Source organism: Rhinopithecus roxellana, chromosome 16, assembly GCF_007565055.1.
Source record: "Rhinopithecus roxellana isolate Shanxi Qingling chromosome 16, ASM756505v1, whole genome shotgun sequence".
In the NCBI taxonomy this organism is placed as follows: Eukaryota; Metazoa; Chordata; class Mammalia; order Primates; family Cercopithecidae; genus Rhinopithecus; species Rhinopithecus roxellana.
In genome coordinates, this window is record NC_044564.1 from 17,678,369 (window position 1) to 17,959,690 (window position 281,322).

Consider the following 281,322-nt stretch of genomic DNA (forward strand, 5'->3'; position numbering starts at 1 on the left):
GCTGGGATTACAGGCATGAGCCATCATGCCTGGCCTGTCCTGGCATTTTACCAAGGATTTTTTTTTTTTTTTTTTTTTTTTTTTTTTTTTGGTTATGGAGTCTCACTCTGTCACCCAGGCTGAAGTGCAGTGGCAAAATCTTGGCTCAGTGCAACCTCCACCTCCCAGGTTCAAGCGATTCTCCCTGCCTCAGCCTCCCAAGTAGTTGGGACTACAGGGGCCCATCACCATGCCTGGCTAATTTTTTTTTTTTTTTTTTTTTTGAGACGGAGTCTTGCTCTGCCGCCCAGGCTGGAGTGCAGTGGCCGGCTCTCAGCTCACTGCAAACTCCGCCTCCCGGGTTCACACCATTCTCCTGTCTCAGCCTCCCGAGTAGCTGGGACTACAGGCGCCCGCCTCGCCGCCCGGCTAGTTTTTTGTATTTTTTAGTAGAGACGGGGTTTCACCGTATTAGCCAGGATGGTCTCAATCTCCTGACCTCGGGATCCGCCCGTCTCGGCCTCCCAAAGTGCTGGGATTACAGGCTTGAGCCACCGCGCCCGGCGCCTGGCTAATTTTTGTACTTTTAGTAGAGACAGAGTTTTGCCATGTTGGCCAGCTGGTCTCAAACTCCTGACCTCAGGTGATCCTCCTCAGCCTCCCAAAATATTGGGATTACAGGCCTGAGCCACCGCGCCCGGCCTTTACCAAGGATTTGACCAAACATCATGCTCAGCACAAAGGACATGCTTAGTAAACATCTGTTGAACGAATGATGAATGAATGAATGGATGAATTGATGAATGCTTTATTGAAGTAAGAATTAAATGAATGGTTAGATGGAAACAGATGCATGAAAAAGCAGACTTTGGGACAATGGAGTGAAAGATGAAATTAATAAGGAATTGACAGTGGGTACATGGATGTTTACAGCCAATCAGCTGAGGTTCTAGGTGTGGCACTTGAGGTATTGCTGTGGGTGGGGCTCATTGAAGGGGGCTGGGAGGGGCTTCCATCACGCAGCAGCCTCAGTTCTGCACTTCGAAGGCAAGCCCAGGAACCAGAGCATGCAGACAGGTGCCCAGGGAACAGCTGTGGTGACCGCCTCCACCTCGGTGCCAGATCGTTCTGTCCTTAGAGTCCTGTCCCCAAGTGTTTCTGTCAATCCAGGTTTCACCGTGACTTGGCCGGCAGCCTGGGATAGAGGAAAGAGCCCTATTGCTATTTGGTGTGTCTCCACAGGCCAGGCCCTTGCCCACTCTGGGCTCCAGTGGCCAGACCCATTTATACAAAGAGAATTCTCTAAGACTGGCCAGTGGTCTTACATGGTGACTGGCCAGGTGTCCTACCTCTAGAAATGAACTGATAACCTGACTCACTCCAGTCTCAGAAGATGCCAGAGCTAGGCCATCTGTCCCCACTCAGAGGGGATCCTAAGAACCCCTCCACCCTGCCTACCATGTTTCAGCTTACAGATGTTCCTCTCTATGAAGTGAGTGAAGGCAGGGCAGGGGAGTCTTCCAGGTTAAAACATGCACCTGCCCGGCACGCTTCAGCCCATCGTGCTGTGTTGATATCTTCCCTGACTAGATCACTCCCTGAAAGTATCATAGTTACCGGCTGTCTTGTTTGTCACCCTACTAAAGCAGAAGCACTATGAGGGATCATGTCCTGTTCATTACTATATCCCCAGCACCTAGAACAATGCCTGCCCCTTGGAAGGTGCTAAGTTTTTGGGTTTTTTTTTTTTTGGATGAAGTCTCATTCTTGACGCCCAGGCTGGAGTGCAGTGGCGCGATCTCGGCTCACTGCAGTCTCCGTCTCCCGGGTTCAAGCAATTGTCCTGCCTCAGCCTCCTGAGTAGCTGGGACTACAGTCGCCTGCCACCACAGCCAGCTAATTTTTGTATTTTTAAGAGAGACACGGTTTCACCATGTTGGCCAGGCTGGTCTCAAACTCCTGACCTCAGGTGATGCTCCCACCTCGGCCTCCCAAAGTGCTGGGATTACAGGCATGAGTCACCACGGCTGGCTGGAAGGTGCTAAGTTTTTGTTTTCCTTTTTTTTTTCTTTTTTCTTTTCTTTTTCTTTTTTTTTTTTTTTTGAGATGGAGTCTCACTCTGTCACCCAGGCTGGAGTGCAGTGGCGCGATCTCGGCTCACTGCAAGCTCCGCCTCCTGGGTTCACGCCATTCTCCTGCCTATCTCCCGAGTGGCTGGGACAATAGGCGCCCACCACCACACCTGGCTAATTTTTTGTACTTTTAGTAGAGACAGGGTTTCATTGTGTTAGCCAGGATGGTCTCAATCTCCTGACCTCATGATCCACCTGCCTTGGCCTCCCAAAGTGCTGGGATTACAGGCGTGAGCCACCACGCCCGGCTGGAAGGTGCTAAGGTTTTTTTTTTTTTTTTTTTGAGACGGAGTCTCGCTCTGTCGCCCAGGCTGGAGTGCGGTGGCTGGATCTCAGCTCACTGCAAGCTCCGCCTCCCGGGTTCACGCCATTCTCCTGTCTCAGCCTCCGGAGTAGCTGGGACTACAGGCGCCCGCCACCTCGCCCGGCTAGTTTTTTGTACTTTTTAGTAGAGATGGGGTTTCACCGTGTTAGCCAGGATGGTCTCGATCTCCTGACCTCGTGATCCACCCGTCTCGGCCTCCCAAAGTGCTGGGATTACAGGCTTGAGCCACCGCGCCCGGCCGGTGCTAAGTTTTATTAAATACCTGGGTTGAGGAATAAATAGGCAGATACATGGACCATTGTAATCTAGTTAGCAACTACCATATACTAAGCACTGAGCACTGGGCTAAGCACTTGACATGCATCACTACAGCCCTTGAGAGAAATGCTGTCACTCTCCATATTTTACCCAGTAGGAACCTGAGGCCAAGAGAGAGGAAGCAACTTCCCCCAGTTACACAGCTCCTGAATGACAGAGATAGGTTGTATTGATTTCAATTAATCTTCTTTTTATTTTATTTATTTATTTTTTTGAGATGGAATTTTTCTCTTCTTGCCCAGGCTAGAGTGCAGCGGCGTGATCTCGGCTCACTGCAACCTCTGCCTCCTGGGTGCCTCAGCCTCCCAAGTAGCTAGGATTACGGGCATATGCCACCACGCCCAGCTAATTTTATATTTTCAGTAGAGACGGGGTTTCGCTATGTTGGTCAGGCTAGTCTAGAACTCCTGACCTCAGGTGATCCCCCTGCCTCAGCCTTCCAAAGTGCTGGGATTACAGGCATGAGCCGCTGCGCCCAGCGTCAATTAATTATTATTATTTTTAATAGAGACGGGGTCCCAGGCCAGGCACGGTGGCTCATGCCTGTAATCCCATCACTTTGGGAGGCCGAGGCAGGCAGATTGCTTGAGCTCAGGAGTTCAAGACCAGTGTGGCCAACATGGTGAAACCCTGTTTCTACAAAAAAATACAAAAAATAACTGGGTGTGTGGGTGGGCACCCATAATCCCAGCTACTCTGGTGGCTGAGGTGGGAGAATTGCTTGAACCCAGGAAGTGGAGGTTGCAATGAGCGTAGATCTCGTCACTGCATTGCAGCCTGGGCGACAGAGTGAGACCCTGTCTAAAAAGAAAGAGAGATCCTTCCTGGCTAACACAATGAAACCCTGTCTCTACTAAAAATACAAAAAAATTAGCCAGGCGTGGTGGCAGGCGCCTGTAGTCCCAGCTACTCGGGAGGCTGAGGCAGGAGAATGGCGTGAACCTGGGAGGCAGAGCTTGCAGTGAGCCAAGATTACACCACTGCACTCCAGCCTGAGCGACAGAGCAAGACTCCATCTCAGAAAAAAAGAAAGAAAGAAAGAAAGAGAGATGAGGTCTTCCTATGTTGCCTAGACTGGTCCTAAACTCCTAGGCTCAAGTGATCTTCCCACCTCTGCTTCCCAAAGTGTTGGGGTTGTAGTTGTGAGCCACCATGCCCTGCCAAGAGCTGGGTTGGTTTTTTTTTTTTTTTTTGAGATGGAGTTTCGCTCTTGTTGCCCAGGCTGGAGTGCAATGGCATGATCTCAGCTCACCGCAACCTCCACCTCCCAGGTTCAAACAATTCTCCTGCCTCAACCTCCCAAGTAGCTGGGATTACAGGCATGTGCCACCACGCCCAACTAATTTTGTATTTTTAGTAGAGATGAGGTTTCTCCATGTTGGTCAGGCTGGTCTTGAGCTCCTGACCTCAGGTGATCTGCCCACCTCAGCCTCCCGAAGTGCTGGGATTACAGGCATGAACCACCGCGCCAGGTCCTAGGTTTGTTTTAGACCTAAGTCTGTCTATCTGCAAAGCCCACATTCTTCAATACTTCACCACCTCACCCCTCTTACTCTATTGCCCCAGTACCCAGTGAAGTAGGAACCATTGGAAGTTAAAGAGTTGGGACTCACGGGAGTTCAAGACCATCCTGGACAACATAGTGGGAACCCATCTCTACAAAAAAAAAAAAAATTAGTCGGGCATGGTGATGGGTGCCTGTAGTCCCAGCTGCTTGGGAGGCTGAGGCAGAAGAATTACTTGAGCCTAGGAGGTTGAGGCTGCAGTGAGCCATGAGTGTGCCACTGCACTCCACTCCACTCCATTTAGAAACCCTGTCTAAAAAATAATAATAGTTGGGACTCAGACATACTGTATAATTCCATTTATATGAAATATCCAGAATAGGCAAATCTAATGAGACAGAAAGCAGATTAGTGGTTGCCTAGGGCTGGGGAGAAGGACAGTTGGGGAGAAATTGGGAATGATGGTTAATGAGTATGGGCCTCCCTCCCTCCCTCCCTCCCTCCCTCCCTTCCTTCCTTCCTTCCTTCCTTTGATGGAGTCTTACTCTGTCACCCAGGCTGGAGTGCAGTGGTGCAATCTCGGCTCACTGTAACCTCCACCTCCCGGGTTCAAACAATTCTCCCTGCCCCAGCCTCCCAAGTAACTGGGATTACAAGCGCCCGCCACCACGCCCTGCTAATTTTTGTATTTTTCTAGTAGAGATGTAGTTTCACCATGTTGCCCAGGCTGATCTTGAATTCTTAACCTCAGGTGATCAGCCCGCCTTGGCCTCCCAAAAGTGCTGGAATTACATGTGTGAGCCACCGTACCCGGCCTGAGTATGGGTTTTCTTTTCAAAATAATGAAAATATAAAATGGCTTGTTGTGATGGTTGCACAATTATTGAATATACTAAAAGCTGTTGAATGATACACTTTAGGTAGGCAAATTGCATGGCATGTGAATTACATCTCAGTAATGCTGTTATGAAAAAAAAAGAGAAAGGCCGGGCACGGTGGCTCACGCCTGTAATCCCAGCACTGGCCAAGCTGGGTGGATCATGAGGTCAGGAGATCGACACCATCCTGGCTAACACGGTGAAACCTCATCTCTACTAAAAATACAAACAATTAGCTGGGCGTGGTGGTGGGCGCCTGTCGTCCCAGCTACTCTGGAGGCTGAGGCAGGAGAATGGTGTGAACCCGCGAGACGGAGGTTGCAGTAAACTGAGATTGTGCCACTGCACTCCAGCCTGGGTGACAGAGCCAGACTCCATCTCAAAAAAAAAAAAAAGAGATAAAAAGAAAGATGGGGTCAGGAATTCCACCTCTGCCATTTACCTGCTTGGCTTATGACTTCATGCCTCCCAACCTCAACTTCCTAACCAGTAAAATAGGAAAAATAAACATCTCCTGGGTCTTTTGTGAGGATTAAATGAGATAATACATGTTGTTATTCCCATTTTATCAAGGAGGAAACAGGCCCAGAGAAGGGAAGTGACTTGGTTGCAGATGGCACAGCTGGTGGGTGGCAGGTGAGAGACTTGGGCCTGGGTCTCATGGCACCACCCCATCTTTTAGCATTGTGTAGAGTGGACCAGTGTCTACACACTTCACCCACCCCTTCACCAACACTGTCTTCCATCTCTCTCCTTCTCTTGGGCTCTGGGGCCCTGTCTCCCCACTGCTCACTCTCAAAACAAGCAGAGGTGGCTGAGTCCCCCCGGAGCACAGGACGCCCTCTCCCTCAGCCCCCACCCTGCTCCGCTCCTGGGGCCATGATGCTGTCTTGCTTTTGCTTGTAATAAAGAAAATATCTCAGCTACCCTTCCATGGTTGCTTGGCAACCCCAAAGGAGGTTGGGTGGGGGGGACCAAGGGGAGGAGGGATGGGGGAGGACTCTGGAGCCAATCTGGAGACAAAGAGTAGGATTTGGGTGACATGGAGCCTGTTCTTAGTGCTAACCTGGCCTGGCTGGGGCGGCGGGTGGGGGCGGCGGGCTTCCTCCCTCTCCAGTGTCTCACACCAATAAATATGGATTAGGGAAATGGGCAGAGTTTTTCCCACGGGCCTGAAAGGCCGCATCTGACCTTTCTACCCCCTTTATGTACCAACGTGACAGTCAGAGACAGCAAAGAGCAGGACCCCCTGAGATACCTCCCCCATGGCCTTCTGACTTGGGGAAACTTTTCACCCTCCTCCTTCCCCTGGCCCCAGACCAGGTCACAGCCCTGCCTGGGCCCCTGTTCCAGGAATGAGGAGGAGGCTGGTTTTCAGGTGGGCGCCAGGAGCTCCCATCCTCAGTGTCCACTCCAGGCCCTGCTGGCTGTGACCGGTGCAGAGCCAGGCTGTGAGGCCCTGGACCAGTTAGAGACGGCCCTGCCTGCCTCCTAGACAGTGCTGTGCTCTGTGGCTACCCCATCCCGTCCCTGCCCCATCTCTGCCTGGACCTCCTCCATCAGGAGCCCTCTCCTCTGCGTCCCTCTCCTCGGCTCCTTCCCACCAGCCTCTTCTCCACTTGGTTTCCCTCTTTCTCTCCTCCTGCCTGCCCCCCATGACCCAGTCGCCCATGAAACTAGGAAGCCCTTGTGGCTGAGGTATCCCCTGCAGTGAAGAGGGCAGGAAGGGTTGTGGAGGGGGAGGCGGGGGCCGTGATCTCGCTCCCTGGTGCCCTGGCTTGCTGGACGTCGGCCGGGGGTGGGGATCGGCCACTCTGAATAGAGTCAGTGTAGAGGCAGGAAAAGCAAACACCTCCGTGTGGGCCCTGCTGGCAGTGGATGGGAGTGGGGAGGGGCAGGGGCCTGGGTTCCTCTCAGCCTCCTTGATCAGACCTCTCCCCACTCCTGAGGCTCCCTGACTCCCTGGACCCTTGGCCTACAGTGTCCAGAAGGAGAGTGGGGTGAAGGTTTGGGGCAAGCCCTCTGTGAGACACCTTTGCTCAAATCTTTCCCTGCTCCTCTGCCCAACCCCCAGCCAGTGCCCTTCCTGCCCAGAAGATGCCAGGAAAATCTGTGCCCGGGAAGGGCGGTCTGGCACCTGAGGGCCCCGCCTGACCAGCCCTTCTCAGCAGCAGGAGCTGGGTGGGAGTCACCTTATGCCAGAGACGCCCCAGCAGTGCCATCCACCTCCTGGGCTGAGGAGTAACCCCAAGAGGCTCTGCCCGGGTGAGTGCTCCTCTGGCCCACAGCCAGGCAGTGAGGGAGGGAGAGGTTGTCCACGTTGGGGCTCCCCGAGACCCCCACAATCTCCGTGAGTCCTCATGGTTCTGTGGCATTTTCTGTTGTGACTGTCTCACCCTCTGTCTGTGTCACTGGTGGCTGGGTGAGGGGAACTGACGGGATGGTTAGAGAAGCTGGAGGAGAGGGCTGGGCATGTGAGGAGGCAAGAGGGGCTGGAGTCCAGGGTATAGGACACCCGGATTCCCAGCCACCTTTTTGTGTTTTATTTTTATTTGTATGATTTTTTAATTTCTGTTTTAAAAGATAAGGTATCTCTTGTATGGAATATATCTTTATATTTTTAAAAAAATGATAAGATCTCACTATATTGCCCAGGCTGGCCTTGAAGTCCTGGGCTCCAGCAATCCTCCCACCTCAGCCTCCCTAAGTGCTGTGATTATAGGCCTGACCTACCGCACCCAGCCTAGCCAACTTCCTGATTAGATTTGTGAGATCACAGAGGCTCCTGTAATGGCTTTCTTTTAACACTTTGGATTCTAAAAGACCTTTGGAGTGAGCTCAGAGAGGGTTAGCCGTGGTTAACCTTAGGAAGCCATGGTTGCCTTACATCCCCCAGAGAATGGGGACCCCTTTGCTCTTGGTGTCTAACCATAGTCCCGCATGTTGTCTTCAAAGCCCAACCACTTCCCAAAAAGCAAGGTCAGCAGCTGACTGCATACCACAGCACCCCAGTGGTGCCTGCTTTGAGGTGGGATCCGGCTGGGGGGACCCTGCCGAGTAGAAACAGGCCTTCCTCACCGGGTCAGGCTCTGTTCTGAGGTCGTCCACGTACCTTGCTTGAATGGTCACCACATTCCTGCAATGTGGAGTCAGTGTCACAGATTGGAAAACTGAGACACCAAGCGTTGAAGTGACTCATCTGGGGACACACTGCGAGAAAAAGAGCTGGGATTCAAGCCCATAACTTGGCTGCAGAGCCCGATCCCATAAATGTTCTTCCATAGTGCCTCTGATTCCTAGGGGGCCTCCACTGGAGGTCATTGCATTCAATCCCCTGCATCTAGGTGTCCACCCAGGCCCACCTCTGCTCACAGATAAGGATCAATCAAGCTTTTTTTTTTTTTTTTTACTTTATTTTTATTTTTTGAGACACGGTCTCACTGTCGCCCGGGCTGGAGTGCATGGCCACCAAGCTTGGCTGATTTTTGTATTTTTTGTAGAGATGGAGTTTTGCCATGTTGCCCAGGCTGGTCTCAAACTCCTGGGCTTAAGTGATCCACTCACCTCAGCCTCCCAAATTGCTGGGATTACAGGTGGGAGCCACCACGCTGGTCCAACCTCGTTTTTAAAGGCAACTGCGGCCGGGGGCGGTGGCTCCCGCCTGTAATACCAGCACTTTGGAAGGCTGGAGGCGGGTGGATCACAAGGTCAGGAGTTGGTAGACCAGCCTGGCCAATATGGTAAAAGCCCGTCTCTACAAAAAATACAAAAATTAGCCAGGCGTGCGGGACATGGTGGCTCACACCTGTAATCCCAGCACTTTGGGAGGCCAAGCGGGCAGATCTCGAGGTCAGGAGATCGAGACTATCCTGCCTAACACAGTGAAACCCCATCTCTACTAAAAATACAAAAAAATTAGCCGGGCATGGTGGCGGGCACCTGTAGTCCCAGTGACTCAGGAGGCTGAGGCAGGAGAATGGTGCGAACCTGGGAAGCAGAGCGTGCAGTGAACCGAGATCACGCCACTACACTCCCGCCTGGGCGACAGAGGGAGACTCCATCTCAAAAAAAAAAAAAAAAAGAAAGAAAGAAAAAAGAAAAGAAAAAACTTAACTAGGTGTGGTGGTGGGCGCCTGTAGTTCCAGTTACTCAGGAGGCTGAGGCAGGAGAATTGCTTGAACCCAGGAGCCGGAGGTTGCAGTGAGCCGAGATCACACCACTGCACTCCAGCCTGGGTGACAGAGCGAGACTCTGTCTCAAAAAAAAATAAAGGCACCTGCTCCAAGGGTGGAATTTCCCCTGGGGATGAGCAGACATTTCTTTATTCATAGCCTTCTGGCTGGGAGGGGAGGCCCTCCCAGCCAGAACTCACCATGTCCAGCTGCCTCGTTGTTCCTCTCTCCTTCCCACTGGAGTATAATTTCAGGAAGGAAGCAGCTCCGCCTTGAGTCCTGGCTCCACAACCTCCAGGTTGTGTGGCGCTGGACAAATGATTCAACTTCTCTGAACCTTAGCTTATCAACTGTAAAGTGGAGCTAATTATACATCTGCTTTGTGAGTCTGAGAAAGTTTACATGATAAAAGGATATGAAGGTCTGAAAGGGCTTAGTAAGCACCGTGCCTGGCACCTGTGAAGTGCCCAGGACCAAGTGGCAAATACTTTTCACTGCATCCTTACTTCTCACTGCATCCTTACTTCTCACTGCATCCTGAGGGGTCGTTCCCAGACCTTGAGATCCCACCCAGCCATAGCCAAGTCACCTTCTGGGTTGTCTTACTTAGCCATGGGATTGTCCCTGTTCCCCTGTCTCCTCCCTAGTCCAGGTTCCGGCCTCAAGAGAGAAGGCCCTAGGGGTACAGGAGTTGGAGGAGGGGGCTTGGCAGCACTACCATCACCACTATCATCAATCTCATTGAAACCCTTCTGCCTGCAAGATCAGAGCCTGGTGCTTTTGGCCTTGTAGTTTAGCCTTTCTATTACAGATAGGGAAACTGAGGCCCACAGTGGGGAAGGACTTGCTCAGGGTCACGTAGCAAATTGGTGGTGGAGCAGGAACAGCTCTCAGGCCTCCACATTCCCAGTTGGTTTTCCCTGTCTCTTCTTGACCACTGCTCACCTCAAGTCCTCCCCTGGTGTGCCTAGGGTGTGGGGCCTGGCACCCAGTCCTGCCTGGCAGAGCCTGGAGAGAAGTGAGCCGTGGTTGGTGGAGGAGTTGCTGCAGCCCGGCGCGTTCTCAGCCCGGCTCTTTGTCTGCCGCTTTGTGATGGTAAGTGCTGCTCCTAAATCAGTTCTGTGACACTGTTATTGTTGCCCAGGGCGCAAAGAGTCTAAACTTTTCCCCTGAGGTCAAGAATGTGGCTGGTCCCCAAGCCGCCCAGAGCAGAGGCCTGGGTGGCTGGGGGTGGGGATGGGGCCTCGCCCCGAGCTGGGGCGAGATGTTGGGGGGGAGGGGGTCAGCGGGAACAAAACGCTTTGAAATGCCTCCTCTCCATCACTGCCAACATTGTCCGCTGCCCGCGGGGGGCCTGGCACCGCCTCGCCGGGGCTCCGGCCCCCAGCCCTGGCCAGGCCCGGCCCGACATCTGAAAATGGACAGAAGCTTATTGTCCCTTCCCGCAGCCCTTTGTCTGCCCCAGTTCCAGATGTCTAGGCTGGGACCAGGGAACTGACCCATGGTGGGCAGGGGGGAGGGGACAAAAAGGGAGAGCACGGGTCACTGCATCCTGAGGGGTCGCTCCCAGACCCTGAGATCCCACCCAGCCACAGCCAAGTCACCTTCTGGGTTGTCTTACTTAGCCATGGGATTGTCCCTGTTCCCCTGTCCCCTCCCTAGTCCAGGTCCTGGCCTCAAGAGAGAAGGCCCTAGGGATACAGGAGTTGGACCAGGGGGTCTTGGCAGACTCACAGACAGGGCTGAATCCCAGCGCCACCCGGTGACTGTGATCTTGGACAAGTATGGCCCTCTCCCAGCCTGCTTTCCCCATGTGGGGACCATAGACCAGGTTCATTCATTCACAGGTAATGACAGAGCCCTCCTACGTACCAGCTCTGAGCTGAGCATGGGGGCACGCCATGGTGGATGGGCCACTCGGACCCTGTCCTTGACCATTGTGGTTAAATAGAATAGTAACAGGGAGCATTTCCCACCTACTACCTCTGGGTCCGGTCCTGGGCTAATCACTTTACTTGCATCATCTCAACCTTTCCATAACAAAATCAGAGATGCAGACGCATTGTTCCTGTCTCCATTTTCCAGCTTTGGAGACTGGTAGACTCTGAGAGGTCCAGTCACTTGTCCAAAGCCAGCAGTCTGGAGGCAGCAGAGCTAGGATTCTAGCCCAGGCCGACCGTAACCACCAGGAGGAGTAATTCACTAATGAATACTTGGAAAGAATCGAGCACAGAAGCTGACACAGCTCCAGACTTGGAACTGGTGGTGGTAACTCCATGCTAGAGTGTCCCCATTCTACAGGTGGGGCAACTGAGGACAGGGAGAGAAAGCCTGGGGCAAAAGCTCCGGGGAACTTAAACAGTAACACCAACAGCAGTTCCAGAGCCACCAGGGCTGGCCAGAGTGAGACAGGCAGACTTGGTTTCAAACCCCAAACCCCAACTCTGGATGAGCTTGGGCAAGTGATTTATTTAGATTATCTGTGCCTCAGTTTCCCAGTTTCCTATTCTGTAAAGTAAAAATATTCCCAACTGGCCAGGCATGGTGGCTCATGCCTATAATCCCAGCATTTCAGGAGGCCAAGGCGGGCAGATCACTTGAGGTCAAGAGTTCAAAACCAGCCTGGTCAACATGGTGAAATGGTGAAACCTTGTCTCTACTAAAAATACAAAAATTAGCTGGGCATGGTGACACGTGCTTGTCGTCCCAGCTACAAGCTGGGAAACTGAGGCAGGCGAATTGCTTGAACCGGGGAGGCAGAGGTTGCAGTGAGTCAAGATAGTACCACTGCACTCCAGCCTAGGTGACACAGCAACAGAATCCGTCTCAAAAAGAATTCCTGACTTCACAGGGTTGTTGCGAAAATCAAGTTAGATAATACATTTAAAGCACTTAGCAGGCTGGGTGCGGTGGCTCACACCTGTAATCCCAGCACTTTGGGAGGCTGAGGCAGGTACATCACCTGAGGTCAGGAGTTGGAGACCAGCCTGACCAACATGGCGAAACCCCAACTCCACTAAAAATACAAAAATCAACTGGGTGTGGTGGCAGATGCCTGTAATCCCAGCTACTCTGGAGGCTGAGGCAGGAGAATCACTTGAACCTGGGAGGCAGAGGCTGCAGTGAGCCGAGATCATGCCATTGCACTCCAGCCTGGGTGACAGAGTGAGACTCTGTTGCCCATCCCAAGAAAAAGCACTTAGCAGATGCCTGGCACACAGCAAACGGTTAATGATAGCTATTATTATTATTCTGAATAAGGTTAACATTTATCCCTTTGAGCTTCCTGCTGGGTTCACCTGAGGACAAGGCTCTGTGGAGCAGGGCGGGGGTTAGGAGTTGTTGAAGGGGGTGGGGATAGCAAAACTTGGTTTTCTTGGGGTCTCTAGAAGTCCCGAGATGGGCTAGTTCTGTGGGTCAGGGGGAGGCAGAAGGGATCAGGGCTGAGAGAGGGAAGGGGCTGCCTGGGCCCAGAGGAGTTAACAGCTCCCAGGACCTGGCTCAGTAGGGCTGCCACGCTGCAGCCACAGCAACGATTTTAGCAGAGGAGCCAGGACTGCTTCCTGATGGGCAAAACAGCTGGCTGCCCAGAGAAAACAGCTGGCCTGGCCCCAGCCTCCTGAGAACAGAGGCAGAGCCTCAGAGGAGGACAGCTGCACATCTGGGATCCTGGGAGAGGAGGGCATGGCCAAAAGGGAGAGAGAGGGTGGTCTGTGGAAGTGTGTGTGGGTGTTGGGTGGACCCCCAGAATGGGGGGGTCGAGGGCAGATTCCTAGAGCAGAGACCAGGGTGTGCTAAGTCCAAGCAGAATGGGCAGGGATGCCTCCAGCTGGACTTTGAGGGTCTCAGTCTTCCCTCAAATAGGAAAGATGAGGGGCAGGGGAGGATCTTGGGGACAAGACTCTGCTCAGCCCTGGGTCCTCTGGGAACCGGGCTTGGGGCCGGAGGTGGGGAGGGTGCCCAAGCTGAGCTCCTGGATTCCCATCTGCCGAGCTGCACCCAGAACCAGGAGTGGGGCGCAGGCCCACCCTCTGGCCAGGATCCTGGGCTCCCTTGGCCACAAAGCAGGACAGGGGACCAGAGATCCCCCAACTCAGGAGACGTGAAGCTGGCAGCTGGTAAGAGCATCCAAGCATCCTCTCTGCTTTGGGTCCCCATTTCAAGCCTGTTTGGCTGCCAGGCCATGAGGACTCCCAATCCGCGGGCCCTACCTGGGCCCTGGGGCACCCCCAGGCTGCCCCTACCCATTGGCAAGGAAGCAGCACCTGGGACCTCAAATGAGGTGGGGCAGGGTACGCAGAGGGTTAATGGGGGTGTGGCCAGAGTCCACTGAACCAGAGCAGCCTACCCGGGTTCCTGACCCCCAACTCCCAGTGGCCTGATACCCCTAGTTTCTCTTTGGCCCAGAGGGGCTCTTGTAGCCCACCTCCCCAACCTCCAGGAGTAGGGGTTGGCCCCCAGTTTGAGTCTGCCAGCCTCGGCTCCCCTCTCCCTGTAAGCCATGCTACAAAGCCTTTACTAGGAGCAGGCAGGCCTTGGAACTGAGGCTCCCAGAGGGAAGAAGGCACTGGCGAGGGGGACAGTTCTTGCAGGGTCTCTACTCCGGGAAGCCAGAGTCAAGCCTGAGGTGCTGGCGCCACCACCTGGATTTGGTCAGAACTACAATGGCTGAAGTGGGTGAGGATGCTGCAGGCAGAAACCAGCAGCCCCCCCATGTGTCAGCCCCATAGGATCCGGATCTGGCTCAGCCAGATGCGCCCAAGCAATCATTTTTTTCCAGGCATGACCCAGCTAATGAGGTCTTAGGCTCCACAGGACAGCACTTTTTTTCTGTTTTTGAGACAGAGATTTGCTTTTGTTGCCCAGGCTGGAGTGCAATGGCACAATCTCGGCTCACTGCAACCTCTGCCTCCTGGGTTCAAGCGATTCTCCTGCCTCAGCCTCCCGAGTAGCTGGGATTACAGGCACCTGCAAACACGCCTGGCTAATTTTGTATTTTTCCGTAGAGACAGGGTTTCTCCATGTTGGCCAGGCTGCTCTCGAACTCCCAACCTCAGGTGATCCACCCGCCCCAGCCTCCCAAAGTGCTGGGATTACAGGCGTGAGCCACCGCGCCCAGGCTTTTTTAAATTTTATTTTTATTTATTTATTTTTTTTTTTGAGATGGAGTCTTGCTCTGTAGCCCAGGCTGGAGTGCAGTGACGCGATCTCAGCTCACTGCAACCTCTGCCTCCTGGGTCCCGGTCCCAGAAATTCTCCTGCCTCAGCCTCCCGAGTAGCTGGGATTACAGGCACGCATCATCATGCCCAGCTAATTTTTGTATTTTGGAGGCCGAGGTGGGTGGATCACGAGGTCAGGAGTTCAAGACCAGCCTGGCCAAGATGGTGAAACCCCGTCTCTACTAAAAATACAAAAATTAGCCGGACACGGTGGCAGGCGCCTGTAATCGCAACTACTCTGGAGGCTGAGGCAGGAGAACTGCTTGAACCCGGGAGGCGGAGGTTGCAGTGAGCTGAGACCTCGCCATTGCACTCCAGCCTGGGTGACAGAGCGAGACTCTGTCTCAAAAAAAAAAAAAAAAAAAAGAAAAAGAAAATCCAAAACCCTGCCACATGGCCAGGTGCAGTGGCTCACACCTGTAATCTCAGCACTTTGGGAGGCTGAGGTGGGCAGATCACCTGAGGTCAGGAATTTGAGACCAGCCTGGCCAACACTGGCAAAACCCCGTCTCTACTAAAAATACAAAAGTTAGTCGGGTGTGGTGGCGCATGCCTGTAATCCCAGTTACTCGGGAGGCTGGGGCAGGAGAATCGCTTGAACCCAGGAGGTGGAGGTTGCAGTGAGCTGAGATCGCACCACTGCACTCCAGCCTGGGTGACAGAGACTCCCTCTCAAACACAAAACCAAAACCAAAACCAAAACCCTACCATAGTTTCAAGGCACTGGGTGACCTGGCCGTTCCCACCTATTTGACCTCACCTCTTACCATATCCCCTTGTTCACCTTCCTCCAGTCACACTGGCCACCTTGCGTGTTCCCACCTCAGGGCCTTTGCTCTACCTGTTTCTGCATCCGGGGAACACTCTTCCCACAGATCCCTCCTTGATTAGCTCTTCCTTTTGTTTCAAAACGTCTTCCCTGACCCCTCTGTCTGAATGTTGCTCTACTCCCAACTACTCTCAGTTCTCTCTCTGTCTTCTTTCTTTCTTTCTTTCTTTCTTTCTTTCTTTCTTTCTTTCTTTCTTTCTTTCTTTCCTTCCTTCTTTCTTAGCCAGTGTCTGGCTCTGTTGCCCAGGCTGGAGTGCAGTGGTGCAATCTCAGCTCACTGCAACCTCTGCCTCCTGGGCTCAAGTGATTCTCCCACCTCAACCTCCTGTGTAGCTGGGACTACAGGTGTGCAGCACCATGCTCGGCCAATTTTTGTATTTTTTGTAGAGAGAGGGTTTCACCATGTTGGCCAGGCTGGTCTCAAACTCCTGAGCTCAAGCAATGTGCCTGCCCTGGCTTCCCAAAGTGCTGGGATTACAGGTGTGAGCCACTGCCTTCAGCCTACTCTCAGTTATTGATCACGTGTTTCAATTTGTTCATGGCATTTACCATTCCTTGAAATTATCTTGGCCGGGCGCGGTGGCTCAAGCCTGTAATCCCAGCACTTTGGGAGGCCGAGACGGGCGGATCACGAGGTCAGGAGATCGAGACCATCCTGGCGAAAACGGTGAAACCCCGTCTCTACTAAAAATACAAAAAAAAAAAACTTGCCGGGCGTGGTGGCGGGCGCCTGTAGTCCCAGCTACTCGGGAGGCTGAGGCAGGAGAATGGCATCAACCCGGGAGGCGGAGCTTGCAGTGAGCTGAGATCCGGCCACTGCACTCCAGCCTGGGCGACAGAGCGAGACTCTGTCTCAACAAAAAAAAAAAAAAAAAAAGAAAGAAATTATCTCTTCATTGGTTGTTTTGCTTGTTTCCTATCTGTCTCTCCTCACCAGAATGTAAGGAGCCTAGGAACAGAGACTGCGTCTGTTTTGTGCACCTCTGTATTCCCAGCCCCTTGCGTTCCATCTGCACGTAGTAAGTACTCAGGAAATAGTTGCTGAATGAACAGGATCATATAGAATGACCTGTAGGATATGTCTCCCAGACATGGCATCAGGGAAATCTTTGCAGAGAGAGGAAGTTTGGGCTGAGACTATAGGACCCAGAGTGTAGAAGCTGTCCAGTAAAGACCAGTCCAGGCAGCGGGACCAAGGGAAAAAATAGAAAAGGATGTGGGAAAGTCCAAAAGCATGGAGTATTCTGGAAACTGTAAATTGTGCAATTTGGCTGGAGCATAAGGTTGGGTCAGGGGGAGGACTTGCAGACCAGAAGAGGTGGAGAAGATGCAGGCAGGCCATGAAGGGCCTTGTTGCCCCTTGAGGGGTTGAGCTCTGTGCCTGGCAGTGGCCGCCCTGAAGGGAGTTATTGTCAGGCATTTTAGAATGGGGTGCTGGCCAGGCTCAGTAGCTCACATCTGCAGTCCCAGCACTTTGGGAGGCTGAAGTGGGAGGATCGCTTAAGTCCAGTAGTTCAAGACCAGCCTGGGCAGCATAGTGAGATCCCTGTATCAGTAAAATAATTATTTACTTATTTTGTATCTACAAAATAAGTAAATAAAATACTACAAAATAAGTAAATAAATAAATATTAGGCATGCACCTGTAGTCCCAGCTACTCAGGAGGATGAGGCAGGAGGATGGCTTGAGTCCAGGAGTTCGAGGCTGCAGTTAGCAATGATCATGCTACTGTACTCCAGCCCGGGTGACAGAGTGAGACTCTATCTCAATAAAAAAAAAAAAAAAAAAAAAAAAAAAAAGGAGGGCTGCTGAGGCCAGGCACAGTGGCTCACACCTGTAATCCCAACACTGGGAGGCTAAGGCAGGAGGATCACTTGAGCCCAGGAGTTCAAGACTAGCCTAGGCTGGATGCAGTGGCTTACACCTGTAATCCCAGCACTTTGGGAAGCTGAGGTGGATGAATTGCCTGAGCTCAGGAGTTCAAGACCAGCCTAGGCAACATGATGAAACCCCATCTCTACTAAAATACAACAACAAAAATTAGTTAGGCTTGGTGGCGCGCCTATAATCCAAGCTATTCGGGAGGCTGAGGCAGGAGAATCACCTCAACCTGGGAGGCAGAGGTTGCAGTGAGGGAAGATCGTGACACTATACTCCAGCCTGGGTGACAGAGCGAGACTCTGTCTGCATTAAAAAAAAAAAAGGCCGGGCGCGGTGGCTCAAGCCTGTAATCCCAGCACTTTGGGAGGCCGAGACGGGCGGATCACGAGGTCAGGAGATCGAGACCATCCTGGCTAACACGGTGAAACCCCGTCTCTACTAAAAAATACAAAAAACTAGCCGGGCGAGGTGGCGGGCGCCTGTAGTCCCAGCTACTCGGGAGGCTGAGGCGGGAGAATGGCGTAAACCCGGGAGGCGGAGCTTGCAGTGAGCTGCGATCCTGCCACTGCACTCCAGCCTGGGCGACAGAGCGAGACTCCGACTCAAAAAAAAAAAAAAAACTAGCCTAGGCAACATAGTGAGACCCTGTGGTGCATGCATGCCTGTAGCCTCATGCAGTTCCAGCTATTCAGGAGGCTGATGTGGGAGGATCACTTGAGCCCAGGAGTTCACACCTGCAGTGAGCTATGATGAGTTCACCCCTGCACTCCAGCCTGGTGACAGAAAGAGACCCTATCGCTAAAAAAAAGTAAAATAAAAGAAAGGGCTGCTGCATACAGAATGGTCTCCAGGGAGAGAGTCTGGTGGTGGGAGGATGGGGTGGGGATGGGGGCTGGAAGATACAGTGGCCCAGGTTGAGGGACGCTGATACCCTGAGCCAGGCAAATGGGTGGTGCAGAAGGGAAGAGTTGGCCACCTGCAGGAGATGCTAAGGAGGCAGCCTGGCCAGGAGCAGGGATGGAGAGAGACATGGCCTCTTCATCAGCAACATCCAGGTCTCCAGCCTGAGGGACTAGATGGGCCGAAGTACCGTTCCCTAGAGAAGAGGAGTACGGGACAGGGTGCAGAGTTGGAGAAAAGACTGGGGTACCATTTGGGACAGAAAGAGTTTGGATCCAGGCGAGAAGCTGAGATGTCAGGTTTCCAAAAAGAGGGAGTGGGTGGCTGGGCACAGTGGCTCACACCTATAATCCCAGCACTTTGGGAGGCCAAGGCGAGCAGATCACTTGAGGTCAGGAAGTGGGGAATGCTGACTGGTCAGGTTGGAGATGGAATCATAGGAGGTGGAAGTTAGGTGTTCTTAATGTCTTCTGTTCCTGGGTGCGATGGTAGAACTGGTTGGGCCAGATTACCGGTCTGGGTGGTGTCAGCTGATCCATCGAGTGCAGGGTCTGCAAAATATCTCAAGCACTGACTTTAGGTTTTACAATAGTGATATTACCCCAGGAGCAATTTGAGGAGGATCCAAAGGCTGCATGACCCTTAAATTGTAATTTCTTTTTTTTTTTTTTGAGACGGAGTCTCGCTCTGTCGCCCAGGCTGGAGTGCAGTGGCCGGATCTCAGCTCACTGCAAGCTCCGCCTCCCAGGTTCACGCCATTCTCCTGCCTCAGCCTCCCAAGTAGCTGGGACTACAGGCGCCCGCCACCTCGCCTGGCTAGTTTTTTGCATTTTTTTTTTTTTTTTTTTTTTTGAGACGGAGTCTTGCTCTGTCACCCAGGCTGGAGTGCAGTGGCCAGATCTCAGCTCACTGCAAGCTCCACCTCCCGGGTTCATGCCACGCTCCTGCCTCAGCCTCCTGAGTAGCTGGGACTACAGGCGCCGCCACCTCGCCCGGCTAGTTTTTTGTATTTTTAGTAGAGATGGGGTTTCACCGTGTTAGCCAGGATGGTCTCGATCTCCTGACCTCGTGATCCGCCCGTCTCGGCCTCCCAAAGTGCTGGGATTACAGGCTTGAGCCACCGCGCCCGGCCTAGTTTTTTGTATTTTTTAGTAGAGATGGGGTTTCACCGTGTTAGCCAGGATGCTCTCGATCTCCTGACCTCGTGATCCGCCCGTCTCGGCCTCCCAAAGTGCTGGGATTACAGGCTTGAGCCACCGCGCCCGGCCTTAAATTGTAATTTCTAATCTTATAGCTAATTTGTTAGTCCTGCAAAGGCAGACTGCACCGTAGGCAAGAAGGGGGGTCTTTTTGGGAACGGGCTGTTACAAATTTTGTTTCAGAGTCAAACCATGAACTGAATTGCTTCCCAAAGTTAGTTCAGCCTACGCCCAGGAGTGAACAAGGACAGTTTAAGGGTTAGAAACAAGATAGAGTCAGTTAGGTCTGATTTGTTTCACTGTCATAATTTCCTGAGTTCTAATTTTGCAAAGGCGGTTGCACAGGGGCCATTCTGTTGACGAGGGGTGCGCCTCCTGAGGCTGGCTGAGGGAAGAGGTGGAAGGTTTGGAGGCTGGAAATGAGAGTTCCCAGGTAATGGCTTCTATTTTCTCCAAAAAGTAGTAGGGAGATTTTTGCTGGGGGAGAGGAGTGGTGGAATGAGGGATTGAGAAGACTGGAGGCTTTTTTTTTTTTTTTTTTTTGAGACAGAGTCTCACTCTGTCACCCCGACTGGAGTGCAGTGGCATGATCTCAGGTCACTGCAATGCCTGCCTCCTAGGTTCAACTGATTCTTCTGCCTCAGAATCCCAAGTGGCTGGAGTTACTGGCATGTGCCACCACACCTGGCTAATTTCTTTTTGTATTATTGTTATTATTTTTTGAGATGGAGTTTCGCTCTTGTTGCCCAGGCTGGAATGCAATGGCGTGATCTCGGCTCACTGCAACTTTCGCCCCCCGGGTTCAAGTGATTCTCCTGCCTCAGCCTCCTGAGTAGCTGGTATTACAGACATGCGCCACCATGCCTGGCTAATTTTGTGTTTTTAGTGGAGACGGGGTTTCTCCATGTTGGTCAGGCTGGTCTTGAGCTCCCGACCTCAGGTGATCCACCCACCTCAGCCTCCCAAAGTGTTGGGATTACAGGCGTGAGCCACCACACTGGGCCCCTTTTTTTGTATTTTTAATAGAGACAGGGTTTCACCGTGTTTCCTAGGCTGGTCTTGAACTCCTGGCCTCAAGTGATCTGCCCATCTCAGCCTCCCAAAGTCCTGGGATTACAGGCATGAGCCACTGTGCCTCAATGACTGGAGGCATTTGAAATGCCCTGAGGGGAATGGGCAGGGGACACAGAGAAACAGGATTCTTGGGCTGGGTGAGAGAGCCCAACTGAGGGTAGAGACCCTGAGTTTGCAGTAGCCCCAACCTACCCCAAAACAAGATGGCTATTGGGGTTTCCAGGCAGGTGTGATGGAAAAACCTGGAGGCAAGAAAGTTAGTGACAGGCTGGACTACTGGGGAGGATGGGAGGACTAGGGGGAAGAGGAGGACTTGAGGCCAGGGAAGAATCTGGAAGCCCCCTATAACAACATATCTTAGACTGCATAATGTATAAGCAACAGAAATTTATCAGCTGGGCGCGGTGGCTCACACCAGCACTTTGGGAGACTGAGGCGGCTGGATTACCTGAGGTCAGGAATTTGAGACCAGGCTGACCAACATAGTGAGAACCCATCTCTACTAAAAATACAAAAAATTAGCCAGGCATGGTGGTATGCGCCTGTAATCCCAGCTACTTGGGAGACTGAAGCAGGATAATCGCTTGAACGCTCCACACCCACGCCCCTCCCCCGCCAAAAAATAAAGGAAATTTATTGCTTATAGTTCTGGGGGTTGGGAGGTCCAAGATCAAGGCGTCAGCAGATTCACCTGTTCCTCATACAGGGGGCCTTCTAGGTATGTCTTCTTGTGGCAGAAGTTGTGGACAAGCTCCCCAGGCCTCTTTTTCTTTTTGAGACAGAGTCTCGCTCTGTCGCCAGGCTGGAGTACAGTGGCATGATCTTGGCTCACTGCAACCTCTGCCTCCGGGGTTCAAACGATTCTCCCAACTCAGCCTCCTGAGTAGCTGGGACTACAGGTGCCCGTCACCACGCCCGGCTAATTTTTTCTATTTTTTAGTAGAGACTGGGTTTCGCCGTGTTAGCCAGGATGGTCTTGACCTCCTGACCTCGTGATCCGCCCACCTCTGCCTCCCAAAGTGCTGGGATTACAAGCTTGAGCCACCCCGCCCGGCCGGCCCTCCTCTTAATACCCTGACATTAACATTAGGTTTCAACATGTGAGTTTTGGGGGTCAGGGACATTCAGACCATAGCACCCTTGGACCAATAGGACAGGCAGAGGCTGTGGAATGACTGGGGTGGGTGAAGTAGGGAACACTGCTTTGCTTTAAAAAGGGAATCCCTCTTCTGGAGCTGGGAGTGGCTTCCCACAGGGGACTGCCGTGCAAGGGAGGAGGAATCTGGCATCTCTCCAGTATGCTTCTCATTGCAGGGCCGCTGGCCTAGAAATGGCCTCAAATGGAAGCTGCGACCGGATCCTGGTGGAGGTTTTGGAGCTAGGCTAGAGATGAGGAGTCCAGGGTTCAGTGTGCACGTGCTGCTCCTGCACTAGGTAAGTCCCTTCCTCTGTGGATCTCCAGCCCTCCCCTTCCAGTGGAGATAGTGTGCACAGCCCTAGCTCCCCTCCCTGAGCCCGGGAAAAGGCTGAAGGGAGACCCCGTGGTGTTCCTAGGAAAGGAGCCCTGCCCAGCGGTGGGAGGGTGAGGGGGAGCCTCCCTCTCCTCCAGTCCTGTCTTCCCAGCCCCAGGGCGGAGCTCTTCCTGTGTGTCAGCCTCCAAGCCGGAAAAGTTGCCAGTGCATTCATTCTCTCGAGGAATCCCTGCAAGCCCTCCCAGATAGGTGGTGTTATCAGCCCGATTTTACCGAGAGGCTGCTGAGGGAAAGTGACCTGTCTGAGGTTGGTGACAGACACCCAGTTTGATCCCATCTGTGGTGCCGTCGGGCCTTTCTCTTTTCTGCTTCTCTCCCGAGAGGCTGGAGAGTCCTTTCCCTCCTAGCAGGGTCCTAAGGACCCCGGCGGTGCTCCAGGGGAGCCAACATCCCCTGCTTTGGAGGGCGTGGTGTGCCCTAGTTCTACACTCAGACCAAGAGAGAGCTGAGGGCTGTGCCTTTTTTTTGTTTTTTTCTTTTTGAGACGGAGTCTGTCACTCAGGCTGGAGTGCAGTGGCTCCATCTCGGCTCACTGCAACCTGCGCCTCCCGGGTTCAAGTGATTCTCCTACTTCAGCCTCCCAAGTAGCTGGGAGTACAGGCACCCGCCACCATGCCCGGCTAATGTTTGTATTTTTAGTACAGATGGGTTTTCACCATGTTGGCCAGGCTGGTCTTGAATGGATCTCAGGTGATCCGCCTGCCTCGGCCTCCCAAAGTGCTAGGATTACAGGCTTGAGTTACCACGCCCGGCCTGACTGTGCTCTCTTAAAGGGCCGAAGCAATGCGAGTGCTAGCGACCGAGGCAAGGAGGTGACGCGCAGGGGACTTAAGGAGCGGAGCGCCGCGGGAGGACGCGCCCAGGTCAGGGGGACTCCTTCTGCGACCCCCACACTGGGTCTCCGGCCCACGCGTGGCCCGTCTGGTCTGCGGAGCTGGCGCCGGGGCCGCCAGAGGGCGCCCGGGGCGGAGGAGGGGGCGGGAGCCGGGGAAGCCCGGGGAGGTGGTGGCAGAGCCGGCGCCGCCCCGCGGGGTCTGCGGCTCAGGTCTTAACGGTCGGCTGCATGGGCCGGGGAATCCGGATTCCGGGGGTTCAACGCCCAGGGGTTCCATGAGCCCCTACTGTTCTCGGATGCCTGGCCGGCCCCGACGCACTCGTCCCAGCACCCCTCCCCCGTCCCCATCCTCCAGCCCCTCCCCCGTCGCCCCTCCGGGGTCCAGCCGGGCGGGGCCGCTCCAGGGTCGCGGCTGGCGCGGGTCCCCGGGCCCTGGCCCTCCGGTACCCCAGGCCAAGGACAGAAAACTTGAGCATCCACGCGCAGGGGTGGGGAGGGGAATCCCACTCTGGGGGTGCACTGCCCCGCCCTCTCCGGGTCTGCCTCGGCCCCGCCTGGGCCCCAAGCCCCGCCCCCTCCCCTCGGCCGGCCGGAGAGCCCCGGGGGCCGCCGCAGCCGCCCAAGCGCCCGCCATGCGCGCTGCCCCCGCCGCGCCGCTGCTCCAGCTGCTGCTCCTGCTGGGGCTGTGGCTGGAGGCTGCAGGCGTTGCAGAGTCGCCGCTGCCCGCCGTGGTCCTTGCCATCCTGGCCCGCAATGCCGAACACTCGCTGCCCCACTACCTGGGCGCGCTGGAGCGGCTGGACTACCCCCGGGCCAGGATGGCCCTCTGGTGAGAGACACGGGCATTGGCACCCAGTGGGCACCTAACCCCCAGCCTCGCAGATGGCCCCCGCCCCCAGCGGGCCTGTCTGCTCGCTCCCTGCCCAGACACCACCTAGATAGGCCCCTCCCCTCACAGACGGCCCTGCCAGCCCGAGCCCCCAGATAGGACCCCGAGCCCCCTGCTGGGAGACCTCTGAGGCCACAGGCCGACGCGAGACACCCACCCCTCCTTCTGGTCCCCTACTCCTTCCTCTTGGGGCCTTCCCTGGGTGTAGGTTGGGCGCAGCCAGCCCTTTTCACCCCAGCCTTCAGGGCCCAGCTCAACCCCGGTGGGACCTGTGGTTGGCTGGATTTGAAGAGAAACAGACAGGAACCTCTGAAGTCCCCTGGGGCCCAACGTGGCAGGGATCGGCCAGGCTGGAGGCTTCCAGGCACAGGTGGGGGGTGCCATCAGCACTGGGCTCCGGGCTGTGCAGGGGAGTCAGACCGACTCCCTCTCCCTCTGGGCTGGGGCCAGCTCTCTTGGTAGAGGGGCAGGATCCTGTCAGCCAAGGGCAGTCCCCCTTCCTGGAGCCTCTCCCCTCTGGCATCTCTGTGCCCACAGGGCACTGGGATCGGAGGCCACAACCCCAGGTCTGTAGACACCAGAACAGGGAGGAGTCCCTGGCTGAGGTTGGGGGTAAACTGAGAAAAATGACAAGCCACCCTCTACAACACACCCCAGCTGGGCTGGGGGGGTGGAGCCCTGGCCTGGGGAGGCCGCCCACAATGACCACAGTTTGGGAGTTTGTTAGTTCCCACCCCTGTAAGACTTGACACGTAGTCTTCATTTCTGAGGAATTGGCTTAAAGGGGCAGCATCACCCAAAACCTGGGCACTTGGCTAAAGCCCCCACCTCTGTTATGGGAGCCCCTTCCCCAGGAGAGAGGAGGGTGTGCCCCATGACTAGCGGAGCTTGGGCCCATCTGCCTTCTCAGGGACTCGCAAAGCATGGTTTGGTCCTTATTACAACCTGGGGGTGGAAGAAAGCAGCAGCTCTTCTGTCTAGTCCCCATTCAGAGAGGGACAGGAGCTGGCCTGTGGTCACACAGCCACAGGTCACACAGGTAGGTATCTGCCCACCTAACGAAGGTAACCAGGGAATGCGGCAGGTGTGATCCTTAAAGTCGAGGTACTTTTCATCTTTCAAAATGCATTTGTTGGCCAGGCAACGTGGCTCACGCCTGTAATTTCAGCACTTTGGGAGGCTGAAGTGGGCAGATCACCTGAGATGAGGAGTTCAAGACTAGCCTGGCCAACATGGTGAAACCCCGTCTCCACTAAACACACAAAAATTAGCTGGGCATGGTGGCGCGTGCCTGTAATCCCAGGTACTTGGGAGGCTGAGGCAGCAGAATCACTTGAACCCGGGAGATGGAAGTTGCAGTGAGTCGAGATCACACCACTGTACTGCAGCCTGGGTGACAGAGCAAGATTATGTCTCAAAAAAAAAAAAAAAATATATATATATATATATATACACACACACACACACACATATATATGCTTTCGTCTTCTCTTGGTCCATGACATAGGCAAGGAAGCTTAAGTTACAGAGGGAGGACGTGAAGCCCAGAGAAAGATGGGACTTGCCTGAGGTCACACAGCAGGTCACAGAACTGTGATGGGGACCTGGCTGTGCTGCCTCCAGCCCCTCTGCTGTAACATGCCTACCCTTCACTGTTCCAAAGAGAGCCTGGCCTCAAAGGTGTTGGTGCTTCGGGGTCAAGGCTGCCTTGGGGTTCAATCCTTCTGTGGCTGTGTCCCTCAGCCTTTTTTCTTCCCGTCCCCAGGTGTGCCACGGACCACAATGTGGACAACACCACAGAGATGCTGCAGGAGTGGCTGGCAGCTGTGGGCGATGACTATGCCGCTGTGGTCTGGAGGCCCGAGGGGGAGCCCAGGTGGTGATCTGAGGGGAAGGGTACTGGGGAAGATGGAGAATAGCTGCAGTCCAGAGAGGAAAAGGGACAGCCCAGAGCCACAGCCTCCAAGCCAGGGCTCTGTCCACTGCCTTGCAGAGAGGGAGGGGCATGTACCCCATGGGAACATCTCACCTCTCTACCCCCTCAGGTTCTACCCAGATGAAGAGGGTCCCAAGCACTGGACCAAAGAAAGGCACCAGTTTCTGATGGAGCTGAAGCAGGAAGCCCTCACCTTTGCCAGGGACTGGGGGGCTGACTATATCCTGGTAAGGAAGCCTGGCTAGAATTGGGCTTCTGAAAGATGGTAGTATCTGTCCCTGATAGAAATCTGGATATAGGCTGGGCGCAGTGGCTCATGCCTATAATCTTAGCACTTTGGGAGGCCAAGGCAGGTGGATCACCTGAGGTCAGGAGTTCGAGACCAGCCTGGCTAACATGGTGATACACCTAAAAATACAATAATTAGCTGGGCATGGTGGCAGGTACCTGTAATCCCAGGTACTCAGGAGGCTGAGGCATGAGAATCGCATGAACCTGGGGGGCGGAGGTTGCACTGAGCTGAAATCACACCACTGCACCCCAGCCTGGGTGACAAGAGTGAAACTCAGTCTCAAAAAAAAAAAGAAAAGAAAAATCTGGGTGTGACTGACCCACTGGAAGTCTGGGTCCTTCATTCAGCAGGCTATCTGGGCCAGAGCCCAGACCAGATGTTCAGATTGGATCCCTATGTTAAAAGCTCAGACTAGGTACTAAGTCTGGACCCCTCAGATAGATCCCATTGTATATACTATACACTAAGCCTCGATTACTGGGCTAGAGCCTAGGGTATAAACTGAGGCTGGATCTCTGAACTAGAGCTCAGAGTAGGTGTTTGGATCCATTTCCTAAGCCAGATCCCAGATAAAGGTCTTAGATCAGCAACTCAGGTATAATCTCTGGACCCAATCCCTAAGTCAGTGCCCCAGACTAGAGCCTTGGTCCAGAAAGGGATCTACTGAGTTAGTTAGACCTCTGTAAGAGCATTCCCATTGGGTCCTAGGAGTCACGCTGGGTCTCTGGCAGGACCACTTAGTGAATTCCTTGGGGGGCTGCAGCCCTGGCAGGGCTGGAGCCTGTGACATCCCCTCCCCAAAGTTTGCAGACACAGACAACATTCTGACCAACAACCAGACTCTGCGGCTTCTCATGGGGCAGGGGCTTCCAGTGGTGGCCCCAATGCTGGACTCCCAGACCTACTACTCCAACTTCTGGTGTGGGATCACCCCCCAGGTGAGGCCAGGATGGGGGCCTTGGGTGGACTGAGGTCCTGGAAGGAGGGACGTGGAGAGCAGAGAGCCTGAAGGCCTTGGGGTCTGTGGGCAGGGGCAGGGGAGCCCTCTTACAGCCCAAAGCATCCCCTTTCCCCAGGGCTACTACCGCCGCACAGCCGAGTACTTCCCCACCAAGAACCGTCAGCGTCGGGGCTGCTTCCGCGTCCCCATGGTCCACTCCACCTTCCTGGTATCCCTGCGGGCTGAAGGGGCAGACCAGCTTGCCTTCTACCCCCCACATCCCAACTACACTTGGCCTTTCGATGACATCATTGTCTTCGCCTATGCCTGCCAGGCTGCTGGTGAGGACCAGCCCTCCTTGAACATTCCTTGGAGGCCTCTGTGCCTTTGCACATGCTATTCCGGCTGCTTACCATGCCCTTCTCTACTCTGCATTTCATCCTGTTAACTCATGAGTTACAACTTTGGGCCATGAGTTTTCTTTTCTCTCTCTCTCTTTTTTTTTTGGTGTGATCTCGGCTCACTGCAAACTCTGCCTCCTGGATATAAATGATTTCCTGCCTCAGCTTCCCAAGTTGCTGGGATTACAGGTACCCGCCACCACACCCAGCTAATTTTTGTGTTTTTAGTAGAGATGGGGTTTTGCCATGTTGGCCAGGCTGGTCTCAAGCTCCTGAGCTCAGGTGATCCGCCCGTCCCGGCCTCCCAAAGTGCTGGGATTACAGGTGTGAGCCACCACACCCAGCCAATAGTTACTTTTTTTTCTTTTTTTTTTTTTTTTGAGACAGAGATTTGCTCTTGTTGCCCAGGCTGGAGTGCAATGGCACAATCTCAGCTCACTGCAACCTCTGCCTCCTGGGTTCAAGGGATTCTCTGGCCTCAGCCTCCCAAGTAGCTAGGACTACAGGTGCATGCCACCACGCCTGGCTAATTTTTTTATTTTTATTTTTAGTAAAGACGGGGTTTCACCATCTTGGCCAGGCTAGTCTCGAACTCCTGACCTTGTGATCCACCCGACTCGGCCTCCCAAAGTGCTGGGATTATAGACATGAGCCACTGCGCCCAGCTAGTAGTTACTTTTAAGATGAAAGTTACTAGAAAGAGTTTGGGTATGGCCAGGCAAGGTGACTCAGACCTTAATTTCAAAGTCTTGGGAAGCTGAGGCTAGAGGGGAAATCACTTGAGCTCAGGAGTTTGAGACCAGCCTGGACAATGTAGCAAGACCTCATCACTTTTCTGCTTTTTTCTTTTTTGAGATGGAGTTTCACTCTTGTTGCCCAGGCTGGAGTACAATGGCGTAATCTTGGCTCACTGCAACCTCTGCCTTCTGGGTTCAAGCAAGTCTCCTGCCTCAGCCTCTCGAGTAGCTGGGATTACAGGCATGCATCACCACGCCTGGGTAATTTTGTGTTTTCAGTAGAGACGGGGTTTCTCCGTGTTGGTCAGGCTGTTCTCGAACTCCCGACCTCAGGTGATCCGCCCACCTCAGCCTCCCAAAGTGCTGGGATTATAGGCATGGGCCACCGAGCCCAACCTAGTGTTTTGTTTGTTTTTTTTTTTTTTTTTGAGATGGAGTCTTGCTCTGTGGCCCAGGCTGGAGTGCAGTGGCACAATCTCAGCTCACTGCAGTGTTGACCTCCCCACCTCAGCTTCCCGCGTAGCTGGGACCACAGGTGCACACTACCATGCCTAGCTAATTATTGTATTTTTCATAGAGATGGGGTTTTGCTGTGTTGCTCAGGCTGGTCTTGAACTCCTGGGCTCAAGTGATCTGCCCCCTCAGCTCCCAAAGTGCTACGATTACAGGCGTGAGCCACCACCCCTGGCTGCGAGACCCCATCTCTACAAGAAAATTTAAAACTTAATCTGGTGTGTTGGCCCACACCTGTAGTCCCAGCTTCTTGGGAGGCTGAGGCAGGAGGATCGCTTGAGCCCAGGAGGTCAAGACTGAAGTAAGCTGTGATCATGCCACTGTACTCCACCTTGGGCAACACAGGATGAGACCCTGCCTCAAAAAAAAAAAAAAAAAAAGAGAGAGAGAGAAAGAAAGTGTTTGGGTGTGAGTGGAATAAATCCAATCCTGGCAGGGTGCGGTGGCTCACGCCTGTAATCTCAGCACTTTGGGCGGCCGAAGCAGGTGGATCACGAGGTCAACAGAGGGAGACCATCCTGGCTGACACAGTGAAACCCCGTCTCTACTAAAAATACAAAAAATTTGCCGGGCGTGGTGGCGGGTGCCTATAGTCCCAGCTACTCGGAGGCTGAGGCAGGAGAATGGCGTGAACGTGGGAGGCAGAGCTTACAGTGAGCCGAGATCGCGCCACTACACTCCAGCCTGGGTGACAGAGCGAGACTCCATCTCAAAAAAAAAAAAAAAAAAAAAAAAAAAAAAAATCCAGTCCTGTGGATGAGAGGGAGGGGTGGAAACACTCATGTTGGAGTGAAGCTCTTGAGAAGGCTGCAGAGAATGTGTAATTCTGACCTTGAAGACTATCTGGTGCATGGAGAAGAACTTTGCAGGTGGTCAGGGTAAATTAGAGGTGACGATTTAATCAAGTAATCAGTGGCAGCCGGTAAGGAGGGTGTTGTGATACTTTGTTTTGTGCTGGAGAAATCTGCAGTGTGCAGACATGCAAGAAGAAATCTTATCAAGTGGAAAAAGTGAGTGAAGGTGAAACAATTGGAGGGGAAAACACAAGCGGAAACAAAAGCATTCTGTTATTTTTTCATGTGCTATCCCTGCTTCAAGCGACAGCCCTTGTTAATCGGTCAATGATTTGAAGGAATTCAGTCTCTAACAGCCAGCTATTACATCCCTGCTCTGGGCCAGGCTCTGTGCTCAATGCTGGGAATAGGGTCAGCTTTCATTTGTTTTTTGTTTGTTTTGTTTGTTTTTGAGACAGAGTCTTGCTCTGTCACCCAGGCTGGAGTGCAGTGGTGTGACTTTGGCTCACTGCAACCTCTGCCTCCCAGGTTCAATTGATTCTCCTGCCTCAGCCTCCCAAGTAGCTAGGATTACGGGCAGCCACCACCACGCCCAGCTAATTTTTGTATTTTTAGTAGAGATGGAGTTTCACCATGTTGGCCAAGCTGGTCTTGAACTCCTGACCTCAAGTGATCTGCCTGCCTGGGCCTCCAAAAGTGCTGGGATTACAGGCGTGAGCTACTGTGCCCTGCCTGGGTTAGCTTTTTAATTGGCACCGTGTGCCTGCCCCTGAGGATAGTTATAATAAAGGTAACAAATATTGGCCAGGTGCAGTGGCTCACGTCTGTAATCCCAGCAGTTTGGGTGGCCTGGGGGGGGCAGTGGATCACTTCAGGCCAGGAGTTTGAGACCATCCTGGCCAACATGGCGAAACCCCATCTCTACTGAAAATACAAAAATTAGCCAGGTGTGGTGGCGCACACCTGTATTCACAGCTACTCAGGAGGCTGAGGCAGGAGAATCACTCGAACCCGGGAGACAGAGGTTGTAATGAGCCAAGATCACACCGAGGCGGGCGGATCACTAGGTCAGGAGATTGAGACTATCCTGGCTAACATGGTGAAACCCCGTCTCTACTAAAAATACAAAAAATTAGCTGAGCGTGGTGGCGGGTGCCTGTAGTCCCAACCACTAGGGAGGCTGACGCAGGAGAATGGCGTGAACCTGGGAGGCGTAGCTTGCAATGAGCCAACATCACACCACCGCACTGCAGCCTGGGCGACAGAGCAACACTCCGTCCCAAAAAAAAAAAAAAAGTGACAAATATTGAAGCCGGAGGAAGGCCACTCTGGCTGCCAGGTGAAAGACATTGTGGAAGGGAGCCCCAGAGGGTGTGGGGTGAAGTGGAGGGGTCTGGGGAAAAGGCGATGACCCTTGGATCTAGGTGGGGTGGTGGGGATCGGGAGAGGTGGGGGGATTTAGGGAACAGAGCAGTGGGGCTCACTGGCATCCTGTGGCTGTGGTAGGTGGGAGTTTGCCTGCTCCTGCCTCACCTTGATACCCTGAGGGCAGGGACTCAGTCTTGCTCACTGCCGTAACCCTGACTTCCAGTGGGTGCCCTGGACAGGTATATTGAATGAATGAACCATCTCAGCAGAAAGACTCCTTAGATATTGTGTGAGCCAAGCCCTTTCTCCCTCTGGTCCTACAGGTGGGGAAACTGAGTCCCAGAGAAGACCAACACGTTGGGTAACTGGCATTGCTGGGGCCTAGGACCTCTCAGCTGGGTTCTGAGAGCACCCCCCTCCACTCTAGCTCTCACTCAGCCTGTCTCTGCAGGGATCTCAGTCCACGTGTGCAATGAGCACCGTTATGGGTACATCAATGTGCCCGTGAAATCCCACCAGGGGCTGGAAGACGAGAGGGTCAACTTCATCCACCTGATCTTAGAAGCACTAGGTGAGGGCTGGAGAACTGTTCCACCCACCTGCTGCCAGGGCTCCCTGCCTCCCCATGGTGCCCCTTTCCTTAGGCTCTGTACTGGAGCGGGCATTGGCCTTGGGGTTCCAGCCTTACCCCTAAGTCGTTCCATGACTCTGAGAAAGTCCCTTTCCCTGTTGGGCCTCAGTCTCACATCCCTACAATGGGGACAGGTGGATCTTGTGATCTCTGAGGTCCCATCCTGTGGGGTGTTCTGCCGGGCTGGGGGCAGGAATGAGGCTGGGGGCTAGGACTTCAGGGTGACTGCTAACAGGAGTCAGTAGGGACTCATGCTTGGGGTATGCTTCCCTTTGCAGTGGACGGCCCCCCCATGCAGGCCTCAGCTCATGTGACTCGGCCCTCCAAGAGGCCCAGCAAGTTAGGGTTTGATGAGGTAAGTCCCCCCGCCTGTGGGCACGCGGTTAGGAGGTGAATGGGCCCTCCCCTCCCTCTCCCCTGCACTTACCGCCCACCACCTGCCTCCTCCAGGTTTTTGTCATCAGCCTGGCTCGCAGGCCTGACCGTCGAGAACGCATGCTCGCCTCGCTCTGGGAGATGGAGATCTCTGGGCGGGTGGTGGACGCTGTGGACGGCCGGTAAGGCTGCCTGGGACGGGGACCTGAGCTCTTGGGGGAGCAGTGTGGTCCATCTCCAAGCCCCCTAGGACTGGGAAAAGCAGACAGGTTGAATGAGTTTCCTGTCCCAGGAAGTATCCAAATAGGGTCTGAGTAATACTCTCTCAGGGAGTTCGGGAGCAGACACACGTGGAAGAAGCCGCCCTCCCGCTGCTCACCAGAGGCAGAGAGCACAGTGGCTGAGGCTCCAGGGCCTGGGTTCCAGCTCTACCAGTTACTGAATGTGTGACCTCCAGCCAGCTACCCCCATCTCTCAGCCCTTTTGTATAAATAGCAGATAACTGTGCCTTTCTCTTAGGGTTTTGTGGGTTTAGTGAAGTTAGCCAGGGCCGGGCACATAGTAAGTTTCCAAAGGGTTAGGTGTTTCCAGTATTATTACTCTCCATCCTGGACTTGAGTTCCTGGTGGGCGGAGATCGGAAAGGCCAGCCATGTTCCCCTGGGGAATCCAGAGGCCAGGCTCCTCCAGCCACCAGGGGTCCTGTGGTCCCATATGTCATCTGCTGCTATTTGCTTCAAGTGCTCAGCTCTGTTTTGTTTTTTAGAGACAGGGTCTCCGTCTGTTGCCCAGGCGCAGTGCAGTGCCACAAACATGGCTCACTGAACCCTTAAACTCCTGGGTTCAAGCAGTCCTCCTGCCTCAGCCTCTGAGTAACTGGACTATAGGCGTGCACCATCACACCCAGCTAATTAAAAATAATTTTTTTTTTTTTTTGAGGCAGAGTCTCGCTCTGTCACCCAGGCTAGAGTGCAATGGCGCAATCTTGGCTCACTGCAACCTCCGCCTCCCGGGTTTTAAGTGATTCTCCTCTGTCAGCCTCCTAAGTAGCTATGATTACAGGCTTGCATCACCACACCCAGCTGAAAAAAATACTTTTCATTCATAGAGACAGGGTCTCACTCTATTGCCTAGGCTGGTCTTGAACTCCTGGCTTCAAGTGACCCTCCTGCCTCACCCTCCTGAGTAACTGGGACTACAGGCATGCACCACCATGCCCAGCTAATTAAAAAAACTTTTTGGCAGGGCCAGGCACGGTGGCTCACACCTGTAATCCCAGCACTTTGGGAGGCCGAGGCGGGTGAATCGTGAGGTCAGGAGATTGAGACCATCCTTGCTAATACGGTGAAACCCTGTCTCGACTAAAAATACAAAAAGTTAGCCAGGCATAGTGGCTGGCGTCTGTAGTCCCTGCTACTCAGGAGGCTGAGGCAGGAGAATGGCGTGAACCCGGGAGGCGGAGCTTGCAGTGAGCTGAGATCACACGACTACACTCCAGCCTGGGGGACAGAGCGAGACTCTCTCAAAAAAAAAATTTTTCTCTCTCTACTAAAAATGCAAAAATTAGCTGGGCGTGGTGGTGGGCGCCTGTAATCTCAGCGACTCAGGAGACTGAGTCAGAAGAATTGCTGGAACCTGGGAGGCAGAGGTTGCAGTGAGCCAAGATCGTGCCATTGCACTCCAGCCTGCGCCGACAACAGTGAGACTCTGTCTCAAAAAAACTTTTTTTTTGGAGAGATGGGGTTTCTCTCTGTTGCTCAGGCTGGTCTTGAACTCCTGGCTTCAAGCAATCCTCCCAGCTTGGCCCCCCAAAGCACTGGGATTACAGGTGTGAGACACCATGTCCCCCGAGGTCTCTTGACCATAGGCTATCCATCCTTTGCTTGGGCCTCTGCCCAAGAAGTATCTCTCAGTATCTCTCATGTTCCCACATTCTTCCTAGAGTGCCTCCCCCTCAGGCAGCCCCCTACCATCCCACCCTTTCCTCAAGGGTCACCCCTATCCTATCTTATTAGGACACGTCCTAATAGTTATCCTCTCAGAACTCCTGAGGTGGCTCAGAACTCCTGAGGTGGCTGACGCCTGTAATCCTAGCACTTTGGGAGGCTGAGGCGGGCAGATCACCTGAGGTCAGGAGTTTGAGACCAGCCTGGCCAACATGGTGAAACCCCGTCTCTACTATAAAAAAAACAAAAATTATCCGGGTGTGGTGGTGTGTGCCTGTAGTCTCAGCTACTTGTGAGGCTGAGGCAGGAGAATTGCTTGAACCTGGGAGGTAGAGGTTGCAGTGAACTGAGATGGTGCCACTGCAGTCCACCTGGGCAACAGTGGCTCCAGTTCCCCAGGTCCAGTCCCTTGACAGCTTCGAGTCACACAAAAGAGTTACAAGGCAGAAACCTTCTTCAAACCCGACTCCAGTGTGACTGTCCCCACCATGCACAGGCCTGGCCCCTCTGGAGGGGTCTCTGGCAGGCACCCCTCACCCATCACACCTGTGTCCCTCAGGATGCTCAACAGCAGTGCCATCAGGAGCCTCGGCGTAGACCTGCTCCCGGGCTATCAGGACCCCTACTCAGGACGCACCCTGACCAAGGGCGAGGTGGGCTGCTTCCTCAGCCATTACTCCATCTGGGAAGAGGTGAGGGCGCCTGCTTCCTCCACCCACGGCCTTTGGGGAGAACGGGGCCAGTTTGTTCTCTTCACTGCTCTGTGAACGAGTGCATGAATGAAGACATGCATCAAAACCTGGCCAGCAGCTTTCAGTCTCCTCTGTGTTCAGCACCCCAGCGGTGCCCGTTTGCATTCTGCAGTCTCTCTTAAGCACCTACTGTGTGCTAGGAGATATTCTGCTCTGAGAACACAGAGGAGGACAGGAACAATGCATGTCTGCTCCTTCCTCCAAAAAAGGGATCCCCCTGGGGCTCAGGGACTAGAGGGGGGTTACTGAAATCAAGAAAAAAATCAAGAAAACCAAGCTTGCAGTGGAGGGGAGAGGTATGGGCCACTTTTTTTTTTTTTTTTTTTTGAGATGGAGTCTTGCTCTGTCGCCCAGGCTGGAGTGCAGTGGCCGGATCTCAGCTCATTGCAAGCTCTGCCTCCCGGGTTTACGCCGTTCTCCTGTCTCAGCCTCCCAAGTAGCTGGGACTACAAGCGCCCGCCACCTCGCCCGGCTAGTTTTTTGTATTTTTTAGTAGAGATGGGGTTTCACCGTGTTAGCCAGGATGGTCTCGATCTCCTGACCTCGTGATCCTCCCGTCTCGGCCTCCCAAAGTGCTGGGATTACAGGCTTGAGCCACCGCGCCCGGCCTAGGTATGGGCCACTTTAAAAGGCGCCTGTTGTGGGAGGGGTCAGAGTGGGTGTCACCATTGAGGGGCAGGGAGAAGGGCCTTCTAGGCAGAGGAGAACAGTGGGTGCCAAGGTCCTGAGGCAGGAAGGTGTTTAGGAACAGAAAGAAGGAAGCCTGGGACTCAGCATGTGCTCAGTACTTGGCCTGGAAGCCTCAGCCCAGGGGCTGGGAGTGTGAGCGCAGGGGAGAGGTTGCTGGACACGGCTGGAGAGAACAGGGGAACTAAGCCCTCCAAGGGCAGCCCCTCCAGGAGATGGGACATGGATTCCTTGTTTTTATTCTCTGCTATAGCCAAATCTATGTGCATGTGTATGTGAGCATTATGGTTTTTTTTTTTTTTTTCCTGAGATGGAGTATTGCTCTGTCGCCCAGGCTGGAATGCAGTGGTGCAGTCTTGGCTCACTGCAACCACTACCTCCTGGGTTCAAGCGATTCTCCTGCCTCAGCCTCCTGAGTAGCTGGGATTATAGGCATGCACCACCACGCCCAGCTAACTTCCAACCTCAGGTGATCTGCCCGTCTTGGCCTCCCAAAGTGCTGGGATTACAGGCATGAGCCACCACGTCCAGCCTATGTTGACTTTTTTACCATCTCAGAACATGGTTCACTACTTTTTTTTTGAGACAGGGTCTTGTTCTGGCACCCAGGCAGGAGTGCAATGGCATGATCTTGGCTCACCACAGCCTGGACCTCCTGGGCTCAAGCAATTATCCCACCTTAGCCCCCACCAAGTAGCTGAAACTACAGGTGCACGCCACCACACCCAGCTAAATTTTGTATTTTTTGTAGAGACAGGGTTTCGCCATGTTTGGCTAGGCTGGTCTCGAACTCCTGAGCTCAAGTGATTCCACCCACCTCAGCCTCCAAAAGTGCTGGGATTATAGGCATGAGCCAGCGCTCCCAGCTTCACTATTTCTGAGCTGATTTCCTTTTCTTTTCACAGAAGTTATCAAAAGTAGTTTTCCAAAAGTTATTCTGAAGTAACTTTTCCAAAAGTTATCAAAAGTACTTTTTATTTGGGATATTCAGGGCTGGGGTCTTCCCAATCCCCACCCAGCCCAGCTTCCTTTAGAGAATAGCAGGAGAGGCCAGGCGCAGTGGCTCACGCCTGTAATCCCAGCACTTTGGGAGGCTGAGGTGGGTGGATCGCCTGAGGTCAGGAGTTCGAGACCAGCCTGGTCAACATGGTGAAACCCCGTCTCTACTAAAAATACAAAAATTAGCCAGGCATGGTAGCGGGTGCCTAGAATCCCACCCAGCTACTCAGGAAGCTGAGGCAGGAGAATTGCTTGAACGGGGGAGGTGGAGGTTGCAGTGAGTCATCGCGCCACTTCACTCCAGCCTGAGCAAGAGCGAAACTCCACCTTAAAAAAAAAAAAGAAAATAGCAGGAGGCCAGGCCAGGTACGGTGGCTCATGCTTGTAATCCCAGCACTTTGGGAGGCTGAGGTGGGCAGATCACGAGGTCAGGAGTTCAAGACCAGTCTGGCCAACATGGCGAAACCTTGTCTCTACTAAAAATACACAAATTAGCCTGGTGTGGTGGCGGGCGCCTGTAATCCCAGCTACTTGGGAGGCTGAGGCAGGAGAATCACTTGAACCCAGGAGGCGGAGGTTGCAGTGAGCCAAGACCATCTTCGGATGGGAACTGCAAGCCTCTCCCCAGCCCCCAGAGGGTCAGGCTTCTGGGCCCAGCCACTGTCTATCATGCCTGCACTCAGGCAGCTGGAGGGGTGGGAGGGGAGAGGCTCCTGGCCTTGGCCATGGCTGCCTTGGCCTCCACCGTTCTTGCTCCTCTTCCATGCAGCCCCCTGACTTGGGAGGCCATTTCACTCCAGTCTGGGCAACAAGAGTGAAGCTTTGTCTCAAAAAAAAAAAAAAAAGAAAGAAAGAAAAAAAAGAAAAGAAAATTGCAGAAGGCCAAAGTGGCCAGCTGGGCCCTGGCGTTCAGCAGATGCAGGTTCGCATCCCAGCTCCGCCACTTCCTGGCTGTGTGTCCTTGGACAGGCAGTTTCCCATCCTTGCGTGTCCACCTCCCTCCTGCAATTGAGGATCGTCATTTCCTGCCTCCTGAGGGCCTCTGGAGATACGCAGTGGCACAGCCCTGGGGTACAGTAGCACTCAGGGAACGTAGCAGGGGCCATGGTTACCATCATGATTCTATCTGGAGAGCCTCAAACGCCAGAGTGAGGTTGGGATTTCAGGTCCCGGGCAGTGGGGCCCCCAGCAGGCTTTGGGGCAACTGCATGATAATGCCCAGGCCAACCGAGGCCAGGTAGAGGCTGTGAGCTGCAGCGTGGAGGGAGGGACAGCTGAACTCTGAAGAGCCATTTCCCACCCCATCGTGTATCACAGGTGGTTGCGAGGGGCCTGTCCCAGGTCCTGGTGTTTGAGGATGACGTGCGCTTTGAGAGCAACTTCAGGGGGAGGCTGGAGCAGCTGATGGAGGACGTGGAGGCAGAGAAACTGCCATGGGACCTGATGTAGGCAGCCTGCGCCCTCAGGGACGAGGGGGCGGGGTGGGCCTCCGGAGTCTGCCTTTTCCTGCTTGGGACCCTGGCCAGCCCCTCCCCCAAGAGCCTGGCCCTGTAGGAGCGGGTGCGGGCTGGGGGGTCTCATGATACCCAGGACCTAAGAGAGTCCTGGGCCTCTTGGTGTCACTTTCAGCTACCTCGGGCGGAAGCAGGTGAACCCTGAGAAGGAGGCAGCCGTGGAGGGGCTGCCGGGCCTGGTGGTGGCCGGGTACTCCTACTGGACGCTGGCCTATGCCCTGAGCCTGGCGGGCGCCCGTAAGCTGCTGGCCTCGCAGCCTCTGCGCCGCATGCTGCCTGTGGACGAGTTCCTGCCCATCATGTTCGACCAGCACCCCAAGTGAGGCTCTGATGGGGGCCGGGCATGGCAGGGCAGGGGCGTCCCCTCCAGGAACTCACCTCAATCAATAGGAAGTCCCCTCACCGGGCAGATGGGGAGACTGGGACTGGCAAGGCCAAGTCATTGGCCCAGGTCACCAAGGAGTGGCTCAGCCTAACCTTAGAGTCAGACCAGTCTCGGTGTGTATTTTGCGCAGCGCACGCAGACGTTTTTTTGTTTTTTTTTTTAATGGAGTCCTGCTCTGTTGCCCAGGCTAGAATACAGTGGTGTGATTTGGACTCACTGCACCCTCTGCCTCCCAGGTTCAAGCAATTCTCCTGCCTCAGCTTCCCAAGTAGCTGGGATTACAGGCAAATGCCACCACACCCTGCTATTATTTATTTATTTATTTATTTATTTATTTTTGAGACGGAATCTTGCTCTGTTGCCCAGGCTGGAGTGCTGTGGCAAGATCTTGGTGCCTTGGTGCGATCTTGGCTCACTGCAACCTCCGCCTCCCAGGTTCAAGTCATTTTCCTGCTTCAGCCTCCTGAGTAACTGGGATTACAGGTGCTCTCCAGCACACCCAGCTAACTTTTTTGTATTTTTAGTAGATACGGGGTTTTTCCATGTTGGCCAGGCTGGTGTCGAACTCCTTGACCTCAAGTGATCCGCTTGATCACTTGAGTGCCGGGATTACAGGCGTGAGCCATTGTATTTTTGGTAGAGATGGGGTTTCGCCATGTTGATCAGGCTAGTCTTGAACTCCCAACTTCAGGTGATCTGCCCGTCTCGGCCTCCCGAAGTATTGGGATTACAGGCATGAGCCACCACACCTGGCTGCATGCAGTTTTTAATCAGATGACTTCGCTGTTCTCAGCCTCCGTTTCTTCATCTGGAAAATGGAGATAGTAGAGGTCCCACTGCTCAGGGCCGTTGTGAGGACTAGATGACGGGGAGTGAGGTGCTTTGGGCAGGCAAGGTGCCTGGCTCCAGGCAGGCGTGTGACCAGGTGGTAGGGGCCCGCCTTAGTCCTCCTGAGCTGTCCTCTCACCTTACAGCGAGCAGTACAAGGCACACTTCTGGCCAAGGGACCTGGTGGCCTTCTCCGCCCGGCCCCTGCTTGCTGCCCCTACCCACTATGCCGGGGACGCCGAGTGGCTCAGTGACACGGAGACTTCCTCTCCATGGGATGACGACAGCGGCCACCTCATTAGCTGGAGTGGCTCCCAAAAGACCCTGCGCAGCCCTCGCCTGGACATGGCTGGCAGCAGTGGGCACAGCCTCCAACCCCAGCCTCGAGATGAGCTCTAGGTGAGGCCGGGGTGGAAAGAGGCCCCAGCCCCGTAGACCTTGGCTTGCTCTCCCCTTTGATGGCATGACTATCTCTGGGGTTGTTTTCTCCCTTCTCAGCCTTCTGTCTCCCTCTCTCCATCTCTAGCTTTGCCTTTGTGTCCTTTTTTTTTTTTTTTTTTGAGACGGAGTCTCGCTCTGTCACCCAGGTTGGAGTGCAGTGGCATGATCTTGGCTCACTGCAAGCTCCGCCTCCCAGGTTCATGCTATTCTCCTGCCTCAGCCTCCCAAGTAGCTGCGACTACAGGCGCCTGCCACCATGCCCGGCTAATATTTTTTTGTATTTTTAGTAGAGACGGGGTTTCACCGTGTTAGCCAGGATGGTCTCGATCTCCTGACCTCATAATCCACCCGCCTTGGCCTCCCAAAGTGCTGGGATTACAGGTGTGAGCCACTGTGCCTGGCCATGTTTTTTTTTCTTTTTGAGACAGAGTCTCGCTCTGTTGCCCAAGCTGGAGTGCAGTGGTGTGATCTTGGCTCACTGCGACCTCCACCTCTCGAGCTCAAGCAATTCTCCTGCTTCAGCCTCCCTAGTAACTGGGATTATAGGCACCCACCACCAGGCCTGGGTAATTTTTGTATTTTTATTTTTATTTATTTACTTATTTTGAGACAGAGTCTTGCTCTGTTGCCTAGGCTGGAGTGCAGTGGCATGATCTCAGCTCACTGCAACCTCTGCCTCCCACGTCCTGGGTTCAATCAATTCTCCTGTCTCAGCCTCCCAAGTAGCTGGGACTACAGGTGCCCGCCACCACGCCCAGCTAAATTTTGTATTTTTAGTAGAGACGGGGTTTCCTCATGTCGGCCAGGCTGGTCTTGAACTCCTGACCTCAGGTGATCTGCCCACCTCGGCTTCCCAATGTGCTGGGATTACAGGCGTGAGCCACCACACCTGGCCTTTTGTATTTTTAGTAGAGACGGGGTTTCACCACGTTGGCCAGTCTGGTCTTCAACTCCTGACCTCAAATGATTCGGCTGTCTCAGTCTCCCAAAGTGCTGGGAATTATAGGCGTGACCCACTGTGCCTGGCCTCTGTGTCTGTCTCTAATTGTACCTTCAGCTGTCTCTGCATCCCTTTCTAGCTCTTCCTCTCTCTGCCTGTCTCTGCCTCTGTTTTCCTATATCTGTCGGTATCTGTCTCTCTCTGATTCTGTCTAATTCTCTTTCTCTTCCTGCTCCTCCTGTCCCACCAGGTCCAGGTGATGACTGCAAAGGAGTGCCCAGGAGCAGGCCACTACTCCCCAGAGAGCAGAGAAGGAGGTTGTTGGCAGGGACCACAGTCAGACCTGGCCACCACCTTGGGCATGGCCACTCTGCCCTCTGGACCTGTCTTTCGTCTGGAGAAACCACTGAGAGATGGATCCCATTCCCTAATGGTCTCACAGCAAAGGAACAGGACTTCCAGGCCCCTTGACCCTGCCTGGCCTGATTCAGGGCCTGGTGGCCCCCAGCCTTCTGTTTCAAGCTGGGCATACCCCAGGCGCCCTTCCCTCCCTAAGGACTCAGCTGAGGGACCCCTCTGCCCCCTTCTACCTCCACCTCAGCACCCTCCCCCAGCTTGATGTTTAGGTCTCCCCAGCACCCTCCTCCCTGGCCGGTGCAAAGTACAGGGAGGTAGAGGAGGACCCTTGCAGACCTGTTGCCCAGCACACAGTAGGCCCTCAATAAAAGCCATTTGCACTTTAAATATATATACACGTGTGTGTGTGTGTGTGTGTGTGTGTGTGTGTGTGTGTGTGTATTTTGACGCAGGATCTCCCTCCATTGCCCAGGCTGAAGTGCAGTGGTGCAAACCCAGCTCACTGCAGCCTCAACCTCCTGGGTCAAGCGATCCTCCTGCTTTAGTCTCCCACATAGCTGGACCGCAGGCACGTGCCACCATGCCTGGCTAAATTTTCTTTTGTATTTTTTTGTAGAGACTGGGTTTTGCATGTTGCCCAGGCTGGTCTCAAACTCCTGGGCTCAATCTACCCACCTTGGCCTCCCACAGTGCTGGGATGAGAGGCCGTGAGCCACTGCACCCTGCCACTTTATATATGTATATATATATATTTGTTTGTTTTTAAGATGGAGTCTCACTCTGTCACCCAGGCTGGAGTGCAGTGGCGTGATCTCAGCTCACTGCAGCCTCCGCCTCTTGGGTTCGAGTGATTCTCCTGCCTCAGCCTTCCTAGTAGCTGGGATTACAGGCATACGCCACCTCGCCCAGCTAATTTTTGTATTTTTAGTTCATATTTTTTAACTCATGGCTGAGCCTCTGCATCGCAGCTGGCATGGGAGGAGGCTTCCTGATCTATGGTTGAGCAATTAAAGGGGCAGAGACGGGAGGACAGGCCGTCCAGCATTGCCTCTGTGCTGGGTGATCTTGGGTGGATATCATCCCTTCCTGGGCCTTAGTCTACTTTTTGGTCATTGTGGCTGGCTGGGTATAGAGTGGCCTGGCCTGAGTCTGGCCCACAGGGAGTGCTCGCCCAGTGGGGCAGATGTGGTCATCCCCGAAGTCATTACCAGCCTCACCTTGCTGGTCAGGGTGGGCCCAGCCAGTCCAAGGGCTGCTGATATCCCCCAGCTCTTCGGATCATCTCTTGTGCACCTGAAATCCTGATTTAGGGGAAGAGAAACCCTCCGGGAGGGGCTGGCGGAGATCCTGGGTTCCCCTCTGGCCCTAACCGGTGTGGCCACCAGAGGGCGCAAGGAGGCAGAGCCTGTACTTGGACAGGATGCTCCCTGCTAGGTTGGCGTCAACACCAGGAAGGGAGCGTGGGTCATAGGGAAGCTCCCCTTGGTGCTGGGGCAACCCGCAGCAGCTGATGGGAACTGCAGGCCTCTCCCCCACCCCCAGAGGGTCGGGCTTCTGGGCCCAGCCACTGTCTGTCATGCCTGCACTCAGACAGCTGGAGGGGTGGGAGGGGAGATGGCTCCTGGCCTTGGCCATGGCTGCCTTGGCCTCCACCCATGCAGGACTGTGGCACCGATATCTCCAGGCTCCCCGTTCCTGCTCCTCTTTTATGGCGGCCCCCGGACTTGGTTGTGTGAGCACCCTGGTCTTGGCAGAGTCCAAGAGGCACTCCCTGAGGTTGGGGTATCCCTTGGCTCTGTCCTGGGCATGAGGTCCAGTATCTGGCACAGCTGTGAGAAGGACCTTGGGCCGGAGCTGTGGACTCGGTGCTTTATTTGTTCTAAGATGAAAGCCATTCATTCTTGATGGCTATGAATTCGAGCAACTCACTTCTCTCCAGGCTCCAGGTGTCCCCTTCATGCGTTAACCTTTATTAAGCACCTCCCAGGGGCCACGATCAGGCCCTGGGGATTCAGCAGTGAATGAAAGTGACAAAAACTCCTGACCTCATTAAGCTGACATTCTTTTTTTTCTTTTTTTGTGACGGAGTCTCATTCTGTCACCTTCTGTCACCACACCCAGCCAAAACTGACATCCTAATGAGGGATGCAGACAAAAACAAGGAAAGATTAGAGGGTGTGAATTGCTATAGAGAAAAATGAGGAGGGGGGAGATACAAAGTAAGATCTAAGAAGTTAACAACTGAACAAAGACACAGGAGTGGGCCAGGCATAGTCGCTCACGCCTGTAATCCTAGCGCTTTGGAAGGCCTAAGCAGATGTATCACTGGAGGCCAGGAGTTTTAGACCAGCCTGGCCAACACAGGGAAATCCTGTCTCTATCAAAAATACAAAAATTAGCCAGGTGTGGTAGGGAGCGCCTGTAATGCCAGCTACTCGGGAGACTGAAGCAGGAGAATTGCTTGAACCCGGGAGGTGGGGGTTGCAGTGAGCTGAGCTTGTGCCACTGTACTCCAGCCTGGGCGACAGTGAGACTCCATCTCAAAAACAAAAGACTTCACTAGGCGGGGTGACTCACACCTGTAATCCCACCACTTTGGGAGGCCGAGGCAGGTGGATCACGAGGTCAGGAGTTTAGGACCAGCCTGGCCAAGAAGGTTAAACACTGTCTCTATTAAATACAAAAATTAGCCGGGCATGGTGGTTGGCGCCTGTAATCCCAGCTACTTGGGAGGCTGAGGCAGAGAGTTGCTTGAACCTGGGAGGCGGAGGTTGCAGTGAGCCAAGATCACACCACTGCACTCCAGCCTGGGTGATAGGTGATAGAGCGAGACTCCATCTAAAAAAAAAAAAAAAGACTTGCAGGAGGGGAGGGGCTGAGCCTTGGGGATAGCAAAAGGAAGAGCTTCCAAGCAGAAGGAACAGCATATGCAAAGGTCCTAAGGGAGGAGCAGGACTGACAGTACAGAGAGAGGAGGAGCCAGTGTCTAGAGTTGACAGAGCCAAGGTTGGGGCCAGAGCAGGGATGGTCATGAAGGCCATTTTGGCTTTTACTCTGAGATGGAGCCCCCAGAGAGATGGAGGCGAAGAAGTAACCATCTAACTTACATTTTTACATGATCACCCTGGCAGAGATGTGGCATGATCTCACATAGTGTTATAAGATCACACCGGCTACTGTGCTGAGAATAAACTGTAGGGAGGTCTATGGAAGAAACAGGGAGACCAATTAGGAACCCACTGTAATAATTCAAGCATGGCTGGGCGCGGTGGCTCACACGTATAATCCTAGCACACGTACAATCCTCAGGTGGGTGGATCACCTGAGGTCAGGATTTCGAGACCAGCCTGGCCAACATGGTGAAACCCCATCTCTACTAAAAATACAAAAATTAGTCAGGCGTGGTGGTGGATGCCTATAATCCTAGCTACTCGGGAGACTGAGGCAGGAGAATTGCCTGAACCTGGGAGGCAGAGGCTACAGGGAGCCTAGATCACACCACTGCATTCCAGCCTGGGCAACAAGAGTGAAACTTAGTTTCAAAAAAAAAAAAATTAAGTGAGAGTGGTGGTGGGCACGTGTGGTCTCAGCAACTCATTAGGCTGAGGTAGGAGAATCGCTTGAACCCAGAGGCGGAGGTTGCAGTGAGCTGTGATCATGCAATTGTACTCCAGCCTGAGTGACTGAGTAAGACTGTCTCAAAAAGAAAAAATACAATTTGAGATCCAAAAGGATATGTCAGGTAAGTAGTTGGATACATAAGTCTGGAATTCAGGGCCCTAGTCTGGGCTGGAGACAGAAGCTTGGAACCCTTCAAGCTGTATACTCCTCCACCAGTTACCCAGGGACCCTGTTAAAAGGCACATTCCTGCCCCCTCCCAATTCTCTGAAGTTTCTGATTTAGTAGGCTATGGGTGAGGCCTGAGTTTTTTACTCTCTCTCTCTCTTTTTTTTTTTTGGTAGAGACACAGTTCTCACTGTGTTGTCCAGGCTGGTCTCAAACTCCTGAGCTCAAGTGATCTTCCTGCCTCAGCCTCCTAAAGTGCTGTGATTACAGGCATGAGCCTTTTTTATTTTTATTTATTTATTTTTGAGACAGAGTATCACTCTGTCTTACTCTGTTACCCAGGCAGTGATGTACTCACCAGAGTACAGTGGTGCTCTGTACTCTATACCACAGCTCATTGCAGCCTTGACCTCCTGGGCTCAACTGATCCTCCTGCCTCAGCCTCCCAAGTAGCTGGATCTACAGGCCCTTGCCACCACCCTGGCTAATTTTTAAATTTTTTGTAGAGGTGAGATCTCGGTATATTACCCAGGCTGGTCTTGAATCCTGAGCTCAAACAATCCTCCTGCCTCAGCCTCCTAAAGTTCTGGGATTACAGGTGTGAGCCACCACACCCAGGCTGGTGTTTTGTTCTGTTTTGTTTTGAGACGAGTCTCCCTCTGTCGCCCAGGCTGTAGTGCAGTAGCAGGATCTCAGCTTACTGCAACCTCCACCTCTTGGGTTCAAGTAATTCTCCTGCCTCAGTCTCCCAAGTAGTTGGGATTACAGGTGTGAGACACCACGTCCCCCTAATTTTTGAACTTTTATTGGAGACTGATGTGAGCCACCATGCCTTGCCAAGGTGATGGCTTTTATAGAAATCTGTTCCCTGACTTTTTAAGTAGCAAGTAATACCTTCTCTTGTAAACTCCAATTGTAAGTGCTTCTGGCTCCCTGTCTGCTGAAGTCAGGGGCTATTGGCCCCTTTGCTGAGTGCCCCAAACTGCGGAGTTTCCTGAGCTCCTTTGTCTGCTTTTAAAGTTCTTTTGCTTCCTCCTTTGCTGGCATGTTGCCAGGATAAAGAACATGGAATCTGGAGTGGGTCCCACGTGGGCTGTAGTCCTGACATGGCGTGGGGAATGTGTGACCTTGGGCATGTTACTTAGCCTCTCTGAACCTTCATTTCTCCATCTTCGAGTGAGGACAATATTACTTCGTAGAATGCAGGTAAGGCACAGTGAATGGTATTTGATTATCTGGTCTTCTGATTGTCCCAGAGCCATGACTAAGGATGCTTTTTGCTCTAAGGAACCAACTCAAACTGGCTTAAGAAGACCATGTACAGGCTGACATAACACAGAGTGCAAAGCTGTAATCCCAGCACTTTGGGAGACTGAGGTGGATGGACCACTGGAGGTCAGGAGTTTGAGACCAGACTGGCCAACATAGGGAAACCCCATCTCTACTAAAAATACTGAAATTAGCTGGGCGTGGTGGCGGGCACCTGTAATCTCAGCTACTCAGGAGGCTGAGGCAGGAGAATCGCTTGAACCCGAGAGGCAGAGGTTGCAGTGAGCCAAGATCGCGCCACTGCACTCCAGTTTGGATGACAGAGCGAGACTCCATCTCAAAAAAAAGAGTCACTTCTAGGCTGGGCGTGGTGGCTCACGCCTGTAACCCCAGCACTTCAGGAGTCTGAGGTGGGCGGATCACAAGGTCAGGAGATCGAGACCATCCTGGCTAACACGGTGAAACCCCGTCTCTACTAAAAAATACAAAAAACTAGCCGGGCGAGGTGGCGGGCGCCTGTAGTCCCAGCTACTCCGGAGGCTGAGGCCGGAGAATGGCGTAAACCCGGGAGGCGGAGCTTGCAGTGAGCTGAGATCTGGCCACTGCACTCCAGCCTGGGCGACAGAGCAAGACTCCGTCTCAAAAAAAAAAAAAAGTGCCTTGCCTCAGAGGCCCCCAGGGTCCAGAAGATGTTCAGGACCTTTCTGAACATGCATTACCAAGGCGGTCAACTTCATCTATCATTGGTAGTCCTCCTGTTAGAGCTGTTCCCATAGGCGCCCCACCTAAGCAGATGACTGTACCCAGTCTCGCCCAACACTTTCTGTGTCCCAAGCCTGTCCATGTTCAGCCCCCAGTGCCACCGCATTATCCTGCTCCCTATGGTGACAGGACATCTCCAAGCCAGCTCTGCTGTGTCCTGCTACAGCCTGGATGTATGTCTCCCAGCCAGTCCGCATGGGTCCCTGGATTTGTTGGTAGTCTGTTTGCCGCCGTAAATCCAAGTTACTACAAGGGCCAGTGGGCAGATGCTTCCCCCAGCACCAGGCTTCTGTGCCTTCTTTAGTGCTCCACTCCTGCTGCTCCACCTCCACAGCAGCACCCTCCTGGCCCAGGACTTCACCTGCAAAACCTAAGATCTCAGGCCCCAATGTTTATACTGGACACAACTCACTTTCATCCACAGCATTGTTTACTCTTGCTTCAGAGACAGCAACAGAATAGAAATCAGCATCGGAATCTCAATGGTGCAAGAGATAGAGGAAGTCAATGGAACACTCATCAAGATAATCTCTATGGCCGGGCGCGGTGCCTCAATCCCAGCACTTTGGGAGGCCTAGACGGGTGGATCACGAGGTCAGGAGGTTGAGACCATCCTGGCTAACAAGGTGAAACCCCGTCTCTACTAAAAAATACAAAAAACTAGCCGGGTGAGGTGGCGGGCGCCTGTAGTCCCAGCTACTCGGGAGGCTGAGGCAGGAGAATGGTGTAAACCCAGGAGGCGGAGCTTGCAGTGAGCCGAGATCCAGCCACGGCACTCCAGCCTGGGTGACAGCACGAGACTCCGTCTCAAAAAAAAAAAAAAAAAAAAAAAAAAGATAATCTCTGAAAGGATCCATATGCCAATCTCATGTTGCAGCGGGAAAAGGATTGGGTCCCTAAAATCCAGATGATGCAATTGCAAACCACTGATCCCTACCTGGATGATTTTTGTTACCAGAATTACTTGGAAAAACTGTCAGCTGCTGAAGAAAAATAAGGTGATGGCCCTAAAAAGGAGTACACCAAGCTCATCACCCCTCAGGTGGCCAAACTTGAGCACGCCTATAATCCAGTGCAATTTGCGGGCACTTTGGGAAAACTGACTGTTTCTAGTGTAAATAATCAGCAAAAAATGATTGATGCTCTTGTGACATCTTGGAGTGAGGATAATGAGACAGAAGAAAAGTTCGAGACAAGAGGAGAAAACCCTTGTCATGGCCGAGCGCAGTGGCTCAAACCTGTAATCCCAGCACTTTGGGAGGCTGAGGCGGGCAGATCATGAGGTCAAGAGATGGAGACCATCCTGGCTAACACGGTGAAACCCCATCTCTACTAAAAATAAAAAAATTAGCCGGGCATGGTGGTGGGCACCTGTAGTCCCAGCTACTCGGGAGGCTGAGGCAGGTGAATCGCTTGAACCTGGGAGGTGGAGGTTGCAGTGAGCCAATATCATGCCACTGCATTCCAGCCTGGTGACAGAGGGAGACTCCGTCTCAAACAAACAAACAAAACCCTGTCATAATTGAGAAAACCTACAGATTACTCCTTGATGTGGAGGACTGTGAAAGTCATTATTGCCTGAAGCTAGAATGGATGAGGGAAAGCACAAAATGTGTAGCATGTATGACAACTTAAGGGGGAAATTGGCTGGACAAGAGAGGCCTAGTGATGACCACTTTGTGCAGATCATGTGTATCTGAAAAGGGAAGAGAATGGTTGCCTGTATTCTTCCTTTCCTCTCCACAGAGCAAGCAACTGACATTCTCCTGATAACAGCCAGGAACCTACCTTTCCTTATAAAGAAGGACGCACAAGGGCCAGGCACCCTGGCTCACTCTTGTAATGCCAGCACTTTGGGAGGCTGAGGTGGGTGGATCACTTGAGATCGGGAGTTCGAGACCAGCCTGGCCAACATCGTGAAACCCCATCTCTACTAAAAATACAAAAATTAACTAGACATGGTGGTGCATACGTGTAATCCCAGCTCCTTGGGAGGCTGAGGCAGGAGAATCGCTTGAACCTGGGAAGCGGAGGTTGCAGTGAGCCGAGATGGCACCAGTGCACTCCAGCCTGGGTGACAGAACGAGACTGTAGCTAAATAAATACATGTGAAATGTGACCTTGCTTCTGTGAAAACAACTTTTTATGTCAGGTTTCATGTTTGAAACAGCTACACACAATTTCTGATAACTTGTTATCAGGAGAAATAGGCTTTGTAAGGGTAGTCTCTTAAGAAATTCTTGATGGCTACTAATAGTGAGAACCTTTATTCACAGCTGCAGGTGATATAAAATTTGGACCTTTTTAGGCCGGGCTTGGTGGCTCACGCCTGTCATCCCAGCACCTCGGGAGGCCGAGGTGGGCGGATCACCTGAGGTCAGGAGTTCGAGACCAGCCTGACCAACATGGAGAAACGCCCCCCCCCATCTCTACTAAAAATACAAAATTAGCTGGGCGTGGTGGCGCATGACTGTAATGCCAGCCACTTGGGAGGCTGAGGCAGGAGAATTGCTTCAACCTGGGAGGTGGTGGTTGTGATGAGCCGAGGTCGCACGCGCCATTGCACCCCAGCCTGGGCAACAAGAGCAAAACTCTGTTCCAAAAGAAAAAAAAAAATTGGTTTTTTTGAGACAGTATTCTATCGCCCAGGCAGGAGTGCAGTGGCTTGATCACAGCTCACTGTAGCCTCCAACTCCCCAGTCTCAGATGATCTTCCTATCTCAGCCTCCCAAGTAGCTGGGACCACAGGCACACACCGTGACGGCTGTTTTTTTTTGTTTTGTTTTGTTTTTTGTTTTTAATTTTTTAAATTTTTTTGAGATGGAGTCTTGCTCTGTCGCCTAGGCTGGAGTGCAGTGGCCAGATCTCAGCTCACTGCAAGCTCCGCCTCCCGGGTTTACGCCATTCTCCCGCCTCAGCCTCCCGAGTAGCTGGGACTACAGGCGGCCGCCACCTCGCCCGGCTAGTTTTTTGTTTTTTTTAGTAGAGACGGGGTTTCACCGTGTTAGCCAGGATGGTCTCGATCTCCTGACCTCGTGATCCACCCGTCTCGGCCTCCCAAAGTGCTAGGATTACAGGCTTGAGCCACCGCGCCCGGCTGACGGCTGGGTTTTTTATTTTATTTTTTTGTAGAGACGAAGTCTCATTATGCTGCCTAGACTGGTCTTGAATTCCTGGGCTCAAGTGATCTGCCCTCTTTGGCTCCCAAAGTGCTATGATTATAGGTGTGTACCACCACATCCAGCCTGAAATGATTTTTTATTCTTTTTTTTTTTTTTGAGATAGAGTCTTGCTGTGTCACCCAGGCTGGAGTGCAGTGATGCCATCTCGGCTCACTGCAACCTTCGCCTCCTGGGTTCAAGCGATTCTCCTGCCTCAGCTTCCCGAATAGCTGGGACTACAGGCACGTGCCACCACGCTCGGCTAATTTTTGTGTTTTTTTAAGTAGAGACAGGGGTTTCACCATGTTGGCCAGGCTGGTGTCGAACTCCTGACCTCAAGTGATCTGCCCTCCTTGAACTCCCAAAGTGCTGGGATTACAGGCCTGAGCCACTGTGCCCAGCCTCTTTTCTTTCTTTCTTTTTTTATTTTTCTGAGGTGGAGTCTCTCTGTCGCCCAGGCTGGAGCGCAGTGGCCAGATCTCAGCTCACTGCAAGCTCCGCCTCCCGGGTTTACGCCATTCTTCTGCCTCAGCCTCCCGAGTAGCTGGGACTACAGGCGCCTGCCACCTCGCCCGGCTAGTTTTTTGTATTTTTTAGTAGAGACGGGGTTTCACCGGGTTAGCCAGAATGGTCTCGATCTCCTGACCTCGTGATCCGCCCGTCTCGGCCTCCCAAAGTGCTGGGATTAAAGGCTTGAGCCACCACGCCCGGCCGCCTCTTTTCTTTCTTAAGCTGCGTCCTGGCTATGTTAGTGTTTATTTTATTATAGATTCTTAAACTAAACTTACACATTCTGTTACGGGTTGAATTGCATCCTCCCTGAATTCATGTGTCGAAGATCTTACCCCTAGTACCTCAGAATGTGACCTTACTTTGTTTTGTTTTGTTTTTTTGAGAGAAAGTCTAGCTCTGTTGCCCAGGCTGGAGTGCAGTGGCACGATCTCGGCTCACTGCAACCACCACCTCCAGGTTCAAGCAATTCTCCTGCCTCAGCCTCCTCAAGTAGCTGGGACTACAGGTGCATGCCATCACGCCCAGCTAATTTTTGTATTTTTAGTAGAGACGGGGTTTCGCCGTGTTGGCCAGGCTGGTCTTGAACTCCTTACCTCATGATCTGCCCACCTCCGCCTCCCAAAAGTGCTGGGATTACAGGTGTGAGCCACTGTGCCCGGCTGCTCATTTGGATATAGGGTCATCATAAATGTAATCCATTAAGATGGGGCCCTACTGAAGTAGAGTGGGTCCCTAATCCAGCATATCTGATGTCCTTACAAAAAGGGGACATTTGGACACAGGCACACACACAGAGCACCAGATGGAGGTTGGAGTTACGCTCAAGGGAACCACCAGAAGTTCGAACAAGGTTGGGAATATATCCTTCCCTGGCACCTTCAGAAGGAGCATAGCCCTGCAGACACCTTGATCTTGTACTCCAGCCTCCAGAACTGCCAGACAATACATTTCCTTTTTTTTTTTTTTTTCTTTCTGAGACAGAGTCTGGTTTTGTCACCCAGGCTGGAGTACAGTGGTGCCATCTCAGCTCATTGTAACCTCTGCCTCTCAGGTTCTAGCAATTCTCCTATCTACCTTGGGTGAAAAAGCGAGACCCTGTCTCAAACAAAACAAACAAAACAAAACAATACAAAGAAACTAATCTCTTTTTTTTTTTTTGAGACGGAGTCTTGCTCTGTTGCCCAGGCTGGAGTGCAGTGGTGCGATTTCCGCTCACTGCAAGCTCTGCTGCGTCCAGAGTTAACGCCATTCTCCTGCCTCAGCCTCCCGAGTAACTGGGACTACAGGCGCCCGCCAGCACGCCCGGCTAATTTTTTTGTATTTTCAGTAGAGACGGGGTTTCACCGTGTTCGCCAGAATGGTCTCGATCTCCTGACCTCGTGATCCGCCCGCCTCAGCCTCCCAAAGTGCTGGGATTACAGGCATGAGCCACTGCACCTGGCCAAGAAACTAATTTCTTAAAGAGAACTGAGAGACTTTCAGTTTTCTGTACGCGGGGATAGTTTGTCTAGCAGAGGGCATATTTGTTGCTTGAAAGACTGGCAAAATCCCTCTTGTTGTTTATAACAGTAAACACTGGGTGAGTTCACGCATTCTCAGAAACTGTTGGTTGGGGCTCCAACACAGAAAGACAGCTGTACCTGTGCCATGTTAAATCAGAGAAAAAGGTTGTTGAATAGTAAGTGTAACATGAGTTGATTTAAGTGAAAAATATTTTCATTCGCCTTGAAAAGTCAGTAAGGAGGACATTAAAAGTTCCACAGCAGTTAATAGGTCAGTGCAGTGACTCATTCCTGTAATCCCAGCACTTTGGGAGACTGAAGCGGGAGGATTGCTTGAGCTCAGGAGTTCGTGACCAGCCTGGGCAACATAGCAAGACTCCGTCTCTAATTAATAAATAATAATAAAACAACGGTTAACATCTGAAAAAAATAAAATAAAATAAACTGTTGATTGGGTATAAACTGGCCTAACCCTTTTGGCAAGATTTCTTGTCTTTTTTTTTTTTGAGTGTTGCTCTTTTGCCCAGGCTGGAGTGCAGTGGCACAATCTTGGCTCGCTGCAAGCTTGGCCTCCTGGGTTCACACCATTCTCCTGCTTCAGCCTGCTGAGTAGCTGGGACTACAGGCGCCCGCCACCACGCCCGGCTAATTTTTTTGTATTTTTAGTAGAGACGGGGTTTCACCATGTTAGCCAGGATGGTCTCAATCTCCTGACCTCATGATCTACCCGCCTCAGCCTCCCAAAGTGCTGGGATTACAGGCCTGAGCCACCGCGCCTGGCTTCAAGTTTTGTGTTTTTTGTCGAGACACCATGTTTCCAGGTTGGTCTTGAACTCCTGGGCTCAAGCCTGCCTCATCTCCTAAAGCGCTAGGATCACAGTCATGAGCCACACTGTACCCGGCCCCCCAAAAGAAGTCTTTAAAGTTTGATCCTTCATTGAATTTTTTTTTTTTTTTTTTTGAGACGAAGTCTTGCTCTGTTGCCCAGGCTGGAGTGCAGTGGCCGGATCTCAGCTCACTGCAAGCTCCGCCTCCTGGGTTTACGCCATTCTCCCGCCTCAGCCTCCCCAGTAGCTGGGACTACAGGTGCCCGCCACCTCGCCCGGCTAGTTTTTTTTTTTTTTTTTTTTGTATTTTTTTAGTAGAGATGGGGGTTCACCATGTTCGCCAGGACGGTCTCGATCTCCTGACCTCGTGATCCGCCCGTCTCAGCCTCCCAAAGTGCTGGGATTACAGACTTCAGCCACTGCGCCCGGCCGGAACTTTTAAAGTGAAACTCTCAAAGCATCTATTTTGGCTAGGTTCTGTGGGACATGAGGAAGTGGCCCTTGCCTGAAGAGAGCACCCAGTAGGAGGTGGCACAAGATTTCCACACACACACGAGTGCCCACAGCAGGGATACTGGGACCCATACCCAGGAGGGAGCCATCAATGCATCCTGAGAAGCGGAAGCCACAGCAGGCCTCAGGGAGGAGGCAGCATCTGAGCTTGGCCTGGAGGGTTCCCACAGTTGCAGGGGCTGGAGATCCTGGCCCAGGCCCAGCCCCTGTGCTCCTGAAGTGGACACTCTAGAGATGAGTGGAGGATCAACCCTGTTTCTGGTTTGGGGTGGTTTGTGTGTTTGGGGCAAGGGAATTTCTCAGGTTGCCCTTATTTTCTGAAACGCACATACTCCTGGATGTTTCTGTGTAAACCATCTGCTCCATTTTGGCCAAAGCAGGAGTTCCTCTCAACTCTCCATGGGGACCGGGGAGGTGGGGGATGCAGATATCAGACAGACTCATAGCCTCAGAGCTTCAGGGTGGCCTGTGGGTCTGGTGAATTCTTCTGCTGGTTCTCCAAGTGTGATCCTTGGCCAGTAGCACCAGCATCACCTGGACATCTATTAGAAATGCAAATTTTCGGCCGAGCACAGTGGCTCACTCTTGTAATTCCCGGACTTCGGGAGGCTGAGGCGGGTGGATCACCTGAGGTCAGGAGTTTGAAACCAGCCTGGCCAATATGATGAAACCCCGTCTCTACTAAAAATACAAAAAATTAGCCAGGCGTGGTGGCAGGCGCCTGTAATCCCAGCTACTCAGGAGGCTGAGGCAGGAGAATCGCTTGAACCTGGGGGTGCAGAGGTTGCAGTGAGCTGAGATCATGCCACTGCACTCCAGCCTGGCCACAAGAGCAAAACTCTGTCTCAAAAATAACAGCAACAGCAGCAACAAAAAGAAATGCAAATTTTCTGGCCCCATCTCAAACCTATTGAATCAGATACTTTTAGAGAATTGGTTCCTATAATCTGTGTTTTAACAAGCCTGTGACTCTGGTTTGAGAACCACTGATAGTGATATTTACTCCAGGTGACCCAGGGAAGCGGGGCCCAGCCTGGGCTCCCCCGACCCCTGTCCACCTTTCCTGACTGCTCCGTGCTCACCTCCAAGAGGCTGGAGCTGTTCCTGACTGATGGCTCACGGGAGGATTGGGAGCTGGGATGCTGTTTGGCTAACATCCTCTCCTGCAGGGAGGGGGTGAGGTCTGCAAGGGGTACCCAGGGCCTTCTCTGGAATGCTACCTCCCTCCCACTTCATGTACTAGGTGGCATATTAGTATTATTAATCCATACATTCATTCAACAACTTTTTTTTGTTGATTGTCTACCGTATACAGGTTGGTTTGGCTATTGGAGATACAGAAATGACTGTGATATCACCCTAGTCCACAAGGAATCCATGGTCCAGTGGGGACATTGGGGTGGCCACCAGGCAGTGATAGAGCAATCTCATAAAAGTTTTTATTACAACCAGGTGCAGTGGCTTGTGCTTGTAATCCTAGCTACTTGGGAGACTGATGCACCTCCTCGGGAGGTGGGAGAATCACTTGAGACCAGGAGTTTGAGACCAGCCTGGGAAACACAGTGAGACTCTCTCAAAAAAAAAAAAAAAATTAGCCGGGCTTGGTGACCTGCACCAGCAGTGTTAGCTACTCAAGAGGCTGAGGAGGGAGGATCGTTCGAGCTCAGGAGCTTGAGGCTGCCGTAAGCTGTAATCATGCCACTGTACTCTAGTCTGGGTATGTTTTATATATATGTGTGTGTGTGTGTGTATAAAATGTATAAAAATGTATATGTATAAAAATATGTGTGTATTTATGTCTATTTATTGATGTCTATTTTTTGAGATAGAGTCTCACTATTTCACCCAGGCTTGAGTACAGTGGCACAATCATGGCTCACTGCATTCTCGAACTCCCAGGCTCAAGCGACCCTCCCACCTCAGCCTCCCGAATAGCTGGAACTACAGGCATGTGCCACCATGCCCGGCTAATTTTTAAAAATGTTTTGTAGAGATGGTGTCTCCCTATGTTGCTCAGGCTGATTTCAAACTCCAGGTTTCAAGCAATCCTCCTACCTCAGCCTCCAAAAGTGCTGAGATTACAGGCGTGAGCCACCATGCCTGACAATTGTTTTTTTTTTTTTTTTTTTTTTGAGACGGAGTCTCATTCTGTGGTCCAGGCTGGAGTGTAGTGGCGGGATTCCTGCTCACTGCAACCTCTGCCTTCTGGGTTTGAGCAATTCTCCTGTCTCAGCCTCCTGAGTAGCTGGGATTACAGGTGCCTGCTACCATGCCTGGCTAATTTTTTTGTATTTTTAGTAGAGATGGGGTTTTGCCCATTGGCCAGGCTGGTCTGGAACTCCTGACCTCAAGTCATCTGCCCGCCTCAGCCTCCCAAAGTGCTGGGATTACAGACGTGAGACAGTGTGCACAGCCCCCCACCCTTTTTTTTTTTTTTTAAGTGATGGGGCCTCCCCATGTTACTCAGGCTGGTCTCAAACTCCTGAACTCAGGTGATCCTCCGACCTCAGTCTCACAAAGTGCTGGGATTACAGGCATGAGCTACCATGCCTGCCACCCCCCTCCCCGGCAAATTTTGTTTACAGTTAATATTGCAAAGGCCTCCTCTCTCTACATGCTTTCTTGTCTTTCCGATCCATGCTCCGCATTTTTGGAGATGGAGTCTCACTCTATCCTCCAGGGTGGAGTGCAGTGTTGCAATCTTGGCTCACTGCAACCTCTGCCTTCCAGGTTCATGCAATTCTCATGCCTCAGCCTCCCAAGTAGCTGGGATTACAGGCATGCACCACCACGCCTGGATAATTTTTGTATTTTTAGTAGAGATGAGGTTTCCACATGTCAGCCAGGCTGGTCTGGAACTCCTGACCTCAGGTGATCTGGTGATCTGCCCGCTTCGGCCTCCCAAAGTGCCAAAGTGCTGGCATTACAGGTGTGAGCCACTCTGCGCTTGGCCACTTTTTTTTTTTTTTTTTTTGAGACGGAGTTGTGCTCTTTTGCCCAGGTTGGAGTGCAGTGGTGCGATCTTGGCTCACTGTAACCTCTACCTCCTGGGTTTAAGTGATTCTCCTGCCTCAGCCTCCTGAGTGGCTGGGACTATAGGCGACGGCTGCCACGCCCGGCTAATTTTTGTATTTTTAGTAGATACGAGGTTTCACCGTGTTGGCCAGGCTGGTCTCGAATTCCTGACCTCAAGTGATCCACCTGCCTCAGCCTCCCAAAGTGCTGGGATTACAGGTGTGAGCCACAGCACCCGACCTAGAGTGAAATACTGAAAACCCTCTCATGGCTTTCCAGGCTTCTGAGGGATGAAGTCCAACACCTTAGGCTGGACTACCAGACGCTGCATAGTCTGGTCCTGCTTTGGCAGGATTTCTCTCATCATTGGCCCTGTAACACTTCAAGGGACTGCAGTAATGATGCTTCATAGAATATGCTGTGTTCTCTTGTACCTGCATGTGGTAACTGTGTACCTACTGCCCTCTGCTTAGAATTCCCTTTGCTGCTTGCTTGGTGAACTTCCACTCATCTCTCATGGCTCAGTTCCAATGCCATCACCTCTGGGAACCATCTCCTGCCTGCCCCAGGAGGACTGGGTCCTCCTTTTCCTGTCCTCTTTTCCTTGAACCTGTATTTCTTTTTTTGAGACAGTCTCGCTCTGTCACCCAGGCTGAAGTGCAGTGGTGATTTTGGCTCACTGCAACCTCTGCCTTCCAGGTTCAAGCAGTTCTCCCTGCCTTCGCCTCTCCAGTAGCTGGGATTACAGGCACACACCAGCATGCCCGGTTTTTATATTTTTAGTAAAGATGGGGTTTCACTATGTTGGGCAGTCTGGTCTTGAACTTCTGATCTTAGGTGATCCGCTTGCCTCAGCCTCCCAAAGTGCTGGGATTACAGGCGTGAGCCACCGCAGAGTCTTAAAAGGTTGGGTTACAATGAGGATTAGGAAATCTGTCAGTTATTCGACAGAGAGACAATGAATGGACCAAAGGATCGGGGAGCTCCCTGACATTACAGAACAAGTTCAGTATGCAGAATACTGTGAAAGCGAGGCGGAAAAGCAGGTTTTGTTTGCGAGTTTGACTTTAGGATTGCAGGTGAAAAACTTGTGTGACCCTGGAGGTGTGTGGCTAAGGTGCTGCGGGGTCACTGGAGAAAGGTCAAGGGACTGTGGCCCAGTTGGCTCGGAGGTTGTTCAGGTCTCCCAGATTCCAGGGCGGCATTATGAGCCACGTGACAGACCTCCCCTGACTGGCTGACAGCGAAGCATAATTGAGAAGATGGCGGACCAGCAAGGACCTCATCAGAGTAGGTCTGTACACAGAGCGGCATAGAGTGCAGGAGGGTAGTAGGCCGGGCGGGTGCGGTGGCTCACGCCTGTAATCCCAGCACTTTGGAAAGCCGAGGCGGGCGGATCATGAGGTCAGGAAATCGAGACCATCACGCCTAACACGGTGAAACCCCGTCTCTACTAAAAATACAAAAAAAAAAAAAAAAAAAAAAAGCCGGGCGTGGTGGCGGGCGCCTGTAGTCCCAGCAACTCAGAAGGCTGAGGCAGGAGAATGGCGTGAACCCGGGAGGCGGAGGTTGCAGTGAGCCGAGATCGCGCCACTGCACTCCAGCCTGGGCGACAGAGAGAGACTCTGTCTCAAAAAAAAAAAAAAAAAAAAAAAAAAGAGTGCAGGAGGGTAGTGAAGCCCAAGGGGAATGCCGACCCTTTTTCCTGTTGGGGCCAAGGCAGAGGCGATGTGGGCAGGGGAGAGAGGCCGGGGAATGCGCAGAAGCCGATTCCATCTCTGCACTAACAGTGGACTAGGGGCAGAGCTGGATTTTCGAGGGCAGTGTGCAGCTCCCAATAACGTGTTCCGTGGGTCCTCTGTGAGCCTAGGTTCCTGGTGAGTACCAAGGGGAGCGCGTCGGAACCGTACGCTCCTTTGAGTGAGGGGAATCCGGGAGGACCCAAGGCAGGGGAAACAGGGCCGAGCGGGAAAGCCCTTGAATGGGGGGCGAGACCAGGCCAGGCCCGCTGGACTCGTCGCATGTCTCCTTGGTGACGGGACGCTTGGCCCGGAAGTGGGCGGTGCTTCTGGCGGGGCGGGGCATCTCTGTGACGCTAGGGGCTGCGCCTCGATGGCGAAACCCAAGCGGCTCCCGGGGGGGTTTGAACTGGCCAATGGGCGAGCTGCCGACCGGGTGTCGGAAAAGGAGGCGGAAGCCGGGAGGAGCCGCCGCCAGAGCCAGACTGCATCCGCCGCGGCGTCTCCATGGCACGACCCTGGCCTCCGACTTCAACGACTTCATAAGGCGGCGTTTCTGGGCTCAGCCGTGTCGCTCCTGGTGAGAGGTCGCCGGCAGGCGGGATCCAGCGCGCTCCGGGCACCGCGGGCGAGACCGTCGCCTTCGTACCCACGGCGCGGTCGGCCCCGCGGGGCCGTCGGGTCCTGCGTTCCCCGCCGCGTCGCGCTCGTCCCCTTCCTGTCAGAACCTGGGCCCCCGCCACGCCCACCGGCACGGGGCCTCTCCTCCTCCCGCTAACGGGCGGCCGGCCGCCTCCTTCCTCTCCTGGCTACCGCGGGGCTCTGCCCCTCTTCTGCCGCCCGCGGGCAGGGCTTCGCCTTTCTATGGGCAGAAACCGGTACCCTTCTGCCTGCTGGTGGGTGGCCGTCCCTTCTCTCCGCCGACAGAGGCTGTCCCTCGCTCTGCTGCCCGCCGGCGGCCTCGCCCCGACCACCTCGTCCTCTCCGCGGGCCTCCACACGGCAGTCACTTGCCCTCCCTCCGTAGGCAGCGCTGTTCCCCGGGCACCGTCTCCGGGTCACCAGGGCCCTCGCCCGCGGGGGTCCCCGCCGCCCCCTCCCAGCCCGGTGTCTAACCTGCTTAGAACTCGGTTGTTCGGTTTTCCCTCGCGGCGGGGCCCCCGGGCTCCGCGCCTCCCTCTTTCAAACACTATTGGTCCTCTCCGGCACCTCTTCTTCCGGGAACGCCCCTTCTCCTAGGAGACGGTTGTCCGACCCCGCCCCAGCATCCCCGCTGCTCCCTGCGCGGTTCCGGCCCTCTGGGGCCCACTTGGGGCCGAGCGGTTCTCACCTACCCTCTCCGCACGTCCGCCGGCGCCTCAGGTTTCCCCCAGTAGCCACCGGCCGTCTTCCGCGTGGGGCCCGGGCGCGGTGGTACTTTCCCTCGCTGTTCTGCCCCGTCCCCTCCTCTTCCTCCCCTCTGCCCCCAGGTCGCTCAGCCTCTCCTATCTCCCCCTACTTTGGCAGGACAGTTGCTGTGCGACTAGGACAGTAGAGGAGCGCCTCCCAAGTTTTCATCCAACTGCCAACCCCAAAGCTTCCACCCTTCTCCCCTCAGAGAGGACGTTTGATGCCAGGCCCCTTGAGAGGCTCATTGACAAGCCCGCCCCTCTGGGTCCCCCTGAGCAGAGCCTGCTGACCCAATTGCCCACCTTTGCGGCTTTGATGCCTAGCCATGTCTGCCTCATCCTCAGGCGGCTCCCCCAGGTACTGCCGATGTGGGAGGCGCCTGCGCCGGAGGGCAGGGAAAGGTGGCCAGGGGTCCCCAGGGCAGGCTCGCCTGAGGCTTCCAGCTTCCTCATTGTGTTTGCTGAAAGTCTGGACCAAAACATTTAAAAATCATTTTTAAAGGGAAGGGGGAACGAAATGTATACACAATCCCAGCTCTACCTCCCTCGCTCCTTCCCTCCCCAAATGTCACAGCTTCCTGGAAGCAAACAGGGTCACTCTTGTCTTAATAGAGTACTAGGTTCAGAGCCGTTTTGAAGGGAGTCGAGGTGTAAATAAATAACATGTAGGAGGTGGATGTGGCAGTTAGCAAGATGATGGAATCCAGGTGGTTTGACAAGAAACCCACTGAGAGATTTCCCAAAACTATCGGCTTTACATGAACAATGTTCTGAATGATTAGGGAAAAAAGCCTGTCTTCTCAGTTTTGGTATTCCTTGGCTAAAGGATCAGTAGAGCGTGCTCTCTCTCTCTATATATATATGTGTGTGTGTAAACACATCTATATGTGTTTACACACATATGTATATATGTGTGTATATATGCACACACACACACAGTCCCTCCTTTTTTTTTTTTTTTTTTTTGAGACGGAGTCTCGCTCTGTCTCCCAGGCTGGAGTGCAGTGCCCGGATCTCAGTTCACTGCAAGCTCCGCCTCCCGGATTTACGCCATTCTCTTGCCTCAGCCTCCCTAGTAGCTGGGACTACAGGCGCCCGCCACCTCGCCCGGCTAGTTTTTTTGTATTTTTTAGTAGAGACGGGGTTTTACCGTGTTAACTAGGATGGTCTTGATCTCCTGACCTCGTGATCCACCCGTCTCGGCCTCCCAAAGTCCTGGGATTACAGGCTTGAGCCACCACGCCTGGCCATTCCCTCTTTTTAAAATCAGGATGTAATACACATACAGCAAAACGCATACCACAGTGCTCAATTATTTTTTCATTGCATTTTGATATTGCATTATTTTCCCCAAGTATTTGTAGAGAGGGCAGATGATAATTTGGGACCGCCCCGTCTCTGCCCCACCCTCCCTGCCTCCCCCTGGTTGCTCAGCCTCTCTGATCTCTCCCCACTTTGGGGGCCAGTTGCGGTGGCTCATGTCTGTGTAATCCTAGCACTTTGAGAGGCCGAGGTGGGCGGATCACCTGAGGTCAGGAGTTTGAGACCAGCCTGACCAACATGGTGAAACCCCGTCTCTACTAGAAATATAAAAAATTAGCTGGGCATGGTGGCACACCCTTGTAATCCCAGCTACTCAGGAGGCTGGGGCAGGAAAATTGGAGAATTGCTTGAACCTGGGAGGCGGAGCTTGCAGTGAGCAAAGATTGGGCCACCGCACTCCATCCTGGGCGACAGAGCAAGACTCTATCTCAAAAAAAAAAAAAAAAAAAAAAAAAAGGCAGTGAGATGGATCATCAGATGGTAATTCCAAGTCCCTTCCCATCCTGGAGTTCTTGGATGTACCGCTGAAATATTTTGGAGCAAATTAAACTTTTAAACTTTGCTCTCTATTTTTTTTTTTCTGTCTTTGCAGATCTGGTGATGGGGCTGTACAGTATATGTGTAAGCAATGTGAATTACACATGGCATTACAAAAAATATCCCCTGCTGCTTAGGAGCTTAAAGGATAGGAAGCGGAATCTTTTGGGAAACAGATACTTTTTTATTCTCTTAGGGGAATATTTGAGCCTTAATTTGATGAGTGTGCGTTACAGTGACTTCTCGTGCCTGAGGCTAATGCTTTTTGAAAAAAATTCTTTTTCTTTTTTGTTGTTGTTTTGAAACAGGGTCTCCCTCTGCCACCTAGGCTGGAGTGCAGTGGCGCGGTCATGGCTCACTGCAGCTTCCACCTCCCAGGCTTAAGTGATTCTCCCACCTCAGCCTCCCAAATAGCTGGGACTACAGATACACGCCACCACGCCCAGCTAATTTTTGTATGTTTTGTAGAGATGGGGTCTTGCCATGTTGCCCAGGCTGGTCTCAAACTCCTGGGCTCAAGCAATCTGCCTGCCTTGGCCTCCAAAAGTGTTGGAATTATAGGCATGAGCCATGGCTTGTGGTCACTAATGCTCTATTTTTGTCATTCACTCACTCCACCTTTCTCCAGGGCCGCCTCTGCTCCAGGCACTGTCCTGGGTGCTTCTACCCTCAACCAAACCAGCACCTTGGCTGTGTTCATGTGCTGCTTGCTTTTTGTCATCTGACAGGCTGTCCGCCTGGCTTTTCAGTAAGGGTCATAATACATGTGATGTGACGATATGTTACAAGTCCAGCCTGCAAATGCCCGTCACCCTATTTCTGTCCCACTGCTGGGCTCCCACGCACATCTGGTGCTCATCTCAGGGGAGTCAAGGAATTCCACGCTGGTTTTCCTAGCCTTGAACATGTTGGCTACCATAGTCAGTGTGTAATTTCATGAGATCTAAAACGTAAGAGAGCCCTAGTTTTCTGCTTACAATCTGGTTCTTGTGCCTGGGTGCAGGTTTCCATCGTGTGGGAAGAACGGAGTAACGAGTCTCACGCAGAAAAAGGTCTTGAGAGCACCTTGTGGCGCACCCAGTGTAACTGTGACGGTAGGTGATGCACTCATGTAGCAGCCCCCTTTGGTCACCCTGCTAAAAATGCTTCTGCACACCATTTCCAGGAGATGCCTTACCCTGCTGGGTACCATCGCTGCCCAGTTACACTGCTAGGTGCTGTTATGCGTAGCCTGCTGATTTTTAATTATGATCATTTTTGTCTACGCTAAGGCTGCCGGGTGTGAGGAAGTTGTCTTAGACGTACTCTTCCAGCCAAATCCTAAAATCTTGAGAGTTTTAAAATAAAGGAAAAGAGAAGAGAAAAAAAAAGTTTAAAGAATGGGTGGAAGGATAAGAGCTGGTGGTGGTTGAGGGGTTTGTAGCTGCGGTTCTGCCTTGCTCATGTTTTCTTTAGAATCTAGACAACTTTCTCATCCTTAGGATTTCCTCCAGCTTTCTGTTTTCATGGTCTTTGATCTGCCTGCTGTCTGATTTATTCTGCACCCTGAGCATTTTGTGTGTTTCCCATGCCAATCTGCATGCCCACTTGAGATCACTGTGTAGAAGGATCCGCCTGCTTTCCGCTGTGCTTCACTAAATCCAAGGAGGAGCCGTGCATTCCAGCAGGTTTAGAGGAGATCCAGCCCTGAGGACCCTGGGGCCTGTGTCTGGGATCTATTCTAGAACGGGTGGGTCTTGCAGACCCTCTCTTGAGTGGACCAGAATCTCCCTGGTGGTCTTCTGCTGGGATCTCTGCAGGAACCTGCTGAATGATACTCCCGCCTTGCTGCCTGTCTGCATGCCAGTAGTTGGTAGCTGTCCTGCTCGCTTGCTGGCTAGGCTTTTCGGTGGCCCCCAGAGGCTGTGAGCTCCGTTTTTATGCCCAGTTTACTCATCCACAGATCAACCATTTTTGTGTTGTCCTCCCCCACCTGCCAGAAGCCAACCATGAAGGACCGCTCTTCAACTCCCCCCTTACATGTTCACGTGGATGAGAACACCCCTGTCCACGTCCACATAAAAAAACTCCCGAAACCATCAGCGACCAGCAGCCAGGTAGGAGCATGCCAGTGGGGTGAGGTAGCAGCTGTGGATCTGGGTGATCCTGCTAAGCCCAGCCTCCTCGCACTCTGACTCCAAAGGTTTGGGAGACAAACACACTCTTTCGGAGGCCGGTTTCCTGGTTAGAAGGTAGGCAGGCCTGTCATCCAGGAGCAGCAGCAGTAACATTAATCAGAAGAGGAACTCTGCCAGTTGGAGAGGGATGTCACTAGCATGGCACCATGGCCAGCTGGGTGTGGAAGTGACCCTGGATTTGTCCCTTTCCACAGAAATCTCACAAGCGAGGAATGAAAGGGGACACTGTGAATGTGCGGCGGAGTGTCCGGGTGAAAACCAAGGTACCTTGGATGCCCCCTGGAAAATCATCTGCCCGGCCCGTGGGATGCAAGTGGGAGGTAGGCTCACCCTTGCCCAGGCTTTTCTTCTCGGACTGCTCAGATCCTAGCAGGCCTCAGCCTCGGTATGATTCAGGGTCAGCTGTAGCTACTGGAATGTCCTAGCAGACCCCATTTACTGAGGGCCTTGCTAAACCCTGAAACTGTGTGAATAATCTTCTTGAGTTCTTATGACACTGCTGTGTGGGAAGTCCTGCTGTCCCAGTGCAGAGATGAGGAACCAGGCCTCAGAGAGAAGTGATTTTCCCAGAGTCACAGAGAAGGTAGCAGAGCTGGAGTTAAGATTCTTTCTAGAGGCAGTACTCTTAGCCTCTCTACTTTGCTTGTGAGGAGCCACATCACATGTCTTGTCTCTTTTCTTTTCTTTTTTCTTTTCTTTTCTTTTCTTTTCTTTTCTTTTCTTTTCTTTTCTTTTCTTTTCTTTTCAGACAGAGCCTTGCTCTGTTGCTGAGGCTGGAGTACAGTGGCATGATCTTGGCTCACTGCAATCTCCACCTCCCAGGTTCAAGTGATTCTCCTGCCTCAGCCTCCCGAGTAGCTGGGACTACAGGCACCCGCCACCACTCCAACTAATTTTTGTATTTTTAGTAGAAATGGGGTTTCACCATGTTGGTCAGGCTGGTCTCGAACTCCTGACCTCAGGTGATCCGCACACCTAGGCCTCCCAAAGTGTTGAGATTACAGGTGTGAGCCACCGCACCCAGCCTGTTTTTCTTATAGCTTTATTACATTAGAAATCTTTCATACCAGCAGCGAAAAGAAAAAAAAATAGAAATGAAAAACAAAAGTAACTTCTTAAAGTTTATAGTCATACCTCATAGTTTTGACTCCTTGACTTACCAGACAAAGGAGACTCCTTTGTCCCCCTTAGAGATAAAGGGAGTATGGGGCCTTCTTAGGATTAAATGGAAACTGCTCTGACCAGTACATAAATTACAAGGATTGAGATTAAAATGCTGCCTTACATTTTTTACTACATACACTTCACTAATAATCAGTGAAATGTAAATTAAAAGCCGCAGTATGTATATATATATATAATATATATATATATATATATATTTTTTTTTTTTTTGAGACGGAGTCTCGCTCTGTTGCCCAGGCTGGTGTGCAGTGGCTGGATCTCAGCTCACTGCAAGCTCCGCCTCCCGGGTTTACGCCATTCTCCTGCGTCAGCCTCCTGAGTAGCTGGGACTACAAGCGCCTGCCACCTCGCCCGGCTGGTTTTTTTTGTATTTTTTAGTAGAGACGGGGTTTCACTGTGTAAGCAGGATGGTCTCGATCTCCTGACCTCGTGATCCGTCCGTCTTGGCCTCCCAAAGTGCTGGGATTACAGGCTTGAGCTACCGCGCCCGGCCCGCAGTATATATATGTATATATATATATATATTTTTTTTTGAGACGGAGTCTCACTCTGTGGCCCGGGCTGGAGTGCAGTGGCCGGATCTCAGCTCACTGTAAGCTCCGCCTCCCGGGTTCACGCCATTCTCCTGCCTCAGCCTCCCCAGTAGCTGGGACTATAGGTGCCCGCCACCTCGCCCGGCTAGTCTTTTTTTGTATTTTTTAGTAGAGACGGGGTTTCACCATGTTAGCCAGGATGGTCTCGATCTCCTGACCTCGTGATCCGCCCGCCTCAGCCTCCCAAAGTGCTGGGATTACAGGCTTGAGCCACCGCGCCCGGCAGTATATATTTTTTAAAACAAAAACAACGAGCTTTTTTCTTGAATGGAAAAAGTTTAAAAAATGACAACTTTTCCTGCCAACAAGCATATGAGATATCAATGAATCTTTTTATTTTTATTTTTATTTTTTTTGAGATGGAGTTTCGCTGTTGTTGCCCAGGCAGGAGTGCAGTGGCACGACCTTGGCTCACCACAACCTCCGCCTCCTGGGTCAAGTGATTCTCCTGCCTCAGCCTCCTAAGTAGCTGGGATTACAGGCATGCACCACCATCCCGGCTAGTTTTGTATTTTTATTCGAGATGGGGTTTCTCCATGTTGGTCAGGCTGATCTGAAACTCCTGACCTCAGGCCATCAGCCCACCTCGGGCTTCCACAGTGCTGGGATTACAGGTATGAGCCACTGCGCCCGGCCTGAACGTTTTAAAACATTTTTTATAGGACTGTGAACCTGATTCAACTGTTCTGGAGTCAGTTTGGCAGCCCCTGTCTAAACATTGATTCTGTAATTTTTAATCTAGGAAGCTGTCCTAAAAATATCACAGAAGAGTACAGGGATTTTTTTTTTTTTTGAGACAGAGTCTTGCTCTATCGTCCAGGCTGGAGTGCAGTGGCGCGATCTTTGCTCACTGCAAGCTCCGCCTCCCGGGTTCTCCTCATTCTCCTGCCTCAGCCTCCTGAGTAGCTGGGACTACAGGCGCCCGCCACCACACCTGGCTAATTTTTTTTTTGTAGTAGAGACGGGTTTTCACCGTGTTAGCCAGGATGGTTTTGATCTCCTGACCTCATGATCTGCCTGCCTCAGCCTCCCAAAGTGCTGGGATTACAAGTACAGGGATTTTTTGTAGATTTTTTGCTATAGCATTGTTTGTAACAGAAAAATTGGAAGCAACCTAAATGTCCATCAGGAGAGTGTTGGTTAAATTATAATACATCTGGCTGGGCGTGGTGGGCTCATGCCTGTAATCCCAACACTTTTAGGAGGCCCAGGAGGGAGGATCGCTTGGGCCCAGGAGTTTGAGATCAGCCTGGGCAACATAGTGAGATCCTATCTCTACAAAAAATAAAAAATTAGTTGGGCATGGTGGCATGCACTTGTAGTTCCAGCTACTCAGAAGGCTGAGGTGGGAGGATCGCTTGAGCTGGGGAGGTTAAGGCTGCAGTGAGCCATGATCATGCCACTGCATAGCCTGTGTGACACAGTGAGACCCTGTCTCAAACAAAACAAAACAAAAGAGAAATATGATACATCCATACAATGGAATACCATGCAGCCATGCAAAGACTGAGGTAGAGGCCGGTTGCCGTGGCTTATACCTGTGATCCCAGCACTTTGGGAGGCCAGGGCAGGAGGATCACTTGAGCCTAGGAGTTCAAGACTAGCCTGGGCAACACAACGAGATCCTGCCTCTACAAAAGATAAAAAATTAGCTGAGTGTGGTGGCTCGCACCTGTAGTCCTCCTAGTTACTTGGGGTGAGGAGGTTGAGACTTCAGTATGCTGTGATTATGCCACTGCACTGCAGCCTGGGTTACAGAACAGGACCCTGTCTCAGGAACAAAAAGATTGAGACAGGTATTTATGCATGATAATGAAGCGTGAAGCTGCACAACATATAACATTTGGCCGGCCCTATTTGTGAAGAAAAGGGGCGTCTGTGTCCATGTATAAACGCGTATGTTTATATGTACAGAACGTTTTCTGGGAGAATATGCAAGTAGTGGTAAGCAGTGATTGCCTCTGAGGTATGGCAAGGTTTAATGCTTTATTTTTGTTTATTTATTTACTTTTTGAGACAGAGTCTCGTTTTGTCACCCAGGCTGGAGTGCAGTGGTGCGATCTCTACCTCCTGGGTACAAGCGATTCTCCTGCCTCAGCCTCCCGAGTAGTTGAGATTACAGGCATGTATCACCACACCTGGCTAATTTTTGTATTTTTAGTAGAGACAGGGTCTTGCTATGTTGGCCAGGCTGGTCTCAAACTCCTGACCTCAAGTAACCCGCCCACCTCAGCCTCCCAAAGCACTGGGATTACAGGCGTGAGCCACCACCACGCACAGCCAAAAATGCCTTTTTTTTTTTTTTTTTGAGATGGAGCCCTGCTCTGTCTTCCAGTCTGGTATGCAGTGGCACGAACTCGGCTCACTGCAACCTCTACTTCCCAGGTTCAAGCGATTCTTCTGCCTCAGCCTCCTGAGTAACTGGGACTACAGGTGTGCGCCACCACGCCCGGCTAATTTTTCTTTTCTCTCTTTTTTTTTTTTTTTTTTCTGAGACAGAGTCTTGCTTTGTCGCCCAGGCTGGAGTGCAGTGGCGTGATCCCGGCTCACTACAAGCTCCACCTCCCAGGTTCACGCCATTCTCCTGCCTCAGCCTCCTGAGTAGCTGGGACTACAGGTGCCCGCCACCACACCTAGCTAATTTTTTGTATTTTTAGTAGAGATGGGGTTTCACCATGTTAGCCAGGATGGTCTCAATCTCCTGACCCGGTGATATGCCTGCCTCGGCCTCCCAAAGTGCTGGGATTACAGGTGTGAGCCATTGCGCCTGGCCCAAAAATGCCTTTTAAAAAAGTAAAAAGCCTTGGTAGTTTTTGTTTTTCTGTTTTGTTTTTTTGAGAGAGTCTTGTTCTGTTGCCCAGGCTAGAGTGCAGTGGCCTGATCTTGGCTCACTGCAACCTCCATCTCCCGGGTTCAAGTGATTCTCGTGCCTCAGCCTCCTGAGTTAGCTGGGACTCAGGCATGCACTACCACACCCAGCTAGTTTTTGTATTTTTCGTAGAGATGGGGTTTCACCATGTTTGCCAGGCTGGTCTTGAACTGATGTCAAGTGATCTGCTCCGAAAGTGCTGGGATTACAGGCGTGAGCCACTGTGCCTGGCCTCCTTGGTAGTTTTCAAAGTACACATCATAGAGATGCTGCTATGAAAAACTTTCCTGGGCCGGGCGCGGTGGCTCAAGCCTGTAATCCCAGCACTTTGGGAGGCCGAGACGGGCGGATCACGAGGTCAGGAGATCGAGACCATCCTGGCTAACACGGTGAAACCCCGTCTCTACTAAAAAGACAAAATCTAGCCGGGCGAGGTGGCGGCGCCTGTAGTCCCAGCTACTCGGGAGGCTGAGGCAGGAGAATGGCGTGAACCCGGGAGGCGGAGCTTGCAGTGAGCTGAGATCTGGCCACTGCACTCCAGTCTGGGTGACAGAGCGAGACTCCGTCTCAAAAAAAAAAAAAAAAAAAAAAAAAAAAAAAAGAAAAACTTTCCTGTTGATGTGGGTTGCTAGGGGTAATAATCCCCTCTGGAAAGCATAATGCCACTTCCAGCCCCACAGCCAAATCCTAGAGATGGAAGGTCCCAGAGAGGTGGCCTGCCCAGGTTCTCTCGGCAGCTGAAACAGTAGCTGTCTTTTCTGCTTTCATTCTTGGGTCTGTCTGCCCCTTTCCACTTTTAAGTGGCTTCCTGTGACCCTGAGAGGCCCTAACTCAACCCTGTCCATCATGGACAGAAGGTGAACAGCCCCTGGAGGTGGAAGTTTGGGGAAGATATGGAAATGAAGACCAAAAGCTGCTGTATGCATGTGGGGTTCTTGTTTGATATCTTACAACTCCTGGAATATAAGATCATCTTTGGAAGAAAGAAGGTCTAGGTTTTTTTCTTGCCTCTGTTACTAAAAGTGATCAGCCGGGCGCGGTGGCTCATGTTTGTAATCCCAGCACTTTGGGAGGCCAAGGCAGGCAAATCATGAGGTCAAGAGACTGAGACCATCCTGGCCAACATGGTGAAACCCCATCTCAACTAAAAATACAAAAATTAGCTGGGCATGGTGGCATGTGCCTGTAGTCCCAGCCACTTGGGAGGCTGAGGCAGGAGAACTGCTTGAACCCTTTAGGCGGAGGTTGCAGTGAGCTGAGATTGTGCCACTGCACTCCAGCCTGGCAACAGAGCGAGACTCCGTCTCAAAAAAAAAGAAAAAAAAAAAAATCTACTCAAATCTGGCTGCTGTTAAGTTTCAAAAACTTCTTGTTGAAAAGTACAGGCCCGGGAGCAATGGCTCACTCCTGTAATCCCAGCACTTTGGGAGGCCGAGGCAGGCAGATCACCTGAGGTCAGGAGTTCGAGACCAGCCTAGCCAACATGGCGAGACCCCGTCTCTACTAAAAATACAAAAATTACCCTGGCATGGTGGTCGGTGCCACTAATCCCAGCTGCACAGAAGGCTGAGGCAGGAGAATTGCTTGAGCCCATGAGGCGGAGGTTGCAGGGAGCCAGGATCATGCGCCTGCACTATAGCCTGGGCAACAAAGCGAGTCTCTATCTCAAAAAAAAAAAGGAAAAATGAAAAGAGGATGGGCCGGGCCTGGTGTCTCACGCCTATAATCCCAGCACTTTGGGAGGCTGAGGCAGGCGGTTCACCTGAGCTCAGGAGTTGGAGACCAGCTTGGACAATGTGATGAACCATACCTCTACCAAAAATACAAAAAATGAGTCCGGTGTGGTGGTGTGCGCCTGTGTTCCCAGCTACTTGGGAGGCTGAGGTGTAAGGATCGCTTGATCCTGGGAGGCGGAGGTTGCAGTGAACCACAATTGTGCTACTGCACTCCAGGCTGGTTGACATAGTGAGATCCCATCTCAAAAAAAAAAAAAAAGGAAAAGTGCAGGGATGTACACCCATCAGGAGTGTATTGCTCCATGAATTTTCACAAACTGAAGTTACCTGTGTAACGATCACCCAGCATCCTAGAAGCTGCCCCTGACTTTTATCTATGTCACTGCCTCCCAATCACAAGGAGTAACTAGTCACACTTTCTCCTATATATATATTTTTTGTCATTTTAAAAAATAGTCACGTATCAGTTAACAATGCGGATATATTCTGAGAAACGTGTTGTTAGGCACTTTCATCATTGTGCAAACATCATAGAGTGTACTTACACAAACTGAGATTGGTAGAGCCTGCTGCACACCTGGGCTGTATGGTGTAGCCTATTGCTCCTAGGCTGCAGACCTCTGCAGCATGATGCCATACAGAATACTGTAGGCAACTGTAACATAATGGTAAGTACTTGCATATTAAAACATAGTAAATATGGAAAAGGTACGGTAAAAATACGGTGTTTTGGGACCACTGTCATATACGGTAAAAATATGGTGTTCTGGGATCACTGTCATATATGCAGTCCATTGCTGACTGAAATGTTACGTGGCACACGACTGTTTATACATTTTCCTATTTTTGTCCTTTTAAGTATTAAAAGTAACTTTTTTTCTTTTATTTATTTTTTATTTTATTTTTTTTTTTGAGATGGAGTCTCGCTCTGTCGCCCAGGCTGGAGTGCAGTGGCCGGATCTTGGCTCACTGCAAGCTCCGCCTCCTGGGTTAATGCCATTCTCCTGCCTCAGCCTCCGCAGTAGCTGGGACTACAGGAGCCCGCCACCTCGCCCGGCTAGATTTTTGTATTTTTTTTAGTAGAGATGGGGTTTCACCGTGTTAGCCAGGATGGTCTCGATCTCCTGACCTCGTGATCCGCCCGTCTCGGCCTCCCAAAGTGCTGGGATTACAGGCTTGAGCCACCGCGCCCGGCCACTTTTTTCTTTTAAAAGCAATATATAGGCCGGGCATGGTGGCTCAAGCCTGTAATCCCAGCACTTTGGGAGGCTGAGACGGGCAGATCACGAGGTCAAGAGATCGAGACCATCCTGGCTAACACGGTGAAACCCCGTCTCTACTAAAAACATACAAAAAACTAGCCGGGCAAGGTGGCGGGCGTCTGTAGTCCCAGCTACTCGGGAGGCTGAGGCAGGAGAATGGCGTAAACCCAGGAGGTGGAGCTTGCAGTGAGCTGAGATCCGGCCACTGCACTCCAGCCTGGGCGACAGAGCGAGACTCTGTCTCAAAAAAAAAAAAAAAAAAGAAAAAGCAATATATATATATATAGCTGGATATGGTGGCGCATACCTGAAATCCCAGCACTTTGGGAGGCCGAGGTGGGCTTATCAGGCGTTCAAGACCAGTCTGGCCAACATGGTGAAACCTCACCTCTACTAAAAATACAAAAATTATCTGGGTATGGTGGTGGGCACCTGTAATCCCAGCCACTTGGGAGGCTGAGGCAGGAGAATCACTTGATGAACCCAGGAGGCAGAGTTTGCAGTGAGCCAAGATTGTGCCATTGCACTCTAGCCTGGGCAACAAGAGCAAAACTCTGTCTCAAAAAAAAAAAGCAATATATGGCCAGGCACGGTGGCTCACTCCTGTAATCCCAGCACTTTAAGAGACTGAGACAGGCAGACCACTTGAGGTCAGGAGATCGAGAACAGCCTGGCCAACATGGTGAAACCCCATCTCTACTAAAAATACAAAAATCAGCTGGGCATGGTGGAAGGCACCTGTAATCCCAGCTAGTTGGGAGGCTGAGGCAGGAGAATCGCTTGAACCTGGGAGGTGGAGGTTGCAATGAGCCGAGATCACACTACTGTACTCCAGCCTAAGCGATGGAGTGAGACCCTGTCTCAAAAAAAAAAAAAAAAAACAAAGTGTTTACAGCTTTGCATAAAGTTTCCTGAAGCATACATGCATTTAAAAATATTTTAAAAAATGTTTAAAAAGCTGGGACTACAGGCGCCTGCTACCATGCCCAGCTGGGGCGTGATCCGCCCGCCTTGGCCTCCCAAAGTGCTGGGATTACAGGCATGCACTGTGCCCGGCCCCTAAAATATTTTTTTAAATTTATTTTTATTTTTATTTTTTTCTTGAGATGGAGTCTCGCTCTGTTGCCAGGCTGGAGTGCAGTGGCGCGATCTTGGCTCACTGCAACCTCCGCCTCCCAGGTTCAAGCGATTCTCCTGCCTCAGCCTTCCGAGTAGCTGGGATTACAGGCGCGTGCCACCATGCCCAGCTAATTTTTGTATTTTTAGTAGAGATGGGGTTTCACCATGTTGGCCAGGATGGTCTCGATCTCTTGACCTCCTGATCCACCCACCTTGGCCTCCCAAAGCTAAAATATATATATATATATATATTTTTGAGACGGAGTCTCACTCTGTCGCCCAGGCTGGAGTGCAGTGGCCGGATCTCAGCTCACTGCAAGCTCCGCCTCCCAGGTTTACGCCATTCTCCTGCCTCAGCCTCCCGAGTAGCTGGGACTACAGGCGCCCGCCACCTCGCCCGGCTAGATTTTTATATTTTTTAGTAGAGACGGGGTTTCACCGTGTCAGCCAGGATGGTCTCGATCTCCTGACCTCGTGATCCGCCCGTCTCGGCCTCCCAAAGTGCTGGGATTACAGGCTTGAGCCACTGCGCCCGGCCGCTAAAATATTTTTTTATACTGATGTATTTAAAAAAGTATTTTCCAGGTATTGTACCATGTGCATTTATAATATTTTTCTATATCATCAAAATAACAATGATTACTCCTAAGAACATTTCTTGATATCATACAATATCTGGTCCTTTTTCAAATTTACCCACTTGTTTCTAAAATACCTTTTCAGCACATTAATGTACTTTTGTAACTAATCCACTATCAGGTATTCATATTCATTTAAAAGACTTTTGACATATTTCATTTCTACCCTAGGTATAAAAAGAAAGTATTGCCCTAAACTTTTGCCAACTTTGGGTATTAATATTTTTGCTGATTTGTTATATTATTTCTTTATTAGTCTTGTCATTGTTAGAGACAGGGTTTCTCTCTGTCACCCAGGTTGGCATGCAGTGGTGCTATCATAGCTCACTGCAGTCTTGAACTCCTGGACTAGAGGAATCCCCTGCCTCAGCCTCCTGAGTAGTTGGGACCACAGGCATGCACCACTACACCCACCTGATTTTTTTTTTTTGAGACGGAGTTTCGTTCTTGTTGCCCAGGTTGGAGTGCAATGGCGCGATCTCAGCTCACTGCAACCTCCACCTCCCGGGTTCAAGCAATTCTCCAGCCTCAGCCTCCTGAGTAGCTAAGATTATAGGCATGCACCACCATGTCCGGCTAATTTTGTATTTTAGTAGAGACGGGGTTTCACCATGTTGGTCAGGCTGGTCTCGAACTCCTAACCTCTGGTCATCCACCCGCCTCGGCCTCCCAAAGCACTGGGATTGCAGGTGTGAGCCACTGTGCCCAGCACCAGCTAATGTTTTTTACTTTTGTAGAGACAAGTTCTCGCTATGTTGCTGAGGCTGGTTTTGGCTTCCCGCCTTGGCCTCCCAAAATACTGACTTTACGGGATATCCAGCCTATGTTCTTTATTTTAAACATAACATTGTAACCCAAGCTTTTAATTTTGATGTTGGGAATTCTCCAGCACCATCATTTGAACATGGATAGGTAATGGTCCATCACGACGGTTCAGAGTATGGTTCTTCCTGGGGCCCCCAAGTTAGCTGTTACAGCTTTTCCCGTCTAATCAGTAAATAAGCCTCCAGTGGTGGAACTCATGGTCAAGGTTCTGCCTTCTGAGTTCATGTGTTTCTCCCTTCTCTACATCAGAATCCACCTCATTGCCTGGAGATCACGCCACCATCTTCAGAAAAGCTGGTCTCAGTGATGCGGTTAAGTGACCTCTCTACAGAAGATGATGACTCAGGTCACTGTAAAATGAACCGTTATGATAAGAAGATTGATAGTCTAATGAATGCGGTTGGTTGTCTGAAGTCTGAGGTGAGGGAGGTAGGGGGCTGGGACAGCTGGTACCCTGAGGATGTGCAGGAGCACCCAGGTGGATTTCCTGCCTGGTCCCTCAGCCTGCCTCTGCAGGCCTTCTGACCTCCTCTGCAGGGTTGTCCTGGGCTTCAGGTGCCTACCCGGGGAGGTAGCTGGGGCAGCATGGGATCCCATCCCACCAACAAGGGCCCCCTCTATTGAGCACGTAGCTATCCTGGTGCTCTACATGGGTGGTCTGATTTGACTTTTTAAAACAGCATGTGAAGCCAGTGGTGGTATTGTCCTCATTACAGAGATGAAATACCTGGGAAACTAGGGCCTATGCCTTCCACTTTATATAAAGTTTAACAAAAACAGGCTTGGCGTGGTGGCTCACGCCTGTAATCCCAGCACTTTGGGAGCCTGAGGCAGGTGGATCACCTGAGGTCAGGAATTCAAGACCAGCCTGACCAACATGGTGAAACCCCATCTCTACTAAAAATACAAACAAAACTTAGCGGGTGTGGTGGCGTGCGCCTGTAATCTCAGCTACTCAGGAGGCTGAGGTGGTAGAATCGCTTGAACCCAGAAGCCAGAGTTGCAGTGAGCCAAGACGCGCGATTGCACTCAGCCTGGGCAACAGAGAGAGACTCTGTCTCAAAAAAAAAAAAAAAAAAATTAACAAAAACAAAGCCCCAAAGAGGCCAAGGAAGTGTGTCCTCAGTTGCTGTGCTGTCTCTTGGGGTGGGATGTGGCAATGAAATTGGAAATAGAACCTGGAAGTCCAAGGTCCCCAGCTAGGAAGTTGGCAGAGTTGTCATTAAAATCCAGGCCTTGAGCTTGGATTGCTATCTCAACATATGTCTTCACTGCTAACACGACCTGTCTTTAATCCTCCACCCTGTACTTGAGGTCCAGAAAACCTCCTGGAGAACCTAGGGCTAGCTGCCTGGCAATAGGCCCTCTTGGCTGGGTGCGGTGGCTCACGCCTATAATCCCAGCACTTTGGAAGACTGAGGAGGGCAGATCACTTGAGGTTAGGAGTTCAAGACCAGCCTGGCCAACATGGTGAAACCCGTCTCTACTAAAAATACAGAAATTTGCTGGGCATGTTGGCACACGCCGGTAATCCCAGCTACTTGGGAGGCTGAGGCACGAGAATCTGTTGAACCTGGGAGGCGGAGGTTACAGTGAGCTGAGATCGTGCCACTGCACTCCAGCCTGGATGACAGAGTGAGACCCCATCTCAAAAGAAAAAACAATAAAAGCCCTCTTCCCCTATAACTTAAAGTGCAGGAGCCTTCTTGTGACGTCTTTCCTCCTTTGGTGTGCCAGCCAAACCACAGTTTGCAACCTGGCTTCGTTCCCAACCCACAAGTCACTGGGGCTCTCTCTACTGAGCTTCCTCATCTACAAAAAGAGAATCAGCATTGCAGCCACTTTGAGGCATTTCCATTGAGGGCATTTGGAAGCCATGGAAAGGATTTATTTTAGTTAATTTATTTAGCCAGGAGCGGTGGCTCACGCCTGTAATCCCAGCCCTTTGGGAGGCCAAGGCAGGTGAATCCCAGGAGAGTCAGTCTTCATGTCAGTTAATTGAGATTGCCCCCATAAGGCCCTGGCACACAGCCTGTGTAGTTCTCAATTGGAGGGCCCCTTATTTTATTTATTTATTTTTGAGATGGAGTCTCGTTCTTGTCGCCCAGGCTGGAGTGCAGTGGGCATGATCTCGGCTCACTGCAACCTCTGGCTCCCAGGTTCAGGTGATTCCATCCTGCCTCAGCTTCCAGAGTAGCTGGGATCATAGGCACGCGCCACCACATCTGGCTAATTTTTACTAGAGACAGGGTTTCACCATGTTTGTCAGGCTGGTCTTGAACTCTTGACCTCAAATGATCCACCCACCTTGGCCTCCCAAAGTGCTGGGATTACAGGCGTGAGCTACCATGCCCGGCCGGGACCTTATTTTCGTCCAAAGCATTGAGCTTAGCAATGTGGCATAGAAGAAGGACCTCCCCTCAGTGGCTCCTGCCTGGGTCCCCCTGCGCAGGTCAAAATGCAGAAGGGTGAGCGCCAGATGGCCAAAAGGTTCCTGGAGGAGCGGAAGGAAGAGCTGGAGGAGGTGGCCAATGAACTGGCCGAGACTGAACATGAGAACACGGTGCTGAGGCACAACATCGAGCGCATGAAGGAGGAGAAGGACTACACCATGTAAGGCGGCGCCTGCCCTGCCCCCGCTGATCTATTCCTCCCTGCTAGGCTGCCCTGAGTGCTGGGCAATAATGGAAAGCAACAGAGGGGGCAGGCAGAGGCACTGTGCCTGTGCCCTGGAGCTTATTCAACAGTCACACAGTTAATTACAGTTAATTGCCTGATAGTGCTTATGATTCGTACTATGAGGGAAAGGGAGGACCCTGTGGATTGCGGTGTGGGGCTGAGTAGCAGGGAACTCTTTCTGGAACAAGTGATATTTAAGGGGTGTCCTGCAGGATGGTTAAGTGTTCGGCAGGTGGGTGCTGGGGAAGAAAGCACGCTACTCAGTGGGAACTTCTTAGGCGAAGGCCCGAAGGTGGGAAGGTATTTGTGGCTGAGAAATGGAAAGCAGGCCAGAGTGGGTGGACAGAGGATAAGGGGGCCACACAGGTTGGCAGGGGGTCAGCTCTCAGCAGCCACTTTGAGGCATTTCCATTGAGGGCATTTGGAAGCCATGGAAAGGATTTATTTTATTTAATTAATTTATTTAGCCAGGCGCAGTGGCTCACGCCTGTAATCCCAGCCCTTTGGGAAGCCAAGGCAGGTGAATCACAAGGTCAGGAGTTCAAGACCAGCCTGGCCAACATGGCGAAACCCCGTCTCTACTAAAATTACAAAAAATTAGCTGGGCTTGGTGGCGGGTGCCTATAATCCTAGCTACTTGGGAGGCTGAGGCAGGAGAATTGCTTGATCCTGGGAGGTGTCTCAAAATTTTTGAGATGGAGTCTCGCTCTGTCATCCAGGCTGGAGTACAGTGGCGTAATCTTGGCTCACTGCAGTCTCCACCTCCTTGACCTAAAGCAATCCTCCTGCCTCAGCCTCCCAAGTAGCTGGAATTACAGGTGCCCGCTACCATGCCTGGCTAACTTTTGTATTTTTAGTAGAGATGGGGTTTCACCTGTTGGCCAGGTGGCTCTCTGTAACACCTGATCTCAAGTGATCTGCCTGCCTCGGCTTCCCAAAGTGCTGGGATTACAGGCGTTAGCCACTGTACCCAGCCTACAGCCATGGAAAGGTTTTAAAAGCAGGGAGGTGGCCTGACTAGCTTTGGCTTCAGTGTAGAGAAGAGGTAGAAGGGCTCAAAAGCATATCTGAAGATGGTGGGTAGGAGGGCGTGACAGTAGGGGGGCAACGAAGAGATGACAGTGGTGGCTGTTTGAGAGAAAGAGGGCCACAGGTAGTTAATGTCTCCTGGTGTGGAGGCCCTGGTCTGGTGCCTAGGCAGATGTAACTTCTGGCTCTGGTCCTTTCTGAAGGCCACCCAGGCCAGAAGGGCTGTCCCTGCCCCCTCCCCCACTTTTCCCTGACCAGAGGTGAGCCCCCTAGGGCATTGTGAGGCAAGCCTTGGAGCTCTGGGCATGCGGGGGCCTGGGAGGGCTCACAGAGCCCTGTCTTTCTGGCCCCAGACTTCAGAAGAAACACCTACAGCAGGAGAAGGAGTGCCTCATGTCCAAGCTGGTGGAGGCTGAAATGGATGGGGCTGCGGCTGCCAAGCAGGTCATGGCCTTGAAGGATACCATCGGGAAGCTGAAAACGGTAGGTGGCAGGTGGGAGGACCCCAGCCATGGAACTGACCCAGGGAAGGGGCAGCTGCAGGCTGGGCAGGGTCTTTACGCGTCATCAGGCAGACTTTATGACATCTTCAGGCTGGGGGAGGGCATGCTTAACTAGGCCCCCAACCACCACTCTCACTTCCCAGTCCTTGACCCTTGAAGATGACCTCTGGTCACCAGGGCCTCTAAGGAGACCTCATCATGGGTCACCTGGGATCACAGTGAGTCAAGGCATGTGGTTGATTCCTGCAAGTATCAGCCACCAGGTCTTGTCATCCTGCTTTGCTTCCTCCAGGAAGTCTGCCCTGACTGTGCTCACCTGCACTGAGCCCTCCCACCCCTTTCTCCACCTTTGCTCAGAGCAGGCTTAGCTCTTGCTTGTCTCTTTAGGTCCACCGCCTCCAGGAAGCCTGCCCTTGATCACCTTGGCACTGTACACAGCCTGTTTCTCCTTGTCTGGGCTTTCTGGCACCAGCCCTCTTGAGTGCCCATGGGGCCTGCTTCTTCCCTTCTTCCCCTGCATCTATAAGACTGCCTGCTTGTCTTCCAGGAGAAACAAATGACCTGCACGGACATCAACACCCTGACGAGGCAGAAGGAACTTCTCCTGCAGAAGCTGAGCACATTTGAGGAGACCAACCGCACCCTCCGAGACCTCCTGAGGGAACAGCACTGCAAAGAGGTGAGCTCGGGGTCCGGCTCTATCCCTCCAGCCCTGCATGCCCGTCCTCGGAGCCTTTCTCTTTGTCTGTAAAAAGAAAGTAAGATTGGTGCCCCACCTGAGAGGGCCTTAGAGAGATGTAATGAAATCATTCACATGAAGTGCTCAGCCCCCAGTAGACAAGTACCATCTTAGATGGTGTTGAATCCGAGCCAGGAAGCACCGGAATGACCTTGAAAGTCAGGAGAGGGGCAGTGGGGAGTCAGGGAGGGGTTTAGCCCAGGGCAAAGGAAAGAGAGTTAACAGACTTGAGCTTTTTATTCGGTAGGAGAATGATTAATGGCTGGCAGACACACATTGTGTGGTCTCATTTTGTTTTCTTAAAATATGTTCTCTGAGGCTGGGCATGGTGGATTACTTGAGGTCAGGAGTTTGAGAACAGCCTGCCCAACATGGTGAAACTGCGTCTCTACTAAAAATACAAAAATTAGGCTGGGCACAGTGGCTCATGTCTGTAATCCCAGCACTTTGGGAGGCCAAGGTGGGTGGATCACAAGGTCAGGAGTTCAAGACCAGCCTGGCCAGTAAGTTGAAACTCCGTCTCTACTAAAAGAATACAAAAATTAGCCAGGTATGGTGGCATGTGCCTGTAATCCCAGCTACTTCATAGGTTGAGGCAGGAGAATTGCTTGAACCCGGGAGGCGGAGGTTGCAGTGAGCTGAGATGGCGCCACTGCACTCCAGCCTGGGTGACAGAACGAGATTCCATCACAGAAAAAAAAAAATTAGCCAGCCAGGTGTGGTGGTGGGCGCCAGTAATCTCAGCTACTCGGGAGGCTGAAGCAGGAGAATTGCTTGAACCCAGGAGGCGGAGTTTGCAGTGAGCTGAGATTGAGCCACTCCACTTCAGCCTGGGTGACAGAGCGAGACTCCATCTCAAAAAAAAAACATTGTCTGGGCTGGGTGCAGTGGCTCATGCCTGTAATCCCAGCACTTTGGGAGACCAAGGCGGGTGGATCACCTGAGGTCAGGAGTTCGAGACCTGCCTGACCAACATGGTGAAACCCCATCTCTACTTGAAAAATACAAAAATGAGCCTGGCATGGTGGCAGACGCCTGTAATCCCAGCTACTCAGGAGGCTTAGGCCGGAGAATTGCTTGAACCCACGAGGTGGAGGTCGCATTGAGCCAAGATTGTACCATTGTACTCCAGTCTACGGGACAAGAGTGAGACTTTTCTTTAAAAAAAAAAAAGTTTCGGAACATTATATGTTAGCAAATACAGTTGACCCTCTGTATCTGTGGGTTCCACATTTGTGGATTCAGCCAACTTTGGATTGAAGATATTTGAAAAAAATTACATATTTACTGAATACCTATAGACTGTTTTTCTTGATATTATTCCCTGAATCATATAACAACTATTTACATAGCGTTTACCTTGTATGAGGTATTATAAATAATCTAGAGATGATTTAAAGTGTATGGGAGGAGGTACATAGGTATATACAAATACTGTGCCATTTTATATCAGGGATTAGAGCATCTTTGGATTTTGGTATCCACAGAATGTCCTAGAACCAGTCCTCCATGAATACCAACGGATGACTGTATTTCTTTTCTTATTTTGATTGTCAAATAAAAATTAATGATGTACAACATGTTTTGACATGTACACAATGTAGAATGGCTAAATCAAGGTAATCAACATATGCATTGCCTCACATACTAAGATATTTGTGGTGAAAACACTTAAAATGTTCTCTTAGCAATTTTCAAGTATATGGATCAGTAACTATAGTCACCATGTTGAACAATTTCTCCTTGTCTAACTGAAATCTTATATCCTTTGACCAATATTTCCCCAGTGCCCCCCAATTCCATCTCTGGCAACCAGCATTTTCTGCTTCTGTGAGTTCGACTTCTTTTTTTTTTCTTTTTTGAGATGCAGTCTTGCTCTGTCACCCAGGCTGGAGTGCAGTGGCGCGATCTTGGTTCACTGCAACCTCCACCTCCTGGGTTCAAGTGATTCTCCTGCTTTGGCCTTCCAAGTAGCTGGGACTACAGGCGTGCACCACCATGCCTGGCTAATTTTTGTATTTTTAGTAGAGACGGGGTTTCGCCATGTTGGCCAGGCTGGTCTCGATCTCTTGACCTTGTCATTCGCCCGCCTCAGCCTCCCAAAGTGCTAGGATTACAGGTGTGAGCCACCGCGCCCGGCCGAGTTCGACTTCTTTAAGTTCCACATATAAATGAAATCATGTGGTCTTTCTGTGCCTGGTTTATTTCACTGAGTGTAATGTCCTCTAGTTTTTTGCATGTTGTGAAAGGATTTCCTATTTGAAGACTCAGTAGTATTCCATTGTGTATCTCTACTGTGTTTTCTTCATTCATCTATTTTTGGACACTTAGGTTGATTCCGTATCTTGGTGAATAATGATATATTAGCAAATATTTCAGAAAAGACTGACAGTATAAATGGTTGTCTTCCTGTTTGGTTCAAAGCAAAAGATGACAATAGTCTGAAAATGCCAGTGCTAATGAAATGGTGACATTTTTCTTATTTTTGCCTTTTTTTTGAGAACGAATTTTGCTCTTGTTGCCCAGGCTGGAGTGCAGTGGTGCAATCTTGGCTCACTGCAACCTCCACTAACTGGGTTCAAGTGATTTTCCTGTCTTAACCTCCCTAGTAGCTGGGATTACAGGTGCATGCCACCACACCCAGCTACTTTTTGTAGTTTTAGTAGAGATGGCGTTTCATCATATTGGTCAGGCTGGTCTTGAACTCATGACCTCAGGTGATCCACCTGCCTCAGCCTCCCAGAGTGCTATAATTACAGGCATAGGCCACTGCGCCAAGCCCTGTTTTTGTTTTGTTTTGTTTTCAACATTGTCAACCTTATTTTTATCTTTATTTATTTATTTTTTTTCTTGAGACAGAGTCTTGCTCTGTCGCCTGGGCTGGAGTTCAGTGACACGATCTCGGCTCACTGCAACTTCCACCTCCTGGGTTCAAGCAATCCTCCTGCCTCAGCCTCCTGAGTAGCTGGGATTACAGATGCATGCCACCATGCCCAGATAATTTTTGTATTTTTAGTAGAGACGACGTTTCACCATGTTGCCCAGGCTGGTCTTGAACTCCTGAGCTCAGGCAATCTGCCTGCCTCTGCCTCCCAAAGTGCTGGGATTACAGGCATGTGCCACCGCGCCCAGCCTTGTCTTTAAAAATTAATATGTTGGCTGGGTGTGGTGGCTCATGCCTGTAATCCCAGCACTTTGAGAGGCCAAGGCAGGTGGAACACTTGAGGTCAGGAGTTCAAGATCAGCCTGGCCAACATGGTGAAACCCTGTCTCTACTAAAAATACAAAAATGTGGTGGGCACCGGTAATCCCAACTAATCAGGAGGCTGAGGCAGGAGAATTGCTTGAACCCAGGAGGGAGAAGTTGCAGTGAGCCTAGATCATACCACTATACCTCAGCCTGGGTGACAGAGTGAGACTCTGTCTCAGAAAAAAACCCATTAATATATAAAATAAGGCCGAGTGTGGTGGCTCACGTCTATAATCCCCATACTCTGGGAGGCCGAGGTGGGAGAATTGCTTGAGGCCAGGAGTTTGAGACCAGCCTGGGCCACACAGTGAGACCTCATCTGTACAGAACATTTTAAATTTAGCCAGGTGTGGTGGCGCACACCTTTGGTCCTAGCTCTTCGGGAGGCTGAGGTGGGAGGATCACTTGAGCCCTGGAGGTCAAGGCTACAGTGAGCTGTGATTGTGTCACTCACTCAGGCTGAGTGACACAGTAAGAGTATCTGAAAAAAAAATTACATATGTATGTAAAACAAGTAATGTAAAGTGGTATACTCACTGCCCAGCTTTTTTTTTTTGAGATAGAGTCTCGCTCTGTCGCCCCAGCTGGAGTACAGTGGCGCAATCTCGGCTTTCTGCAACCTCCCCCTCACGGGTTCAAGAGATTCTCCCACCTCAGCCTCCTGAGCCGCTGGGATTACAGGTGTCAAACCCGGCTAATTTTTGTATTTTTAGTTGAGATGGGGTTTCATCATGTTGTCCAGCCTGGTCTCAAACTCCTGACTTCAGGTGATCCACCTGCCTCAGCCTCCCAAAGTGCTGGGATTACAGGCATGAGCCATTGCCCCCGGCCACTCACTACCAGCTTTTAAAATAAGTGTCTACATAGTTGAATCCCTTTTGTGTGTCATTTTGCAATAACCTTGTCTCCCTCTCCTCAGAGGGAAACTTTATTAAGTTTTTTGTTTGTTTTGATACAGAGTCTCGCTCTGTCACCCAGGCTAAAGTGGCATAGTCTCGGCTCACTGCAACCTCTACCTTCCGGGTTCAAGCAATTCTCCTGCCTCAACTTCCCGAGTAGCTGGGATTATAGGAGTGTATCACCACGTCTGGCTTATTTTTTGTACTTTTAGTAAAGATAGGGTTTTGCTATGTTGGCCAGGCTGGTCTTGAACTCCTGACCTCAAGGGATCTGTCTGCCTTGGTTTCTGAGAGGGTTGCACTCCAGCCTGGATGACAGAACCAGACACTATCTCAAAAAGGGAAAAATGCCGGGTGTGGTGGCTCACGCCTGTGATCCTAGCACTTTGGGAGGCTGAGGTGGGCAGATCGCCTGAGCTCAGGAGTTTGAGACCAGTCTGGGCAACACAGTGAAACCCCATCTTTACTAAAATAGAAAAACTTCACTAGCATGGTGGTATGCTCCTGTAGTCCCAGCTACTTGGGAGGCTGAGGCAGGAGAATCGCTTGAGCCCGGGAGGCAGAGGTTGCAGTGAGCCAAGATCACACCACTGCTCTCCAGCCTGGGTGACAAGAGTGAGACTCCATCTCAAAAAGGGGGAGGAAAAAAAAAAGCCTCTTGCTCTAGCCAGTTTTCTCCTTTTTTGGTTTCATAGCTTCTATCATCCTGGAGTCCCATCTTCAATTGGAGATGAAGGGTCAGCTAATTGGAATTCCCACCCAAAAGTGGTGTTTCCTGCTTAGTCCAGGCTCAGCTCCTTGGCGCCTGCCTGTGCTTAGGGCTGCCTCACCATCTCGGTGTTTGCTGGGGAGTGCTCAGTGTGGTGGGGAACTGCTCTGGCTCTGGAGTCTGAATCGGCTCAGGGCCCAGTGCTGCCCCTTCCAGCTGTGTGACCTCACTTGCCTTCACTTCTTCCAGACTCGGTCTCCTCCTCTGTGAGATGGGAGTGGTGATAGTGCATGGCTCTTAGAGTAGGGGGCTTTGGTGAGTTCATGCACATATGATGGCAGAAGAGTTGGGCAGTGGTTTCAGTGCCCCAGGGGAGGCCTGGAGGGCAGTGCGAACAGCCTCAGGTTCTGCATCCGTGGCCAAGCCTTTTGTCCCATGTTCTTTGCCTCTTGTTGCCAGAGAAACCATAATACTGTCTTTTATCAGTTGCTAGGTCCCCAGGAAACTTTGGGAACCAGAGAGCCCTTTTCTCTTGGCTTATGAAGGGGATGTGTGGGTCTGAGAGGGAAAGAGGGTGAACAAGATGTCCCTCCCTGAAGGGATACTTTGTTCAGGTGCCAAGAAAAAATAGGGACAGTCACAAAGACACAGCCCAGTGAGAAAATGGGCCAGGGTGGGAGCAGAAAGTTCAGGCAAGAGTAAACCCAAATGACTCATGTGAGAGGATGCTAATCCTCACTGGTAATTAGAAAAGTGCAAATGAAACCATTTCGCAGGAGTGCTGTTAGCAGATACTGGCAACAGAGGCAGAGGTTGGCTGCTGCCTGGTGCTGGTGAGTGCAGGGAAGTGAGTCCTCCCATGTCCTGCTTGTAGCCCAGCGAATTGGTGCAGGCATTTTGCAAGGCATTTCAGCCACAATTCTCAGACCTTCTGACCTGGCCATTCCTCTTCTTGGTATCATACCTAGAGAAGCACTTTGTATATGCCCAGCGACATCTATTGCTGCAGTGTTTGTAGTTGCAAAACATGGGAACAGCCTCATTGTCCAGAGGTTGTGGGGAGAGGTCAAAAATGGCAATGGCAGCCGGGCGCGGTGGCTCAGGCCTGTAATCCCAGCACTTTGGGAGGCTGAGGTGGGCGGATCACCAGGTCAGGAGTTTGAGACTAGCCTGGTCAACATGGGGAAACCCTGTCTCTACTGAAAATACAAAAATTAGCCTGGCGTGGTGGCGGGTACCTGTAATCCTAGCTACCCGGGAGGCTGAGGCAGGAGAATCGCTTGAACCCAGGAGGTGGAGGTTGCAGTGAGCAGAGATTGTGCCATAGCACTCCAGCCTGGGCAACGAGCGAAAACTCCGTCTCAAAAAAAAAAAAAAAAAAAAATGGCAGTGGCATATTAGAGACAGGGAGAGGTTCAACATGCCATGGCATATTAGAGACAGAAAGCAGATCAGTGGTTGCTAGGGGCAGGAGTGGGAGGGAATGGGAATGGCTGCTTAATGGTGTAGGGTTTCTTTTTCAGATGATGAAAATGTTGTGGAGCTAGATAGTGGTGATGGTTGTAAGTATGATGAATGTACTAAATGCCACTGAATTTTACGCTTAAAAATGGTTAGCCAGGTGTGGTGGTGCACACCTGTGGTCCCAGCTACTGAGGAGGTTGAGGTGGGAGGATCATTTGAGTCCAGGATTTCAAGTTTGCAGTGAGCTATGATCCATGATCACAACATGTACTCCAGCTTGGGTGACAGAGCTAGACTGTGTCTCTAAAAGAAATAAGAAGGTTAAAATGACAAGTTTAATGTTACATATATTTTACCACAATTTTAAAAAATTAATAATGGAATATACCAAAGTCATTTAATTGTACCCTTTATTTTTCTTCTAGCTTTATTGAGGTATATTTGACAAACAGAAGTCATATATATTTTAAGATGTTCATCGTGATGATTTGATGCCGATATACATTGTAAAGTGACTACCTCAATCAAACTAATTCACACATCCATCATGTCACATGGTTACCTTTTTTGTGTGTGTGATGAGAACACTTAAGATCTCCTAGCAGACTTCAAGTATATAATACATCATTAATTATAGTCACCATGCTGTACACTTTAAATGGTGTTCATCCTGGCTAACACGGTGAAACCCCATCTCTACTAAAAAAATACAAAAAAATAGCTGGGCGAGGTGGCGGGTGCCTGTAGTCCCAGCTACTCGGGAGGCTAAGGCAGGAGAATGGCGTAAACCCGGGAGGCAGAGCTTGCAGTGAGCTGAGATCCGGCCACTGCACTCCAGCCTGGGCAACAGAGTGAGACTCCGTCTCAAAAAAAAAAAAAAAAAAAAAAATGGTGTTCAAATTTATATCTCAATGAAGCTGTTCTTAAAAATTAAGTTGGCCAGGCGCGGTGGCTCAAGCCTGTAATCCCAGCACTTTGGGAGGCCGAGACGGGTGGATCACGAGGTCAGGAGATCGAGACCATCCTGGCTAACACGGTGAAACCCCGTCTCTACTAAAAAAATACAAAAAAAAAAAAAAAAAAAAAAAAAAAAAAAAAGTAACGGCTGGGCACGGTGGCTCAGGCCTGTAATCCCAGCACTTTGGGAGGCCAACGCAGGCAGATCACCTGAGGTCAGGAGTTTGAGACCAGCCTGGCCAATATGGTGAAACCCCATCTCTGCTAAAAATACAAAAATTAGCCAGGCATGGTGGCAGTTATCTGTAATCCCAACTACTCGGGAGGCTGAGGCAGGAGAATCGCTTGAACCCGGGAGGCGGAGGTTGCAGTGAGCCGAGATCATGCCATCGCACTCCAGCCTGGGGGACAAGAGTGAGACTTTGTCTCTAAAAAATAAAAAAAAAAAAAAAATTAAGTAACACATAAATACAATATGATATTATTTTCCTAAAGTTACACTTGAATCCCTTCTCCCTTCCCCCAGAGAAAAACAGTATTTCTCTTGATGTAGCAAAATACTGTTTCTTTTTTTTCTTTTTTTTTTTTTTTTTTTGAGACGGAGTCTCGCACTGCTGCCCAGGCTGGAGTGCTGTGGCCTGATCTCAGCTCACTGCAAGCTCCGCCTCCCGGGTTCACGCCATTCTCCTGCCTCAGCTTCCCGAGTAGCTGGGACTACAGGCGACCGCCACCTCGCCCGGCTAGTTTTTTGTACTTTTTAGTAGAGACGGGGTTTCACCGTGTTAGTCAGGATGGTCTCGATCTCCTGACCTCGTGATCCGCCCGTCTCGGCCTCCCAAAGTGCTGGGATTACAGGCTTGAGCCACCGCGCCCGGCCCAAAATACTGTTTCATTACAGAGAAACAGTATTTGAATACAATATTGAGTTCTGTAAAGTATTTTCTTTTTTTTTTTTTTTTTTTTGAGGCGGAGTCTCGCTCTGTGGCCCAGGCTGGAGTGCAGTGACGCAATCTCGGCTCACTGCACGCTCCGCCTCCCGGGTTCACGGCATTCTTCTGCCTCAGCCTCCTGAGTAGCTAGGACTACAGGCGCCTGCCACCGCGCCCGGCTAATTTTTTGTATTTTTTTTTTTTTTTTTTTTTTTGAGGCGGAGTCTCACTCTGTCGCCCAGGCTGGAGTGCAGTGGCCGGATCTCAGCTCACTGCAAGCTCTGCCTCCCGGGTTCCCGCCATTCTCCTGCCTCAGCCTCCCGAGTAGCTGGGACTACAGGCGCCCGCCACCTCGCCCGGCTACCTTTTGTATTTTTAGTAGAGACGGGGTTTCACTGTGTTCGCCAGGATGGTCTCGATCTCCTGACCTTGTGATCCGCCCGTCTCGGCCTCCCAAAGTGCTGGGATTACAGGCTTGAGCCACCGCGCCCGGCCTAATTTTTTGTATTTTTAATAGAGACAGGGTTTCACCTGTGGTCTCAATCTCCTGACCTTATGATTCTCCCGCCTCGGCCTCTCAAAGTGCTGGGATTACAGGCGTGAGCCACCGCGCCCGGCCTGTAAAGTATTTTCAATACAGAGAAATACAGTATTTCTCTCTGTAGATGCAGAGAAAAAGGATGGGAAGGATACTCCTCAAACTAATAGTAGTAGAGTAGGGTTTGGAGGTGGGTACAGGAGGAACTGTAGCTTTATTAGCATTCAGTATTTCATAGTGAGAATATATTCATCTATTACTTTTCAAATTAGAAATATAGTTTTTTGGGCCAGGTGTGGTGGCTCACACCTGTTATCCTGGCACTTGGGGAGGCCAAAGCAGGCAGATAGTTTGAACCCAGGAGTTCAAGACCAGCCTGGGCAAACAGAGATACCCTCCAACTCTACAAATAATAATAATGTTTAAAAAGTCGGGCATGGTAGTGCATGCTTGTGGTTCCAGCTACTAGGGCGGCTGAGATGGGAGGATGGCTTGAGCCCAGAAGGACCAGGCTGCAGTGGGCTGTGATTGCATCACTGCACTCCAGCCTGGGCAACAGAGTAAGACTCCTAAAAAAAAAAAAAAAAAAAAGGCTGGGCACGGTGGCTCAAGCCTGTAATCCCAGCACTTTGGGAGGCCGAGGCGGGCGGATCACGAGGTCAGCAGATCAAGACCATCCTGGCTAACATGGTGAAACGCCGTCTCTACTAAAAAAATACAAAAAACTAGCTGGGTGAGGTGGCGGGTGCCTGTAGTCCCAGCTACTCGGGAGGCTGAGGCAGGAGAATGGCGTAAACCCGGAGGCGGAGCTTGCAGTGAGCTGAGATCCGGCCACTGCACTCCAGCCTGAACGACAGAGCGAGACTCTGTCTCAAAAAAAATAAAAATAAAAATAAATAAATAAAATACAATTTTTGGAAAAGGTAAAGAATCAATAAAATGTAGACATCTGGGTTTATTGCTTAATGACTTGACCTTTTCCTTTGCCTTTCTTTGAAGGATTCTGAAAGACTAATGGAGCAACAAGGAGCACTACTGAAACGGCTGGCGGAGGCCGACTCAGAGAAAGCGGTAACTATGGCTCCCCCTGTCTACTCTAGTGGGTACAGGTGGCAAGGGTGTTGTTCCGCTACAAAGTGTAGAGGTGCTTGGATCAAGGCAGGAGGGGCTGGAGGATTTCGCTGGGTCTTAGTTTCATGATCCGTAAAATGGGCTGATGTCCTCCTGTCCTGCCTGTTCTCTGATAGGCTTGTGTAGTTAGTTACTTGAGACCTTGAACCACAAAGCTGGACACCAACATGAGGGAAGGTAATAATGATGTTGGATTTGTAAATCATCCGTGTCTGTTAAAGCTGGATTTCCTTAGTTGTATTATGGATTGAAAGCCATCAAAAAGCACACACCTTTGGACTCAGTAATCCTAATTCTAGGAGTCTCTCCCAAAGCAGCATGTTTCAAAGTCTATTCATGGAACCCTAAGTTCCTTCAGATGTTAATGAGTGCAAGAAACCAAAGGGGAGGTTCCATAGCCAGTTAAATTTGGGATACCATAGGCTGGCCTAAACATAAAGTTCAACAGCTTTTCCCAAGACATTTTTGGAGTGTCTGCTGTATTAATGCTTTTGTAAGTCTCCAAGAGAGGGGAGGGAGATGGAGGCCCAGTTTCCCAAGGTGTGGCCTGTGGCCTCTGATGCTTAGTCAAGGAAGGAGTGGAGATGCAGCAAGCTCGGCGATAATGCATTCCCAGCTCAAGAACCCTTGTTAAGTTATGATATACATCAGTAACTTGAAACGTCAAGCAGCTCTTTCGAAAGATACAGAAGATTTAATCATATTGTGGTCAAAATGAGATTTTAGGCTATGGAACAAAGTAGGCATATGACTTTTTTTTTTTAAAGGGTGCTGAGCATATGACTTTTAATATGCATTAACTGGTTATTTCTACATGGGGGTTTACGGGGTTTCTTTGGAGGAGTTTTTTGGTGTGTTCTCAATGTTTTCTACAATTAACATTACTGTTCTTAAATTGTAAAATAAATACAGGTTCATTGTTTAAAAAAATTTTTTTAATCCATGTGTTGGGTGCTTCCTACCAGGATATCTGACATGGGCCAGTATACGTAGGACCTTGGGCCCCAGTGGCCAGGCACTCAGAAGTCTCTGTCCTCCCTGGGCTGGGCCTCTTTGCCCTTCCCAGGAGGCACCTGACAGCCTGTGTTCTCTTCCAGCGCCTGCTGTTACTGCTGCAAGACAAGGACAAGGAGGTGGAAGAGCTCCTTCAGGAAATACAATGTGAGAAGGTATTGTCCCCAGCAGTTGTGCTTTTTTTTTTGTTTTTTTTGTTTTTTTTTTGAGACAGAGTCTCGCTCTGTCGCCAGGCTGGAGTGCACTGGCGCAATCTCAGCTCACTGCAAGCTCTGCCTCCTGGGTTTGAGCGATTCTCCTGCCTCAGCCTCCCAAGTAGCTGGGACTACAGGTGTGCGCCACTACGCCAAGCTAACTTTTGTATTTTTAGTACAGATGGGGTTTCACCATGTTGGCCAGGATGGTCTTGATTTCTTGACCTCGTGATCTGTCTGCCTTGGCCTCCCAAAATGCTGGGATTACAGGCATGAGCCACTGCGCCCAGCCGCAGTTGTGCATTTTTATGAGCCAGTAGAACATAATGGATATGCAGAGAGCTGGGTTCAAATCCTGCCTTTGGGCCGGGTGCAGTGGCTCATGTCTGGCACTTTTTTTGAGACCAGCCTAGGCCTCTCCCTAGCAATTTGGGAGGCCAATGCAGGAGGATTGATTGAGGCCAGGAGTTCGAGACCATCCTGGGCAACACAGGGAGACCCCCATCTCTACAAAATAAAAATTAAAATTTAAAAAAATCAGCCAAGTGTGGTGGCATGCACCTGTAGTTCCAGCTACTCTGGATGCTGAGATGGGAGGATCACTTGAGCCTGGGAGACTGAGGCTGCAATGAGTCGTGGTCACGCCAGTGCACTCTAGCCTTGGCAACAGAGTGATACCCTGTATCAAAAAAAAAAAAAAAATTGTTGACCAGGCACGGTGGCTCACGCCTGTAATCCTAGCACTTTGGGAGGCCGAGGAGGGTGGATCACTTGAGGTCAGGAGATGGAGACCAGTCAGGCCAACATGGTGAAACCCTGTCTCTATTAAAAATACAAAAAACTAGTTGGGTTTGATGGCACGTGCCTATAACTCCAGCTACTCAGGAGGCTGAGGCGGAAGAATTGCTGGAGCCCAAGAGGTGGAGGTTGCAGTGAGCCGAGATTGCGCCACTGCACTCCAGCCTGGGAAACAGAGCGCGACTCCGTCTGAAAAAAACAAAAAAAATATTGTGCCTCCATCACTTTCTCTGTCTCTCCACAGGCTCAAGCAAAGACAGCCTCTGAGCTTTCTAAATCCATGGAGTCCATGCGTGGGCATTTGCAGGCACAGCTTCGGTCCAAAGAAGCTGAGAACAGTCGCCTGTGCATGCAGATCAAGGTACCTATTGGCCCCACAAGTGGGGAAAGAGGAGGCAAGGCCTGCCAATTTGATGGTGGTGGCGGCCTGGCCCAGGTATCACACTCAGGAAGTGTGCCTCCAAAGGTTTCTGAGACAGCTGATGACAAAATACTCAGGCCTCAGAGACATTCTAGGACAGTGGCATGAGCAATGGACAGAGACCCAGGAGGTGTTGGGCATCCTTCCCAGCAGTGACGGGGTTGTATGCCATATCCCCAGGTCTATCACTTAATCCCCTAGGCCCTCAGTTCTCCTAATTACCCAAGAGAAAGGAATGGTCTCTTTGTAGCCCAGGGGTCCTCTGAGGTCATACATCTGCTGAGTGACCAAGGAATTATCTTTGAACACAAGGCTGGGAGTTCAGGGAAGGATTCCAGAGCAGTTCTGACCTAATATCAAGACCCCATGGGCTGAGAGATCCAGGGAGGTATCGTGGGGAGCTGGGAGGGACCGTGTCTCTGGTCCGAGTTAGGGGAGCCTCTCACACAGCTGAGCATCTGTTTTCTGTCTTCCTCGTTTCCTCTTTGCTCTTGCCTTTTCCTCCCTTTCTCCTTCACCCTCTGCTTTGCCTTCCCACAACCTCCTTGTCTCTCTTCTCCCTCTCTGTCTCACCCCTTCCCCCTTCCAGAATCTGGAGCGCAGCGGGAATCAGCACAAGGCAGAAGTGGAGGCCATCATGGAGCAGCTGAAGGAGTTGAAGCAGAAGGGAGACCGAGACAAAGAGAGCTTGAAGAAGGCCATCCGAGCCCAGAAGGAGCGAGCCGAGAAGAGCGAGGAGTACGCTGAGCAGCTGCACGTGCAACTCGCCGACAAGGTCGCAGGCCTGGGGTGCCCAGCTCCTCACCTGCCCTGAGGAGGGCTGCGGGATGGCAGAGGGATGGTTGGCCAGATGGGTAGTGGAGGGGTGGGTGGATGAGGGATGGTAGTGGTGGAAAGGATAGATGACTGGGGAGGAGGGAGAGGGAGTTAAGGGGATCAAATGGATAAAAGCTGGATGGGTGGGTGGCTAGAGATGATTGGAGGCTTTATAGGAGAGTTCAGCCACGTCAACTTTGTGGGTGAGAATTATGGTTAAGGAAGGATTTACAAACAGGACACATTTGATTGCTAGAAATCTGGGAGCACTAGCTGAGCTCCCACTGTCACTCCCAGCACCCTCTAGAAAGGTGAATTCCAGAATGAGGTTTAGGTTACCAGGGTGAGAAACCACCTAGGATGAGCCTGCTCCCAGCTCCTGGCAGCCTCAGCCCTGACACTAGGCTGACAGGCGCTGTTGTCCTGTGTTCCCAGGATCTTTATGTCGCTGAAGCTTTATCCACTCTGGAGTCCTGGAGAAGCCGCTACAACCAAGTTGTAAAAGACAAGGGAGACCTCGAGCTGGAAATTATTGTCCTGAATGAGTATGTCTTAGAGTAGGAGAGGGAATGTGGGGCTGTTGAGGGACTTGGGTGTGCAGGTGGGAGGAGCCTGGTGGCTCAGGGAAGGCCACATGACTGCTGTTTGTACTGTCCGGGCTGGGGGCTGCACTGGGCTGTGATGTGGGTAGCCCTGAGCTGGGCTTTCTGGTTGGAGCTGGGGTGCAGGCTCTGGCCCTAGTCCTGGGGTCCTACACTACTGTTAGGCACTGGGTAGGGGCCGGGTCTCTAGTCACAGAGGTGTGACTCTGACTTCAGCACCTGGGCCTGAGCCTGTCCCCAGTCTACACAGCATTTGAAATGGGCACCCTGGTGTCCTCATTCCTATTCTTGGGGAATGGGGCAGATGGTGACCCAAGTGTCTTCTCTCTGTTGTCTGCCCAGGGACAGCAGCTGTTTGCCAGTGCCTGCCAGTCAGTAGGTCAGTGGTATGGCATGGGAGTAGGGGGCAAAAGTGGCCCCACGTTGCAAGTAACTGAGCTGACACCTTTCTTGCCACTGGCGAACTGTGAGCAGTGACCATTCCATCATTCTCATTTGTTCCTTCATTTATTGGAAAAATATGTATTGAGCATCTACCATATACCAAGCTGCTGTGTGCTGGCCATCAGGGTTATAGCAGTAAGAAGACAAATGCATGCCTTGCCCTCTACTCTGTAGAGGAGATAGGGCTACAAGAGGCACGGACTCCCTGGACTAAGGATAGGTCATGGGGGAGCTCATTTAATCTCCCAGGTCGGGAAAGTCTCTTACTATATTCACCTCAACTTAGCAAACATGTTCTGAGAACCCACTATGTGCCAGGCTGTATGCCAGCTGCTGTCCTTAGGGAGTTCTCTGTCTAGTAGGAGAACATAGATACCTAAGACAGAAGCATACATGGTACAGGGGAGGGGTCAGGGACAAGATGTCTGAACTGGGTTTTTAAGTGTGAGTAGGAGTTTGCCAGGTGAACTTGAGTTGCCAGCAAACTGACGTGTTTGCTTGGGCCTGGTCAGTGTTCAGTGGTGGACTGTAATTGGTCAATACTGAGAGCACGTATTGTGCAAAAGTTTTTTGATGGCTCTGTGGTCAAGATAGAGGAGTAAGGACCTGTGAGCCCCAGGGCTCCTCTTGAGGCCACAATCTCTGCTCTTTGACTGATGATAGCTTTGCTGAGTGACTGAGGGAGCAGCAGGGAGCGGAAGGGACTGGGGGTGGGGCGGGCGTCCTAAATTGGCGTCTTTCTCTCTATTTGTGCCTTTTTCCCACACCACACTCATTGCTGTTCCTGCCAGTGCTAGGTGGGTATTCATATGTGAATGAGCCAATCATGGCACCAGCCCCCTGCTGGGGGCACAAAAGCCCAGGGTGCTCAGGGCCTGGCTGGAGAGGAATGCCTAGGTGATAATCCCTGCCCACCAGCCTGGGAGTCCAGGACGGGATTCCAGAACAGACTGTCCTAACACCAAGACCTGATAAGCAGAGAGATTCAGGGAGGTGTCGTAGGGAGTTGGGAAGGGATCATGTCCCTGATCCTTGCCTTCAAAGAGTGTCTTGGTCTCATGAGAGGATCAAGATGGGTACACATCCCTCTCTCTCTCTTATTTTTAAAGCGGAGACAAGGTCTTGCTCTTTCACCCAGGCTATAGTGCAGTGGCACCAGCATAGCTCACTGCAACCTTCAACTGCTGGGCTCAAGCAGTCCTCCCGCCTTGGCCTCCCAAAGCACTGGGACTACAGGTGTGAGCCACTACACCCAGCCCACACTTCTCTTAATAAGTCATTGCTTGTTGTTGAATTGTAGATGGTTTGTTGGAGGGGGAGGTATGGGAGACACATCTTAACGGATGTTGTTCGGAGGTGGGACAGGCATGGGAGTGCCACAGCAGCAATGTCGAGGCAGGGCAGCAGAGTTGCTTCTCAGTATGGAGACTGGGGGGCAGGCAGGCAGTATGTTGAGTGGTGAGAACACTTGGTCCCTCACCACACAATGACCTGGGTTCTTTAGAACCTGTGTAATTGATTGTCTCTATCTGTTTTCACTTTGTGATCTTCCAGCCGGGTAACAGATCTCGTAAACCAACAACAAACCTTGGAGGAGAAGATGCGGGAAGACCGGGATAGCCTGGTGGAGAGACTACACCGTCAGACTGCTGAGTATTCCGCATTCAAGCTGGAGAATGAGAGACTGAAGGTTCGCGTGAGAGCTGGGGACCAGGCATCTGGGTGGGGCCCAGCGAACTGATGACCGGGTCTTGTCTTAAGTGGGCCTGGGGGCATCGGACTAAGAGGGAGTCAGAAAAGCCTGGATTTGACCAGGCGTGGTGGTTTAGGCCTGTAATCCCAGCACTTCGGGAGGCCAAGGCAGGTGGATCACTTGAGCATAGGAGTTTGAAAGCAGCCATGGGCAACATGGCGAAATACTGTCTCTACAAAACATACAAAAAGTAGCCAGGCGTGGAGGCATGTGCCTATAATCCCAGCTACTCAGGAGGCTGAGGTGGGAGAATCGCTTGAGCCTGGGAGGTTGAAGCTGCAGTGAGCCAAGATCGCACCGCTACACTCCAGCCTGGAAAACAATCTGCCAGTAGGCTGGGCGCGGTGGCTCAAGCCTGTAATCCCAGCACTTTGGGAGGCCGAGACGGGCGGATCACGAGGTCAGGAGATCGAGACCATCCTGGCAGACAAGGTGAAACCCCGTCTCTACTAAAAAATACAAAAAAAGTAGCCAGGCAAGGTGGCGGTCGCCTGTAGTCCCAGCTACTCGGTAGGCTGAGGCAGGAGAATGGCGTGAACCCTGGAGGCGGAGCTTGAGGGAGACTCCATCTCAAAAAAAAAAAAAAAAAAAAAAAAAATCTGCCAGTAACATGATGATTATCTCCATTTGAAATGAGAATAAGGGGCCGGGCGTGGTGACTCACGTCTGTAATCCCAGCACTTTGGGAGGCCGAGGCAGGCGGATCACCTGAGGTCAGGAGGTCAAGACCAGCCTGGCCAACAGAGTGAAACCCCATCTCTACTAAAAATACAAAAACAATTAGCTGGGCGTGGTGGCGTGTGCCTGTAATCCCAGCTACTCAGGAGACTGAGGCAGGAGAATTGCTTGAGCCCGGGAAGTGGAGGTTGCAGTGAGCTGAGATCGCGCCACTGCACTCCAGCCTGGGCAACAGAGTGAGACTCCATCTCAAAAAAAAAAAAAAAAAAAGAAATGAGAACAAGGAAACTGAGGCAGAGAGAGAGGTCAAGTTTCTTGTCAAGATTTTGCCCGAGGAAGTATCGGAGTTGAGATTTGAACCCGAGTCTGACTCTGGAGCCCTAGCTCTTAACCTCACCATACCCTCCTTTCAAAGCCTGCCGGGGCGAGAGGCACCTGAGCAGAGGTTGACATTTCAGAGACAGGTTTTATCTTGCTTTTTTGTTGATCTGGGCAATAATATCTAGCTTTATGTTTTCACTGATTTTGTTTTTTCTTGTTAAGATTGATTGTAAGGGAGAATAACATATGGAAAAGTACACAGATCCTAGAATCTTCATAAAGTGAATATGCTTTATCAGTCATTCTGACTGAACCTTGCCTGCACCCTAGTGACCTTTCTTGTTACTAATACCCCTGTAAAGGTAACTGCTAGCCCATCTCCTGTCACCACAAGTTAGTTGCCTGCTTTTAACTTTAGAGATTTGAGTAGTTTGAACACCCTTGGGCCTGGCTTCTACTCCGCAAGTTTGCTGAGTCAGCCCCATTGTTTGTAGCAGTTTATTCATCCTCAGCCCTCCACGGTATGCCGTTATATGAATACACCACAGTACATTTGTCCATGCTACTGTCAGTGGACATTTGGGTTTCCATAGTGTTGCTGTGAACATCTTTGTATGTCTTTAGGTGTACACATTTGGTGCATCTTTATTGTCTATATACCTTGAAGTAGAACTGCCAGGTCATCACTGGGTGTGCATAAGTCTATATTTGGTAGATGTCACTGAATAGTAAAGCATGTTACTAAGTAGTAAAGTAGTTATTGGTAGATGTTACTGAATAGTAAAGTAGTTGAACAAATCTCCACACCTGTCAGTGGTGAGTAAAAGGATAACAGTCGCTCTGGCCTCCTTGGCAATGCTTGGTACTGAGTGTCTATTTTATGTTAGCTACTCTGGTGGGAGTGTACTAGTATCTCATTATATAGTCTAATTGTCAGATAAATTAAAAGTAACATGTAAGTCTTAACAGTTATTTAGGAGGCCAGCCATGGTGGCTCACACCTGTAATCCCAATGCGGGAGGACTGCTTGAGGCCAGGAATTCTAGACCAGCCTGGGCAACGCCAGCAAGACCCCATTTCTACAAAAAAATTTTTAAAGCCAACAATTATTTAGGGGATTAGTTATAGTATGGTGCATCTGTGTAGTGTATTACATTGTGGCCATTCAAAATGATGTTTGTAGAAGTATATTTTCCTAGTATAATTTTTTTTTTTTTTTTTTTTGAGACGGAGTCTTGCTCTGTTGTCCAGGCTGGAGTGAAGTGGCAGATCTCGGCTCACTGCAACCTCTACCTTCCGGGATCAAGCGATTCTCCTGCCTCAGCCTCCCAAGTAGCTGGGATTATAGGCGTCTGCCACTATGCCCAGCTAATTTTTTGTATTTTTAGTAGAGACAGGGTTTCACCACGTTGGTCAGGCTGGTCTTGAACTCCTGACCTCAAATAATTCACCTGCCTCAGCCTCCCAAAGTGTTGGGATTACAGACGTGAGCCACCACACCTGGCCTTTCCCAGTATGATTATAAAAGTTAAATATGCTCATAGTAAAAGTTCAAAACATTACAGAAACGTGATATAGACGTGAAGATCTCCACTAGCCATGAACATGTATTTTTCTAGATTTTCCCCTGGTACTAACATAATCAAGCACATACACATCCACTCATCCATCCATTATTCTGTCACTTGCTTTTCTGATTTAACCATATTTACAGACATCTGTTAAGGTTGGATTTTTGAGCTTTATCTCTCTTTTAAGTGACTACTACTTATTTTATTCATTTGATACACCATTTTATATTGTTCCATCTAAGATGAGTATTTTGGTTACAGGAAGACATTTATTTTATTCTTTAAATTTCCCACCTGCATTATAAGTTGAGAGGACATTTATTGACTTGAGAGAAATTCACAACATAATTTTTTTTTTTTTTTTTTTTTTGAGACAGAGTCTCACTGTGTCACCCAGGCTGGAGTGCAGTTGTGCAATCTCGGCTCGCTGCAACCAACCTCCACCTCCCAGGTTCAAGCGATTCTTCTGCCTCAGCCTCCCAAGTAGCTGGGACTACAGGCGCACACCAGCACATCTGGCTGATTTTTGTATTTTTAGTAGAGACCCGGCTTCACAGTATTGGCCAGGCTGGTCTCGAACTCCTGACCTCGTGGTCCTCCCGCCTTGGCCTCCCAAAGTGCTGGGATTACAGGCATGAGCCACCGCACCCAGCCCACAACATATTGTTAAATTTATAAAGTATGTTACAGCTGGACATGGTCGCTCACGCCTATAATCTCAGCACTTTGGGAGGCTAAGGCGGGCAGATCATGTGAGTTCAGGAGTTTGATATCAGCCTGGCCAACATGGTAAAACCCCATCTCTACCAAAAATATAAAAATTAGCCGGGTGTGGTGGTGTGTGCCTGTAATCCCAGCTACTCCGGAGGCTGAGGCAGGAGAATAGCTTGAACCTGGGAGGCAGAGGTTGCATTGAACTGAGATTGTGTCTTTGCACTCCAGCCTGGGTGACAGAGCGAGACTCCATCTCAAAAATAAACATCCGGGTGCGGTGGCCCACGCGTGTAATCCCAGCACTTTGGGAGGCAGAGGCGGGTGGATCACAAGGTCAGGAGTTTAAGATGAGCCTGGCCAATATGGTGAAACCCTGTCTCTCCTAAAAATATAAAAATTAGCCAGGCGTGGTGGCGGATGCCTGTAGTCCCAGCTACTCGGGAGGCTGAGGCAGGAGAATTGCTTGAACTCTGGGGCGGAGGTTGTAGTGAGCTGAGATCAGGCCACTGCACTCCAGCCTGGGTGACAGAGCGAGACTCTGTCTCATAAATAAATAAATAAATAAATAAACAAACAAATTTAAACAAAAAGCATGTTACATACAACCTGGCAGATCCCATGGTGGGGAAAAAGTATGTTACATAGCAGTAAGTATAGTATGGTCTCATTCTTTTTGACAGAAACGAAAAAGTTATGCAGCTATAGATATAAAGCCATATCCCAAGTCATTAAGCATTAGGATTAGTGTGTATTGGTTTTATCTCCATTTTCTTTAATGATTATATATTGCTTTTAGAATAAGAAAAAACAGAAGTAATTGATTTGCATCTCTATTCACCTGAGGTGGTAACATTAGGAGTCTTACCTGCTTCTTGGTGCTTCTCTCAGGCAAAGTGCTTTGTGGGTTAGAGTAGGGGGCCTTTCCTTTGCTGGTTCCTTGGATAGAGTTGAGGGTAGGAGGTCCACCTGTTGCAGAACCTTCCTGTGGGTTACTCATGAGCCATCCCTTCTAGGCCAGCTTTGCTCCAATGGAGGACAAGCTCAACCAGGCACACCTCGAGGTCCAGCAGCTGAAGGCCTCAGTGAAGAACTATGAGGGGATGATTGACAACTATAAGAGTCAGGTAGGCCTCACTGGGGCCCTGGCCCTTCCAAACAGTGCCTACCCTGCCCCCATCAGACTGGGGGCTCCCTACCAGGCCAATCCCAGGAAGGGGTGGGTATGGAAGATGGTTTTCACCAAAACGTGGCTCTGCCTAAGATGAACCACAGTGTTGTTGGTCCTTAGGTGATGAAGACCAGATTGGAGGCTGATGAAGTAGCTGCCCAGCTAGAACGCTGTGACAAAGAGAACAAGATCCTTAAAGATGAGATGAACAAAGAGATTGAGGCGGTACTGCTTTCCTTCCTTGCTTTCTTCTCCTACCCAATTCCATATCTAACTCAATGACTGTGAGTCTGTTCCCTTTGTTTGCTTTGACCCTATCTGATTTGGGCAACAAAGATGAGCTCATTTTCTCATTGGTGGACTGATCCAGTCTACCCTGTGTCTCTCTCTCCTTTGTGTCTTTCTTGTCTCCTCTCTTCTCTCTCTCATGCTATGCTGCTGCTTTGTCTTTTTTTTTCCCCCCTTGGTTTTCTTCTCCTTTTCACTTTCCTTAAAACAACAACAACAACAAAACCCTCCTGGCCAGGCGCAGTGGCTCACACCTGTAATCCCAGCACTTTGGGAGACTGAGGCAGGCAGGTCAACTGAGGTTGGGAGTTCAAGACCAGCCTGACCAACATGGCGAAACACCCTGTCTCTACTAAAATACAAAATTAGCCGAGCATGGTGGCACCTGCCTGTAATCCCAGCTACTTGGGAGACTGAGGCAGGAGAATCGCTTGAACCTGGGAGGCGGAGGTTGCAGTGAGCCGAGATCGTGCCATTGCACTCCAGCCTGGGCAAGAGGAGTAAAACTCTGTCTCAAAAAAAAAAAAAACTCCTGCTTGGAGCGTTCAAGTAGACAGAAATCTACAGTTATGCCAGGTCTTTGACATGCCTATTGCATTCTATATGGTGTCTTTATTTTGTACCAACCAGAAAATATGTCTCCCATCTTCTTCCCAAAAAGCCTTATTCTTCTACAGATGGTTTGGCTGATTAGAGCAGGGGGATTATCTTAATGGTTACCTTGGAGATGGGCTGAGTCCAGGCTCAGCCACTAATTTGTTTCATAATCTTGAGCAAGTCAAGCTCCTCTCTGATCCTCAGTCTCCATGTTAAGTACAAGGAGGGACTGAGACCAGATATTTCTCACCTTTCCCTCTAACCTGTAGCATTGTGACTGCTTTCCTAGGGGCTTTAGAGTTAGACTAGACTTTTTAAATTTTTTTTTTTTTTGAGACTGAGTCTTGCTGTGTCACCCAGGCTGGAGTGCAGTGGCGTGATCTCAGCTCACTGCAACCTCCACTTCCCGGGTTCAAGCAATTCTCCTGCTTCAGCGTCCCAAGTAGCTGGGACTACAGGCATGTGCCACCACTCCCAGCTAATTTTTGTATTTTTAGTAGAGACGGGGTTTCACCATGTTGGCCAGGATGGTGTCGAACTCCTGACCTCAAATGATCTGCCCCCCCCTTGGCTTTCCAGAGTGCTGAGATTACAGGCGTGAGCCACTGTGCTTGGCTTGGAGTTAGACTAGACTTTAATCCTGTGTTTACCAGTTTGTAGCTGAATGACCTTGGGCAGATGACTTAGTTCTCTTGATCCTTACTATCCTTATATGGGGACAGCATCACCTGTTTTACAGGTTGTCTGAATTAAATGAGCAAGTGTGCAGAGCCCCTGGTACAACGCCTGGGTCTTGGTGTTTACTGTGTGGTTGCCATTGTTACTGGATAACTAAATGAATGGCAAGCCACCTGCTCAGTGGCCAGCAGGGAGTGTAGGCCACACTTCTGCTGTGGATTTTGCAGGATCCTCCACTGGGGACTGTGTCAGCCCTGCCCTAACTCTAAAGGACTCTGCCCGGCTCCACTAGGAGCCAGGCCTTTCCTAACTGTGGGTCTTTCCTTCCTGCTTCAGGCACGAAGGCAGTTCCAGTCTCAGCTGGCTGACCTGCAGCAGCTCCCTGACATCCTGAAGATCACGGAGGCGAAGCTGGCTGAGTGCCAAGACCAACTGCAGGGCTATGAGCGGAAGAACATCGACCTCACAGCCATCATATCAGACCTGCGCAGCCGGGTAAGGGACTGGCAGAAAGGGTCCCACGAACTGACCCGAGCAGGGGCCCGCATACCAAGATGAGCTGCATGCCCCCTAAGGGAGGACTACTTCCTTTTTCTTGGCTGCCGCTTTTTAAAAGGAATGAGCTATCATCAGTGCTGTGAAATAAAAGTCTGGTGTGCCAAATGCCATGTGTTTGCACAAAGTGATTGTAGTTATAGGAGCCGTCACTTGCGTGGAGTCACTGGGCCCTCCTGCTGTTGCCACCACCCAAGACTGCTGCCTCTGCCTGCCTCTGCCTGTATGCTCTGCTGCTGTCCTCAGCTCCACACATACAGCTGGGAGGTGCTAGCAGTCACCGAGCTGTAGAATTTCTTTTTCTCTTTCTCTTGCTTCAGCTGCTTCTCCTGACTCTTAATAGATTCACTGCCTGAGATTCTGTCCTGAAAGAAGCAAGCAGTCCCTTTCTCCCAGAAGCAGTCTGTCTCTGGGTTACTAGAACCATGCCTACAGTGTCCTACAGTGTCCAAGAAATTATATACCACTCATTTGCAGCATGACTTTGGGCAAGGCCCCTTCCCCACTCTTTTTTTTTTTAGATGGAGTCTCGCTCTGTCGCCCAGGCTGGCGTGCAGTGGTGCGATCTCGGCTCACTGCACGCTCCGCCTCCCAGGTTCACGCCATTCTCCTGCCTCAGCCTCCCGAGTAGCTGGGACTACAGGTGCGACCCACCACTCCCAGCTAATTTTTTGTATTTTTAGTAGAGACGGGGTTTCACCATGTTAGCCAGGATGGTCTCAATCTCCTGATCGCGTGATCCGCCTGCCTCAGCCTCCCAAAGTACTAGGATTACAGGTGTGAGCCACTGCGCCCAGCTAGCCCCTTCCCCACTCCTGACATGTGTACTTGTGATAATTAGAAAAGGAGCTACCATTTTTTGAGCACCTCTTTTGTGTTCCTGCATTCTCTCATTTAATTCCATCAGGAACTTTGTGAGGTGCATGTGTTATTTTCCCATTTTACAGAAAGCAGCCCAAGGCATAGAGAGAAGTAATTCCCTACCATCACAGAGCTAGTACTTAGTAAGCAGGGATTGGAACCCAGCCAGCTCTGTCTGGTTCCCAACCGGATGTTCTCAGTACTGTAACCTTACAGTGCCTGCCTTCTCCGTTGAACCTGAGCATTCTCAGGGCCTTTTAGCCCTGATAGCTGAGACTTCTGCATAAAGCAGTCCTCTGGGTCTGGGTACATTCTCAAACTTGCCAACTCAAAAGGATTGACAGATTTCCTGTGGTCTTGCCTGCACTTGTCCCCAGTTAAGAGGAGTTTGAGATCAATAGTACCAGCAACATAACAGGTAAAGCTCTCTGGTTGGTTTGTATGGGCCAGTTAGCCCTGTCAGCTGTTTCTGCCTTCTCATGTCTTTCCTGGATCCTAGCTGGGCCTCTCTGAGTGGCCTCCCCTGATCAAGAAAGCATTTTTGTCATTCTTTAGCATCAAACCTGGTTTCTCCCAGTGTGGGGAGAGCCTTTTGTCTTTGGAGTTGGGCCTAACCTATCCCTGCTGTCCTTTCTCCTCTAGGTTGTGCGTTGAGACTTGGACGCCTGCTGAGGGCACTGTACCCCTTTCCTGGGTGTGGACAACAGGTCATAGGGAGGGGGAGGGCTCTAGCGGGAAATTCCTTTGTAAACCAGTCTGTGTTCCTGTCATTTTAGATCGAACACCAGGGGGACAAGCTGGAGATGGCGAGAGAGAAACATCAGGCTTCCCAGAAGGAAAATAAACAGCTGAGTCTGAAGGTGGATGAACTGGAGAGGTTAGAGGCACTTGGTCCCATCTCTGTCCTCTTCCTAGGACCTGAGACTTTCAGCCACTTAGCTGTTTTTTGCTTAGTGTGCGGAAGTGTTTGAGGGACTCAAGGCCCTGGAAGGTACTAGGCAGACCTCAGAGGAAGAGCTGCTTCCTTTTCAGTGGTAAGCATTGTGGGAGAGAGCAAGGGGGCCTCTCAGCCTGGGGAGATACTCCATGACAGCGTGATCAGGATCAGCCCACCTGTAGGCACCACCTGTCCCAAAAGGCATGCCTGGTCCAAGCATGCCAGCAGGGCCCAGTTTGAATGCAGCAGCCAGTATACTGTGGTGGGGCCACTTCCCCACTCTTTTCTGCCCTTTCTTGCCAGTCAACCTTCCAAAGACCTTTCTGATCTGACCCTTCTCTGTTATTTACGGATTGTTGGAGGCAGTCAGAGGTGAAGGGTACAGCTTTGGGAATCAGAAGCCCTGGCCTTCGGGCCCAGCTCTGCCACTTACCGGCATTGTGATCTTGAGCAAATCATTTAATTCCTTTGAAGCTCAATTTCCTCTTTTTGAGGAAAGGATCAAGGTAGAGTTAATTTATCTATATCTATCTGTCTATCAATCAATCAATCAATCAATCAATCACTCTGTCACCCAGACTGGAGTGCAGTGGTGCAATCTCAGCTCACTGCAACCTCGACCTCCTCGGCTCAAGCGATTCTCCTGCCGCAACCTCCCAAGTAGCTAGGACTACAGATGTACGCCACCACGCCTGGCTAATTTTTGTATTTTTTGTAGAGAAGGGGTTTCGCCGTGTTGCCCAGGCTGCTCCTGAACTGCTGGGCTCAAGCGATCCGCCCATCTAGGCCTCCTAGAGTGCTGGGAGTACAGGCAGGAGCCACCACACCTGGCTGATAATAATCTTTTCATGGTGGTACTGTGAGTCTTCAATGATACAATCCTGGTAAAGGTCCTAGCATGTTACCTGGCATAGAGGAGCACTCAGTATAGCTTAGCATATGTTATTGGTTAGCTGGTATTATCCCAGTTTTAAATATGAGGAAACTGAGCTTGGGGAGAAGTTAAGTGACTTTCCCAGCATCACACTGTTGGTACCTGGCAAAGCATGACTTAGACCCATGACTGTCTTCCTTGAGAGCTTATATGAGCATCTGTAAGAGGTGGGCAAGAGTCCTCCAGCCCTGGTCCCAGCCTTAGTTTCAGAGGTGAAGGTGCCTGAGGTCCTAGGAGGCCCTAAGTGCCCCAGGTGACCAGTGCACTTGCAAAGAGGCTACAACCAAGTGGGCTCCTTCCAGGCTCCACCTCCGCCCTGCCCTCCCGGCCTTGGAAATGCAGCTAGATCCTGCAGGCCCTGCAGAGCTCCTTAAATTGGAAGGCATCCTGGAAGTGCGTTGAGGACAGTGTGTGTATATTAGAATGGCCACAGCTGCCCTATGGCTGGTCACACAAGATGTTGAGTGGTGTAGCTGAAGTCCCTTTGCTGTGGGAGGCAGCAGTGAACAGCAGAAGTTGAGGGCTTAGGTTTTGGTTACAGACTTGCCAGCTGTGCTGAATTCAGACCAATGAATTCCCCTCTCTGAGGCTGGGTCTCTTCATCTCTAAAGTGGGGATAATAGTGGTGCCATTTTTCTGAGCTGCAAGTTGCTGTGTTCCATGCGATGCTATCCACACTTAACACAGTCCACGGTCAGTCTCTGCTTGCGTTCCCACCCTTCACTCTGTTCTCTAACCAGTTGCACCAGCTGCACAGTTCTTTGGCCACCTTGCTGATCTGCAGATTTCTTTGGCTTATTCCTGTGGCTCCTTGGAGATTCTTGGCATGATAAGATCCCCAGTCCAGGAGAGGCTGGCAGCCCCCTGGCGGGGTGGAACATGATAGGTTGGGGTATGCCCAGGATCTGATTGAGTGCTTCCACCTAGGAAACTGGAGGCGACCAGTGCCCAGAATATCGAGTTCCTACAGGTGATTGCCAAGAGGGAAGAGGCAATCCACCAGTCTCAGCTGCGGCTGGAGGAGAAAACACGCGAATGCGGGACCCTGGCAAGGCAGTTGGAGAGCGCCATTGAAGATGCGAGGAGGCAGGTCAGTCCTGATTTTGTGAGTGACTAGCTCTGTGACCTTGGGCAAATCACCTAACCTCTCAGCCTATTTCTCCATCTGAAAAATGGGCACACAGTTGTACCCACTTCATGAATTAGTTGTAAGGATCACATTTTCACTGTAGAGGGCTCAATGCTTGATATCTGATGATTGCTCATTTACTCACTACCCTCTTGAGCTTCACATAGGCTTACCACATCTTAGGTGGTGACTCCTGGAGCATTGGGAAAGGGCAGGCAAAGCTGGGTGGCAGGCATCGTCCCCATAGTTAGTTCCCGCCCCAACATTCTAGAGAACACAGTCCACAATGATGTGCAAGTGCTGTCTGTGAGACCAGATAGTGGAGGGGCCCAGCCTTCCCTTTGCCAAGTGTTCCCCATGTCCAGTAAACCAGCCTCATATCTGGGCCTTTGAATGTGCAGGTGGAACAAACCAAGGAGCACGCGCTGTCCAAGGAGCGAGCAGCCCAGAACAAAATCCTGGACCTTGAGACTCAGCTGAGCAGAACCAAAACTGAACTGAGCCAGCTGCGGCGGAGCCGTGACGATGTGAGTCAGGCTGGTGGGCCGGGCTAGGAGAGTGGGCAGCAGAGCCCACTTCTGTGGGGCCTGTGGGCCAAGGTGTTTTGTTGTTACTGTTTTTGTGAATATGACATGGTTTTATTTTTCTCCAATCACTTTCCTATCCCTTAAGGATATCCTGGGTAGATATTTATTTATTTAGAGACAGAGTCTCCATGTGTCACGCAGGCTGGAATGCAGTGGTACGATCTCGGCTCACTGCAACCTGCACCTCCTTGGTTCATATGATCCCCACCCCACCCTCAGACTTCCGAGTAGCTGGGATTACAAGCATGTACTACCATCCCTGGCTACTTTTTTGTGTGTATTTTTAGTAGAGATGAGGTTTCGCCACATTGGCCAGGCTGGTCTTCAACTCGTGATCTCAAATGATCTGCCCACCTTGGCCTCCCAAAGTGCTGGGATTACAGGTGTGAACCACTGCACCCAGACTCTTTTTTTTAGACCAAGTTTCACTCTGTCACCCAGGCTAGAGTGCAGTGGTGCTGTCATAGCTCACTGCAGCTCCAAACTCCTGGGGTTAAGCAGCCCTCCCACCCCAGCCTCCTGAGTAGCTAGGACTACAGGCGCACACCATCACACCCAGCTAATTTTTATATTTTTTGTAGAGATAGAGTTTCACTATGTTGCCCATGTGCTGGTCTTTTTTTTTCTTTTTTGAGATGGAGTCTCGCTCTCACCCAGGCTGGAGTGCAGTGGCAGTGCCGTGGCACGATCTCAGCTCACTGCAAGCTCCACCTCCTGGGTTCATCCATTCTCCTGCCTCAGCTTCCCGAGTAGCTGGGACTACAGGCATGTGCCACCACGCCTGGCTAATTTTTTGTATTTTTAGTAGAGATGGGGTTTCACCGTGTTAGCCAGGATGGTCTCGATCTCCTGACCTTGTGATCCGCCCACCTTGGCCTCCCAAAGTGCTGGGATTACAGGCGTGAGCCACCATGCCCAGCCCTATGCTGGTCTTGAACTCCCAGGCTCAGGTGATGATTCTGTCCTGGCCTCCCGAAGTGTTGGGATTACAGGCATGAGGCACTGTGTCTGGCCTTAGAATATTTTCAGAAAGAAACCCCATACCCATTAGAAGTCACTCTGCACTTGCCCCCCCCAACCCCCTGGCAACACCTAAGAAAGTCCCTATGTCTCCATGGATTTCTATTTTGGACACTGCACAGCGGACCCATGCTCTGTTTCTCCTCATAGGCAGATCGCCGCTACCAGAGCCGGCTGCAAGACCTGAAAGATCGCCTGGAGCAGTCCGAGAGCACCAACCGCAGCATGCAGAACTATGTCCAGTTCCTCAAATCATCATACGCCAACGTGTTTGGGGATGGTCCCTATACCACCTTCTTGACCAGCTCTCCCATCCGCTCCCGATCTCCTCCTGCCTGAGGCCCTGACGGAAGCCGTGGGAACTCCGGAGTTGCCAAGCCATAGCTGGGAAGCCTGGTGGTTTTCCTCTCCCAGTGATAAAATGGGTTCAGGGTCTTGTCCTTAGGTACTAGCTCTAGAAAAGTCCCAGAAGCAGCAGAAGGTGAAGCAGGAAGCACTTGGTTTTCTCCTCCCTGATACAGTCACCTGATGGAAGTTTTAAAATTTCCTCAACAGGCCTTAAGTTTACTACTACAGTAGGGTACCAGATTTTAACTTACCATGACTTTGCTCCCTCCTTTCCGGAGAAAATATTTCCACTGGATTTTTTCCACCAGTCCCCTTACAACCCTCATTGTTTTAGGAATCTCTCTCTCAGGTGTTCTCTGACCTAAACCAGCAGGAGGTCGTCCTGGGCTGTGAGCACCATCACTTGCTTTTTTTTTTTTTTTTTTTCTGATTTCACAAGTGTGGTGTTTTCCCAAGGCTCCCTTCCCAAGCTCAGTGTAAACCTCTCACTCCCAAGTTTCTTTGAGGCCACTTGCCCCCAAGCACTTCACAATAGACCCTCGAGGGCTCGTGTCCATTTGGCCTTTTACCAGTGTAATGCCAATTTCATTGATTTTTGTTTCTTTTTCCTGGTTTGTATCTCCAGAATGCATTTATTCTTGAAATATTTGTGTGATTTTACAAAAAGCTTTTATAATCAGTTATTTAAGGCTCCATTTGATGATTTCCTTTACCCAACCACTCCTCATCCCTCGTCTGAAAAATGATTAAGTAAAATGCTGCAGGAGAGCCAGCAGACGTTTTTTTCTTTTTCTTTTTTTTTTTTTTTTGAGACGGAGTCTTGCTCTGCCACCCAGGCTGGAGTGCAGTGGCCGGATCTCAGCTCACTGCAAGCTCCGCCTCCCAGGTTTACGCCATTCTCCTGCCTCAGCCTCCCGAGTAGCTGGGACTACAGGCGCCCGCCACCTCGCCCGGCTAGTTTTTTGTATTTTTAAGTAGAGACAGGGTTTCACCGTATTAGCCAGGATGGTCTCGATCTCCTGACCTCGTGATCCGCCCGTCTCGGCCTCCCACAGTGCTGGGATTACAGGCTTGAGCCACCGCGCCGGGTCCCGCCAGCAGACTTTTTTTTTTTTTTTTTTTTTTTTTTTTGAGGTGGAGTCTTGCTGTGTCGCCCAGGCTGGAGTGCAGTGTCCGGATCTCAGCTCACTGCAAGCTCCGCCTCCCGGGTTTACGCCATTCTCCTGCCTCAGCCTCCCAAGTAGCTGGGACTACAGGCGCCCGCCACCTCGCCCAGCTATTTTCTTGTATTTTTAGTAGAGACGGGGTTTCACTGTGTTCGCCAGGATGGTCTCGATCTCCTGACCTTGTGATCCGCCCGTCTCGGCCTCCCAAAGTGCTGGGATTACAGGCGTGAGCCACCGCACCCGGCAACCAGCAGACATTTTTAAAGTACTTGGTGCCTGAAACATCGGGCTTTCATTTCATTTTAGCTCAGGTTGGTGCTTTCACATTATAATTAGTGAACTGTCAGGAGGGAACAAACTGTAAGAAGGATTGCTTGGTGTTTTAGGGTAGATCACTTCAGCTGTTAGAAAGAGGATGGGATAGTGTACAGTATATATTTTTAAAATGTGAATTGGTTTCTGAATAAGAATCTGGGCCATTTTTGTTCACCATTTTTGTTCGTACCGTGCTAACTTCTGCCCTTCTGATTCTAGCTAGCATTAGCCTGGCTGGTCCAGTCTTCTCACCTCTCAGCCACTCTAACTCAACTCTAGAGAATTTCTTCTGTGTTCTTTTTTCTTCTGGAGACAGGGTCTCTGTCACCCACGCTGAGTGCAATGGCGGGAACATGGCTCACTGCAGCCTTGACTTCCCTAGCTCAAGCAATCCTCCCACCTCAGCCTCCACAGTAGCTGAGAGCACAAGCATATGCCACCATGCCCAACTAATTTTATTATTTTTTGTAGAGACAGATCTCACCACATTGCCCCGGTTGGTCTTGAATTCCTGGGCTCAAGCGAACCTTTCACTTTGGCCCCCCAAAGTGCTGGGATTAGAGGTGTGAGCCACTGTACCCAGCCTTCTCTGTGTTCTTGAATCCACCTAGGCATCTGGATTTCAAAGACCAGAAATCTCTTTTCTCCACCAAATTTTGAGGATATTTATAGTTTCCAGCTTTCAGATTTTCCAACGAAGGTAATTCTAGCTACCACTGCCAAAAAACCAAGCCCATTTTCACACTCTTAACGTAAATGGACATGAACTTATAATAGGTGAAAGGCCTTCCCAAGAAAGGACAATTGACAGACTTCCACCAACATGTATATATATCTGTATAACTCATTATTATTTTTGCCAAACTAAAGAAAACCTCAGTGCAGGGCACTGCTCTGTAACCTCTCTTGGGAGAGTCTTGCTGGGACTCTTCCAACAATTTTTCTTTTTAAAATATTTTTATTACAAGAAGTCCAGGGAATTTTTAAAAACTCAGAAAATGAAAAATGTTCACATTCCTCATACTCCAGAGAGAATCTTTCCTATCTCAAACTGAGATCTCACGAGGTGGTGGACAATGGAAGGGTCAGAAAGTCTGGGGTCCCAGTTAGGGCCATCTCTGGACAACTGTGACTCATTTTTATTGAGATATAATTCACATAAAATTCACTCCTTTTATTTTTTTGAAACAGGGTCTCCCTCTGTCATCCAAGCTGGTGCAGTGGCATAATCATGGCTTACCACAGCCTCTACCTCCTGAGTTTAAGGGATCCTCCTGCCTCAGCCTTCTGAGTAGCTGGGACCACAGCTGCACACCACCATGCCTGGCTAATTTTGCATTTTTTTTTTTTTTTGGTAGAGGCAGGTCTCATCATGTTGCCCAGGTTGGTCTCAAACTCCTGGGCTCAAGCAATCCTACCTTGGCCTCCCAAACTACTGGGATTACAAGCATGAGCCACCATACCTGGCCTAGAATTCACCCTTTTAAAGTGTATATATAGGCTAGGCATGGTCACTCACACCTGTAATCCCAGCACTTTGGGAGGCTGAGGTGGGTGGATCACCTGAGGTCAGGAGTTCAAGAGCAGCCTGGCCAACATGGTGAAACCTTGTCTCTACTAAAAATACAAAAATTAGCCGGGAGTGGTGATGGATGCCTGTAGTCCCAGCTACTTGAGAGGCTGAAGCAGGAGAATCATTTGAACCCAGGAAGTGGAGGTTGCAGTGATCCAACATCACGCCACCACACTCTTACCTGGGCAACATGGTGAGATTCTGTCTCGAAAAGATAAAGTGTATATATAATTCAGTGGTTTGTAGTATATTCACCAAGTTGTGCAGCCATCACCATTATCTAATTCTAGATCTAGTTTTTTCTTTTTTTGAAATAGAGTCTCGCTCTGTCACCCAGGCCGCAGTGCAGTGGCACCATCTCGGCTCACTGCAGCCTCTGCCTCCCAGGTTCAAGGGATCCTCCTGCATCAGCCTCTGGGACTATAGGTGCATGGCACTGTGCCCGGCTAATTTTTGTATTTTTTGTAGAGACAGGGTTTTGCCATGTTGCCTAGGGTCGTCTCAAACTCATGACCTCAGGTGATACGCCTGCCTGGGCCTTCCAAAGTGCTGGGATTACAGGCGTGAGCCACCACGCCCAGCCAACCAATTTCATCACTCCCAAAAAAGAAACCCTATACCCATTAGCAGTCCTCATTCCCCTCCCCCAGCCCCTGGCAACTAGTCATAAAGCTTCTCTGGCTCTATAGATTTGTCTCTTCTGGACGTTTCACATAAATGGAATTGTCCAACGTGACCATTCATGACTGGCTTTTCTCAGCATAATGCTTTCAAGATTGATGTTGCAGTGTATCATCAGTACTTTATTTTATTTTATTTTATTTTTTGAGACGGAGTCTGGCTCTGTCGCCCAGGCTGGAGTGCGGTGGCCGGATCTCAGCTCACTGCAAGCTCCGCCTCCTGGGTTTACGCCATTCTCCTGCCTCCGCCTCCCGAGTAGCTGGGACTACAGGCGCCCGCCACCTTGCCCGGCTAGTTTTTGTATTTTTAGTAGAGACGGGGTTTCACCTTGTTAGCCAGGATGGTCTCGATCTCCTGACCTCGTGATCCGCCCGTCTCGGCCTCCCAAAGTGCTGGGATTATAGGCTTGAGCCACCGCGCCCGGCCTAGGTGTATTTTTTATATATATATTTACCTAGGAGAATTGCTGGGTCAAATGGTAATTGTTTAACTTTTTTTTTTTTTTTTTTTTTTTTTTTTGAGACGGAGTCTCGCTGTGTAGCCCAGGCTGGAGTGCAGTGGCGCGATCTCGGCTCACTGCAAGCTCCGCCTCCCTGGTTCCCGCCATTCTCCTGCCTCAGCCTCCGAGTAGCTGGGACTACAGGCGCCCGCCACCGCGCCCGGCTAGTTTTTTGTATTTTTAGTAGAGACGGGGTTTCACCGTGTTAGCCAGGAAGGTCTCGATCTCCTGACCTCGTGATCCACCCGCCTCGGCCTCCCAAAGTGCTGGGATTACAGGCTTGAGCCACCGCGCCCGGCCTAATTGTTTAACTTTTTGAGTAACTGCCAGACTGTCTTCCACAGCAGGTGCTTCATTTTACATTCCCATGAGCAGTGTGTGAGGATTCCAGTTTCTGCACAGTCTCAAGGCACAGACCAATTTTCTGCAGCCCCGGAGATCGGGAGCTAGTGCTTACCTCCGCGGAACGCGGCGTCACAGGCAATTCCTCCGCGCAGGCGCACTGGCGGGAGCGCGAGAGCGTTGCTGGAGGCGGGGCACGCAGCCTTTAGGGGCGGGGCTGTGTTGCGCGCGCGCCCCGGAAGCGGAAGCCTGAGCGGCCTTCCCGGCGGCTGATTCGAGGCCTTGTTTGGTCAGAAGCGGCACCTCAGAGAAGCTGCCCCAGAGCCAACCATGCCGTCTGAGGGTCGCTGCTGGGAGACCTTGCAGGCTCTACGCAGTTCCGACAAAGGTCGCCTTTGCTACTACCGCGACTGGCTGCTGCGGGGCGAGGTGAGCGGTGGCCCCGGAGGACGTAGGCCCTTCCGGCCGCTCGCGACCGAACCCTTCTCCTCCCTAGCCCTTGGCACGTTCTGCTTCCGGGAACCCGTGCAGCCTAACAACCTGCATTTATTTCTTGACTTCTCTGTGTACATCCTTCTGTCCTGGGGTTTCTGTCCTCTCCAGCCTATTTTAGCGTTTCGGGGAGCTCCCCTGACTTCAGCGATGCCCCGCGCTCTGAAGGCTTCATTGCTATCCTCCGCCAGTTGGGCGCCTTCTCCGCTCTGCTGTTGTCAAAGCAATCTTGGCCCCAGGCTCAGTTACTGCGTGTCTCATGTGCTGGGAGCTCTAGATTTTGCGACGAACGATTGACACTACCTAATCCGTTGCTGCCAGTGAAATGACCAAATTTCTAGATTGATTTGGCAGACCTGGAAAGTGAATGGGGGCGTGGTCACTGTACCTAGTGTTTGCAAAGCTCTGCACTAGAAGTGGAGGGATGCGGAGGGTTAAGGCGGAGCTCCCATTCCCGAGTCGCTGCTAGTTAGCTACAGATAAGACGTTGTTCTGCATCCTCAGACTTCTTGGGAAACAATCCTAAAATATTCCCCTGTCTTTTATGTTGTTGACAGTTTTGAAAAATACAGACCTTACATTCTGTAGGTTGACTGCCAGCATAGGTGCTTTCAAACCACCAGACCAAGGTTAAGCAGTCTTGGCAGGAATACTACAGAATTGATGCCATGGCTTTCTCAGAAGGCACACAGATGTCAACCCATCCCAACACTGGTGATGCTAATCTTGATCACCTGGTTACGTTGTTCTCTGCCTGGTCTTTCCGTTTAAAATTCGTCATTTTTCCTTTAGTAATTGTTGGTAAGTATTGTGGAGATTACACCAGTATCCTTTTTCTGGGCAAACCTTCATCCTCCATGGCTTTAGCATTCATTGATGTTTTCCACATGAATCGATCACCTCTATGACGTTGCCAGATCCTGTTTCTTTATATCCACTATTCCTTCTGCATTTGTTAGTTGGCATTCCACTGTCAGGAGATGCTTTCTTTTCTCTGTTGTTTAGTTATATTGGTATGGACTCATGGATTTCTGTTTTATTTGGTGAGTTGTAATCCATTACTTTTATTATTTATTTATTTTATTTTAAATATCCCAGATTTTGTAAGCTTGTTTCAAAATATCACAGGCAAGGCTGGGCGTGGTGGCTCAGGACCATAATCCCAGCACTTTGGGAGGCCAAGCGGGACGGATCACTTGAGGTCAAGAGTTCGAGACCAGCCTGGCCAACATGGTGCAACCCCATCTCTACTAAAAATTAAAAAATTAGCCGAGCATGGTGGTGCATGCCTGTAATCCCAGCTACTCCAGAGACTGAGGCATGAGAATTGCTTGAACCCGGGAGGCAGAGATTGCAGTGAGCCGAGATTGTGCTGCTGCACTCAAGCCTGGGCAACAGAGTGAGACTGTGTCTCAAAAAAAAAAAAAAAAGTAACCTTGTAAATATGTACAACGATTATGTATTCATAAGAATTAAAAAGAAAAATGTCCCAGATTTGGCTACTGGACGATTCATTAAGTTGGTTCCTGTGTTCCTTTGACATGTTTCCATTTTTCATTGACATTTCTTTACTTTTTGGCACAAAAAGGTGTCCCAGGTGCAAGTTTCCCTGTTTCGACCCTGGAATCAGCTATTTCTCCAAAGAGGCTGATTGTTTTGAAGTGGAGGGTGGTGCTGTATTTACAAACCAAGTTCTGGGAGTTTCGTATGTTGAGATTCTTGATTGGGTACCATTGCTTCTAGGCCTTCTCAGTAGACAGAGCTAGGAAATAGTACATCTCTAAATATGTACACACATCACCACATACACATTTATGTATTATCTGTAACTATTTGTGTGTACATATATATTATAAAACCATGACTTCATACTGATAAATGCCACTTCCAACGCAGTACTTCACATTTCTTCTATCTAATCTTACCCTATCCATCTTTGTAAATATGTTACTTAGCAGTGAGAAGTTTGGCTCCTGTTATTCTCAATATGTTTACTTATTTGCTCAGTTTACTCTAGCTCATTGTAGCAATCTCCCAACTACTCTGGTTTTTTCATTTATGTATTATGTCATAGGTAATCAATACTTATTTTCTCATACAAAGATGTTCCAGGCTCATCTTATATTTTTCTACCTCCAACTCTGGAACTTACCTTTTCTGCAGAGACCCGTGGTTTCCTTTGATTTAAAATTATATTTACAAACCAAGATCTGGTACTAGATATGATCATTATTACTACTAAGGATGTATACACACATATCCATATCTATTTCCATTTTTAAAAAAATTATTAGGCTGGGTGTGCTAACTCATGCCCATAATCCCAACACTTTGGGAGGCTGAGGCGGGACGATTGCTTGAGGCCAGTTCAAGCTGGGCCAGGCTTGATGTCTCAAACCTGCAGTCCCAGCACTTTGGTAAGCCAAGGTGGGCAGATCACTTGAGCCCAGAAGTTCGAGACCAGCCTGGGAACGTGGAGAAACCTCACCACTACAAAAAATACAAAAAAATTAACCAGGTGTGCCGGGCGTAGTGGCTCATGCCTGTAATCCCAGCACTTAGGGAGGCCGAGGAGGGCAGATCACCTGAGGTCAGGAGTTGGAGACCAGCCTGACCAACGTGGAGAAACTCTGTCTCTACTAAAAATACAAAATTAGCTGGGTGTGGTAGCGCATGCCTGTAATCCCAGCTACTTGGGAGGCTGAGGTAGGAGAATCGCTTTAACCTGGGAGGCGGAGGTTGCGGTGAGCTGAGATTGCACCATTGCACTCCAGCCTGGGCAACAAGAGCGAAACTCCATCTCAAAAAAAAAAAAACAAAACAAAAAACAGGTATGGTGGTGGGTGCCTATAGTCCCTGCTCCTTGAGAGGCTGAGGTGGGAGTATTACCTGAGCATGAAATTTGAGGCTGCATTGATCCGTGATTGCGCCACTGCACTCCAGCCTGGGAAACAGAATGAGACCCTGTCTCAAAAAAAAAAAAAAAAAAAAAAAAAGAATGGCTGGGCGTGGTGGCTCACGCCTGGAATCCCAGCACTTTGGGAGGCTGAGGTGGGCGGATCACCTGAGGTCAGGAGTTCGAGACCAGCCTGGCCAATGTGATGAAACCCCATCTCTAATTTTTGTAATAATACGAAAATTAGCCAGGTGTGGTGGTGGGCGCCTGTAATCCCAACTGCTCGGGAGGCTGAAACAGAATTGCTTGAACCCAGGCGATGTAGGTTGCAATGAGCTGAGATCGTGCCACTGCACTCCAGCCTGAGTGAAAGAGCAAGACTCTCTCAAAAAAAAAAAAAAAAAAAAAAAAAAAAAAAAGGCTGGGCTCACGGTGGCTCACGCCTGTAATCCCGGCACTTTGGGAGGCCGAGGCAGGCAGATTTCCTGAGGTCAAGAGTTCGAGACCAGCCTGACCAACATGGAAAAACCCCGTATCTTCTAAAAGTACAAAATTAGCCAGGCATGGTGGCGTGTGCCTGTAATCCCAGCTACTCAGGAGGTTGAGGCAGGAGAATCACTTGAATCTGGGAGGCGGGGGAGGCAGAGGTTGCGGTGAGCCGAGATCGTGCCATTGCACTCCAGCCTGAGCAACAGGAGCGAAACTCCATCTCAAAAAAAAAAAAAAAAGACCAGCCTGGGCAACATACCAAGACTCCATCTCTACAAAAAATGAAAAAATAATTAGCTGAATATGTTAGCGCATCCCTGTACTCTCAGCTGCTGGGGAGACTGGTCGAGGTAGGAGGATAGCTTGAGCCCAGGAGGTCAGGCTACAGGGAGCCATGATTAGGTCACTGCACTCCAGCCTGGGTAACAGTGAGACCCTTTCTCAAAAATAATTTCTTTTTTTTTTTTTTTTTTTTTTGAGGCGGAGTCTCGCTCTGTCTCCCGGGCTGAGTGCAGTGGCCGGATCTCAGCTCACTGCAAGCTCCGCCTCCCAGGTTCACGCCATTCTCCTGCCTCAGCCTCCCGAGTAGCTGGGACTACAGGCGCCCGCCACCTCACCCGGCTAGTTTTTTGTATTTTTTAGTAGAGACGGGGTTTCACCGGGTTAGCCAGGATGGTCTTGATCTCCTGACCTCGTGATCCGCCCGTCTCGGCCTCCCAAAGTGCTGGGATTACAGGCTTGAGCCACCGCGCCCGGCCAAAAATAATTTCAAAAATGAGAAAATATATACATCTAGGTTTGTGTAAGTATGCTTTACGATGTTCGCACGATGACAAGATCACCTAACACCATGTTTCTCAGAACTTACCCCCATTATTAAGTGACTGACATTCTACTGATTGTGTATACAGTAGCTTACTTCAGAATTCCTCTTGTGTTCTGTTCAGTGCTTTAGATCACTTTCACATACACTTTAGTGGCAATCTTTGTGCATTGTCCCTTTTTCTGTAGTTAACGAGTTATTTAGTCTGATTTTCGTTAGAAGGATAGTAGTCAAGGTCATTATCAAGAAACCACTGGGCCGGGCGCGGTGGCTCAAGCCTGTAATCCCAGCACTTTAGGAGGCCGAGACGGGCGGATCACGAGGTCAGGAGATCGAGACCATCCTGGCTAACACGGTGAAACCCCGTCTCTACTAAAAATACAAAAAAACTAGCCGGGCGAGGTGGCGGGCGCCTGTAGTCCCAGCTACTCGGGAGGCTGAGGCAGGAGAATGGTGTAAACCCAGGAGGCGGAGCTTGCAGTGAGCTGAGATCCGGCCACTGCACTCCAGTCCGGGCGACAGAGCGAGACTCCGCCTCAAAAAAAAAAAAAAAAAAAAAGAAACCACTGTACTTTCTTTTCATCTGATTGTTAATACATTACTTTGGGTCTTTGATGTTTATTTATTTAGGCCTTCTTAGATGTTCAGTAAGGCCTGTAGTGGATTATACTGAGATCAGTTGACATGCAAGTTGAGCTTAACCCTCTTCTTCTCTCTAGGATGTTTTAGAAGAATGTATGTCTCTTCCCAAGCTATCATCTTATTCTGGATGGGTGGTAGAGCACGTCCTACCCCATATGCAGGAGAACCAACCTCTTTCTGAGACTTTGCCATCCTCTGCGTCAGCTTCAGCCCTAGACCAACCCTCGTTTGTTCCCAAATCTCCTGACACAAGCTCCACCTTTTCCCCAGCCTCCCCTGCAACACCAGATGGAACCAAGGTAAGGTTGTGATCAGCTTAAAACAAAAGACATGGTGGCTGCAAAGTCAAAATGTTTAATATTGTCATATGACAGTGCCCATGCCCTGGGGAAAATAATGATTGCTCATTGTTGTAGCTGTTTGTAGAGACCATGTTGACAGCATCATTCAGTGTTCTCTTTAGACAGACCCAGAGGGAGAAACATCCCCTCTATTCTTAGTACCCAGAATAGTATAACTAATTTCATGAGCAATTAGATTATTTTTTTTTTTTTCTGATGAACGCTGCATCTGTTTAACTGATATGGTCTCCCTTTTTGTGTTATCTGCTGGAGGAAGGCTTAGAGTGAAATGTATACCTGCTCTTAAAGTGTACATGTCTTCTCTCATTGGTTCTGTAGGAGATTTTACCTTATTCCTGGTTCTGTTTTGTCCCTGCCTTTGTTTTTTTGTTATTTCTCCCACTTAAAAATGCTGAACTGGGGCCGTTTCCTCTCAGAAATCCCTCTCTCTCACTAGAGAGAGAACTGTTTTCCTTTCTCTTAATCTTGCCTATTAAACCTCCATTCTTAAACTCAAAAAAAAAAAAAAGTTAAATTGAACCCAACACAATGGCTCATGTCCATAATTCCAGTGCTTTGGAAGGCCAAGACAAGGGGATTGCTTGAGCCTTGGAGTTCAAGACCAGCCAGGGCAACATAGTGAGACCTTGTCTCTCCAAAAAACTTAAAAATTTGTTAGGCATGGTGGCTCGAGCTTGTAGTCCTAGCTACTTATGACGTTGAGATGGGAGGATCACTTGAGCCCAGGAGTTTGAGACTATAGTGAGCTGTGATCAAGCCATTGCATTCCAGCCTAGGCAACAGAGTGAGTCCCTACCTCAAAAAAAAAGTTAAATTTTGGAGGTTTTTTAAAATCATTTTTTTATATAGAAATAGTTTGTGTATATACAAATATATGTGAACATGTCTTCTTCTTCACCGCCCCCCTTTTTTTTGAGCTGAGGTCTGTCTCTGTCACCCAGGATGGAGTGCAGTGGCATGAACATGGCTCACTGCAGCCTTCACCTCCCAGGCTCAATCTACCCTCCTGTCTCAGCCTCCCAAATAGCTGGGACTGGATACCACCGTACTTGGCTATTTTCTTTTTCCTTTTTTTTCTTTTTTTTGAGACGAAGTCTTGCTCTGTCCCCCGGCTGGAGTGTAGTGACGCAATCTCAGCTCACTGCAACCTCCAACTCCTGGCTTCAAGCGATTCTCCTGCCTCAGTCTCCTGAGTGGCTGGGATTACAGGTACCTGTTATCATGCCTGGCTAATGTTTGTATTTTTAGTAGAGATGGTGTTTCACCATATTGGCCTGGCTGATCTCAAACTCCTGACCTTGTGATCCACCCACCTCGGCCTCCCAAAGTGCTAGGATTAAAGGCATGAGCCACCACACCCAGCCTTTTTTATTTTTTTCTTTGAGACAGAGTCTCGCTCTGTCGCCCAGGCTGGAGTGCAAGGGTGCGATCTTGGCTCACCGCAATCTCCACCTCCCGGGTTCAAGCAATTCTCCTGCCTCAGCCTCCTGAGTAGCTGGGATTACAGGTGCGTGTCACCACGCCTGGCTGATTTTTGTATTTTTAATAGAGACGGGGTTTCACCATGTGGGTCAGACTGGTTTTGAACTCCTGACCTCATGATCCACCCGCCTCAGCCCCTCAAAGTGCTGGGATTACAGGTATGAGCCACCACGCCTCTTTTTTTTTTTTTTTTTTTAAAGATGGAATCTAGCTCTGTCACCCAGGCTGGAGTACAATGGCATGGTCTCGGCTTACTGCAACCTTTGCCTCCTAGGTTCAAGCGATTCTTTTGCCTCAGCCTCCTGAGTAGCTGGGATTACAGGTGCGTGCCACCACGCCTGGCTAATTTTTGTATTTTTAGTAGAGACAGGGTTTTGCCATGTTGTCCAGGCTGGTCTCAAACTGCTGACCTCAGGTGATCCGCCTACCTCGGCCTCCCAAAATGCTGGGATTACAGTTATGAGCCACTGTGCCTGGCCAGTTTTTTGTTTGTTTGTTTGTTTGTTTGTTTGTATTTACATAGAAAGTGTATATTTTTCTTTCTATCTGGTAGTTCATCTTTTAAAATATTAGTTCATCTTTTAAAATATTAGTCTTTAAAAAATATTTTTTTTTTTTTTTTTTTTTGGGACGGAGTCTCGCTCTGTCGCCCAGGCTGGAGTGCAGTGGCCGGATCTCAGCTCGCTGCAAGCTCCGCCTCCCGGGTTCACGCCATTCTCCTGCCTCAGCCTCCCGAGTAGCTGGGACTACAGGTGCCCACCACCTCGCCCGGCTAGATTTTTGTATTTTTTAGTAGAGACAGGGTTTCACCGTGTTAGCCAGGATTGTCTCGATCTCCTGTCCTCGTGATCCACCCATCTCGGCCTCCCAAAGTGCTGGGATTACAGGCTTGAGCCACTGCGCCCCGCCTAAAAAATATTCTTTGTGGCCAGGTGTGGTGGCTCACACCTGTAATGCCAGCACTTTGGGAGGCTGAGGCAGGCGGATCACTTGAGGTCAGTAGTTCGAAACTAGCTTGACCATGGTGAAACCCCGTTTCTACTAAAAGTACAAAATTAGCCCAGCATCATGGCGCACGCCTGTTATCCCAGCTACTTGGGAGACTGAGGCATTAGAATTGCTTGAACCCGGGAGACAGAGGTTGCAGTGAGCTGAGATCACGCCATTGCACTCCAGCCTGGGTAACAAAGCAAGACTCAGTCTCAAAAAAAAAATATAGGCCGGGCGCGGTGGCTCAAGCCTATAATTCCAGCACTTTGGGAGGCCGAGACGGGCGGATCACGAGGTCAGGAGATCGAGACTATCCTGGCTAACACGGTGAAACCCTGTCTCTACTAAAAATACAAAAAACTAGCCGGGCGAGGTGGCGGCGCCTGTAGTCCCAGCTGCTAGGGAGGCTGAGGCAGGAGAATGGCGTGAACCCGGGAGGCGGAGCTTGCAGTGAGCTGAGATCTGGCCACTGCACTCCAGCCTGGGTGACAGAGCGAGACTCTGTCTCAAAAAAAAAAAAAAATATATATATATATATATTTATGTATATATTTATATATATATATGTATATATTTATATATATATTTATATATATTTATGTATATATATTTATGTATATATTTATATATATTTATGTATATATTTATGTACATATTTATATATATTTATGTATATATTTATATATATACACACATTTATTTATTTTGTTGTTGTTGTTGCCAGAAAAGGTCTAGGTACTTTAAAATATATATTTTTAGCAACTGAACATCTTAGGGGAAAAAAAGGAACCTCCACCTAGATGTCATATTTTTATATAAAAATTAACTCAAAGTGATCATGGACTTAAATGTAAAAAAAAACTGTAAGCTTTTTAGAACTAAAACATAACCAGAATCTAGGGCTGGGTAAAGATTTATTTATTTATTTATTATTTATTTATTTATTTTTGAGACAAAGTCTCGCTCTTGTCCCCCAGGCTGGAATGCAATGGCGTGAACTCATCTCGCTGCAACCTCTGCCTCCCAGGTTCAAGTGATTCTCCTGCCTCAGCCTCCTGAGTAGCTGGGATTATAGGCGTCTGCCACCACGGCCGGCTACTTTTTGTGCTTTTAGTATAGACAGGGTTTCACCATGTTGGCCAAGCTGGTCTTGAACTCCTGACCTCAGGTGATCTGCCCGCCTCAGCCTCCCAAAGTGCTGGGATTACAGGCGTGAGCCACCTGACCGGCCTAGATGAAGATTTATTTATTTAACATTCCTGAATTAGCAGAACTATAGAGAAGGAGAATAGTTTAGAGATAAGGGATGGGGGAGGAAGTGGTGTGGCTATAAAGATAGGTGTGACATGGGGGGGTTGGTGGTGATAGAACAGCTTTGTATCTTGAGTGTGGTGGTGTTTACATGAATCTATGTGTTACGAAATTACATAGAACTGTACATGAGAACAAATGAATGCCTTTAAAACTGGTGAAATCTGAATAAGCTCTGTGGATTGTACCAATATCAATTTACTGGTTTTGTTACTTTATTGTATTTATGAAAGACGTTACTATTGAGGGAAACTGGGTGAAAAGTACATAGGAGCTTCCTGTATGTATTTTTGCAACTTTCTGTGAACATCAATTATTTAAAAATTAAGATTTTTTTTCTTTTTTTTTTTGAGACGGAGTCTCGCTCTGTCGCCCAGGCTGGAGTGCAGTGGCCGGATCTCAGCTCACTGCAAGCTCCACCTCCCGGGTTCATGCCATTCTCCTGCCTCAGCCTACCAAGTAGCTGGGACTACAGGCGCCCGCCACCTCGCCTGGCTAGTTTTTTGTATTTTTTTAGTAGAGACGGGGTTTCACCCTGTTAGCCAGGATGGTCTCGATCTCCTGACCTCGTGATCCACCCGTCTCGGCCTCCCAAAGTGCTGGGATTACAGGCTTGAGCCACCGTGCCTGGCCTAGATTTTTTAAAAAGTATTTTCATGAGCAGCTTGTTGGCAGCAGATTCTAATCTGAGGACATGCTACAATACTGGCAGTGGACTTCAGTTTCTTTATCTGTACATCTCATTTTGAGCCAAATTGCTGAGGTCTTTATTTTTTTGATATGGAGTTTCGCTTTTGTCGCCCAGACTGGAGTGCAATGGTGCGATCTCGACTCACTGCAACCCCGGGTTCAAACGATTCTCCTGCCTCAGCCTCTTGAGTAGCTGGGATTATAGGCATGCGCCACCATGCCTGGCTAATTTTGTATTTTTAGTAGAGACAGGGTTTCACCATGTTGGCCAGGCTAGTCTCAAACTCCTGACCACAGGTGATCCACCCGCCTTGGCCTCCCAACATGCTAGGATTACAGGCATGAGCCACCATGCCCAGCCTGAGGTCATTTTCACGTATAAAATTCCATAATTTTTGGAGCCACTGCGCCTGGCCTAATAAATTCTTAAATGGTTTTATGTAATGGATTGTCCCATTATTTAGGAATTTTTGGTATTTACATTAGAAAAACCCAGTTTGGCCTAAGGGACTAAGGGAAGTTTTAATTCATATAACTAGGAAGTCTAGCAGTGCATTTGGAATCACTTAGATCTGGGAAAATCTACATTCTGCATATTTCTGCTTGACATTATTTATTATTATTTTTCAAACATCTCCCCCACATAGGATTGATGCTATTTTTGACTCAATCTAGTAACCTAAACTCAGGGCTTTGCCTCTCCATTTCTCAATTACTGGTTTCATTGTTGAGATAGACTAGGTGGCAAGATGGCTACTGGTAGCCCTAGACTCAACATATTCTTAGGTTAGCATTCCCCTATAGCTTCATCAGAAAAGTTCAGAGATATCCATGTCAGGTGTGTTAATGAAAATAAAAAAGCTGGGTGTGGAATCCCATCACTTTGGGAGGCCAAGGCAGGTGGAACACTTGAGCTCCAGCATTCGAGACCAGCCTGGGCAACATGGGGAAACCCCATTTCTACAAAAAAATTACCTGAACATGGTGGCTCATGCCTACGGTCCCAGCTACTCAGAAGGCTGAGGTGGGAGGATCCTTGAGCCCGGAAGGTTGCGGTTGCAGTGAGCCTAGATAGTGCCACTGTATTCCAGCAGGGGTGATAGAGTAAGACCCCGTCTCAAAAAAAAAAAAAAAAAAGGAGGGCATGGTGGCTCACGCCTGTAATCCCAGCACTTTGGGAGGCCAAGGTGGGTGGATCACGAGGTCAAGAGATCAAGACCATCCTGGCTAACATGGTGAAACACCATCTCTACTAAAAATATAAAAAATTAGCCGGGCGTGGTGGCAGGCGCCTGTAGTCCCAGCTACTCGGAAGGCTGAGGCAACCTCTGCCTCCTGGGTTCAAGGGATTCTCCTGCCTCAGCCTCCTTAGTAGTTGGGATTATAGGCACCTGCCACCCCGCCCGGCTAATTTTTGTCTTTTTAGTAGAGACGGGGGTTTCACCATGTTTGTCAGGATGGTCTCGAACTCCTGACCTTGTGATCTGCCCACCTCTGCCTCCCAAAGTACTGGGATTACAGGCGTGGGCCACCGCGCCCGTCCTGAGGATCGAGTACTTTGATAGCCAGCTTTCTCCTGAAGCCAGGAGGGTGGAAGCTTAGGGATGTGAGTTGGGGATACTCCATCCAAACCATCCCAGGACAAATGGACACTGATCTGAAGAAAGGGGAAACATTTTCTGTGCAGAGTAAAACAAACAAGCAGCCAGAAAAACACAGGAAAACCCAAAAAATCACCCAAAGTCGCAAACATCAATTTGTTAAAGAAAACAGTTAGAACAAAGTCAGTGGCATTCATGAAAAGCACACTGGCTGTGACCTAAATTTTTTTTTTTGCTCTTGTTACTGATGGTTGTTTATCAGTTGGCATGTGGTCTTTGTCTAGAAGACATAACACCAATTAAAAACTTATTAGCGCTCACCATATTAAAACTTAATTATTTCCCATTTTCTACTCATATAGGGCAAAGATGAGTCCCAGCACACAGAATCTATGGTGCTTCAATCCTCACGGGGGACCAAAGTGGAAGGCTGCATCCGAATGTACGAACTGGCACACAGAATGAAAGGAGCAGTAAGTGAACCCGTGAAGGAAGGCAGGCTTGATCCTGCGAGCCACATTTAGCTGCAGTTCCCCAGGGCGTAGGAATAGGCACTGTATGCTACTCACCCTTCCCACCTACTGTTTAGTTTGGGGGGTAGTGTAATGTAGAGGTCAGGAGTGAGTGCTCTGAAGTCAAGTCTGCTTTCAGATCCTGGCTGTTTTATTTTATATGTGACTTTGGGAAAATTATGTAGCCTTTTCTGGCTTCCATTTACTTCTCCAAAATTTGGAAATGGTCTGGGGTTGTTAGATAAGCTTATACTGAGAAGATGGGACTTTAGCCTTTTTTTTCTTTTTTTTGACATGGAGTTTTTGCTCTTGTTGCCCAGGCTAGACTCCAGTGGTACAATCTTGGCTCACTGCAACCTCCGCCTCCCAGGTTCAGACTCTTCTGCTGACTCAGCCTCCCAAGTAGCTAGGATTACAGGCTCGCACCACCACACCCAACCACCTTATTTTGTATTTACTAGAGACGGGGTTTCACTATATTGGTCAGGCTGGTCTCAAACTCCTGACCTTAGGTGATCCACCCGCCTCAGCCTCCCAAAGTGCTGGGATTACAGACATGAGCCACTGTGCCCAGTCAGGACCTAAGCCTCTTGAAAAAATAGCAGCACTATTTTAATTAATTTATTTGATCATATTTTTGTTTCTGTTTCTGTTTTTTTTTTCAGACGGAGTCTTGCTCTGTCGCTCAGGCTGGAGTGCAGTGGCACAATCTTGGCTCGCTGCAAGCTCCGCCTCACAGGTTCACGCCATTCTCCTGCCTCCGCCTCCTGAGTAGCTGGGACTACAGGCTCCCACTACCACGCCCAGCTAATTTTTTGTATTTTTAGTAGAGACGGGGTTTCACCGTGTTAGCCAGGATGGTCTCGATCTCCTGACCTCCGTGATCCACCCGCCTTGGTTTCCCAAAGTGCTGGTATTACAGGTGAGAGCCACCATGCCCGGCCTGTTTTTTTTTTTTTTTTTTTTTTTTTTTTTTTTTTTTTTTGAGACGGAGTCTCGCTCTGTCACCCGGGCTGGTGCAGTGGCCGGATCTCAGCTCACTGCAAGCTCCGCCTCCCGGGTTTACGCCATTCTCCTGCCTCAGCCTCCCGAGTAGCTGGGACTACAGGCACCCGCCACCTCGCCCGGCTAGTTTTTTGCGTATTTTTTTAGTAGAGACGGGGTTTCACCATGTTAGCCAGGATGGTCTCGATCTCCTGACCTCGTGATCCGCCCGTCTCGGCCTCCCAAAGTGCTGGGATTACAGGCTTGAGCCACCGCGCCCGGCCTGTTTTTTTGAGACAGCGTCTTGCTTTTGTCGGCCCAGGTTGGAGTGCAGTGGTGTGATCTCGACTCACTGCAACCTCCACCTCCTGGGTTCCAGCAGTTCTGCCTGAGCCTCCCAAGTAGCTGAGATTACAGGTGTCCACCACCACGCCTGGCTAATTTTTGTATTTTTTAGTAGAGATGGGGTTTCACCATGTTGGCCAGGCTGGTCTCGAACTCCTGACCTCAGGTGATCCATCCACCTTGGCCTCCCAAAGTGTTGGGATTACAGGCATAAGCCACTGCGCCCAGGCTGTATGATTTTTTTAATTAGGAAAGCAATACATGATTTTGTAAAAATGTTTCAGAGTACAGGAATTTAGAAAATGAAAGTCTTGGCCAGGCGCGGTGTCTCATGCCCGTAATCCCAGCACTTTGGGAGGGTGAGGCAGGTGGATCACCTGAGATCAGGAGTTCGAGACTGGCCTGGCCAACATGGCGAAACCCCATCTCTACTAAAAATATAAAAATTAGCTAGACATGGTGGTGCATGCCTATAATCCCAGCTACTCGGGAGGCTGAGGCAGGAGAATTGCTTGAACCCGAGAGGCAGAAGTGGCAGTGAGCCAAGATTGTGCCACTGCACTCCAGCCTGGGCAACAGAGCAATACTTTATCTCAAAAAAAAAAGGAAAAGAAAAAGAAAATGAAAGTCTTCTAGCATCTTGCTCATTGGTCATTGAGTCAATAAATATTTGCTGAGCACCTATGTGCTAGATGCTCTTCTAGGTCTAGATAAAGCAGTAAACATTGTAGACATAGAGCTTATATTGTAGTGGAGAGAGACAGAAGTAAACGAGAAATAGGTAAAATATTTGGGGCCGGGCGCAGTGGCTCACGCCTGTAATCCCAGCACTTTGGGAGGCCGAGGAGGGCAGATCATGAGGTCAGGAGATCGAGACCATCCTGGCTAACACGGTGAAACCCCGTCTCTACTAAAAATACAAAAAATTAGCTGGGCGTGGTAGTGGGAGCCTGTAGTCCCAGCTACTCAGGAGGCGGAGGCAGGAGAATTGCTTGAACCCGAGAGGCAGAAGTGGCAGTGAGCCAAGATTGTGCCACTGCACTCCAGCCTGGGCAACAGAGCAATACTTTATCTCAAAAAAAAAAAGAAAAGAAAAAGAAAATGAAAGTCTTCTAGCATCTTGCTCATTGGTCATTGAGTCAATAAATATTTGCTGAGCACCTATGTGCTAGATGCTCTTCTAGGTCTAGATAAAGCAGTAAACATTGTAGACATAGAGCTTATATTGTAGTGGAGAGAGACAGAAGTAAACGAGAAATAGGTAAAATATTTGGGGCCGGGCGCAGTGGCTCACGCCTGTAATCCCAGCACTTTGGGAGGCCGAGGAGGGCAGATCATGAGGTCAGGAGATCGAGACCATCCTGGCTAACATGATGAAACCCCGTCTCTTTTTTTTTTTTTTTTTTTTTTTTTGAGACGGAGTCTGGCTCTGTCTGGCTCTGTCGCCCAGGCTGGAGTACGGTGGCCGGATCTCAGCTCACTGCAAGCTCCGCCTCCCAGGTTCAGGCCATTCTCCTGCCTCCGCCTCCCAAGTAGCTGGGACTACAGGCGCCCGCCTCGTCGCCCGGCTAGTTTTTTGTATTCTTTAGTAGAGACGGGGTTTCACCGTATTAGCCAGGATGGTCTCGATCTCCTGACCTTGTGATCCGCCCGTCTCGGCCTCCCAAAGTGCTGGGATTACAGGCTTGAGCCACCGCGCCCGGCCCCCCGTCTCTATTAATAATACAAAACAGTAGCCTGGCGTGGTGGCAGGCGCCTGTAGTCCCAGCTACTTGGGAGGCTGAGGAAGGAGAATGGCGTGAACCCTGGAGGTGGAGCTTGCAGTGAGCCGACATCAGGCCACTGCACTTCAACCTTGGTGACAGAGCAAGACTCCATCTCAAAAAAAAAAAATTTGGAACGTTGTTGTTATCTGGGTGAAAGATGGTGGTTGCTTAGAGTAGGGTGGTCGCAATGGAGATGGTGAGAAACGACTAATATGCAGATATCAAAGATTTATTTCTTGCATTTTTGGAAATTTTTCCCCTTGATTAGTTCACCTCTCCATTGCCTAAATTAATCCTCTATATGTCCGATTCTTACTTTCATTTTCCTTTTGTCTTTTTGTTTTGTTTTCTAGAAGATTTCTATATTTTATCCTCCACCTGTTAATTGAAAAAATACGTATGTATTTATTATGTCTAATTTTCATGAGTTTTTTTGTATTCTCCACTTGTTCCTTTTTCAGAGCATCTTATTCTTTTTTTTTTTTTTTTTTTTTTTGAGAAGGAGTCTCGCTCTGTCACCCAGGCTGGAGTGCAGTGGCCAGATCTCAGCTCACTGCAAACTCCGCCTCCTGGGTTTACGCCATTCTCCTGCCTCAGCCTCCCGAGTAGCTGGGACTACAGGCGCCCGCCACCTCGCCCGGCTAGTTTTTTGTATTTTTTTAGTAGAGACGGGGTTTCACCGTGTTAGCCAGGATGGTCTCGATCTCCTGACCTCGTGATCCGCCCGCCTCGGCCTCCCAAAGTGCTGGGATTACAGGCTTGAGCCACCGCGCCCGGCCTCTTATTCTTGTTTCTTATACTCAGAGCTCTTTTTCAGATTCACTTGTGTTCCTTGATATACATGTTCTTCTGGATTCATTGTTTTTTATTTGTTCATCTTGATCCCTTTTAGGATATAGAGATTCCTCAATTATCTAACGATCCTTATTGCTAGTAATCAGATCAGAGATTCAAGGGGAATAATCAGAAACAAGGTTATTAAGTTTTAGGATTTCCTAAGTGCCAGCATATTGTTTTGGAATACTAGCTGCCATACTAACAGATTAGCTATTTCTGGACAGTTTATTCATTTTCTTTTGAAGAAGAACGTCACATTTTTTTTTTTTTTGGCTAGCAGTATTCATTACCTTGTGGCTTAAAACAATAACTGGCATTCATTACTGTCTTTCGTGTTTCTGGGGGATGTCTGGGCTCAGGTGGTTTTCATTTGGGATTTATTATGGTTTCAGTGGCTGAAGCTAGAGTCATCTCAAAGACTTCATCATTTACGAGTCTGGTAGTTGAGGTTAGCTGTTGGCTGCAACTCCTGCCTTCTCCATCAGGCCTGGGCTCCCTCATAGCATGGTGGTTAGGTTCCAAGAGCAGGCATCCTAAGAGATACTGGCAAAGCTGCAAAGCTGCAAAGCCTTTTTAACCGAGTCTCAGAAGTCATGTAACCTAATTTTTTTTTTTTTTTTTTTTTTTTTTTTTTTTTGAGATGGTGTCTTGCTCTGTCGCCAGGCTGGAGCGCAGTGGCGCAATCTCGGCTCACTGCAACCTCTGCCTGCTGGGTTCAAGCGATTCTCCTGCCTCAGCCTCCTGAGTAGCTGGGACTATAGGCATGCGCCATCATGCCCAGCTAATTTTTGTATTTTTAGTAGAGACGAGGTTTCACCGTGTTGGCCAGGATGATCTTGATCTCTTGACCTCATGATCCTCCTACCTCGGCCTCCCAAAGTGCTGGTATTACAGGTGTGAGCCACTGTGCCTGGCCTATTTTTTTTTTTCCACATTCTATTAGTCAGGGTAACCTGCTCAGGTTGAAGTAGAGGGGATGTGAGGATTGTCAGACAATTTGCAGATCTGTTTTAAAATCACTATAGCACAGGCCAGGCGTGGTGGCTCACACCTGTAATCCCAGCACTTTGGGAGGCCAAGGCAGGCAGATCACTTGAGGTCAGGAGTTTGAGACCAGCCTGGCCAACACGGTAAAACCCTGTCTGTACTAAAAATACAAAAATTAGCCAGGCATAGTGGTGCATGCCTGTAACTACTCGGAAGGCTGAGGCTGGAGAACCGCTTGAACCTGGGAGGCAGAGATTGCAGTGAGCCGAAATCATACCACTGTACTCCAGCCTGGGTGACACAGTTGAGACTCTGTCTCCAACAAATAAAAAATAAAAATAAAATAGCTGGGCACGGTGGCTTGCATGTGTAATCCCAGCACTTTGTGAGGCCGAGGTGGGTAGATCACGAGGTCAGGAGTTCAAGACCAGCCTGGCCAACAGAGTGAAACCCCGTCTCTACTAAAAATACAAAAATTAGCCAGGCATGGTGGCAGACACCTGTAGTCCCAGCTACTCGGGAGGCTAAGGGAGGAGAATTGGTGGAACCCAGGAGGTGGAGGTTGTAGTGAGCTGAGATTGTACCACTACACTCCAGCCTGGGCGACAGAGTAAGACTCCAAAAAAAAAAAAAGAGAAAAAAAAGCCGGGCACCCGTGGCTCACGCCTGTAATCCAAGCACTTTAGGAGGCTGAGGCAGGAGGATCATGAGATCAAGAGATCGAGACTATTCTGGCCAACATTGTGAAACCCCATCTCTACTAAAAATACAAAAGTTAAGGCCGGGCACGGTGGCTCAAGCCTGTAATCCCAGCACTTTGGGAGGCCGAGACGGGCGGATCACAAGGTCAGGAGATCGAGACCATCCTGGCTAACACGGTGAAACCCCGTCTCTACTAAAAGATACAAAAAACTAGCCGGGCGAGGTGGCGGGCGCCTGTAGTCCTAGCTACTCTGGAGGCTGAGGCAGGAGAATGGCGTAAACCCGGGAGGCGGAACTTGCAGTGAGCTGAGATCCGGCCACTGCACTCCAGCCTGGGCGACAGAGCGAGACTCCGTCTCAAAAAAAAAAAAGGCCGGGCGCGGTGGCTCAAGCCTGTAATCCCAGCACTTTGGGAGGCCGAGACGGGCGGATCACGAGGTCAGGAGATCGAGACCATCCTGGCTAACACGGTGAAACCCCGTCTCTACTAAAAATACAAAAAATACAAAAAAAAAACAAAAAAAAAAAACAAAAACAAACAAACAAAAAAAAACAAAAGTTAGCTGGGCGTGGTGGCACATGTCTGTAGTCTCAGCTACTTGGGAGGCTGAGGCAGGAGAATCGCTTGAACCCGGGAGGCAGAGGTTGCAGTGAGCCGAGATCGTGCCAGTGCACTCCAGCCTGGGTGACAGTGCGAGACTCTGTCTCCAAAACAAAATAAAACAAACAAAAACATATATATATATATATATATAAAATAAAATCATAACAGCACAAATGCCTGGCTTTTGGCTGTTTTGATCTAATGACTAGCGGAAGAGAGCAAGAGTTGACTGTTTTGTCTACAAACATTCAACCAGTAGCTCCGTTTTCAGCCCCATGAGGCCCACCTGTATGAGTCATGGCATTTCCGAGTCTTGAGACACTGAAGTTCGGCTGGTAGATTGGCTTTCTGCTCCCGGGAGGCATCCCCTGCTTATGTATGTATGTATGTGTGTTGGTGTGTGTGTGTGTATCCTTGGGTTTTCTTAGCTCTGCTCTATCATTTATTGCTTCTCCACTATTTTTTTTTTTTTAAAGACAGGATCTCACTCCATTGCCCAGGCTGGAATACAGTGGTACAATCACTGCTCCCTGCAGCCTTGACTTCCTGGGCTCAGGCATTCCTCCCACCTCAGCTCTCCCTACTTTCTAAATAACTGGGACTGCAGGTGTGCACCACCACACCCAGATAATTTTAAAATTTTTAGTAGAGACGGGGTCTCTCTGTTGCCCAGGCTGGTCTCGAACTCCTGGGCTCAATGATCCTCCCGCTTTGGCCTCTTCAAGTGCTGGGATTACAGATCTCAGCCAGTACACCTGGCCACTTCTCCGCTAACTGTTTTCCAGAAGTATGTAGAAGGTTTTTCCCTACTGGTGACCTCTCTCATGCTCTATGTGGTATTATGTCTTTTTTTCTTTCCAATTCTCACTTTAACAGAGTCCCAGAGGAGAGGATATATATGCTTGTTTTTAATTTGCCTTCTTTCACTGGAAGCTTTAAAATAAGTTTTAAGACTGGGTACAGTGGTTCATGCCTATAATCCCAGCAGTTTGGGAGGCCAAGATGGGAGGATAGCTTGAGGTCGGGAGCTCTAGACCATCCTGGGCAATATAGTGAGACCCTGACTCTATAAAATATTTAAAATTAGTCCTGTGTGGTAGTAGGCACCTTTAGTCCCAGCTACTCAGGTGGCTGAGTTGGGATGATCCCTTGAGCTCAGGAGTTCCAGGCTGCTGTGAGCTATAATTGTGCCACTGCACTCCAGCCTGCATGACAGGGTGAGACCCTGTCTCAAAAATAAACAAACAAAATATAATTATGTTTTAAAATAAAATAACATAATGTCTTAACAATAGATTTTGACATATCTCCATGCCAGCTGGCATCTTGTCATCTTTAAGGGCTGCGTAGTATTCTGCAGTATGACTGTACTATAATATGTGTCATCATTCCCCAGTTAAGTGGTTTTAAATTTATTGCTGTTATCAACAGGGTTCCAGTGAGCATTCTTGTACATATATCTTGGCACACACATACAGGCATTTCCTCAGGATAAATTCCTGAAATAGAACAAGTGTCAAAGGATATAGACACTTCAAATTTTGATAGTTGAAGGAGCTCCAGAGAGCAGGTGTTAAACCTTTTCGGCCGGGCGCGGTGTCTCACGCCTGTAATCCCAGCACTTAGGGAGGCCGAGGCAGGCGGATCACAAGGTCAGGAGATCGAGACCATCCTGGCCAACATGGTGAAACCCTGTCTCTACTAAAAATACAAAAATTAGCTGGGCGTGGTGGCAGGTGCCTGTAGTCCTAGCTACTCGGGGAGCTGAGACAGGAGAATCGCTTGAACCCGTGAGTCGGAGGTTGCAGTGAGCCGAGATCATGCCACTGTACTCCAGCCTGGTGATAGAGAGAGACTCCATCTCAAAAAAAAAAAACCTTTTCAGGAGGGCCTGAGGCAATGGCAGGAGGAGCAGGACAGGAAGGTGCGAGCCCTCTCGGAGATGGCATCTGAACAACTGAAGCGGTTTGATGAATGGAAGGAACTGAAGCAGCATAAGGAATACCAGGACTTGCGGGAAGTAATGGAGAAGAGGTGAGTCTCCCTGAATTATGACTGGGAATGTTGATGTGTTCAACTGGAACTCTTTCCCAAGAGGAATTCCAAGGGGAAAGAATTGAACAACTTCTGAGTCCGTAAATATCAAGGTAAAATAGGCAGAGATGTTTATAACCCGGAAAGAAGACCAAACTTGGAAAGACAACCAAAGTAACACAGAGGGAGGCTTTTAGGAGAGGTAAAACAATTTTACAGGCATGGTGGAACACAACTGTAGTCTCAGTTACTAGGGAGGCTGAGGCAGGAGGATTGCTTGAGTCCAGGAGTTTGAGGCTGTGGTGAGCTATGCTCTCCAGCCTGGGCAACATAACGAGACCACATCTCTAAGAAAAAGGGAAGGGAGGGCAGGGAGAGGGAGAGAAAAGGAAGAGAGAGAGAGAGAGAGAGAGAAAAGAGAAAGAGAATGAAGAAAGAAAAGAAAGAAAAACAATTTTAGGAAATATCCCTGACTATTCCTCCCTGCCATTTTTCATGCAGCTCCAGAGAAGCCTTGGGACACCAAGAGAAGCTAAAAGCTGAGCACCGTCACAGAGCAAAGGTCAGAGCCTGGCAGAATTGGTGTGGGTGTTTTGGTGTCTGTCTGTAACCTGCCTGGAGAGCCAGGTTTTGGCAGATGGCAACCATGGAGGATCTGGCCGTATTATGCCTGTGTGTGACTAACCTTGGGATGTCCTCTTCTTGCTCTGAGCCCATCTGTGAAAATATGTAGCCCACATAGAATTTGAGGATTGTGGAAAGAAGCAGCCCAGGAGCCCCTCAGAGAGAAGTCACTCAGCCCTTTTCTACAGATTCTCAACCTGAAGCTGCGGGAGGCGGAGCAGCAGCGTGTGAAGCAAGCGGAACTGGAGCGGCTTCGGAAGGAAGAAGGCCAGGTCCGCCTGCGGGCCCTCTATGCTCTGCAGGAGGAGATGCTGCAGCTCAGCCAGCAGCTGGATGCTTCTGAGCAGCACAAAGGCCTGCTTAAGGTCGACCTGGCTGCCTTCCAGACCCGAGGCAACCAGCTGTGCAGCCTCATCTCAGGGATCATCCGGGCCTCTTCAGAGGTGAGGGTGGCTTCAGAGTGACTCTTTGCTATCTTTGAAATGGAAGACTTTAAAAGCAAAATTACTTTCTGACTTAAAAAATAATATCTGCGGCTGGGAGTGGTGGCTCACGCCTGTAATCCCAGCACTTCGGGAAGCCGAGGCTGGCAGATCACGAGGTCAGGAGATCGAGACTGTCCTGGATAACACAGTGTGAAACCCCGTCTCTACTAAAAAATACAAAAAATTAGTTGGGCATGGTGGCGGATGCCTGTAGTCCCAGCCACTCGGGAGGCTGAGGCAGGAGAATGGCGTGAACCCAGGAGGCGGAGTTTGCAGTGAGCCAAGATGGTGCCACTACACTCCAGCAACAGAGCGAGACTCCGTCTCAAAAAAAAAAAAAAAAAAAAAAAGAATATCTGCTATCTGCTTATTTAAGGGGGAAATACCAAACATTACTTGTTATCTCCATATCTCTTTACCTAGAAGTAACCACTGTTAACATTTTATTTTGTTTCTTTTATTTATTTCTTTATTTTTATACCTGCTTATTCTGGAATCTCTTTTTTTTTTTTTTTGCAGCAGGGTCCCCCTTTGTCACCCAGGCTGGAGTGCAGTGACACAGTCTTAGCTCATGCAACCTCTGCCTCCTGGGCTCAAGTGATCCTTCCACCTCAGCCTCCTGAGTAGCTGGGACTATAGGCGCATACCACCATGTCCTGCTAATTTTTGTATTTTTTTTGTAGAGACAGGGTTTTGTCATGTTGTCCAGGCTGGTCTCAAACTCCTGGGCTCAAGTGATCCCCCTACCTCGGCCTCCCAAACTGCTGAGATTACAGGTGTGAGCCACCGTGCCATATTTTTTTTGTTTTGTTTTGTTTTTAAGTTAGAAACAGGGATCTCACTATGTTTCCCAGGCTGGTCTTGAACTCCTGGGCTCAAGTGATCCTCCCACCTTAGCCTCCCAAAATTTTGGGATTACAGGTGTGAGCCACTATACCTGCCCTGTTTCTTTGCTTTGCTTTTTTTTTTTTTTTTTTTTTTTGGAGACAGGGTCTCACATTCTTGCCCAGGCTGGAGTGCAGTGGTGTGATCATGGCTCACTTCAACCTCTGCCTCCCAGGTTCAAGCGAGTCTCGGATCACTTGAGGCTAGGAGTTCGAGACCAGTAGGTTTCAGCCAACATGGTGAAACCCCATCTCTACTAAAAATACAAAAAGTAGCTGGGTGTCGTGATGCACACCTGTAATCCCAGCTACTTGGGAAGCTGAGGCATGAGCATCACTTGAACCTGGGAGGCAAAAGTTGCAATGACCGAGATCCTGCCACTACACTCCAACCTGGGCAACAGAAATTCTTTCTCAAAAAATAATTATAATAAAACAGTATTATTTTTGTCTAACATATTGTCACAAACTTAAAAAAAAATTATGCTGGCCCTTGTTGCTGAGAATACAGAAAAATTTATACTTAGAAACTGTGGATGTGGTAGTAAGTTGGAATTATTAATACCTTTAAGAGAACAGGGAAAGCAGTATCAACTTGTTGAATGTGGATACTCCATTGGTGCAACAATTACAATTGTAGGAAATGTATTGACTTGTGTGAGGTATGATTTACCTAGGGAATGACCACTAAGCACCATCTCCGTCACTCTGACAGAGTGGCTATCCTACAGCAGAGAGCCAAGCTGAGGCTGAGCGAGCTCTGCAGGAAATGCGGGACCTCCTTGTGAACTTGGGGCAGGAGATCACCAGAGCCTGTGAAGACAAGAGGAGGCAGGATGAAGAGGAAGCCCAGGTAAAGCTGCAAGAGGCACAGATGCAGCAGGGACCAGAAGCCCACAAAGAGCCCCCAGCTACCAGCCAGGGCCCAGGAGGGAAACAGAATGAAGGTGGGTTTTGGTATGGATATGGTCCTTTACTTATTGTAAGTTTCAAATCTGAAGAGAAACAAGAGCATGTGTTGAATGTTGTGTTAAACTGTAGGGCAGTTAACCAGAATTTTATGTACTATATTTCATTCAGTTGTGGTTGATCTGGAGTCTGATTTAAGATTCCTTGGCCGGGCGCGGTGGCTCAAGCCTGTAATCCCAGCACTTTGGGAGGCCGAGATAGGCGGATCACGAGGTCAGGAGATCGAGACCATCCTGGCTAACACGGTGAAACCCCGTGTTAGTTTTACTAAAGATGGGATTTCACCATGTTGGCCAGGCTGGTCTCGAACTCCTGACCTCGTGATCCACCCGCCTCGGCCTCCTGAAGTGCTAGGATTACAGGCATGAGCCACCACACCCGGCCTGGGAGTCTAGTTTTTCTTATTTGGTGTTTTTGTTTTTGTTTTTTTTGAGATGGGGTTTTGCTCTTGTTGCCCAGGCTAGAGTGCAATGGCACGATCTCAGCTCACTGCAACCTCCACTTCCCAGGTTCAAGCGATTCTCCCGCCTCAGCCTCCCAAGTAGCTGAGATTACAGGCATGTGCCACCATGCCCTGGCTAATTTTTTTGTATTTTTAGTAGAGACGGGGTTTCTCCATGTTGGTCAGGCTGGTCTTGAACTCCAGACCTCAGGTGATCCGCCAGCATTGGCCTCCCAAAGTGCTGGGATTATAGGCGTGAGCCACTGCGCCTGGTGTTTTTGTTTGTTTGTTTGTTTGTTTGAGATAGGGGTCTCATTCTGTCACCCAGGCTAGAGGAGTGCAGTGGTGTGATTACGGCTCACTGTAGCCTCGCCCTCCCAGGCTCAAGTGATCCTCCCCACTCAGCCTCCCAAGTAGCTGGGACTACAGGCATGTGCCATCCTGCCTGGCTAATTTGTGTATTTTTTGTAGAGATGGGATTTCACCATGTTGTGCAAGCTGGTCTCAAGCTCCTGGGCCTGTCTTGGCCTCCCGGAGTACTGGAATTACAGGTGTAGGTCACCACGCCCAGCCTTAGTTTTTCTACTTAGTAATACGACCATGGCAAATCACTTAACATTTTTGTGCCTGTTTCTTTTTCTATAAACTGGAGATAATAATAGTATCTATTTCATAGTCACTGTGACAGTTAAAGCAGTTAGTGCATACATAAAGTGATTATAACAGTGCCTGCCTCATATTATGTGTTCAGTAAATACTAGCTATTACTAAAACCTTCTTTTATTTCTCAGACCTCCAGGTGAAGGTACAAGACATTACAATGCAGTGGTACCAGCAGCTGCAGGATGCTTCCATGCAGTGTATGTTGACCTTTGAGGGCCTGACCAACAGCAAGGACAGTCAGGTAGGGAAGAGGTATATGGCAGTAATTTTGTGGGCTTGATGGTTCTCAGAGAATGAGCACTTCGTGTCCCAAAGGAATGTAGCTGGCATATCACTTTACCTGGTTCTAAGTGACATCTACTCAGCTTTTCAGAACACTGTCTGCCTTCTCACTGTTCTCTTCTGGCAGGCCAAAAAGATAAAGATGGACCTCCAGAAGGCTGCTACCATCCCAGTGAGCCAAATCTCTACCATTGCAGGTTGGTCAGAGGGGTTAAGAACATGACCTTTCACTTCATTGTATTATTTTTCAGACTCCAAATCTGTTTATATGTAAGATTCCTGTAAAAGTATATTCAAACAAATGTTTACAGTTGGATCAGGTACATATAAATCACACACATCTTGTTTCTCTGGTTTCCTCTTTAACACATAGAAGGTAATCATGGCTGGGTGCGGTGGCTCACGCCTGTAATCCCAGGACTTTCGGAGGCTGGGGCAGGTGGATCACGAGGTCTGGAGTTTGAGGCCAGCTTGACCAACATAGTGAAACCCCGTCTCTACTAAAAATACAAATATTAGCCGGGTATGGTGGCTCTCACCTATAATCCGATTTACTCAGGAGGCTGAGGCAGGAGAATTGCTTGAACCCAGGAGGCAGAGGTCGCAGTGAGCCAAGATCACACCACTGTGCTCCAGCTTGGGTGACAGAGACTCCGTCTCAAAAGGGGAAAAAAAAAAAAAAAAGATAATCATGATGTGGTTTTTTTCTTTTCTTTTTTTTTTTTTTTTGGGAGACAGAGTCTCACTCTGTTGCCCAGGAGTGCAGTAGCGCTATCTCGGCTTACTGCAAGCCCTGCCTTCTGGGTTCATGCCATTCTCCTGCCTCAGCCTCCCGAGTAACTGGGACTATAGGTGCCCATTACCACGCCCAGCTAATTTTTTGTATTTTTAGTAGAGGTTTCACCATGTTATCCAGGTTAATAGGTTTCACCATATTATCCAGGATGGTCTTGATCTCCTGACCTCGTGATCTGCCCGCCTCGGCCTTCCAAAGTGCTGGGATTACAGGCATGAGTCACTGCTCCCAGCCTTTTTGACTCATTTTTAACAAGCTACCTTCTATGGTAAATTATTAGGATGGTTCTTAGCTTTGAAGTTGCAGGTTACTGCTGAAAACTTCAGTAAGGGAAGGAACCTAGGCTGTGACTTGCAGACTTTGCTTCTGTTCTACAACATTAGCTTTTCCGAATTACTCCAAGCTCGCCTTGTTCATCCTCAAGGACTCCTTCTTTTCTCTCCAGACACTGAGGTTTAGAAAGTGAGAACCAGAAAAGGAAAAAACTTTTCTTTAGAACCAGAGGTTCATTTGTATGGAGCTGTAGATGTGGAAGCCTTCAGATTATAGACTGAGCTGCCAGGTGGCTGGGGAGTGTGTGTGCAACTGGAACACTCTTCTGACTCATCATGGGTTCTGTTCCCCGATTCACTTTTCATTGCCTGTAAAGCATAGGAAAATTTCAGTTCCTGCCCTTGATAGGCAGTCTGACAAAACTTACATATGACTTTGCTACCTGAAATTCTTTCTGGAACAGGGCAAGGTATAAATAAATAATGCATTACTTTTTGGAATTTAAAGTGCTGTGTCCTTTGATAGCAACAGCAAAGCAGGAGAGGTTGACTAGACAGCCACTCTACACCTCAACGGCCATTCCCAGTTCCCCTCAGTTGACCGCAGACAGGGTCAGTACCTCCTTCATCAGGAAAACCGAGACATCCAGCGTGAGCTCCTCAGAGCCCCTTCTACCACTGCACAGTGACATTTACCTCTTAGTTTCCCGTGTCACTAGATGAGGTGTCCTTGCTGCTGCATTTACCCTTCCACCTCTGCCCTTGTTCCCTTTCCTTCCTGTCTCCTGTCAGACTTTGCCTCATTGTTTATTACCTTTCCTGTTTTCTGTGATTACATCCTTTTTACAGGCTCCTCTCTCTCAGCCTTTAAGTATGCGTGAGCTCCTCACATCCTAACATGAGTTTCCCTTGATCCTATGTCTTCTAAGTGTTTGCTGATCTTCCTCAGGTTTCTGTTTGGCACTGTTGCTGCTTTCTCTGTGCAACTCTACTCCTTTGACCTCCATGGTGCCATTACTTTCCAGGTTCTTCTCCTGCCTCCCTCCCTCCCCATTACTTTCCTCTCTCTCTCTTCCTCTCTCTCTCTTCCCTTTGTGGGTTTCTCACTCTTCTACCCCACTCTAATTGTAGGTGATTCCTAGGGATCTGCTCTTATCCTGCAGTTCTTTTCATTCTCTCTACTTACAGGGCTTCAAATATTACCTGAATGCTGATGACTCCCAAACCTACCTCTGGTTTATTCCTTTCTTCTGAACTTCAGATTCTCCAGCTTCAGCTACCTGAGGGACATCTCTGCCTATATGTCTCTTAGCTGCCTCAAGTTTAATGTGTTCAAATCCATATCCATCATCTTCCTTAGCCCTCTTTGACTCCTGTTTTCTCTGAGTAATCAGTAGCACCATTATCTACTCAGTAATCTTAGCTGGAAACCTGGGAGTCATCTTTATGACTGCTGCCTCTCTTTCACTCACCACATCGAATTAGTCCATAACTTTGCCTTTTTAAATTTTTCTACACATTTCCTGAGTCTCCCTTTGTCTCCATCGTGACTGTAAGCCCTTTAAGATCTTGTATTCCAGCCAGACACAGAACATGCTCTAGAGTTAGTGCTCAGTAAACGTTTAATGAATAGGAGAGAAAGATCACCTAATTGCTGTCTTTTAAAAAGGTGGGCCGGGCACGGTGGCTCCTGCCTGTAATCCCAGCACTTTGGGAGGCCGAGGTGGGTGGATCACAAGGTCAGGAGTTCGAGATCAGCCTGACCAACATGGAGAAACCCTGTCTCTACTAAAAATACAAAATTAGCTGGGCATGGTGGCACATGCCTGTAATCCCAGCTACTTGGGAGGCTGAGGCAGGAGAATCTCTTGAACCCAGAAGGCGGAGGTTGTGGTGATCTGAGATCATGCCATTGCACTCCAGTCCGGACAAAAAGAGCGAAACTCTGTCTCAAAAAAAAAAAAAAAAAGTGGATGTCAGCTGGGCCTAGTGGCTCACACTTACACACTTATAGTCCCAGCACTTTGGGTGGCTGAGGTGGGTGAATCATCAGAGGTCAGGAGTTCTAGACCAGCCTGGCCAACGTGGTGAAATCCTGTGTCTACTAAAATACAAAAATTAGCCAGATGTCGTGGCAGGCGCCTGTAATCCCAGCTACTCAGGAGGCTGAGGCAGAAGAATCACTTGAACCTGGGAGGCAGAGGTTGCAGTAAGCCAAGATCATGCCATTGCACTCCAGCCTGGTTGACAGAGTGAGACTTCATCTCAAAAAAAAAAAAAAGTGGATGTCGCCGGGTGTGGTGGCTCACGCCTATAATCCCAGCATTTTGGGAGGATGAGGCGGACAGATCACTTGAGGTCAGAAGTTTGAGATCAGGCTGGCCAACATGGTGAAACCCTGTGTCTACTAAAAATACAAAAATTAGCCGGGTGTGGTGGCATGTGCCTATAGCCCCGGCTACTTGGGAGGCTGAGGTGGAAGAATCGCTTGAACCTAGAAGGCAGAGGTTGCAGTGAGGTGACATTGAACCACTGCACTCCAGCCTTGGCGACAGGGTGAGACTTCATCTCTAAAACAAACAAACAAACAAAAAAAAAGGTAGATGTCCATGAGTGGTTAGAATTAGAAGAAATCTTGAGTAAGGACATGATGTTGGTATGGCCTGGGGAGGCCATGTCGGTCTAGGGTTGGAAGATAACTAACTTTCCTCCTACCTAGAGAGGTATGGAGAGGGGCTAGATGGGGCATTTAGCCAGTGGGGTCCACATGGTTGACTTTTTAAAAAATTTTTTTAATAAGAGAACTGAATGAGATTTCTGAAACTTTTGTGACATTTCTTGAAGTGATTAGGAACTTGACAGGGTGTTTCTCAACTGGAGATGCTATATTAATTAAAACATTGACTTCAGGACTTCAGGTAACGTAAAGTAATTCAGATCTGCTTTTTTTTTTTTTTTTTTTGAGATGGAGTCTCGCTCTGTCACGCAGGCTGGAGTGCAATGGCACAATCTCGGCTCACTGTAACCTACGCCTCCTGGGTTCAAGCGATTCTCCTGCCTCAGCCTCCCCAAGTAGCTGGGATTACAGGCGCCCGCCACCACACCTGGCTAATTTTTATATTTTTAGTAGAGACGAGGTATCACCATGTTGGTCAGGCTGGTCTCAAACTCCTGACCACAAGTGATCTGCCTGCCTCGCCCTCCCAAAGTGCTGGCCCAGATCTGCTTAAGCGAAAAAAAAAAAAAAAAGCATTTATTAGAAAGATAATATTTTACAGAACCCAATGGCAGGAATGAGCTGAGGTCTCAGGAGCTAGAAACTTTAGTTCTTTTTTCATCTCTCATCTCCTCTGCCCTCTCTGCATCTCCATTCTTATTTTACATTGCCGTTCTTTGGTCTTCATGACAGGTACACAGCCCCACTGCCTATGAGTGTATGTGACACAGGGCCAGCTCCCTCAAGGAAGTGACTCTTGCTTGACTGACTGGCTCAGCTTGACTGCCTCTAATCTAACTAGCTGGTGTGGGGGTGGAGCACACAGGATCTTTGGTACAAATATAGCTGTTACGAATCCACTTCTGTGTCTCTGAGGATGGAGGAAGGCAAGTCCCAGAGAAGGGGGCATAGCATCAAGAGCTGGGCAGATCCTTTAGAAGGTTTTTCCTAGAGATGTGACTAACTCCTCTAGAGATACCAACCACACCCACGGGGTCTGTAACAAAATATAACACCTCTTTCTATACCGTTTATCCCTTCGTTTTATGTGTACGTAAGGGATACTGTTTATCCCTTCGTTTCTGTAGGGCAGGCACAGCTGGGTTTTTGTACATGCTTTGTAATTACAATGATGAAACAGGCTGGGCATGGTGGCTCACGCCTGTAATCCCAGCACTTTGGGAGGCCAAAGCAGGCGGATCACTTGAGGTCAGCAGTTGGAGACCAGCCTGGCCAACATTGTGAAATCCGTCTCTACAAAAAAAAAAAAAAAAAAAAAAAAAAAAAATTAGCCCAGGAGGCTGAGGCATGAGAGTTGCTTGAACTTGGGAAGTGGAGTTTGCAGTGAGCCAAGATTGTGCCACTGCACTCCAGCCTGGGCGATAGAGCAAGACTGTCTCAAAAAAAAAAAGAAAAAGAGATTGATCTGTGGTTGTATCTTTTAATTTCTCTCTGTCATGCTCAGGCTCAAAACTGAAGGAGATCTTTGACAAGATCCACAGCCTGCTCTCTGGAAAACCTGTTCAATCTGGTGGGCGCTCTGTGTCTGTCACACTTAACCCACAGGGGCTGGACTTTGTTCAATACAAACTGGCAGAGAAATTTGTGGTGAGAAACCTTGTTGCGAGAGGTATGGGAAGAAAAGGCTGGTGTACAAGATTTCAGCCTTTCTCTGGTATTAAAATTGTACCCACCTCTATGTTCTCAGAAACAAGGTGAGGAGGAAGTGGCCTCTCACCATGAAGCAGCATTCCCCATCGCAGTTGTGGCATCTGGGATCTGGGAGCTCCACCCCAGAGTGGGGGACCTCATTCTTGCTCATCTACATAAGAAGTGTCCTTACTCTGTTCCTTTCTATCCCACTTTCAAGGAGGGAATGGCTTTGGAAGACTATCAGAGGTAAAGTTGTTTTTCTCCCTACTCACTATCCCTAGAGTGATTAGTGAAATATAAATAGAATTGGAATTTGTTTTTCCCTCCTTCTCACAGCTCCTATTACGTACCTTGAATGTTCTATCAGAAATATAATGTCTTTTGGCCAGGTGCGGTGGCTCACGCCTGTAATCCCAACACTTTGGGAGGCCAAGGTGGGCGGATTGCCTGAGCTCAGGAGTTTGAGACCAGCCTGGGCAACATGAAGAAACGCCATCTCTACTAAAAATACAAAAAAAAATTAGCCAGGTGTGGTGGTGCATGCCTGTAGTCCCAGCTACTCAGGAGGCTGAGGCACGAGAATTGTTTGAACCCGGGAGGCAGAGGTTGCAATGAGCCCAGATTGCACCAGTACACTGCAGCCTGGGTGGCACAGCAAGACTGTGTCTTAAAAAGAAATAAAAAATATATATACATAGTCTTTTATGTAAACTGGACAGCCTTTGGCATTTGTGAACTTAGGTGCCAATAATCAATGTAGTTTAGTGGAAAGGATACTGGGGTCTTAGAATTTTATCCCTGCTTTTTCACTTAATAGCTTTGCAAAAGTGGACAAATCATTTAGTCTTTCTGAGCATCTTTTCCTGACTTTTAAAAGAGTGTGATGACATCTATTACCTCCTGTGAATTTACTTCATGGCTTATATGAGCCCAGATTTGATGATGGATGTGAGTGGTTGGTAAACAGAGTATTCTACAGATGTAATAATATGTAATAATATATTAATAGTAATGCTGAGTGTAGCCGGGCGTGGTGGCTCAAGCCTGTAATCCCAGCACTTTGGGAGGCCGAGACGGGCGGATCACAAGGTCAGGAGATCGAGACCATCCTGGCTAACACGGTGAAACCCCGTCTCTACTAAAAAATACAAAAAACTAGCCGGGCGAGGTGGCGGGTGCCTGTAGTCCCAGCTACTCTGGAGGCTGAGGCAGGAGAATGGTGGGAACCCGGGAGGTGGAGCTTGCAGTGAGCTGAGATCCGGCCACTGCACTCCAGCCTGGGCGACAGAGCGAGACTCCGTCTCAAAAAAAAAAATAGTAATGCTGAGTGTAATAATATATTGTTACTTTTTAGCCATAAAAACTAATCTCTGGGCCAGGTGCAGTGCCTCATGCCTATAATTAACAATTTGGGAGGCTGAAGCAGAAGGATCGCTTGAGCCCAGGACTTCAAGACCAGCCTGGGTAACACAGTGAGACCCTGTCTCTACAAAATTAGCCAGGTGTTGGCTGGGTGCAGTGGCTCACGCCTGTAATCCCAGCACTTTGGGAAGCCAAGGCTGCCAAAGCGGGCAGATCACCTGAGGCCAAGAGTTCGAGACCAGCCTGGCCAACATGGTGAAACCCCGTCTCTACTAAAAATACAAAAAATTATCTGGGCATGGTGGCAGGCTCCTGTAATCCCAGCCACTCAGGAGGCTGAGGCAGGAAAGTCACTTGTACCCGGGAGGCGGAGGTTGCACTGAGCCGAGATCATGCCATTGCACTCCAGCCTGGGCGACAAGAGTGAAACTCTGTCTCAAAAAAAAAAAAAAAAAAAAAGGCCAGGCGTGGTGGCTCATGCCTGTAATCCCAGCACTTTGGGAGGCTGAGGTGGGCGGATCACCTGAGGTCAGTAGTTCGAGACCAGCCTGGCCAACATGGTGAAACCCTGTCTCTACTAAAAATACAAAAATTAGCCAGGTATGGTGGCAGGTGCCTTAATCCCAGCTACTCAGGAGGCAGAGGCAGAAGAATCGCTTGAACCCGGGAGGCGGAGGTTGCGGTGAGCAGAGATCGTGCCATTGTTCTCTAGCCTGGGCGACGAGCAAAATTCCATCTCAAAAAAAAAAAAAAAAAATTAGCTGGCTGTGGTGGCACGTGTCTGTGGTCCTAGCTACTTGGGAGGCTGAGGCGGGAGGATCACTTGAACCTGGGAGGTGAAGTTTGCAGTGAGCCTTGATCATACCACTTGTACTCCAGCCTGGGCGACAGAGACACTGTTTCAAAAAAAAAAAAAAATTCTCTCTGATTTGTCACCCTTATTTTGGCCTTGTCCCAGTGAATTTTTTCTTTTTTTCCTTTTTCTTTTTTTTTTTGAGACACAATCTCACTGCTACCCAGGCTGGAGTGCAGTGATGCAGTCTTGACTCACTGCACTTCCACCTCCCAGGTTCAAGCAATTCTCATGCCTCAGCCTCCCAATTAGCTGGGACAACAGGCGTGCACCACTATACCCAGTTAATTTTTGTATTTTTAGTAGAGATGGGGTTTCACCACGTTGGCCAGGCTAGTCTCGAACTCCTGGCCTCAAGTGATCTGCCCACCTCGGCCTCCCAAAGTGCTGGGATTACAGGCGTGAGCCACCACGCCCGGCCAAATTTTTTCTTCCCGTATAGGATGCTTGGCTACCAAGTAAAGGATTCCAAAGTGGAGCAGCAAGACAACTTTCTAAAACGCATGTCAGGGATGATCCGTCTCTACGCTGCCATCATCCAGCTCCGGTGGCCATATGGAAACCGACAGGAGGTAGGTAAAAGAGGCTTACTGTCAATAATGAGAGGTTAGACCACAGTCCATGTGTATTCCTCCCATAGGAAATATTGGCCTTCTTTCAGAGAGCCACTCTAGTTAAAGGATAAACTATATGGCAGTTTGATGGGTATTCTGTAGAGGACTGAATGTTGATTATTAGGGAACTTTCTTGGATCACCTGCTACTTTTTTTTTTTTTTTTTTTTTTTTTTTGAGACGGAGTCTCGCTCTGTCGCCCAGGCTGGAGTGCAGTGGCCGGATCTCAGCTCACTGCAAGCTCCACCTCCCAGGTTCGCGCCATTCTCCTGCCTCAGCCTCCCGAGTAGCTGGGACTACAGGCGCCCGCCAGGTCGCCCGGCTAGTTTTTTGTATTTTTTTTTTTTTGTAGAGACGGGGTTTCACCATGTTAGCCAGGATGGTCTTGATCTCCTGACCTCGTGATCCGCCCGTCTCGGCCTCCCAAAGTGCTGGGATTACAGGCTTGAGCCACCGCGCCCGGCCGCACCTGCTACTTTAAAGAGCTGGTTTTGTAACAGAGTCTACCAGAGGAGAGTCTGTTATAAATCAGTCATTAAGGTTAGAAGATTTTCTTACAAGAGGAATGAGCAAGAAATTGTCATCTTAGAACTAGTTGAGACCTTAGAAGCTATCTAGATCACATCCCTTACTTCACAGATGGACAGACAGATCAAGCTCAGAAAGCTGCAGCTGGGGTTCAGGGCTTTGACTTGCCAGCCCAGTTAATTTCTCAGGGAATACAGATTAGAGGGACAGAGAAGGTAATAGTCATGGAGACCTAAAGAGAAAAAAATAGAAGTTGATTAAATCCAAGTTTTTATTATATGCCTGCTGTGTCCCAGGTTCTGTGCTAAAAGTACCAAGAATAATAAATAAAATGTCAACAAGGCTAATTGTTGGCCTAGGGAATGCCTGAAACTGAAGCTGATGCATGCATATTGAAGGGAGCCTATAAAGAATGTGTGGGAACCAATGTATTGAAACATTAAAAAACAGAAGGCAAGGTGGCTTCATGCCTGATATCCCAGCACTTTGGGAGGCTGAGGTGGGTGGATCACCTAAGGTCAGGAGTTCAAAACCAGCCTGGTCAACATGGTGAAACCCCATCTCTACTAAAAATACAAAAATTAGCTGGGCATGGTGGTGGATGCCTGTAATTCCAGCTACTTGGGAGGCTGAGGCACGAGAATCGCTTGAACCCGGGAGACAGAGGTTGCAATGAGCTAAGATCGTGCCATTGCACTCTAGCCTGGGCAACAAGAGTGAAACTCTGTCCCAAAAAAGAAAAAAGAATGTGTGGGAATCAATGTATTGAAACATTTAAAAACAGAAGGCTGGGCGAGGTGGATTCACGCCTATAATCCCAGCACTTTGGGAAGCCAAGGCAGGTGGATCACTTGACTTCAGGAGTTTGAGACCAGCCTGGGCAACAAGGTGAAACCATGTCTCTAAATAAAATACAAAAAAATTAGCTGAGCATGGTGGCGTGTGAATGCCTGTAGTCCCAGCTACTTGGGAGACTGAGGTGGAAGAATCACTTGAGCCCAAGAGGTGAAGGCTGCAGTGATCCATGATCGCACTACAGCACTCCAACCTGGACGACAAAATGAGACCCTGTCTCAAAAATATAAAAGAAAAACATAATTTGTTTAGCTTGTGTTATTTCTGCCCTGTGGCAGGTGCTAGGGTTGGATGATCTGGGGTTCATTTCCACTTGGTGATGGCTGGATGATACATTGGGAGTTTAGATTTATAAACAAAAGGAGATCGGCCGAGCGCGGTGGCTCAAGCCTGTAATCCTAGCACTTTGGGAGGCCGAGACGGGCGGATCACGAGGTCAGGAGATCGAGACCATCCTGGCTAACCTGGTGAAACCCCGTCTCTACTAAAAAATACAAAAAACTAGCCAGGCGTGGTGGCAGGCGCCTGTAGTCCCAGCTACTCAGGAGGCTGAGGCAGGAGAATGGCGTAAACCCAGGAGGCGGAGCTTGCAGTGAGCTGAGATCCGGCCACTGCACTCTAGCCTGGGTGACAGAGCGAGACTCCGTCTCAAAAAAAAAAAAAATATTAAAAAATAAATAAATAAAAATAAACAAAAGGAGATCAATGATAACCAAACCTCTCTCCTCTCAGATTCACCCTCATGGCTTAAATCATGGATGGCGCTGGTTGGCCCAGATCTTAAACATGGAGCCCTTGTCAGATGTGACAGCCACCCTCCTCTTTGACTTCCTGGAGGTACGTAACTCAGTTATCACACAAGAGAAGGCCAGTGATTGAGGTAGCCTTGATCCACTGGGTGACATGAATGGGGAAACAGCATAGCAATTGGGCCTGATAGTAAAACAGCATGATGTTCCAGTGTCATAGATTTTTCCCAAGCTGTAAACCAACCTTGCTTTCACTTTTACTCCATACTATATTTACTTGGCTTCTCTAGATTCTTTTCATTATAAAGAACAGAAAATTGTACATTCTAGCAAAAGTGAAAAGAGGAATTTGTTTTAGGGATATAGAAGTGACTCCCAGGCCGGGCGCGGTGGCTTAAGCCTGTAATCCCAGCACTTTGGGAGGCCGAGACGGGCGGATCACAAGGTCAGGAGATCGAGACCATCCCGGCTAATATGGTGAAACCCCGTCTCTACTAAAAATACAAAAAACTAGCCGGGCGAGGTGGCGGGCGCCTGTAGTCCCAGCTACTTGGGAGGCTGAGGCAGGAGAATGGCGTAAACCCAGGAGGCGGAGCTTGCAGTGAGCTGAGATCCGGCCACTGCACTCCAACCTGGGCGACAGAGCGAGACTCCGTCTCAATTAAAAAAAAAAAAAAAAAAGAAGTGACTCCCAGACCAGGTGCAGTGGATCACATCTGTAATCCCAGCACTTTGGGAGACCAAGGTGGGCAGATCACATGGGATCAGGAGTTCAAGCCCAGCCTGGTCAGCATATTGAAACCCTGTCTGTACTAAAAATACAAAAAAAAAAAAAAGACTGGGCACGGTGGCTCACGCCTGTAATCCAGCACTTTGGGAGGCTGAGGCAGGTGGATTACCTGAAGTCACGAGTTCGAGACCAGCCTGTCCAACATGGTGAAATCCCATCTCTTAATAAAAATACAAAAATCAGCTGGGTGTGGTTACACATGCCTGTAATCCCAGCTGCTAGAGGGGCTGAGGCAGCAGAATCGCTTAAACAGCATCTTACTCTATCACCCAGGCTGGAGTGCAATAGTGCAATAGTGCAATCATACCTCACTGTAGCCTCAAACTCCTGGGTTCAAGCGATCCTCCCATCTTACCCTGCCAACGTGTTGAGATTACAGAAGTGAGCCATTGCACTCAGCCAAGAAGATACTTCTTATAGAAGAAAGGCTTGGGGTACATGCCATAACAAATGTGGAACCATTTTACCTATAGTGCCAATAGTTCCTAGTTACCTTAGTAGCTCCTGAAGTCAGCCAGGTGCAGTGGCTGACAGCTTTTGGGAGGCCAAGGCAGGCGGATCACTTGAGCTCTGGAGTTCAAGACCGGCCAGGGCAACATGGTGAAACCCTATGTCTACAAAAAAAGTACAAAAATTAGCTGGGTATGGTGGTGTGTGCCTGTGGTCCCAGCTACTGGGGAGGCTGAGGTTGGAGGATCACCTGAGCCCAGGGAGGTTGAGGCTGCAGTGAGCTGTGATCATGCCAGTGTCCTCTAGCCTGGGTGACACAGTGAGACCCTATTAAAAAATAATAATAAAAAGCTCCTGAAATCACCATACATGAACAATGATCCTGTATCATTTGAGAACACAAGTGATACTCTGTATACTCTCCTTACTAAGTTTGGGAGGTATACCATATGTTTAGGAAGCCTTCCATTCATTAGAGGAAAAGAAGAGTAGTTCGTTAAGACCTGATTGGTTAAATGGAGGTATTGCCATATAAAGAGAAATGCTTTAGAAGAAAGGTGGGTGTTTGCATTTATTCCCTTGTTAGCAAGTTCAGTGGCATTATGGCTGAAATTTTTGATAGGTGTGAAAGATGAAGGGCTACTGTGCTTTATGAATGTGTCCTGTGAGTGTGAATTTTCATTCTCTGCTCTGACAGTGCCTGTCTTTCCCTCTAGGTGTGTGGGAATGCCCTCATGAAGCAGTACCAGGTTCAGTTCTGGAAGATGCTAATTCTTATCAAAGAGGACTACTTTCCCAGGTATCAGGCTTGTTGAGCAGACAACAGGGGATTAAGTAAGTAAAACTCATAACTAGGCCTCAGATACTCAAGGGTGCTATTACCTGCTGGTTTTGATTCAAGTTAAAAACACCTGTACTAAGTATGACATCTTCCTACTCCAGTCCCTCTCATTGATATTTGAATAAATGCTTTTGAAACTTAATGAGAGTCTGTCTTAAATATCATTGCCTAAACAAAAACACAAATTAGGGACTGGTCACAGTGGCTTATGCCTATAATTGCAGCTCTTTGGGAGGCCACAGCAGGAGGATCACTTGAGCCCAGGTGTTCAAAACCAGCCTGGGCAATATAGCAAGACCCCATCTCTACAAAATAAAAAATTAGCCAGGCATGATGGCATGCATCTATAGTCCCAGCTACTAGGGAAGCTGAGATAGGAGGATCGCTTGAGCCCAGGAGTTCAAGGCCTCAGTGAGCTATGATTGCACCACTGTACTGCACTCCAGCCTAAATGACAGAGTGAGACACCGCTTCCAAAAGATAGATGTATATCATAGGTGTGATTCACGTGTCTTTCTCTCCCTGTAGAATTGAAGCTATCACAAGCTCAGGACAGATGGGTTCCTTCATACGCCTCAAGCAGTTCTTGGAGGTAAGATGCCCTTAGACCAACATGTCCCACACCGTTGTTGGGCTGGAATGCACCTGTGTCTAACAAGTCTTGGACCTTCAGATGCTTTGATTGCACTCTCTTCCTTAGTTCTTCCAAACCCTTCTTTTTGTACCTAATTCCCTCTTAATCTTTGGAGTAAGGGCTGCCACTTCCTCTTCTTTATATGTATCATTCTCCATACTGCCTGTGAGAAAGCTCTGCTGAGATGAATAAAATATATTGAGTGTATCTTCTCTCATGAATATTTTTTTTTGCATGTTGGCCAGAGTTCTTGTCTTAGTCTCAGGTCTGGGGAATTGGTAAGTGTCGTCACTTTTCTCCATGAGAACAAACTGCACTTTCAGTTGGACTCTTCCCCTACTTCCAAGTGCCAAGAAATTGTAAAAAGGTTAATTTTGACAAAGAATTTAGAACGCCATCGTGGGTTTGCCAAGATAGCCTGCTGACTTTTCAGCTTCTCAAAGCTCGATTGTGAAAACAGTGATTGTGAAAGATGAGCTTAGGCTGTAGGGAGACAAGAGTGGGACAGGAATAATAAGAGCATTTCATTTGTTGTCTGTGGCAGTTCATGCAGAAGTGGACATCTTATTCAGAACCATCGGTCTTACTGGCTTTTTCCTTTTTGTTCACTGTTCCATAGGGCTGAAATATGATGTCCCTGAAACCTTCTTTTAACCATTAAGTGTTGGGAACACTGTTACCAGAAACTCATTCTGTTTTCTTCATCTTTCCCTGACCAGAAATGTTTGCAACACAAGGATATTCCTGTCCCCAAGGGCTTTCTGACTTCCTCCTTCTGGCGCTCCTGATGTCACTCCATCACCTACCATCACCATTATGCTGCAAAGAGGCAATAATAAAGGAACTGAAGACACCTGTATTTGGGAGAAGTCATGTCAGATTCAGAAATTTGCCAATATGTATTTTTATGTATTTATACCTTGTGACTAGGAGAAGGGATTTTCATGCGTCACAAAATTCTTGGAGGTCCCTTAGTAGATTTGTAGTTCCTTAAGAGATCCACATGATAAAATAAATGGAATTGGCCTTTCTTGTTTTTTGCAAAAGTGATAAAAGGTGTTTAGCACTTGGTCTCCTCCCTTCTTTGTCTCTAGTGTCTTTCAGAAAGTTGGCAATACCTTAACAAATGCAGTCTGAACTGGAGGGAGCCCACCATTTGCACCCACCTACTCACCCACACCCCTGTTCAGATGAATTTCCAGAAAGAGCTAAGGCTCATAAGGTTCCCTTTTAAGTATTATTTAATAGTTGAGGCCAGATACTTACATGCAAGTCTGGGTTATGGTTGTTTTGCCTTTCTCAGCTGGTGAAGTCATTCTAAAGCCAGAGGAAGTATGTGATATACACATGGACTAAGGCCCAGATGACACTGGCTAGATTAGCATCTGGGATTAGGACTAGAAACACATGTCATATGGAACTAAGGGGAACTCTCTGTCATCCTAGTTTGGAAGTTGATCCCTGGATGGCTAGGGATGCATGAACCAGGCAGGTACCTTTTTTGTTTTTGTTTTTGTTTTGTTTTGTTTCTTTTCAGTTTGAATTAAGATGGGGCTTACAACATTAAACATGAACTGAGCATCCATAAGCATTGAATTGGGATTAAACAAACATGTTGGGCAGGAATTGAACACCGCTAATATGATGATAAATATGCCTGACTAAAGCCACTACAAAAATTCAGCAATTGGCTGTTCGGATAGGAGTTGAGATTTGTTTTGTGGAAAGACTAATTCTCTTAGATACTGCAAAGGCAGTGGCCATGGATCTATTCCTCTGTGCTAAATGTCTTGTGGCAGGGTGTGTTTGTGGGGGAGCGTTCGCTGGTACTCTTGAGTAGCCTGAAGTGACCCATTCTATGAATTGTTAATTATGGTGCCAAAAAAATAAATAAATAATAAAGCTTGGTTTTTTAAAAAACCCATTGCTGATATAGTGGTTCAATGTGATCGATTTCCTCTGCCTTGAGCTATAGAAATCATTAGGGGCGTGGTAGTGTACAAGTCCAGGTTCAGAGTGGTGCGCATTTATCCCCTTTTGTCTTCTTGACCAACACCTTGGCAATATTACTTCTTCTTCTGTCATTTCCTTTTTTGGAATTATGTACTAATAATAACTGACCCTATTTTATCTAGCAAGAGATGTGAAAGCATACTAAAATCTTTGAAAGACATAGTGGTCCGTGCTTAGTGGCTCATGCCCACAGTCCCAACACTTTGGGAGGCTGAAGTGGGAGGATTGTTTAAGTCCAGAAGTTCAAGACCAGCTTGGGCAACATAGTGAGACCCCCCCCCACCCACCATGTCTAAAAAAAATTTTTTCGGCCAGACGCAGTGGCTCACGTTTATAATCCCAGCACTTTGGGAGGCTGAGGTGGGCAGATCACCTGAGGTCAGAAGTTCGAGACCAGCCTAGCCAACATGGCGAAATCTTGTCTCTACTAAAAATACAAAGATTAGCCGGGCGTGGTGGTGTGTGCCTGTAATCCCAGCTACCCAGGAGGCAGCTGAGGCAGGAGAATTGCTGGAACCCAGAGGCAGAGGCTGCAGTGAGCCGAGATCACACTGCTGCACTCCAGCCTGGGTAACAGAGCAAGACTCTGTCTCAAAAAAAAAAAAAAACATTTAAAATTTTTCAGGCATGGTGGCACATGTCTGTGGTCCTAACTACTTGGGAGGCTGAGGTGGACAGATCACTTGAGCTTTGGGAGGTCGAGGGTGCTGTGATCTGTGATCATGCCACTGCACTCCAGCCTGGGTGACAGAGCAAGACCCTGTCTCAAATAAATAAATAAGGTAGACAGTATGAACACTGGGGAGGGAATCAGGAGACCCAGCTCAAATCACTTTCAGGTTTTTTGGCCTTGGGTACGTCCTTCACCCGCTCTGAACCTCAGTATCTCCACCTGTGAAACGAAATAATTGGACATGTCACTGTAGTTTTCAAACTATGCTTGATAGCACTTCCTTAGGGAAGAGTTTCCCAGCTGGTGTGCCTTGGCATGCTGACCTCATTAGCTCTCCCAGACAGGGCCTGCAGTGGGTGAACCCCCAGGACCTGTTCCATTCACATTTCCTCCCTTTACCTTTGTGTTAAAATGGAATCATTCAGCGGGGTGTAGTGGCTCACACCTGTAATCCCAGCACTTCGGGAGGCCAAAGCTGGTGGATCACAAGGTCAGGAGTTTGAGACCAGCCTGGCCAACATGGTGAAACCCCATCTCTACTAAAAATACAAAAATTAGCAGGGCATGGTGGAGCACACCTGTAATCCCAGCTACTCCGGAGGCTGAAGCAGGAGAATCACTTGAACCCAGGAGGTGGAGGTTGCAGTGAGCCAAGATTCCGCCACTTGCTACTCCAGCGTAGGCAACAGAGGAACACTATCCGAAAAAGAAAAGAGAGAGAGAAAAAAAAGGCATCATTTTCTAAGTACCGTGACAGGGAATAGGTTGGGAAGCAATGACTTCAGGAGAGGGGGATGTTGAATGAATGGGGCTCAGCCCTGAAGCCAGTCAACATACAGAGGCTTAAAGCAAATTTCCAAAAGGCATCCCTTTTCCTTCAAGATACTACCACCCTCTATTGGACGATTGCCCCGTTAATAACTACAAATCTATGAGTGTTACTGCTCTTTTAGAATTTGTCTAGCAGGTTTTCTGATCTTCATTGGAAAGCTTTAAAAAACAAAATTATGATGGAGGTGGATGGTACCTCCCAGAGTTGTGCAGCTCATGTTTTGCACAACCATTTGGGGTCCTAATGGAGCTCTGGGATCCTCTCTGCCACAGCCTTTTTGTTTTATGTGCTGTACGATATATTGTGGTTCCATGTAAGATTATGTACGGAAAAGTTCATCTGTCAAAAACAAAATGAAAAATCGCTGGATGAGATGATCTGTAAGTTCTCTTCCACTTTGAATTTGTATGACTTCATGGAAAATACCACTTAGGCTGGGCATGGAGGCTTATGCCTGTAACCCTAGCACTTCGGGAGGCCAAGGCGGGAGGATTGCTCAAGCTCAGGAGTTCAAGACCAGCCTGGGCAATATACTGAGACCCCATCTCTATTATAAATTTTTAAAATTTTAAATAAAAAACATTAAAAAGAAAATATGAAATACCTCTTATGATTTTTGAATTATTTGAATATTCTTCCTCTAGTGGTTGGTTAGTGGTCTTGCATATGTCATTTGATGCTGGTATTCCTAATGGATTTCAATGGTAAACCAAGAAAGGAGAGCACTGGGAGGCCAGGTTTTTGATACTCACGGATAGAGATAATGATTACTAGATGAGAGATGCAGCTCCTGATGGGGAGTAGCATCAGATTCCTTACAGCAGAATACTAAGGACTGCCTGCGGTTTTAATTCAAGCACTCACGTGTCTGTCTTGCTTTCAAACTTGACCTCATTTATCAGGCTGCGGATCCATGTTTTTGTCACATTCTTGTCCCATACTACAGCAAATCTGATGACAAATTAAAAATTCCAATAGGCCAGAAACTACACATCCCTTATATAGAAGAATGGATTTCTGAGGATTTCCCACCCATGTGCTAGGAGCTTTCCCCTACTTCTCCAGCTTTCTATGATGACAGCAGTGACATAGTTAGGCTTGGACATCTTCTGTCTCAGTGTCAGGAAAACCAAAAGCTCCATTAAGAGCCACAGAGCTTCTTACAAGTGCCTTATATCACGCCTGGTAATCCCCTTCACTTTTCTTCATCCTGCCTAATGAATTCCTGACATTAGATTTCCTGTGGGCCTACAGAAAGTAGATTAAGCCAGGTGCAGTGGTTCACACCTGCAATCCCAGCGACTTGGGAGGCCAAGGCAGGAAGATTACCTGAGCCCAGGAGTTTGAGACCAGCCTGGGCAATACAGTGAGACCCCATCTCTTAAAAAAAAAAAAAAAAAAAAAAAACAGCTGGCCGGGCGTGGTGACTCACGGCTGTAATCCCAGCACTTTGGGATCCGCCGAGGCAGGTGGATCACGAGGTCAGGAGATGGAGACCATCCTGGCTAACATGGTAAAACCCAGTCTCCACTAAAAATACAAAAAAAAAAATTAGCTGGGCTTGGTGGTGGGCACCTGTAGTCCCAGCTACTCGGGAGGCTGAGGCAGGAGAATGGCGTGAACCTGGGAGGCGGAGCTTGCAGTGAGCCAAGATCGCACCACTGCACTCCAGCCTGGGCGACAGAGCAAGACTCCATCTCTAAAAAAAAAAATCAGTTTTTTCCAGATGGATGTATTCAAGAACTTTTTTTCTTTTAGCTCTTTCAGGATATTTATACTCAGTACAGCATGTGATCCTAGATTGGAACCTGCACCAAAAATAAAGATATTTCTGGGCCGGGCGCGGTGGCTCAAGCCTGTAATCCCAGCACTTTGGGAGGCCGAGACGGGCGGATCATGAGGTCAGGAGATCGAGACCATCCTGGCTAATACGGTGAAACCCCGTCTCTACTAAAAAATACAAAAAAAAACTAGCCGGGCGACGAGGCGGGCGCCTGTAGTCCCAGCTACTCGGGAGGCTGAGACAGGAGAATGGCGTGAACCCGGGAGGCGGAGCTTGCAGTGAGCTGAGAGCCGGCCACAGCACTCCAGCCTGGGCGGCAGAGCAAGACTCCGTCTCAAAAAAAAAAAAAAAGATATTTCTGTGGATGTGTTTTTTTGCTATAAAGGACATTGGAACAATAGGCAAAACTTGAATAAGGCCTATATATTAGATAATAGTACTGTGTCAACATGCATCTCTTGACTTTAATCATTGTACTGTGGTTATGAAAATGAGTATTCTTATTCTTGGAAAATACGCCCTGAGGTAAGTGGGCATGATGTCTGCAACTTATTTATTTTTTTGAAACAGAGTCTAGCTCTGTCGCCCAGGCTAGAGTGCAGTAGTATGATCTCAGCTCACTGCAACCTCTGCCTCCCGGGTTCAAGCGATTCTCCTGCCTCAGCCTCCTGAGTAGCTGGGATTATAGGCACATGCCACCACGCCTAGCTAATTTTTGTATTTTTAGTAGAGATGGGGTTCTGCCATATTGGCCAGGCTGGTCTTGAACTCCTGCCTTCAGGTGATCTGCTCACCTCAGCCTCCCAGAGTGCTGGGATTACAGGCATGAGCCACCACACCCAGCCAGAAACTTACTTTCAAATGATTGGGGGGAGGGGGATATCTATGTGTATGCATATATATGTATACATGTGTGTATGTCTGTGTATGTAGACAGCTGTATGTGTGTATATATATTTAAACATAGAATAATAAAGCAACCGTGGTCAAAGGTTGACAAATGGGGGAATCTGTGTGAAGGGTATATGGGATTTCTTTCCAGTATTCTTGTAACTTTTCTGTAAATTGGAAACTATTTCAAAATTAAAAGATACCCCTCTTTTCGCCCTGCAAAAAAACATGCTTACAATTCTGATGAGGTGACAAAATCAAGCTCTGGAACCTACAACCCTGAAAACAGGACCCTGGTGACTAAGGTTACCTTGAAGTCATCAACCTGTAGCAAGGATGGAATGTTGACTCTAAACAGGTTTTCAAGAGAGGTGACTTGAAGGCAGAATTTTAATTCCATTGAGAATGTGATTTAAGCACCTGGAACACTTGAAGGATTAACCTAAAAGTTATAGGAGTGCAGAGGATAGACTTATTTCATCTAGTCTAAGTCCAAAGGCCTGAGAGCCAGTCAGCTGATGGTTTAAATCCCAGAGTACTTTTCTGCAGGGTTCAAAAAAAGGGTTTGGCAGCCAAATAAGTTTGGGAAATAAATTGTTTTTTGTTTTTTATTTTTTTTAGACGGATTCTCACTCTATTGCCAGGCTGGAGTGCAGTGGTGCGATCTCGGCTCACTGCAACCTCCACCTCCTGGGTTCAAGCGATCCTCCTGCCTCAGCCTCCAGAGTAGCTGGGACTACAGATGCGTGCCACTACACCCAGCTAATTTTTGTATTTTTAGTAGAGATGGGGTTTCACCATGTTGGCCAGGATGGTCTCCATCTCTTGACCTTGTGATTTGCCCACCTCAGCCTCCCAAAGTACTGGGATTACAGGTGTGAGCCACCGCGCCTGGCCTGGAAATACTATGTTAAAGGTGAAGTAGGTAAGTAATCAATGAAATAAGAATGGCAGAATGAGCCAGGTGTGGTGGCTCATGCCTGTAATCCCAGCACTTTGGGAGGCCGAGGCGGGCAGATCACCTGAAGTCAGGAGCTCAAGACCAGCTTGGCCAACATGGTGAAGCTCTGTCTCTACTAAAAATACAAAAAAAAAATTAGCTGGGCGTGGTGGTGGACACTTGTAATCCCAGCTACTCGGGAGGCTGAGGCAGGAGAATCACTTGAACCCGGGAGGCGGAGGTTGCAGTGAGCTGAGATCGTGCTATTGCACTCCAGCTTGGGCAACAAGAGCGAGACTCAGTCTCAAAAAAACAAACAAGATGGCAGAATGTTGATAATTGTTGGAGCTGGGTGACAGGCATATGGAAGTTGGCTGTATTAGGGTCCCCAGAGAAACAGACCAATAGGAGATAGATGGATGGATAGAGAGGGATATGATGAGATTTAATTATGAGGAATTTGGGGCCGGGCGCGGTGGCTCAAGCCTGTAATCCCAGCACTTTGGGAGGCCGAGATGGGCGGATCACGAGGTCAGGAGATCGAGACCATCCTGGCTAACATGGTGAAACCCTGTCTCTACTAAAAATACAAAAAACTAGCCGGGCGACGTGGCGGGCACCTGTAGTCCCAGCTACTCGGGAGGCTGAGGCAGGAGAATGGCGTGAACCCGGGAGGCGGAGCTTGCAGTGAGCTGAGATCCGGCCACTGCACTCCAGCCTGGGTGGCAGAGCGAAACTCCGTCTCAAAAAAAAAAAAAAAAAAAAAAAAAAAAAAAATTATGGGAATTTATTCATGAGTTTATGGAGACTGAGAAGTCCCACAATCTGCCATCTGCAAGCTAGAAACCCAGGAAAGCTGGGGTTGAAATTCTAGTCTAGAGACGAGGTTTCACCATGTTGGTCAGGCTGGCCTCGAACTCCTGACCTCAGGTGATCCACCCTCCTTGGCCTCCCAAAGTGCTGGGATTGCAGGCGTGAGCCACCGTACCCAGCCTATAATTCTTACTTAAATGGACTGAGTACCATTCATGTAACCTAAATTTCAGTAGCAACTCAAATATTTTCTCAAGTCAATAAGTATTATATCATGGATATAGTCTTGAATTTATGAATCATAATTAACCATTTTTCACTTGGTGACTAGGTGATGCCTAATTTTTTAATAATTATTAACACTTTTTTTTTTTGAGACAGGGTCTCACTCTATTGCCTGGGCTAGAATGCAGTGGCACAGTCATGGCTCACTGCAGCCTTGACCTCCTGCGCTTAGGTGATCCTCCCACAGCCTCCTGAGTAGCTGGGACTATAGGCGCATGCCACCACATCTGGCTAATTTTGCATTTTTTTGTAGAGACGGGGTTTTGCCATGGTGCCCAAGCTGGTCTTAAACTCCTGGACTCAAGTGAGCCACCTGTCTCGGACTCCCAAAGTGCTGGGGCTGCAGGTGTGAGCCACCACACCTGTCCTGAATGAAAATGCATCTTGTCCTGCTTAAGGCAGATTTCTAGATGTAACTAACATTGCTGGGTCAAATGGCATGCAAATTTTATATTTTGATCCACATTGCCAAACTGCTCTTCCAGAAAAGTTCTACTTACATATACTTGAAATGGGTAAGATTTTCAGGTAGAAAGGAGGCATGAATGTTGGGAAGGGATGTTCTAATTGGAGGAAAAAATTGTTCACAAAAGCATGGAGTTGGAGAGATAACGTGTTTTGGAAGAGGCTAACCTCAGACCAGTAGAGAAGAACTGTAGGGAACAATGTTGTGAAAAGGTAAATTGGAACAAGGTTGTGGAGGCTGCAAAGTTCGGCCTAGTCCATAGGCATTGGGAAGCGACTGAAACTTGTTGAGAAGGTTTGACGTGGTTTGTGAAACTAACTGTAGTAGTGGGTTCAAAGCAAGCAGGAGGGACACAGACTGACCAGGCCTAGCAGGCAGCCCTGCAAGGGAACAGATGTGAAATGACTGGAGCCAGATTAGGAGGTTGGATTAGGGGAGGGAGGGAGGAATTTATATCTCTACTGTCACCTGGAGTCTTAAACCCTGGCAAGGCCACACTCCTAGACCCTATCAGGCTGCTTCTCTAATATAGTGCTTGATTTTAGAAGCAGTGGTTTGTGTTTTGCTTTATTTTTTGATTGCAGTAAAATATATACAACATAAAAGTTTAACTTTTTATTTATTTATTTTTTGAGACGGAGTCTCGATCTGTCGCCCAGTCTGGAGTGCAGTGGCACAATCTTGGCTCACTGCAACCTCCACCTCCTGGGTTCAAGCGATTCTCCTGTGTCAGCCTCCCGAGTAACTGGGATTACAGGTGCGCACCACCACACCCAATTAATTTTTGTATTTTTAGTAGAGATGGGGTTTCACCATGTTGGCCAGGATGGTCTCAAACTCCTGACCTCAAGTGATCCGCCCGCCTGGGCCTCCCAAAGTGCTGGGATTACAGGTGTGAGCCACCATGCCCAGCCTAACCTTTTTTTTTTTTTTTTTTTGAGACGGAGTCTTGCTCTGCCACCCAGGCTGGAGTGCAGTGGCCGGATCTCAGCTCACTGCAAGCTCCGCCTCCTGGGTTTACGCCATTCTCCTGCCTCAGCCTCCTGACTAGCTGGGACTACAGGCGCCCGCCTCGTCGCCCGGCTAGTTTTTTGTATTTTTAAGTAGAGACAGGGTTTCACTGTATTAGCCAGGATGGTCTCGATCTCCTGACCTTGTGATCCGCCCGTCTCGGCCTCCCAAAGTGCTGGGATTACAGGCTTGAGCCACTGTGCCCGGCCCCGCCTAACCATTTTTAAGTGTACAGTTTTGTGGCATTATATACAGTCACAGTGTTATGCAACCATCACCACCATCCTCTCCAGAACTCTCTTTCACCATCCCAGATGGAAACTGTACCCACTAAACAATAATAACCCATTCCTCCCTCCCCTCAGCCCCGGGTAAAAACAGTTTTTTCTGTCTCTATGAATCTGACAATTTTAGGGCTCTCATATAAGTGGAACTGTCATACAATATTCATCCTTATGTGTCTGGCGTATTTCACTTAGCATAATGCCTTCAAGGTTCATCCAGGCACTGTGTTTTGAAGATCTGTGTTATTTCTTGCCAGCTCTGACACTGCAGAATGTCACATGGGAAGTGCAGTCCACTGGCCAGCATGACTCTTCCCAATCAGCTCCCTTCTAGGGAGGAAACACAGTGGAAGTGCTTGCCTGTTATCTTTGCAGGGGGTGAGATGGGGTGTGGAGGGGAGGGGAGGGGAAGGGCTCTCTCCCAGGGAGAGTGGGCAAGTGACTTTCCCTGGCTGGAACATATGGACACATCACTACAATTAGTGTGTTTTCCGACAGTTGACCTTTTCAACAACCTGAAAAAGTTTTGGGACTATCTAGATGCTTAAGCTTAGGGTGCCTGTCAAACCTTCTGAGGACTGCTGAAACTAGAAAAAGGAGTTGAGAATTGAGTCCAACCCTCTGCTTTTTAGGAGGCCAGGAGGGGTGTGACTGAGAACATGGAGTTGATTGGTTACAAAGCCGTTACACTGTCCTGTGCTTTTTTGTTGTTGTTTTCCCCCCAGCTTTCCACACCTACTAGGGTGTTAGGCATATGGTGAAACTGGTGGGAGGTGAGGTAGGCAGACAGCAGAACAGTGAAGAATGGCTTTTTAAATGGCTTGTTTCAAGTGCCAAGTGCAGAGAAGGCAGGGTGAGTGGGTGGGAGGTGGAGAACGCTGGGGATACTGTTTCTAGCCATGTCTCAGATCAGACAAAGGATCAAATAAGATTTTAGTTTCTCTATCAATACAGAGCTCTCTCTCTTAGGTCTCCAATTCGTTTTGCATCCAGCAAAAGCAGCAAAACCCCCAGTTCACAATGGAGCCAGGGCAATTTTAATAGAAAAAGCCTCCCTTTTTAATAGCTCCTGCCCCTCAGTCCCGAGGTGCTTTCTTTGCTGGAGCAGAAGCTCTTGGAAATTTTAGGGAACTACAATTGTGTAAGCCATTTTGTACCCAGAGCTGAATACCTGATTAAACATTTTACTGCAACCTGCTGGAGAAGAGGCCACGAATACCATCAGCTGTTCCCAGAAATGCAAACCCCAGGGAGGAGTTGCCCAGCCCAGCTTTCTCTACATAGAAGATTGCAGGAAATGCCTCTCAGCTCCTACGTTTTTCCTACACAGATTCTCTAAAGCAGCTTCTGGGGTGTGGCCACTCCTTTTCTCACCACTCCAATGGAGTGAGTGGGTAGGGAAATTTTTCCTCAGTATCATGGCTATAGCCAGGGCAGCTTAGAAACGTATTGCAGGTCCCGCGCATGGGGAAAGAAGCCAAGCTGCAGAGGACCAGGAAGCTCAGGGCCAGGTCTGGGCCCAGGTTCTGGTGCAGTGCCCAATGACTTTGTATTTATTTAAAGAGGAGAGCTGCTTGGTAACCAGGAGGCTGAAGCCTTCCTGAGCTGCAGAGCTCCCCTTCTGCCTGACTGCATAGGAATGATCTGGGTGTTACTCCCGATGGCTGCGGCCCAGCTGTCACCGGAATGGGGATAGGGAAAGCGCTTCCTAATCCAGGGCTTCTGGCTACAGAGTTGAGAGCCAGGTCCTTAAACTGCTAGGACTTTAAGGATCAGAAATTCTGAGAACCTTATTTTTCTCTGTCTGCACCCCAGCAGCCACCCGCATCAAAATGCCTCCCTTTCCTATTTGAAGGCAATACACATACGGTTGCAAATGGAAGGTTCTGACTGCTGAGATGGAAATCCTAGCTCTTCCAATTGCTAGCTGCCTGACCTGGACCAAGAGACTTAGCCTACATGAGCATTATGTAAGAGTGCCCATTTGTAAAATGGGAAAACATCTCATCAAATTATTGCAAAGATTAAGAAATAAAAAGGTAACACGAAATACTTAGCATAGTGCCTAGTACACAAGGAAAGTTCAATTAACTGTGCCAGAAAGAACCTTAATGTCTTGTTTATGAAATAAGATGAATGTGCCCTATTCCACTGGCGACCTGTGAGAAAGCTTTTGCTGCAGGAATATAAGAAATGATTATTTTGCCGCTGCGGTTTCCCTCCCCTTACCAAGAACATAAGAAATTAACTCTCCAAATCCCAGAATAACAGCTTTATGCCGCAAATTAGTCGACTAAATTTTTTTTCTGATTCGGATTTGGCCTTTTCCTCTCACCACCTCCTCAAACCCGGGGCCCCAAATCATCTGCGTCTTCTTGACCCCACCCCCACCGAAGTAGGGTGACTTGGGTCCCCAGCGCCAGCCTCCTCCTCGGGAAAGTGAGCAGGAAGAAGAGACGCACTCGGGTGATCTCACCCTTTGGGACTGGGCGTTTTTCCGGCCGGGGCGCGCAGCATCCCAGCCAGACTGCAGCGATACCCCCCGCCCCGCCCTTCTCCGCAGTCCTGGAAGAGCTCCCAGGGCGGAGGGGTGCAGTGCAGACGACTGTCCGCAGGGAGGGCGGTGGCGGGGCGCAAGCTGCGGGGAGGGAGGTGAGGCGGGAGCGTCTCTGTCGGCCAGGGCGTAGGCAGTGACCTCACTGCACCATCACCCCTCACCCCTTGCGCGCGCCCCGTTTCCCCATCCTCCCGCGGCCCGCCCCTCGCTCACCTCTTCCCCCGCATCGCCGCTTCGGCTCCTTCCGGGATCGCTCGGCCCTTTCCGCCGGGCGGCCGGGCGGCGAGCCGGCGGGAGCGCCGCCCCCTTTGCTCCGCCAGCGCGCTCCCCCGCCCCTCGCGCAGCGCCGGGGCGCTTCCCCCTGCGCTCGCGCCCGCCCGCCGCGGGAGCGCGCGTAGCCGCCTATAAAAGAGGCGGGGCGCGCGCGTCGCCGCCACTACCCGCTGCGGAGTGAACGGCGCGGAGCGGAGGCCGCGGAGGCTCCTCGGTCTTTCAGCACCCCTCGGCTCGACGCACCCACGCCCCTCACCCCACGAGAGCCGGTGAGAGGGGCAGTCGGGAGCTCCGGGAGGGAGCGGGACCCCGGGCAGCCGACCCCCGGGTGGGAGCTGGGCAGCCCTTAAGGCGGGGCGGGGCCGGCGCGCGGACAGGTAAGTCGGGCGGGCCGCGGCGCTGCCTCCATTCGGCTGAGGTGCCGGGGGAGTCGCTGCCGCCGCTCTTGTGGCGCGTGGGCTGCGGAGGAGCAGCCGGGCAGACGCTCGGCGCCGCCGCTGGAATGTCACTGACGGGGGGAGGGGGCGCGAGGCCGCCGGGTCCCTCCCCGCCACCCCCAAGCCTGGCTGCGGCGCGGCCCTGCCCTGCCCCATCCGGTTGCGGCAGGTGGGTGGGGGCTCCCTCGTCGGGATCTTAGCCAGCCGCTTCCCTGCAGAACGCTCCCCGCACCGCCCCCAGTCCCTTCCCTCGGCCGGGAGCGACTTCTGCAGCTCGTTCTTCCGAATCGCACCAGCAATGCCGGCCAGCCGTGGAGGGAGGAAAAGCCCGGGGAGCCCGAGCATAGCGTAAACGGCTCTCTGACCTTAATTTCATCCTGCATGGCGAATCTCTGCCGTCTCTTTGAACGCAGAAGGGTCTGAGACTGGCCGTCTCCTTTTCTTTCCTTGTAATAAACATTTTTCTTTCTTCCCAGTTGTGATTTGCTTGTAAATAATAGGTAGATGCGGTGCTTGTATGGTATGAGGTTCAAATCAAATAACTTAATAGCTTGGAGTTCGTGTGTGTGTGTGTGTTTCCTGGAACTGGGTCTTTCGAGTCGAGATACAGTGTCAAAAATTCTACCATACCAGTATTGAATGATAGGACAGTCTTTTGTTTGAAAGCTATCCCTGAGAATTTTATTAGACGCTTCCCATAGAACATCGCTTTAAAAAGTCTCTTTCATGTACTGGAGTAAAATATATTTTAAATGAGCGCCTTGTTAAAGTTAAGAGTTGAATATGTTTTAAATAAAAAGCCTGAATAGCTCAGAAAGCTGGGTTGAGATGATGCTTGAACTGTTACAACATCTAATCAGATCTCTTTTATATAATAGATCCTAAAATATTTAAGCCCTTTGTTCTGTCTTCATCATGGTATTTTAGAAAAACTTAACCATCATGGCTGTTCGGGAATAACAGGAGAGAGGCCATATGAAGTATTTTCATAATGTGTTGAGAAATTGCGTCGTCATAGCAATTGGCCTTAAGTAAAACAGAATGTATCAAAGATGGAAGGGTGGGGGTGTCTTGGAGCCAGGAAACAGAAAATCTTTGGGAATAGCAGCAGGAACACTCAGCTGTATGAAGCCATTGAGCCAAGGTTCCGACTCCTTAACTAGTCATTTATTTTCCCTTTCATTGCAGCTAGCTAATGTCTTAGATTTTGAAAGGTCAAATTGAAGTCAAAGTTTAATATGTGCTACGGGGGGAAAGAAGTGCTGCAGTAAGGGCTTCTGTGCAGGAAATTAGCAGTAAACCTTTTTCAGTATCTGGGCCAATAATTACTCAAAGGGAGCCTCAAAGTGTGTTAACTGGTATCCAGGGACCTAGATGGAGAAACTGGAAAAGAGGATTTGCTTCATCCTGGACAAGTGTGAAGCAGTTCTTATGGCAAACCATCAGCCTAGTAACTGATTCTCTGATCTGCTTTGGTCTTGGCAGTGTGTTTTATAGCCATCTATTAATTGGAGAAATTGGATATGTCATAGGCTACAGTGTAAGCCTGTCAAGCAATCTGATGAAGAAGTGGACATGGGGAGAGCCGTTTTAAGTATGTCTTTTGGTTCCCTGGGTTAGAGTTTTTTCTGCTTTTTCTTACCTGCCTTCATCCAGAGTGGGGGGTGAACTGCACATCCTGAAAAGTGGATCTCAGGAATAGTCCCCCATGTCCTGTCACTGCGGAATCTACACTAAGAATGGACAATGTGTTCAAGGCTGGCCTGCCTTTGTAATCAGTACTCCGTGGGCTATGCAAGGATCCTGCTAGTTAGGCACTCAGGTCTGTTGCAGCATTATCAGCTGCGGCTGTACTGTAGAATGCAACGCCCTAGTGGCAAATGCTGACTCCAGGAATGCGGAGGAGGAGGAGGACCGCATAGTTCATCACTTGGGGCCACTTGACTGGAGCAGCTGTGCTGTGAACCATCACCTCTCTTCCACCTTTTTTGCATATTCCTCTTGTACCAGTTTTGAACAGGAAATAGTATTTTGTGAAGTAAGTGTACTGGCAAACTAGGCCTAAGTCAGATCTTTGTGGCTTGAGTTCTACTTTGTGATAATTTCGTGAAGTCATGCTCTTTTATTGCTGAATGGAAGGGGATTTAGGAATCATCTTGGCCGGGCGCGGTGGCTCAAGCCTGTAATCCCAGCACTTTGGGAGGCCGAGACGGGCGGATCACGAGGTCAGGAGATCGAGACCATCCTGGCTAACACGGTGAAATCCCGTCTCTACTAAAAAATACAAAAAACTAGCCGGGCGAGGTGGTGGGCCCAGCTACTTGGGAGGCTGAGGCAGGAGAATGGCGTGAACCCGGGAGGCGGAGCTTGTAGTGAGCTGAGATCCAGCCACTACACCCCAGTCTGGGCGACAGAGCGAGACTCCGTCTCAAAAAAAAAAAAAAAAAAAAAAAAGAATCATCTTGTCCTGGGATCCTCAGGAGGAGGGCATGTTTAGTTTGAAAAAGTATATTCAGTATTATTACTTTGACAAGTGGGGAAATTGAGGCCCAAAAGAGAGTGAGACTTGACCAGTGCAGCATATCCAGATAGTAACTGCCAAGACCTGGGAACCTTGGTTCTCTTTCCACATTTTAAATCCCTTGTGGAATTTAGACACTATACAGAATGTCAGAGAGAAGACACTGAGAAAATATCTGAAGTTGGATTTTTAATCTGTATTCGTATGTTTTTAAATATCTGTTTTCTTCATAATTTTGTTCCATTTGCCCTTAGAAGCTTGTTATCTTGCTCTTCCCCCTCCCTCTTTAGACTCCACATTCCTCCATCATGTTGTCATCGTTTCGTAAACGCAGAGTCCAGGTATTTGACCAGCATGCAGAAAACGGGTTGCCTTTTTGGTTTTGCCTGGCTTGCAGTGAAGGCATATTTGTGTCAAAGAGGTTGAATGATCCAAAGAAAGGGGGAAAAAAAACCCTGCCTGCATGATGTTTCTGTTAAACAAATTGTTTAGGATTTGTTTGGGGTTTTTTTGGTGTTAAATTATCAGAAGTATTAGTAAATTTACTTGAAAATTTTCAAAGCCTTCCTTTTTTTTTTTTTTTTTCTTTAACCTCCCTCTCTTTAAGGCATGAATATATTAATTTCTTATCACCATTCTGGTGTTTGCATGTAGTGTTTGCTGACTTTTTATTGGTGGCTACTTGGTTTTTAAGAACCAAGGGACTAAACAGATTATCCTAGATATTTGGAAAAAATAATCTGAAAATATATAGTAAAAATTGTGTTTTTAAAATTTGACAAATATTGTAAACTTGGGCTTGTTTCCTGTTCTGTTGACTTTTTCCATCACAATTTCTTTTTTTTTTTTTTTTTTTTTGAGACGGAGTCTCGCTCTGTCACCCAGGCTGGAGTGCAGTGGCCAGATCTCAGCTCACTGCAAGCTCCGCCTCCCGGGTTCACGCCATTCTCCTGCCTCAGCCTCCCGAGTAGCTGGGACTACAGGCGCCGCCACCTCGCCCAGCTAGCTTTTTGTATTTTTAGAAGAGACGGGGTTTCACCGCGTTAGCCAGAGATGGTCTCGATCTCCTGACCTCGTGATCTACCCGTCTCGGCCTCCCAAAGTGCTGGGATTACAGGCTTGAGCCACCGCGCCTGGCCCCATCACAATTTCTATAATAAAGTAGAGCTTCCCTTTTTATGTTTAAAAAACAGCTGTCAGGCCCGGTGTGGTGGCTCATGCCTGTGATCCCAGTGCTTTGGGAGGCCAAGGCGGGCGGATCATGAGATCAGGAGTTTGAGACCAGCCTGGCCAGCATAGTGAAACCCCGTCTCTACTAAAAATACAAATACATTAGCCGGGCGTGGTGGCGGGCCCCTGTAATCCCAGCTACTGGGGAAGCTGAGGCAGGAGAATCGCTTTAACCTGGGAGGTGGAGGTTGCTATCAGCCGAGATTGCACCATTGCACTCCAGCCCAGGTGACAGTGCAAGACTCCGTCTCAAAACAATAAGTAAATAAACAGCTCTTTATTTGTTTTATTTGTGTACAGTCTTTGTTTTCTAAATCGGACCTTTTTTTAAAAAAAAAAAAAATTCAGTATCTTGATATCCCAAAATAAGAAACATAAACCTTGGAAATTTCTAGTGATTATAGGTGATAAATCCAAGGCAGGCCTTTTTATAAATCAAATGAGTTATTTATTTAAATGAGGTTTATAAAAGTGGGCCACATTGTAACCATTTCCTGTTTTGAGTCATAGTAACAATAAGGAACTTAAATACCTCTCATCTGAATTTTGCAGGTTAAAAGGTAAGTAGCAGCAAGATAGTATTTGGGAAGCATTCGGAAGTAAGTTTTCTCAATATTGCTCTGCATTTCTGAATTTTGATGCAATGCAGTATGAATCTTTTGCTTTCTTAAAGCTAAGTCCCTGCTCACCTCTGCACAATTGCGCTAACAAGTTGAAATGAATTAATCAGTTTGAAGGCTGACATGCTGATCCACAATCCTGATTGGAATGTGGTTTAAGCAAAAATACTTGTTTTTATTTATGGTGTTCAGTCATCCTTTATGTATTATTGACCTCTCTGCTTACCATCAAATCTGCCACTAAAATCTGCAGCTAAGCTGGTTTTGAGTTAATTTTGTTTGACCTGAGAATCAACTGGTAAACAATTTTATGAGTGCCAATCAATTCTTTGGTGGTTTGTTCTTAGGGAAACCCTTCCACATCCATGGATATAGTTCTCTTGCTTTGCAAATCTAAAATTTAGTAATAGGCTGGCATCCTAAGCCACAGAAAAAAGACATTGTTGGTTCTGCACATTTGAGTTCTGACTAAGCAACCAAAACAACTGATGAATGATTTCTGTGACCTTTTGCTTTGGGTGATGATTATGAATTTTTCCATAACCAAATGACCGTTCATCCTGTTAGTCCTTAAAAATCCCTTTCTTGCAAAACTGTATGTCTGGTGGTGTCCTGCCTGAGAATCAGAATTCATTTTGTAGTATTCCAAGTGCGTCTTACATCCAGTACATTCAGCTTGCTGAAAGAATGGCAATCCCAATGCTTTGTTTTTAATAGAGACTCCTTTCAGCCTCGCTATGATTTTCTTCTCTCTTTTGGGATTCCATAGAGAAACTCTGCTGAAGTCTTCTACTAAGGTCTGCGTGAGGGCATCCTAAACCACTCACTGCAGGTGCCAGGTTTGCAGAGTCCAAAGCATTTGACCTTTGGTTCGAAAATGTTTGTATCTGCAGTCTTTTGTATTGCTTAACGCAGTGTGATTCCCACCCACTGCCTCTGCCTATACAAGGGCATATAGCTATATGTCCCATAAATACCCCTCAATTTTTTATACCCCCAAATTTTATGCCCCCAACTACCCCCAAATTTTTATTTGAGAAGTGAAAATTCCCCAAATACCAAGAACTGCCTGAAACAGCTGTCTCGGCATTCATCAAGAAGACAAAGATATTCAGGTCTAATCTCTTTTGTAGGAATCCATTTTCATTTGATACTGTGTGTAAGTTTGTGTTTAATATGGATCATTCTGAAACATGCTGTATCTTTGGATTAAATTAGAAATTTCTAACCAAGATTCATATCTTTAGACCCCACTCTTCTGAGATCTGGCAGTATTGTAAGAATGCTGACAAGTTCATTTTATTTATTACAATAGAGGACATGGTTGTAATTCCTGTTTTATCCCCCTGAGATTCGCATTACTTGCTGCATGATGCAGCCAACGTTTGCTGCATTGCAGCATTTATAGCCTACGTCTTCAGTCTTCTCTAATAATATTTTGCAAATATATACCTTTTTTTTTAAAGTTACCTTAAATGGGAAGTTGTCCTTAAACATATAGAGAATATACTTAGCACTTCATTTCCCCTCCTTCAGTCTCCATGTGAACGGACTTGATTGGCAAAATCAAAGACAGCCGGCTCCTTTGAGATAAGCAGTCAGTTGATTGCATTCCTAGGAAGTCGTCTCTGTTGTGGTTTTTAGGCAGTTAGTGGAACTGATAGATAGGCTAGTAAGATTGGAGTTTGTTTTTTAATGGCACGTTTCCCAGATTTTTCCTTTCTGGCGCTCTCAAAAGGCGTTAATCTCATATGGCTGGGAACAGCCTGGAACATTCTCTGTGAAGTCGGCCTTATCAGTCTGCTGCATATGCCAGGGAATGGGTGGGGTGCTTGCAGCATGCAGCCTCAGTTGTGGAAGGAATGTGGCACGCCCAGGCAGAGTTGACATTTCAGTAACTCTGACAGTTTCCGGTAAGAGGTTGTGGCACCTTTGGATGGCAGGGATTCTTAATGATATTTATGAGAATTTTTCTGTGTTTAATGTAGTCTGCAGAAATGACCCTTTTAGGAGCAAAAAGAAACTGGAACTCGTGTAGATAAACAAGAGACAGCTCCCTATCAGGTTAAGAGGGGAGAAACTCTTACCCATAATCTTTTTTGGTGTCTCCTGTAATTGCACAAGTGAAAATACTGAATGCTGACTGCAGTGGGAGCACGTTGGTGACTTTCAGATACCCAGCTCCCCAGAGACAGCCTGTTGTGGCTTGGCAGACCTCCCACCTACTGACGTCAGCTGATCTACTGCAGGAAAGAAAAGTCCATTATTGCCTGACCAAAGCACTTGGTATAGAATTGACTTGTTCTACTTCACTGGGGTGACAAAGAGGGCCTTTTAGGTTGGTTAATTTCAGCAGGGCCTTGCTGAACTGTCTCTCTGGATTGGTAGGATCAAATCAGCAAGCTGGGCCCAAGCAGGGGGACTTGCTCAGGTGGAACCTTTGCAATATTGTGATGGAGATTTTCTTCTCATCATAAAGGATGCTCCCAAATGTGATTTCTTAATTTCCGTAGCAGGTAAAGAATTTTAGAAATGCAGTGACTCCTGTGATAGGAGGCAGAACAGCACCATACACTTGAATCCTGGAGACTTCATCTCTTTCAGGAGCTCGTGTACAGTGTCGTTATTGTTCCATGTGTAACTATACCTTCCCTGGAAAATTTCTTTACAAGAATATTTTGTAAGCAAACAAATTAGACGCATAATTTCTCAATGTTTTTCCATCTTAACTGTTTCCTGAGGGTTGAGAACAAAGGAGATATATAAATAAATGAGTCTAACCCTAATTGTTTACTAATACTCAGTCTTAAATAATTTTTACTTTTATTTTATTTTATTTTATTTTATTTATTTATTTATTTATTTATTTATTTTTTTTTTTTTTTTTGGTGACGGAGTCTCGCTCTGTCGCCCAGGCTGGAGTGCAGTGGCCGGATCTCAGCTCACTGCAAGCTCCGCTTCCCGGGCTCACGCCATTCTCCTGCCTCAGCCTCCCGAGTAGCTGGGACTACAGGCGCCCGCCACCTCGCCCGGCTAGTTTTTTGTAATTTTTTTTTTTTTTTTTTTTTTTTTTTTTTTTTTGAGACGGAGTCTCGTTCTGTCGCCCAGGCTGGAGTACAGTGGCCGGATCTCAGCTCACTGCAAGCTCTGCCTCCCAGGTTTACGCCATTCTCCTGCCTCAGCCTCCCGAGTAGCTGGGACTTCAGGCGCCCGCCACCTCGCCCGGCTAGTTTTTTGTATTTTTTAGTAGAGACGGGGTTTCACCGTGTTAGCCAGGATGGTCTCGATCTCCTGACCTCGTGATCCGCCCGTCTCGGCCTCCCAAAGTGCTGGGATTACAGGCTTGAGCCACCGCGCCCAGCCTTTTGTAGTTTTTAGTAGAGACAGGGTTTCACCGTGTTAGCCAGGATGGTCTTGATCTCCTGACCTTGTGATCCGCCCGTCTCGGCCTCCCAAAGTGCTGGGATTACAGGCTTGAGCCACCGCGCCCGGCCTATTTTATTTTATTTTTTGAGACGGACTCTTGCTTTTTCATCGCCCAGGCTAGAGTGCAGTGGCGCGATCTCGGCTCACTGCAACCTCCGCCTCCTGGGTTCAAGCGATTCTCCTGCCTCAGCCTCCCAGGTAGCTGGTACTACAGGTGTGCGCCACTATACTGGGCTAATTTTTGTATTTTTAGTAGAGATGGGGTTCCAGGCTGGTCTCGTGTTGCTCAGGCTGGTCTCGAACTCCTGAACTCAGGCAATCCACCCCCTTCGGCCTCCCAAAGTGGTAGGATTACAGGTGTGAGCCATGGCACCCACTTTTTTTTTTTTTTTTTTTTTGACACGGAGTCTAGCTCTGTCACCCAGACTGGAGTGCAGGGGCTTGATCTCGGCTCACTGCAAACTCCGCCTCCCAGGCTGAAGCAATTCTCCAGCTCCAGTCTCCTGAGTAGATGGGACTACAAGCATGTGTCACCACACCCAGCTAATTTTGGTATTTTTAGTAGAGACAGAATTTTACCATGTTGGCCAGGCTGGTCTCAAACCCCTGACCTCAGGTGATCTGCCCTCCTCGGCCTCCCAAAGTATTGGGATTACAGGTGTAAGCCATCACGTCTGCTTCACTGTTTTTTCACTCCAGAGTGGGGATATGAAAAGGAACTAATAAAGAGGGAGTGAAGGCCAGGCGCTGTGGCTCACGTCTGTAATCCCAGCACTTTGGGAGGCCGAGGCAGGTGGATCGCCTGAGGTCAGTTCGAGACCAGTCTGGCCAATATGGTGAAACCCAGTCTCTACAAAAGTACAAAAATTAGTCAGGCATGGTGGCAGGTGCCTGTAATCCCAACTACTTGGGAGACTGAGGTGGGAGAATCACTTGAACCTGGGAGGCGGATGTTGCTGTGAGCCCAGCTAGCATCACTGCATTCCAGCCTGGGCGACAGAGTAAGACTCCATCTCAAAAAAAAAAAAAAAAGGGGGGGTAGTGAAAGGAACTAATAAATAACCAAATAGCCATCAATAAATAATATGTCGGCCAAGCGTGGTGACTCACTCCTGTAATCCCAGCCCTTTGGGAGGCCGAGGCGGGTGGACCACAAAGTCAAGACATCAAGATCGTCCTGGCCAACATAGTGAAAGCCTGTCTCTACTAAAAAGAAAAGACACACAAAAATTAGCTGAGCATGGTGGTGTGTAATTGTAGTCCCAGCTACTCGGGAGACTGAGGCAGGATAATCGCTTGACCCTGGAGGTGGAGATTGCAGTGAGCTGAGATCGCGCCATTGCACTCCAGCCTGGCGACAGAGTGAAACTCCATCTCAAAAAAAAAAAAAAAAAAAAAAAAAAAGGCCGGGCAGGGTGGCTCACGCCTGTAATCCCAACTCTTTGGGAGGCCAAGGTGGGCGGATCACAAGGTCAAGAGATTGAGACCATCCTGGCTAAAACGGTGAAACCCCGTCTCTACTAAAAATACAAAAAATTAGCCAGGCGAGGTGGAAAAAAAGAGTATGTCAACTCTAATCATGTTAAGAATCACTGGTTCTAGTGTGCCATATTCTGGGAATGGAGGATCCCAGGTCACCCTGGGCTTTGCAGCTTGCTTGCTAGATTACCTGTCTCCCGACTACTTAATTATAAAACAATGGAAGTTTATTTCCAAGCTCTAAATATAATTGGATCTGTAATATGTGCGAAGTCCTGAGTTCTGCGCCCAAACAGTAGGAGTAAAATATGATCTTCTTTATTGTTCCTTAAAGAACTTATGAATGTGGTAGGGAGAACACAATAATTTCATGGCAGAATGTGGCAGTGTTGTAAGATGAATGATAGGGGTGGGTGGTCAGGGAGTGGAGACTTCTGATTCAGAAAGACTTCATAGAGGACGAGGCATTTGCTTTGGACTCTGAGAGATCTATATGATTTGTTTTTTATGTATTTTATTTTTTTGACAGGCTGGAGTGCAGTGGCGCGATCTTGGCTCATCACAACCTCCGCCTCCCGAGTTCAAGTGATTCTTCTGCCTCAGCCCCAAGTAGCTGGGACTACAGGCGCATGCTACCACACCTGGCTAATTTTTGTATTTTTAGTAGAGATGTGGTTTCACCATGTTGGCCAGGCTGGTCTCAAGCTCCTGACCTCGTGATCCACCTGCCTCGACTTCCCAAAGTGCTGGGATTACAGGCGTGAGCCACCGCGCCCAGCCGAGATCTGTATGATACTAGATGGTAGGGTTGGGAGTGGGAGAGAAGAGCGCACTCCTGAGAAAGGGAACTTTTTGAGCTTTCAAATGGACCCTGTCCAGGGCCTGTAATTGGGATTGGTGAGGGAGTTTGATGTGAGATACAGCTGGAGGAGACAACTGGAAGGTGACTGAGTGAAGTCATGTTTACCTTCTAGTAAGTATGATGATAGTGATGCTTGTCAGGATCCTCATCAGAAATCAGCCTTCTCCAAAATAGGCTGACAGACTTAGGGCAGCAGTGTAAACTAGAACTGCCTGTTGTCATTAAATATTATTACAGAAACGCTCTGAGCAGACATTAAGCTTTTCAAGGTCACCCCCAGTTTTTGGTTTTAAAGACTTGACGTCTGTTTTAAGAGTAGAAAATAGGCCAGTGCAGTGGCTCACAGCTGTAATCTCAGCACTTTGGGAGACTGAGGCGGGTGGATCACTTGAGTCCAGGAGTTTGAGACTAGCCTGGGCAACATGGTGTAACCTCGTTTGTACAAAAAATATAAAAATTATCCAGGCGTGGTGGCACCCGCCTGTAGTCCTAGCTACTTAGGAGGCTGAGATGGGAGGATCACTGGAGCCCAAGAGGCAAGGTTGTACTGAGCCAAGATTGTATCACTGCACTCCAGCCTGGGCAACAGAGTGAGACCCTGCCTGAAAAACAAACAAAAAATAAAAACCAGCCACTTTCTCAGAGTATACTGCCATGTGGTCAATCCAAGATTGGTAATTCCGATTTAGTCATTAGGTTGACACCTAGTTGTGTAGCTTTAGTCAGCACATTCTTTATTTGCCATTCTTGTCATGAATCTAGCACTTAACTGGATAGAATTCCAATTTTACAATATGGGAACTGAAAGATTCGTTATGGAGCGCTCTCCCTCCCCCTTGTCTGCACAGCAGCTGCAACACTCAGCATGGACTTGATCATTTATTCAACCAACATTTCTTTTTTTTTTGAGACAGGGTCTCATTCTGTCACCCATGCTGGAGTGCAGTGGTGCGACTACAGCACCTGCCAGCATGCCTGGATAATTTTTTTTTTTTTAAGAGCCAGGGTTTAGCCATATTACCTAGGCTGTTCTTGAATTTCTGGGCTCAAGCAGTCTGTCCACCTCAGCCTCCCAAAGTGCTGGGATTGCAGATGTGAACCATGGCACCGGCCTATTTAACCAACATTTCTTTTTTTTTTTTTTTTTTTTTGGCGGAGTTTCGCTCTGTCGCTCAGGCTGGAGTGCAGTGGCTGGATCTCAGCTCACTGCAAGCTCTGCCTCCCGGGTTTACGCCATTCTCCTGCCTCAGCCTCCCAAGTAGCTGGGACTACAGGCACCCGCCACCTCGCCCGGCTAGTTTTTTGTATTTTTTAGTAGAGACGGGGTTTCACCGTGTTAGCCAGGATGGTCTCGATCTCCTGACCTCGTGATCCGCCCGTCTCGGCCTCCCAAAGTGCTGGGATTACAGGCTTGAGCCACCGCGCCCGGCCACCAACATTTCTTAATGACCTCTGTATGCTAGAAATCAGGGATACAGGGCCGGACGTGGTGGCTTACACCTATAATCTTAGCACTTTGGAAGACCGAGGCGGGAGGATCATTTGAGCCCAGGAGTTCAAGACCATTCTAGGCAACATAGCAAAACCTTGTCTCTACAAAAAAAATTGAAAAATTAGCCAGTCATGGCTGTGTGTGGTGGCTCACGCCTGTAATCCCAGTACTTTGGGAGGCCAGGGCGGGTGGATCACGAGGTCAGGAGTTCGAGACCAGCCTGGCCAACATGATGAAATCCTATCTCTACTAAAAATACAAAAATTAGCCAGTCACCATGATGGGCGCCTTTAATCCCAGCTACTTGGGAAACTGAAGCAGGAGAACTGCTTGAACCTGGGAGGCGGAGGTTGCAATGAGCCAAGATCGTGCCACTGCACTCTAACCTGGGTGACAGAGCAAGAGTCCGTCTCAAAAAAAAAAATTAACCAGTTATAGTGGTGTGCACCCATAGTAGCAGCTACTTGGGAGGCTGAAGTGGAAGGATCACTTGAACTGGGGAGGTTGAGGTTGCAGTGACCCATGATTGCACTCCATCCTGGGCAGCAAAATAAGGCCCTGTCTCAAAAATAAATAAATAAATAAAAATCAGGGATACAAAGATTAGGTTGCTCGGTGTAATCATGCCTTAGGTTATATGTACAAGTGCTTTGCAAATCTAAAGAGAAAAGTGATTACATCTGAGAAGGAGGGAAGGCAGGAACATTGGTTACGGTTTAGTAAAGGGTCAGGATCCTGCAGTTTACCCATTTCAGCTGGGTGTTGAGATATAAATAAATAAGCGCTCTCTAGGCAGTGAAGAGTCATAGGATATTCTAGACAAAGGAAGCATGTGCACATGCTTGGAGTTTTAAAGGGAATTACCCATTTTGGAGCAGAAAGAATACTTCTGTCCGCCACAAGGGTAGGGGGCGTAGGTGAGAGATAATACCAGGCAGGCGTGTTGGGCCAGATTGTGAAGGTCCTGCTCAAGAGGTGAGTTCTTTCCTCTGTCAGAAGGAAGCCATAGGTTGGGCGCGGTGGCTCACGCCTGTAATCCCAGCCCTTTAGGAGGCCGAGGTGGGCAGATCACGAGGTCATGAGATCGAGACCATCCTGGCCAACGTGGTGAAACCCCATCTCTACTAAAAATACAAAAATTAGCCAGGTGTGGTGGTGCGGGCCTGTAGTCCCAGCTACTCGGGAGGCTGAGGCAGGAGAATTATTTGAATCCTGAAGGCAGAGGGCAGTGAGCTGAGATCACGCCATTGTACTCCAGCCTGGTGACTGAGTGAGATGCCGCCTCAAACAAAAAAAAAAAGGAGCCATAAAAGGTTTGGGAGTGACATGGCGAAGAATGTTTCCTTTTATAGTATAAAAAATTTTGGACTGTGGAAAAACAATAATACAACAAAAATATACGGTTGATATGTGGAGAATAATTTATTTTTATTTATTTATTTTTTTTGAGATGGAGTCTCACTCTGTCACCCAGGCTGGAGTGCAGTGGCGCGATCTCCACTCACTGCAAGCTCTGCCTCCCAGGTTCATGCCGTTCTCCTGCCTCAGCCTGCCGTGTAGCTGGGACTACAGGTGCCCGCCACCAAGCCCGGCTAATTTTTTGTGTTTTTCGTAGAGACGGGGTTTCACCGTGTTAGCCAGGATGGTTTTGATCTCCTGACCCTGTGAATCGGCCGTCTCGGCCTCCTAAAGTGCTGGGATTACAGGCATGAGCCACCACGCCCGGCCGAGAATAATTTAAAGGAATGGTGATATGACTAAAATCAGCTCATCTACGCTTCTCCAGGAAGACGGTCTCTTAGAAAGGCAGTCTTCAGAGCTGATCAGGCACAGACAGTGACTTCCTACCACCAGTGAGAACTGCTTGAATCCCTGCAGAGCTGGGGCACTAGCTGGAAACTCTGACCTCAGGCATCTCCTGTTGTTTACCTGCTAGGTGGATATGGGGCAGCACTCTTGACAGGTTTCATTCCTAACTCTTAGCCTACTCACCCTTTTATTTCTGTCTTGGGATAGGCAACAGGATAAAGGAAAGAACTCCCAGATGTTTCCAGGGTAACACAATTTTATACCTTTTATACATTGTAGAACAATAGCTGGAAGGGACCAGCAGGCTTATCTGTTCTGCTTCCTTACTGAACCCGGACACCTCTCTATAGACTGTAATTTTAAAGTTCGAAGAGACTTGAGACCATGTCATTTTTCCTGACATTTTTAGTCACTGTAGGAAATTGAGGCATGGAGAGGGAAGGTGGCTAGTGTGAGGTCACATGTTACTGACAAATTCGGAAGCTTTTTGGCATTAATCTATATTTCCTTCTGTGTTCCTTAATTAGTTAGAGGATAAAATGGCATATTCTTTGTTTTCGGTTTTTGTTTTGTTTTGTTACCCAGCCCAGAGTGCAGTGGTGCAATGATGGCTCACTGCAGTCTTGAACTCCTGGGCTCAGGGGATCCTCCTGCCTTAGCCTCCTGAGTAGCTGGTACCATAGGCACACACCACCATGCCCAGCTATTTTTTTGTATTTTTAGTAGAGATGGTGTTTCACCTTGTTGCCCAGGCTGGTCTCGAACTCCTGGAGTCAAGCAATCTGCCACTTTGTCCTCCCAAAGTGTTGGGATTACAAGGATGAACCACCACACGCCCTGCCTGAAAGGAATTCTGAATGGACTTATCAATCATTATTTGAATACCACAGTTGCTGTTTCCTCTGAATCCTTGAATCCTTTGTAGAATTGACAGTACAAACCATAGTTCTCCCATTCATAGTTTTCACTTGGTTTCCTTGCCATGTGTGGGTTAGTCATCTTCTGAGGGTCCTATGTAGGTAGGTGTTGCAGGGGAATGGATGGCCATTTTTTTTTTTTTTTTTTTTTTTTTTTTTTTTTTTTTTTTTTTGAGGCGGAGTCTCGCTCTGTCGCCCGGACTGGAGTGCAGTGGCCCGATCTCAGCTCACTGCAAGCTCCGCCTCCCGGGTTTGCGCCATTCTCCCGCCTCAGCCTCCCGAGTAGCTGGGACTACAGGCGCCCGCCACCTCGCCCGGCTAGTTTTTGTATTTTTAGTAGAGACGGGGTTTCACTGTGTTAGCCAGGATGGTCTCGATCTCCTGACCTCGTGATCCGCCCGTCTCGGCCTCCCAAAGTGCTGGGATTACAGGCTTGAGCCACCGCGCCCGGCCCATTTTTAATAAAGGAATAGGGTCTGGGCTTCATTGTTACTAAGAAGGGGCTGTCTTCTCAATTCATTTGTCTGCTGGATTTACCTGATAATTTTTCTTTCCTTCAGAGAGGCTAATTTATTTTTATCTATTTTGGTGCCTATTGGTACTTATCTCAGGGCATTTTGTCATTTCAGAAAATGGACCCAAGTGGGGTCAAAGTGCTGGAAACAGCAGAGGACATCCAGGAGAGGCGGCAGCAGGTCCTAGACCGATACCACCGCTTCAAGGAACTCTCAACCCTTAGGCGTCAGAAGTTGGAAGATTCCTATCGATTCCAGTTCTTTCAAAGAGATGCTGAAGAGCTGGAGAAATGGATACAGGAGAAACTTCAGATTGCATCTGATGAGAATTATAAAGACCCAACCAACTTGCAGGTATGTCTGATCTCCTGAGATTCCTGCCAAAATTCAAGAGCCCAAATGTTCTTACCCAAAAATCAGACAAGGAAAGTTATTTAATTATGACCTTGAGAGATTGGACAAGAAGAAGAATATAATAAGGAAGGACAAACTCAGTTTTCCCGTATCGTATTAGTGAGGGTGAATGTGGAATCTTACAGGTATTAATTGTCTTTTCTGAATGCTTTAGACTGATGGTTCTCAAACCTCTGCCTTGATACTGCTGGTGATCTTTAAACATTTTTCAGGGAAGTTCTGGGTTAATCTCTTGGAATGAGGTTTTTGTTTTGTTTTTGTTTTTGTTTTTGTTTTTCGAGACGGAGTTTCGCTCACGTTGCCCAGGCTGGAATACACTGGTGTGATCTCAGCTCGCTGCAACCTCCATCTCCCAGGTTCAAGTGATTCTCCAGCCTCAGCCTCCCAAGTAGCTGGGATTACAGGTGCCTGCCACCGTACCCAGCTAATTTTTATATTTATAGTAGAGATAGGGTTTCGCCATGTCGGCCAGGCTGGTCTTGAACTCCTGACCTCAGGTGATCCGCCCACCTTGGCCTCCCAAAGTGCTGGGATTACAGGCATGATCCACTGCACCTGGCCTGGAATTAGTTTTTGAGAAAGGCATAATAGTGTTGTTGCTGGCAAAAATTTATAGTTATTCTGGAGTCAGATATCAAAAAAATAAATACTTATATTTTTGAGTCCCTTTCAGAGACTTGGTAACATCTTATCAAAAGCAAAGCGTGGCTCTTATGGTATGTAAATTATATATTTAAAACTTTTTTTTTTTTTTGAGACGGAGTTTTGCTCTTGCTGCCCAAGCTGGAGTGCAGTGGTGCAGTCTCAGCTCACTGCAACCTCTGCCTCCCAGATTCAAGCGATTCTCCTGCCTCAGACTCCCGAGTAGCTGAGATTGTAGGCATGTGCCACCATGCCCGGCCAATTTTTTATATCCATAGTAGAAACAGGATATAAACATTCATCATGTTGGCCAGGCTGGTCTTGAACTCCTGACCTCAGGTGATCGACCCGCCTCAGCCTCCCAAAGTGCTGGGATTATGCCTGTAAATAGGCGTGAGCCACCGTGCCCAGCCAGAACTTTTTTTGTAAAAAGGGAAAGCCTTTTTTCTTATTTTGGTGAAAGATTTTTAAAGAAAATTGTTTTGGTAGCGAGTAGAACAGTAGTTGGGCCCATGGATTTTTTAACTCTAAAAAGTTGACTACCGTAACCTATGAAGAGAATGAAGAACACTGCTTCAGGTACAATCCCTGCCTGGCAGGCCCTTCCCATCTTAGTATTTGATGAAAAAGAGGTATTGAGAAATGGAGTGTAGGCAGGGTCAAAGAGTCTGGCCTCTAAAGCAAGTGAAAGAAAGTCTCATGTGTGAGTGAATATGGATGGATTTTTCAAGAGTACACAGTGTTGAGAAAGCTGTTAGTATAGTTCTGTATTTCTAGCAGGAACCGGATGTTCACATAAAGTCTCATTTTCTGATAGCAAAAAAAAAAAAAAAAAAATGATTAATAGGATATTTTGTAGCATCTTCCACTGACAATGTTAGTTCTCAATGGTGAGTGAGGACCATTGATGGCCCTCACTGGCCAGGCTTTCAGAGGGCCAAGAGAAATGCAGTCAGAGTATTTGAGGAATTGAGCAGGTAGAGAATGGGTGAGGTGCCAAATGATGTGTCCCTGACTAGAGGGAGCAGGATTGAGGAGTGAAGGAACAGGGGGGTACAAAATGCTGATGCTGTGTGGTTGTGTCTGAGGCTCACTTCAAGGTCCACCAACAGGGAAAGCTTCAGAAGCATCAAGCCTTTGAAGCTGAAGTGCAGGCCAATTCAGGAGCCATTGTTAAGCTGGATGAAACTGGAAACCTGATGATCTCAGAAGGGCATTTTGCATCTGAAACCATACGGGTGAGTATGAGTAGCTCGTGGTGTGGCTGGTTTCATCTGGGTGGAGCATTGTAGATTCATGCATGCATGTCAGTTTGGGTTCCCAAAAAGATAGACTTTTCTAGCTTTTAAAAGAATTTATGAAGTCTCCTTAAGAAGTTACCCAAATCCTGCGTTTGTAATATGACGACATGAATATAAGCAAGGATTTGTATACTCAGTGAGGAAATTAATATTCCTTTTGTGGAGCAAATTAGAATGTGATTATACTTTAAAGAAAACTGTAAATGTAACATTTATAAATGGCAATGAGATGGGAGAGCATATTAGTGAAACTGGCAAACGTAAGGACTCGAATGCAGAGATGAATAGGAACAGTCACAGACACTATAGAAAAGGTTATCTGTGGGAAAGCTTGTTGTCTTGAATCTCGGCTTGCCCTGGGAGGGGTTTGCTGAGGTCTAGGCAGCAGGCCTGTTAAAGCTCCACCTCTAAGGAATGATTCGTGGCACCTACTGGTCAACGACCGTGGTGATGGGACTGACTTTGAGGCAGGAGTCCTCGAACTCTTTGGTCTGGCTGATTTTAGTGACAGTTGATTGGGGCTGAGGTAGTAATTGATGTTTCTCTGCTTCATTTCACATTTCTAGTATGAAGATATTAAGGGAAAACAAACCTCTTGACAGTGAGGTGTGCACATTGAGTTTCTTATAAGTGGATGCACTTATCTACCTTTGATACACATGATGTCTAGCTGTGTGTTCTTTTTGGTTCTTTGTCATCCAAAGCCACATTGCTTGAGGCCCAGCCTTTTCTAGTATTTTACCTGTCAAAGCAGTCCTGAAGATGTAAGTGAAAGCTGTACCCTTAAGCCCCAGCTAGAACTGTTTTGTCCCCCACTCTTCCTTGATAACTGTGTGGAGGATTCTTTCACTGAGGATCCAGTACTCGTTTTCAACAATAAATATTTGTTTTCTCACATTTGCTTGGCAATACTCTGCAGTCTCATATTAAGGACTTACAATTAGCCCTGAGATGTATGATGAATAATTATTAACTATTACAATAATGATGACTGTAAATAGGAAATAAAAGTGAATTCCAAATATCATATGACATTTAATAACATTTAACCCATTTGGGCAATGTAATATGTGTCTGCAATTAAATACAGATATTTATCTGCCCATCTTCCCACTATTTTATATACAGTCTTAGAGTAAATGAGATCAGTATGTTTTATTATTCTATCCAGGGATAGAAGTTGTTTTCCCAGAGTGAATGAGGCACCTCTGTAGTAGAATATGTAACCAGCTTACAGATCGGAACATTAGACAGAGATCAAGTGTTTGGCTTCAGTAATTAATCAAGGGGGAAGGGAGGAGGACCCAAAGCTGACTTTATTTATGTCTATTAGTACCCTCTGCCCTGTTTAGACAGCCTATTTATTTATTTATTTATTGAGACGAAGTTTTGCTCTTGTTGCCCAAGCTGGAGCAGAATGGCAAGATCTCGGCTCACTGCAACCTCTGCCTCCCAGGTTCAAGCGATTCTCCTGCTTCAGTCTCCCAAGTAGCTGGGATTACGGGTGCCTGCCACCATGCCCGGCTAATTTTTGTTTATTTAGTAGAGATGGGGTTTCACCATGTTGACCAGGTTGGTCTTGAACTTCTGACCTCAGGTGATCTACCCGCCTCGGCCTCCCAAAGTGCTGGGATTACAGGTATGAGCCATCTTGCCCGGCCCAGATGGTTTATTATTATTATTATTTTTTATTTTTTTGAGATGGTGTTTTGATCTTGTTGCCCAGGGTAGAGTGCAATGGCATGATCTCGGCTCACTGCAACCTCCACCTCCTAGTTTCAAGCGATTCTCCTGCCTCAGCCTCCTGAGTAACTAGGATTACAGGCATGTGCTGTGCCACCACAGCCAGCTAATTTTGTATTTTTAGTAGAGATGGGGTTTCTCCATATTGGTCAAGCTGGTCTTGAACTCCCGACCTCAGGTGATCTGCCCGCCTTGGCCTCCCAAAGTGCTGGGATTACAGGCGTGAGCTACCATGCCTGGCCTAGACAGCTTTTTTTTTTTTTTTGAGACAGAGTCTCGCTCTGTCGCCCAAACTGGAGTGCAGTGGCCGGATCTCAGCTCACTGCGAGCTCCGCCTTTCGGGTTCACGCCATTCTCCTGCCTCAGCCTCCCGAGTAGCTGGGACTATAGGCGCTCGCCACCTCGCCCGGCTAGTTTTTTGTATTTTTTTAGTAGAGACGGGGTTTCACCATGTTAGCCAGGATGGTCTCGATCTCCTGACCTCGTGATCCACCCATCTCGGCCTCCCAAAGTGCTGGGATTACAGGCTTGAGCCACCGCGCCCAGCCCCTAGACAGCTTATTAAAGCAACATTAACAATACTGTTAACTGGCCAGGCGTGGTGGCTCACACCTGTAATCCCAGCACTTTGGGAGGCCAAGGCTGAGGCAAGAGGCTCACTTGAGCTCAGGAGTTCAAAACCAGCCTGGGCAACATAGTGAGACCCCGTCTCTACAAAAAAATTAAAAAATTAGCAGTGTGTGGTGGTGCACACCTGTAGTCCCAGCTACTGGGGAGGTTGAGGTGGGAGGATCACTTGAGCCTGGGAGGTCAAGGCTACAATGAGCCATGATTGCACCACTGGACTTCAGCCTAGGCAACAGAGCAAGACTGTCTGGGGGAAAAAAAAAAAGGCCTGGCACAGTGTGGCTCATACCTGTAATCCCAGCACTTTGGGAGGCTGAGATGGGCAAATCATCTGAGGTCAGGAGTTTGAGACCAGCCTGGCTAACATGGTAGAAACCTGTTTCTACTAAAAATACAAAAAATTAGCCGGGTTTGGTGGTGTGCGCCTGTAATCCCAGCTACTTGGGAGGCTGAAGCACGAGAATTGCTTGAACCCAAGAGGCAGTGGTTGCAATGAGCCGAGATCCTGCCATTGCACTCTAGCTTGGGCAATAAGAGCGAAACTCTGAAAAAAGTAAAAAAAAAATAATAATAATAATAATTTTAAAAAACTTATTAAATACAGTTTGTTGAGTAGGTATTAGGAGCTATTTATGTATAGATACTTTGTTAATCTCTAATCTTCACAGTAAGTGTGCAAAGTGGCCATTATTTCCCTATTATGTGAGAGTAGAAACTGAGTCTCAGAGAATTCAGTAACTTGCCCAAAGTCATACAGTTGATAGATGACTGAACTGGAATTTCCTCTATCCCCTTCTTTGTCCAGTCATCACTATTTTTTTTAAATTTTAATTTATTATTATTATTCTTTGAGACAGGGTCTTACTCTGTCACCCAAGCTGGAGTGCAGTGGCACACTCTCAGCTAGCTGCAACCTCCTTCCCCCAGGCTCAAGCGGTTCACCCACGTCAGCCTCCCGAGTAGCTGGAACCACAGGAACGCACCACCATGCTGAGCTATTTTTTTTTTTGTATTTTTAGTAGAGATAGGGGTCTTGCCATGTTACCCAGACTGGTCTTGAACTCCGGAGCTCAAGCAATCCACCTGCCTCGGCCTCCCAAAGTGCTGGGATTACAGGTGTGAGCCACTGCACCCAGCCTATGTGCTTTGTTTTTCCAACCTGTACTTCATTCCTGTCTTCTTTGCTTAATGTTTCCACCATCTACTTCTCTGAAGGCTCCTGTTGCTTGCTTATGTCCCTATTGAGAAATCCACCTGAGTCAGAACCAGGCTTGCTTCTCCACCCCATCAGCTTTCCACATGTTTATGAAGCGCACCTGCCCTGCCCTCTCACACTCTCAAATAATAGTAAGGCTGTGAAGCCGGACTCTCTCTTACCTGCAGTATTTACAAGATCAGACACATCAGCAATGGGAAAATGGTTCCAGTACTGGGACAGGCCTTGCCCTAGTTCTTTCCTTGAGGGTGTAAAAATGAAATATGTGAGATGGACAGTTGACTTGAATGTGAGAGGATTTTCTCTAGTCGTCTGTGGCCTCATTTTTAATTTGAGCAGGAGCTCTCATTTCATCTTTACTTTCATGCTCACAGTTACTATGGTGATCTTGGCTTGGTCATTTATTTGGTCCCCTAACTCAATACCTTAGTTTGGCAGGCAGTGGTAGCAGAGGAAGGTGGGTGGCGTGTGAGGGCATGTCTGTGTCCTGGATAACCTGTCTGTCACTGGTTTAGACTTTCACACCATACCGGACAGCGTGGCGCCCCATAGTCACCGCCACCCACATCGGGTCCCACATCCGAGTAGGTGGAGTATTGACTTGCTGTCGGTTGCCTTTACCCCCTTGCTTTGGAGTGCCTTTCACTTCTTTCTCAGTGGTGGGGTCACAGTTTTACCAACAGTGGTGGAAGTGAATTGTGTGAGCATGTATTCCTCTGCTGCTTTCTCCTTTCAAGTAAAACATTCATACTTGTTTCTAAGAGAATCCACCCATGTTGACTGTCCCATGGTTTTCAAGTTTTCATTTTGCTAGGAGTGACATGTCAATCATGGGTGGATCCCAGACTTCTTTTCTGTTAGTGTTAAATCTCTTTGTTTGTTTTACTTATGTCTGTCAGCGTTGTACAGAAACTCCCAGTATCTTGGGTAGGCATAATCAAGGCATTGAGGTTGGATTGGAATACCAGAATGCATCATCTAATCTTGAATTGATTACCAGTTTCCTCCAGTGCTTGATAAGTCCTTACTGGGCCTGTGTTATGAGAACCCAAAGATGCTGGGAACTGAGTATGTTTGACCCTGTGGCTGCCACTTGGATGAAGTTTGAAATAAACTTCACTTGAGATGTACTGCAAACTGTCTTTTTCACAGAAGGTTCAAAATTTTTTCTATCAGGAATCCTTTTTGATAACTGATGACTTTTCAGGACCCCATCTTTTCTACTTTTTTTTTTTTTTTTTTTTTTTTCCCGAGGTGGATTCTTGCTTTGTCGCCCAGAGCTGGAGTGCAATGGCACAATCTTGGCTCACTGCAACCTCTACCTCCCAGATTCAAGCAATTCTCCTGCCTCAGCCTCCCAAGTAGCTGGGATTACAGGCGTGTGCCACCACGCCCGGCTAATTTGTGTAATTTTAGTAGAGACTTTAGTAGAGGTTTCACCATGTTGGCCAGGCTGGTCTCGAACTCCTGACCTCGTGATCTGCCCACCTCAGCCTTCCAAAGTGCTGGGATTACAGGAGTGAGCCACTGCACCTGGCCCTTTTCTACTTTTTTTTTGAGACGGAGTCTCGCTCTGTCTTCCAGACTGGAGTGCAGTGGCGCAATCACTGCTCACTGAAAGCTCTACCTGCCTGGGGTCAAGTGATTCTCCTGCCTCAGCCTTCCGAGTAGCTGGGATTACAGGTGCGCGCCACCACACCCGGCTCATTTTTGTACTTTTATTAGAGACGGGGTTTCACCATGCTGGCCAGGCTGGTCTCGAACTCCTGACCTCGTGATCCACCCGCCTCAGCCTCCCAAAGTGCTGGGATTACAGGTGTGAGCCACTGCGCCCAGCCTCCCCTTTTCTACTTTTATAACAAGATTTTCCTGTTGCACCTCATAATGTTTACATTGATGATGCCTATAGGACCTCTTCTTTTTGTTTTTTTCCCTTTATCTCCATGAATTTAGAATACATCCTTCAGTAATTTCAGTTCAGTTTACACATTAATTCCTCATTTTTCCTTCCCCAGTAGTCTTCTGGATTAGGAATTCCACTCTAATAATGTAATAATAATTATTAATTGTATCAATTGTGTACCTATTAACTATTATATAACACTAAAATATATGTAACTTTACAATATAAATATATCATAAATATAATAAATAAATGAAATATAAAGATATTATTAATAATATAAATGATAATGATTTTCCTGATGTAAACTAGAGTAAATCTACCTACTTGTAACTTGAAGACCACCAAACCACTCTAAACTGTGGACTTTTCCCTACTCCCAGTTAAATTTACTATTTCCTCTCAGTTTAGGGATTATCTTTTAACAATATTTTTATTCAGAGCTCCATAAAGTCTCTAACTTGTCAGAGCCATATCCCACAGAGCCAGTTGTGATCTGATTAAAACTCTGATTTGAAACTTTCAGACCCGTTTGATGGAGCTGCACCGCCAGTGGGAATTACTTCTGGAGAAGATGCGAGAGAAAGGAATCAAACTGCTGCAGGCCCAGAAGTTGGTGCAGTACTTACGGGAATGTGAGGACGTGATGGACTGGATCAATGACAAGGCACGTTTTGAGAAGAAAGGTTTGCTAAGCCTTACTCAAAGAAAGGGAAGAGACTCCTCCGTGATCTGTAGCGAGACCCAGTGTTAGCACAGATACGGCCATTATAAGTGAAAGGGTGGAAGTGGGATTGCTGTCTCTCCAGCTGCCCTCTAGGTGTATGCGCTATTCTGTAACTCTGAAGCCTGGAGTCGCTGAGACAGAAATGCTATGAGCTCAACATGTTAACTTTCTATGGGAGGAACTAAAATCACAAACCACAGAGAAAACCATATCCATTAAAGCTAACATGGCTCCATCCCTAATGTGTCTGTTTCATGCTTCTGGAAGCCATTGTTAACAAATGTTGGTTGGTGACTCTGGCTCTCTTACGGTCCCTGAATAGGAAGCAATTGTTACTTCTGAAGAGCTGGGCCAGGATCTGGAGCATGTAGAGGTTTTACAGAAGAAATTTGAAGAGTTTCAAACAGATATGGCTGCTCATGAAGAAAGAGTTAATGAAGTGAACCAATTTGCTGCCAAACTCATACAGGTAAATAGCAAAGTGCTGTGTGTCTCACAACATTATTATGTTAACTGTTTAGTATATTCAGGAGAAAATTTTGATGATTGGTCCCCTAATTTCTGAGTGAGCAAGTTTTTGTAAGCATGTCTAAGAGTTTTGTTTAGATGTGTAAGGCACAATACTGATTACTCCTAAATTGGAAGATGCTTTTTAATGTGTTGATTGGGCAGGAAGGGCAGAGTTCATTTGATCTGTTTCCTCCTCCCACTTTTGGGTAGGGCTGGGTGAAGCTTTTATTGGGCTGCTGAAGCTAGGTCTCAGGGTTTCTCAGACGAAGGTGTGGTGGTGAATGCTAAGTTAGTGTTGGCAGATGTCCACCAATGCCTTGGGGCTCTTGCCTTCCTTTTTGTTTTTTTGCCTTCCTTTTTTTATTTGAAGCTTCCCTGGGCTCTCCTGGGAGCCTGAGAGAACCTTGTCGTTAATAGGCTCTCCACTCTGGCGCTGGAGCCCGTTAAGAGGGAATGGCAACTGTTTCCCAGTGCCCACGTGTACGATCCTGTAAGCTGCTTCCACTCTGAGTCCAAAGGGTTCCATGGACATCAAGTACTCAGAACCAGAGAGTTTTTACTTTTAGGGAAATTTGATTTGGGGGTACAAGTTTTAAATGTATAAATCTGCTTACAGGCTGGTACTTGTTTCCTTTTTCTGGTCTGTGATTAAGAGAAAGAATACCCGGCATTCCTCAGAAATATCTCACCCTTTCACAGTGACAGATGTGTTACCTTTCCAAACCCTAGGCTTTCCTACGGTTGAGCTTGAGAAGAGTAGTCAGGCCAAACCCATGGTATCCCAAATGGATTCAAGAACCCTGAAATGCTTCACTTTATTACTGTATATCATATTTTTAAAAACACCAAAATGTGGTTGGTAGGGAAGGATACTTTTAAAGAAATGTCTCTAAGCTGGATGCAGTGGCATCTGCCTGTAGACCCAGCTACTCTACTCAGACCCAGGCTGACAAGGCAGGATCACTTGAGACCAGCCTGGGTAACATAGCAAGACCCTGTCTCAAAAAAGAAAAAAAGAAATGTCTTCAGTCTAAAGCCAGGAACAAACTGTTAAGCCCTGAAAATTATGTTTATGTGCAAGAATGCTTAACAACCTCATGAACATCTGAAATACCAAATTTTCAAGCAGTTAGGGTAGATGAGTACATGGATAAAGCTACCATAAAGTTGCGGCCAAACTATTTATTAACAAAGGTTTTTGGCACTTTGCACATAACCACTTTATAGACTAACCCCACTACTCCAAAAGATAGAGAATGGCTCTCCTCTTTTTACATAAGAAATAGAAACTCTTTGGAGTTGTAGTTCACCTTGTATCATGTAGACCATTATTTCTTGTGTTGTGATTCTCTTCAGAGTGGTGATTTGCTAAGATACTTCAAGGAACCAACCCCAGGGTAACTAGTTGGAGAAGCCAGAAGTTGTGTACAAATCCAGTCTCGTCTCTTCCTTGTTTAGGAGCAGCACCCTGAGGAGGAACTGATCAAGACTAAGCAGGATGAAGTCAATGCAGCCTGGCAGCGGCTGAAGGGCTTGGCTCTGCAGAGGCAGGGGAAGCTCTTTGGGGCAGCTGAAGTTCAGCGCTTTAACAGGTGTCAAGCAAGAGTGGGCTTTGGGGAAAGGGCCTCAACCTGGAGGGGAGTTGTGAAGCACAGGGCATGTGCTGGTGAGCTGTCGGGGCTGACTGGGCCTTGGTCCCATGGAGTGTTCCTAGTTCTAGGGAGATGTCATTGCTGTAGATTAACTGGCGCCTTTGTTCTGTAGGGATGTGGATGAGACTATCAGTTGGATTAAGGAAAAGGAGCAGTTAATGGCCTCTGATGATTTTGGCCGAGACCTGGCAAGTGTTCAGGCTCTGCTTCGGAAGCACGAGGGTCTAGAGAGAGATCTTGCTGCTCTAGAAGACAAGGTGGGTTTTACAAGCAGCTGATTCTGTAAATAAGTTACCAAGGGTCAGGAGAATAGTTCTGACGGAGTTCATTTCTAGGTCAAAGCCCTGTGTGCTGAGGCTGACCGCCTGCAACAGTCCCACCCTCTGAGTGCAACACAGATTCAAGTGAAGCGAGAGGAACTGATTACAAACTGGGAGCAGATCCGCACCTTGGCGGCAGAGAGACATGCACGGCTCAATGATTCATACAGGTGCAAATAATGCTCCAGGTCTTAACCCGTATCATTTGACTTCTTTTTAGGAAGCAGGAATAGCAGAGTTAAGGGTCTGTGTTCTGTGGAAGTGTCAGGTATCACCTACCAATGCAGATCACTTCTTACCTATGTTCTCTGTTGGGAGACTGGCAACTGTATCATGTGTAGTATGTGTATGCTATTTACAACTTCAAAAATTCTTCTGTTCTGCATCACTGCATTATGACTGATAGAATGGAAATATCCCCTTAAGTATCTGAGTATCACATGAAATATCTTATTACAGCCAGATTGGAGAGGAAGAGAATGCTTCTTACTAGCCAAGGGTTGAACCTGGGAATAACAAGGAAGTTGAAAATGTGGGACAGGATTGGGGCTTTATAGTGATGGACAGAACCTAAGTTTTAAAGTGTTGATTTCAGCCTTCTCTTGCTTTCCTTCACAGTCTAGATTGGTAGAATTTCATATTTCCCAGAATTAGAGTTTGTATGATTTTTTAGACATTTGAGAACATAGAATTCAGAGCTTTAGGGAGGCCATTTTCCACCCTGGAACCTCCGCTGGAAACATAATGTCTTCCTTTGGTTTTTCCTAGGCTTCAACGCTTCCTTGCTGACTTCCGTGACCTCACCAGCTGGGTGACTGAGATGAAAGCCCTCATCAATGCAGATGAGCTTGCCAATGATGTGGCTGGGGCTGAAGCCCTGCTAGATAGACACCAAGAGCACAAGGTAATAGTATCTCTAGCATCTTCCAGAAGTGAAGATTTTAGCTTATAATGCAACAGTATATCAATGTTGGGTGAGGCCTGTAGTTGGAGTTGGTACCACGTTATTCACAGGTGTCGCTCATCATAAGGATTGTGGTTGGTTTTGCCTTTGGAGACCTAGTCTACCTGCTTCTGATAGAGGCTTAACTGGGTTTAGTGTCAAGAAGTTCACTGTGGTCCCTAAAAGCAAACAGACAAGCTCTGGCGAGATAGAAGTGCTACTACTTGGCACGTTGATCCTTTGTGATGTAAAAAGTATTTGTTGGGCTGAGCACAGTGGCTTATGCCTATAATCCCAGCACTTTGGAAGGCCAAGGCAGGTGGATCACAGAGTCAAGAGATCAAGATCATCCTTGCCAACATGATGAAACCCCATCTCTACTAAAAATACAAAAATTAGCTGGCCTTGGTGGCACCTGCCTGTAGTCCCAGCTACTCAGGAGTCTGAGGCAGGGGAATCGCTTGAACCCGGGAGGCGGAGGTTGTAGTGAGCCATGATCGCACCATTCTACTCCCGCCTGGACAACAAGAATGAAACTCCATCTCTCAAAAAAAAAAAAAAAACCTGAGAGGTTTTAATGTGCTAGATACAAAATCAATATACTGAAAGTCAAACATGTTTCTCTACACTAGCAACAGAAACATAATTTTTAAAAATACTACTTATTAGAGCAGAAAATATAAAGTACTTAGGAATAAATCTAACAAAAGTATGTAAGACATTTGTGGAGAAAACTATAAAACTTTGTTAAAAGGCATTAAATAAAAACCGAATAGATAGAATGATTTATCTAGTGCACAGATAGAACGATCTTTTGTGAAGGTGTAAATTCCCACCAGGATATATACAGTTAATTCAGTTCTAGTCAGGTACTCAGCAGGTATATGTGTATGTGTGTGTTTCTTTTTGCAATGAGATGAGCTGATTCCAAAACTGATTTGGAAGAAAAAAATTTTTAAAAGGCTGAGACAATGTTGAAGATCATGGTGGGGCCAGGGAGGGACTCACCCTACCAGGTTCTATAAAATAATGGTAAACAAGTCCATTTGGCACAAAGAAGACAGAGCACTGGAACAAAAGAGAGCTCAGACCCATGTGAATGTGTGGAACCTTGACAAACAACAGGTGACCTGAAAAACCATTTGAAAAAGGACTTAGTGAGTGATACTCTCACATTTGATGACCTAGATTGATTATGTATTAGGAAACCTGGCCTAATCTTTCATTTTGTTCCTCGTTTTAGATATCATAGTTTGGCTTATAATGCTTATGTAAACTGCAACACCTTGTTTTCATTTTGTAAGATGCTAGGCATAAACCATGGCTTTGTTTTTTTCTCCTGTAGGGTGAAATTGATGCTCATGAAGACAGCTTCAAATCTGCAGATGAATCTGGACAGGCACTGCTTGCTGCTGGTCATTACGCCTCAGATGAAGTGAGGGAGAAGGTAAGAGAAGAGAAATGGAGCTTTTGAGGAGCAAATTACATCTTTTACTAAGTCTCTGAAAGCTATTATTCATCCTTAAATATCCAGACATTGAATTCACCATGATATGTGAGAAACTTTCCTTTTTCTGCAGAGATTTAAAAAGAAGCTATGTGTGTAGTGTGCGGATTTTCTGAGAGACAGTCCTTATTTGGGGCATGTGTGGCACGTTTCCTACTTACAGGGACTTTTTGTATTGAGCTGAGTCTTGCATTAGGAGTTGCAGCAAAGAGGAAACACATTTTTATAAAATGATACATAGGCCGGATGTGGTGTGACCCCAGCACTTTCAGAGGCCAAGGCAGGAGCATTGCTTGAAACCAGGAATGGGAGACCAGCCTGAACAACATAGTGAGACCCCATCTTGACAAAAAATTGATAAATTAGCCAGACATGGTGGCACATTCGTATAGTTCTAGCTACTCGAGAGAATTGCTTGAACCCAGGAGTTCAAGGTTACAATGAGTTATGATTTGCACCACTGCACTCCAGCTTGAGTGGCAGAGTGAGACCCTGTCTCTAAAAAAAAAAAGAAAGTAAAATAAAATATGTATGTATGTAAGTTTTGAAGTATCTGGGAGTATAAAATTGCCTAGGAACATTAGATAAATAATGATTTATATATTTTCTAATATTATATAGAGTAAAAGAAGACATAACAACGACCTGTCATTAGTAGCTTCGGAGCCTAAAGTCTTGGGGGTTTCTGAATTTATTTTCCATATGTTATAGAGCACCCACTCAGTTGACATTTCTCAGTGGAGAGTCCCTACGCCATTTATACTGCCTCACTTTTAAATGGATGCCCTGTTTCTTCTACTTGGGAGTTTACTTACTGTTTTTACCTAAAGTCATTTGTGATCATGTGGCAATAAATTAATTCTAGATTAATTAAAACAGGCCATCCCTTTTATATTGAACATGCACATACAACATGAATGTTGTTTTTCCCCTTTTGCAAATCAGAAAAAAGGCCTGAAGATTAGCACTAGGATTAGGAATTCCAGGCTAGCTGTTCTGTTTGCCTCGGAGTCATTAGGGCTGACCTCATCTCCCTGACCATGTCTCCTATGCCCCCAAGCTGACCATCCTTTCTGAGGAGAGAGCAGCGCTGCTGGAGCTGTGGGAGCTACGCAGGCAGCAGTACGAGCAGTGCATGGACCTGCAGCTCTTCTACCGGGACACTGAGCAGGTGGACAACTGGATGAGCAAGCAGGAGGTAATCTGTGAGCAAAGCCTTGTCAGTGATGGGAGAAGAAGGACCTGTATTTTATCTCCTCGGGTAGTGTGCTTGTTTTGTTTTAGGACATCAGTACCATGTTAGTTCTGAATCTATTGAAGAGGGGGAATTGAGCAAGCTTCTCTCAGCTCTGCCAGCATCTCTCCCTGCTGAGATTGCAAGGCCTTCAGAAAAGGCCCCAGCTTTTCAGATTTGTGTGATGTAAAATGTTTTATTAAAGAGATTTTTTTCTAGGCCGGGCGCGGTGGCTCAAGCCTGTAATCCCAGCACTTTGGGAGGCCGAGACAGGCGGATCACTGGTCAGGAGATCGAGACCATCCTGGCTAACATGGTGAAACCCCGTCTCTACTAAAAAAAAAAAAAATACAAAAAAACTAGCCAGGCGAGGTGGCGGGCGCCTATAGTCCCAGCTACTTGGGAGGCTGAGGCAGGAGAATGGCGTAAACCCGGGAGGTAAACCCGGGAGGCAGAGCTTGCAGTGAGCCGAGATCCGGCCACTGCACTCCAGCCTGGGCGACAGAGTGAGACTCCGTCTAAAAAAAAAAAAAAAAAAAAAAAAAGAGAGATTTTTTTCTTAGAACTTAGCATTGCCGGGTGCAGTGGCTCTCTCCTGTAATCCCAGCACTTTGGGAGGCTGAAATGGGAGTATCCTTTGAGCCCAGGAACTCAAGGCTACAGCAAACTATGATCGTACCACACACTCTAGCCTGTTCGGTGACCGAGATCCTGTCTCACAAAAAAAACTGTAGCATTATGTGACATCTAAATCTAACAGAAGCAACAAAAGCTATGTAAGAGAAGTTTCAATAGAATGTGGAAGAAGCAACAAAAGCTATGTAAGAGAAGTTTCAGTAGAATGTGGAACAAGGATTTCATGATATGACTTTACTGTATTGATTTTTAAAAAATCCAAAAGGACTTTAAACTTCCTAGAAGAGATCTTAGAAGTTTAACAGCCATAAAGTCTCTTTCCTTCTTTTTGTATTTTGGCCAAAATACCCTTTGCTTCACAGTCTTAGAAGATCAAAGGAATAGGACATTATTCTGAACACTTTGTTTCCTTTGGCAAGGCGTTCCTGTTGAATGAAGACTTGGGAGATTCCTTGGATAGTGTGGAAGCACTTCTTAAGAAGCATGAAGACTTTGAGAAATCCCTTAGTGCCCAGGAGGAAAAGATTACAGTAAGATCTCTTCTTGTCAGTGCTTTCAAATGACCCTTATTATCGTAAGCCAGAGTCTCTTTCCCTGAAAGGATTCTGAACAGATTTGGTGAAAGATTCATATGCAAAGCACTCCTGTGGGTGCTTAAACTTTCACAAGGATGACATGCTATCTCGTTGAAGACATAATACAACTTTATGGAAAAATGATTTCCTTAATGGAAACTTCCAGACTTCTTTAAGTTTGTACCCTTCATTAAAAGTAGGTCAGGGTTAATATTAAGAGGTACTCTTGGCTGGGCGCAGTGGCTCACTCCTGTAATCCCAGCACTTTAGGAGGCCAAGGTGGGCAGATCACGAGGTCAGGAGATCGAGACCATCCTGGCTAACACAGTGAAACCCTGTCTCTACTAAAAATACAAAGAATTAGCCGGGCGTGGTGGCGGGCACCTGTAGTCCCAGCTACTAGGGAGGCTGAGGCAGGATAGTGGTGTGAACCTGGGAGGCAGAGCTTGCAGTGAGCCGAGATCGCACCACTGCACTCCAACCTGGGCGACAGAGCTAGACTCCGTCTCAAAAAAAAAAAGAAAGAGGTACTCTTCCCATTGAAAATATATCTAGGCCGGGCACGGTGGCTCAAGCCTGTAATCCCAGCACTTTGGGAGGCCGAGACGGGTGGATCATGAGGTCAGGAGATTGAGACCATCCTGGCTAACCCAGTGAAACCCTGTCTCTACTAAAAAATAAAAAAAATTAGCCGGGCGAGGTGGCAGGCGCCTGTAGTCCCAGCTACTCGGGAGGCTGAGGCAGGAGAATGGCGGGAACCCAGGAGGCGGAGCTTGCAGTGAGCTGAGATCCAGCCACTGCACTCCAGCCTGGGCGACAGAGCGAGACTCCGTCTCAAAAAAAAAAAAAAAGAAAATATATCTTAGAAATAAGAATTTGGAAAGCTATTAACCTGTATTTGACCCCTGCCAGGAGATTGTGGCACAGCTAGTGTCTCCAGTCTTGAATGGAGGTAGCCCAGTCTTAAGATATGCAACTGATAACATCAAGCAAAATCTCAAAAGTTGTGAGAAAAATGTCATCACCAACCTTTGGGTGAAAACCTTGACCTGTATTAAAGTTTGGTGTGTTTTATGATCTGTTCAGCCGTTACTTTTCTCTAGAGGCCAAGCTCAGGACTAATGTGCTTACCAATGAATAACTTTTATCTTCCTTCCTAGGCATTAGATGAATTTGCAACCAAGCTAATTCAGAACAACCACTATGCAATGGAAGATGTGGCCACTCGCCGAGATGCTGTAAGTTTGTAGGTTCTTCATGCTTCTCCTTTTTGGTACGTGCGTCTCTCTTCTAAGATGTTCCAGTTAAGTCTCTTCAACTGGACATCCCTTTGGGCATAAACACTAGAGACTCACAGGGGATCCTTGTCTTTCAGCTGTTGAGCCGCCGCAATGCCCTTCACGAGAGAGCCATGCGTCGCCGGGCCCAGCTAGCCGATTCTTTCCATTTGCAGCAGTTTTTCCGTGATTCTGATGAGCTCAAGAGTTGGGTCAATGAGAAGATGAAAACTGCCACAGATGAAGCTTATAAAGTAATGTACTATTAGTGTTGCTGTGTAGCACTTGATTAGTAAGCTAAACATAGCTCTCACAAATAAATGATAGCTAAAGGACAAAATAAGGGATTCCAAAAACCACACTACTTAATGTAAGCCAACTGTTTTATACATTCCTCCATAAAGGTAAGTATGAAGGTAATGCAAGGGAACTTGACATACTCAGGTTTAAGATAGAAAGAATCCCCTTCTTTCTTTTATTGGCAGGATCCATCCAACCTACAAGGAAAAGTACAGAAGCATCAGGCTTTTGAGGCTGAGCTCTCAGCAAACCAGAGCCGAATTGATGCTTTGGAGAAAGCTGGCCAAAAACTGATTGATGTCAACCACTATGCCAAGGACGAAGTAGCAGCTCGTATGAATGAGGTGATCAGTTTGTGGAAGAAATTGCTAGAGGCCACTGAACTGAAAGGTAAGAGAAGATGTTCCATTGGATTGTGACATGCATATTTGGGGAACTAAATACCCCTTTCTATGAAGTATTTTAGGGACATACACCCCTAAAGTAAGGTGAAGTGGATGACTTTGGCATTAAGGATAATTTTCTGTGTAGGAATTACTTGGCTTAAGTTCTTGATAATAGTTTGGTAAATGTGGTTGAGCATACTGGTTGGTGAGGGAGTCTGAGTGAGAAGGAACAGAATTGGGCCTCATTGCTGAAAATCAAAGTTCAGCTGAGAGCCAAGGGCATTTACTAATTCTCCAGTGTCCTTTTATCTCAAGGGGGTTAGAATGCTTCCAGTTCAACCTTGAGACGGTAGAGCAGAGGCTGCAATTGATATTTCCTTTCCCTTTGTGACGTAAGTGAAGGAATAAAATTCTGATCTATATAGTCCTTCACCACGATGCTACTGTTCATGGGCAGTGTCGGCAGAAGGGTAATGCTAAGCAATGCAAAATTAAACTTGCTTCCTTCCATAGGAATAAAACTTCGTGAAGCCAACCAGCAACAGCAATTTAATCGCAATGTTGAGGATATTGAATTGTGGCTGTATGAAGTAGAAGGTCACTTGGCTTCGGATGATTATGGCAAAGATCTTACCAATGTGCAGAACCTCCAGAAGAAACATGCCCTACTAGAGGCAGATGTGGCTGCTCACCAGGTAGTGTGAGCTGGGGGCTGTGGTTGGGCAAGTGAATGCAGAAACCATAGGAGGGAGGAAAAGCCAGTAATTTCAGACTAAATGAGTTTTGGGAGGGATGAAATGTGTTGATTTTCTTAGATCACTCTTTGCTGCATGTGCTTCTGCTCAAAGTAAATATCATCCCTTAGAGCTTTCTAGGAGCCTCAGATGAAGGAAGGAACTAGCAGAAAGAATACTCTCAGGGGTGGGAAAAAGACCTTATCAACTTTTCTTTGTATACGATAAAACCACACCAAAGTAAAGTCAGCTCTGTTTTTTCACATTCCCAGGACCGAATTGATGGCATCACTATTCAGGCCCGCCAATTCCAAGATGCTGGCCATTTTGATGCAGAAAACATCAAGAAGAAACAGGAAGCCCTCGTGGCTCGCTATGAGGCACTCAAGGAGCCCATGGTTGCCCGGAAGCAGAAGCTGGCTGATTCTCTGCGATTGCAGCAGCTCTTCCGGGATGTTGAGGATGAGGAGACGTGGATTCGAGAGAAAGAGCCCATTGCCGCATCTACAAATAGAGGTCAGTCTGCTTCCCTCAGGTAGGAATCAACTTGGGAAAGGCTATGCTGTTGTAGCATAGAGGGGATGGATATCAGGATGGGCAGGGTCAAGTTTAAATTATCGAACTGGAACCATGGTGGTAGCTAAGAATGACAAATCAGTGCTAACTTTTCTCTTCATGGTTGGATAACTGGGGAGTGGTGTCTGCTTTCAGGTAAGGATTTGATTGGGGTCCAGAATCTGCTAAAGAAACATCAAGCCTTACAAGCAGAAATTGCTGGACATGAACCACGCATCAAAGCAGTTACACAGAAGGGGAATGCCATGGTGGAGGAAGGTGAGTAATTGGCATCAGTGGTGTGGCTTGGCGCTGCTCCTTGTATCTCCCCTTCTTGCCAAGAGCATGGCCATGTGGGCATAACAGACCGGGCTCTGGGGCTGAATACCATCCCAATTCTTTACTGACTGTACGACCTGACCAGACCTTATCCTTTCTGAGCCTGAATTTCTTTTTTTTTTTTTTTGAGACGGAGTCTCACTCTGTCACTCAAGGTGGAGTGCAGTGGTGCGATCTCAGCTCACTGGAACCTCTGCCTCCCAAGTTCAAGCAGTTCTCCTGTCTCAGCCTCCAAGTAGCTGGGACTACAGGCACACACCAGCATACCCAACTAATTTTTGTATTTTTAGTAGAGACGAGGTTTCACCATATTGGTCAGGCTGATGTTGAACTCCTGACCTCAGGTGATCCACCTGCCTCGGCCTCCCTGAGTGCTGGGATTACAGCTGTGAGCCACCATGCCCGGGTCTGAGCCTGAATTTCTTATCTGTGAAATGGGGATGACAACACCTCTCCTGATGCAGTAGTGAATAAGTGAAACCAAGTAGGGAAAGAGCTGAAAGAGGGCCTGCACATGCCAGTCTCAGTAACTGAGTGCTACAGTGGTACTGTTATTTATAATACTATCACTAATGCCAACTTGCGATATCTGCTTCTTAGAGTCTAGGTAGAGGTCATGGTTTGAGGAGGCAAAAAATGAAACAGTCCTTTAAAGGGTTAGAACCTGAGCCTCTCAAAAAAATTGGAATTATGAAAGGGCACAGCTCACCAAAACATAGTAATGAAAGGGCTGTGAATACACAGAGAAAACTTCTTTTTGTCCTTCTGTAATGTGTCAACATAGTTTTTGTTATCCTCTTTCCCTACCCGCCTTCCAGGCCATTTTGCTGCAGAGGATGTGAAGGCCAAGCTTCACGAGCTGAACCAAAAGTGGGAGGCGCTGAAAGCCAAAGCCTCCCAGCGTCGGCAGGACCTGGAGGACTCTCTGCAGGCCCAGCAGTACTTTGCTGATGCTAATGAGGCCGAATCCTGGATGCGGGAGAAAGAACCCATTGTGGGCAGCACGGACTATGGAAAGGACGAAGACTCTGCTGAGGTAACCAGGCTTGGGAAGCGTCTTACCTGCCAGGGAAGTGGAACAGGGCTTGTACTGGGAAGGAAGTTAGGAGAAGTAGTGATGCATGGGAGCTGTGCATCACAATGATTGTTTTTAAAGATGTTTTGGAATCCATTTTTTACTTTTTTTTTTTAAGACAGGGTCTCACTGTTGCTGAGGCTGGAATGCAATGGTACAATTGTGGCTCACTGCAGCCTCAAACTCTGGGACTATATAGGCAGGTAGCACTAGGCCTAGCTACGCTTATTTTTTTTTTTTTTTGAGACGGAGTCTCACTCTGTCGCCCAGGCTGGAGTGCAGTGGCCGGATCTCAGCTCACTGCAAGCTCCGCCTCCCGGGTTTACGCCATTCTCCTGCCTCAGCTTCCCGAGTAGCTGGGACTACAGGCGCCCGCCACCTTGCCCGGCTAGATTTTTGTAGTTTTTAGTAGAGACGGGGTTTCACTGGGTTAGCCAGGATGGTCTCGATCTCCTGACCTCGTGATCCACCCGTCTCGGCCTCCCAAAGTGCTGGGATTACAGGCTTGAGCCACCGCACCCGGCCGTGCTTTTTAATTTTAATGTTATTTATAGTAGAGATAGGGTCTTGCTATGTTGTCCAATCTGGTTTAAAACTCCTGGCCTCAAACGATCCTCCTGCCAAGGCTTCCCAAAATGCTGGGATGATAGGAATGAGCCACCCCTCCTGGCCCTTTTTTACTTTTTTTTTTTTTGAGACAAAGTCTCGCTCTTGCCCAGGCTGGAGTGCAGTGGCTGGATCTCGGCTCACTGCAAGCTCCACCTCCCGGGTTTACGCCATTCTCCTGCCTCAGCCTCCCGAGTAGCTGGGACTAGAGGCACCCGTCACCTCGCCCGGCTAGTTTTTTTGTATTTTTTAATAGAGACGGGGTTTCACCGTGTTAGCCAGGATGGTCTTGATCTTCTAACCTCGTGATTCGCCCGTCTCGGCCTCCCAAAGTGCTGGGATTATAGCTTGAGCCACCATACCCGGCCTTTTTACCTTTTATTATGAAAATTTAATCATACCTAAAGGAGAGAGAAGATGATTGTCACTCACCTTCAACCATTAACATTTGCCATTCTTATTTCATCTATGTGAAACCATGTGTGTGTTTACATACAAACATACCAACATGTACACATATGCATATACATAACTACAAACATACTAGCATACACATGTACATACCAATGTGCACATATACGCAGCATACCAACATGCATACATATATACATAGATGTACTTGGTTTTTTACTGGTTATCTGTTTTTTGACTAAAATTTTCAAATTTTATTCATAAAGGTCTAGGTATAGTTCCTGTACCTAGCTCTTTCCAGTCTTCACAAAAACTAGAATGAGTTGACTTTTTCCTTCTTTTTTTTTTTTTTTTTTTTTTTAGGATAGAGTCTCACTCTGTCATCCAGGTTGGAGTGCAGTGGCACAATCTCAGATCACTGCAACCTCCGCCTCCTGGGTTCAAGCAATTCTTCTGCCTCAGCCTCCCGAGTAGCTGGGATTACAGGCACCCGCCACTACGCCCAGCTAATTGTTTTTGTATTTTTAGTAGAGATGGGATTTCACCACATGGGCCAGTTTGGTCTTGAGCTCTTGACCTCAAGTGATCTGCTTGCCTTAGCCTCCCAAAGTGCTGGGATTACAGGCATGAGGCACCGCGCTCGTTCTGTCTTTTAGGCTGGAGTACAGTGATGCAATCACGACTCCCTACAGCCTTGACCTCCTGTGCTCAGCAGTCTTCCTCCTCAGTCCCCTGAGTAGCTTGGACTACAGGCACGCACCATCACATCTGGCTCATTTTTGTATTTTCTGTAGAGATGAGGTTTCACTATGTTGCCCAGGCTGATCTTGAACTCCTGGGCTCAAGCTGTCTGCCTGCCTCAGCCTCCCAAAGTGCTGGGATTACAGGCATGAGCCACTGTGCCCAGACCAGGATGAGTAGGCTATAATCATAATATATATGATTGTCCCAAAATACGGGAAACCTGAAAAACTTTGAAAATGGTATTAGCACTGTAAGAAGGGCAGGAGGTGATCACGTCATTGGGTAACTGAGAAAGGCTATTGAGGCAGGATGGCAGGTTGGTGAGGCAGTGGAGGATGGGAGGCTTCAGCCCCTGTGCAGTGCTCCACGTGTGGTTTTGGTTTCAGGCTCTACTGAAGAAACACGAAGCTTTGATGTCAGATCTCAGTGCCTATGGCAGCAGCATCCAGGCTTTGCGAGAACAAGCACAGTCCTGCCGGGTAAACCTGTAACAGTTTATGGGTTACTGGAGGGAGGCCTTGGGGGCTGGGAACGTGGAAGGATCCAGATACTGTCAACAGGTGTTCCTATCATAGGCATCATTTGACTCTGCTATTAACTCTTGTGACACAAAGGTTTACAGAGAGTTTAGAATGAAAATTTTTTTTTTTTTTTCCTGAGACAAAGTCTCACTCTGTCACCCAGGCTGGAGTGCAGCGGCTGACCTCGGCTCACTGCAACCTCTGCCTCCCAGGTTCTAGCGATTCTCCTGACTCAGCTTCCCGAGTAGCTGGGATTACAGGTGTTCACCACCATGCCCAGCTAAATTTTTTTTTTTTTTTTTTTTGAGATGGAGTCTTTTTTTTTTTTTTTTTTTTGAGACGGAGTCTCGCTCTGTCGCCCAGGCTGGAGTGCAGTGGCCGGATCTCAGCTCACTGCAAGCTCCGCCTCCCGGGTTCACGCCATTCTCCTGCCTCAGCCTCCCGAGTAGCTGGGACTACAGGCGCCCGCCAGGTCGCCCAGCTAGTTTCTTGTATTTTTAGTAGAGACGGGGTTTCACCATGTTAGCCAGGATGGTCTTGATCTCCTGACCTCGTGATCCGCCCGTCTCGGCCTCCCAAAGTGCTGGGATTACAGGCTTGAGCCACCGCGCCTGGCCGAGATGGAGTCTTTTTTGAGATGGAGTCTCGCTCTGTCGCCCGGGCTGGATGGAGTACAGTGGCACGATCTCGGCTCACTGCAAGCTCCGCCTCCCAGGTTCACGCCATTCTCCTGCCTCAGCCTCCTGAGTAGCTGGGACTACAGGCGCCCGCCACCACACCTGGCTGATTTTTTGTATTTTTAGTAGAGACAGGGTTTCACCGTGTTTGCCAGGATGGTCTCGATCTCCTGACCTCGTGATCTGCCCACCTCGGCCTCCGCAAGTGCTGGGATTACAGGCATGAGCCACCGCGCGCGGCCGAGATGGAGTCTTGCTAGAGTGCAGTGTTACGATCTCGGCTCAGTGCAACCTGTGCCTCCCAGGTTGAAGCAATTATCCTGCCTCAGCCTCCTGAGTAGCTGGGATTACTGGTGCCTGCCACCACGCCTAGCTAATTTTTATATTTTTAGTAGAGATGGGGTTTCACCATGTTGGCCAGGGTAGTCTCACATTCCTGACCTCAAGATCCGCCCGCCTCGGCCTCTCAAAGTGCTGGGATTATAGGCATGAGCCACTGTGCCCAGCGCTAATTTAAAATGAGATTTTTTTTTTTTTTTTCTTTGAGACAGAGTTTCACCCTTGTTGCCCAGGTTGGAGTGCAGTGGCACAATCTTGGCTCACCGCAACCTCCACCTCCCAGGTTCAAGTGATTCTCCTGCCTCAGTCTCCCGAGTAGCCGGGGTTACAGGCATGCACCACCACGCCTGGCTAATTTTGTATTTTTAGTAGAGATGAGGTTTCTCCATGTTGGTCAGGCTGGTCTCAAACTCCCAACCTCAAGTGATTTGCCTTGGCCTCCCAAAGTGCTGGGATTACAGGTGGGTGTCACTGCGCCCAGCCAAAATGAGATTTTTTTTAAAGATACCAAAAATTTAAAGTTCTTGGATCAGATTTTATTGGTAGCTTCAGTGAAGAACTCTCGTGAGTGTGTATTTGGTACATTTGGTACAGCTGGTGACGTTTGAATCTGCTGCATACTTAGATGACTCAGTGTGGACCTGTTTTTACAATGTTTGCCCTTCCTTTGGATTTTTAGCAACAAGTGGCCCCCATGGATGACGAGACTGGGAAGGAGTTGGTCTTGGCTCTCTATGACTATCAGGAGAAGAGTCCCCGAGAGGTCACCATGAAGAAGGGAGATATCCTTACCTTACTCAACAGCACCAACAAGGCAAGGCACAGAGAGTGGCTGCGTGTTTGTTCCACACTAGCACCTCCATGTGTGCTCATTTGGGTTTCTGTGGGTTGTATGTCTCCCTGAAATGAAAAGACTTAGAATTCGAGGAGATAAGTTTCCTTACCAATCCACAACATGATATACATTTATGCAGTACTGTGTATGATCAAGATGTTAATCTGCCTTCTTGAATACCTGCAAGAAGCATAGATAATCACGCTCAGAAGGATAGCTTATTTTCACCATTCAGTATCTCTAGGTGGAATTCTTGACCTGTGGACCCAGAGTTTGCTGTTTAACTTGGACCTGTTGGTTCTTACTGCAGACTACAGGCTACATCTCAGCCCAGCAGATCATTGAAGACAGCTGTGACCTCACCCCACAGGCTTTTGTCTTCTCCAGGCTAAATAATGACAATAATAAATCCATCCTGGTCCATCAGCCTTTCTTCCCTAACAAACTCTGAATTGACAGTGGCCTTGAAGCGTCCACAGATTATCTGACTGATCCTGAAAGAGGCCTGCCTTCCATTTTAGTTAAGGCTGGAGAAATGTCGTTGGCCATTTTTAAGAGCCAATTTATTCCCACTCCCACACCTTATTTATCCTTGTCATGATACTTTGAGGAAACCTGTGATTCTTATCTTTCTGTTAATTCTAATTTAAATTTAAACCAACTTGTGGTCTAGCTTTGGTTTATACAAAGCAGCATTGCCCAGTAGAACTTTCCGTAATGGTGGAAATGTAAGGTGTCTGTGCTGCCTCTGCAGTAACTACTAGCTACGTGTGATAGTAGGCCCTTAAAATATGGCTAGTACAACTGAGTGTTTTATTTAATTGAATTATAACTCAATGAGGCCGGGCATACGGTGGCTCATGCCTGTAATCCCAGCACTTTGGGAGGCCTAGACGGGAGGATCGCTTGAGCCCAGGAGTTCGAGACCAACCTGGGGCACATAGCGAGACCTCATGTCTTTTTTTTTTTTTTTTTTTTTTTAAGATGGAGTCTTGCTCTGTCGCCCAGGCTGGAGTGCAGTGGCACGATCTCAGCTCACTGCAAGCTCCGGTTCCCGGGTTCACACCATTCTCCTGCCTCAGCCTCCCAACTAGCTGGGACTACAGGCGCCCGCCACCACGCCCAGCAAATTTTTTGTATTTTTTAGTAGAGACAGGGTTTCACCATGTTAACCAGGATGGTCTCGATCTCCTGACCTCTTGATATGCCTGCCTCAGCCTCCCAAAGTGCTGGGATTACAGGTGTGAGCAACCGTGCTTGGCCTGAGACCTCATCTCTATTTGTATTAAAAAAAAAAAAAAAAGCCAGGCGTGGTAGTTCACGCCTGTAATCTCAGCACTTTGGGAAGCTGAGGCGGGTGGATCACAGTGTCAGGAGATCGAGACCATCCTGGCCAACATGGTGAAACCCCGTCTCTACTAAAACACAAAAAATTAGCTGGGCGTGGTGGCGCATGCCTATGGTCCCAGCTACTTGGGAGGCTGAGGCAGGGGAATCGCTTGAACCCAGGAGGCAGAGGTTCTAATGAGCCAAGATGGTGCCACTGCACTACAGCCTGGTGATAGAGCAAGACTCCATTTCAAAAATAAAAAGTTCTAACTCAATGAAAGTTCATTGGGCACATGTGGCTGGTGGCTCCAGTGTTAGCACAGTTCTGGAGCATCTAAGCGGAGAGAAACCTGGCCTTAGTGGCAGGCAGCATTGCTCTTCTGCCTATGACCCTCTGCAGGTGTGGTAGGTGAGGAAGGGACTGAATTATCAGACCTTATGCAAAGTGACTTTACTACTGTTTTGGGCCTCTTAAAACAATTAATGCTGTCTTGTGTGTGCACACACATGACCTCCTTGGATTCTCCCTCTCAGAGAAGGAATTTGTTTTTAGTTCTCTGTCTTTTTTCTTTAGGATTGGTGGAAAGTGGAAGTGAACGATCGTCAGGGTTTTGTGCCAGCTGCTTACGTGAAGAAATTGGATCCCGCCCAGTCAGCCTCCCGGGAGAATCTCCTGGAGGAGCAAGGCAGCATAGCGCTGCGGCAGGAGCAGATTGACAGTCAGTAAGGATGACACCGGGGGCCACAAGGACAGGCGTCCCATAGGCGTACTCTGTTCCACATGGGCCGAAGCTTAGGCGTGTCCTGAGGCTGTTGGAGCCCACCTGCATGCCTCCTGCTGTCTCCACCCCACTTTGAGCCCACAGACCTCCCTGTTTGGGTCTCAAACCCCTGACTAATGACTTATTTTGCTTTTTTTTTTTCCACCAGTGTTCATGAGTTTTTCCTAAACAGAATTTTTCTAATCATTGCCATTTGTCTTTTGGTTCGAGATGCTTTTCGAAATTGGATATTCAGATTCTACACCCCTAAAACTCCACTTTGAAAAGCTGCTTTCAGAGCTTCTCTCTCTGCCATAGCTTTGAGTTCTGAGAATGGAATTTTTTAATGAAATGGCTCTGTCCTCTTTCCTGTAGCTGAGTCCCCATATTGCCCTGTGTCCCTCCTTTAGGGTATTTCTGACTCCACTAATGGAATCAGCAGTTTTGGACACTTGAGAAGTATCCAGGAAATACGTTCCCACTAGAGTTTGGGTAGAATAGTGGAATTTTTGGATTCCAGTGATCCTTAGTAAGATCAGAGTTATTTGTCCACTTATAGATTCTGTTATTATTGAAATAAGAATGGAAGGTTTTGGTTTGTATTTTTTTTTTTTTTTTTGAGACAGAGTCTCGCTCTGTCACCCAGGCTGGAGTGCAGCGGCATGATCTTGGCTTACTGTAACCTCACCTCCCGGATTCAAGCGATATCCTGCCTCGGCCTCCCAAGTAGCTGGGACTGCTGGCATGTGCTACCACACCCAGCTAATTTTTGTATTTTTATTAGAGACAGGGTTTCACTGTGTTGGCCAGGCTGTTCTCAAACTCCTGACCTCATGATCCGCCCACCTTGAACTCCCAAAGTGCTGGGATTATAGGCGTGAGCCACCTCACCCAGCCTTGGTTTGTTTTCTTTTCTTTTTTTTTTTTTTTTGAGAGAAGGAGTCTCGCTCTGTCACCCAGGCTGGAGTGCAGTGGCCAGATCTCAGCTCACTGCAAACTCCGCCTCCCGGGTTTACGCCATTCTCCTGCCTCAGCCTCCCGAGTAGCTGGGACTACAGGCGCCCGCCACCTCGCCCGGCTAGTTTTTTGTATTTTTTTAGTAGAGACGGGGTTTCACCGTGTTAGCCAGGATGGTCTCGATCTCCTGACCTCGTGATCCGCCCATCTCGGCCTCCCAAAGTGCTGGGATTACAGGCTTGAGCCACCGTGCCTGGCCCCTTGGTTTGTTTTCTTACCAGTAGTCTGGGTCATAAATATAAAAGGAAAAAGTAGATCAAATATATGGCTAAATTGCTTGTTAGCTCTCAGTAAAATTTCTTTCTAAGGGTAGTCCAGTCTGTTCCCTGACGTTGCTCTGTGAAGTTGCCAGTGTTTTCAGTAGGAAAATCTGCCTTAAGCGTGGCAGACCTGTCAGGAAAATGAAGGTGAACTAACCCTGTAATTTTCCTACTATTTCTTTACTGTCATTTCACTCATGGCTTAGAGTGCTCCTTAGAGCTGTTGAATGAGTCCGTATTTTCCCAACATTAAGCATCCACCATCATGGCACCAGTCGGAGCTGCCGCCTTTCATCCCTGTGGATTAATCCCACTAATTTGTGCATGCTTTTGCTGTGCCCCCTCTGTGCAGGACGCGTATAACTAAGGAGGCCGGCAGTGTATCTCTGCGTATGAAGCAGGTGGAAGAACTGTGAGTAGGCTGAGAGTCTTGCAGAGCACCAGTGTCCACTGCTACCCTGTCCATTCTCCCTCTGCCGCTTCTCTTGAAGGCCTTTGTTCATCCAGAAAGATGAGGTGGTGGGAGGAACTGCCTGTCTGTGCAGCAGCTTTGGCTCACAAGGGAAGAGGTCGCGGTGCAGCTGTGTCGGTTGAATGACTGCTTATCTCATTGGTTGCTTCCGTGTACAGCTGTGTGTTCAGAGTGGTGTTGGTTCCCCCTCCTGTTGGTTTTTGTGGTGGACCAGCCACTATCAGCAGCAAACCTGAAGGCCTGTTCTGTAGTTTTCCTTAGTAGGAAGGAAATCATATGCTTCTCTTAAAGTGCTGTGATTCTTGGTAACTCATTGCTTTTTTATTTCGCTTTGGGACACTTAGATTTGACGGTGATTCTAGTTTTTTTAACTTTTAGTTTTTTATTGTTTGTTGTTTTCGTGTTCAAAGATAATATTTCAGCCTTTTGTATTTTAGTTCCCGAGGGTTAGAATATCCTTTGATTCTTAAGAAATCTTTCAAGTAACAGAATGGCACAGAGATACTCAGTACTGTGCCTGATTTTCCTTCCGAACTTGCCAAAACTTTCTGAGAACTGAATGTATCATTTTAGAAATGTCCTACTAATATGGAGATAAAACATCCTATATGAGGATATTTTAAAACTGAGTGTACCTTCCCCCACCTCACCCCAGCCTGGGGGCTATTCAGAGAATTATAAAAGACAAAAAAAAAAAAACCCTCTGTATACATTCTGCCCAGCAAATTCATTTCATCTCTCCACTGTAGTTGCATGAACCCTGTGTTACTGTGCTAAGCGCTTGGTTTCAGTCATTGTGGTTGTGTTGTTATAAGTGCAGAATTGGCCTGGAGATAAGTGTGCCTGGCTGTTCTAGCCACCTAGTTGTGAACAGTGTGTGCATATCTCTTAGGCTGTGGCGTGGGTACTTGGGATCCTCATCTTCATCTGATAACTCTGTTACTAGGGCATCATCATTACAAACTCGTAGCCTGGAATCCATATCTTGGAGACACCTTGTGGTTTGCCTTTATGTCAGCATTTACAAACTGCCTTCCTTGTCCCTCTTGTCTCCCTCTTGAATTCCATCAGATATCATTCTCTTCTGGAACTGGGTGAGAAGCGTAAAGGCATGTTGGAGAAGAGTTGCAAGAAGTTTATGTTGTTCCGTGAAGCGAATGAACTACAGCAATGGATCAATGAGAAGGAAGCCGCTCTGACGAGTGAGGAGGTCGGCGCAGACTTGGAGCAGGTTGAGGTGCTCCAGAAGAAGTTTGATGACTTCCAGAAGGTATGGGCAGTCTTAGAGCTCAGCTGAAAATTTATTTAAAGATTTTAGTCTCTTGATTTTTTTTTTTTTTTTTTTTTTGAGATGGATTCTCACTGTCATCTAAACTGGAGTGCAGTGGTATGACTTCAGCTCACTGCAACCTCTGCCTCCCGGGTTCAAGCGATTCCCATGCCCTAGCCTCCTAAGTAGCTGGAATTACAGGTGCCCGCCACCGTGTCCTGCTAATTTTTGTGTTTTTAGTAGAGACAGTGTTTCACCATGTTGGCCAGGCTGGCCTCAAACTCCTGACTTAAGATGATCCACCCGCCTCAGCCTCCAAAGTACTGGGATTATAGGCATGAGCTTCTGCACCCAGCCGGAGTCTCTTGATTTCTGACTGCAAATTACTGGAATGCAAATTACATAGATTATATTCCATCATCTATGTAGCTTTTTTTTTTTTTTTTTTTCTTTTGAGACGGAGTCACGCTTTCGTCGCCCAGGCTGGAAGTTCATTGGCGTGATCTCGGCTCACTGCAACCTTCTACTCCCAGGTTCAAGCAGTTCTCCTGTCTCAGCCTCCCGAGTAGCTGGGACTGCAGGCGCTCGCCACCATGCCCGGCTAGTTTTTGTATTTTTAGTAGAGACGAGGTTTCACCATATTGGTCAGGCTGGTCTCAAACTGCTGACCTCAGGTGATCCGCCTGCCTCGGCCTCCCAAAGTGCCGGGATTACAGGCGTGAGCCACTGCGCCCGGGCTCAGGTTTTTTTTTTTTAAGATAGAGTCTCATTGTGTTGCCCAGGCTGGAGTGCAGTAGCTTGATCTCAGGTCACTGCAACTTCGCCTTCCAGGCTCAAGTGATTCTCATGCCTCAGCCACCCAAGTAGCTGGGATTACAGGTACGCACGACCACGTCTGGCAAATTTTTGTATTTTTAGTACAGCCGGGGTTTTACCGTGTTGGCCAGCCTGGTCTTGAACTCCTGGCCTCAAGTGATCCGCCCACCTCAGCTTGACCCAAAGTGCTGGGATTACAGGCATAAGCTACCATGCCTGGCCTGTGTAGCTATTTTTAAAAGACTTTAATTGAAACCTTTTTGGGCTAGTTTAGTTTTTTTTTTTTTTTTTTTTTTTGAGACGGAGTCTCGCTCTGTTGCCCAGGCTGGAGTGCAGTGGCCGGATCTCAGCTCACTGCAAGCTCCGCCCCCCGGGTTTACGCCATTCTCCGGCCTCAGCCTCCGGAGTAGCTGGGACTACAGGCGCCCGCCACCTCGCCCGGCTCGTTTTTTTGTATTTTTTAGTAGAGACGGGGTTTCACTGTGTTAGCCAGGATGGTCTCGATCTCCTGACCTCGTGATCCGCCCGTCTCGGCCTCCCAAAGTGCTGGAATTACAGGCTTGAGCCATGGACTAGTTTAGTTTTTTTTTTTTTGTTTTTTTTTTTTGTTTTTTTTTTTTTTTTTTTTTTTTTTTTTTTTTTTTGAGACGGAGTCTTGCTCTGTTGCCCAGGCTGGAGTGCTGTGGCCGGATCTCAGCTCACTGCAAGCTCCGCCTCCCGGGTTCACGCCATTCTCCTGCCTCAGCCTCCCGAGTAGCTGGGACTACAGGCGCCGCCACATCGCCCAGCTAGTTTTTTGTAGTTTTTAGTAGAGACGGGGTTTCACCGTGTTAGCCAGGATGGTCTCGATCTCCTGACCTCGTGATCCGCCCGTCTCGGCCTCCCAAAGTGCTGGGATTACAGGCTTGAGCCACCGCGCCCGGCGGACTAGTTTAGTTTTAAGGAAAGATATACTTTGTTCTCTACATGTTGTTATAAGAACTTTTCTAAGCCTAAACTGCAATAGATGTGAAAGTACTCTTTTTTTTTTTAATTAGGGTAAATTTACAAAGCTAATAACCGTTTTAAAGTGTACAATTCAGTGGTATTGAGTACATTCACAGTGTTGTGCAACCACCACCTCTAGTTCTGAAACATTTGTATCACTTCAGAAGAAAACCACATATCTGTCAAGCATTCATTTGCCATTCTCCCTAACCCCAGTGGCCCACGTAGCCACTCATCTGCTGCTTGCCTCCATATTTACCTATTCTGGACAATTTATAAAAATGGAATCACATTATGTGACTTTTTGTGACTGGCTTCTTTTGTTTATGTTTTTTTTCTTTCTTTTTTTTTGAGACAAGGTAGCATTCTGTTGCCCAGGCTGGAGTGCAATGGCCCAGTCTCAGCTTACTGCAGCCTCCGCTTCCTGGGCTCGAGTGATCCTCCTGTCTCAGCCTCCTGAGTAGCTGGGACTGTAGCTATGCACCACTATGCTCAGCTAATTTTTGTGTTTTTTGTAGAGACAAGGTTTCGCCATGTTGCCCAGTCAGGTCTCGAACTCCTGAGCTCAGGCTGTCTGCCCACCTTGCCCTCCCAAAGTGCTGGCTCACATCTGTAGATGTGAGCCACTGCACCTGGCCCATAATGTTTTCAAGTTTCATCCTTTTTGTAGCACATATCAGTACTCCATTCCTTTTTATTGCTGAATAATATTTGACTGACATACTACACATTGTTTATCCATTCCACCACTTAAAAGTATTCTTACAAAAAATTAAAATGAGGAGGAAGAGCTTCTTTCTCCTATAGTAACTGTGCATTAAAATTGTAGCTCATTTTTATTTATTTTTTAGAGATAGGGTCTCACTCTCTCGCACAGGCTAGAGTGCAGTGGGATGATCGTAGCTCACTGTAACCTTGAACTCCTGTGCTCAAGTGATCCTCCCACCTCAGCCACCCGTGTAGCTGGGCCTATGGACGTAGGCCACCACATCCATTATTATAATTGAAAAAATTTTTCTGGCCGGGCCCAGTGGTGCATGCCTGTAATCCCAGCACTTTGGGAGGCTGAGGCAGGCGGATCACCTGAGGTCAGGAGTTCGAGACCAGCCTGGCCAACGTAGTGAAACCTCATCTCTGCTGAAAATACAAAAAGTAGCTGGTCGTGGTAGTGCCTGCCTATAGTCCCAGCTACTCAGGAGGCTGAGGCACAAAGGTCACTTGAACCTAGGAGGCAGAGGTTGCAGTGAGCCGTGATCATGCCACTGCACTCCAGCCTGGGCAACAGAGTGAGACTGAGTCTCATTAGAAAAAAAAAAGAAAAAAAAATTTTCTGTGGAGATTGTGGTCTGGTTATGTTGCCCCAAGCTGGTCTTGAACTCCTTAAACAATCCTCCTGCTTTGGCTTCCCAAAATCCTGGGATTAAAGGTGTGAGTCACCACACCTGGCCTCTTCACATTTTAAAAACATTGTTTTAAAACCAAAAAGAGGTTTTAAAAAAGTCTCTATTTGATAAAAACATTTGCTGGGCATAGTGGTGTGTGCCTGTAGTCCAAGCTACTGAGAAGACTGAGGTAGGAGGATTGCTTGAGCCTGGGAGGTAGAGGCTGCAGTGATCCATGATTGCAATACTCCAGCCTGGGTGATAGCGAGACCTGTCTCCAAAAAAACCAAAAAACGAAAAAACTACAGTTAATGAAGTAAATTTGAGTCTAATAATTATCTGAGGGCTGGGAAAACCAATCCATAGGGATACATGTTGAACAGATCCTTAAAGATTTTTTTCTTTGTTTTGTTTTGTTTTTGTTTTGTTTTGAGACAAGAGTCTTGCTCTGTTGCCCAGGATGGAGTACAGTGGTGCAATTTCGGCTCACTGCAAACTCTGCCCCCCAACTTCTGCCACCTGTTCAAGAGATTCTCCTGCCTCAGCCTCCCAATTAGCTGGGATTACAGGCGCCTGCCACTGTGCCCGGCTACTTTTTGTATTTTTAGTAGAGACGGGGTTTCACCATCTTGGCCCGGCTGGTCTTGAACTCCTGACCTTGTGATCCAACCACCTCGGCCTTCCAAAGTGTTGGGATTACAGGCATGAGCCATCGCACCCGGCCTTTTTGTTTTGTTTTGTTTTTGAGATGGAGTTTCACTCTTCTTGCCCAGGCTGGAGTGCAATGGTGTGATCTCGGCTCACTGCAACCTCTGTCTCCCAGGATCAAGCGATTCTCCTGCCTCAGCCTCCCGAGTAGCTGGGATTACAGGCAAAGCCCCCAAACCCAGCTAATTTTGTACTTTTAGTAGAGAAAGGGTTTCTCCATGTTGGTTAGGCTGGTCTTGAACTCCCGACCTCAGGTGATCCGCCCGCCTCGGCCTCCCAAAGTGCTGGGATTACAGGCGTAAACCGCCATGCCTGGCCATAGCTTATTTTTTTAATCCCTTTTTTTAAAAATAGGCCCTTGTAGAAGAATCCTTATAGTTTCAAGCCATAGTTTGTGATGTCTCCTTTGGCTTTGGCTTGCTATTTTGGGTTTTAGTTATTATGGCTTTTGTTTTAAAGGACCTGAAGGCCAATGAGTCACGGTTGAAGGACATTAACAAGGTGGCTGAAGACCTGGAGTCTGAAGGTCTTATGGCAGAGGAGGTGCAGGCTGTGCAACAACAGGTAGGTGTCTCCATCTTGGAGTGAGGCTCTGTTGCTGTAAGGATGCAGCTTTGTTCATCCTATGTCTGTCATAGCCCAACAAGCAGTGTTTCATAGCACAGGATTGTGGCTTGACTGTAGGTCAGGTCCTCTATGTGACCAAAACCATTTTGATTAACTTCTTTATACCATTATCCCTCATCTTCATTTGGTTCTGGGGGGGCTTCTGTCTTCTCCGTAAGTCCATTAAATATTTAATATTTATATAACCATTAATTAATGGTAATTTCATAAGTTCCTCAAAGAAAAGGTTTATATATAAATACTTGAAGTTCTGCTGGACATTTGGACTGGCATTTCCACTTGTTTTTTGGAATTCTGTCCTGTGTTTCCAGGTTTGACCATAATGAGTATTCTTGAGAGACGTGTATTTCTTCTAATAGTAAAACTGGTTTCTGTCTCTCCTTGTAGGAAGTGTATGGCATGATGCCCAGGGTAAGTTTCGGGTACTGCATGTGGATCTTGAACATGAGAAGGATTTAAACTTTGGGAAGAATATCAAGTCAAGAACTTCATCAGAATTGCTGTTCCTTAACCTCCGATGCCTTTTGTGTATAAAGATTTGTGGAAAGCACCAAAAATTGATTTCTTTTTTTTTGAGACGGAGTCTCACTCTGTCACCCAGACTAGAGTGCAGTGGTGTGATCTTGGCTCACTGCAACCTTTACCTCCCGGGTTCAAGCGATTCTCCCATCTCAGCTTCCTGAGTAGCTGGAATTCCAGGCGTGTGGCATCACACCCAGCTAATTTTTGTATTTTTAGTAGAAACGGGGTTTCACCATGTTGTCCAGGCTAGTCTCGAACTCCCAACCTCAGGTGATCCACCCACGTCAGCTTCCCAGAGTGCTGGGATTACAGACGTGAGCCACCACTTCTGGCCCAGAAATTGATTTCTATTTGCCGTTCTCCAAAAGACAAAAAAAAGTTGGGTTTTTTTGTTTGTTTGTTTTGTTTGTAAGAGATAGGGTCTTTCTTTGTTGTCCAGACTGGAGGTCAGTGGCTTTTCACAGCTGCAGTTATAGCCTACTGCAGCCTCGAACTCCTGGCCTCAAGCAATCCTCCCACTTCAGTCTCCCAAGTATCTAGGACAACAGGCATGCAACACAAAGTGCAGCTCTTAAAAAAAAAAAAGTCTTTATCTCTTCAGTTTTGTAAAACTCTTTGTATAGCTATCTTTAGGTTTATTACCCGTTTGCAGACAATCCTATGAGTACAACATAAAGAAAAGTTGGTGGTTTTCTTATTAAATTTCTTTATTCTCTCCATTTCTTCTACTGGATAAAAACTTGGAATTTGTCTCTCCTGTTTGTTGGCTTAATTTTTCTTTACCAGCCTTGAAGTTTGTTACCAGCCAAACTATGGAGGGAAAATGCTGTTTTGATTAATGTATTAATATCTGGGATCTCCTCTGGGGGAAACTAGAGTCATTAACTGGAAAGGTCAGGTGCTTTGTTGTTTCATGCTCAGTTGCATGGCTGTCTAAATTACTCTTTCTCTGAATAGGATGAAACTGATCCCAAGACAGCCTCCCCGTGGAAGGTAAGAACTCTTTTGCAAATTATTGTTTTCAAGAGTTTTGCGAGAGCATGAAATATGTTGTGTCCTTTTCTGGTGTGCCGTTCTCTGAATATTCAGCTTGTCTTAAGTCTTTAGTCATTTCTGGACTTGTTTGGGCTGGTTTCTTTCTGAATCTGTTCTCTCTTAAAATGGGATGCTTAATATACAGAAGCAGAGTGTCTACGTCAAATGCTTAGTACAGTTAGGTTGCATTGATTACCCGTGTTGGTGCAGGATATGCTGCAGCAGGGAGCACTGTGTGGTTGGCAGGGTCTCACCAGTAAGAGGCGGTCCAAAGGGAAATGACGTGAACACGAGAACAACTGCACACATAAAGGAGGGCAGGCCTTCATTCACCATCTGCCTGTCCTCTATCCTGTGGCCTAAGAAAGGCTTCAGAGATGCCTAATACAGAGATGTAAAGGGAGGAATGAGATGTTTCCCCACTACAGTAGACATTTTTCTGGACAAATCCAGGTGTGAGTATGGCCAGAATGGGCCATCCCTGACCAAAAATACAGGGGAAAAGGTGTTTGTTTTGTTTGTTTGTTCATTTGTTTGTGATGGAGTCTTGCCCTGTCAGCCAGGCTGGAGTGTGGTGGCGCAATCTCCGCTCACTGCAACCTCCGCCTCCCCAGTTCAAGCAATTCTCCTGCCTCAGCCTCCCAAGTAGCTGGGACTACGCCTGGTTAATTTTTATGTTTTTAGTAGAGACAGGGTTTTGCCATGTTGGCCAGGGTAGTCTTTAACTCCTGACCGCAGGTGATCCGCCCGCCTCAGCCTTCCAAAGTGTTGAGATTACAGGCCTGAGCCATAGCGCCCAGCCGGGGAGAAGGTTTTTTTTGTTTTTGTTTTTTGTTGTTTTTTTTGAGACGGGGTCTAGCTCTGTTGCCCAGGCTGGAGTGCAGTGGCATGATCTGAGCTTGCTGCAGCCTCTGCTTCCCAGATTCAAGCGATCCTCCTCTCTCAGCTCCCCCTAGTAGCTGGGATTACAGGCATGCACCACCATGCCTGCTAATTTTTGTATTTTCAGAAGAGTTAGGGTTTCGCCACATTGGCCAGGCTGGTCTCAAACTCCTGACCTCAGGTGATCCACCCACCTCGGCCTCCCAAAGTGTTGGGATTACTGGCCCGGCCGAGGTTTTTTGTGTGATACATTTATAGGTGTGATTGTGTAACTGGTTGCCTGTGTCTCAGTTCTAGCATCTTCCCTCCTGACCCAGCTCTTCAGGAATACATCACTTAAGTTACAGGCAAGTTAGAGAGCAGATTCTGACTTTATAAAAGTAGATCTTTTGGCTAGGTGTGGTGGCTCACACCTATAATCCCAGCATTGCGGGAGGCTGAGACAGGTGGATGAGCCCAGGAATTGGAGACCGGCCTGGGCAACATGGCGAAACCCCGGCTCTACAAAAAACAAAACAACAACAAAAAAGTTTTAAAAAGAAAAAGAAAAAAGAAAGTAGGTCTTCTGCTCGTTAGTACAATGGTGAGTTGACAAGCAGATAAAAAAAAGTAAAATTTTTTAAAGTGTATCCCCAGAAATATGAAGAAAGCATGAAAACCTTAAAACAGGCCGGGCGCGGTGGCTCAAGCCTATAATCCCAGCACTTTGGGAGGCCGAGATGGGCGGATCATGAGGTCAGGAGATTGAGACCATCCTGGCTAACACGGTGAAACCCCGTCTCTACTAAAAAATACAAAAACCTAGCCGGGTGAGGTGGCGGGCGCCTGTAGTCCCAGCTACTCGGGAGGCTGAGGCAGGAGAATGGCGTAAACCCGGGAGGCGGAGCTTGCAGTGAGCTGAGATCCGGCCACTGCACTCCAGCCTGGGCGACAGAGTGAAACTCCGTCTCAAAAAAAAAAAAAGAAAACCTTAAAACAAAAAGCCTCCCCCCAACAACCCTTCCATGTCCACCTTTGAACCTGCTCAGTCACCTTGTCTGACCTCTTCTGAGGACCTAGGCTGAGAGGGATCTGTGTCTTGTGGCCTCCTTCCCCGACTGGCTCTGACTATCCTCCTTGTTAAGTAGGTTTCTAATTGGGCCAGGCATGGTGGTATACTTTTCCTTCTATTCAACTTTCTCTCCTTTTCTCACTCTTTGCTTTTCTTATATAGCAAAACATGATCATTGATTATATAAATGGGCAATAGTCTTACTTACGCCCTCAGCAGAATGTTTGTGATAACATAAGTATTCTTTCAGAAGTTTATTTTAGATAACCTTTATAAATCCCAGTACCTCTTACTGGAGACAGTGGGTCCACCTTCTGACTCCTATAAACACACCAGTTGAAAATGTCACCTAGGGAGGGATGCCATGAGGACATCTGCATCCAAGCTCAGCCCTCCTGCCCTCTTTTTTTTTTTTTTTTTTTTTTTTGAGACAGAGTCTTGCTCTTTCGCCCAGGCTGGAGTGCAGTGGCGTGATCTCAGCTCACTGCAACCTCTGCCTCCTGGATTCAAGCAGTTCTCCCGCCTCAGCCTCCTGTGTAGCTGGGATTACAGGCACCCACCACCATGCCCAGCTAATTTTTATATTTTTAGTAAAGATGGGGTTTCACCATGTTGGCCAGGCTGGTCTTGATCTCCTAACCTCAGGTGATCCACCCGCCTCGGCCTCCCAAAGTGCTGGAATTATAGGCGTGAGCCACCATGCCCTGCCTCTTGTTCTTTACTCAAAGGGTTGTGAGCATTATAACCTGGGCCAATTTGAGTTTCTTTCCAGTGAATTGGGTGGGCTTTAAGATCCTAAGGGACTTTATTTATTTGTTTTTATTTTTATTTTATTTATTTATTTATTTTTGAGACGGAGTCTTGCTCTGTTGCCCAGGCTGGAGTGCAGTGGTGCAATCTCAGCTCACTGCAACCTCTGCCTCCCAGGTTCAAGCGATTCTCCTGCCTCAGCCTCCTAGGTAGCTGGGATTACAGGCTCACACCACTGTGCCCAGCTAATTTTTGTATTTTTAGTGGAGACAGTGTTTCACCATGTTGGTCAGGCTGGTCTCAAGCTCGTGGCCTCAGGTGATCTACCCACCTCGGCCCCCGGAAGTGCTGGGATTACAGGCGTGAGCCACCATGCCTATCCCTAAGGGACTTTAGATTTTTAGAAGTATCTATATTGTTGACAGCTATATTGTTGAAATGTACATTGTTGAAAGCTAATTCACTGCTTTATTTTTTCCCTCTGGTAAAGCCGTTGCCCTTCAACGGGGATACTGTTAAAAAGAACAGCAACCCAATAACTATAATTAGAAATGAAAGTGCTTATTAGTGCTCCTGACTGTTAAATAGTCTCAGCTGCCAGCATTTGTTAAATTAGGGTTTTGTTGTTTGTTTCCTTTTTTTTTTTTTCTGGAATATTCTCCTGTAGTATAGACAAGAAAATGGTATTAATCATTAGTCTTTTAGGTATTTTTCTGTCCAACTAGCTGCTGGAATTGTGATTTTTACCATTCTCTTTTCACTCTTCATCAGATAAAATTAATTACTGAGCTGAGTCTAATTGTGCACTTTGGGTATTTTCATGACCTTCTAGTAGCTGACACTTCTACTGATGTCTCTGTTAAGAATGTTGTCAGTATCCCTTTAAGGTAATTTGGGTTGATCACAGGGACCTAGTAAATGACACTTGCAGCTCAGATCTCTAATTGCCAGGCACTTGATTAATTTTGCTTTCTGCTTTCCTCCCTACCTAGTCTGCTCGTCTGATGGTTCATACCGTGGCCACCTTTAATTCCATCAAGGTAAGAAGCAGTGACCAACTCCCCTAATCTTCCCTGGTTTTCTCCACTATCTTCCTTCCCTGTCTACAGTAGAGCTCTTGTTCTTGTCAACCGGGTGAACTGTGACATATCTCACTCTCCTGGGTCCAAGCATGTCCTAAGTAAACATCAGCATGCTCATTGTCGCTGGGTAGCTTGGTGGCTTTCCTGTCAAGAGCCCGCCAGTTCTCAACAGTGCAGGAAGCCTTCCCTCTGATTTCCAGTAGGTCAGGGAGCTAGAAGGAGCACAGTCTCAGGAAAGCAGTGAGTGGCTCCCTTGCCGCCTGCAGTGTGAGGTCCTGTGGCATGCTGGCTCTTCCCAGGCCTGCTCTGGCCTGTGAGGCTGCTGGTCGGCTGTTGGGAGGCAGCGAGCACTGGGATTTCTCCACGCAGCTGTGACTTAGGAAGCAATTGCTAACTGCCAGGCCCCAGGCTAGGAGATGAGAGTAAGGAAAAGTCAGCTATGTCTCCTGCTGCCTCAGAGGGGATGGCTAGGTCAGGTGTTTGTGGGTGTTAAAGCTGTCAGGCACAGCTAGTTTTGGCTTGGCTCTGACCGGAATATTGTATAGTAATTTATTCAGCGAGGAAGGTTGGAAACAGGAAATTATATGTGCCCTAGCATCTCCTTCAAGCAAAGTCATTTTCCCAAAGTCTGACTGGGAGCATGACAAGAGAGGCGGTGCAATGGAGCTGATGTTTTGCTGTCCTGCAGGAGCTGAATGAGCGCTGGCGGTCCCTACAGCAGCTGGCCGAGGAACGGAGCCAGCTCTTGGGCAGTGCCCATGAAGTACAGAGGTTCCACAGGTGAGGGGTCAACCCTGGGCTGGGAGAGGGAGAAACGGGTGACTGCTAGTTCCTGACAGCCCCCAAGCTTGCTGAGTGAGATCCTAGAGGAACGGCTGGCTCTTATTGATGTTTACATCTGACACAGGGTGGATGCTCAGTAAATCCTGCTAAATGAATTCGTTTGCTTTTTAGAGTTATTGGTGGTAGCCACAGACAAATATACAAATGTCAGCTAAATAAATTTTCTTAGGCCAGGTCTGGTGGCTCATGCCTGTAATCCCAGCACTTTGGGAGGCCAAGGCAGGCAGCTCACCTGAGGTCAGGAGTTTGAGACCAGCCTGACCAACATGGGGAAAACCCACCTCTACTAAAAATAAAAAAAAAGCTGGGCATGGTGGCAAGCGCCTGTAATGCTAGCTACTTGGTAGGCTGAGGCAGGAGAATCGCTTGAACCCGGTGGGGGTGGAGGTTGCAGTGAGCCAAGATTGTGCATTGTGCTCCAGCCTGGGTGACAAGAATGAAACTCCGTCTCAATACATAAATAATTTTTTTTTTTTTTTTTTTTTTTTTTTTTTGAGACGGAGTCTCGCTCTGTCGCCCAGGCTGGAGTGCAGTGGCCAGATCTCAGCTCACTGCAAGCTCCGCCTCCCGGGTTTATGCCATTCTCCTGCCTCAGCCTCCCGAGTGGCTGGGACTACAGGCGCCCGCCACCTCGCCCGGCTAGTTTTTTGTATTTTTTTTAGTAGAGATGGGGTTTCACCGTGTTAGCCAGGATGGTCTCAATCTCCTGACCTTGTGATCCGCCTGTCTCAGCCTCCCAAAGTGCTGGGATTACAGGCTTGAGCCACCGCGCCCGGCCTATAAAATTTTTTTAGTGTCTGTCCTGTAATCAAGGCAGTTGTACTCGGCATTTCTTAATGTAAATGTGTCTCCCCTTTAGAGATGCTGATGAAACCAAAGAATGGATTGAAGAGAAGAATCAGGCTCTAAACACAGACAATTATGGACATGATCTCGCCAGTGTCCAGGCCCTGCAACGCAAGCATGAGGGCTTCGAGAGGGACCTTGCAGCTCTCGGTGACAAGGTGAGAGGACCGAAAGTCATCTTCTGGCGTTTTTGCCCCAGAAAGAGCAGTCTTCTGTTCTGTAGAGCACACCCCCTTACTGCAAGCTCATTCACCACTTTGTTCCCATAGGTAAACTCCCTTGGTGAAACAGCAGAGCGCCTGATCCAGTCCCATCCCGAGTCAGCAGAGGACCTCCAGGAAAAGTGCACAGAGTTAAACCAGGCCTGGAGCAGCCTGGGGAAACGTGCAGATCAGCGCAAGGCAAAGTTGGGCGACTCCCACGACCTGCAGCGCTTCCTTAGCGATTTCCGGTACGGAGCCATGTTCACTCAGACCTCTGGAAATAGAGCCTTCTTTGCAGGGTTCATTTTTATTGTGAAAGTAGCACATGCTCAGCCGGGTACAATGGCTCACACCTGTAATCCCAGCACTTTGGGAGGCGGAGGCAAGCGGATCGATCGAACTCAGGAGTTGGAGACCAGCCTGGGATACATGGCGAAACACTTTGGCTATTGTAAAATTTTAAATTTTAATTTAAAAATTAAAAACGTCCGGGCACAGTGGCTCACGCCTGTAATCCCAGCACTTTGGGGAGACCAAGGCGGGCGGATCACCTGAGGTCAAGAATTCAAGACCAGCCTAGCCAACATGGCGAAACCATGTTTCTACTAAAAGTACAAAAATTACCTGGGCATGGTGGCAGACACCTGTAATCCCAGCTACTCAGGAGGCTAAGGCAGGAGAATTGCTTGAATCTGAGAGGCGGAGGTTGCAATGAGCCGAGATCATGCCACTGCATTCCAGCCCAGGCGACAAGAGTAAGACTCCATCTCAAAAAAAAAAGAAGAAAAAATTGACCAGGCGCGGTGCCTCAAGCCTGTAATCCCAGCACTTTGGGAGGCCGAGACGGGCGGATCACGAGGTCAGGAGATCGAGACCATCCTGGCTAACACAGTGAAACCCCGTCTCTACTAAAAATACAAAAAACTAGCCGGGCGAGGTGGCGGACGCCTGTAGTCCCAGCTACTCAGGAGGCTGAGGCAGGAGAATGGTGTAAACGCGGGAGGCGGAGCTTGCAGTGAGCTGAGATCCGGCCACTGCACTCCAGCCTGGGAGACAGAGCCAGACTCCGTCCCAAAAAAAAGAAAAAATTAGAAACAGAAAAAAGTAGTACATAATCAATGTAAAATAGTCAAACTACCGAATTCCAGATTGTTAAAAATAATCCTCCACAGCCATGCACGGTGGCTCACGTCTGTAATCTCAGCACTTTGGGAAGCCAAGGCAGGTAGATCACGAGGTCAGGAGTTCAAGACCAGCCTGGCCAACGTGGTGAAACCCCATCTGTACTAAAAATACAAACATTAGCCAGGCATGGTGGCACGCACCTGTAATTTCAGCTACTCGGGAGGCTGAGGCAGGAGAATCGCTTGAACCCGGGAGGCGGAGGTTGCAGTGAGCCGAGACCGCACCATTGCACTCCAGCCTGGGCGATGAAGCAAGACTCTGCCTCAAAAAAAAAACAAGTCTCTGCTTTCCTATCCAAGTACAGGCGTACTCCCTCTCATCCCCTCGCCATATGACATATTTTTCCCTAGACATACATATATATGTGTCTCTTGTTGCCCAGGCTGGAGTGCAATGGCGCAATCTTGGCTCACTGCAACCTCCGCCTCCCGGGTTCAAGCAATTATCCTGCCTCAGCCTCCCAAGTAGCATGCACCACGAAGCCCAGCTAATTTTGTATTTTTTTCAGTAGAGATGGGGTTTCTCCATGTTGTCCAGGCTGGTCTTGAACTCCGACCTCAGGTGATCCACCCACCTCAGCCTCCCACAGTACTGGGATTGTAGGCGGGAGCCACCATGTCTGGCCTTTTGTTTGTTTGTTTGTTTTTGGTTTTTTTTGTTTGTTTTTTGAGACACCAGGATCTGGCTCTGTTGCCCAGGCTGGAGTGCAGTGGCCCAATCATTGCTCACCACACCCTCAATTTCCCAGGCTAAAGTGATCCTTCTGCCTCAGCCTCCCATGTAGCTGGTACCATAGGCATATACCACCACACCTGGCTAGTTTTTAAATTTTTAATAGAGACTAGGTCTCACTGTGTTGCCCAGGCTGGTCTCAAATTCCTGGGCTCAAATGATCCTCTCACCTCAGCCTCCCAAAGTGCTGAGATTTCAAGAATGAGCCACTTCACCTGGCCTATGTCTTACCTGGCATTAATGTCATTAGGACACTAGGCCAGTTGTCTTATAAAATGTCCCACAATCTTGTACCTCTGCCTTTTTAATGACTACACAGCAATCCACTGGATGGGCGATTTATGACTTATTCAACAGTAGCCATTGAGGACAGACAGACATTTTGTCTTTTTTTGTTTTCTTTAACAATATTATTTTACGCACACACTTGCACACTTGTGGTGCTTGTATCCCCTGCTGCAGTGGGAGTAGGCAGATGCTGCTTTCTTTCACAGGCCTCTAGGAGGAGGTCCCAGTTGGCAGTTAGTTTTTCTTTTTATTGAGGTAAGGGCCACATAACATATAGTTAACCACTTTAAAATGTGCAATCCATGACATTTAATGGATTCACAGTATTGTGCAGCCACTTCTCTCTAGCTTTGAAACATTTTCATTGCCCTAGAATAACATCCCTTAACTAATCACCCCCTCTTCTCTCTTCCCCACCCACTAGGAATCCTTTATCTGCTTTCTGCGTCTATGGATTTGCCTCTTTTGGACATATCATATAAAAGGAATCATATCATATCTGACCTTACACACTCAGTTTTGTGCCCTTGTGCTTGCACAGCTGTGAGAAACTGGATCAAATGCATGCACAGGCCTAGGGCTTCAAGGGTTAATCCTAAAGAAAGGCTTTTTCTTTTTTTTAGAGACAGGGTTTCACCACATTGCCCAAGCTGGTCTGGAATTTGTGAGCTCAAGCGATCCTTCTGCCTCAGCCTCCCAAAGTGCTAGGATTACAGGCGTGAGCCACCATGCCTGGCCAACAAAGGCTTTTTCATTTGAAGCTATCAAAGACTTAATTGTAGCTAGAATTTGTTATTCTGGAGGGTGAAAAGATCTTAATTATAAACTTACTGACTTTTCCTCCAAGAAATTCAGACTTTTAAAAAAATAACTCGACTGGGCACGGTGGCTCAAGCCTGTAATCCCAGCACTTTGGGAGGCCGAGACGGGCAGATCACGAGGTCAGGAGATCGAGACCATCCTGGCTAACACGGTGAAACCCCGTCTCTACTAAAAAATACAAAAAAAAAAAACTAGCCGGGCGAGGTGGCGGGCGCCTGTAGTCCCAGCTACTCCAGAGGCTGAGGCAGGAGAATAGCGTGAACCCGGGAGGCGGAGCTTGCAGTGAGCTGAGATCCAGCCACTGCACTCCAGCCTGGGCGACAGAGCAAGACTCCGTCTCAAAAAAAATAAATAAAAAAAAAATAACAATGGCCGGGCACAGTGTCTCATGCCTGTAATCCCAGCACGTTGGGAGGCCGAGGCAGGTGGATCACAAGGTCAGGAGATCGAGACCATTCTGGCTAACACGGTGAAACCCCGTCTCTACTAAAAATACAAAAACATTAGCCAGACGTGGTGGCAGATGCCTGTAGTCCCAGCTTACTCAGGAGGCTGAGGCAGGAGAATGGCGTGAACCCAGGAGGCGGAGGCGGAGCTTGCAGTGAGCCAAGATTACGCTACTGCACACCAGCCTGGGCGACAGAGCGAGACTCCCACTCAAAAAAAAAAACCTCAAGAAGAACAAGAAGTTTTGAAACACTTTGCCCAAAGACCTAGCCTCATTCAGTAGATTAAATTAACCCAAGATAACTTTCTGAGGCAAGAATTATGTCATTCCCTGTTTTCCTGGGCAGAAGATCTCCTTACCAGTTAATATAATAGCGGTTTTTCTGGGGTTCTGGTTTCCAGGGACCTCATGTCTTGGATCAATGGAATACGGGGGTTGGTGTCCTCAGACGAGCTAGCCAAGGATGTCACCGGAGCTGAGGCATTGCTGGAGCGACACCAGGTGCGTGGACCTGCCTGCTGAGTAGCAAAGACATGACTGCTCTGCAGGGCCCTGGAGGCCTCATTCCCTCCTTTTGTGGTGAGTCGATGGTTGACATCAGAGTGGGCATCTGCTGCCAGTTACCTAATCCCTTCCCTCCTTTTGGCAGGAACACCGGACAGAAATCGATGCCAGGGCTGGCACTTTCCAGGCATTTGAGCAGTTTGGACAGCAGCTGTTGGCTCATGGACACTATGCCAGCCCTGAGATCAAGCAGAAACTTGATATTCTTGACCAGGAGCGTGCAGACCTGGAGAAGGCCTGGGTTCAGCGCAGGATGATGCTGGATCAGTGCCTTGAATTGCAGGTATGTGTGCTCCTGCTTTCTGACCAAGTGTTTCCTTGCTGAAGAGCCTCATTTTCTCACCTGCCTCTTGCCCTCTTTAGCTGTTCCATCGGGACTGTGAGCAAGCTGAGAACTGGATGGCTGCCCGGGAGGCTTTCTTGAATACCGAAGACAAAGGAGACTCACTGGACAGCGTAGAGGCTCTGATCAAAAAACATGAAGACTTTGACAAAGCAATTAATGTCCAGGTGAGGCCTCTGGGCCGTGGAGTCGGAGTCTGGTTTTTCCTCATTGACATCTGTTTCTTGGCTTATAGAGTCACTGTTATATCTCCAAGGAATACCTGCATTGTCTGAGAAAAATATGTACATAAATAATCTTTAAAACTTTATAGATTCTGGTATTTCTGAGATTTTAATAGTGGGGGTGCCACAGGAAAAAAAATTTTATTATCAAAGGGAGGAAAAACAAATGTGTAGGTGGGTAAGAGAATACATGAGCAAACAACAAGGAAGATGTAAGACTCTTTGATTTATAAGTCACTTTGCTATAAATCTGATAGCATTTTCCTATTATTAAGCTTAATTTTGTTCTGTGCTGATATTCTAACACCTGCCCCACCTGAGTGACCTGGAGACTTCTTGAGTTAAACTATACTCTAGTAATGACTGAAATCAACCTTGCTTTCGGCATTTTACACTCTTGCTTCTAAAGTGTCAGTGTATTCTGATCCTGCCACCAGCTAGTTCTCAGTCACCCAAAATAACTGTCCTTTTCTCAAGACCGGCAATCCAGGCAGGGCCCAGCTGCAGGCCCACCTTGACCTCACACCTTTGTTTTCTGACAGGAGGAGAAGATTGCTGCTCTGCAGGCCTTTGCCGACCAGCTCATCGCTGCTGGCCATTATGCCAAGGGAGACATTTCTAGCCGGCGCAATGAGGTCTTGGACAGGTGGGTGTCCTGTGGCACTGACATAGTCACCAGCCCTGAGAGAATGCATCCCCTCATATGAAGGCCCAGTCCTGTTCTATCTCCCCACTTCCTTCTCCACGGTAAGATCTGTTCTTGTTGGATATCATGGTTTCACTCTTTCAGGTGGCGACGTCTGAAAGCCCAAATGATTGAGAAAAGGTCAAAGCTAGGAGAATCTCAAACCCTCCAACAGTTCAGCCGGGATGTGGATGAGATTGAGGCTTGGATCAGTGAAAAATTGCAGACAGCGAGTGATGAGTCATACAAGGATCCCACCAACATCCAGGTAAGCTGAAGTGACTGGGTGTTGGTCTTGATGTAGCCTTATGTTATTGAGTAGATTTTATTAAAGCATTTATAAAACAAACTCCTTGCACCCATGGGAAGTCAGTGAAAAATGTTTTAGTAAGTCAAGCCAGTGGGAAAGCCCTACTCAAGTTTCAGAGCCATTTAAAAGTCGCCTTCCTCATTTGTCTCCATTAAAACCATTTCTGCTGTAATAAAAGTCTATAGAATCCCCCTTCTATTACTATTCCCAAATGCTGAGCTTCCCGGGGGAAGTATGACAAAATGAGTTTCTATTTAATAGCTGATATGTGTGTCCACATCAATGTACTGAACTCTTATTCTTTTAATCTATTTTTGTAGCTTTCCAAGCTGCTGGTAAGTTTTTAATTTTTTTAAGAGTTGTAGTTAAATGAGCTCCAGTATTTGTGTTCCTCTGCATAGATTATTGTTATTGTGGTCACACAGTCTGCTGGTGTCTCTTCATCCTTTTCATTTCTAATCATCCATTACACTCCATTCAAGTGTCCCTGTGGGATGTGGCTTTCTCTGTTGTAATTAGCCTGCAACGCCTTACTCCCCCCTTTCTCCCCCAGTTTATCACTTAGGCAAATTCTGTACAGTGTTTGATTTGCGGGGCAGTAGTTGACCACTTTCTTTCAAGGAGTGCTTCCTTTTGAAGATGGAATATCAGCTTCAGCTTTTTCTGTGTAGACATTGGCTGAGACTTGCTGTGAGCTCATGGTGTTCAGTGGCCCAGGCGAGGGAGGCCAGTCGGGTGTGAGGGTTTTAATGCATAGCCACTCAGGCATCCAGAGGTGCCAGTCAGGACAGGAACAGCTAGAGAACTGTAGAGTGACGTATGATCTATTAATACCTACAAATCTTCAAGGAACACAAATGAGAAGTTAAGATAAAATCAGACTTTACTCAACAGGTAGTGAAAGGAGACTTCTCAGTTAACGTGTACCTCAAAGTTGCTTAAGCGGGTGGAAAAAATGAAGATAGAGAAGAGAATAAATGGGATTTGAATCAAAGAGTGATCAGAACAAGGAACAGAAGAAGAAAGGAATGGGACTTTTGTCAGGATATCTGAGTGTTTGAGACCCTTTTTGTTCTTGCCTTTGGGATCAGGCAGTGAGAGAACGTAACAAGGACATTTCATCTTACTGTTGAATTGAGCCAGATGGTTCCATCCTTTGACAGTTGCTGCCTCTGAAATGAAACATTTGATGCAGAATTCCCCAACACTGCTGCCTTTTGGTTGTTGTTTTTTTTTTCCCCCAAATAACACTCTCCCCTGAGACCCTGCATTTCTCACCCAGCCAATTGTTTTTTCCCAGAATTGTGGCACAGCTGCTATGTCCTTGCAATTGTCTCTTGTAGCATTTCAGTACCTTCTGTTTCTTTTTTTTTTTTTTTTTTTTTTTTTTGAGACGGAGTCTCGCTCTGTCGCCCAGGCTGGAGTGCAGTGGCCGGATCTCAGCTCACTGCAAGCTCCGCCTCCCGGGTTTACGCCATTCTCCTGCTTCAGCCTCCCGCGTAGCTGGGACTACAGGCGCCCGCCACCTCGCCCGGCTAGTTTTTGTATTTTTTGGTAGAGACGGGGTTTCACCGTGTTAGCCAGGATGGTCTCGATCTCCTGACCTCGTGATCCGCCCGTCTCGGCCTCCCAAAGTGCTGGAATCACAGGCTTGAGCCACCGCGCCCGGCCAGTACCTTCTGTTTCTTTATGGATTCATAAAAACCGTATCAGGCACCCAGGATCAGGAGCCCATCCTTCTCGTAGCCCTTTCGTTTCCCAGAAAATAAATTCCTTCTTGCAGTCAAGCCTGGGTTCTGACAGTATCCCAGTGTTTTACTAATGACAGCCACCAAAAGATAAACCAACAAAGCCGATGTCTGCAGTAGCTGTAGATTCCTCCTCTGCCAACAGAGGGGTAAGACTGACCATCAAATACTGTTTTGCTAGTTAATACAATTTATGTTATGAATTTTGCCGAATGGTGATTTCTGCTTTAGATGATGAAACGTCCATATGTATCTCATTCATTAGAGCCTGTCTCCAATAAGGAGAAAGCCATGGATGGAAATTGATGTACAAACAGATTCAAAACTGAAGTTGGCCATTGCCATCTTCTGGAAAGTGTTAGAAAGTGTTTAATTCTAGGGCTTCACTCCCAAATAGCTAGCATAGCTACTTCAAGAATTGATTTTTTGGCCGGGCTTGGTGGCTCATGCTTGTAATCCCAGAACTTGGGGAGGCCAGCACGGCTCAATTGCTTGAGCTCAGGAAACCCCATCTCTACAAAAAATAGAAAAATTAGCCGGGTGTGGTGGCATGCACCCATGAGGCTGAGGTAGGAGGATTGCTTGAGCTCAAGAGGTTGAAGCTGCAGTGAGCTGAGACTGCGCCATTGCACTCCAGCCTGGGCAACTGAGAAGACCCTGGCTCAAAAATAAGGACTTCCGACTCATCTACTCCTGAGCTAGTATATTTCCTTTCTCCTTTGTTAACTCCCCAAGAGATGAACCCTAAAATATTTCATACAAATTCCAATTGCCTTCGGTAAAAAACGTTGGCATTTGCCCCAGTTCTTTATGTTTGCTGCCACTCCCTCCCTCTGAGAACCCCTTCCTCCTGAAAAGACATAACCTAGCAGGAACTGGTTTGGAAAAAAAATTTTTTGGTATTTTTAGAGCAAGCACCAGAAGCACCAGGCTTTTGAAGCAGAGCTGCATGCCAATGCTGACCGGATCCGTGGGGTTATCGACATGGGCAACTCCCTCATTGAACGCGGAGCCTGTGCCGGCAGTGAGGATGCTGTCAAGGTATGGCCCACCAGCTCCCAGTGCCCAGGGAAGAACATGAGCAACGTCAGTATCAACGTGATATAATAACTTGGATATACAGTCTTAAGAAATTAAATAGATTAGAAGACTTTAGGCTGAATTACAGATGGGGAATGCTAGTGAGAATGGCCCCTGTGAGTGTTTTCCACTCTCCTCTCTTAGAAGTTCTCAAATTGAGCTTTAGGAGAGGGAGGATTCTTCATAGATTTCATCTTCTTTTTGGCTCCCTTCTGTTCCCCAGGCCCGCCTGGCTGCCTTAGCTGACCAGTGGCAGTTCTTGGTGCAGAAGTCAGCTGAAAAGAGCCAGAAACTGAAAGAAGCCAACAAGCAGCAGAACTTCAACACAGGGATCAAGGACTTTGACTTCTGGCTGTCTGAGGTAACACTGAGTGGTTTCTCTTCCCACCAGTGGGGAATTTCTAGTCATTTGGGACAATGGGTTCATCAGTGAGCCCAAAACCATGAAAAGGCAGGGCTCACCAGACACCCCTTTTGACAGAAACCTTTATTACATATGAGTTGCATGCTGTAAGGGATTGATGTGCAAAGGGAGTGAATATTTAGAGAAGAGAGCTGACTGGGAGTGGCACTTGGACTGCAGATCACTCATGTCCATAGGGAAGGCAAATAGAAAGAGATTATGGATAGTTACACAGCGTGCAACTCTAACAAGCCTATGCCAGGATAGAAACCAAGATAGTAGCATCTAGGAAACCAGAGTCAGTCATGTATTCTCCTTGGAGAATGTTTGGAAAGCACAGACTATAAAAATATGACAGAGGTTTTAGCCAGGTGCGGTGGCTCACGTCTGTAATCCCAGCACTTCGGGAGGCCGAGGCAGGCGGATCACTTGAGATCAGGAGTTCGAGACCAGCCTGACCAACATAGTGAAACCTCGTCTCTACTAAAAATAGAAAAATTAGCCAGGCATGGTGGTGTGCTCCTGTAATCCCAGCTACTCAGGAGGCTGAGCAGGAGAATCGCTTGAACTCAGGAGGTGGAGTTTGCAGTGAGCCGAGATCACACCATTGCATTCCAGCCTGGGCTACAGAGCAAGACTTCATCTCAAAAAAAAAATTTTTTTTTGAATAATTGTGTAAGTTTATCATAGAGCCATGCCATAATTTAACTGTTCCCATATTGTTGGACATTCAGGTGTTCCCAGCCTTTTGGTGTATATATTTAGCTGCAGTGAATACCTTTGAATGTTAATGTTTACCCACACTGCTGATTCTTTCCTAGGGGAGTTTCCTTGAACTAGGATTGCTGTGCATTTTGCTTTTAGCTGTAGTATTTACTATGAATGGACTCTGGAGTCTAGGTTTGACTGACTGAGTGGAGAGAGTGTCTCAGGCTGGGCAGGCTGATCAAGGTGACTAGGAATCACAGTAACACATTGTGATGGAGAAGTATTCAACTGTCCAAACAAGGACCTGGAATAACCACTGGGCATCCTGAACTTTCCAGAATGATGAGTATACACCACACAGTAGCCTTTCCTTTTTATGTTTTCACTGCCAGGTGGAGGCCCTGCTGGCATCCGAAGATTACGGCAAAGACCTGGCTTCTGTGAACAACCTGCTGAAAAAGCATCAACTGCTGGAAGCAGATATATCTGCCCATGAGGTAAGCAAAGGGAGGCAGGCCAGGCCCAAGTGACTGGGACACGGCTGTGCCTGACTCCTAAGGAAAACTAGCATGTTTGAGAAAAGAGAGTGACTTTTTTCACTTAAAGCAGCCATTCTCAAAGGTTGTGGCCTCAGGATCATTATACACTTGACAGTTATTGAGGCTCGTAAGAGATTTTTATTATGTAGATTTTATCTATCAGTATTCACCATTATCAAAAGTTAAATAAATTTTAAGGCCTGGTGCAGTGGCTTACGGCTATAATCCCAGCACTTTGGGAGGCCCAGACATGCGGATCACCTGAGGTCAGGAGTTTGAGACCACCCTGGCCAACGTGGTGAAACCCTGTCTCTACTAAAAATACAAAAATTAGCCGGGCATGGTGGCGGGTGCCTGTAATCCCAGGTACTCGGGCGGCTGAGGCAGGAGAATCGCTTGAGCCCAGGAGGCAAGAGGTTGCAGTGAGCCACGGCACTCCAGCCTCGGCAGCAGAGCAAGACTCCATCTCAAAAAAAGTAAATAAATAAAATGCTGAATTTAGGTTGTCGTGTTTTGTATTGGATGAAAATTCAGCTTTGAACAGGTAGGTAGATAGAAAAGGCAGGAATATTTTGATTCGGATAAGTGTGAATAATTTTCTTTGATACTATACCAAAGTCGTCGTTTCTTAAAGCTTAGCTGTGGTCAGGCACAGTGGCTCACACCTGTAATCCCAGCATTTTGGGAGGCTGAGGCAGGCAGATCATGTGAGCCCAGGAGTTCAAGACCAGCCTGGGCAACATGATGAGACTGTACAAAAAAATACAAAAATTAGGCTGGGCATGGTGGGTCATGCCTGTAATCCTAGCACTTTGGGAGGCCGAGGTGGGCGGATTGCCTGAGCTCAGGAGTTTGAGACCAGCCTGGGCAACACAGTGAAACCCCGTTTCTACTAAAATATAAAAAATTAGCCAGGTGTGGTGGCGTGTGCTTGTAAATCCCAGCTACTTGGGAGGCTGAGGCAGGAGAATTGCTTGAACCGCTGAGATCGTGTAACTGCACTCCAGCCTGGGCGACAGAGTGAGACTACATCTCAAAAAAAAAAAAAAACACACACAAAAATTAACTGGATGTTGGGGCACGCACCTATAGTCCCAGTTACTTGGAGGCTGAGGCAGGAGGTCAAGGCTGCAGTGAATCGTGATCACACCACCGCACTCCTGGATGACAGCAAGAAAAAAAAGTTGTCTCAAAAAAACCTGTTTTTTTGAGTTGCAAAGTGGCCCCTCAAACCTTGTCAGTAAATTTTTTATACTGGCTTATATTAAAACCCACTGGTCCATCTTGGTAGCTCTTACCTATGCATGATTTTGTAACATCATGCATGGCTCATTTGGTAAATATTGCTTCACTGAGCAATATTATGCCTGTTGTTTCTATATTTTGACATATGTGATTATATGATATCAAAACATTGCTGTTAATACCACCACCAATTTCATCAGAAAAATCTTCACATATTAGGAAGCCATCAGGCTTCTGGTGGTGGATGTTTTAAGTTTTCTAAAATTCTAACTTTCTCATAAAAGTTTGAATTTTATCATTAGTAACAAACTGTATTACTTGAAGTGACAAGCTCACTTTATTTGTTTTGGGCCACGTATCTGTGAGATACCAAGTCTGAATGACCATAGTTTGTCTGTTGGTTGGTCTTTCAAGTACAAAAGAATGGCTACTCGCCGGGCGCGGTGGCTCACGCCTGTAATCCCAGCACTTTGGGAGGCCGAGGCAGGCGGATCACAAGGTCAGGAGATCGAGACCACGGTGAAACCCCGTCTCTACTAAAAACACAAAAAATTAGCCAGGCAATGTGGCGGGTGCCTGTAGTCCCAGCTAGTAGGGAGGCTGAGGCAGGAGAATGGCGTGAACCCGGTAGGCGGAGCTTGCAGTGAGCCGAGATCGCACCGCTGCACTCCAGCCTGGGGGACAGAGGGAGACTCCGTCTCAAAAAAAAAAGAATGGCTACTCAGTAAAAGCAACTTTCACTGCCTTTTTAAGGACATTCTTAAGTGAAAAAGCAATTTTTTTTTTTTTACTGTGAGTGGGTGGCAGTGAAGAATCCACTTCTGCTAGTAATTTGCCACTGCCTTGATTTGAGCTAAAGCACCAGCATGTCCCCTCCTTCCCCATTGCTTTTGTACTATCAGTGCAAATGTCCACACAGTAAAAAAGGCAAATAATGTCTTATAATGTTACGAAAATAGTTTGAGTTCATAAAATGCCAGAGGTCTACATAACATACTTTGAGAATATCAACATTCCACATCTCAGTAAAGAATTCCTGAGTTCTTATGTTCAAGCAGATAGTTGTAGGAGACCCAGTTTCTGACCCTCTTATGTCCTCTGCCCCAGGATCGCCTGAAGGACCTGAACAGCCAGGCAGACAGCCTGATGACCAGCAGTGCCTTCGACACCTCCCAAGTAAAGGACAAGAGGGACACCATCAACGGGCGCTTCCAGAAGATCAAGAGCATGGCAGCCTCCCGGCGAGCCAAGCTGAATGAATCCCATCGCCTGCACCAGTTCTTCCGGGACATGGATGACGAGGAGTCCTGGATCAAGTATGTGTTCTCGGCCCTCTAGAAGGCCCCTTATGCCTGTAATAGTAGGCAGCAGAAACCACAGGCTGACTATTGAGGCAGAAGGTTTCTATCTCCTGGCTGTAGTGGTGAGGCTGGAAACCCTGCTGGACTGGGATCCCAGCTTGGCCACACACTTGTGGGATGCCTCAGTGTTTTCTGCTTTCCGGGTTTACAGTGATGATAATTGGCGGTGGTGGTGATCCACGCTGGTTACATAGGCCCTGTCTAGACCCTGCCCTTTAGATTCCCGTGAAAGTTAGTGAGTTTGTGTCTGACCTCCTGGAGAAGATCACTTCTCCAAGGAAGGAGCTGTTTTTTTTCTTATTCTCTATCTGCCCCCAAAAATGTCAGTCTACTGATTCCAGTTGACGTAGCATGTAAACAAACATTTTTTTTTTTTGAGACGGAGTCTCGCTCTGTGGCCCAGGCTGGAGTGCAGTGACCAGATCCCAGCTCACTGCAAGCTCCGCCTCCCGGGTTTATGCCATTCTCCTGCCTCAGCCTCCCGAGTAGCTGGGACTACAGGTGCCCACCACCTCGCCCGGCTAATTTTTTGTATGTTTTTTAGTAGAAACGGGGTTTCACCATGTTAGCCAGGATGGTCTCGATCTCCTGACCTTGTGATCCGCCCGTCTCGGCCTCCCAAAGTGCTGGGATTACAGACTCGAGCCACCGTGCCCAGCCGGATTTTTTTTTTTTTTTTTTTTTGAGACGGAGTCTCGCTCTGTCGCCCAGGCTGGAGTGCAGTGGCCAGATCTCAGCTCACTGCAAGCTCCGCCTCCCAGGTTCACGCCATTCTCCTGCCTCAGCCTCCCGAGTAGCTGGGACTACAGGCGCCCGCCGCCTCGTCCGGCTAGTTTTTTGTATTTTTTAGTAGAGACGGGGTTTCACTGTGTTTTTTTTTTTTTTTTTTTTTTTTTTTTTTTTTTTTTTTGAGACGGAGTCTCGCTCTGTCGCCCAGGCTGGAGTGCAGTGGCCGGATCTCAACTCACTGCAAGCTCCGCCTCCCGGGTTCACGCCATTCTCCTGCCTCAGCCTCCCGAGTAGCTGGGACTACAGGCGCCCACCACCTCGCCCGGCTAATTTTTTGTATATTTTAGTAGAGACGGGGTTTCACCGTGTTAGCCAGGAGGGTCTCAATCTCCTGACCTCGTGATCCGCCCGTCTCGGCCTCCCAAAGTGCTGGGATTACAGGCTTGAGCCACCGCGCCCGGCCGAGACGGGGTTTCACTGTGTTAGCCAGGATGGTTTCGATCTCCTGACCTCGTGATCCGCCTGTCTCGGCCTCCCAAAGTGCTGGGATTACAGGCTTGAGCCACCGCGCCTGGCCTTGGATTTTGTTCTTTTTTTTTTTTTTTTTTTTTTTGAGACGGAGTCTCGCTCTGTCACCCAGGCTGGAGTGCAGTGGCCGGTTCTCAGCTCACTGCAAGCTCCACCTCCCGGGTTTATGCCATTCTCCTGCCTCAGCCTCCCAAGTAGCTGGGACTACATTAACTGGGACTACAGGTGCCCGCCACCTCGCCCGGCTAGTTTTTTGTATTTTTTAGTAGAGACGGGGTTTCACCGTGTTAGCCAGGATGGTCTTGATCTCCTGACCTTGTGATCCGCCCGTCTCGGCCTCCCAAAGTGCTGGGATTACAGGCTTGAGCCACCGCGCCTGGCCGGGATTTTGTTCTTAAAAGACATTTCTGGCCGGGCGCAGTGGCTCACGCTTGTGATCACAGTGCTTTGGGAGGCCGAGGCGGGCAGATCACTTGAGGTCAGAAGTTCAAGACAAGCCTGCCAACATGGTGAAACCCCTTCTCTACTAAATATACAAAAATTAGCCAGGTGTGGTGGCGGGCACCTGTGGTCCCAGCTACTTGGGAGGCTAAGGCAGGAGAATGACTTGAACCCGGGAAGTGGAGGTTTCAGTGAGCCGAGATCATGCCACTGTACTCCAGAGCAAGACTCCGTCTCAGAAAAATTAAAAATAAAAATACAAAAATTAGCCAGGCATGGTGACGCATGCCTGTAATCCCAGCTTCTCAGGAGGCTGAGGCAGGAGAATGACTTGAACCCGGGAAGTGGAGGTTTCAGTGAGCCAAGATCATGCCACTGCCCTCCATCCTGGGAGACAGAGCAAGACTTTGTCTCTAAAAATATGTATATTATATAGCTGGGCGTGGTGGCTCACGCCTATAATCCCAACACTTTCGAAGGCCAAGGTGGGAAGATCGCTTGAGTCCAAGAGTTTGAGACCAGCCTGGGCAACGTGAAAACTCGTATCTACCAAAAATAGAAAAAATAAGCCAGGTGGAGTGGCGCACACCTGTGGTCCCAGCTACTCGGGAGGCTGAGGTGGGAGGATCACTCGAACCAGGTAGGCGGAGGTTGCAGTGAGCAGAGATCATGCCATTGCAGTGTACCCTGAGCAACAGAATGAGACTCTGTTTCAAAAAATATATATGGGTTTATGTATGTGTATATAGGAATAAATATCTTCATATATTTACATATTTACAGACATATATTGATACATATTTAGTATACATGATTGATATATATTGATATAATTTGATAGGGCTTCTCAGGGCAGCAGTAGTGGTGCCTCCCATCCTCTAGTGCATCCCCAACCCTCTAGAATGTGGACACACAGCAGGGCTCATAGATGCGTAGATGGACAGAGGTTCTTGGTCACTACTCACTGGGGAAATAGAGGCTTTTGTTTTCCAGAAAACTGGCAAGGATTTTCACAGAAAGATTAGTAGATGTCTGTGAGGTCCACAGTTGACCTGATGTCCCCGCTTGAAAGCAGGGAGGTGCAGAGACTGACTGTGCTGTTCCCCATCTCTCATTCAGGGAGAAGAAGCTGCTGGTGGGCTCTGAGGACTACGGCCGGGACCTCACCGGCGTGCAGAACCTGAGGAAGAAGCACAAGCGGCTGGAGGCAGAACTGGCCGCACATGAGCCAGCTATTCAGGTAGGGGGCCGCCTTCTGCCAAGAGGGCAGAGGTGTTTGAGTGGGCCCTAGGGGACAGACAAACCCCTTGTGCTTATTTCACTGAGGTCCCTAAAGTGTTCATGACCCCTCAGTCCACACCTGGAGAAGTCCCAAACTTGACGTTGAGGACTTTTCCTGGGAGCCTCAAGACAGAGGCACCAGCAGAGCTACCTGCTGTTAACCTCATCGTCCTTACCTGTCAGGGTGTCCTGGACACTGGCAAGAAGCTGTCCGATGATAACACCATCGGGAAAGAGGAGATCCAGCAGCGGCTGGCGCAGTTTGTGGAGCACTGGAAAGAGTTGAAGCAGCTGGCATCTGCCCGGTGAGTAGTCAGAGGCAGGAGCTCCCGGGAACAAGTGGAAGGCCAGCACCCAAGGGCAGACTCTGAGCTGTGGGGTCCACTGGGCCCTCCTACCATCTCCTGGACCTTTGGCCTCACATGTGCCATAGTCGTTTTGCTCCAGAGCCACCTCCCACAGGCCATGCTAAGGTGGTCTCATTCTGTTAATCTGGAGTCCAGAATCACACATGATTCTCCAGAAATCAAGACATGAGAGGCTAGAATAACGGAATGGGTGATTCCTGGTGTTCCATGGACAGACTGACTGTGAGGGCCCACCTTTTTTGTGAATTTTTTTTTTTTTTTTTTTGGTTGAGACGGAGTCTCTCTCTGTCACCGAGGCTGGAGTGCAGTGGTGCAATCTCGGCTCACTGCAGGCTCCGCCTCCCGGGTTCACACCATTGTCCTACCTCAGCCTCCCGAGTAGCTGGGACTACAGGTGCCTGCCACCACGGGCTAATTTTTTTGTATTTTTAGTAGAGACGGGGTTTCACCATGTTAGCCAGGATGGTCTCGATCTCCTGACCTCGTGATCCACCCGCCTGGACCTCCGAAAGTACTGGGATTACAGGCCTGAGCCACTGCGCCTGGCTTTTGTGAATGTTTTTAAGCATATGTTAACTATCACAATCAAAGCTGGAGGAGATTATGGCTGATTTTCTTCCTGTCTCCTATAATTAGGGGTCAGCGGCTTGAAGAGTCCTTGGAATATCAGCAGTTTGTAGCCAATGTGGAAGAGGAGGAAGCCTGGATCAATGAGAAAATGACCCTGGTGGCCAGTGAAGATTATGGAGACACTCTTGCCGCCATCCAGGTGAGACAGAAACCAAAGGTGTCACCTGCTTTCTCTCTTGGCAACTGCCTGCTGGTCATCATTTCCCTGTTGGTTTGTTAAAGAGCCCTGCTCTTAATAGGAGAGCACACAGGGCCCCCAGCCAAGGCCTCAGTAGTTGGTTTTAACCCTCAAGATCTCACACTAGGGGACATCACCCTTCAGTAGACACAATTGGTGTGGCTTTGTCAGTCTCGGTTCCCGGGCCCTGTCATTCGTCAGGCAGCGGTGGGCTTGGGTCTTCGTATTAGTTTCCTGGGGCCTCCATAAATAAGTACCACAGGCAGAGTACCACAGACGGAGTTCCACAGACGGAGTGGCACAGATGGAATGGCACAGAGTGGCTGTAGGACAACAGAGGTTTATTGCTTCTCAGTTCTGGAGGCCAGAAGTCCGAAATCAAGATGCAGGCAGGACCGTGTTCTCCAAACCTGTAGGGGAGGATCCTTCCTTGCCTCTTCCAGTTTTTGTTGGCACCAGGTGCCCTTGGCATGTGGCATCATCACTCTAGTCTCTGCCTGTCTTCACATGGCCATCTTCCCTCTGTGTCTGTCTTCACTTGGCATCACTGTGTGTCTATTCACATTTCTGTGTTCTGTTGTAAGGATATCAAGTGTATTGGATTAGGGTCCACCCTAATGACTTCATCTTACCTTTGCAGAGTACGTTTACAAAGATCCCCTTTCCACATTCATGGGTACCAGAAGTTAGGACTTCATCATCTCTTGAGGCAGACACAGTTCAGCCCATCACATACTCCCTAAATTGGTTAACATAACAACCTGCCTAAATGTAGTGGTTGAAAGCAATTGCTACATAACAACCTGCCTAAATGTAGTGGTTGAAAGCAGCACCCATTTCTTATTTTAAGAATAAGATCCACAGATCCATGGGAAATGGATCCATTTCCCATGGATCTGTGGATCAGTGGCATCTGCAGCTGTCACTGGAGGTCCCTCATGCTCCTGCATTCAGGCAGAGCGTGGCTGGGCTGAGAGATCAGTCACACACTGGCAGCTGAGCCTGAGTGTCACCCAGCCTGGACATCTCTGTTCCCCTCCACATGGCCTGTTGTCCTCCAGCTGGCTAGACCAGCCTCTTTCAGCAGCACTCAGACAGGCAAAGGCAGGAGCTGCAAGGTGTCTGCAGCCTCACACATCACTGCCTTCTGGCCAAAGCAAGTCCCAAGACAGCCCAGAGGCATAGATGGATAGATTCATCTCTGGAAAGGAGATGCTGCAAAATATCGTGGTCAGATATGTCTAAATTCCTGTCCCCAGATGTGGAAGCAGGAGTATGCACTCCCAGGAATCGAGTTAGCTCTGAGTCACCTTCCTCACCGTAGGAAGCATCTTCCGCTAGTCAGGGTGATTCAGGTAGAATTTAGATGGTCAGTCATTTCCCATCCTCTGCATAGTTGAGTTCCCTGGAAGCAACGAAAAAAGCATTGTCTGCAGTGCTTAAACTGTACTAAAGAAAAGACCTGGGGCCGGGCATGGTGGCTCATGCCTGTAATCCCAGCACTTTGGGAGGCTGAGGCGGGCAGATCACCTGAGGTCAGGAGTTGGAGACCAACCTGGCCAACATGGTGAAACCCCATCTGTACTAAAAAATATAAAAATTAGCTGAATGTGGTAGTGCATGCCTGTAATCCCAGCTACTTGGGTGCCTGAGGCAGGAGAATCACTTGAACCTGGGAGGCAGAGGTTGCAGTGAGCCGAGATCACACTGCTGCACTCCAGCTTGGGCAACAGAGCAAGACTCTGTCTCAAAAAGAAAAAGACATGACTTGGAAGGCCTTTTCTGAGATGTGTTCAAGTTAAACCTTAAAAGTGTGTCATTTTTGTTTGGGTGTGTATCTTTAGCTTGGTTTGTGTCATTCTTGTGGTCCTCTTGGGGGAGAGACCGTAAGACACTGTTGATGGATGACAAAGGGTTTGACCCTTCCTAAAGGTCCAAAGACTGTCTCTGCCAAGGCCTGTCCCAACACCGCTGGTTACTCTCACTGCCTCCTGTTTTTCTTCCTTTTATGATTCTCTGTTTATTAATGTTCCTCTTTATTGTCCTCTTCCCCAGCTAGACTGTAATGTGTGCATGGACAGGGACCATAGCGGTTTTGTCACTCTCTGTCCCCGGGGCCTAACCCACAACACATAGCAGGCTCTCAATAATGGGCCTTGGCTGCTTCTACTCCAGGGCTTACTGAAGAAACATGAAGCTTTTGAGACAGACTTCACCGTCCATAAGGATCGCGTGAATGACGTCTGCACCAATGGACAAGACCTCATTAAGAAGGTGAGTCCAGCCCATCGGTAAGACCTCCGTCACCCACTGGGATACCCACATGTTGGTACCACAGAAGTCCCCCAAAGTTCACTTCCTGGGATGTTCAAACCAAGGTCTGCGTGGAAACCAGTAGCAATTTCATTCCTGTGTTTCGTGACAAGTTGGATATTTCCCCCTTTTTAAAGCCAGTAAAGTTATTCTGCAGTGCTTATTTTTTCTGCATTAAGCAACAGAGACACTGGCACTCCCAAATGCTGCTCTTAGTTTATTTCTCAAGCAATGCAATCTCTTTATAGGGACAGTAGAAAATGCAAATAAGCAAAGCATAAAATAAAAATTACCCATAAAGCCCCACCCAGAGACTACACATTAGATCTTTGTGTCTTACCTGCCAGACCTTTTCTCTCCACAGGTATAGAGCTACCAACTAGATCAAACAGCCACAGAGATTCCCGTTTAATAGGATCTTATCACTCCATAAATTATCAAAAACCTGGAGCCTGTACAGGGCATTTTAGAAATGAATCTACTTCATTCACGGCCCTTTTGGGAGAAAACAAAATAAAGGGACTTGGTGCTTTCCCAGCAACAGTGAAGCCACATCCCTCCCACATGGAAGCTCTAGACTGAAGGCTGTGCATCCATGGGTCTGGAATTCACCAGCAGTCACTCAGGTGCAGTGGCGTACCTGGAGTGCCTCAGGACAGAGGTGTTTTTGTTTTGTTTTTGTTTTTTTGAGACGGAGTCTTGCTGAGTAGCCCAGGCTGGAGTGCAGTGGCAGGATCTCAGCTCACTGCAAGCTCCGCCTCCTGGGTTCACGCCATTCTTCTGCCCCAGCCTCCCAAGTAGCTGGGACTACAGGCACCCGCCACCACACCCAGCTAATTTTTTGTGTGTTTTTAGTAGAGATGGGGTTTCAGTGTGTTACCCAGGATGGTCTCGATCTCCTGACCTTGTGATCCACCCGCCTCAGCCTCCCAAAGTGCTTGGATTACAGGCATGAGCCACCACATCGGGCCAAGGACAGAGGTTTTAACAGCTTTGGTCTTCTGTCACACATCATGAGAAAGATTTCTCATCACAGAGGTTGCACTCAGCAGTCATGGCCTTGACACTAGGGTTTGATCCATAGGCAGCAACAATGTAGCTAAAATCCATTTCACTGGAGAGCTTTTTTTCCTTGCTCTGATCTGCAAATAAACTAGCACGAAACTAATTTCAGATACATGTATAGATGTAGACGTGGCTCCTGCACACTTAACCCCCCAACACACACCCAGACAACATTCCCTGTTCTTCAAGCTAGGAGATCACCGGTGTGAGTGGCCTTCAGCCTTCTAGCAATGAGCCGGCTGCTTTTTTTTTGAGACGGAGTTTTGCTCTTGTTGCCCAGGCTAGAGTGCAGTGGCGCAATCTTGGCTCACCACAACCTCCGCCTCCTAGGTTCAAGCGATTCTCCTGCCTCCGCCTCCCTAGTAGCTGGGATTACAGGCATGTGCCACCACGCCCGGCTAATTTTGTATTTTTAGTAGAGACGGAGTTTCTCCATGTTGCTCAGGCTGGTCTCAAACTCCCGACCTCAGGTGATCTGTCCACCTCGGCCTCCCAAAGTGCTGGGATTACAGGTGTGAGCCACCGTGTCTGGCCAGCAAGCCAGCTGCTTTGTCCTCAGCAACAGCCTGTTTCCTCCTTGAATTTCTCTTTCAATTCTTTTTTCTTTTTCTTTTTCCTCTTTTCACAGGTGTTAAAGAATTTCTCTTTAAATTCAGTGTGACTTGTAGTATTTTTATTTTAATTAATTAATTTTTTTTTAGACAGAGTCTCACTCTGTCGCCCAGGCTGGAGTGCACTGGTGCAATCTCGCCTCACTGCCACCGCCACCTCCTGGGTTCAAGTGACTCCTGCCTCAGCCTCCTGAGTAGCTGGGGTTACAGGCACGTGCCACCACTCCCGGCTAATTTTTGTATTTTTATTAGGGACAGAGTTTCACCATGTTGGTTAGGCTGGTCTCGAATTCCTGATCTCATAATCCGCCTGCCTCGACCTCTCAAAGTGCTGAGATTACAGGTGTGAGCTACCGCACCCAACCAATTTTTTTATTTTTATTTTCTGAGATGGAGTCTCGAGAGCTCTTGTCACCCAGGCTGGAGTGTAATGACGTGATCATGGCTCACTGCAGCCTCTGCCTCCCAGGTTTCAGCAGTTCTCCCACCTGAGCCTCCCTAGTTAGCTGGGACCACAGGTGGGTGCCACCACACCTGGCTTCTTTTCTTTTCTTTTCTTTCTTTCTTTTTTTTTTTTTTTTTAGATTGGGTCTCACTGTGTTGCCCAGGCTGGTCTCCAACTCCTGGGCTCAAGCGATTCTCTTGCCTCGTGCTGAGATCACAGGAGTGAGCCACTGCGCCCAGCCCTATATGTGTAGTATTTTAAGTGATAATATTCAATTTTTTTCTATCAAAAATAATACTAGTGAATATATCATCGTAACTTCAAATTTCAGCCCATTCCTTTTTTTTTGTTTGAAACAGTCTTGCTTTGTTGCCCAGGCTGGGTACAGGGGCATAGTCTCGGCTCACTGCAGTCTCCGCCTCCCAGGTTCATGCAGTTCTTATCCCTCAGCCTCCTGGGTTGCTGGAATTACAGATGCGTGCCACCATACCTGCCTTTTTTTTCTTTTTTTCTTTTTTTCTTTTTTTTTTTTGTATTTTTTAGAAGAGACAGGGTTTCACCATATTGGCCAGGCTGGTCTTGAACTCCTGGCCTCAAGTGATCTGCGTACCTCAGTCTCCCAGAGTGCTAGGATTACAGGTGTTAGCCACTGTGCCTGGCCCATATTTCTTTAGAATTAATTCCTAGGACTGGCTGGGCACTGTGGCTCACACCTGTAATCCCAGCCCTTTGGGAGGCCGAGGTGGGCAGATCACCTGAGGTCAGGAGTTCGAGACCGGCCTGGCCAACGTGAAACCCCATCTCTACTAAAAATAAAAATTAGCTGGGCATGGTGGTGTTCTGTAGTCCCAGCTACTCGGGAGGCTGAGGCAGGAGAATCTCTTGAACCCGGGAGGCGGAGGTTGCAGTGAGCCGAGATCATGTCACTGCACTCCAGCCTGGGCGACAGAGTGAAACTCCGTGTCAAGAAACAAAAAAAGAATTCCTAAAAGTAGAATTGCCAGTACAGTGTATTCATCTGAAGCCTTTGACCGTGTAGCTCTTACAAAAGCCTCACCTATCATTGTTTACCCAGCAGTGGACAAGGGAGCAAGTGGCCCATTTTATAGAAGTTTAGAGCCTTTCCAGGGAGGGCATAGTCAGGTAACCACAGCAGGTGAGGCTGACCAGTGTGTGCCTCTCTCCATGGCCTAGAACAATCACCATGAGGAGAACATATCTTCAAAGATGAAGGGCCTGAATGGGAAAGTGTCAGACCTGGAGAAAGCTGCAGCCCAGAGGAAGGCGAAGCTGGATGAGAACTCAGCCTTCCTTCAGTTCAACTGGAAGGCGGATGTGGTGGAGTCCTGGATCGGTGAGCACTGTCGGAAAGGCCCAGAAGAGCCTTCCCAGAGCTGCTCTTTGTCTCCTTCCACGTCATTGGTTTTCTTCTTCAGAGAAGAAATTGATCAATTGTGGGCATGGCAGAGAACCTACTACCAGGGTAGACCACTGACTGCCAGCTAGGAGGAGACAGTGTCCTGAGGCCGGAGCTGGGCTGGCACCAGGGTTAATAAAAGCCTGTAAATGCTGCTGCAAGCAGAGATGGCATAATGTGATGTCATGACATGAACAAAGTGGGCACAGCAAAGGCACCACTAGCTGCCCTGGTCGGGCACCACCCAGCTCCTGGGTGAGGGGAAACTGGGTCCTGATATCGGGGTCCCGTGTCCTGGGTAGTCCTGGGTTGTAGTAATAGCGAGTGAACTAGAGGACAGGTTGCAAGGAGCTCCTCATGGCACAGATGGAGGCCAGGCCTGGGTGCAGGGAGGGGCCCGCTAATGTGGGTTCTGAGGCTGCGGTTAGGAATATTGGAATTTATGTGTACACAAAAAATAGTTTGTCTGGGTTTTGGTTTTTTTCTTTTGTAATCCATCTCACTCCACTGAGGAGGGCGGTATATTTTCCACACTTGGTTTTCTAGGTGAAAAGGAGAACAGCTTGAAGACAGATGACTATGGCCGAGACCTGTCTTCTGTGCAGACGCTCCTCACCAAACAGGTCTGCCCTGCCCCTTCATTGGTTGAAATTTATGCAAATAGCATCTCCTGCGAGATGACTGGTGACGTCTTTCACTGATGCATTTAACTATCTTCTGTTAGCCCCTGGGGATCAGCAGGATAAAGATCCTGCCCTGGTCCTCAGAGAGCTTCCAGACTAACTGGGGAAGCAAACACAGAACCAGGCATCTCTGCAGCAGCCTGCTGGGTGCTGATGGGATGGGCACTGCAGGGGCACTCAGTTCTCAGCAGGCGAGGGTTGAACGGGCAAGCCCTCCTAAGCGAAATCATGAGGGGTGAATGAAAATGGTCACCGAGAGAGGCAGGGCGAGTGTTCTAGGCAGAGCTGGCAGGGATCCCTGGGGCAGAAGAGCTGAAGGCTGGGGTCAGGGAGGTGGGAGGAGGCTGCCGCAGTGATCTGCGGGCTGAACGAGAGCAGGAAAGGGGGCGTGTGTGACGAAGTATCAGCAGTGTCCAGGCAGACAGTTTGGCTTGGGCATCTGGGGGACATGCTGGCGCCATCTGAGTCGAGGCACTTAGGAAGAGCTAGTTCCAGTCCTGTGGAGTCACCACAAATTGGCTTGTCACTCCTTATTCAGGAAACTTTTGATGCTGGCCTGCAGGCCTTCCAGCAGGAAGGCATTGCCAACATCACTGCCCTCAAAGATCAACTTCTCGCCGCCAAGCATGTTCAGTCCAAGGCCATCGAGGCCCGGCACGCCTCCCTCATGAAAAGGTGGAGCCAGCTTCTGGCCAACTCAGCCACCCGCAAGAAGAAGCTTCTGGAGGCTCAGAGTCACTTCCGCAAGGTGAGGATGGGGCCACGTGAAGCTTAGCTGGCCCACAGCTCAGGGAAGGAAGCCCACCTTCTGTCTGCCCAACTCTGCCACTCCCCCGTGAGGAAGCTGTGAGCTCAGTGCAGAGCTTTCGAACATGGGTGTGGCGTCAATTAAAACCAAGGTAAATGAGAGGGCCATGTGAGATCACCATTCGGAAGCATGCAGGACAGACTGAAGACAAGGGCAAAGGGTAGGAAGGGAAAAAAGGCTGGTGAAGACTTGAAGAAGGGGGAGCAGGAGACAGGAGCAGAGGGGAGCTAAGCTCCCAACAGGCTATGTGCACCTCTGATTCCCAGGAGCTACCCCGCACCCCACCTCCTTCACTGGGTCGGCATGTCCAGCCCTGCCGACTCCGCTAACTCGGTCACTTCTGCTTCCAGGTGGAGGACCTCTTCCTGACCTTTGCCAAAAAGGCTTCTGCCTTCAACAGCTGGTTTGAAAATGCAGAGGAGGACTTAACAGACCCTGTGCGCTGCAACTCCTTGGAAGAAATCAAAGCTTTGCGTGAGGCCCACGACGCCTTCCGCTCCTCCCTCAGCTCTGCCCAGGCCGACTTCAATCAGTTGGCCGAGCTGGACCGCCAGATCAAGAGCTTCCGTGTAGCCTCCAACCCCTACACCTGGTTCACCATGGAGGCCCTGGAGGAGACCTGGAGGAACCTACAGAAAATCATCAAGGTACACCTCCCGCTGCCCTCAGGAGCTGCCCGGCCTCCTAGAGCCCTTGCTGGGCCCTGCTCAGAGCCCACACTTACTGAGTAACGACAGGACAGGGCAGGAGGAAGGAGCATGGTTTCATCAGAAGTTTCCATTTCTTTTTGTTTTCTTGAGACAGGGTCTCTGTCACCTAGACTGCAGTGCAGTGATGCCAACATGGCTCCCTGTAGCCTCAACCTCCCAGGCTCAGGTGGTCCTCTTTCCTGAGCCTCTTAAATAACTGGGACTACAAGCACATGCCACCACGCCTGGCTAATTATTTTAATTTTTGTAGACAGGGTGTTGCTATGTTGCCCAGGCTGGTCTTGAACTTCTGGCCTCAAGCAGTCCTGCCGGGGCCTCCCAAAGTGCTGGGATTACAGGTATGAGCCACTGTACCCAGCCAGAAGTTTCCAGTTTCCATTTCTTTTTTTTTGAGACGGGAGTCTCAAAGGCTGGAGTGCAGTGGCCGGATCTTGACTCACTGCAAGTGCCGCCTCCCGGGTTTATGCCATTCTCCTGCCTCAGCCTCCCGAGTAGCTGGGACTACAGGTGCCCACCACCTCGCCTGGCTAGTATTTTTTTATTTTTTAGTAGAGACAGGGTTTCACCGTGTTAGCCAGGATGGTCTCGATCTCCTGACCTCGTGATCCGCCCATCTTGGCCTCCCAAAGTGCTGGGATTACAGGCTTGAGCCACCGCGCCCGGCCAGAAGTTTCCATTTCTGACAGTCCAGCAATTCCCTGCTTGACCGACCAGTCGCTTCCCTGCCAGGTCCACCTCTTCCTGAAGCACCTGGGGGGTGGGAACAGAGAAAGAACTACCGAGTGCTCTGAGCCGGCCTCATGTCTCCCAGCCTCCTTCCCCTCTCATCTTTGGGGAGGTTCCTTGCAGGGAGGCCACCTCCATCCTGAGCCCATCTGTGAAGGAGGGGCTGGTGTCACTGCCACAGCAGTACATAGCTTCTGCCCCTCTTTGGCCCTCAGGAGAGGGAGCTGGAGCTGCAGAAGGAACAGCGGCGGCAGGAGGAGAACGACAAGCTGCGCCAGGAGTTTGCCCAGCACGCCAATGCCTTCCACCAGTGGATCCAAGAGACCAGGTGCCAGCCCTCTGGGGCCAGGGGCAGCAGCATGTCCCTGCTGTGCTTAAGCCCTGGGGAGCCTCCAGCCCCAAGGAGGTGGGGGTGCTTTGTGTAAAACCAGAGGCAGCCTGGGAATAAAGCTGGGCTGGCAATGCCTGGTCATGTTTGGAGCCGGGAGTGGGAGCATAGGTAGAGCAGCCTCCCAGTGCTTCATGTCCCAGAGACCAAGTTGCTGGAGCTCCTGGACTGAGTGGGGCCACGCAGGGTGTGTGGTCAGCCCCAGCAGTGACTTGGCGACAGACGATGCAGGGTCTATGCATTGAGTACTGATGTTCTTGCTTTTGTTTTCCTTCCTTTCTTTTGTCTTCTCTCTGTCCCCCACCTCCCGATTGCTGCTGTTGTCCGGATACCACCTTGTCTCCTGGCTGCTTGGATCTGCTCTCCACAGGACATACCTCCTCGATGGGTTAATATTGTTTTCTTCCTTCTCCGGGCTTGTCGTGTGGGGTCTCGTGCGCTTGCCCCTCTGCCCTTGTCCTGTAGCCTGGCTTGTGGAGGATCCCGGGATGGGCCTTCCTGCCCAGGGCAGGCTGCACTTCCCCTCCCACCTTGCCTGTCACCTGACGAGAAGCGTGTTTCTTGCCCCATAGCCCATGGTCCCGGGTCCCGATAGAGCCTTCCAGCCAGGGGGAGCTACCCTTACCTCACTGAGCAATTCCCAGGGCTCACTTTGGGCAGGGAAGGTGATGAAGCACGAAGGCCAGAGCTGGGGTCCGGGGCCCTGAGAACCCCTGCGCCTGTCCAGCCACCGGGCGCTGTTGGGCTCTCACCGCTGTTTCCATAGCGTGTCCAACAGTGGTCAGTGGGCATGAAGCAGATGGCAATGTTGGGGGCTCAGGCAGGGCACAGTAAGTTCACAGCTGAGAAGGGCTGGGCACTGACACCTCCCGAGTAGCTGAGGCTGCCACTTTACTTTCCTGGGGTCAGGGAGGGTAAGAACTGTCCGCCCTAATAGAAGGCAAAAATGCCCCCATTATGATGTGATAGACAGGACGTGGGAGGAGCCCCAGGGAGGAGCAGAGCTGTCCCACCCAGTCCTGGCGGGGGCTTCTCTGCTCGGCCTGGGGCCTCTCCCTGGGCGGGTCACCTTTGTGATCTGCCAAGCCCGCTGTGAAAGCCAGGGCTGGTGGGACTGGAGTGGCTTAGCCTGCACTTCTGAGGCTCAGCACACAGGCCTGTCAAGCCTGTATAGGCAGCCAGGGGAAAAATAGACCCCTCCAGCCGGGCCACACATTCTGATGGCAGAGCAGCTGGGGACGTAGGGATCGCAGTTTCCGGCCTGTGCCCGTAGGACACCCTGGCCACCTGACTCCCCTCCCTGCCCCATGGCTGTGTCTGCTGGTCTTGTTCTTGTCTCCATGAGGTCATGAGGTGCCACGCTTCCCTCACCTTATGGCTTCTCCCAAGCCCTGCCCTTCTTGCCCATTCCTAGTGTGAGCTGCCTGGGGTGAGCCATTGGGCCTGCTGCCTCCAGGTACCCGCCGGGCACCAGGTTGCCCTTGCCTGCACCCTGCCAGCTTGGGCCTTGTGTGTGTCTGTTGCAGTGTGCTCTTGCCTCCCCTCCCTTTGGTGTATTCATTTGGTTTCTTTTCTTTGACTAGCATAGCATATCGTCGGGTCATTCGTGTCTATCAGTATGAAGTTGGGGATGATCTGTCTGGAAGGTTTTTCTCCTTATTTCTCTTCTTACCTCACTGTGGCTTTACTGATGCACTCTTGACATCCCCAGGCGGCTCCACCCTGACTAACCTGCCGCCCTCGGCTGCTTGGGAAGGAGGGGTCTGTCCTCCCACTGCACCGGCACCCAGCCTCCTGCCCCCAGGTCCTGGGGGGCATTTTCCCTGGGGGGACATGGCGTGACTGTGAGTCTGACCTGCTGGGGTAGGAGGAAGCCTGGTGCCTTGCCTTGCTAGAGCACTTTGAACTTGGGGAGATTGCAGAGCTAACCCTGGCTCGCTGGGTTTTAAAAGGGTAGGCTGGGGCGAATGTGGGTACAGGGGAGCTTGGGCTAAAACCCCACCAAGGCCATACACCCCGTGTGACTCTGTCCCTGCATGTCCCTAACTTGTTTGTCATCTTTGTTTACTGGTAGCCTCTGTGACCTGGCACTGTGTTCTCTTGGGAAGGAGGTTCCCCAAAGCCCATCTGCTCTCAGAACTTGATCCTAGAGAGGAGGCTGCCTCCCTGGCTGTGTCTAGAGGATGGAACCGGGATCTGGGGCTTAGTCACAGCCATCCCTCCTTTTGGCACAGTTGGTCGTGATCTCCCAGCACTCCACTTGTGTCCTTTGTCTGCAGGGTCGTGCTCTCATTCCCCCTAGAATGGGGCTCCCTTCTCAGGAACCTTGCCAGGACACTCCAGGGTTTCTATGGGGAGGCTGTCAGGTTCTCAGCCTCCCCTCTGCCCTGAGGTCTCCCATCTGTCAGGTGTCAGGGTGTCCCATCCCCTCCATGGCTGCAGAGAGGATGCTCAGACAGGCTTGCAGCTGCCCTGCACCCATGGGGAAATTTAAACTCCATTCCTGAGTCATCCTGGCCCTGGGAGCAAGACGAGTGGGCCAGCCCTAGCCCACGCCAACGTAACAGCTTCCCATCTCTAAAGCGGGAGAAATGCTCCCTGCCCTCCCTGGATTCCTGGGGCCCATTAGGTAAAGATGGCCAATTGCAGTTAGGTTGAGTTCCCTTAAAAGGAATGTGAGGTTGCCAGGCACTGCTCTCTCTCAGAGAAGGTTCATTCTGAGTTCTTGGCCAGCTGGGAGCAGGCCCTTTTCCTTACTGCCCTTCTGTGTCTAGGTCCTGCATGGTGGAAGAGTCGGGGACCCTCGAATCCCAGCTTGAAGCTACCAAAGTAAGTGCCCATGGGGCTATGGCCCAGCAGAGACCCCTCACCCAGCCACCCCCCAGGCTACCCCTTCCCTTCCTGGTTTAAAGTCAGGAACCAGATGTGTTACTGTTCTCTTTTCCCTTGGCCTAAAGCAGTCTAGGGCTCTTCACTCTCTCTCTTTCTTTTCTTTTTTCTTTTTCTTCATGGAGTCTCATTCTGCCGCCCAGGCTGGAGTGCAGTGGTGTGATCTTGACTCACTGCAACCTCCACCTCCTGGGTTCAAGCGATTCTCCTGCCTCAGCCTCTCCCAAACAGCTGGACTACAGATGTGCCACCACGCCCAGCGAATTTTTCTTTTTAATTATCTTTTGAGATGGAGTTTCACTCTTGTTGCCCAGGCTGGAGCGCAGTGGGCATGGTCTTGGCTCATTGCAACCTCCACCTCCTGGGTTCAAGTGATGCTCCTGCCTCAACCTCCCAAGTAGCTGGGATTACAGGCGCCCACCACACCTGGGTCGTTTTTGTATTTTTTGTAGAGACAGGGTTTCATCATGTTGGCCAGGCAGACTGGTCTGGAACTCCTGACCTCAGGTGATCTATCCGCCTCAGCTTCCCAAAGTGCTGGAATTATAAGCGTGAGCCACACCTGGCCTAATTTTTATGTTTTTAGTAGAGACAGTGTTTTGCCATATTGGCCAGGATGGAGTTGCCATCCAACTCCTGATCTCCAGTGATCTGTCCGCCTCGGCCTCCCAAAGTGCTGGGATTATAGGTGTGAGCTACCGCTCCCTACCGAGGGCTCTTCACTTTAAAGAAAGTCTGGGGCTGGGTGTGGTGACTCACCCCTGTAATCCCAGCACTTTGGGAAGCTGAGGCGGGTGGATTGCTTGAAGTCAGGAGTTCGAGACCAGCTTGGGCAACATGGTGAAACCCCATCTCTACTGAAAATACAAAATATTAGCTGGGTGTGGTGGCAGGCACCTGTAATCCCAGCTACTGGGGAGGCTAAGGTAAGAGAATCACTTGATTCTGGGATGCAGAGGTTGCAGTGACCTGAGATCAGGCCATTGCACTCCAACCTGGGTGACAAGAGCGAAACTCCATCTGAAAAAAAATTAAGTCTTTGGGCACGGTGGCCCACACCTGCCCAAAGTCCAGCACGGGCAATGTAGCAAGACCTTGTCTGAAAAATAAGGCTGGGTGCAGTGGCTCATGCCTGTAATCCCAGAACTTTGGGAGGCCAAGACAGGCGGATCCCTTGAGCCTAGGAGTTCAAGACCAGCCTGGTCAATGTAGTGAAACTTCACTTCTACTAAAAATACAAAAATTAGGTGGGTGTGGTGGTGGGCGCCTGTAATTCCAGCTACTCAGGAGACTGAGGCAGGAGAATCACTTGGACCTGGGAGGTTGCAGTGAGCTGAGATTGCGCCACTGCACTCTAGCCTAGGTGACAAGAGTGAGACTCCATCTCAAAACAAAATTAAAAAAATCTTTGGCCATTGCTTCCTGGAGTCCTCACCGCACTTACCCTCAGTGTGCACTGCCCACCCTCACATTGAAAGTCTCTCCTCCTGCTGAGGTGGTTGGGATTTCTTCAGCTTCACCCCATCCCACTATTCCTATTCTAAAATGTTCTTGTTTTAAGAGGTCTCAGGCCAGGCCTGGAGCCGGAACCAGAGGGCAGTAAGTGGCTCCTGGGCTGGTGACTGAGCTGAGGGCCCCTGTCTGAGCATCTGTGCTCCCCTCTCCTGCAGCGCAAGCACCAGGAAATCCGAGCCATGAGAAGTCAGCTCAAAAAGATTGAGGACCTGGGGGCCGCCATGGAGGAGGCCCTCATCCTGGACAACAAGTACACGGAGCACAGCACCGTGGGCCTGGCCCAGCAGTGGGACCAGCTGGACCAGCTGGGCATGCGCATGCAGCACAACCTGGAGCAGCAGATCCAGGCCAGGTACCCAGGAGGGCTGTGGGCCAGGCTCAGCCCGGAGCCCAGGGAGGAAAAGACACGGTCACCTGCCATGTGGAGGGTCTGCTCCCTAATTTCTGTGTTTCTTCCAGGAATACAACAGGTGTGACTGAGGAGGCCCTCAAAGAATTCAGCATGATGTTTAAGTGAGTTCAGCCCTACTCGCCCTGGCTGGGTGGGGGGGTGTTCGGCAGCAGGGCTGCGTGCTGAGCTGCCCTCGGCTTTGTGCTGCAGACACTTTGACAAGGACAAGTCTGGCAGGCTGAACCATCAGGAGTTCAAATCTTGCCTGCGCTCCCTGGGCTATGACCTGCCCATGGTGGAGGAAGGGGAACCTGACCCTGAGTTCGAGGCAATCCTGGACACGGTGGATCCCAACAGGTAAGCCTTAGGCCGGGTGCTGTGAGCCTCCACCCTGAGCACCCACCTGCCCTCCCTGCTCAGGCTCTTGCTCCTCCCCTCCTAGAGATGGCCACGTCTCCCTGCAAGAATACATGGCTTTCATGATCAGCCGTGAAACCGAGAACGTCAAGTCCAGCGAGGAGATCGAGAGCGCCTTCCGGGCCCTCAGCTCAGAGGGAAAGCCTTATGTGACCAAGGAGGAACTCTACCAGGTATGGGCCTCAGGAGGTGGGTGAAGAGGTGTCCTTTGGAAAACTAAAGCCACATTTGTGGCAGAGCCGAGTCTGGGGCAACAGGCCGTGCGCTGGGTACAGGAGTTTTCTCCCCATTTACAAAGCAAACTCAGTATAGACTGAAGTCCTGGATCTGCTCGTAGCAGCAGCTCTGAGACCTGGGAGGTCAGGTTTGAAGTGGGTGCAGCTGGCTCAGACACCAGGTGCGGTCTCTTACCCCACAGAACCTGACCCGGGAACAAGCCGACTACTGCGTCTCCCACATGAAGCCCTACGTGGACGGCAAGGGCCGGGAGCTCCCCACTGCGTTCGACTACGTGGAGTTCACCCGCTCGCTCTTTGTGAACTGAGCCGCTCCCTGGGTCACCCGCCCCTCGCTGCCTGCCCCGCGTCGCCTTGCTGCATGTCTGCTCCTCTGTGCTCTCACTTTCCACTGTAACCTTAAGCCTGCTTAGCTTGGAATAAGACTTAGTAGAAAATGGTGCTTCACTAACCCGCTTCCGGTCCAGTCACAATCACTATGTCACTGTGGGGACCCAGATCCACGTCTTGAAGCAGCTGCCCTCATTCCGACTTCAGAAAATCAAAGCAGCTGGCTCTTCCCCTTGTTCTCCCGCCCTCCCCCAAATCTGTTTCATGTGAAAGACAAATAAACGATGACTTCCCCCAAAACTTTGCTTTTCTTCATTCAGCTTGTTGTCAGAAACATAAGGCTCGGCACAGCGAAGGCTTGCACCCGCCTCCCGGGACCCCTCAGGTGGCCACTTCTGCTGCCAGGCGGTCCAGGTCCTCAGCTTCCCGGGGCCCTTGTTCTGTGAACTCTGTGCTCAGCTGCCACACCTTTACTGTGCCCTGGGCATCGCCCGCAGCCAAGAGCTGAGTCTGCTGGCTGTTGAACTCCAGACAGTAGACAGGGCTTTCATCCTGGGTTTGCTTGATCAAAACTGTAGGTTTCTGGGAGCTTTTCTGGAGATCAAACAGCTGCACGTCACCTGCAAAGACAGATAGGTGGAGTAAGAGAAACTAGAGACCAACCACAGGGCAGGAGGAGGCTGACGCCTGGGTTCAATCCTGTTGTGTGCAGCCACGGTTGCTGAGTTGGGTTGCTGGAGGGAAGCTGTCCTTACCCCCACGTGCAGTCTTTCCCCAACCCAGAACCCCAGGTACAAGCAGGGGCCAGATCACCCACCCCTTAAAGAGATCCAGGCCTGGCGGCCCCTTCCTACCTTCACCAGAGGCAGCTGCAAAAACCAAGGGCCGCACTGGGGACCAGCGCACAGCAAACAGATACTTGAGGGAGAGCTGCAGCGAGATCAGGGGAGGGGCCTGCAGCATGGAGTACAGGTGGACATGCCCGTCGGTCCCAGCGCTCAGGAAGAGATTCCTAGATAGGATGCAGGAGGCCAGGCAAGGGAATCAGTGCTGGGGTCTGGGTGGTGCTGGCCCCCAACACCAGATCCCTCCTGGGCTACCAAGCTCATGAAGAGCCTCCCGGGTCCCTGAGCCTGGAGCTGGTCCTCTCATTAGAGGGATGATGCCTGGGCCAACCACCAAAGACCTGCAGAAGGCAAGCACTTGAAGCAGTTCATCATGAGGCTTGGCAGGCTAGACACCTGCAGGGCAGGGATGCCCTGGCCCCACTATGCCCCGGGCCCAGGCCTCCCCTGCCTACCTGTGGAAGGGGGAACAGCTCACAGCATAGATGGGACCACCGTGGGGGGAGAAGGTCAACTGTGCCGGGGCCCGCAGGGGCACAGAGCTGGGCATCCGCGTGAGGGCTGCCTCTCCAGCTGCCAGGGAACACTTGAGCGGGAAGCCACCTTCCGTGCCCAGAATGAACAGCCTCGGGTCAAAGCTGGAGAATGCCACTGCCGTGGCGCCCACCTCGGTCTCCCCCCGGGGATGCTGTGGAGAAACGGCGGCAGCAGCAGGGTCAGAGCCAAGGGCATCAGATGGCACTGTCCCAGCAGAGCCAGAGAACAGGAGCGACGACCACAGCAAGTTGGGCCCACTGGCCACACCTTCCCGCCCCCAAGGCGGGAAGCCCACTCTTCGGCGCAGCCAAGGCAGTTTCCGGGTGCCCGCGTACCTTCTTCAGCTTGGTGCTCCGTGGCAGTTGCTGCATGACCAGGGCGAAGCCCTCCGTGAGCTGCAGCTGGCCCGCCCCGACGCCACGCCAGAGCAGCACCTTCCCGTCGGTGGCTACACTCAGCACCTGGAAGCGGTGGCTGTGCCCGGGCTCGGGCAGCCACACCACCTGAGATGACAGTGTGCAGGGCCAGGATGGAGACAAGGGACACCTGGCCCAGGTGTTACACTCCACCCCTACCCTCCCTCTCTTCCAGGAAAAAAAGAATTATCAGGGAGGCCCGAGAGCCAGGCTCACCCACCAGGGGGCAGGCCCAGAGGGTTCCCAGGGCCCTCTCCAGTCCCAGAATCCCAGTGCTGCTCACTCGGTGCCTGCAGAGGAGGCTGGGAATGGCCACAGGGCCCTGGGAGTGGCTCCTGAGCGGGGTGACTCATGCTGTGGGAGCTCTGAGAATGCAGGAGGCAACTGTCCAATTGCCAACGCCCGGGTGACCTTCCTAGGAGAGTGGGTGCCCTCTCCCCAGCTCTGCCTCAGGGGCCACCCCGCCCAGCAGCCCCTGCCCTGACCTGAGACACAGGGTCTGTGTGGGTGTCATCCGTCAGGCCTGTGCGCCACAGCAGCGGGTCCTCAGGACGGCTCAGGTCCCACACCAGCACCTCGCCACTGTACAGCCCTCCTGCAGGGACAGTGGGCCTGGGCAGAGGCTCAGCCCCACCCTCAGCCTGGCTTCCTGGCCAAGCACCCGCCCTGGCCCACCCACAGGGCCAGGGAGCAGAGCCACTTGGCTGGAAGTCATCCCCGCAGAGGCAGAGTCCTAGCCCCCAGCTCCCCTGCTGTACCCCAGGGAGCTTTGCCAGACACCCCTGCCCTGCACCTGGCAGCTCCCTCCAGCATTGCCTGCCCCTTACCACTGATGGCTTCCCAAGGGCACCTGCCTCTTCTGGCCTCTCCACAGCCCCCTGGCCCCGACCGTGGACTCCTTCCAGACTCCTCATCCGAGTTCCACCCCCTCAGGCCTCACCACAGACCTTCACCTGGGCTCCAGGCTGAGGGGGGTCAGGGCCTTTCTGTCTCCGGGCCAAAGGGCCCATGAAAAGCTCCCTTGTGTGCCTCTGCAGGGTGGGAAACTGAGTCCTGAGAGGAGAGGAGGCAGAGGCAGCAGGTAGCTCACCTGCAACATGGGAGGGCTGCGTGGGGTGGAAAGCCAGACACAGGACAGCGCTGGGGACCTCCACCACGGCCGATGGCTGCCGGGGACTCAGGCCTCGCCGGTCCACGTTCCAGGCACACACGAAGGACTTAAGTGTGCTCCAGTCCCCATGGTCCAGCCTGCACACGGACACGCCTGAGCCGGCTGTGCCCCTGGGTGGGGCTCCTATCACCCACCCCACCTCTCTCCCCACTAGCCCCCGACACATTCGCTGTGTCCTTGTCACCACTAGACACTACTCTGGATACTGAAGTGGCCCACGCTCCACTCTAGCACCCCAAGGACATGACATGCTCTGGAAAACGGTCCCCAGGCACCAAGGATGGTCCATGCCATGCAGGATGGGGAAGCAGCGAGGCAGGTAGGCCCAGGGCCGCCGGGCAGGGGGGAGGGCGGTCCTGGCACTCAGCCCCACTGCCTGCTGTTCTCCTGCCACTTGTCAACCCTGCCCAGGAAGCCTTAAGAAGAGACTCCCAGGACGGCCAAGCTCTTAGAACCAACTCTTCCCTGTGCAGCTACAGAGACAAGGCCCAGCGAGGGTCCTGGAGTGGCACGCTGCCCTCACCTGCCCCACTGCCACTCACCTGCCGTAGGCACAGGCCACCACAGAGCCAGTGGAGTTCCAGGAGATGCCGGTCACATGCAGACCCTGCGCTTGGGCTGGGGGGTAGCCCAGGGTATACAGACAAGACACCTGCAGAGACATCCCCAACCCTGAGTCCCAAAGCCACCAGCAGAGGGCCTCGTGAGTGCCTAACCAAAAACCCCACCTAGGCCAGGCCACATTGGCCCTAGAGGCCCTCAAGTCCATCGGCCAGGCCTAGAGGAGTGGAGCGTTCATCCCCACATCTGTCCCAGCAGGATGCTTCCAACAGTCCAGAAGGCATGGCCTGAGAAGCAAGGCCGACCAGGCTCCTGCCCAGAGCGGCAGCTGCCCTCACAGGCGCACTCGTTTCCAAGCCTCAGGGGCTGTAGCAGGAAGGTAGGGATGGCTGCCAGCAGCATAAAAATGCCCAACATGGCCGAGTGGGACACTCGACAAGGGGTCAAGCAAACCATCCAACGTCACATTGTGCTACATGCACATGATTTTGTGGTGGTGGTTAGTCGGTTGGTTTTCTTTTTTGAGACAGAGACTCACTCTGTGGTCCAGGCTGGAGCACAATGGTGCAATCTCCGCTCACTGCAACCTCCACCTCCCAGGTTCAAGTGATCCTCATGCCTCAGCCTCCCAAGTAGTTGGGACTACAGGGACGCATCACCACACCCGGCTAATTTGTGTGTGTGTGTGTGTGTGTATGTGTGTGTGTGTATATATATATGTATTTTTTAAGAGACGGAGTCTTGCTCTGTCGCCCAGGCTGGAGTGTAGTGGTACGGTCTCTGCTCACTGCAACCTCCGTCTCCTGGGTTCCTGCCACTCTCCTGCCTCAGCCTCTGGAGTAGCTGGGACTACAGGCGCCCGCCACCTCGCCTGGCTAATTTTTTGTATTTTTAGTAGAGACGGGGCTTCACTGTGTTAGCCAGGATGGTCTCGATCTCCTGACCTCGTGATCCACCCGCCTCAGCCTCCCAAAGTGCTGGGATTACAGGAGTGAACCACTGCACCCAGCCTAATTTTTGTATTTTTAGCAAAGATGGGGTTTCACCATGTTGCCCAGGTTAGTCTCGAACTCCTGACCTCAGGTGATCCGCCTGCCTCGGTCTCCCAAAGTGCTGGGATGACAGGCGTGAGCCAGTGCCCAGCTGCACACAATTTTTTGTCTAGCTCTGGCATCTCGCTTTCAGTTCCCAGCCGGCCACAGCCACATGTGAGGAGGCTGACAACCAGTCTAGCCAGGGGTAGGCACCAGCTGCCCAGGAAGTAGTGTGTGCCAGGAATCCAAACAGCCTCCCAGATCCTCTGACGTTTCAGATCTGTTGACCTCATGATTCTACATAAAGAAACTATCCACTGCAGGCTGGGCGCAATGGCTCCTGTAATTTCAGCACTCTGGGAGGCTGAGACAGGAGGATAGCTTGAGCTCAGGAGTTCAAGACCAGCGTAGGCAAGATGGTGAAACCCCGTCTCTACCAAAAATACAAAAATTAGCTGGACATGGGGGCCAGAGCCTGTAATCCCAGCTACTCAGGAAGTTGAGGTGGGAGGATCACTTGAACCCAGGAGACAGAGGTTGCACTGCTGCTCTCCAGCCTAAGCAACAGAGCAAGACCGTGTCTCAGAAAAAAAAAAAAAAAAAAAAAAAAAGGCCGGGCCTGATGGCTCAACACCTGTAATCCCAGCACTTTGGGAGGCTGAGGCAGGCCGATCACGAAGTCAGGAGTTCGAGACCATCCTGGCCAACATGGTGAAACCCCATCTCTACTAAAAATACAAAACAATGAGCCAGGCGTGGTGGCGGGCACCTGTGGTCCCAGCTACTTGGGAAGCTGAGGCAGGAGAAGAGCTTGAACCTGGGAGGTGGAGGTTGCAGTGAGCTGAGATCGCGCCACTGCACTCCAGCCTGGCAAGAGTGAGACTCCAACTCAAAAAAAAAAAAAAAAAACAAACAAACTCATTTTGTAAAAAAAAAAACAGAAACTATCCACTGGAAAGACTCCCCACTCCACAGCCACACCCCGGGCACTGCTGGAGCATGTGCAAGAGGTGCCTCTGCTGTGGAGAACAAGCTGGCAGGAGACCAAGACTAGCAACTCCACTCCTAGGTTTAGACCCAAGAGAAATGAAAACTCACTGTCCACCGGACACAGGAACATGACTCACAATACCCAAAAAGGGGAACAGCCCAAATGTCCGTCAGCTGATGAGTGGCTAAATCAATGTGGTCTGTCGATGGAGCACTATGCAGCTGTGAAAAGGAACGCGGCACCAATCCAAGCCACCACGTGCATGAACCTATTATTTTCAAACAAGGCTATACAGTGGGCTAGGAGGTGGAAGGAAGCTCTTGCAGGCCTGGTCACGTTCACTTTGTTGATCTGTGTTCTGGTTCAAGAAATGTTTACACTTTGTAAAAAATCATCTCAGGAGGCTGAGGCAGGAGCATCTCAAGCCCATCTGAAGTGCAGCCTGGGCAACATAGGAAGACCCTAACTCTAAAAAAATTTTTTGGCCAGGTGCGGTGGCTCACGCCTGTCATCACAGTACTTTGGGAGGCTGAGGCAGGCGGATCACCTGAGGTCAGTAGTTCGAAACCAGCCTGCCCAGCATGGTGAAATCCTGTCTCCACCAAAAATACAAAATTAGCCAGGTGTGGTGGCGGGTGCCTGTAATCCCAGCTACTCAGGAAGCTGAGACAGGAGAATTGCTTGGACCTGGGAGGTGGAGGTTGCAGTGAGCCAAGATCATGCCATTGCACTGATCTTGCACTGGGTGACAGAGCAAGACTCCATCTCAAAAAAAAGAAAAAGACACAAGCTCCCTCATCTCAAACTCAATGCTGTCTGCCCAACTGCCCATCAGTGTTTACAGGGTCATGACTCTGGACTGTATCCAGAGGGCAGATGACCTGGAGCATGGTAGTGAAACCAGAGAGACTGGGGTTCAAGTTCTGGCTCAGCCCTTGAGCTGAGCTTTGAGCTGTGTGGCCCTGGACAAGTCACTTAGCTTCTCTCAGCCTCATCTATAAACTGAAGATTATAATAGCACTACCTCATACAGTTGTTTTTGTTTGTTTGTCTTTTTTTGAGATGGAGTCTTGCTCTGTTGCCCAGGCAGGAGTGCAGTGGTATAGTCTCAGCTCACTGCAACCTCCGCCTCCCGGGTTAAAGCAATTCTTCTGCCTCAGCCTCCTGAGTAGCTGGAACTACAGGCGTGTGCCACCACGCCTGGCTAATTTTTCTATTTTTAGCAGAGATGGGGTTTCACTATGTTGGCCAGGCTGGTCTGGAACTCCGGACCTCAAGTGATCCACCCACCTTGGCCTCCCAAGTGCTGCGATGACAGGCATGAGCCACCGCGCCTGGCCTCATACAGTTGTTTTGAGGAGTGAATAAGATACCACAGGAGACATTCTTAAATTGGGCCTGGCCCAAAGAAGGCCCTCGCTGCACCATACATGGGGAAGCAGAACAGCCGGGCCACCCGGGCTCCAGCCTCTGCCTCCACTGCTCACCCGCTCAGTTTTACCCTGGACGTTACTTCCACATAGGACGTCCATCTCCCTAACCATAAAGTGGACAGAACAACACCTACCTCAAGGTCAGCAGTGAAGACTCACTGACTTATTCTTAGGGAACCTAGCCTAGTACCAGGCAGGACGTTAGAGCCTGGTGACTGCTGACTGTGACGATGACTGGCACGGCTGTTATTTGTGGGAAGGAAAACAAGGGGAGACAGAAGTGGGGCAGGGGCTCCACCCGAGGCTGCACCAGCCCATCCCCTACCATCTGCTGCTCCTCGGTCCAGTTCACCTCGAAGCCATCAAACGCGTGGCTCTGCCAGTTCTTGTTCAGCTCTCGGATGACCATGGCCTCCACTCTCCGAAGAAAGGCTGCGAGCCGAGGCACGTTGTACTGGGACAGGGGCTGCACGCTGACGGGCACAGGGGCCTCCGTCTGCACCTGGGCGTCCACATGATTCCGGGCCTGGGCGGACGCGTTGGCAGTGGCAATGCTGACCGTCTGGCAGCTTTTCTGGGGGGAGGGTGAAAACAAGCATCACCACCCAGCTGCCCCCGCCCAGCCCCCGCCCAGCCCGACTGCCCCTCCTGCTTGACCTCCTCCCAGGTGCGATGGTTCCCCGGCTAGGGGCCTCTCTCAGTGAGGTCTGGGTTGGAGATGGCCCCTCGACTCTCCTATGTCCCACAGTCAATCAATGCCAGCCAACCAGAGCACTGTGTCCGCACCCCAGCCCCAGGGACCAATTCAGGGCTGGCCAAGGGACCCACACAGGCCAGTGAGACCCTGCCCCAGACTTTTGGTACAACAATTCGGAGGAGCCAGAGGGCTCCATTTCTGAAGACGCGGAGGGCAGGCAGAACCACGTCGGCTCACACCAGCACCCTGGCAGACACATGGTCTGATGCCCATGAACACCCCAGCTTCGCACCACCCCAGCTGCCTCCCTCAGCAGGCAGCCCTCCCAAACCTGGGCGAGCAACAGCAGCTCCGGCATCCACTATGAGCTGCTGGGTAGGAGGCAGAGCACCGCCCCCAAAGGCCTTGCTCTCCACCCTGCCACCACGCCTACTATTCCTGGTCCCCTACTTAGCTGTACCTGGCACAGGTACAAACATCAGAACAGGGAAGGAGAAGCCTCCTTATCTTACAGAAATACCCGATCGTCACCAAACGAAGGCTCTCTGGGCGGAAGCAATGTTGCTGCTTGAGGGGCTTTCCCCAGGTGGCCAAGGGACAATGACAAGGCCCTGGACTGCCACACTCCCTCCTTCCCATCTCAGGCAGGATTCGAGCTGGGCCAGGAGGCAAGATCGGAGGAAGGAAGGGGGCCGGACTCACCAGGACAGTTCTCTTCTGAACAGAGAGGCCTCAGCACTGGTACCCACCCTCACCTCCACAGGCCACTCAATTCTCTCTGCTTGTCTGTGTCCTAGTGAACCCTAAGTCCCCCAGCATAAGACTCTGATCTTTGAATCCCCAGCACTTTGCACGGTATTTGGCACAAAGCAGATGTTCATTTATACACATACACACACACACACACACACACACACACACACACACAAAACGCTGGCGCAGTGGCTCAGGCCTATATAATCCCAGCACTTTGGGAGGCCGAGGTGGGCGGGCGGGTAGATCACAAGATCTGGAGATCAAGACCATCCTGGCTAACATGGTGAAACCCGATCTGCACTAAAAATACAAAAAATTAGCAGGGCGTGGTGGTGAGCACCTGTAGTCCCAGCTACTCAGGAAGCAGAGGCAGGAGAATGGTGTGAACCCAGGAGGCGGAGCTTGCAGTGAGCCGAGATCGCACCATTGCACTCTAGCCTGGGCAACAGAGGGAGACTCCATCTCAAAAAAGAAAAAAAAAATTAGACAGGTGTGGTGGCGCATGCCTGTAATCCTAGCTACTCAGGAGGCTGAGGCAGGAGAATCACTTGAACCTGGGAGGCAGAGGTTGCAGTGAGCCAAGATCACGCCACTGCACTCCAGCCTGGGGTGTGGAGGGAGACTCGGTCTCAAAAAAAAAATAAAATAAAATTATTGAGGCCAGGCACGGTGGCTCACGTCTGTAATCCCAGCACTTTGGGAGCCCGAGGTGGGCGGATCACCAGGTCAGGAGATCGAGACCACCCTGACTAATATGGTGAAACCCTGTCTCTACCAAAAATACAAAAAAATTAGCTGGGTGTGGTGGCGGGTGCCTGTAGTCCCAGCTACTCGGGAAGGCTGAGGCAGGAGAATGGCGTGAACCCAGGAGGCAGAACTTGCAGTGAGCCGAGATCGCGCCACTGCACTACAACCTGGGAGACAGAGCGAGACTCTGTCTCAAAAAAAAAAAAAAAAAAAATTACTTAGTGAGCATCTACTTGCCAGGCATTGTCTGGGTAATGAAGATACAGCAGAAAAGAAAATGTGCAAGATTCTTGTGCCCCAGGTGCTTACACAGGGGTGGGGAGAGATGCAAAATACCAAATCCACGGGCGCAGTGGCTCAAGCCTGTAATCCCAGCACTTTGGGAGGCCGAGGCGGGCGGATCACGAGGTCAGGAGATCGAGACCATCCTGGCTAACATGGTGAAACCCCATCTCTACTAAAAAAATATACAAAAAACTAGCCGGGCGAGGTGGCGGGCGCCTGTAGTCCCAGCTACTGGGGAGGCTGAGGCAAGAGAATGGCGTAAACCCGGGAGGCGGAGCTTACAGTGAGCTGAGATCCGGCCACCGCACTCCAGCCCGGGCGACAGAGGGTGACTCCGTCTCAAAAAAAAAAAAAAAAAAAAAAAAACCAAATCCACACAGCACTGAGCACATCCAGAGGCACGAGAACAGAAGCAAACAGCCAGGGAGGCTGTCTGGATGGGACAACGAGGGTGGCCTCTTAGAGAGAAGGTATTTGAGCTGAGAGGTGAAGGACATGAAGGAGTCGGCCAAGTGGAAAGCTTCAGGAAGGAGTGTCGTGGGCCAAAATAAAATGTTATAGAGGAAAATTGCCTGAGCGCAGTGGCACACACCTGTAATCCGAGTACTTTGGGAGGCCGAGGCAAGAGGATCACTTGAGTCCAGGAGTTTGAGACCAGCCTGGGCAACAGAGAGAAACCCCGTACCTACAAAACAATTAAAAATTTGCCAGAAGCTGGGCGCGGTGGCTCACGCCTGTAATCCCAGCACTTTCGGAGGCCAAGGCAGGTGGATCACAAGGTCAGGAGTTCAAGACCAGCCTGGCCAAGATGGTGAAACCCCGTCTCCACTAAAAATACAAAATTGGCCGGGCACAGTGGCAGGCACCTGTAATCCCAATTACTCGGGAGGCTGAGGCAGGAGAATCACTTGAACCTGGGGGGGCGAAGGTTGCAGTGAGCCAAGATCGTGCCACTGTACTCCAGCCTGGGTGACAGAGGGAGACTCCATCTCAAAAAAAAAAAAAAAAATTGCCAGGCATGGTGGCACATCCTGTAGTCCCCAGCTACTCAGAAGGCTAAAGTGGGAAGACTGTTTGAGCCCAGGAAGTGGAGGCTGCAGTAAGCCGTTGATTGTGCCACTGCACTCTAGCCTGGGCAACAGAGCAAGTAAAGCCCAAGACTCTGTTGGACTCTGGGAATCATGGAAAGAAGGGAATCCAGGGTGACCCTGGGATCTGCACTGAGAACCCGTGGACAGAGCATCCCCAGATGTGAGGTCACACTCAGGCAGAGAACACAGGGCAGTTCTGTGGGGCCTGCTTTGGACTCAGATGCCTCAGCCACCCACAGGGAGGCATCAAGTATTCCCAGGGGAGGTTATGAAGCTCTGGAGAGTTTCTGACCAGACATGTGACTTGAAGCCAGAGAGCTGGAGGAGGCTGCCCAGGGAGCATACACATCAAGGAATGAATGAATGGGCCAGGGGATCAGAAAGTGCACGTGCCAAGTCAAGGGGACTAAGGGATAATCTCAAACTCCGTGAAAGCCACAATTCTGACCACAGTGCCACTTGGTAAGAGCTCACTTCCAGGTACTGTGCCAAGAGCTTCACCCACATCACCTCATTCCTCCTCACAACCACCCTACGAAGTAAATCCTATCTTCATATTATTAATGTTGGCACTGGGGCACAGAGAAACTGAGGAACTCACCCAAGGTCACACAGCAAAAGGTGATAGACTTGAACCCAGGCGGCCTTGGTTTTTTTTTTTTTTTTTGAGACAGGGTCTCACTCTGTTGCCCAGGCTGGAGTGCAATGGAGCAGTCATAGCTCATTGCAATCTACCTCTGCCTCCTGGGCTCAGGCAATCCTCCCACCTCAGACTCCCAAGTAGCTGGGACTACAGGTACAAAACTACACCTGGCTGATTTTTTAAAAGAATTTTTTCGTAGAGACAGGGTCTCACCATATTATCTAGGCTTGTCTCCAACTCCTGGGCTCAAATGATCCTCCCTCCTTGGCCTCCCAAAGTACTGGGATTATAGGTGTGAGCCACTGCGCCCAGCCAACCTGACTTGCCACTAGACTGACCTCACCACAGTAAACTGCATCCCAGCCATGGTGCTCTCCCACACACGCGCGAGGCTGGGACGACCACGTGTCGCTGCACTCCGCTTCAGACGCTTGGCAGATACAGCACTCCTCACAAACTGAAGAATCATGGTGCCCTGCACTGCACTGCACAAGCCTATCGGGCCATTTTCCCTACAGCATGCACTTAGTTCATGCCTCTGCCACATTTGGGCAATTCTCACAATATTTCAAACTTATTCATTCTTATATCTGTTATACTGATTTGTGATCAGTGATCTTTGATGTTACTACAGTAACTTTTGCAGCACCACAAATTGTACCCACGAGAGACAGTGAACTTCATCGATAAATGTTGTGTGTGATTTGACTGCTCTACTGACCAGCTGTTCCCTGTCTCTCTCTCTCCTTGGGCCTCCCTATTCCCTGAGACAAAACAACACTGAAAGTAAGCCAATTAGGCCAGGTATGGTGGTTCATGCCTGTAATCCCAGCACTTTGGGAGGCCAAGGCGGGCAGATCACCTGAGGTCAGGAGTTCAAGACCAGCCTGCCCAATGTGGTGAAACCCCATCTCTACTAAAAAAATACAAAAATTGGCCGGGCATAGTGGCTCATGCCAATAATCCCAGCACTCTGGGAGGCCAAGGCGGGTGGATCACCTGAGGTCAGGAGTTCGAGACCAGCCTGGCGAACACAGCGAAACCCCATCTCTACTAAAAATACATAAATTAGCTGGGCGTGGTGGTGTGCACCTGCAACCCCAGCTACTCAGGAGGCTGAGGCAGGAGAATCGCTTGAACCCAGCCTGGGCAACAAGAGTGATACTCTGTCTCAAAAAAAAAAAAAAAAAAAATTACCCAGGCGTGGTAGCAGGTGCCTGTAGTCCCAACTACTTGGAAGGCTGAGCCAGGAGAATCACTTAAACCCAAGAAGCGGAGGTTGCAATGAGCCGAGATCATGCCACTGCACTCTGGCCTGGGCATCAAAGTGAGACTCCATGTCAAAAAAAAAAAAAAAAAAAAAAGGTAAGCCAATTAATATCCCTACAGGGGCCTCTAAATGTTCAAGGGAAAGGAATAGCTGCAGGTCTCTTAATTCAAAAGCTAGACATGATTAAGCTTAGTGAAGAGGGCATGTTGAAAGCTGAGACAGGCTGAAGCCAGGCCTCTTGCACCAAACAGCCAAGTTGTGAACGCAAAGTTCTTGAAGGAAATTAAAAGTGCTACTCCAGGGAACACACAAATTATAAGGAAGTGAAACAGCATATTGCTGATAGGGATAAAGTTTAGTGGCGTGGATAGAAAATCAATCCAGCCACATTTCCTTAAGACACACCAAAACCCAGAGCAAGGCCCTGACTCTCTTCAACTCCATGAAGGCTGAGAGCGGTGAGGAAGCTGCAGAAGAAAAGCGTGAAGCCAGCAGAGGTTGGCTCATGAGCTTTAAGGCAAGCAGCCATCTCCATAATGTGCAAATACAAGATGAAGCAGCAAGTGCTGCTGGAGAAGCCACAGCAAGTTCTCCAGAACATCTAGCTCAGATTATTGATGAAGGTGGCCGCACTAAACAGATTTTCTTTTTTTTTTTTTTGAGACAGAGTCTCACTCTGTCACCCAGGCTAGAGTACAGTGGTGTGATCTCGGCATCCTTCGCCTCCTGGGTTCTAGCAATTCTCCTGCCTCAGCCTCCCGAGTAGCTGGAATTACAGGTGCCCGCCACCATGCCTGGCTAATGTTTGCAATTTTTTTTTAATTTTTTTTTTGAGACGGACTCTCGCTCTGTCGCCCAGGCTGGAGTGCAGTGGCCGGATCTCAGCTCACTGCAAGCTCCGCCTCCTGGGTTCACACCATTCTCCTGCCTCAGCCTCCTGAGTAGCTGGGACTACAGGCGCCCACCACCTCGCCCAGCTAGTTTTTTTGTATTTTTTAGTAGAGATGGGGTTTCACCGTGTTAGCCACGATGGTCTCGATCTCCTGACCTCATGATCTACCCATCTCGGCCTCCCAAAGTGCTGGGATTACAGACTTGAGCCACCGCACCTGGCCATGTTTGTATTTTTTTTTTTTTTTTTTTTTTTTTGAGACGGAGTCTTGCTCTGTCGCCCAGGCTGGAGTGCAGTGGCCGGATCTCAGCTCACTGCAAGCTCCGCCTCCCGGGTTCCCGCCATTCTCCTGCCTCAGCCTCCCAAGCAGCTGGGACTACAGGCGCCCGCCACCTCGCCCGGCTAGTTTTTTGTATTTTTTAGTAGAGACGGGGTTTCCCCGTGTTAGCCAGGATGGTCTCGATCTCCTGACCTCATGATCCGCCTGTCTCGGCCTCCCAAAGTGCTGGGATTACAGGCTTGAGCCACCGCGCCCGGCTAGTTTTTTTTTTGCATTTTTTAGTAGAGACGGGGTTTCACTGTGTTAACCAAGATGGTCTCGATCTCCTGACCTCGTGATCCGCCCGTCTCGGCCTCCCAAAGTGCTGGGATTACAGGCTTGAGCCACCGCGCCCGGCCCATGTTTGTATTTTTAATAGAGATGGGGATTCACCATGTCAGCCAGGCTGGTCTCAAACTCCTGAACTCAGGTGATCAGCCCACCTGGGCCTCCCAAAGTGCTGGGATTACAGGCATGAGCCACCACACCTGGCCCAGATTTTCAAAATAGATGAAACATTGGAAGGACATGCCATCTAGGAATTTGGAAACTAGAAAGAAGTCAATGCCTGGCTTCAAAGCTTCAAAAGACAGGCTGACTCTCTTGTTAGGGGATAATGCAGCTGATGACTTCAAGTTAAAGCCAAAGTTCATTTATATCCAGAAAATCCTAGGGCCCTAACAAATAATGCTAAGCCAGGCACAGTGGCTCATGTCTGTAATCCCAGCACTTTGGGAGGCCAAGGAAGGTGGATTATTTTTGAGTCCAAGAGTTTGTGACCAGCCTAGGCAACATGGGGAAACCCAGTCTCTACAAAAAATGTAAACATTAGCCAGGTCAGCTGGGCACAGTGGCTCACGCCTGTAATCCCAGCAATTTGGGAAGTCAAGGTGGGCTGATCACGAGGACAGGAGTTCGAGACCAACTTGACCAACACAGTGAAACCCCATCTCTACTAAAAATACAAAAATCAGCCAGGCGTGGTGGAGCGCACCTGTAATCCCAGCTATTTGGGAGGCTGAGGCAGAAGAATCACTTGAACCCAGGAGGCAGAGGTTGCGGTGAGCTGAGATCGCACCATCATACTCCAGCCTAGGCAACAAGAGCGAAACTCTGTCTCAAAAAACAAACATTAATATGGCACCTGCAAATTTCCTGTGAATTGGTAAGAAGCCACCATTACTCTTTGTGCTCCGGGACACCTAAGTCAGCTTCCCATGGTTTGAGATCCCTTTAGGGATGAGGCCCAAGTCCATACCCTGCCACCATGCCAGGCAGTGTGTGACTGGCAAGAGGGTAAGGCTCCAATAAGAAGCCCCCAGGAAGGAGTCACAGAAAGAAATGAGGCATGGGAGTCAGGATCCTCGCTTCCTAGGTCACTCTCAGAGGAGAGTGTTGAGGAAGCTGGGCCCCGAGCCAGCCTCCCACACCTAGAAAGTGTATCCAGGGACCAGGCACTATGGCTCACGCCTGTAATCCCAGCACTTTGGGAGGCCAAGGTGGGTGGATCACGAGGTCAGGAGATCAAGACCATCCTGGCCAACGTGGTGAAACCCTGTCTCTACTAAAAATACAAAAAATTAGCCAGGCGTGGTGGCGCACGCCTGTAATCCCAGGTACTCGGGAGGCTTAGGCAGAATTGCTTGAACCTGGGAGGTGGAGGTTGCAGTGAGCTGAGATCACACCACTGCACTCCAGCCCGGGCAACAGAGCGAGACTGTCAAAAAAAAAAAAAAAGGCCGGGCGCGGTGGCTCAAGCCTGTAATCCCAGCACTTTGGGAGGCCAAGACGGGCGGATCACGAGGTCAGGAGATCGAGACCATCCTGGCTAACACGGTGAAACCCCGTCTCTACTAAAAAATACGAAAAACTAGCCGGGTGAGGTGGTGGACGCCTGTAGTCCCAGCTACTCAGGAGGCTGAGGCAGGAGAATGGCGTAAACCCGGGAGGCGGAGCTTGCAGTGAGCTGAGATCCGGCCACTGCACTCCAGCCTGGGCAACAGGGCGAGACTGTCTCAAAAAAAAAAAAAAAAAAAAAAAAAGGTGTGTTCAGGGGAGTACAAAGGGCTGGGCCAGACTTTACGTAATCACACCAGGACGTCCTCGGAAGGAATCAGAGAACAGTAACTACCAAAGCAAGACCAGCAGGGTCCACCCTCTTGAGAGTCTGAGGCCCCAGGGACCCTCTGCAGCCTGAAGGCCAATTCTTCCCCAAGACAGCCTGCAGCCATGGAGAAGCCCAGAACATCAGCACTCCTGCCTCTCAGAGGAAGGAAGCTGAGGACCAGAAAGGTGAGGAGATGCCTCCTGCAAAGTCCACCTGCCCCACAGGACCCCTTTTCTTGGAAAACCTCCTACCCAAGCCAAAAGCTAGGCCCCAAGCCCGACTTCTCTGACTGAATGAAAACTGAACACTGGCCGCGCACAGTGGCTCACACCTGTAATCCCAGCACTTTGGGAGGTCGAGGCAGAAGGATCACTTGAGGCCAAGAGTTCGAGACCATCCTGGCCAACATGGCAAAACCCCACCTCTACTAAAAATACAAAAATTAGTCGGGCGTGGTGGCACACACCTGTAATCTCAGGTATCGGGCAGATTGAGGCAGGAGAATCACTTGAACCAGTAAGGCGGAGGTTGCAGTGAGCTGAGATCGCACCATCACACTCCAGCCTGGGCAACAGAGCCAGACTCCGTCTCAAACAAGCCCACTCCAGCAGGGGGTGCCATATGCTAGAGAATCTCCTGGGCCAGGCCAGGTCACGCCAAGCCAGGCCCAGCCAAGCCAAGCGGGCAGGGCCAGGCATGATGGCTCAGGCCTGTAATCCTAGCCCTTTGGGAGGCTAAGGCAGGCAGATCATTTGAGACCAGGAGTTCGAGACCAGCCTGACCAAAATGGTGAAGTCCTCTCTCTACAAAAAATACAAAAAAAAAAAAAGAAGAAAGAAAGAAAAATTAGCCAAGTCTGTTGGCAGGCGACCGTAATCACAGCTACTAGGGAGGCTGAGGTGGAAAGATCGCTTGAACCTAGGAGGTGTAGGTTGCAGTAAGCCAAGATTGTGCCACTGCACTACAGCCTGGGTGACAGAGGGAGACTCCGTTTCAAAAAAAAAAAAAAAAAAAAGAGAGAGAGAATCTGCTGGGCCGGAAGCTACAGCCAGTCCAGAAAAGGCACTCACTTAGAGCCCCAGAGGTAGGCAGCTAGGTGAATTCAGAAGAGGGATGCAGCAGAGGCCTGCCAGGGGGTGAAAGCACACAAGAAACCATTCAATTCAGCATTTCCTAGGCACCTCTGGGACATGGAAAACTACAGGAGACTCACCCCTGCCCTCAAGGAGCTAAATCAAGGGAGACAAACCTGAATGTTAAAAATGCACCCCACTGGGAAACAGTTCAACAGATCGCAGTGAGGATTGCGCACTGGAATTATGCTTGATGCCTCTGAACTGCACGCTTTTAAAAATGCTTAAAACGGCCCAGACGTGGTGGTTCACAGCTTTAATTTCAGCACTTTGGGAGGCTGAGTGGGAGGCTCACGTGAGGCCAGGAGTTCAATACCAGCTGTGTAACAAAGCAAGACCTCTGACTCTACAGAAATTTTCCAGATTAGCCAGGTGTGATGGTGTGCACCTGTAATTCTATCTACTCAGGAGACAGAGGTGGGAGGATTGCTTAAGCTCAAGAGTTTGAGGCTGCAGTGAGCTTTGATCACATCATTGCATTCCAGGCTGGGAGACAGAACTAGACCACCAGCACTTTGGGAGGCCGAGGTGGGAAGATCATTTCAGGTCAGGAGTTCGAGACCAGCCTGGCCAACAAGGTGAAACCCCATCTCTACTAAAAATACAAAAAATAGCCAGGCCTAGTGGGACACGCCTCTAATTTCAGCTACTGGGGAGGCTGAGGTGGGAGAATTGCTTGAACTCAGAAGGCAGAGACTGCAGTGAGCCGAGATTGCACCACTGCACTCCAGCCTAGGGAAGACAGTGAGATTCCATCTCAAAAAAAAAAAAAAAAAAAAAAACTGGGCCAGTGCAGTGGCTCACACCTGTAATCCCAGTACTTTGGGAGGCTGAGGCGGGCGGATCACAAGGTCAGGAGTTCGAGACCAGCCTGACCAACATGGTGAAACCCCATCTCTACTAAAACTACAAAAATTAGCTGGGCGTGGTGGTATGTGCCTGTAGTCCCAGCTACTCAGAAGGCTGAGGCAGAAGAATTGCTTGAACCTGGGAGATAGAGGTTGCAGTGAGCTGAGATTATACCATTGCATTCCAGCCTGGATGACAGAGTGAGACTCTGTCTCAAAAATAAATAAATAATTTTTTTTTTAAAGTAACTCTACTGGAAAGCAGCTGGATTAAACTAGTGGTTCTCAAACTTTGCTATGCATTAGAATCATTTAGGGAGATTTTATAAAACCAGATTCCCGGCCGGGCGCGGTGGCTCAAGCCTGTAATCCCAGCACTTTGGGAGGCCGAGACGGGCGGATCACGAGGTCAGGAGATCGAGACCATCCTGGCTAACCCGGTGAAACCCCGTCTCTACTAAAAAATACAAAAAACTAGCCGGGCGAGGTCGCGGGCGCCTGTAGTCCCAGCTACACGGGAGGCTGAGGCAGGAGAATGGCATAAACCCGGGAGGCGGAGCTTGCAGTGAGCTGAGATCCGGCCACTGCACTCCAGCCCAGGCGACAGAGTTCCCAGGTCATACCACATGCAAAGTTAGCCACAGTAACTGCAAGCAGAACCCAGGAGTTCACATTTTTCTTTTTTTTTTTTTTTTTTTTTTTTTTGAGACAGAGTCTCACTCTGTAGCCCAGGCTGAAGTGCAGTGACGTGATCTCCGCTCACTGCAAGCTCCGCCTCCCAGGTTTACGCCATTCTCCTGCCTCAGCCTCCCAAGTAGCTGGGACTACAGGCGCCTGTCATCTCGCCCGGCTAGTTTTTTTGTATTTTTTAATAGAGACGGAGTTTCACCGTGTAGGCCACGATGGTCTCGATCTCCTGACCTCGTGATCCACCAGTCTCGGCCTCCCAAAGTGCTGGGATTACAGGCTTGAGCCACCGCGCCCGGCCGGAGTTCACATTTTTCAACACTTTCCAGGGCATTCCACTGTTGACTACCTTTGAGAAGAGGGATGAGGTACCCCTCAGCTGAGACAGCGGGACCAGTCACTGACACTCAGAAACTCCACGCGAACAGCACTGGCTTTCACTTGGCTTTCTGGTCAACAGTCCCATTCAATCCCATAAGAAGTATCCTAACAATTGCACTTCACAGAAGAGAGACTGCATTACTAGTCCAGGGCCAAGCCACTAATAAAAAGGATCTGCACCCTCAAACTCAGATCGAAAATTAAGGTCCAGGACACCATCCCTCTAAACAGATAGGGATGTGGCAAGAAAAGTTAAGTCAGGCCAAAAACTACATATATATAAAAATATATATATATAATATATACATAAATATTATATTATATATAATTATATATATATATATATATATATATTTTTAAGACAGGGTCTCACTCTGTCACTCAGGCTGGAATGCAGTGCCGTGATTTTGGCTCACCGCAACTTTCACCTCCTGGGTTCAAGCGATTCTCCTGCCTCAGCCTCCCGAGTAGCCACCACGCCCGGCTAATTTTGTATTTTTAGTAGAGACGGGGTTTCTCCATGTTGGTCAGGCTGGTCTTCAACTACCAGTCAACCTCAGGTGATCTGCCCACCTCGGCCTCACAAACTGCTGGGATTATAGGCGTGAACCACCGCGTCCAGTCCCATTTTTGTATTTTTAGTAGAGATGGGGTTTCACCATGTTGACCAGGCTGGTCTCGAACTCCTGACCTCAGGTGATCCACCCGCCTCAGCCTCTCAAAGTGCTGGGATTACAGGAACCACGCCAGCCCATAGATTACTTCCACAAAGAAGAAAAAGTTAACTCAAAAAGCACCAGGCGGCAGTGGCGCAGTGGTCACCATGACAGCTGAGGGGCTGGGCGTGGTTCTGCCAGGCTAGGAGCACACCCAGCACCCAGAATCTCAGTGGTCGCTGCTTCAGCACAGCCTGTGCCATGGTCACCTCTGCCCCCTCCTCGGAGCATGTCGGGAAGCTGCATGAGATCTTTCACGGTCTCCAGGAAGGCCTACAAGGGGTGCCCAAGTGGCTGCTGGATGCAGTGGGGACCAAAGAGAAGCTGATCAGAGATGTTGATGAAAAGTAACAGGAAGGAAATAAAAAGCTGGCAGAGGTGGAGGAGGAACTACATTATGCACCTCTATCTTTCCATAACCCTATGATGTCTAAGCTTCAAAACTACCAGAAGGGCCGGGGGTAGTAGCTGACACCTGTAATCCCAGCACTTTAGGAGGCTGAGGTGGGCAGATCACTTGAGGTCAGGAGTTCAAGACCAGCTTGACCAACATGGTGAAACCCCGTCTCTACTGAAAATACAAACATGAACCAGCCGTTGTGGCACGCAGCTGTAGTTTCAGCTTCTCAGGAGGCTGAGGCAGGAGGATCACTTGAAACCAGGAGGTGGAGGTTGCAGTGAGCTGAGATCGCACCACTGCACTTCAGCCTGGGCAACAGAGCGAGACTCCATCTCAAACACACAAAAAGAAAGTACCAAGAGTAGCCCAGGCGAGGTGGTTCAGGCTTGTAATATCTATACCTTGGGAGGCCGAGGCAGGGGGATGACTTGAGGCCAGGAGTTTGAGACCAGCCTGGCCAACATGGTGAAAGGTCAGGAGTTCAAAACCAACCTGGCCAATATGGCGAAACCCCATCCCTACTAAAAATAAAAATAAAAAAATGGGCTGAGCACAGTGGCTAACACCTGTAATCCCAGCACTTTGGGTGGCTGAGGCAGGCTGATCACTAGGTCAGGAAATCAAGACTATCCTGGCTAACACGGTGAAACCCCACCTCTACTAAAAAAAACAAAAAATTAGCCAGGCGTGCTGGCATGCACCTATAGTTCCAGCTACTTGGGAGCCTGAGGCAGGAGAATCACTTGAACTCGGGAGGGAGAGGTTGCAGTGAGCCAAGATCATGCCACTGCACTCCAGCCTGGGCAACAGAGTGAGACTCTGTCTCAAAAAAAAAAAAAAAAAAAAAAATTAGCCATGCATAGTGGCTCATGCCTATAACCCCAGCCACTCGGGAGGCTGAGGCAGGAGAACTGCTTGAAGTCAGGAGGCAGAAGTTGCAGTGAGCTGAGATCACGCCATTGCACTCCAGCCTAGGCCACAGAGTGAGACTGTGTCTCAAAAAAAAGGCCAGGCGGGGCACGGTGGCTCACGCCTATAATCCCAGCACTTTGGGAGGCCGAGGCAGGCGGATCACGAGGTCAGGAGATCGAGAGCATCCTGGCCAACATGGTGAAACCCCGTCTCTACTAAAAATATAAAAAATTAGCCGGCCATGGTGGTAGGCACCTGTAGTCCCAGCTACTTCGGAGGCTGAGGCAGGAGAATGGCACGCACCCGGGAGGCAGAGCTTGCAGTGAGCCGAGACTGCGCCACTGCACTCCAGCCTGGGCAACAGAGTGAAACTATGCCTCAAAAAAAAAAAAAAAAAAAAAAAACGGCTGGGCGTGATGGTTCATGCCTGTACTCCCACCACTCTGGGCCGAGGCGGGCCGATCACGAGGTTAGATCACGAGGTCCGGAGTTCAAGACTCGCCTGGCCAACATAGTGAAACCCCATCTCTACTAAAAATACAAAGATTAGCTGGGCATGGTGGCACGTGCCTGTAGTCCCAGCTACTCTGGAGGCTGAGGCAGAAGAATCACTTGAACCCAGGAGGCGGAGGTTGTGTGGAGCCGAGATCGTGCCACTGTACTCCAGCCTGGGCAACAGAGCAAGACTCGATCTCAAAAAAAAAAAAAAAAAAAAGCAAAAATTAGCTGGGTGTGGTGGTACATGCCTGTAGTCCCAGCTCAGGACTGAGGCTGAGGCAGGAGAATCGCTTGAACCCAGGAGGCGGAGGCTGCAGTGAGCCGAGATGGCGCCACTGCACTCCAGCCTGGCAACAGCCTCCATCTCACAAAAACAAAAAATTTAAAAATTAGCTGGGCAGTGGTATGTGTCTGTAATCCCTGCTACACAGGAGGCTGAGGCAAGAGGATGGCTTGAGCCTGGAAGTTGGAGGTTGCAGTGAGCCAAGATGACACTACTGCACTCCTACCTGGGAGACAGAGCAAGACCCTGTGGTTGGATGGACGGATGGATGGATGGAAGGAAGGAAGGAAGGAAGGGAGGGAGGAAAGGAGGGAGAGAGGGGAAGGGAAGAGAAGAGTGGGAAGGGGACAACAGAAAGGGAAGGGATGAAAAAAGTAACTTACCTTCTTCTGGTCCTTGAAACATTCTTACAATATAAAAGAATCTCCTTAGGTAAGAGAGCTGGCTGTGTTTCAAGTGAACCATCCTCACAGATGAAAGCCTTCACACCCAAGTATTAGAATCATTTTCTTGGAATGCTACAGGTTAAAGCTATCTACAAGAAAATTAACCAGACTCAATCTCATTCTATTAGAAAAAAAAAAAAAAGTATTAAACTGAATCAACGATTCCTAACCTAGAGTCTACTTTTGTATTTTTATTATTATTTTTTATATACAGAGTCTGTCACCCAGGCTGGAGTGCAGTGGCACAATCTCGGCTCACTGCAACCTTCGCCTCCCAGGTTCAAGCAGTTCTCCCACCTCAGCCTCCAGAGGAGCTGGGATTACAGGCGGGCACCACCACATCCGGCTAATTTTTGGTACTTTCAGTAGAGATGGGGTTTCACCATGTTGGCCAGGCTGGTCTCCAACTCCTGACCTCAGGTGACCCACCAGCCTCAGCCTCCCAAAGTGCCGGGATTACAGGTGTGAGACATCACGCCCAGTTCCAACCTAGAGTCTTCTAAAAATGTTCAGCAAGGCCGGGCGCGGTGGCTCACGCCTGTAATCCCAGCACTTTGGGAGGCTGAGGTGGGCGGATCACAAGGTCAGAAGATCAAGACCATCCGGGCCGGCCGGGTGCGGTGGCTCAAGCCTGTAATCCCAGCACTTTGGGAGGCCGAGACGGGCGGATCACGAGGTCAGGAGATCGAGACCATCCTGGCTAACACTGTGAAAACCCGTCTCTACTAAAAAATACAAAAAACTAGCCGGGCGAGGTGGCGGGTACCTGTAGTCCCAGCTACTCGGGAGGCTGAGGCAGGAGAATGGCGTAAACCCGGGAGGCGGAGCTTGCAGTGAGCCCTGAGATCGGGCCACTGCACTCCAGCCCCAGCCCCGGGCGACAGAGCGCGACTCGTCTCAAAAAAAAAAAAAAAAAAAAAAAAAAAGACCACCGGGCCAACACGTGAAACCCATGTCTCAAAATACAAATTGGCCAGGCGTCGGTGCTCTGAGCTACTTAGGCAAGAATGACGTGAACCACAGGATGCGTGAGCAGAGATCCCCCAGCCTCCAGCTGGGGACAAGACTCCGTTCAAAAAAAAAAACAAAAACAAAACAAAAGTGCAGCGGCTATTTGAGGCTAAAATCTGGCCTGTCCTCAAGCTGTAATCCCAGCACTTTGGGAGGCCAGACGGCGCGATCACGAGGTCAGGAGATCGAGACATCCTGAAACACAGTGAAACCCCGTCTCTATAAAATACAAAAAAAAACTAGCGGGGAGTGAGGGAGGATCCGCCTGTATCACCCAGCTACTCGGACAGGACTGAGGCGGGAGAAGGCGCAAACCCGGGAGCGGAGCTTGCAGTGAGCTGAGATCCGGCCACTGCACTCCATCCGGGCGACAGCAGCAGACTATCGCTGAGACTGCTTAAAAAAAAAAAAAAAAAAAAAAAAAAAATCCAGTGCATCTGAATCATCAGCTGACCTGCGATAAGGATAGACACTTAACTAAACCACCCAGTGCCCTGGCTTTCCCTAAGAACTGTTCCCATGCAGCACAGCAAAGTGGGGAATGCTTGCAAGCCAGATCAGATCCTGGCTTCAGCTGTGCAGACTTGTAGGCCTAAGGTAAGAAATCTGTCCTCAAGATAAGACTTCATGGAAACCTCACTGGCCTTGGGGAAGATCTGGGCTCTCTGCAGGTTCATGCAGCAAGCTAAGCCTCAGTATTCTCTTCTGGGACATGTGCAGCACCCAATGCTGCTCATCTTCAGAGGAAAAGCATAAGTCCTTACAATACTCTGAGAGGCCCCACCTGACCTGACTTTCCTCATATTATCCTCTCTGACCTCACCTGGGACCACTCTTCCCAATCCTTCACTCCTCTCCAGGACCATCTGCCTCCTCAAACAGATTTGTCCTAGGGCCTCTGCACTGACCTTTTTTCCCCCTATAGAGTCAGGGTCTCTCACTGTGTTACCCAGGCTGGAACACAGTGGTGCAATCATAGCTCACTGTACCTTTGAACTCCTGGGCTCAAGGGATCCTCCCGCCTCAGCTGCTCAAGTAGCTGGGACTACAGCCACAATGCCACGGCACCCTACTTTGCACTTGACTTTTCATCTCCCTTGATGACTACCCCAGGTATCCACTTAGCCCAAGCTCACTCCTCCAAATCTTTGCTAAAATGTCACCCTCTCACTGTAGTCCACCCGGCAAACCACCCTCTCAATCCCCAACCCAGTCCTTCCGATCTCTCAGCTTTTTCCTTTTGTCCACGGCACTATTCATCTTCTAACACACTGCATAATGTACTTATTAAATATACTATTAATGTTACAGCCCCTGCCACTGCCCATGTAAGCTCCAGGAGGGACAGATGTCTGTCTTCTTTTCTGATGAGTCCCCAACCCTTGAACAGCTCCTGGCACACGGCAGGTACTGAAAGTCCGCAAGGACACCTTGGGAGAGGCCTTGAGCACGCAGCAGCCCCGCCCTTCATCTCATCAGAGCACTTCCTTTTGTGCGCGTTTGATTAAACACCTGGAAAACTGGCTTATCTAGAATTTACCATGCAGTTTGCTCATTTAAAAGTTAGCCTGGGCCGGGCGCGGTGGCTCACGCCTGTAATCCCAGCACTTTGGGAGGCCGAAGCGGGCGGATTACGAGGTCAGGAGATCGAGACCATCCAGACTAACACGGTGAAACCCCGTCTCTACTAAAAAATAGAAAAAAAAATTAGCCGGGCGTGCTGGCGAGCGCCTGTAGTCCCAGCTACTTGGGAGGCTGGGGCAGGTGAATGGCGTAAACCCGGGAGGCGGAGTTTGCAGCGAGCCGAGATAGGGACAGCTTAAGCCCAGGAGTTGGAGACCAGCCAGGGAAACACAGGGAGACCCCATCTCTATAATAAATAAACAAACAGCCGCCGTGGTGGCGCGCGCCTTAAGTCTCAGCTACTCTGGATGCGCAGGTGGGAGGATCGCTTGTGCACCGGAGGCTGAGACTGCCGTGAGCCGAGATCGCACCACTGCACTCCAGCCTAGGCGACAGAGCGAGACCCTGTCTCAAAAAAAAGAAACAAAACTTAAAAAAAGTTGTTTTAAATGCTTAAAAACTGCACTTCACACAAAATCCTTCAAAACCTGAGTTCCTTGGAGGTGTTTGTTTTTCCACTTTTTGTTGTTAAAAAATGAGCCAAGAGCATCCTCCGGGTCAGTTTATGCGGAATAAACTGTAAAGCAAACGGGACGCCCGAACCCGCCCAGTGGCCGCGCTGCGTCCGCGCCTTCCCGCCCGCGTCTCTCCGCGCTGGGCCCGCGCCCTCACCGTCTCCTCGCGGATGCCCTGGACGGCCCTCCACTGCGAGGGCACGGACGCCACACCCAGGGTCTCGTCCTGCAGTGGCCCTGGCCGCCCCGGCCCCGGGCTGCTCGCAACCCCGCCCGTCGCCAGCACCGCAACTCCCGCGCTTCCAGTCGGCTCCAGTAGCCCGGACTGCGCACGGGTTGCCCTGGAGACGGTTCCGCCCTCTCGTGCCGACGCACTCAGGCGCGACCTCCACCCCTACGCAGACTTGAGCGGAAAACGGGGAACGTGAGGCTGGCGGCGCCATGTTTGAATTGGTCGCAGCGCCACCTGCAAGGCCTGGAAGAAAGAAAAGTAATGATTCTTCTCCGCCAGAGAAAGAAGCATGACCGGTTTTGCATACCCTGTCCCTAGAAAAAGTAGGCTCGAGGAAGGCCTGACTACTCCTAGGCGAGGAAAACTGCGGAAGATGAGGCCTTGGTGCCAGGTTCAAAGATGGCGCTGAGCGGCCAAGCGCAGAGGCCAGGCGAGGGCGGGAGCCTGCGGCCGTGGCGGGCCCGCGAGTTCTGGGCCTTGGGGGCGCAGATCTGGCTGAGCAACTGATGCTTCCAGAAGATCCGAGAACCGCGCCACTCGAACAGGCTGTTACCTCGAAGCCAAGTGGTCTCCCTTTGATCCTGTCTCTGTCTCAATAGATTGATGATGAAGAATATCCCTACGGAGATTAAATGTGGTTGAAAAGCTGGGAGATCCATGCCGGGCGCGGTGGCTCACACCTGTAATCCCAGCACTTTGGGAAGCCGAGGCGGGCGGATCACGAGGTCAGGAGATCGAGACCAGCCTGACCAACAACATGATGAAACCGCGTCTCTACTAAAAATACAAAAATTAGACGGGTGTGGTGATGCAGGCCTGTAATCCCAGCTACTCGAGAGAGGAAAGCAGGAGAATCGCTTGAACCCAGGAGGCGGAGGTTGCGGTGAGCCGGATCGCCCCACTGCAGTCCAGCCTGGGCAACGGAGTGAGACGTCGCCTCAAAAAAAAAGAAAAAAAAGAGGCCGGGCGCGGTGGCTCAAGCCTGTAATCCCAGCACTTTGGGAGGCCGAGACGGGCGGATCACGAGGTCAGGAGATCGAGACCATCCTGGCTAACACTGTGAAACCCCGTCTCTACTTAAAAATACAAAAAACTAGCCGGGCGAGGTGGCGGGCGCCTGTAGTCCCAGCTACTGGGGAGGCTGAGGCAGGAGAATGGTGGGAACCCGGGAGGCGGAGCTTGCAGTGAGCTGAGATCCGGCCACTACACTCCAGCCCCGGCGACAGAGTGAGACTCCGTCTCAAAAAAATAAAAAAAGAAAAGAAAAGAAAAGCTGGGAGGCCCAAATGAGGTCTTCTACAGAAAAATGCTTATTAAATCGAAATTAAAAGCAAATAACTAAATAATGTGCCTATTGTATGTCGGGCAAAAAGTCCAGAACGTCTCATTAAATTCTCACCCTGAGGAAGGAATTACTTTTTTTTTTTTGTATTTTTTAGTAGAGACGGGGTTTCACCATGTTAGCCAGGATGGTCTCGATCTCCTGACCTCGTGATTCACCTACCTCAGCCTCCCAAAGTGCTGGGATTACAGGCGTGAGTCACCGGGCCCGGCCAGGAATTGCTTTTGATACAGTATTAGGTCGTTCTGCCATTCCCCACGCCCCACCGCAATTAAAAAACACTGGAGATTCTGACCTGAGGACTAAAACAATAAAAATAAATAATAGGCCGGGCGCGGTGGCTCAAACCTGTAATCCCAGCACTTTGGGAGGCCGAGACGGGCGGATCACAAGGTCAGGAGATCGAGACCATCCTGGCTAACACGGTGAAACCCCGTCTCTACTAAAAATACAAAAAACTAGCAGGGCGAGGTGGCGGCGCCTGTAGTCCCAGCTACTCGGGAGGCTGAGGCAGGAGAATGGCATGAACCCGGGAGGCGGAGCTTGCAGTGAACTGAGATCTGGCCACTGCACTCCAGCCTGGGTGACAGAGCGAGACTCCGTCTCAAAAAAAATAAATAAATAAAAATAAATAAATAAATAAATAATAAACAAATAGACTGGGTGCGGTGGTTCACACTTGTAATCCCGGTACTTAGAGAGGCCAAGGCAGGAGGATCGCTTGAAGCCAGGGGTTCGAAACCACCCCAAGCAACATAGTGAGAGCCCGACTCTACCAAAAAAAAGTTTCAAAACTTAGCTGGGCATGGTGGCACATGCCTGTAGTCCCACCTACTCGGCAGGCTGAGGTGTAAGGATCCCTCGAGTCCAGGAGTTTGAGGCTGTGGTGAGCTATGATTACACCACTACATTACAGCCTGAGAGATAGAGCAAGACCCTATCTCTAAAAAAATAATAATAAGCCAAACGAGATGGCCAGCACTTTGGAAGGCCAAGGCAAGAGGATCACTTGAGCCCAGCAGTTTGAGAACTGCCTGGGCAACATAGCAAGACTCCGTATCTACAAAAAATTTAAAAATTAGCCAGGCATGGTGGCACACACCTGTAGTCCCAGCTGCTCCGGAGGCCAGGGTGAGAGGATCCCTGGAGTCAGGGAAGTTGAGGCTGCAGAGAGCCCTGATTGAACCACACACAGTGTGCTTCAGCCTGGACAAGAGAGTGAGACACTGTCTCAAAATAATAATAATAATAACAAAATAATAAAATTTTAAAAATTCTAAAAAATTATCTGGAAAGATAAATGCTTTTTCTTTTTCTTTTTTCTTTTTTTTTTTTTTTTTTTTTGACACAGAGCCTCATTTTGTCGCCCAAGCCGGAGTGCAGTGGTGTGATCTCGGCTCACAGCAACCTCCACTCCCCAGTTCAAGCGATTCTCATGCCTCAGCCTCCCAAGTAGCTGGGATTACAGGCACATGCCACCACACCAGGCTAATTTTTGTAGTTTTAATAGAGAAGGTCTGGAACTCCTGACCTCAAATGATCTGCCCGCCTTGGCCTGCCAAAGTGCTGGGATTACAGGCATGAGCCACTGCGCCCAGCCTGTTTGGTTTTTTTGCGACAGTCTTGCTTTGTCGTCCAGGCTGGCGTGCAGTGGCACTATCTCGGCTCATTACAACCTCCGCCTCCCAGGCTCATGTGATTTTCCTGCCTCAGCCTCTCTAGTAGCTGGGATTACAGGCACCCACCACAGCGCCTGGTCAATTTTTTGTATTTTTAGTCGAGATGGGGTTTCACCATGTTGGCCATGCTGCTTTGAAACTCCTGATCTCAGGTGAGCCACCTCACCTGGCCTGATTTTTTTTTTTTTTTTTTTTTTTTTGAAACAGGGTCTGGCTCTGTCACCCAGGCTGGAGTAGTGGTATGATCATGGCTCACTGCAGCCTCAACCTCTCTGGGCTCAGGCCATCCTCCCACCTCAGCTTCCTAAGCAGCTGGGACTACAGGCGTGCACTACCATCCCCAGCTAATTTTTGTGTTTTGTAGAAAAAGGACTGTCTCAAAAAAAAAAAAAAAAAAAAGAGCCTGAAACCTGAAGGGGGCTCAATCAATGGTAGCCATAATGAAAGTGCCATCTGCCCATGAGCTGTATGTTGGGAGGCTAGGTGTGCCCTACAGATGGATACCAGACGTAAAGCAGCAGGATATTCATAATTTCAAAACACAAGTGTTACAATCTTGGGTGTTTTGTTTTGTTTTGTTTGAAATGGAGTTTTGTTCTTGTTGCCCAGGCTGGAGTGCAATGGTGCGATCTTGGCTCACTGCAACCTACTTCCCAGGTTCAAGCAATTCTCCCTGCCTCAGCCTCTCGAGTAGCTGGGATTACAGGCACCCACTACCATTCATGGCTAATTTTTTTTTTTTTTTTCAGGCAGTCTCACTCTATCCCCCAGGCTGGAGTGCAATGGCGCAATACTGGCTCACTGCAACCTTCACCTCCTAGATTCAAGCAATTCTCCTGCGTCAGTCTACCGAGCAGCTGGGATTACAGACAACTACCATCATGCTAATTTTTGTATTTTTAGTACAGATGGGGTTTCACCATGTTAGCCAGGCTGGTCTCGAACTCCTGACCTCAGGTGATCCACGTGTCTTAGCCTCCCAAAGTGCTGGGACTACAGTTGTGAGCCACCGCACCCGGCCTTTTTTTTTTCTTTTGAGATGGAGTCTCTGTCTCACAGGTTCAAGCAATTCTCGTGTCTCAGTCTCCTGAGTAACTGGGACTACAGGTGTGGGCCACCACACCTGGCTAATTTTTGTATATTTAGTAGAGATGGAGTTTGGCCAGGCTGGTCTCAAACTCCTGACCTCAGGTGATCCGCTTGCCTCAGCCTCCCAAAGAGCTGGGATTACAGGCGTGATCCACCACGCCTGGCCCACCAATTCATTATTATTGTTATTATTATTTTTTGAGACAGAGTTTTGTTATTGTTGCCCAGGCCAGAGTTCAATGGCACAATCTTAGCTCACTGCAACCTCCCCATCCTGGGCTCAAGCGATTCTCCTGCCTCAGCCTCCCGAGTAGCCAGGATTACAGGCATTGGCCACCATATCTGGCTAATTTTGTATTTTTAGTAGAGTTGGGGTTTCACCATATTGGCCAGGCTGGTCTCAAACTCCTGACCTCAGGTGATCCGCCCACCTCAGCCTCCAAAGTGCTGGGATTACAGGCATGAGCCACCAGTCCTGGACAATTCATTCTTCCCTTTTTTTTTTTTTTTTTTTTGAGACGGAGTCTTACTCTGTCGCCGGAGCTGGAGTGCATGGAGTGCAGTGGCCGGATCTCAGCTCACTACAAGCTCCGCCTCCCAGGTTTTACGCCATTCTCCTGCCTCAGCCTCCGGAGTAGCTGGGACTACAGGCGCCCGCCACCTCGCCTGGCTAGGTTTTTTTTTTTTTGTATTTTTAGTAGAGACGGGGTTTCACCGTGTTAGCCAGGATGTTCTCGATCTCCTGACCTCGTGATCCGCCCGTCTCGGCCTCCCAAAGTGCTGGGATTACAGGCTTGAGCCACCGCGCCCGGCTCATTCTTTCTTTCTTTATTTTTTTTGAGACAGAGTCTCGCTCTGTCGCCCAGGCTGGAGTGCAGTGGCGCCATCTCAGCTGACGGCAAGCTCCACCTCCCAGGTTCATGCCATTCTCCTGCCTCAGCCTCCTGAGTAGCTGGGACTACAGGTGCCCACCAACACGCCAGGCTAATTTTTTTGTATTTTTAGTAGAGACAGTGTTTCACCGAGTTAGCCAGAATGGTCTCAATCTCCTGACCTCGTGATCCGCCTGCCTTGGCCTCCCAAAGGGCTAGGATTACAGGCGTGAGCCACCACGCCTGGCCCCAATTCATTCTTTTTTTTTTT

At 49.2% G+C, this 281,322-nt stretch overlaps 6 protein-coding genes, 1 non-coding gene and 1 pseudogene across 22 annotated transcripts; 7 read left to right on the plus strand and 1 right to left on the minus strand.

Annotated features, from left to right (window-relative positions):
- Nucleotides 1–5,731: 5,731 nt before the first annotated feature.
- On the plus strand, nucleotides 5,732–40,895 carry CERCAM (cerebral endothelial cell adhesion molecule). Its single transcript, XM_030920157.1, has 19 exons — nucleotides 5,732–5,773; nucleotides 7,212–7,402; nucleotides 10,281–10,404; nucleotides 21,728–21,847; nucleotides 22,719–23,609; nucleotides 24,580–24,708; nucleotides 25,435–25,545; nucleotides 25,715–25,832; nucleotides 26,701–26,835; nucleotides 26,974–27,178; nucleotides 30,974–31,011; nucleotides 31,089–31,221; nucleotides 31,560–31,636; nucleotides 31,732–31,838; nucleotides 34,161–34,293; nucleotides 37,357–37,484; nucleotides 37,669–37,872; nucleotides 38,913–39,165; nucleotides 40,398–40,895. The coding sequence occupies exons 5-18, from the start codon at nucleotides 23,056–23,058 to the stop codon at nucleotides 39,163–39,165; spliced, it is 2,325 nt and encodes a 774-aa protein (XP_030776017.1). The 5' UTR covers nucleotides 5,732–5,773; nucleotides 7,212–7,402; nucleotides 10,281–10,404; nucleotides 21,728–21,847; nucleotides 22,719–23,055; the 3' UTR covers nucleotides 40,398–40,895.
- LOC104661395 lies at nucleotides 40,402–40,895 on the plus strand. The gene is given in 2 exon segments (XM_030920158.1): nucleotides 40,402–40,723; nucleotides 40,725–40,895. Coding segments are annotated over 2 exon segments (465 nt in total). The 5' UTR covers nucleotides 40,402–40,406; the 3' UTR covers nucleotides 40,873–40,895.
- A 5,328-nt stretch (nucleotides 40,896–46,223) lies between these two features.
- LOC104661398 lies at nucleotides 46,224–57,640 on the plus strand (annotated as a pseudogene).
- Nucleotides 57,641–57,964: 324 nt separating this feature from the next.
- On the plus strand, nucleotides 57,965–107,181 carry ODF2 (outer dense fiber of sperm tails 2). Of its 7 annotated transcripts, none has more exons than XM_030919114.1 (21): nucleotides 58,009–58,172; nucleotides 61,843–61,933; nucleotides 62,819–62,935; nucleotides 63,211–63,336; nucleotides 73,493–73,663; nucleotides 75,696–75,856; nucleotides 77,305–77,434; nucleotides 78,002–78,133; nucleotides 87,939–88,010; nucleotides 89,168–89,239; nucleotides 90,321–90,437; nucleotides 91,087–91,272; nucleotides 91,749–91,858; nucleotides 93,914–94,049; nucleotides 98,410–98,520; nucleotides 98,685–98,789; nucleotides 100,464–100,622; nucleotides 102,320–102,420; nucleotides 104,342–104,504; nucleotides 104,945–105,070; nucleotides 106,301–107,181. In XM_030919114.1, the coding sequence occupies exons 1-21, from the start codon at nucleotides 58,009–58,011 to the stop codon at nucleotides 106,487–106,489; spliced, it is 2,739 nt and encodes a 912-aa protein (XP_030774974.1). In that variant the 3' UTR covers nucleotides 106,490–107,181. The 7 variants fall into 7 exon arrangements, 6 of the variants coding, with proteins under 6 accessions (XP_030774978.1, XP_030774979.1, XP_030774974.1 ...); XM_030919115.1 differs by having other exon boundaries at nucleotides 63,211–63,279; XM_030919117.1 differs by having other exon boundaries at nucleotides 58,049–58,172; nucleotides 62,782–62,935; nucleotides 106,301–106,537.
- Nucleotides 107,182–111,282: 4,101 nt separating this feature from the next.
- GLE1 (GLE1 RNA export mediator) lies at nucleotides 111,283–151,008 on the plus strand. Of its 3 annotated transcripts, none has more exons than XR_747715.2 (16): nucleotides 111,283–111,503; nucleotides 116,494–116,715; nucleotides 123,215–123,325; nucleotides 131,475–131,623; nucleotides 132,125–132,185; nucleotides 132,436–132,690; nucleotides 134,332–134,563; nucleotides 135,819–135,931; nucleotides 136,100–136,169; nucleotides 141,222–141,364; nucleotides 141,465–141,655; nucleotides 144,067–144,196; nucleotides 146,353–146,457; nucleotides 148,326–148,443; nucleotides 148,979–149,042; nucleotides 149,804–149,880. XR_747715.2 is itself a non-coding variant. In XM_010360880.2 (16 exons), the coding sequence occupies exons 1-16, from the start codon at nucleotides 111,405–111,407 to the stop codon at nucleotides 149,870–149,872; spliced, it is 2,097 nt and encodes a 698-aa protein (XP_010359182.1). In that variant the 5' UTR covers nucleotides 111,288–111,404; the 3' UTR covers nucleotides 149,873–151,008. The 3 variants fall into 3 exon arrangements, 2 of the variants coding, with proteins under 2 accessions (XP_010359182.1, XP_030774980.1); XM_010360880.2 differs by having other exon boundaries at nucleotides 111,288–111,503; nucleotides 148,326–148,408; nucleotides 149,804–151,008; XM_030919120.1 differs by lacking the exon at nucleotides 123,215–123,325 and having other exon boundaries at nucleotides 111,288–111,503; nucleotides 148,326–148,408; nucleotides 149,804–150,763.
- Nucleotides 151,009–152,703: 1,695 nt separating this feature from the next.
- Nucleotides 152,704–152,765, plus strand: LOC115894068. The gene has a single exon (XR_004054120.1). It is a non-coding gene; the product is annotated as a U7 small nuclear RNA (small nuclear RNA).
- Nucleotides 152,766–162,036: 9,271 nt separating this feature from the next.
- Nucleotides 162,037–250,889, plus strand: SPTAN1 (spectrin alpha, non-erythrocytic 1). 8 transcript variants are annotated; one of them, XM_030920343.1, is made up of 58 exons: nucleotides 162,071–162,174; nucleotides 177,328–177,567; nucleotides 179,382–179,507; nucleotides 185,586–185,726; nucleotides 186,109–186,255; nucleotides 187,755–187,888; nucleotides 188,061–188,205; nucleotides 188,284–188,438; nucleotides 189,037–189,172; nucleotides 190,557–190,658; nucleotides 191,779–191,916; nucleotides 193,008–193,118; nucleotides 194,324–194,401; nucleotides 194,539–194,694; nucleotides 194,926–195,130; nucleotides 195,640–195,821; nucleotides 196,133–196,376; nucleotides 196,572–196,694; nucleotides 197,573–197,790; nucleotides 199,977–200,069; nucleotides 201,807–201,941; nucleotides 203,866–204,014; nucleotides 205,682–205,741; nucleotides 206,873–207,071; nucleotides 211,424–211,528; nucleotides 211,979–212,002; nucleotides 213,071–213,106; nucleotides 216,824–216,871; nucleotides 217,602–217,693; nucleotides 218,616–218,760; nucleotides 218,872–219,053; nucleotides 222,682–222,781; nucleotides 222,930–223,127; nucleotides 223,208–223,354; nucleotides 223,954–224,057; nucleotides 224,202–224,364; nucleotides 224,727–224,741; nucleotides 227,064–227,195; nucleotides 227,458–227,595; nucleotides 228,738–228,842; nucleotides 231,237–231,445; nucleotides 234,308–234,428; nucleotides 234,653–234,774; nucleotides 235,474–235,606; nucleotides 237,821–237,919; nucleotides 241,274–241,433; nucleotides 242,043–242,119; nucleotides 242,718–242,927; nucleotides 243,338–243,634; nucleotides 244,639–244,751; nucleotides 245,182–245,199; nucleotides 246,395–246,457; nucleotides 247,586–247,640; nucleotides 249,371–249,567; nucleotides 249,675–249,728; nucleotides 249,817–249,963; nucleotides 250,049–250,196; nucleotides 250,442–250,889. In XM_030920343.1, the coding sequence occupies exons 2-58, from the start codon at nucleotides 177,331–177,333 to the stop codon at nucleotides 250,565–250,567; spliced, it is 7,497 nt and encodes a 2,498-aa protein (XP_030776203.1). In that variant the 5' UTR covers nucleotides 162,071–162,174; nucleotides 177,328–177,330; the 3' UTR covers nucleotides 250,568–250,889. The 8 variants fall into 8 exon arrangements, with proteins under 8 accessions (XP_030776210.1, XP_030776205.1, XP_030776203.1 ...); XM_030920345.1 differs by lacking the exon at nucleotides 205,682–205,741 and having other exon boundaries at nucleotides 162,041–162,174; XM_030920346.1 differs by lacking the exon at nucleotides 246,395–246,457 and having other exon boundaries at nucleotides 250,442–250,884.
- Nucleotides 250,879–276,360, minus strand: WDR34 (WD repeat domain 34). The gene is made up of 10 exons (XM_030920136.1): nucleotides 276,304–276,360; nucleotides 275,995–276,231; nucleotides 257,930–258,151; nucleotides 254,101–254,210; nucleotides 253,478–253,635; nucleotides 252,873–252,982; nucleotides 252,307–252,474; nucleotides 251,890–252,122; nucleotides 251,444–251,601; nucleotides 250,879–251,209 (listed from the first exon to the last, which is right to left on the minus strand). Exons 1-10 carry the CDS (start codon nucleotides 276,358–276,360, stop codon nucleotides 250,971–250,973), a joined length of 1,692 nt encoding a protein of 563 aa, XP_030775996.1. The 3' UTR covers nucleotides 250,879–250,970.
- Nucleotides 276,361–281,322: the final 4,962 nt, after the last annotated feature.

Bases quoted from the DNA above. Each gene is read 5' to 3' on its own strand.
- SPTAN1 (XM_030920343.1), top strand. From the start codon at position 177,331: ATGGACCCAAGTGGGGTCAAAGTGCTGGAAACAGCAGAGGACATCCAG. The intron at 197,791-199,976 runs GTAACCAGGCTT...TTTTGGTTTCAG, and splicing joins AGGACGAAGACTCTGCTGAG to GCTCTACTGAAGAAACACGA. The intron at 201,942-203,865 runs GCAAGGCACAGA...TTTTTTCTTTAG, and splicing joins TACTCAACAGCACCAACAAG to GATTGGTGGAAAGTGGAAGT.
- GLE1 (XM_010360880.2), top strand. From the start codon at position 111,405: ATGCCGTCTGAGGGTCGCTGCTGGGAGACCTTGCAGGCTCTACGCAGT. The intron at 132,186-132,435 runs GTCAGAGCCTGG...CCTTTTCTACAG, and splicing joins AGCACCGTCACAGAGCAAAG to ATTCTCAACCTGAAGCTGCG. The intron at 132,691-134,331 runs GTGAGGGTGGCT...TCACTCTGACAG, and splicing joins TCATCCGGGCCTCTTCAGAG to AGTGGCTATCCTACAGCAGA.
- CERCAM (XM_030920157.1), top strand. From the start codon at position 23,056: ATGAGCCCCTACTGTTCTCGGATGCCTGGCCGGCCCCGACGCACTCGT. The intron at 31,222-31,559 runs GTGAGGGCTGGA...TTCCCTTTGCAG, and splicing joins CCTGATCTTAGAAGCACTAG to TGGACGGCCCCCCCATGCAG. The intron at 37,873-38,912 runs GTGAGGCTCTGA...CTCACCTTACAG, and splicing joins ATGTTCGACCAGCACCCCAA to CGAGCAGTACAAGGCACACT.
- ODF2 (XM_030919114.1), top strand. From the start codon at position 58,009: ATGGGCGAGCTGCCGACCGGGTGTCGGAAAAGGAGGCGGAAGCCGGGA. The intron at 75,857-77,304 runs GTAAGGCGGCGC...TTCTGGCCCCAG, and splicing joins GAGGAGAAGGACTACACCAT to ACTTCAGAAGAAACACCTAC. The intron at 94,050-98,409 runs GTTCGCGTGAGA...CATCCCTTCTAG, and splicing joins TGGAGAATGAGAGACTGAAG to GCCAGCTTTGCTCCAATGGA.
- WDR34 (XM_030920136.1), bottom strand. From the start codon at position 276,360: ATGCTTCTTTCTCTGGCGGAGAAGAATCATTACTTTTCTTTCTTCCAG. The intron at 252,475-252,872 runs GTCAGGGCAGGG...CTGTCATCTCAG, and splicing joins ACACAGACCCTGTGTCTCAG to GTGGTGTGGCTGCCCGAGCC. The intron at 252,123-252,306 runs GTACGCGGGCAC...GTTTCTCCACAG, and splicing joins GGAGCACCAAGCTGAAGAAG to CATCCCCGGGGGGAGACCGA.